Here is a 284751-nt window from a genome sequence, read left to right on the forward strand (position 1 = left end):
CAATAACTGAGCCAGTACTGGGACTTGAGTCTTTTGCAGTGGCCAGAGGTTTGGTTTCAATTTGACTGCCCTTTGCTGCGTATCATCCCTGCTTTCTCTCCCCCTTTCAAGCCTGTCCGATCAATAACTGGCCTAAAGAATATATATATATATATATATATATTTATATAAAAATAATTTAAAAAGACATGCAGTTTCTCTGCTTATGTTGTCTTGATCTATCTATCTATCTATCTATCTATCTATCTATCTATCTATCTATCTATCTATCTATCTATCTATCTATCTATCTATCTATCTATCTATCTTTATCTCATTGATCAATAACACACTGTAATTGTGTTTAGCGGTCTATTTATCGATTAAATTAAAATAATCTATCAATTAATCAGTGATATAAATAATCATCAGCTGCAGCACTGTTGTGGACAGAGGTGCTCAGCTGAATGACCTCTGTGTTGAAATGTGTGGGGTTCCTAACCAGCCAACAGAGCTAAGAAGCCCTTTGATAAACAGACTTAAAATAAGTGCATTTAAAACCAACAGGAAGAACATTTTACAAAAGCGTCAGTGAAAAACTAGCAACTCACAATAAACATGCTCTGTTGAGACTTTTTGCAAATAAATCACTTTCACCTAAATCTTAGTTAAACTGATGTCGGGTCATGATGAGTAATATCAACACGGTTTCATGGCTCTGGGAGGAGCACAAGGAAGCTTGTGTTTTTCCTCTGCTCTGTTTTGTTTTTGTCATCGAAGAACAACAGACCACACGTGCAAAGTTTAAAAATCTTGAAAAAAATGTGTTGACCTAAATGATCATTATCACATGAGATCCACATCACGATATCATAAACAGCAGACACATGCATACACAAACACACACATACTTAGATGGGTGTGTTGGTTCCTTTAGTGTTTATATGATCATTACACACAATTACTGTACTCGGCCGTAGTTACAGAGCTGATGAGTAGAATTGATTCCTGCAGCAGACATCTAGTCATCACTGATGGTGGGAGGAAAAAGAATGGGGAGGTCAGAGAGATATTTTTAACCTTTAGATAACAGACAAAGAACCAATGGTGAAACGTTTGTGCCCAGACGGATCACACCACGTCTTCTTTGAGACTTGTTCCTCATAAGCAGATTTTTAACTGGTTAGGATTCATTAGCTAATATTCTATTGCATTAATACATTTCATGCAATAACTATAGAGGTCTCCTCATAACAAGAAGGTTCCCGGTTTGAATCCCAGCTTGGACGGGGTCGTCCTGTGTGACGGTTTCATCTTCTTCTCCAGATGCTGTAGTTTCCTCTCACAGTCCAAAGACATGCAGAATGGGGTTTAAAAAAAATCATATTTAGATATCAATGTAAACAGAAATCATACATTTGATGCTATCTGGTGGCATATTGTTGTAGTTATGAACATGCACAACTAGAAGTAGCTTAATAAATATTAAAATAAGTACTTCAAATATGTTATTTAAAATTACACCTAATAATATTTTCTTAATAAATTAGGTAAAATGTAGAACTGGAATTTGGTAATTAGATAAGTAAGTAAGTAAGTAGATTTTATTTATAAAGCACCTTTCAAAACCAAAGTTACGAGGTCCTGTGGAAAACAAACATTAAGATAAAAACACGAAATAACAGAGTAAAACACAAATAGAAGAATAAAAACTACAAAGAGGTCAAGCAAAAACGTGGACTAAACCAACTGATTGAGTGACAGAGGGGAGCATGTACAGAGAAAACAGAAATGTTGATCAGCAGCCACCTCAGTGGCCTCAAGAAGGGAAGGTTGATGCTGACATCTTGTGGAATGATCCAAAATTGCACATCAGCTGTGTCCCTTCATCACCCCCCTCTCGTCCATTGTTGTTTGACCTGAGGGCCTCGCACTGGATCGAACCAACCAGTTGCTTTGGCCCCAGCAGCTTCTCAACCACAGACTGTGGAGGTTCTCTCTTAGATACGCTCGCAAAATAAAACAAATCAGACCCAACTGCCTTCAACATCAGACACTTCTGCTCACATGCATCTCCAGAGGCAGATCTGACTAAATTAGAAGAGGCAGCAGTTTCAGTGATTTCATGCAGCCAACCCACCCTGATGTACACACAAGGAGAAGGAGGCAGCAGTGTGCTCTCTCTCTCTCTCTGTGTGTGTGTGTGTGTGTGTGTGTGTGTGTGTGTGTGTGCGATGGGTGGTGAGGGGGGCTCTGCCAGAGTCTGTGGAACCTGATACTTGATGACTCCCCGTCACAAGAATGTGAGTTTCCTTCTCTCTGAGCATCTGGCCTGACGCCCGGCCACATCTCCATCCATGTGTGTGTTAGTTATGAGTGTGTTACTTGTTACTATTTGCCCCTTTTTCAGAATGAGCGGCCTCTTTTAACACAGTGAGACATTCTTTGTATGATATTTGTCTGATTTGTATTCTCAGTCTTTAGCTATAAAGTGCTGTCACTTTCATTTGTGAGTGTCTGTCTGAAAAAAAGCGAGTGCTGCCAGTATTTCAGCTGAAGGGATTTTATTACAGAGCAGAAACAAAAGTAAGAACTGTGTCTGGTTGTTTTTAGCACAATTTGTTATCATATAAACATTAAATGAGGATTAAAATAACCTGGCAATAAGTTCCGTTACCAACCCACCCATGTGTGGTGTACAGAGGTGTCACATTTCTTTAAATCTGTAACAGGGAACTCTTTGGCTAACATACATAGACTCTCACATTCACACATATGAAAATAATCTTTTTAATGAACTGCAGAGATTTTAACTTCTCACCTTGCTTAAAAAAATCATGGCCACACTCTTCAACAACGCAACATCGCTGCTGAGTGGGAAGCTTTTCAGTCTGGTGAGTTACTCTTTAATAGAATCCGAGGAAGCAGGAAAACACCATAATACTAAAGGGACAATGCTAAATACTGGTTATTAAATCAAGATTAAAAAGCTTCTTTCTTGGCTCTTGGCTGAATATTCAGATTTATTCTAGTCAGAGACTAAATGTTGACGTATTGTCATACATGTAACATCCCATGTAAAATAATGGGTGTTGCAGTTATTCTTCACTGATATCAGTGGTATTAAGGATTAAAGAGTTCAAAAACATGATTTATTTGAAATAATTAGGTAACATGGGAGCTGTTAATGTGATTTCAAAGCATTAAATTGTAGATGAGGCTCTTCCCAAAGTACACACACCACCGGAAAGATGTGAAACCATGGGGATCACAGACTCAGACTGTGTGTGTGTGTGTGTGTGTGTGTGTGCATGCGTGTGCCCTCACAACAACTATTTCTGAGTAGCTTCTACATTCACTGCATTTTTACTCTTTGCCGACATAAATGGCGAAAAATGGTCGAATCCTCCTTTGCGTAGAAGAACACAAGAAATGTCTGCACGCCAGTTGATGCTCCCACAAATGTTTTGATAACCTCCCATATCTTAAGTAAACCATAATCACCTTCATATATAAAAAAATCTAATCCTTCATATTTTATCATTTGCATAGGATTCAAACAGTTCCTGACCTATATTCAGTTTAAAGTACCAAACCAATGCCAATGTGCATTTACTACAAATCACATGTGCTTTACATTAATGTTGAACCTTTCCAAATTTATGATACCTGGTTTTAAAACCAAAATACATTCATCCGAGCTTTAGCTTCAGCTATTTCTTAATGAATTTGCGGATTGGCCTTGATAAAATAAAAGTCTTTTCTTGTTGTGAGAAAGCAATGGAAACTACATTTGTATTTACCTAAAGTTTATGGCCTCATGTGCAGACATTTTATGCAGCAGGTATGTAAATGGCCTTTATATATATATATATATATATATATATATATATATATATATATATATACAGTGTTTTTATAGCTTGATGACCAAAGTACTTCGCAGTATCGTTTTTCACCCATTCAAACAGAGATTCATACATTCTCAATCACTCATACATGGCCATCATAGTCGGGGCTCAGTATCATGCCCAAGGACACTTTGGTGCTGTGGCCAGGGTGTGTGAACCCTGGCTCAGGCAGTGGAGCTGTCCGGGGTTCCTGGGTGTCTGCCCGGCTCTGTGCGCTCTGGCTGGGCCTGGAGGGCTGTGCAGGCTCCCTGGGTGTTGTTCCCCGGGGCTCTGTGGTGCTGTGACCAGACTGTCTGAAGCTGTGCTGATAACAAATCAAGCTGCTAATGTGTTTTTCTTAAAACTGGTTACTGACTCACTTTTCTACCCGAAACAATAACAATAATTCTAATGTCATTCATTTTTATTCACTTCTCTGTTCGTTTTTTCACAAGTGGTTGTTAAAATGGAGACAAAAAAACTCTCTTTGGTACAGCCACTTGAAAAACATCATTAAGTGTCCAACTCGCTCTCTTTGAATTAAGCGCTGGATTCTGTTTCTCCTCTTTTACATTCAATAAACTGCACTTCCCAGAAACCCAAACATGATACAGCCATTTGTGTGTGTGTGTGTGTGTGTGTGTGTGTGTGTGTGTGTGTGTGTGTGTGTGTGTGTGTGTGTGTGTGTGTGTGTGTGTGTGTGTGTGTGTGAGAGAGAGAGAGCGAGAGAGACACACATACACACAGCAAGAGGGTGAGAGCAGGTATAAGTGAAGACAAAGGCTCACTTGTTCACTGCGGTGCTTTATCCTCATTACAGTCCTCATTTGTTTATACTGTTAACTCTCACTTCCTCCATCCTTCACTGCCTCTCTCTCTCTTTCTCTCTCTCTGTCTGGTGACACATTCAGTCAGTACACGACCTGTGATCATTGTTTACACTCCTGCTGCCCTTCACGCATGGCATGAGGTGCAGCTCAAACATGTTACTGTAAATTGGTCTGTTAGTGGTGTTGGCAGGACGTGCAGCCTTACAAACATTTCACATCTGAATCAATAGGTTTGTGGTGCTAAGAAAAATGAGAAGTACACACACACACACACACACACACACACACACACACACACTAGGTTATTTAAGAGGATGATAAGGAGGGGTGGAGTACGTCTGGATGAAAGAGGGGGCTGGAGATGAGCAGGGAAAGGTTGACGGAGGTAAGTTTGGTGGTGATGTGCGAGGGGGATGTGAGTGAAGGGGTTAAAACTTTGAAGCTTTGCAATTCTTAGTTCACAAAGAGAGACAAGCCGGCCAGAATTAAAATCAGACAGACATGGAAAATGGGAGCAGAAGGGAACGATAAAGGGAACGACAGAGAGGGTGAAGGGAAGAAAGAGGGAGAGCGAGGGAGAGCAAAAGACAGAAAGTAATTGGTTCTATGATGGCTTCCAGCTGCATGGCCCTCTGCCAAACCAACTCTTCATGACACGCACACACACACGCACACACACTTCAAGTTAGGGGTGCACTGTAAACATAGGATCGTAGCAGTTTCTGACAATATGTTGGCGGCTGTGACAAACTCGGTTTCTCAACATAAAAAATCAATTTTGTGATTGAAATAATGACCTGTTACATTCAATAACACATAGATGTCTTCCTGTTCTGATGGCTGTAAATGTATAACATAAATTAATGTGTTTTTCCATGCAGCTCTGTCCATATGGGCTTATATCTTCTTTTTTTTTAAAGATGGAGCAGAGCATTGTGGGGCTTTACAGCAGCTACCACTAGGGTGCAGAAGACTGGGGACTCCACTGATATGCTCTGTTATGAAGTAAAATGATGTTGCACATTTATTCAAAGGCTCCCCTCTGTAAGGTTCAGTTCTATGTGCATAAATAAATCTGGAGAAATGCAACATGTTCCTGCAGATAAACAACATAAGTCCCATTAAATGCTTTTATAAAGATTCTCCTGTGAATGGTAGAGATGAATGTCAGTTGGAGGCGTCAACTCTCGTTGATTAAGATTCACTGACGACTGATTCAGGCACATATGGGCAGATGTGTGTGAATGTTTGAGGCATAATGTGACATCTGTTTGAGAGATAATAAATTAGCAACTTACCCTGTGAGCGAAGAGACCAAGTGTCACTGACAGCAAATTACTGACACACACACAAACATATACATATACTAACAAAAAATCACCCATTACACATCAAACCGATTTTTGGCATTTCCAAATCAATTTGGAATTGTTTCTTTTATGTCTGAGAACATCAAAATGACAATTCACTGTCACAGATATTCCTACAAATGACTTAACAAACAACTAAGAATAGAAGCCATAAATTATGACTTTTCTGTCTTACTTTTTCATGCATGTAGCTGAAATACAGAGACGGAGAAGTGAAGATGTCGGCGAGGCTTTCAGCTCATTTTCAGCTCTGCACTCCATCTCTGAAGGGAATCTCTCAAATTGATGCACAGCAAACACATTGTTTCACATTGTAGGACAGTCCTGGGCTGTAACTCCTGAAACAAGGCTTCAGATGGTTAATCCATGTCTTGAGTCAGTAAAGCCATCTGCTGTTTGACATTCTCACAGCTTCTTGCAGCCGCTCCCTCCAACCCTAGTTGCCTGGAGGCTTTATCCTCTAAGTCAAAACATTGGCAGCTCCAATATTTTAATTCCTTTTTTGAAAACTGACTTTCCCCCTTTATGGCTCACGCTCATCTGTTTTTCATGTGGCCGTGACCAAGAGAATAATGTTATTAGGGTCCAAGTAAAGACAAGAGAGCTGGTTGGATCAGATAGAGGCTGATGAAGAATGGAAAGAGAACATATATGTATTTCTGTTGCACGCCAAAACACTCTCTCTCTCTCTCTCTTCTTCTGTCTTTCGCTCTCCTTCCTTTCTTGCGTTGATGGAAGTCCACTGCTCTGCTCTCAAATGAAATGGCAGAGGTATTAGGTGGAGGATCTTCCGGAACAAGACTAGTAAAATTATTATCTCTGACATTTCAATGCAGCGTTTAGTCCAAGCTTCCATGAGGGCTTCCAAATCCATTCCAGCTAATCTAGACCTCCTCTACACACAGCTTATCCTCCTCAAGCCTCTTCCTCTTTAAGCCCCTTGGATCACTGCTCGTCAAAATCATCTCAAACAATTTACAGTGTGTAGCGTGCACCCACAACATAAAGACACCATCGTGTAATGACATTTAAGCCCTCAGTCACTGACTGGAGGGGACTTTATCCATTTCTCATGGTGTTTATGCTCTCAGCAGGAGACAGGCCAAATCCCAGGCTATGGCATGGTAAATTAACAATTCACCCGTGCTGCTGTGGCCTTCACTTTCGCAGCAATATGAGCAGTTATCAGAATCACACAAGAGACTTTAATATGCATGGTAGTAAACGACTAATCTATAATGAGACCCACATTTAACCTTCTAATGGCTCTTTATTAGACTAACGAGCTATGCCCCAGTGTGTATGCTTGTGTGTGAAGAGAGGAAATGTGTGTGTGTGTGTGCAGACTGTATGTGGGTGCAGCAGTGAACCACTAATTAAGCTGTCGGATGGTGCAGCAGATTAGGCAGGCCCCCCTGCAGAGTCTTCGGCCCGGTAGGCAAACAGGCTTCATCCCCCAGAAAGCCAACCCAAATACATCTCGATCCAGCTCTGCCCAGAGCTCAGCAATAACACGAGCGCTCGCTACACCCAAATATCTTTAGCCCAGTGAAGCCGCATCAGATGGGCTGCCAGAGCCAACAGTCCCAACGGCTGGGGGACTCTGAGAGAGAGAGAGGGCTGAACAGAGATTCCATAGCCTCAGCTGAAGGGGGGGATTATTGGCTGCTCTCACAGCAGTCTGTATTCATGCATGCACATTTACACATATGCATTAAGCAGTCATGCACACACACATGCACAAAAGCTTAAAACAAAAACACAGAAACTGGTGTCAGAGAATAAAGTTCAGAACAGAGAATGGGGGATTGAATGTTTTGCAGAAAGCACAGAATTTACTCAGGGTTTGAAAAACCACAAGATTATAAACTTGTATGATGTGTGCGCATGTGTGTGTATGCGTGTGTTTAAGATGTAGTTACTCAACCACAAAAGGAAGGAAACTCAAGCCCTGGCTTTGCACAAATAACACATGACACAACTGTAAGAGGCATATGCGGCAAATGTTAAAATACCTTGTCTATAGTTAATATGATTTCTTCACTTTATGTCTTTGCAGCTATTTCTCCCACTCTCTCACAACACACTCACACACATACAACCCTGCAGCGGTTTTGATCTATCTCTCTTTCAACGTTCATATCATCACTCTGTGTGTGTGTGTGTGTGTATACCGCAATAACTCCAATGCGTCTGCTCTCAGTTTACATAAATTAATGAGGTCAGTTCTGTTCTTTTCCTTCTCTTTTAGTCCCACTCACCACTGAAATGCTATGTGTGTGAGTGTGGTATGTGTCTCTGCAGGTTTAGTGAGTTCTGCATCTGAGGTGGCTGCACGTCCTGACCTGGGTTTAAATAAATTAATGAAGGAGGCTGCTGCACATTTTTCATCATATGAATAACATATTTTATGCGTCTCTGCTGGATTTGTGGGTTTTTCTTCCAGGGTGGCCACAGATTCTCATCTGGGTTTCTCCTGCAGTTCGTACAGTATCAAATAAAGCGTCCCGTCCAAAGAGAACAATGCAGTGTTACATGAGTGTGTGAACCGATGCATGACCGCAAACAAGTGAGAGGTCATTTTCACCTTTTTAAATGTTCACGTTAACTGTTAGAATGTAACTATTTCAGCTTAAAGCCCATCCCAGGCTGTGTGTATGGACCTGCGTGTGACTGCAGCTCATCCTGGAGGATGCAAAGCTCCTCTCCCAGGCTCTTAAAATGGCCGCCTGGAGGCATGGAGGAATAGGGCTCCCTTTTATTAATGCTACACCTTTGATTAATCTGAGCAAATCTGTTCCCCATCCAATGGCTGACAGCTCTGGGGCTGAGGCAGGGACCTCAATGTGCACACACACACGCACACACACGCACACACACGCACACAAACACTGTCAGTGAGTGTTGACACAGTCCAGATGTTGGCAGCTCTGCTCCAAATGAAAGCAGGGCAGCCAGCCAACAACCTGAACCACTCTCCCCATCAAATGATATGTTTACAATAATACTGTTCTGAGACTCTGGGGACATGCATGCGCGCGCACACACACACACACACACACACACACACACACACACACACACACACACACACACACACACATCCAAGCGCATTCTCAAAGCAAGGGAAATGAACTAATGGAAAGCCAGCATACCACATTGGGTGCAAAAGTGAACCAACTTGTGGCAGGGCAGAAAGGGAGAGAGAAAAATAAAGAGCAAGGGGAAGAGAGGGAGAGAGGGAGAGAGACCGAGTTTTGGTGCAACAGAAAGCAGAAGAAGGCAGAAAATGGAGAGATGGTGGGCGACAAATGGACCGATCAGGAGAGAGGAGCGAGTTATTATCACGGCCTTGTTTGGATCTGTGTTTCCTCTCTTGTGTCAGTCAGAAAGAGGTGAAGGGCATGGAAAAAAAATAAGGGTGTAGTTATGTAATGTGAGGGCTGGGGCTGAAATGGATGGAGAGAAATAAAAAAACCAGCACTGGTTCCACTTGGAGGTGCGGCACGGGTCAGACTGTACCCACTGCTGTGGCTCTCAAGCATTGTCTACGACGTCTTGACCCCAAAAACACAACATGACCCAGTTCTGCAGGAGCAAATGTTGAACTGTGCTGCCAGACACCAGTTCTTTCTTTTTCCTTCCTCAGCACCATGTCACATAATTAATGATTGGTGCAAATAAGGGCTGTTAATATTCATTATTTTCAAACACTGAGCATTTATCACAAAGATTAATAACATGATCGTGAATTTATGTGTTGCAGGTGATTTTTCTCATCACATAAATCATTGGGCAAACATCAGAAGTGGCTCTTTTTTTTCCTCTTGTTTTCTTTCTCTCTCTCTTTCTTACACACACACACACACCGGTCTGTTGATATACTTAGGTGTCTGCACAGGTGTTTCTGTCTAATGCCTGACAGCATTTCTATATGTTGCTTCATAACCAAACACTGTCACGTGTCTAATGAGCAGCCACTCAGTTCCAGTCCAGCGGCTCTAATCAGACGTTTGTTCCCAGCATGTAACTCTTGACTGTCACACATTGTCAACCTCTGCATGACAACCTGACAGTTCTTCTTCATTACGTGGACACCTAACACACATGTGCATGTGTTTGTTTATGTGTTGAATGACATCACGTGCAAGAAATGTACAGGTGTTGCAATAAATATCTTGTTATCTTTGCCGCTGCTCTGTTTCCTGGCAGTACAACAATTAGATTTTAAAAAATTCTCGTCGGCCCAATGAAAACAAGCCACAGGAGAAGAGAATGAGCACAACAGTCTAATGAAGAACTTAAATCACTCATCAGTTCCAACTAGACAACAGGGGAAGTGATGCTCTGTTTGACCGTTTGACACACACTCGTACACACACATATGAATAGTGCAACATATCAGACAATATTGTCCTGGACTTATTTCCAGTGTTGTGTTTACACAGCCCATGCTGCAGGCGTTGCTCCAGGGACCTTCGATATCTCTCAGCCTGCCAGTCCACTGCTCGGACCAGACTGGTGTATCTAAGCAACTGCAGGATTTCTATCAAAGTTACTGAAGGTATTCATGGTGCCCAGAGGATGAATCCTAATGCCTCTGGTGCACTGGTCAGGGAATCATTGACTTTTTACACAAATAACACAAGGCTATTATTTGTGGTTTTGAGTGAAATGTTTGACAGCCAATAATAAATAACATTTTGGAAAACATCATGTACCCTTCAAAATGAAATACAATAACCTGATCAACATTTTATTAGCAGATTTGTGTTTACCACTAAGTACACATTGTTATCATGCTAACATGGTGAACATTCTGTACCTTCTTAATCTTAATAATATGTGAGCATGTTAGCATTTAGATCAAAGTACCATTGAGGCCAAAACACAGCTGCAGACTCATAGCAATGTTGCACAATAATAGCTACAAAATAAACTATATCATTTAACTACAGATATGCAAAAACAAAAGTGAATCTGTTGGGTAATATATAATTTCAAAAAAATAGCATTTGAGCAAATGAGTTTTGGAGGAGTGCTCTCCACCACAGAGCTTGGCACGGCTGAAACATATGGTATGAATTATCTGCACAACGCTGAGGAAGAGAGAGAGAAAGAGGGAGAGAGACAAGAAGAATACTTCCACAAAATGTTTTGCTCAATAATTGAACGTTGTCCTTTATTCTGCTGTTTTCGGCCTTTTGGAAATGCACTGTTCCATGCGATCACAGAGCTGATGGAAGTGTAATGAAGTGTGGAGGAACAGTGCCAACTTCAGCAGAAACGCATGTGGCTCTCTGCCTCCCAGCCCAATCCTAACAACGCAGTAGACAAACGGTGCAGATGAAAACCAACCCGAGGAGATGGAATCATTTTTAACACAGAGACATGCTCCCTGTGCATCACATAATCTCATCCACTAAGGAGTGTATGTGTTCGCTACGGGGTGTTCATTAATAAAATATGACTGTATCATATAATAGACTCGTCTGCCAAATTACAGGAGACAGAGAGACATCTTATTAGGAGGATTGAGGGGGAGGCTGTGTGAGAGAGAGAGAGAGAGAGAGAGTGTGTGTGTGTGTGTGTGTGTGTGTGTGTGTGAGCCTGAATAGAAAGATTAAGTGGCCTACTCTCATCAAAAAGGCACATTACCTAAGTGTTGGCATCATTAATAAGATTCAGGCAGAGCCAATATGCTAACAAAGGCTCTAACTGTGACCAAGGAGAGAGGTGGACAATTACTCCCCCCCCCCCCATCTTACCAGCACGCAAATATGTTTCTATATATGAAAGAATTTACATATGTGCAAGCATGATCCTTTTCACACATGCTCATACACACTCAGATTATACACTCGCACAGAAAACAGGGGCACTGCAACAAATCCAACACAAACTGCCATGAGTCACACTGTCACCGTGGCAACAGTGGCTGGCTCCATGCAGAACACATTCTGTCATATCTCTGGTGTTTTCTCTCTCACTCTCTCTCTCTCTCTTTGTGACACACACACACACACACACACACACACACACACACACACACACACACACACGAACACAGTAATTCTTGCACTGATCTTCCAAGTAGATCCATGAATAGAGCACTGGGCTGTGCAGGTTTGACAGTTTGAGGTCATAGTTCAGTTTATTTATTATTCAAATCGTTAAAAAAAACATTTCATCATCCTACTTCTGTATTTGTGTACCTGCCACATTAGCTGCTTTGACCACAGTGAGGCAGGTGATGCTGTCTGTCCTGGGGGCTGTGACATGAGGGCTCAGGCTGCACTGACACATTTCACCACCAGATGGTGTCTCCCATCATGGCCGTGGAGAGAGAGAGCAGGGAGGGAGGGTGTCTTTAGATGTTGCCTGCTCTATCCATCTTCATAAACACAAGCAATAGTCATCCTCTGAAAACACCAACAGAGATAAATTGCGGGGATGCTTGGTTACACGGCAGGCTTCCTGGTTAGTTGGCCCTCACTGGACGACTATGTGCTGTAAATTTATGGCTCTGTCTGTTGTTGGTGGTCTGTGTGATTTGGGATGTGCGAGTGTGACTAACAGTCACTAATATTCATTAGCATTCTCTAAAGCATCTCAGCTCAAAATATCCTCAAGTACTCAGACATGGATGAAATTGTAAATAGTGGCTGATGATACTGATTCACAAATGTTGCAGTGTCACTTCTGAGAGTCTCACTTTTGTGCTGTGCACTGAGGGGACACTGCAGCACTTCAAGCAGCAACAGCAGCAAAATAATAACAGTCAATTTTGGGATGAGATTCTGAGCCCTTTCAAAAAGGTATCTTGTCTTAATTTTAAGGAAAATATTCCATACATGGTAGACACTGTGCTGCATATGTAGAGCTTCTGAGGATTCACAGTGTTCACTAAACCATGAGGGGTGCACGAAGGGAACAATAGACAGAGTTTCAGAAAAATCTGCAGCTGTATCTTTTGACAGAAAGGTCAAGATGAAGTCCAGGGGTCATGGCTGCTGACTTTGGGCGAGAGGCAGCCCAACAGAGAGACAAACAATCATTCATGCTCACACTTAAAGTATTTACTGTCTTGAATTGATCTAACCCCAGTCTACATCCACAGCCAAACTAGGATTATTTACATCAAGTCGTTGTGCGACATATGTTGGTATGAAAAGTACTTTATCAGAGACCAACAAAAAGCAGATTCCCCCCCATTCCAAAACCTTTATTTTCTTACAGAATTCCATTTGGAGATTTGTTGTGGTAAAATGATGATTTATGCAGGTTTGAGGAAGATGGCAGAATCTGGGATGACAAATCAACAATTACAAAGTACAATTACCACAGTCCCACTCACTTATATGACACACTTTAAGATCATAATAAGCATAATGGAAGAACACATTTACAGCGCCAGTGAAATTATTATGAATTGTCTAAGATAAGATTTTGAAAGTTCTTTTAGGAGGTTGACTTAAAGGTCCAGTGTGTAAGATTTAGGTGAAAGGGATCTATTGGCAGAAATTTAATGTAGAATAATCCTCATGATGTTTTCACTAGTTTCTTTCATCTAAATTGTATGAATTGTAGTTTTCTTTACCCTCTTTTCATTTAAATACTTTATATTTACATCAAGGGGGTCCTCTATAAGGAGGCTGCCATGTTTTTTTACTTAAGTCCAGACTGGACAAACTAAACACCTTTTGAGTTTTTATGACAACTCAAGAATGCCACAGGTTCTTTTTCATGTTTGGAAGGAGAGGGTGAGGTGAGGGGTGTTCAGCTGCAACATGCAATTTCAACACTAGATATCACAAAATTCTACACACTGTACCTTTAAAAGACATTTGCTGGTTTTATTCATCTTTCTTTCCTGTAGCAGTGAAGTATCCTCCAGCAAATTAAGCAACAGGCCTGTGAGTAAATAGCAAAGACTTACACAGGTGAGTTGTCTGTAACTGGTACAACAACAAAATACAACATTAAAAAAGGATGAGTGAGCCACTTTTATCACAACTGATCTGTAAGTGCAAATTCAAATTACTATTACTTTTCCCCAGTGACTCAGTTTTACATATCCTAACACAAATAATTATTCACCTGCAAAACCACTAAATTACTCAGCACTTTGTCAAAATGGCAGCAATGTCACGTGGGTATTTAGTGTAAGTGCAAACAACAGATCCACATCAACAGAACTTAACATAGTAACCAGCTCAGCCATAAGTTTAGAAGCGTTCTATAAATTGTGAAATTGACAAGAGCTGGAGCTGATATGTAATATGTATGTCATATTTATTGTGCTACAATGAGAAACACCCTCAACCCTAAACCTGACATTCCACAAAGCCCAGTCCTCCTCATGCACTCTCCCAGTACAGTTCTTCACCACAACAGTCTGTATCTCCTGTTAACATAAAGCCTAACTCTGCATATCTATAGCTGCACTTAAATATTTCTGCTATGCAGATGTGTACGTCACAGTAGATGAGATATAAGTGTTGTTACTTATATAAAACTAAAAAGATTTTGGAGGATTTTGCACATTTTTGTGGAGAAAAAAGAGTGAAAAGTCTATTTCCAAACCAATCCTTTCTATTGTCCAGCACCTCCACCTACTGACCAGGTGGATTATATCCTACCTTAACATTTCCAAGTGACGTGTCATGGATAATGTTTTTGTTTTTGTGCCTGCACTTTATATTTACAAGTTTTTTCTGTGTAAAATTTATATCATTTATGTCACAGATCTTTTTTGAGTCAAATAATATCACTGAATATCTTGTTTGTTAATTCCAGCCTTTAATCTTTCATCAACATCAACACAGATGGGTTTGTATTTGTTTCTATATGATCTCTGTACCTTGAGCTTTGGGCTAAAAACTATATACAACAGTAAAAGAGCAGAGGAATCCCACGCATTGCACAGGAGATTGATGATTCTGTTTTTCAGAGAAAGTGCAGCTCTGAGCTCATCAGTACATCCTTCATGCAGGATGTGTCTCGCTGTGCTGTTTCATCGTGGTCACAGACCTTGGGATCTATCTCGTCTTCTTCCTCGTACAGGAGGTGGAGTGGGCGCCATGTGGGCTCATTTGCAGGCATCAGTAGAGAGCGATTTGGGTGCAGCCCTACTGCAGCCCTGACGGGGGGGGGGGGGGTATTTTTCAGCACAACACCGATGGTGCCAACGGTTCCATCAGCACCACTAGATACACTGAGACACATTTGGGCAGCTCACCCTGCAACCATGGTAACAGAAGAATTTTACTAGTTGGCAGCAGCCAATAGTGGGGAACTTCCCACTCAGCTCCGTCCAATAACAGAGCAGCCTGCAGCCCGGCCCACCTAGAGCTGACACTGATGGGCTAGTGCAGGGAGGATTTAGAGATGTAGGCTTGGCTAATGAAGAGGTAAGAGAGTAATAGTGTGTAGGTGCGTGTGTGTGTGTGTGAGAGAGTGACTGAGTGAGGCTGTAGCATAATCTGATCAGAGGATTCCCTTGCATTTAACTGAAACGCAAACGCATTGTGGAGTGGTAGTCATTCACTGAGACCATCTGACATTCAGCACCAACAGTGCAGCAAGCCCTCCTGTCATCTCGCTCCCACGCACGTTCACATGCATGCTGCACACACACAGACATATAAAAACACACAAACGTTCAGTCCCAACTGGCTCTTATCACAAAATAACTTCTCAGGCTCATTAAATCTGAACCAGTTTAATTTAGCAATAAGAAAACAGTTGCCACCATCAGCTGTCAATAAAGTCATTTATTATTTCACACAATGGATAACATGAACAACTTCAACTGTAGTTCTTCTTAATAAGTGCTCAACGCTGCCAGCCAACAGAAGGGTAGCAAAAGAATGAGCTTTTCTTTCTGCAGGAAAGAGAAATAAAAAAAAACAAACAAACAAAAAAATGAACCTACAAGATCATGGAAGATAAACATGACCAAAAGCATGCCAGCGGACATGGATATACATATATATTGCATGTATATATGTGCTTAAGACATATATCTGTATGCCAGCAAATGCAAATACAAAATATATGTGTACATTTACACATACATACTGTGAAGGATATATGCATATGCATGCGCATCTAGTATTTACTCTATATGTCAAATATTTGCAGTTTTTAATATTCATACAATGTACAAAAATGCTTCATGAATTAAAAAATTCATTACAAAAAGAAACATATCAAACAATGTACAAGTCTTGCTCCAAATTCAATTGAAATTCAACTTTCAGCTTGTCTAAAATATTTATGCATACAATCAAGTTGAGCATGCAAATAAAGGAAACCCACTCTAGAAAAGGTTCAAATACACTATGTATACAAACTAAAATATGCCCACACTGTTAGAAGAGCTCACTTTGTGCTCTAAAGAAGTACGTTTATTGGTTTTTCTCAATGTTTCGTCTGCACTTTCAGCTTTGAACAACATTATAGCTTAGAACTGTAACATATGCTGTGAGGATGACAACATGTACATTTATGAGGCTCTGTCTCACGTGACCCCTCACCCCATTTGTAGGACACTCATCACAGCATGCTACACAGGGAATGGAGGGGGGGGGGGGTGATCAAAATTTTGGTGCTGTTATATCTCATCCTGGTTGCTGTAGGGAATGGGTCTGGTTTAAGATCAAACACTGCTGCTCTGCCCTTGACGCTCACACCAAAGACCAGGGAAAAGATCCTTCCATCAGTGTTGAGGGGCCTCCTGTGGCAGCCGGTCCAGATTGGCTGCTCAACACAACAACAGTGACCTTGAACCCTTCTCACAGCCACATTCCCTCTGCAGTCTCTGTGTGGAGTGAAAGCTCTGGATTGGGACAATACTTGTCAGTGTTAGAAGGCACCGGAGCATTGGCTGGTAAGGAGAGACGGACAGAACAGACAACACCTTGGGGTCTTTAACTGTTACATCAGAGACCACTGAGTGACCACAGTATGGAGGAGTAAGCTGCCAAGCGTTTAGTCTCTAAACCTCATGGACCACAGAGCTAGACCTCATCTCCATCACAACAGACTGCCGACCCACTGAAAGTCATCTAGCCGAGCAAGGTTAAGCACACTTACGTTAGGACGAGTGTATTTTTGGCTGTTTCCTCTGAGAACTCCCCCGCTACACACACACACACAAACACAAACACACACACAAGCCTCTTGCTTACTCTTCATGTTACTACACTACCCCAACTTGCCTCAGGCAAAGTAGCTGCAAGTCAGTGGAGATTCCTATTTTTGGTCGAATGCACTACAGTGGGGTTTGCATCCTCCAAACATTGTTCAAAGGTGTGAGGAGGCATTTTGAAGAATGCCAATGTACAGCAGAATTTGTCAAATAGGAAAATAATTTGGGGGTCATCATTTCAACATGTTTTCTTGGGCAGTCTGTATCGAGAGAGGAGGTCTACTGTGGTTTTAGGAGACATTCCCAGCATAGCCGAGCCCAACCGATATCCATGCAGGATGGACGTACTAACACTATTTACAACAAACACTTCAATACTGTAGTTTTACATCTGGTTAAGGCTGTACTGCATAGAGCTGCAGTAACTATAGTTTCCATGAAATGATAGTCACTTTCTGCACAACTTATTACAAATTATTACTGGTATTATTCACAACTCTTGTTACATGAATTCATTTTATTCAGTAAATAAGACCACTTATTTCTCTTTGCCTAAGGGTGGACTCAGAACAGAAATTCCTCTTAAGGTCATTGCCAGGCACGGCCTGATGCATAGCAAACAACAATGTATGAGAACGTGGTGTCCATAACAACCTCCTCTGTCCCTCCTCTGCCAAGTCTATAACAGTTATATGTCATATTTAACTGGTTGTATGTTGGGCAGAGTACATGATCTTTAATTATCTGGGACACTGTGTAGAATCAATATCACTGGATTGCAACACATCTGATGCAGTGGACCTTTCTGCTTCCAACACTGCATGTAGGTCAGTACATGATGTGTATTTAAAACAGTGATATTATAATATCTTCACCAGTCCAGCCCTTTTACTTCTGTTAAGATGACGACAAAACTAGAGGGAAGCTGGGAGAGCAGCTTGGTGTCCGGTGACAGAGGATGCTGACTATGAAAGCTGTGAAGGGACAGGGGCAGTGGCAGGGTTCTGATGACTAAGACACATGTGTCATATGCACAATCATGAGTATATATATATCTATATCTATATCTATATGGTTCAATTTCTGGGGCAGTCTTTTGCCACTTGATTTTTCTTGGGTCAAATGTAAATTGGTGAGAGAAAGAAACATAAGGCACAAGTTGAACTGCTGCAACTGAGAGTCCCACCCCACCGAAAGAAAGCAAAATCTCCTGAAACCAAACTCTGACAGAAACACTGATCCATTGCTTTATATTCTGAAATACTTTTTTGAGAAAATACCAACCACTAACCAAAGCCACATATACTGTAGATAGAGTTTAACAAATGTTCAACACATTGACACAAAAATCCAAGATGGCTACATTCTAGAGTGCACGAAGGAATGCTTTACATTGGTGCCAACATGGTGAGAGTTTGTTAAACTCAGATTATTTTTGAATAAAACGTCCTTACACTGAATACTGAGACTTTGGTTTCTAAACCTAAACACTAGATTTTACTTTCCAAAAATATTTCCAAGGCTATGGATTGAAAATCATATTAAGTAGAAAGACTGGGATTAGCTTCTCAAAACACTGACTGAGAGCCCACTTCTGCTGAACTGTCCAATCACATTTCAGACCGGGGCTTGGGTTTGACGCTTTTGGCTGCGCAGCCTGCATATACAAATTGATTAAAATAATGCATGCTCTCTGGAATGGATGTCCACACCATCGAAGGCCAAAACATAAGGCTGGAACAAGCATGTAAGTGCTGCATTTGATTGATGCAAGTGTATGGTTTTTTTCATAGTGCATTAAACCAATTTTAAGGTTTACCGAAAACACACCTGATATTCCTCCTGTATGCAATGCCCCCTGGATATAAACAAAATAATGTAAGAGTGTATGAATGAATACATGTGGTTCCTTCTGTCTGAAAACAAACTTGTCTTGAGTCGCACCCACGTCTGTTTTTGGTTATAAAACAATACACAACTTTCATTGTCTATGGTACAACAATTCTATTTGATATACTGTATGCCAGTACATGTCTATGAGCTGGTTTCCCATTGTACAAGGCAGGCAACAGTGGACTTTGTTTCTATGTACAGTCTGGGACAGTCTCATCCACCATATTGCCTTTATCTCACTGCCCTGGACAAGCCTGAGCAGGGAGGGAGAAACAAATGAGATGGGGGGTATGCTGAGGGAGCACAAGCAATGGGAGATGCAAAACATGATTGGGAGCAGACGAGAGGACAAAGGGAGATGGAGTCAAGCAGCAGGCACCAGGGAGGGCTAAAGAAATGTGGTGAGAGTCAAGCAGGGACAGGGACCAGGGGTGAGGAGCTGCCAGGAAGTACGAGTTACTTCTCAGAGAGAGCAGGAAAACAAATAAGGTATAGGTTCACGGTATAGGGGGAGCAAAAACAGGGATAGCTAACAGGGTAAGGTGGCTTAATTACTGCTGTATTATTCCACGTCTTTGACAAGCTTCCTCAGAAAGGCAAATATAAGCAGAGCTGCACAGTTTTATATTAACCATTCCCCCTCCCCTTGCTGGTAAATATATGGCTAAAGCCACAATTCAGATACAGTATCATAAAGTACCATACACGTCACTGTATCAGATACATAAAGAATCACATAATATCCTACTCTATCATAAGTACCACACACTTTTATAGCATCAGATTCAGTATCAAATGTACCATATAGTGCCATTGTAAATGAAGGTCCAATCAATCCTTGAAAGGCTCATCTTCTGGTGGGTTTAAGTGGACAGACGGATGGCACTGGAAGTGTTCCCACCTCTTGCTCCTCCGCTGACCCACTGTAGTCCTCAAGTCCGAGAGAAGAAACAAGTCAAAGTGCACAGAGGAGTCCCACAATCAAGATAACACTGCATCTGATAGGCTTGAAACAGCACAGACTTCGCTAACTGCTCTCCGTGCTCTTTTTTGCAGGTCTATTGACTGGACGGATCCCATAGTTCATCCCTGCTGTGGCCCCTGCCTCTGCGTTTCGTCCCTTTGGCCAGCAGAGCCACCGACCGCGCTTGATGGACCACCGTCTCAATCGTTGCTGAGATGGAATCGTGGTTGGAGAACTCCAGAGGCTCAGGGGCCATGTTTGGCCTGTGGCTCTGCCTTCCTGGCAGGTCATCACACCTCTCCAGAACAGGCATCCCCAGGGTCCTCCCATCACCTCTCCTGCTCACCAACATGTCCAAACTCCGAACATCAGCCCGATCCTCCTCCCTCCTACTGGTCGGCTCCAATTCCTCAAGGGGTTGCTTTCGGGGCCGTCCGGGCCGTCTCTTGACGACATTATTTCCTGTTTTAGCTTGTCGCTGTAGGCGCTTGGCACGGAGGATCTTCTGCACATGCTCAAAGTTCAAAGAATGCATTCTCCTGACGTCCTTCTGGATCTGTTCCACCTCACGGCGTTTATACCTCCGTTTACTGGGAACACCTGGGAGAGGAGAGAGTGAACATGAGTGAGGAGAGACATCGCAAGGTAAATAAATGGCAGAGCAAGGTCTACAAAGAGAAATCAGTGTGTCAGTCAAAATGAGCAGCCTTGGAAAAGCAAGTAAAGACGTCGCGCCAATTTAGCTCATGGAGAGAGAATCTTTTTGCTTCAAGAGCTTCCTGCTAATTTTGACATATTCATGTAAGCCTTTCAAAGCCCAGCTGAGCCAAGAGAACAGATCCTATCCTGTAATTGTCTACTAGAGAGCAGAGGGGTGAGGGGAGAGGAGGAGATCCCATTCTGCTAGCAGGAAACCCACAGAAATGTCTCCTTTAACCATTTAATATGTCGGCACACAATAACAACCCTGCATCTGGAGCACAGGCTGCCAAAACACCACACACACACACACACACACACGCGCGAATAGAAAAACACACACACATGCATACATTTACATGCCCAACATGCACAAATAATGAATTTGGCAGTTCAGAATGGCTGAGCACAAGAAACTGGAGCCATATTGTTTCCTTCACACTGGTGAACTGGGCAGCATGCCCTTTACACGCTGTTCTATCCTTTCTGTTCCTCCTTTTCCCCATCACTCTCATTCTCTTCTCCTCTCCACTCTTCGCGGGCGGTAGTGCGCTGCTCTCTAATTTTCAATTAAACTGGTAACACTGCACCATTTCATTTCCTTCTCTATTTCAGGCACCTCTTCCTGGTCTTGGTCCGTCTCTGTCATTCGTTGTTTCCCATCTCTTAGAACCCCCACCCACCTCCTCCTCCTCTCCTCTCTGTCTGGGCACTGTTCCCTGGGCTCAGACTGAGCCACAGCCAAAATGGAGGAAAAGCACAATCAGCCACCAGTCCCCAAGCGGTGTGCATACAACATGCCTGCTTGGTCTCTTTTTCTCGAACTTTTTTATCCATTTCTACTATCACCAATCTCGTTTTCCTCAGTGTAGCAGTTTTCTGCAGCACTCTAACACATTGATGACTGTGTAAAACTAAAACAGCTCTGGTTTTATACAGCACATATGGTGGGCTGGACAGCCGGGAAAAGATATTGAGAGTACAAAGCATGGCATGAATGGGCTTGAACATGTCACTTCTGTTACTAAAGCTTCAAATAGCAGATACATAATAATACAATGTTTTATTTTAATGGATAATGTTAATGTTTGAGAGGAAATAATGTGGGTCGTGAGGTGTTTCTTAATGAACTTAGAGTAAGGGAAGATTAAGAGAGGCCTGACCGCCCTCATTTCTAACTCAGAGGAACATCTTACTCTATTGTTGCTCAAGTATTCAGGGCAGACAGTCAAATTAGTCTAATGCAGCAAGCACTAAGTAGCAGTAGTTTATGAGCTGAACAGAAGTGTGCACACATTAAGTTCACACACACGTGCACACACACACACACACACACTACAAAGTAGCAGAAATTTATGAGCTGCATACACGGAACATAAAACCGGTGACCTTCAGCGGTGTGAGGGGCTGTATAGCACTGAGGACCTGCTTCTCTGGGGAATAGGAAGTCACTATACAACACACAGATACATGTTCACTGATCCACTACCACTGCGCTGGATAAGTGAGCATGTTTCGGACACATGCTGGATAAAGTGACGCTTAATGTATATTATTTAGTGGGAGTGTCTCTCGGCATAAAGTGCACACGTGTTTGAACAAATCATGTGACATGTGACACACAGAAACACACACACACACGCTCAAGCTGTTTAAAACACAACAAAGTAATTCTATTAAGCAATTATTTATAAAGTTTATTGCAGGCTAAGATAATATAATTTTTTCTTCTGTTGTCAGAGTGAGAATGGGGATCTGTTTGATCTGTGTGTGTATATATCTCTGGGTATAAGAGTCAGTATGTGAATGCATATATGTATATGTATGGTTGTGTGGCATGCATGTCTATGTGCACGCGCCTCTATGTTTTAATTGGGCTAAAGCTGTGAAGTGAAGCAGTAAGTCATGGTAGAGGAGGGGTAGAGGGAATGGGGAAAAGAGAGGGTAATGGGGAAACGAGGGGGAGGGGAGACGAGGGAAAAAGCAGAAAGAGAATTGGAAGAAGGGAAAAAGAGATAGAGGGGGGAAGGGGAGGAAGGGGTGGCGGAACAAGGGGATGTCTGAGCACGGATGTGGGGATAGTGGGAGAGAGTGAGAGGAGGAAAGCAAGGGCAAAAACTGCAGAAGCAGCACAAGGGGAGATAGGGAAGGACATTGAAGGTAGAAGAGGTAGAACAACACTGGAGGGAAAACATGGAAGGCAGGGGTGTGAGTAGGGTCGGGGTGTAGGGGTGAGGGGGAGGTGGCAGTTTGTGCATATGAGTCATCCCTCCTGGATCCCCTGGGGTGGTAGTGGTGGTGGTGGTGGGGGGGTGGGGTGTATTCTAACTGAGCCCCTGGCTTCTCCTCCCCGCCACTGGACTAGGCCCCAGTCATTAAACCCCTGGCTGCCAGCCAGCTCTTTTAACACAGGCAAGGGCCCTTTATGGCATGTCTGTAGAAAATAAATCACACTGTGTGAATAATATATCTCTGGCAAAGGCATTGGCAGGAGAGGAGGAAGGGAGGGAGGGTGGGGAGGAAGGAGAGATTGGTGAATTATAGTCGTCTCCATCCATGCATTATGTTCTTTCTATCCCCAGCCAGATGTGCTCAAAGACATCAGAATACAGAATGTACCAAAATACACATTAGCTTGGTAGACAGACTTTAGGTCTACTCTGCTTCTCTGTCTGATTTAAGCCCGAGAAATGTAGTCCATAGCATATTTGTATATAGGTACCACTTTGGTGAGCATGCTGCAGAAAAATCCTTCTGATTAAGCAACGTATCCAGTTCTACAACCTTGGTAGCTTAAAGTTGTACACACGTGGCTCGTAACACCGTGTGTGTGTGTCTTTTGGTGCTTTAACTACTGTGTAGACTCTCTCATCTGGGATGAGTTCCAGGGGTGTTGATCACCCAAACACCCCCTACTAATTCATGTCATTATTTTTCCATAGGTGAACCAAGTGTGGATTAAAATGTTAAGTAGCTACAGGAAGTCTAACCATAAGTGAACTGGTTAGATGAAGACAAGCAAGCAACAGGCGCTTATTGCAGTTTGGGCTAACCTCAAACCTCCAACACTTCATCAAAGTGAGTTATGCCACAGCCAATACCATGCTGCCGCTGTCCAAAGAAAAAAAACATTCCTGTTGTCATGGTTTCTGATCATGGCAAAAGGGCAGCGCACTCCCTTGTAAATACAGAGTGAACAGGGAATCCTGATATAAGAGGTTCTTACCAGTAAGGGAGGGACTGGAGCACTGGTTCATCTGTCCCGGCTCCTGCCTGGCAGTTTGGAATGACATTAAGCCCTGATCTCCAAACACAGCGAGCCTCGTCTTCCTGCTCCTCCCACCGCACTCGTCCTCCCGTGACCCCAAAAAGAGATCAGAGGCAGACTCTGATCGCTGCGATTGGCTGCTATAGCTGCTCATGAAGCTGTTTATAGGCTGTCCAGTCTGACGAGAGTGTAACTGGCTGTCAACGAGAGAGTGTGTGGACAGCTGGTCTGACTCAAACATCCCTAAGCTGGAGCCCAGGCTTGAGCCTCTACTGATGCCCCTCTGCTTCTCTAGATGCTTTGCAGACCCCTGACTGGACAAGTCCCTCCTGTCGCTCAGCATGCTGAGACGTGCAGTGGTCTTCGCTCCACTGAAGAGCCCGCCCAACTCCTGCCGGTCTCGCGGTGAAAGGAGGGGTTCATCTTTGTGCTTATGTTTGTGCTTATGTTTCCTCTTATGGAGACGAACCCCCGCAAGACCACCTGCACTGCCACTGCCCAGGGAGCCAAGGCCCTCTCCCCTTACAGAGGGCCCTTGGAGTGGCCCACTAGTGCTGCGAAGCTTGGCCCCTGCCTGAAGCTTGGCGTGTCCACTGGAGTGGAAAGCCTTGGGAGGGGGGACAGCAGGCCTCATGAAGGGAGATGGAGGTGCAGGTCCTAGCGAATGGTGGGGTAGGTAAAATGGGGCAGCAGGGGGATAGTAGCCCAGACTCAGAGGAGGTGCATAAGGCATCGCATACGGTGCTGCATAGAAATTTCCCCCTGCCAGTGGATAACTATATCCTTGAACAAAAGGCAGCTTTGATGTGATTGGCTCGCTGACTTTGGCTGGACGGCCGCGTCTCCTCTTTGCCTTCAGGTCGGCACTCCTGCGGAGGTAAGCGCTAGAGTCGCAGGGGTAGGAGTCATAAGTAACTGGGTAGTAATGATGGAAGTTGAGGCGGAAGATGGAGGGATATGGGTGCTGTGGGTAGCAGGTGTATCGTCTGTGAGACACTCTGAGCTGCTGGAGCTTCACCACAACCTAGAGGGAAAGAGAGGAAACATTTAGGCAAATACACCACATGCACATGATGGTCAAACGTTACCCACAGAATTTATAAAAGTCTTTCTTACCTCCTCCAGTTCAGAGAGAAAGTGAAGATGATCCCGGCTCTGTAGGCACTTCCTCTTCCGCCGATGATGTTTTTGCTTTTTTTCCTGCTGTGACAGGAAGTTGTCGACAGCAGTAACTTGTCGTTCACAGCGTGTTCTGCTGCCCCTGTTAGATGCTTCCAGAGCTGCTGCCTCCACAGCCTCAAACCCACACAGATCAAATGAGTACCTGTATAAACACAACATGCAACTCATATTAAAAACAACCCCCTTTATCGATATATAAAGGTAAAATTAAATAAGTATCGTAGAAGTGTCACTTCACCTGCGTCTTGAGGCGGAACCCTTCTCTGTTTGATCTGAGGTGCTGTTGTTATCTGTCCCAATCCCGCTGTCACTGGGAATCGTTTCCTCGCTGTGGGACTCACTGATGGGAGACAGGGTCACCTCCTTCACTGATGCCACCTCTGACAGGTGGGAGGGAGAATTTGCCAGAAGGCGTGGAGGAGAGAGTTTCCACCCTCCTGAGAGGAAGCCCCTGGTGGGCAGCTTAGAGGTCAGGGCTGAGATGGGTTGCAAACTGGGCATGGTGGTATCCGGGTGGCTGGCTCTCATGGATGGAGCACTGGAGCTGGGAGACATGGTGGTGGAAGGCACTACAGGGCTCTCATAGAGACTGGCTGTGGAGACAGAGAGCGGAAGCTTGTCCCTAGTGGTTTTGTTAGGGTTGGAGCCTTGGGTTTCTGCTCTGGGTTTTCGCCCTCTCTTCTTACCGATGTAGATGGTTCCTCTCTTGCTGACATTTATCTGTTTCCCCAGTCGAGCCTCAATGGTGGATGCCATGGCGCTCATTGCTGAGGTAACGGGGGCAGAAGATGACTTCAGAGGCAGACTGCCATTCTGACTGGAACCTGAAAGGATCTCGTTCAGGATGCTCTGCATTTTCCCCAGCTTTATCTTATTCACTGGCCTGCAATGGCCCCTACCACGCTTCAGTTTCAGACTGTTAGAGTTGGCACTGGTGGTCGCAGATGCCATTTGCACTAATGTGTTCATTGTGTGCGTCTTCTTCCTACTATTTAGCCCTGCTGATGTTTCTTGTGCCAGTGGACTTGGAGGAGATGTGGACGTGCCCTCATGGATGGTCTCCACTGTCAGGAGTGGCTGCTTCTTGGGGCGCCCTCGTTTCCTCTTGATGGGCGTGTGGACGGTCAGGCTGTCAGTGTTGGTGTAAAGGGGGCTAGAGGGCGTGATGGGAAACGCTGAGGGTGGGTCTGTTAGGGTCAATGGGCTACCCCGGTTGTCTCTCTGGGGTGACGTGAGGCTGGCATGGCTTTTAGCTTTCAGGTAGGACCATCTGTCCTTGGCCTTGGTTGGTCTGGAACTGGCTGTTGAGCTGGTGCTGTGGCTGGGGCTAGGACTCAGGGCCATCCTGGATCTAGGGCTGGGGCTGGGGCTGATGTTAGCTCTGTATTTAGGGCTGGGGCTAGGACTGATGCTACCCCTGGGGCTGGGGCTGGGATTTGGGCTTGGAAGTCTGGTGTTTGTGTTAAGAATGGGTTTGTTGATAAGATTGTGAGTGGATTCTCTGTGTTTAAGGATGTCTGTGCTGATTTTAGGACGACCCACAGGGTTCTTTCTCATTCTGTTTGCACTGAGAGCTGACTCTGGGTCAGGTCTGCCTTTAAGTGTCTCTCCTCTTTCCACCCTGTCTGCCCTATCTCCTTTTTCTCTTTTATCGCCTTTATCTACTCTCTCTGGTTTTTCCACCCTCTCTCCACTGACATCAGCTTGACTTGTGAGACGAGAATCATTTTTGTGAGTCTCCATCTTATGTGCTACTTTGGGTTCTGGGGGCCCCGGCTGGTGCTTGTCTGCAGAGTCAGTGTCTTGCCGTTGTGTCTGCTCCACTACAGAAAATGACTTGTCAAAAGAGGGCCTCCTCCGCCTCTTTCTTCCTTTCCCTTCCTCTGTCAGCATGTGCATCCCTCTGTCTTCTTCATCTCCTTTCCTCCCAGCAATTGCTCGCTCCCTGTCCTCTTTTGTCCTTTCCTCTCTTTCTTCATGGAACCGCTCAGCTGTCTCCTCCTGCCTGTACTTCTGCCTCTCTTCTGAATTAGTTGGGCTCTCCGACCCCTTCTCTGTCTGTCTTCCCCATGGTGAATCAGCACTGTGGGGGTTACAGAGCATCCTCTGGGAGTCTTTCCTGCCGTACTTCCTCTTGATGTTCCCAAAGAGCTGTTCGCTGACCTCTTGCAAACCCCTCCCCCTGGAGAGATGCACACAGAGAAAACACTGAGATGAGTGGGGAGAAAGAATGTTTTGTGTTTCACCAAAACCAGTATGAACATTTACTATGTTTGTGTTGCACCATACAAAGGGATGGTTTATCACCAGAGGACTTTCATGATATGATTTTATCACGACAGTTGAGGCCTAATTAAATTATATTTTAAATATTGTCTTATACATTGAGATATTTTGTAATATGCTGCTTATTTTTAGATAGATTTTTTTCATTTTCATCATGGAGCTGGTCAATTCATTTAAAAAACACTCAAACTTTATATTGCAACACAAAATATCACCATTCTATATCAACTTTCCCCCTCAGCTATGCAAGGCATACAGTATTTTTGGTGTAGTGTTCTTGTTTACCACATGATAACACCCAGTAACCAGGTAAATGAACCACACCTGCTGAGAGACGTCAGGTTGAGAATACTGGCATCTGTAACCACTGGCAACTGCAGGTCTGGAGTCAGTGATCTCTGAGGAGAGGGGCTCTGTGTCGCCATTCGTAAGAAGGGTTGGTTGGAATCGAGCAACGTGGTCCTACCGGCACCTGACAGCTCTCTGGCTGGCTCAGAATCTGCAGGATTTGCCGGGGACGCAGAAGGTGCCGTAGACGTGATCCAGTCTCGACTGATCTGGTGTTGGTGTGTATGCTGGAATTGTTGAGTGAGTGTTTGCTGTGTGTGTGTGAGTGTGTGTGCAGGAAGGAGGGAGCTGCGAAGCTGGTGTTTGGGTGGAGTGTGATCTCCCAGTAGTTGCAGCAGGCCTCCCTCTCGCTGCTCAGGCATTCTGAACTGGCGCTCGTATGTCTGGAGACAAGAGAAAATAAAAAGAAGGACTGGTTACTACATACGTACCGCAATCACAAAACAAGCTTATATAGCTGCATGGATAGATGAATATTATGATAATGCAGTCATAAAACAACTACCACTCTATTTCCTTATCTGCATTACACCCTATTCCTGCCTATCTTCACAGACATAATACATATGCAGCACTGCATCCATGTCTGCATGCAGTTTCTTTTTTTTTGTCAGCCAACATTAAATCAGTGATTTGTTGAGCTCTGATATGACATTCTTCTCTTTTCACGGCAGGACTGAAGCTTATAATACATCTTGTGTGCATGAGCAAACAGTGTGCAACAAAACAAAAGGCTTGTTTACAGAGCAATTAAATTCCTGTGGCAAGGATGTTGCATGCTGTGAGAGCTGGGGGGATGGCGTCGGGGGTGTATGACTGCACACAGTTTTAAACGCTGCAGCCCAGCTCGGTCGCACACACTTAGCACTGTCACACTGTAAACAATATATGTCCTGACAACTGTAGCGAAATCTATCTCCATTTTTCCAGTGGAGGGCCACAGCAACAATTACGGGGTCGACCTTCACTCAGTGCCCGGTTCACTTGCATGTAGAACTGAAAATGCAAAAGCTTGATATGCCTTCACAACATAACCCTGCCTAACGCATCACTGCAGCTTAATCACTGTACTGCTGGAAGATGAGAAATAGAGCAGCGGATGGCCTTTGTGGTTTAGCCTGTTATTAACAGACTCTGTATGACGCAACAAGACACTGTTCTGCCGCGCTGCGGGGAGATGTAACCTAACCACAGGCTTGCCTCTCAGCATGTACACACAGGAATGCAAGCGCACACACTCGTACGTGCATTCCGTAGATGTACACATTTCAAAAGCGTTACACAATCCTGCCATCACACATAAAAGCAGAAAATGCTAATGTATGAAACCAGACGGGCAATCAATTTTTTCTGCATGTATCAGCAGCTTGCCAGGTGATTAGCTTTTTGTCTTTGCAGCTACACACACACACACACATACACACTCAATAATGAAATGTACGTATGGAGTTCTTATCACAGGGTACATATTTGTAAGGACTTCATCTCCTACTGTTTAACCTGCCAATTTCCTGTTTTGCCTTCACTTCTTTATCCACTTTCTATCTGCTCTATCCCTCTTTATCCCTCTCTCTCGCTACCCAACCTTTTTCTTCCCCTCTCTCTCTCTCTTTGCTGTCCCATCAGTGGCAAGGCAGTGACACTCGTTTTCTACTTCCACACTGGCTGCAGAAGCCATTTATCAGTCTGATGCAGGCCGCACACACTAACATGCACAAAAACACACACACATGAATGCTGAATAACATGAAAACACACACACAAGCATTCAATGAGCAGTGTAAATGATTAACAACGCCAGAAAATGCATGTGATTACACACACGTGCACAGTCTCATTTATCTCTGAAGCACACTATCCTTCTCGCTCTGAGATGCATGTATGTGTGAGTGTGTACGTGTGTGCACGTAGTGACACCAGAGAAGAGACAACGTGAGTCCACAGAGGGATAAGATGACAGAAACCTGATACACACATGCTTTCTCATTTAACCTGTCCTAGAATACCTCCTGTTTCAGGTTAAAGGAGGGCACAGAGAAAGAGACAGATGGGTAGATAGAGGTGGTTAGAGACAGACACACACATGTAAAATGTATCCTCCCCACTAACCACAGAACAGCAACCACAAAGAGATAATAAAAAGAGGAGGCATAGACACCTTTCCTACAATTGATAGGAGAGTAAAAGAAAAGAAGAAGAAAAAACAGAGATAGGCAGCTCAACCCCCCCCCCCCCCCGTTGAGGTTGGGTTATTGGCACCAGTTCAGCTTTTTGTTCTTAGTTTCCTCCCTCTACCACCCTCTCCTCCCGCTCCCCTCCTCTACGCCTCTCACATTCCAGGGAAAATACACTCACTGTCTGATACTCGCACAAACAAATACACAACGATCAGCCACAACATTAAAACCAGTTACCAGGTAAGTTACTTTGCCTTTTGTACACAGGTACAGCGTTTTTCTCTATGTAACATTTGAATTCCCCCTTTATCGCAGAATTCGAGGTCCTGCTGTGATCATCCACTGTAAAACTACACACTCTTAAGTTTCTTAACAGATGCAGCAATGGCACAGAAACATATTGCTCTATACTCATTTCTCTGTTGTACACATGCCACCCTGTTCTTGCAATGTGGTGAGTGCAGACTGTCATCTCCCTGTGCTACTGCTGGCCTGCAGCAGGGGGCAGTGGTCAGGGGATCAGCACTATCATGGACTCTGACCCTGGAGAAACCCACAAGCACAAGAGCTGTGAGGCCACAAACCCTTTCTACCCTGTCCTTCCTCTACAAGCCCCCCTCAGATCAGATACAGATAAGGAGAAGGGCCATGCAGCACAAAACAAACCCAACACATGTTTAGTACTCAAATTATTTGATGCACTCTCCCTCCCTCGAGGCTCTCAGGGCCGCAGCATTCTGGGGTTACGGGGTCGTATACTCTGCAGCTAGGTCAACAACCATTGCTAGGATGTCTTCCTCTGGGCTTGCACTGTTACAACACGGACTTGTCGCAGGCGGTTACACAAAGTCTCCTCAACACCAGGATCAAGGCAGATATGGAGCCGCACATTCCTTTCCACTGGTGATGTAACCATCAGATAAGGTCAGAACACAACGGAGGAGGTCATGGATAATATGTGACTAAGTGCTTCACTTGGCAAATGAGTCAGCATCTATTTACTGACAAATGTGTGTCTGGATGTAACATTTGCACTCAGCAGGGTGTTTTAAATCTGGATTTGGATGAAAAACGTTTCACTCCTCTGTCTTCCAGTTTTGATGTGAGGGGAGGTATGTGATGCCCCGTCCTGCCCCTCTCCTCTCCTGCAGCCTTTTAGTTTTTTTTCTACTGTTGAATAAACTGAACCTCAGAGTGGAACCTCTCCCTCACACCCACATACACACGCACAGAGCACCCTGGCTGCACCATTATACTGGGAAAGAACACCCTAAACAGGCACACCCAAATCTCACAACCCCAACAGCACACACACACAAACGTACACAGGCAAACATGCACAGACACTCCACGCACACACACACACAAACACGCTGCCCTTCAAATAGTTTTTTCGCAGCCTTTTATTTGGCTGCACGCCCGGTGGTTAGAGTGTTTCATTTTTCCCTGTGTATGGAACTGGGCAGCTGTCCAGACAGACACACAAAGAGAAAGAGAGAGAGAGAGCGAGTCAGAGAGGGAGAGGGAGAGGGGTGGGGGGTTGGAGGGGTGTTACTGAAAGAATGAGAGCGGCAGAGAGAGAGAGAGAGGGAGGGAAGAATTGGACCAGCAAAAAAACAAGAAGAGAGGTGCCTGGACCCGTTTACAACTAGTTCCCTCAGAAACCTTATGATTGATATGATCCCTCTCTCTCACTCACACACACACTCACACTCTCTCTCTCTCTCTCACTCTCTCTCTCTCTCTCTCTCTCCTTGGCTTTGACACCACGCTGTCTCCCTCTGCCCCTGTGGCCTCGTGCACTGCCCCCCCCCCCCTCCTCCTCATCTCATCTCTCCTTTCTTCTTCTTCTTTTCTCTTTTCTGGTGCTGACCATTCTCCCCCTGTGGGAACCACCACCTCCCCTCTCCTCTCCTCCCTCCCTCCCCCTCTACTCCCCCCTGCCCGCTTCTCTCCAGCTCCATTCAGAGTGCTGCTTCTTCTCTGTGATCTGTGTTTCTGACAGCTCTCTGCACACACACACTCACATACACACACAGACAGACACACACACAGGGTTCTGCAAACAAACACCATGAATACTAACACGGCTTTGTGTCCACTGCACTTAAAAAAGGAAGGGGGGGACGGCTACGCGGAGAAAAGGAGGGAAAAACGGCAGAGGAGAAAAAAAGAGGAGCTGTGGCACTGTGTTGATCTTGCAGCCACTCTCACAGCTAACCCCCCCTTTCCCTTGCCTACCTCTCTGCCCCCCCCCCCATCCCTGTTTCTCGTTCTCTCGTTCTTCCCACCAGTTCTCCCGGGAATAAAGACTTCCATTCATGCGCCTGAGGAGACCCACAGCAGGGGAGAGAAAGGAGGGAGGAGAGTAAGGGAGGGGAAAAAAGGAGGGGGTGTCAAGGTGGGACAGTTTGTGGATCAGTGGGATCAAACTCACTGCCTGAAACTGTGTGTGTGTGTGAGTGCGTGTGCATGTGTGTGTGTGTCTGTTTTCACTCAGCATGTGCTGGCCGGTGCTTTATACAATCGCAGATCTGATGGCATCTGTGCCAGCCAAAGCATCTTCTGGGAAAGTTGGGTGGGAAAGTTTGGAAATTGGGCTCAATTCAAAACTTCAACTCTTGGACTAATGCAGCAATTCCAAAACTATGTGTTCTGCCTACAGCCACAGTTTAGCAAAAGAAGAGGTTTGATCATTCAGGCCCAAAAACTGACTTTTTCTGCAGCAAATATTCTGTTCCATTCCCTCCCTGCTGAGCATGATCAAGAATTTGATCTATAGTACACTGCTCTTGCTGCTACCTGTGCAGCAGAAGCCAGATTGAATGCACACCAGCAAGTCTCAAATAAAAAAAATCCTATAGATTGGAGTGCTCCTAAAGACAGCAGGGACACACCCAAGACTCTCCTTATCACACTTCCGTCAGATGATGTAGATGACTCAATCCGAACAAAAGCCTTTGATTGGCTGAGCCGAAGCATGTCATTACGGCGCAACTGGAGGTTTTCACCCGCTCAGTAATGACAGACATATTTACATGCCACACAAAGTATACATCTAATCCCCGCTATTAGCATTAATGGTGTGTGGGCAGGCATATGTGTGCACTGCCTGTGAATAGCACTAAGAAGCACATAAGAGGAGGGTTTTTTCCATAGCGATTATTACAGTCATTATGTACCAATTGTTCCTTTCATGGACGCAGCTGAATCTCAAGTGACAGCATTATGCTTTTTAGTCAGCTGGCATTTTCAGCACAAAGTAAATGCACACATCACATAGGAGCTGGCCACACGCACACACACACACACACACACACACACACACACACACACACACACACACACACACACACACACACACACAGGGTGTAACAATTCTGAAACAGAGACGGAAACCGATACAGGAGGACAGGGCAGTGCAGGTGCAGCCTATTGACCTCTCTTGACTTTACTAATGTGACAAAACTCATTTGTGTTTTCACAAATAACAACACAACATATGTTAACATATTACAAAATAATTATTCGGGTTAAAGATAAAAGCTGTAGATTATGTAAAGATTATACATTACATCTATTTTACTATTTTATAATAATTGAATGATCAAATCTTCCGTAAATGTCGGGATGGTTTAATTGGCTCATGATGGATAATAACTGCAAGATTGCAAAAAAAAATAAAAAATCCAGGCCTGATCCAAACCTTGTATACACAAACATACACACATCCACTGTATCTCAATGTGAAAGCACAAGAGCAAGTCGGCACAGGTTGGATCATTTCACAAATACACTGACTGCTATATAATTAATGCATACATTGGGGGGGGTTAAGGGTAAATTACACACACACACATGCACAACACACAGCAAAAAACCAAAGGAACGTGCTGCTGTGCTCTGTGCACCATATGACCCAATCATACCACTTCTGTACAACAGGAAACAATTAACAGCCAATGTGCTGCTCTAAATCCTAAGGGATGACTTCCTGTGTGGAATGATGGGTAATTCAAGACAGAAGCTGCGCTGAGATTAAACACTTCCTCTCTGGCAAACAGTGGTCTGCAACAGCGAAGCCTTGCTCACTCATAAGTTATTTAAAAATAATGCACTCTAATGCATCTTTGTCTAGTTACTGAGGCAATAAACATGGAGAAATTACCTGTTTTTTTCTGTCAACACACAAGAGATAAAAACCCAGTAATTAAGACGTGATTCAGTTATACTAAACATTACATCTCATATTTACTAATACCACTACAATGCAAAGGCAAATAATGTGAAATAACCACACCGCTACTTAAAGTAATCAGTCAACTGGGCATTTGTAAAAAGTTTAAAAAATATATTTTGGGTGATTAAATATCATACAGTAGATATCTGCAGTCGGGGAAAGACAGACAACTAAGTTCCCCTGCTGGACTCCAACTGTGGATGTTGCAATTACTAGGTCAGCATCTTAAACTCCATGATCATTAGAATGTACAGATTCAGGCACATTGATTGAAACATACAATATGTTACTTCAGCTGCTCAGCAGAGACTCTCAATCAAATCAAAAACAAAAGATCTAGTTTAATGATGTTTTGAAGCAGCAAAGGATCATGGGAGATTTTATCTTTATCGCCATTGCAGATGAAACCTGACGTGACTCAGGCACAAATCATGTCTATGGCTGATGTAATGTATTGAAGTTGAATTCACGTCAATGAATAATCATGATGCATTATGAGAAACTGCCGACTGGCCCCGGGAGTAATAGCACAAGTACACAAAACGCAACACAGGTCTATTTTAAGACCTGTTTCATATTGTATCTTTAACTGATCTGAATCAATTATACATAGACAAACCTACTGCTTGATATGTTACATGTTTAGACAAAATATGCAATCCGAAGACACATTGCCTTAGGCACTAAGAAACTGTGACAGGCATCTATTTTACTATTTTAGCTCAATGTTTCATAATAATAATAATATTCTACATATTAATCAATAAAGCAAATAAGCTAATTGCTTTCCAGCAAGTGATGCTTGTGAATAGTTGCTGACAGAGTAATAACTGTCTCGTAGGATTACTCTAGTGTCTGCACTTCAAGTTTAAACGCCCTCATTGCTTATTGTACACAATCTCTGTGAGTATCTGAAGTCCTCAGATGATTCCCAGCATGCACGAGAGAGACAGAGAGAGAGAGAGAGAGAGAGAGAGAGGGAGAGAGAGAGAGAGAGAGAGAGACAGAGAGTTGGAGAGCCACTGTAATGACATCCTCAGTGACAGAGAGAATGGGCAAAGTGAGACACAATAGTCTTAACCAATCAGACTGCCCGCCTCCCCTCAGGCCCCCTCGCACCAACAATAACGCCTTTGTGCGAGGCTGCACTCCACTCGCACGTTTTCACACACACACACACACACACACACACACACACACTAACACACACACACTTTCTCAGACAGTCACAGAGAGAGGCGGGAGAAACAGTGCTCTACATCCACGACTGCATCAGCTCACAAAGCTATACTGCAGTTGGAGTGTGTGAATTTTAGCCAACAACTCAAAGCTCTTTCTGTGTGTGTGCGCGCGTGTGTGTGTGTGTGTGTGTTTGTGTGTGTGTGTGTGTGTGTGTGTGTGTGTGTGTGTGTGTGTGTGTGTGTGTGTGTGTGTGTGTGTATGTGTGTTTCCTCCCAGGCCTGCATGGGCACATGACTGCAGCTGCCCCTCGCTCCCTTGTCTCAACCGGCACCCCTCCTTGTTGTAGGTGAGAGGTCACACGGAGTGGCATTCCTCTCGGTCTGAGAGCGAGCGAGCATTGCACCGAGCAGAGGGGGCGGGCTGAGAGAGTGTGCAAGCAAGAGAGAGAGGCCGAGTCGGGCAGAAAACCCAAGGGGGGTGGGGGGGTCACAAATGCAACATGAGGGGCAGGTAAAAGATGAGGTGCACAGGGGGATTACGGAGTGTGTGTGCGTGTGTGTGAGTGGAAATGGACCACTGAACAGAAGACCCTTGTGGCTCTTCTCTGGTTCATAAACACAGCTGTTTGTTTAGTCTGAGCCGCCCCGAGGGACAGACACACAGACAGACGGACACATTTATATAATTTATTCATGTCCGCATCCATACTTAAAAAACAATGAGCATAAATAAACAGCACAACTGCAGACGGATTATTTTACAAAGCCTGGTATGAAGACACGACAAGCTGCGGAGAATTGGGGAGAATGGCACACACATGGACACACACCATCTGAAAAGCTTGAGCTTTGAGGCTTTTAAATGATTTGTGTGATTATATATTTTCACAGTGTGTTTAAAAAACATTTTCACCATTTTTTAATGATCGTTTCTGGTGAAAGTATGCTTGCAAACCAATGTAAAAAATGTTAACATGTTTTTAAAATATTGGTTAAAACACAAGTCATAACTCCTTGACGCTGTCATCTATCTCACGCACACACACACGCACACGCACGCACGCACGCACACGCACACACACACACACACACACACACACACACACACACACACACACACACACAACCTCTGACAGGCGTGTCCCAGACAGCTGATGGGGCCATCAGATTTCACTGACAAACACACTTGCGCTTCAAGTGAGACACAGTGAAAGTCAATACTGTGCCTGCTTCTCCTTTAACTCCCATCATCCCCTTCTCTACCCTCCCTACACCGAACATCACCCTCTATCCCTGCTGCACCTCCTCGCAAAACCACAGGATACACTCATCCTCACACACACACACGCACTGTCTTAACCACAGAGGCAGATTCATGATGGAGCCATACCAATAAAGCAGCCACCAGGAACACATGATGCTGTGACTCAACATCATTCGTGACCGCAGAGGACATCAAACATGGCCACGCTTCAGATAATCCCACTGTTGTGTGAGTCAAAGTGAACTGCTGTCCAAAAACCAAAGTCAGGCCAGAATATGTTTTTTTTGCCAGGGTCTGCTCTTATCATGATGTTGCCATATCAAAACCACGTCTACTTTGATTTAGGCATCCCCCCTTTTTGCTGATTTCTTTTATCACACAATGTCTGTATTGTATAATTTTGTTGTAAGAGCTGTACAGAATCCATTCTTTTACGCTCCCCGAAAGAGCAACTGGCATTTCTTTAACTCCAAAGAACACCCTTATGTCTTGATTAAAACGCAACTTGAGCAAGACTCTATCATCCTCTCCGTACATCTGGCTGAAGAGGAGCAGCGACCCACTGGGAGTGGACACAATAGTGAATGAATAGGGCCTGACCTTTGGGACGGATTGAGAAGATGGTATGTGTGTGTCTGATTGAGAAATTAGCTACAGTTCCAACCAAATGGTCAACACAAACACACACACACAGACACCAAATCCAGCCCTGAGGGTAAGAAAGCAAAGGCCAGACTCCAGTTGTCTCAACCCTGACCCACTCGCACAAACAAACAATACCACGCACACACACACACACACACAGACACACACACACACACAGACAGACACAGAGGCTCACACAACTGTGCAGTCCGGCTTTTACCTCGACTTTTGAATGTCGAGCAGGGTCAAAGTTCATCTCTTCTTCTGCTAGCCTCCAGCGTTCCTTTGTGTGACCGTGGGCGTCCATATGTGTGCGTGTGTGTGTGTGTGTTTGTGTGTGTGAGTGCATGTATGTGTGCTCACTGGGAGTGACCTTGCAGAGTCATTCACTGAGAATACACTGCAGCACCAGCACTACTGCAGAACTGATTAGGGAGCAGTCTTGCTTAGTGTAATGTATATTTGTGAGTCTGTGTGTGTGTGTGTGTGTGTGTGTGTGTGTTTAGTGGGAGAAAGACAGATGAACAGATTGTGTTTTGTCTGGACTTTCTTCAGGTTGGAGAGATACTCAAGAGCCGAGAGGTTAGACGTGAGTGTGTGTGTCTGTGTGTGTGCTTCAGTGTAGGTGCCAGTGTGTGTTTCAAGTGTGTACAGGGTGTGTATGGGGGTCAGACACAGATGGACAGCTGGTGTTTCAGTGGTGCTAAATCACTCACCCCTCCCCAGCATGCAGGCACACATGCACACACACACACATATACACACACACACACACACACATTCGCACAAACACAGATGAACACATCCCATCCCCCTTCGACCACAGGGAAACGCCCCTCAAAGCATTCCCAGCTCTTACTCTCACAGATAGCACACACACAGACACACACACCAAAATAAAAGCCAAAAAATGTCTAGTATGACAGTTTGGTCAGGACATATTACAGGTGATCATTTCCATGTTCATCCACATAAATCAGTCAAAGATTGCTTCACACATTCTTGACACACACACACAAACACACACACACACACAATCCCATTTTATGAGCTCATCAAGTCCCTCAGGTCACCAACCGCCATCTCAGTCAGGGATAAAAAAAAAAAAAAACACATCAAAAGGCTAACCATTTCACACACACGCACGAATCGCAAGCGCACACACTCAATGTGGCAACAGTGGCAGCATTAATTTCCTTGTGAATGCACTTGACTAACTCATAATAATCCCAAACACTGCTGGTAGACCACCAAGCAGCAACACACACACATAGCCAGGGGGACCACCAAGCAGAGGGGCTGTCAAGACAAGATAAGTGTGTGTCTAGCGTCAGGGTTTCGCACACACCCATTAATACAAATAAACGTCCACACACACATACGCACACACACACTGACATAGACAACAACAACACACAGCCTGGCCTGGACTCCTGGAAAAGCTCTGGCTTATCTCTCTCCACAGATAGTGAAATGGATTAAGAGCCACGTTTGGCATGTCCAGAGAACTGGACAGATAACCAGGAAAACACTCTCTCTAACTGCAATCACTGCTCAACATGATTTGTGTCAGTGTGTATTCCTGTGTGCGTGTGAGAGAGAGAGAGCGAGAGAGAGAGAGGATGCATTTAAGCTTGTGTCAATTCCCCCGTGTGTAGGCATTGGACAGATAACTGTGTGTCAACGTGTGTGTGCATTTGGGGCATGTGTGTCTGGAGGAGTGATGCTGTGGTTGACCCAGGACCCAATCAGTTGAAACACACACATTCATCTTCCAAGCACACACAGCGTGCGCAGACAAAGGGCTGTGTGTGAGAGGACATTCAGCATGTGTGTGATGTCAGCTGGAGACAGAGAAGGGGAGCCCATCATTTCCCCTTTATGCATGTATGTGGGTCTGTCCCCTGATACGACGGGCTTGCTCACTGACCCCCGGTTATAGACGCCTGCTATGAAGTTGATGGGAGGCTGAGATTTCCTTTAGGACTGGCAAACGACATCTTCTCCTCTGTTCTCTTCATTTCATTCTCTTCTGACAGATGTAAAGTCAAATGTACATACATTTTTACGCTCAAATAAAAAGGCTGGGGTAAATATTGTGCACTATATATCAAATACGTTTTTTATAATTCACAAGCATAATCTGCCTAATCATTGAATTTGTCAGTTTGTCAATTTCCCTTTGACTAGGAAGTTATGTTTTTGTCTTGTGTTTGTTTTTTGTCTGTTAGTTTGCAGGATGATACAAAGCTACTGGACAGATTACCACAAAACTTGGTGGAAGGATGTGGTATGGGTCCAATTTAAAAATCTGATGTGGATCTGGGGACTTTTTTTTTTAACTTTGTTTAACAGTTCTCAGAGAATTATTCATGGATCTTGATGAAAAAAATCCGGCATATTAAGGGGTATTTAGGTTTACATGAATTTAAGTATATATGAGAACTACTTGGTGCAGATTCAATTTAAATGAGGTTACATAAAGGGACTACTGGGCCTTGGTCAATGATATATTGTAGATCCTATTTAAAAGTTTTTATTCAAGGTTTTACTTGCTGTTTGCTCTGTTGCCCTTTGGTGAGGGAACAACCGAGTTCCTCACATGAATAACAGAATTTAAACTTGTCTTAAATAGAAAAGAAAAGAAAAGAAAAGTTTTGATAGCTGCCACAAAAAGAAAGAAATTATGAAAACAAGGTATTTCCATGTCTTTCTTTGCACCATTCTACATGTTTGCCTATTTATCTGTCTGTCTGTCGCTCTCCTTCTCTGGCTATTAGAGTCAAACCTCTGTCTTAATGGGCATCTTTTGTACCCTGCCCCCCCTCTCTATTCACCACACTACCACACGCACACACACTCCCTCTAAGGGGGCCCCTTAACCAGGCTCTCCATATGCCTGACCCCCACCTCTTTTCTCCACCTCCCTCTCTTTCCACAACCCCCTTCTCTCCTCTCCCCATCTCTTGCTTACACTCTGGCTCCTGCTCTGTTGCTGCTGCTGCTGCTGCCCCACGCTGCCATCTGCTATGAGACAACAGAGGTTGAAAGAGGGAGGAAGAGGAGGGAAAGAGCGGTGGAAAAGAGAACGATGTGAGGGAAGAAAAGACTGAGGGGGAGAAAGCAGGGAAAGAGAGGCAGAGAAAAGATAAAGACAGAAAGAGGGAAAGAGTAGGTTTGGACACAATACAACAGAGAGCAGAGAGGCTGTCCATCTGCTCCCCCCCTTGCCTCCCATCCCCTCCTGACACACAGCCTCACACACACCACAAAGAGAGTATTTAACCCCAACGCACACACAGACGCACGCACACATGCACACACACACACACACACACACACGGGATGAGAGGAAGATAGAAAGACAGAGAGCAGCTCAGCCTCTCTCTTTAACCCGTTCCTCTCCAGTGAGCCTGCCTGTATTACACCCTTGGGGTAGCAGGTGATGGCTGGATGGAGGGAAAGGATGTAAGCGGGAGCAGGGGGTAGAGGGATGGGGGATGGGGGAGGGTGTGTGATTGAGGGACAGAGCGAAGGGGATGAAGGGTTGAAACTGATCTGAATCAACACCAACACATCGTCCGCTCCCCACCCCTCGTCTACCCAAACCTCAATGGGGACCAGCTTGCTGCCACTGTCACTATGACAACCTCTGTCAATCATACTGTAGCAGCGGGCTTCCAAATGGTGAAGGGTGGCGCTGGAAGAGGAATGGCTGCTCAAATGTCAGAGTGCAACTTAGCTTACTGACAACTTTAGTGGTAAACATACAGGTTCATTCTTTAAGGTAACATCAGGTCAGACATGTTCATCATGTGCTTAATGGTGAGAATGTTCATCCTGCAGACAACTAACAGAAACTGTGGCTAAGGATGATGTTGAAACTTGCAGGTGACAAATCATCACTCATGTTTTCTTTGGATCTCAGACTGTGAGCACACAGTGTCAGCGGGACTTGGACATTTTACCCAATTTTAAAACTATTTGCATATGTTCCTTATGTTTGGAGACCTAAAACAAAAATAAGCCAATAATTCATAAAAAAAACTCATAGAGCTCATACCTAGGCCATGACCCAATAGTCCCTTTATATTCGATCAAACTGCACCAAATTCCACACACCCATAGATATCAGTCCCCTTAAGGCACTTGATTGTTTTCATTAAGATCTATGCCTTGTAGAATTTCCGATTAGCACCAAAATGTATTGAGCTCTTCTCTGACCCATACCACATCTAACGTCCACATTGTCACCAAAACAAGGATATTGTTATCCTTGGAGTCTTAAAACAAAAATAATCTAGACTTTCATAGGTGAAAATGATGATTGAGGCAAGTCTGAGAGACAAGTTATGCATTTTTCGGTGTCCCAATGACATTTGCCGGCATATAAAACGCAATGACATCAACAATAGAAATGTCCATTGAAAACAAAGGTAAACAGTAGTTTCACATGACTTTTCAAGGAATACCTCAATTTAATACATTGACCCTACACACTCCAGTCATGCACGATGTTATGACATAGTCTTGTTCTGTTCTCTTCGCTTGTTAATCATCTTTTGACCTACTTACATTTATCTTTCAACCCCTATTTGGGCCCTAGCCCCCATGTTGGGAAACAGTAATATAAAGAATGCACCTGTATACAGCAGGCTTCATGAGACTACAGGTAGGCACACTGATCAGCAGGTCATCTCTGACTGACTGTACTTCCTTTCATTATCTGACCTCATTTCTTAAGAAAAAGCGGATGGATATTCACGGCTGGTTAGCCACACACCTATTTCCCTCCCTAACAGATCCTCGATGATGCTGGTTGTCTTTTGAAATTTGGACGGATGATGGGTTGTTTTAAGTTTTATCAGTCCCCTTTGAAACATCCAATCCTGACCATGCAAGACCATGATACTGGTAAAAACAACAATCCTGCAGATGTGTTACCTTACAAGCCCCTGAATCTGACTTAATACCACAGCACAACACCACCACTGAAGCACGACATGGCAAAACATGGCAAAACACAGCCCCCAGCATCATGTTGACAACATGACGCCTGTGCTCCTGCTGGGCCTGTCGAGCTCGGTGACATGGAGATGGCTGTCAGGTTTGGACACACACACACCACCATGTAGGTCAACACACACCGCAAACACTAGATTCCCCCAAGGACCTGTACATACACAGTGTCACACACACACCAAACACCGGCGTAGTGTGTAGTGATGGAGGGAGGGGGCCGCAAGTGCTGATTTCGGAGGAGAGGAGAGGAGAGGAGAGGAGACAGGAAAAGGTCCGTGTATATGACCACAAATGGAGAAAGCAGACACCAGCTGTCACTTGCTTATGTCAGCCCTATTCTCAGCTCCTATGTGTGTGTGTGTGTGTTGTGTGTGTTGTGTGCTCGAGTGTGTCACTTTGTGATCTCAGCTTGCCATGACTGGTTTCAATTACGCAGCAAACTTTGACCCTTTGTAGCCAAGTGAGGAAAGAAGCTACTGATGGGGAGAGGAGGAGCGCGTGAGCGAGATGTTGAGATAAGATGATCCCACATGAATCAAAGCTCAAACAATCAAAACATACTGTTCATGCAATGCTACACACCAACTTGAAACTAATACCACACATACATCAAGTGTCCTGGCTTACCCTTTTTCTGGGGGGTCCTCGCTCTTCGTCCTTCTGGCCCCGGCCTGCTCCCGCTCGTCCCTGACGCCCTGCTTTGCCTTCTCCAACTGGAGGCCTGATGGTCATCCTGATCTCTGGCGGGCAAATGTAGTTCTCAAGGCTCTTGGGGAGCTTCTTGGTGCGCTTGGTGGTCTGGATCTTCAGCTTTAGACTTCCTTCCTGGAAACTTGCCTCCTTGATGGAGAACTCTTGCTCCTCCAGAAGCCCCTCCCCCTGCTCCTCAAGCCCCTCCCCTTCACTGGTGGCACCGCTAATCACGTCATCGCCGCACACCAGGCCATGTGCTCCTCGTGCTCCATCCCGGTCCTCTTCATTTGGCCCCACCCTGCCTCCCTGTAACTCCACCTCTTTGGGTCGGGCCGAGCCAACCAGATCCCTTGGCTCCATCCACGCTCCAGCCAGAGCCAGTCAGGATGGGGGGGAAGCTGTGGCGTCCAGCCAAAAGGAAGATTGAGAACAGTAGTCTGTCCGACGGGTTGGCTGTTATCAATCAGCTACTGGGGTTGGGTCGGTTGTCCCACAGGAACGCAGCGAAGCCAGGGACAGTCTGCAGAGAAAGCAGGTAAATAATGTTATTGGTGAAGAAGGGCGAAGAAAACCTCCTGTCTGTCATCTCTATATCTTCCATTCCAGCAATGCATCTCTGCACAAACTGTACCACTGGTATTAACATCACTGCTGCCTGTAGTGTACGACAGACACACACACAAGCTCATCACAGATCTGTAGAGGTGTGCTGACACGCTCTCATTTGCATTTTGCACCTCGCACAAACAAATGTTTAGACATCCTCCATCACGTTCTTTCCTCTCATCTTTAATCTTGATTTACTAATCTCATCTCCCTCAATTAGTCCGTCACTCTATCACAGTGACGGATCTGAGGCACAGTGGCGCAGACACTTGAGTGATCAGTACAAAAAACGTATCTGCTCTGAAACCAGGCTGAAGTTAGCCTGAGGACAGAAGAGAGAAAAAATGAAAGAAGCTGACTTCTGTTTTTTTTTTTTCAACAGAGCTGGGAAGAAGGGAGGAAATCACACAGGGGGGGGGAAAGGGGAAGGCAGCAGAGAAAGACGGAGGGAAGGAATCTAAATTCTTTCCCCAGATGTGGTTTACGAGCTGGTCTGGAAAAACCAGCGTCTGAGCTGTTTTACACACGCATGCAGCGGCATTGCTGTGCACATGCATGAAAGCTCCATACACTTTAGTACATAACTGTGCACACATGTCTACACACAAATGACCATGTCGCTGTCACCAAATACACATCTACTCTCCCGCTGCTATTTCTAATCTCTGGAGAAAAAGTCTGCGGTAAACCATTTCTCGAGAGGACTCAGGTTTTTGGATCATTGCACATGACGGCACAGACATATATTACATACTTACACACACACGCTTTCACAGACATACACACTGGTATATAAACAGAGAGGAAGCAAAACAAACGTTTCACCACTCTTCTCACTACAGCTCCAGGGAATCCCATCAGTCAATATGACACAAGGCATGACTGAGCTGGAAGTGGAGAATGCTGTCTCACACCGATCTTCCACTGACACCATTTACACTGATGTGAACCCAGACTACCTGCGGACATGACTCAAGTGAAATCTTACTGCTCGCCGCAGAGTTACAGTGACCTGAGAGAACAGAAGGTTCACAGCGTATACACTGAGAGTTATACCCAGCTTCTACTCCCCGCTACTACACTCTGTCATTATTACAGTAGGTATTTTACACTAAACCTGTCTATGTGTGTGTGTACACTCCTGTACCAGCCCACGCTACTGTACTAACAGCTGATCCCCATCATAATACCCAGCAGACCTCACAGCACATGCTTACAGTGTGATTGAATAATCATAATCCACCGAGGTATTTCAACAAACTTGTCAGTATATGGGTCCACACACACACACACACACACACACACACACACATTCACATAATGTCTGACCCTGAGGTGTTTTCTGTCATTTATAGATTAAATTAAAATAAAGAAACTGGTCTTCTGGTTCTGGTCGCTTCATGGCGGTTGTTACATAGCCAGTGAAAGAGACTAACAGATAAAAGGAACAAAACGATATATGAAAAGATTTCCACATCGATTCCACCACCTCACTGGAAGCCATCGATTCTGCCATTGATTCATTCATTAAGTGCAGTATGAAAAGGAGCTTGCAAAACTTGCTTGAGGTAGGCAATCCATCATCACTCATGTGGAATTTCACATTCATTCCATTTCTGAGGAGGGACTGCTTATAAGAAAACTTCCAAGGGAGAGACTTTAAAGTCAGCAGCAACCTTTCCCATTATCCTTTTAGTTTGATCCAAAACAAAGCTATCGCAAGACTTTTTGTCAAGTCACCAGTGTCCAAACCTCCTTAATTTAACACTTCCAAGATTTGCGGCAAGACGCCTTCTGGTTTCCGTTTTGAGTTTGACCAATCACATTTAAGGAGGTTTTGGTTGCCCACAGGTTAACAGTCTGTGTGGAGAGCAAAAGAGGCAAAACATTGACTGAAATGCATTTAAATTTGTTTGCCAAAATTTTATAGCACCAACAAAACCTATCGATGTTTTTGTTTTGTGTTGAGAAACGTTCAGCTCGTGTAGTAAAAGAAACCAGTAAAACGTGCCCAAGGGGCAATTTGTTGTCAGACGATATTTGATTGGCTCTGAGATTGGTAACCCAGCAGCCACCTCTGTCATCATCATTTTTATAATGTCATACCTTTGTCTTTAGAGTATGATTTCCCAACAGCAAAGCTTGTTATCGCTATGCTTTTGACAAAGCCTCCTTAATTTAACACTTCCAGTAAAACAAGTCCTCATGATAGACCCTGCATAACCCCACAAAACTGATAACACATAAATATAATCATTCAGTTTGAATGACTGCCTATCCCATGAAAATCTCTGAAACATGATTTAACACCCTCATTAAAATGAATTATACCCTGGCTTCCTGTAAGTTGGGAAACGGCTCCAAAAACCTTTCCAAGGTATGCTTTGGAAAACGGTCAGTAGTAATGTACAGTAAAGGCAATTTGCATTTAATGAGCTGAAACATGCAAAACCACTGCCGCTGCTGCAGCCGCTGCCGCTGCGGTCCTTGAGTAAGTTTTTACATGGGTACAAACCAAAAGACTATGAATTCAGGCTGGGTCTCGGGCTGGTCGTACATTGCCCACATGACCCTGTTTGGTCCTCCCAGTCTCTAATGTCAGCTCTGTGACTCTCCCTAATGGCATGTGTGGAAGCCACCCTGTCTGCCATGTGACTGAGGACAATGACAGGAAAAAGAGACAGTTGCCAACCACCACAAAACGAAACTTATCCACTTTGGGTGGCGCTCTTAAGACTTAGTGCCCCCTCTCTCAACTTTAACCCGATATGACAACAAAATGGCGTCATACATCAGCACAATCTTCATTCTGGGCCATTACTCTGTAAACTACTTAGATGGGTCATGACTATTCCTCCTCCCTCCCTGCTTGGTGCCCTAAGCTGTGTTAGTTCTCTGTTACTGGCAGACAGGCTGAGAGTTTATGTAAGACTGACCCCTCCTCGGGCCTCCCTCACCGAGCTAGCCTGAGCCTTACTGTCTTCTCTGCCTCTCTCTCCTATCACACTCTCTCACACTCTCTCACACATATATACACACCTCGACTAGCCTCAGACAGCAGGGTGATTGTGAGTGGCCAGACTCGCTACATAAATAGCTTTATTATGTTCTCAAAACTGCCAGCACTAACCAGCTTCCCTCTCAAACAGCATAAGGTCATTCCCTGTGCTGGACGCGAGCGCCTGTGAGCGAGACGCTCCTCCAACATTCTGCCTCGTCCTTTTGAAAACAATTATGATAAAGCGTCGATAATGGAATACAGATGGACAGAGCAGAGATGGTGAACGATACAGACGCTCAGACATAACAGAGGGAGAGCGAGTCTGAGTGAGAAACACAGAGAGAGAGAGGGATGGCAGCAGAAACACAACCTTTTAAGGCTGCATACCCAGCAGCCCAGTGCCTGAGGTGGACTCACAAATAGCTCACACACACATACACACACACAGGCTCACACAACTACAAGCACACCAAACACCCGTGTGATTGCACAAGGTGAAGTCTGTTTTCTCTCCTCTTCTTTTGATGTGAGAGTGGTAGCTGAGGCTGGGCCATCCCTGGCTGTAGATGAGTATCTCAGAGGGATGAGGAACATTGTCTGTTTGCTATTTTCATTTTTTCATTTATCTCCTTTTTCTTTTTTATTCCATGTCCTCCAGTGAAAGGGTCAATCATGTAAACCAATGTTTCTAGAAGGATCCAATCTTTGGTTGGGGAAAAAAATCAAAAAATAACGGCCCCAGCTTTCTAGCACTTCCAAATTTAGTGGGACCAAGCATTTTTTTTTGTGCTGGAAGTCTACTAGTCTTGTCCTGTTCTTTAATGTGAATCTGAGATAGATGCTGCAACTTGGTAGCGTATTCTGAGGCAAAGGAACTCATCTTTTTCACCCCATCCACATCAGCATAGCTTATTCAGCTTCTTTACGAACTTCTATCTGAAATGCAAAATTAAACCCCTTTCTCTCCCTCTCCCCAGTGCAGCATGGATGGCACAAGCATGTGTTTGGCTATAGGGCCGCGAGGAGTACAATCATAAAGTACCATGTGTGGGACAGCCATAATAGAAAATGACGGCCTCGCCGCCACTCTGTGCAGCCCTGCACACACGCACTCCTCTGGATGAGCCATATGCCAGGTAGAGCACTAAAAACCCATCCTCACCTAACTACCCCGCAGAAGCAGATGAATGTTAAACCATTTTAACTGCAGCAGAAGCCACAAAATGGCTGTCAGCAAAAAAACACCTCCCCTGTTCCCCCAACTATCTTCCTCCTTCCCTTTACCTCACCCCCCCTCCACCCCGACAACCTCTCGTTTCTCCCCCTCTCCCCCTACCTCTCCCTCTTTTTTTTTCTGTGTGCTCTGCCAAAAGGTGCTCCAGTGCTGATATTCTGCTAAGAGAGCCTGCCAACAGTTAGATTTGTCCTTGGATCCCATTCACATTCCCTCCTCCTGTCCCCCCATCGCCACCCCCCCCCACCTCTCCTCTCTCTCCCTGTGATCTTATTTCGACCAGCTCAGAAGGGGGATACACCTAATCGATTTCTCATGCTTTAATTTAAAAGTGGCATGGGCATCTCATTACCTAATAGGAAGTTTAGTAGCCTGATTCATACTTTTACGCCACAATAAGGCACTGCTGGAGTTTTAACTCCCCCTCCCTCACCGCCACCCAAAACCTGTTAACAAGACAAGATCGATGGTTCCATTCGCGTCTGAATCACCTCTATTATCCATCCCTTAACCCCCGTTTCTCTCCACCTAGTCACGCACTTCATTTTTCCAAGTGCCTCTCCTCTCATGCCCCTGTTCTCTTTTTTCATCCAGTGCTCATTTCCACACCTTCATTCCCACACACTCTCGAGATCTGACCATTTTTCCACACTTTCAATAAGACTTTGTGAAGCTCTCACACAAGGGTTGTGTCTTGAGGTTTCTGGATGCTGCTAATAACAGAGATGTGTTGCCATTTACTACTGAGCCCAGTCAAAGCGTGGCTGTCACTTTCATCCACACTGTCAATCACCTCCAAGAAAACCGATAGATAGATAGATAGATGGAAAGATATATATAGATAGATAGATAGATAGAGGCTATGCTACACTGGCTCTCACTGACCATATACAAGATGCAATGTGGAACCCACATTTGCATGGATACTTGCATTTCTTCACTGTAGCTGTGGTGGCACGTATGGTTTTTGCGTTTCACAAGAAAGGGAAGCGAGAATAAACGCAAAGTCTTAAGAGAGACCCACTCCTCGTGTGCCGAGTGCACTTCAACGTGCAACTTCCGAGCACTTGGCTTCATCCCAGACAAACGGAACAGACAAACCTTTCGAAAAATCCACTTAAATGTGACATAACTCAGGACTTCAGCAGGAACAACCCTGCACCTGGTGCATGTCACAGGCCGTGATGCTATGTGACAGACTGTCCATGTCAGTGCAGGAGCAGGAGGTGCACCACACTGGAAAAAACATGTGAAGGGAAGAGCTGTGAACATCAGAGCTGAGCTGCTCCTTGATCACTGTGTAGTGGACACTTCATCCCATTGACCCAATTAGCTGTTTGTGTCTCTACAACACGCTAACACCGAGGCTGAGTGCTTTAACGTGCGCGTGCTGGCGATCGCGTGCGCGTGTTTGGTCGAATTTGTTGGCATGTGACTGCGAGCTGTTCCACATACTTCATGTCACTGAGGGGATTTTCAGAGACATGGCAGACAAACGCGTCAAGGAGGCTGCAGGTTAGGATGCAAACAGCAAACATGATATACAAGACAACAGGCAAAGCAGCTCATAGACACAACATGAATAAAAACATGAAGACATTTGCAGCAGAGGTGCATTCAGGTGTGGAATGTGGAGCACTTACCCATGTCTAATGTTGTCACACACTCGGCTCTGACGTGTAAATATTTTATCAAGATCATTTACAATCCATTTGGACACATTTTACGCAGGCGACGGATGGGATGACAGCCTCCCGGGGAGCTGTCAAACGGTGCCAAAACACAATATATATAAATAAAGATACTTAAATTTGACAGAAACCCCCGAGGAAAATGGCGTCAATGGTGGTTGGGAAAGAGAGGAGAAGGGAGGGAGGGGGAAAAAAAGCGAAAATAGGATTTGCAGCCGATCTGATGACAGAAGCAAGGTAGTTGCACCGGAGGCGGAGAGAAAAATCCAATCGGAAACTTGGCGCTTATGTCCGATTCCTCGCAGAAACGAGATGTGGTGGAGGCTCCTGCGTCCTGGAGTGGTGGTGTGGTGGTGGAGAGCCGCGTATCGTGCGTCCCTCTCCCGTGCGTCTTGCAGGATCGCTGGTCACTCGGCGCTGAGCTCCTTTCGCAAATCCGCTACTCGGTCGGTAGGAGGAGGAGGAGAAAGAGGAGGAGGAGGGGGTGAGTAGCACTATTACTGCAGTCAAAACATGCCCGCATCCGACTACAAGCCCCCCCCTAAAAAAAAAGATCCAGCGGGGAAATGTCAGCGAAGCGTTGAGCCGTCAGAGGAGCCGAGGCGCGGAGGCAGGAGACGGTGCCGAGGGTCGATCTGTGTCGCCGGTTGCATCGGAATCGGGGAGTTTTCTCTCCCTCCCTCTCTCTCTCTCTCTCTGCTTTTCCGATCGGTGAATGTCAGGTCCCGGAGCCTGGTGTCTGGTAATGATCTCACCCAGCAGACTCACTGAGAGCTCTGTGGCCGGGCAGAGCAGAGGAGAGGAGGAGACAGGAGGAGCGACATCGCCTCCACCTGGCAGCAAACAGTGCGTCTCCCTCTGTAACCTCCCGCTCATTCCCGGGAAGGCAGTGACAGGCTGTTGTATGAATGTGATGCAGAGAGGGAGAGAAACCTCTGGTCAGAGGTCTTTGTTGGAGCAACTCTCAAAATCTACTTCAATTGCTAATAAAAAAACCAAATCAATACTATCAACTGTGTAAATAACTTTGAGTTGAGCAAGTTTGAATTGAAGTAAAAGTTCCCCCAACAATTTTCTTGTTTCAGTAGAATTATGTTCAGCACTGTCAACAGGTTCAGATACACATTTAAACTCTTAATGAAGCTTGAATTTGTTGTTTTCAAAATGTACTGATAAAATAAAAAATCAAGTTAGAAAACGTTTACATTTACTTACTGAAATCTTTTTAAGGGGCAGTTCAAAATGATGTGTAATTTACCAACAAAGACTAATTTGTTTTTGAAGTAATAACCAGATAAATAGTCTCCAGATCCCTTTCGGGCAGTGGTTCTCAAACAGGGGCTCACGGATCTCTGGGGGTCCATGGGGCACGCTGCCAGGGGGTCCATGAAAAGTTTCCAGATTCAGCGACATGACTTGATCATGATATGCAGATATTCTGTGTTGACAGAGTGAAAATATTTTGATGTACATGTCTAACAGCTTTATAAGACATTTATCCTATGTTCTTAGCTTCATAAGACATTTCTCATATGTTCTTCTTTCACATAAAGTATGAAATGTCAAATCATTCCATGAGAAATGTGGGAGTGCCTGACTTATGAGGGTCCTTTGCTGAAAAGAAAATTAAAAATCCCTGAGACCATCAAATCTAAGGAATGACTAAAGTTTTATTAACCAGTCACACTTAACTTTAGAATCAGTCACAGTAGCATCCGCGTAAAGATGGAATAATCAAATAGCACAACAAACATGAAACATGGAGCTTACGAAACATATAGCACAGACTCTAACTGACTAGGGTCAGTTGACTAAATATTAAGAGAATTGACAAGATATACAATAGATGTAAGAGCAGGTGCAGGGGTGTTGTAAAAGCAAACAATTTCCTGGGGCACCAAGCTGAGAGGGGGCCCCTGATTACAGCTGAATACATTATTCTATAGAACCCCCTTAAGTTCTATGATCAGGTATACACAGGAGACAAGGGTTTCGTTCAGGTTGAATACTTCTGGCCAGATGGAGTAAGTGACACTGCAAAAGAAATAGCGTTCATATAACCAAAAAATCTGATTCTTAAATGGATGAATATAATCCTAACGGTGATTCTCCTTTTGTCACATATGAGCCCATAATATTTCTGGCTTTTGTCCACTTCAAATACAAATATGATCTGTAGCTCCACTCTCCTCATCTACAACAGACAGCTATGCAAACTTCTGCTGAGTCATAATACATAAATCTTATCAGATGGTGTTCTGACGCACGTCCTCAAGGGAGTTTTGAAACATAGCATGAAACATTTTGCATAACCGTGGGCAAACCTATAAATAAGGTTTATCACCTTTATATTAATAGGAAGCTCATATACTGCAATGGCTGCAATGACTTGATGCTATGTTATTTAACAGGCAGAGTATAATTAAGTCCAATTTAATGTGAGCAAAAGTTACCATAGTCTGATGACAGAGCTAGACATGATAGGTGTGTAAGTGGAGTTGAGTTAGTGAGCAAAGGCAGTGTGTGTGTGTGTGTGTGCATGTGTGTGTGCGTGTGTGTGTGTGTGTGTGTGTGTGTGTGTGTGTGTGTGTGTGTGTGTGTGTGTGTGTGTGCTGGGGCTCTCCCCTTAATATGTCAAATTACAGCATGGTGGAAAACTCTCATCAGCCCAACATGAACAAGCCAGAGTTGTTCCATTAATTCCTCTTTGTCACACATTATGTTTATTTCATGTCTCCATGCAAAACTTGACCTTCCTTGTATGGAAAACATCCTTTACCATTAACAACCAATGCAAATGATTTCAGGTGACCTTTCTCCCTGTGGTGCCCCACAGTTACTAGCTGTTACTCATCCCCGGGATGAGTGTGTGTGTGTGTGTGTGTGTGTGTGTGTGTGTTTGTGTGTGCCTGTGTGTAATTCACTCAGTGGGAGATATTTCATTAGCCAGCACAGTGTTTCTGATTGTGAGCTCAGTAGCATGTAAACAAACAGCACTTTCAAACATACACTTTAAAAAACTGCAATGCCATCAGTGGTTTGGGTGTTGCCGTGTATCACATCCCCTGCTGTGACATATAGACTCAAAAAAACATGTTTGTGGGTGTGTGTGTGTGTTTGTGTGTACTCATTTTTGTCACCTCTTTAGGACCTTTTTCAGCATAAACACTAGCCTTGTCAGGACCAGCATACATCCTTTCTGAGGTTGTGTTAAGGTTAGTGGCAAAATGTAAATTGCGGTTATATTAAGGTTAGGGTTGGGGATTATGTATTTGTTAGGCTTCTATAATTTACAGAAGTCAATGCAAAGTTAAAATCTGTGCAAACCTGTGTGTGTGTCAGTGGGAGCGTTTACTTTGTCCCGACAACTCTTTATTGGCTATTTGTTAATTTCTTTCTTTTCTGACCATGACCATGATGGTTGGTTGAGGAAAAACACTTTTAAGATGATACATATAGCCAACCTTAACTAATCAATACAAGATTTTTCTCGCTTTGATTTTAATGCTGTGTTATTTTTAAAAATGGATTTGAGATCATGCTGCACTTGGGTCATTTTGATTAAGATCAGGTTTACAATATCTTTATGAATGAAGGCTACATTTAATATAGAATAAGATTCATTTGGAGGTTGATTTGAGGGTTTCAGGGAAGAGAAAAAAGGTTGACTAAAATGCACTCTAAGACCTCACAAATATAGAATACAGTGTGTGTTTGTGTGTACGTGCATGCATGTGTGTGTGTGTTCACATTAATGTGTGTCTATTGATTCGGGATGTGTGCAAGAATACAAAGAGACCCCTGAGAGCGAAGGGTCAACAGCTGCTCCCCAACAACCAATCAATTGCAGTGTATCAGTAAACATTACACAGACACACACAGACACACGGACACATACAGAAGGCACTCTGTTCACTCTGCCGAATCTGTTGCCATGGATACCAGATACAGGCAGCCAAGAGGGAGCAGTTTTCCAGCTTAAACTGTAAATATTGAATTATGATGGGGAGGAAAGAGACAGCAGTGCAGGGCAGTGTTCCTGCCTGAATGATCTAAATATCGAAATAATCTTTTCATCTCTATTCACCGCCACAGGAAATCTGGAGCATCACTCGTGTTCATCAAGTTCAACATGAAAAGATCAATCTGTCTTCCCCATCCAGCCATTTATCTAACTCCCTGTTACAGACTGAGAGGCTGCCCCCATTCCTTCATCGCCTCCTGCCTTTTTTGTCTGGAAGATCTTCATTCCCTCAAGTGGGACGCAAAGTAAATGCTTTCCGTGGCTGATTTGCAATACATAAAAGTCAATCTCATTCAAACCACTTCACCAAATGCAGAGGCTTTTATGTGGCAACGGTTCCTCTACAGTGTCGTCGATGGGTGGAGAGCAGATTGTGTTGAGGAGGTGAAGGAAGAAGGTAAAAAAAAGAGTTATCAATTAATAAAGGCTTTGGTAAATCATTTTGAGTGGGGCCAATGAAGATGAATGGCAGAAAGACAGTGAGAGCAGAGAGGTGAATGTCTTTATGAATAATATAAGCAGGGGAGTCAGAGGGGCTAAAATAACAATAACACACTGATATTCATAACAAAGCTACAGCACTTGTCTGTGTCAAGGAGCCAGAGTCAGCGTGTTAACCTTGAGCTGACATTGTGAGCGCGAGAGCCTCACGTTCAATCAATGAAGGGCTTTTCTCAGGGAGTCCACTAATCTCACAGGGCAGCAGAGGGTTCATCAGAGCTGAGAGACCCCAGGGACTGACTGAGGTAATTGGGTTAGCTGAGGGAGTGTGTGTGTGTGTGTGTGGGCGTGTACATCTACTTATGTCTTTGCGAGAACAATTTTGACCATAGACCTTACAGAGTGAGGACATTTCGGGAAAGTGACGACATTTTGGCCTTTCCTGACCTTTTCAAAGGTCTGTTAAAGGGTTTGAGGGTTAGGGTTAGAATTAGGTTAGAGTTAAAACACAGCACTTGAGTGCTTCAAAAGGCACAGGCACATAAAAATACTAATTATTTCCTTAGTAAAAACCATAATTGATTTATTGAAAAGCCCATCACAACAAATAATTTTTGTATCATAAAAAAAGGTTTCACAGGTGGGGCAAGGGGAGCTCCAGCCCATTATTTAATTTTTCAGGGCTCTCATGGTCTCTCCCCAGTGAACCCAGTAAATGTCAATATGACAGCATTACATAATAATTGATAAATAAACAGAAGGGTTTCTAATTTAAAAAAGATGAAAATAGATTTGATAATAATCATATTAGATATAGCCTATAGCATGATATGGCAATTCCTACATATATAGGTTTTTTGTTGTTGTTAGGGTTAGGATTAAGGTTTTTATTAGGCTGCCTCCATTGAATGGAAGTCAATGTGTGTGCGTGTGCGCACACAGTGCTGCGTGACAAAAGCGCCTGTGTGTGCATGTGTGTGTCAGTAGGAGGGAGAGAGTGAGAAGTTAATGGGACGTGTGACAAGGTTGATTACTGAGGCCTCATTGGTTTGGTTGGGTTAATGAAGTAAATGACTTCTTGGGAAACACAGCAGCGAGATCTCCAAGTCCTGAAACACTCAGATGAACCACAATGACCTTCTCATCCACCCCCCAAACACATCTGCCTTCAACATCCTGCTGCCTTCAGTTTCATAAGACCCAGTGAGAGCATTCATGGCGACATGGGTTTGAATCCGTCCTGGTTTACTTTTCACAAGTCCCACAGCTTGTAATCTGTAATACCTCCCTACTGTACAGGCTACACACAGCAATTCATTTAAACAGAGCTGCTCTCTGTTGCCCACCTGCAGTTTACATACACCACACACATACACACTACACACACACAAATAAAGGGAGAGAAAGAGTAATCACAAGACGTTGTTCTCCATTTTGGGCTGAGATAGAGATTCTCCTAATGAGAGCGATAATGATGTCTGAGAGGAAATGCAGAACGGAACAAAACATCAACCAGGATGGGAGCCAAGACAACAATAAAGTCTACCCTAAATGCAGTTGACTGTAGACTCCCTGCTGGCTCCGTCTATGTGAAGAGATGACACCGCGCCCATCCCCCTGCTACTTATAAGGACATTATCATAATGTTGTCTCTGTATCAAGCAGCTCATCTTGAAGTCTTCCGCAAGGCCCGGCGTATGCCGTTGCCTCAGATGCTGGAGGAAGACAGTGGTGAACAGAAGAAATTCTGCCCTAATATTTATGCAAACTGACAGTTCTGGCATCTAACAGCAAGGCCCACGACTGACAGCACCAATCTGATGAATCTTCGAATTGATTGTTAACAAACAGCAGCAAGAAAGATAATGATAGTCCTTCTGTTTGTCCTTCTGCTTTCTGTCACAACAGACAGCTGCAAGAATAAACTTAAAATGGAAAAAAGAATTATGTTGCGGACAGTGCATGGTTGATGTCTTGCGATAACTTTGATAGAGTCGGGTCTAAATCCTGGCTTCTATCCTGCACTGAGGCAGAAGACAAAGAGGTTAACAGAGGCCGTGTCAATTAAACACATGAATAATAATTAGTTCTCAGAAACCGATATTGTTTGTCACGGCCTGTGCAAACCTTCACACCTCAAACATCCACCCTACGACATCCTGTTGAGTTATTCTGTGCATGTGGTCAGATACAGCAGTGTATGTGTGTGTGTGTGTGTGTGTGTGTGTGTGTGTGTGCGTGTGGGCCTATGTGAGAAAGTCAGAAACAGAAACAATGAGGGAAAGCTCCCCCTGATAACAGTACACTGCCACTTCCCCTGAGACTCTGTGAGTAAAATGAAGACTGAGTGGTTTAGCAGGTGTACAATGCAGCACTGACTGTGATCGAGCTGAATCACTCATCACTCACACATTCAGTGTGTCAAAGTTCCCTTTAAACCTGTGTTAGTGATCTAACAGAAGGCATATAAATGACTCAAACTAAAACATGGACAGAAGGTCTGTACAGTACTAGTCTTGCGCTTTAAGTGATCAATAAGACTGGAAAAGTGCTTTATGAACACAGTCCACTTACAAGAGCAAACATTCTGGGAAACACTTAGAGAGAAGATTTCATTTTTTTTCTCTTAACTTTTTGTTCATATATTTCACATATTCATTGCCATTTGTTTGTGAGTTAGCACGATTATGCAAAAACTACTGGATGGATTACCACGAACCTTGGTGGAAGGATGTGGTATGAGTCAGGAAAGAACCCATTAAATTTTTGGTGAGGATCCAGATCAGAGGGTGGATCCAGGAATTTAGTTTCCTCTTTTTTTAACAGAGTGAGATAGGGTATGTTCCTTGATTTCTTAGAGAGCTATCTGTGAATCTTGATTTTCAAAAACATAGAGACATATTGAGGGGGTTGGTATTGATAAGTGCAATTTCATGTGTATTGAACTAAAAATCTTAACCTAGTGGATTCAAATGCGGTTTTATTGGTTTCATTATAACTACCACCAGTGTGTATATGAGAAACCTAATGTGTCCTTAGTTATAAGGCTTGTTTTGATTTAAGGAGACTGTTGGGTGCATTTCTAGTTTCACTTTAGAGCTTTGATTCTACATTTTGACATGGCACGCATGATTTGCATGTGGTAGTGGTGGCTTAGAACAAAGCAGTTGTGTTAGTGTGTGTAACAGAATATGTGCTATGCAGGTTATGCATACATCAAATAAAAAGAAGAGATCTTGGTGGTCACCCAGATGTTCTTTCTTTCAATTTATGTTAAACCCTCCAGATTGTCCTAGCTGTACAATCAGTGTACAGCAGCCACACACACACATGAAAAGACACCTGGCCCTGCATTTTTTGTTTACTGTACATCGAGCGATCACTGTCCTGACTGAAGCTGCTTCCCAGCAGCAGGATGTGGTGATGCGACACGTCCTCGCTCAACAACACCCACTTCCTACCAGTTTGATAAACAGCCTTGTGGTTTCAGTCTCCTTCTGCCTGTCACACAGAGGTACACACAACAGCTCCACAGCATCGCCATCTGCTCATGTGACATATAAGCAAAGTGAGTTATTGTGCATAATGGTGCTCATGCTTTACCACCAGATTTACTGCAACAAACTGTAAAGACCAGCAGCAGAATCACTCATAGCTCAGCTGCAGCTCCACAGCCTCACATAGAGTCTGAAGGGGATGAGCACAAATACTCTCAACTCATATCAGAATCAAAGCAGGATGGAATATGTCTCATTTGTTTTAGAGGAAGTGATGTGAGTGGGTCTGACTCATGTTCACCACTGGACATTTATGTATCATATTAAAGTCTGTGCGCCCCAAAAGGTTGATGACATAAAGCCATTAGTCTTCTCTCCTCTCCTCTTTCCTACTCTTCTCTTTTCCGTTCTTTCCTTCTCCTCTCCTCTCTTCTCTTCTCTTCACTTCTCTGCATGGTTGCATTGACACATACGATCCTGTCAGTCAGATCTGTGGGCTGTCAGGATATGAATGTACACGCATCTGATGGAAGGAGGGGGTGTATTAAGCCTGCTGATCCTTCACACTCCTCTTGTCAAACTTAACATGAAAATGAAACTCTGTGTGTGTGTGTGTGTGTGTGTGTGTGTGTGTGTGTGTTTGTGCATGTGTATTGGGGGGGAAGAGAGAGAAAGAGAGGGTCAAAGGAGAGGAGCCATGCCTAATCCTGTGGGATGTGAGGGTATCTACTATGTATGGAGATGGGATGTAGAGATGTGTTCAGTGGTGCATGGATCACAAAACCTTCCTAACTGACAGAAGAAACTCTCGGGAGACCAATGTCAAACTGCTAACTGCTCCAAAAAATAATAAAATCGAATAGATAAAAAAGGAAAACTCAGGACCATAACAGTATTGTACATTGCACCATAACTAAGAATGTTACAGAAATTGTTTACTATCATTGATTAAAAATCATACGAGCAGAGGTATGTAACATATTATCAAACTGTATTATTTCAATTATCATTATTATTATTTGTAGTAGTAGTAGAGGTAATAGTAGGTTAGTAGTGGCAGTCATAGAAAGAACACATTAGCTTGTTCTCTTGAGCTCTACCTCCTCTTCAGGCTGTGGTCTTGATTGAACGGTAGGTGGCGGTGTTGGTCAAATGAAACTCCTTTAACCCGGAAACGGTCGTAGCGGACCTTTAACTTAGCAGGAAGTGGTTTCCCGATGAAGTGACAGTTATCTGCCATGGCGCTTGATGTGAAATCCAGAGCTAAACGATATGAAAAACTGGATTTCCTGGGAGAGGGTCAGGTAGGCAGAGGAATAAACCCCACTTCACTGTCGCTACCTCCGGGTGCCGGCCCTCCGCAGAGGGTCGCAGCGAGTTGTGTGGAAACAATGATAGCATGCTAACAAGTGTTAGCCGCTTGTCAGTGTCAACAAAGCCCTGATGCTTGCATGCTGTTCACTGCAGCACTGACGATGAAGGAACAAAGTAATGTTGGCCTCAGTGTTTCTGTTCTCACTGCTCTGTTTCTCCTCTGCAGTTCGCCACCGTGTACAAAGCCAGGGACAAAACCACCGACACCATAGTTGCCATTAAAAAGGTACAAAAATGAGCTTAAAGTCAGGACATCTGTTAGCTTTATTGTGCTATGCTAGTGTTTAATAGCTGTTTTTTCGTCTGGTTCCCGACAGATTAAGGTTGGCCACAGAACTGAGGCTAAAGATGGTGAGAGCTGAATGAGTGATAGTAAACATTCAATGTTTTCACTTCACAGTGCAGCTCATGTTTTATATCCTCCTGTCAATGTCTCACTGTATAAACAGGTATCAACAGAACTGCACTCAGAGAGATCAAACTGCTGCAGGAGCTGCATCATCCAAACATCATTGGGGTAAGTGAACAGTCAGCATGGCGCCATATGCTTTTATCTTCACGTTCATACATAAATTACTATAAGTTGTGATGGGGTGGGGGTTATCTTTCTCTCTTGTAAGTGAGTGTACTCATTTGAACTGAGCATTAATACGTGCATTAATATGTGTTGCAGCTGCTGGATGCCTTTGGACACAAATCTAACATCAGTCTGGTGTTTGACTTCATGGAAACAGATTTAGAGGTGAGACAGCTCCTACTCTGTCTGTCTGTGTCTCTGTTAGTAATAAGATAACAGACACCAATATAATATTGTATAATGCTTTCCATGCATCAACCCACTAAGAGTCTTGGGATGTTCTAATTTTGATTCAGTCAAATTAAAATGATTTAGGAAAGGAATTTATATGTTGTTTCCTGGAACAATAAATAAATACATCACCCGTCATTATCAGTTGTGTTACCTGAAATCTAAATATTTAACATGGCCCCTTTGGAAAATAAAGCTCCTTTTTTCCTATCTTATTCATAGCAACTCCTTAAAATACATAATTATTGTTTGGTAAAATAGGAAGTGATTCCATTGACCAATGTAATAAACTGTGGCCTCAAAGATTGATTATCACCTCTTGATTACATCATACTATACACAAGGCTATGTCTTTATGAAGATTAACTTTTTTATTCATGGTAATCACAATAATAAAATAAGTTGCATTTTACCAGATGGAAATTTTAGCCCTTATTTCTTCCCAGTTAATAAAGACCAAAAAGAGGCGGCATGTAAAAGTTTGATTTCATCATAGTGGATCTTATTGTAGTAACTGTAATATTCATTTGCTGTTATGATCAGCTTTCACTGTTAATGATGAAAAGCTGTGATTATCAGATGAGAATATAAGCAAAGAAAATACAAGCTGCATAATTAAGATGGCAGTGTGAGTGCTATCATCTGACCATTTAGTGATTCCACTGGGTCGCTAAGGCTTTTATGTTTTCCTCCTCTTGATTGTTTTAGCATACAAGGCTCCAGATGGGCGCCCGCCACCGATATATCAGATCCAAATGGAATGATGCAAAACAAGATAAACACACTTTAAAAAGAATCAATATCACTCGGCTCTCACAATGAAATGATGCCATTAGCAACTCACAGGCAGCAGAAAGACAGGACAGGCTTGAGGATGAATTATGATGCTCATCTTATTACTGGTGCTGAAAGACTATTTTTAGGCCACATTTTTAAGATCGGGATGCATGGGCTTATCAGCTATGGATGCTTTTAGTGGAGGTGGTGGAACAATAGAGTTTCTGGGTGAAAGGTTGAATCTGAAATGTGCTGTGTAACGGCTACAGCATTGTTCATTTCTCCCCTGATGTATCCCAGATCGCTTTAATTCTCTTATCTGCTCTGATAATCATAAAATGTTTGGCCTACAGCGATGTAAAAACATGAAGTAATGGATGGATATTATTAGTCATCAGATATCTGCCTTTACTTAAGTGGCTTTGTTTTTATTTTCTAAGGTGATCATCAAGGACACCAGCCTTGTCCTGACTCCAGCCAACATCAAAGCCTACATCCTAATGACTCTACAGGGATTAGAGTACATGCACCAGCACTGGGTCCTACACAGGGTAAGAGTGCTAATACTTCACAAGCACACCTATACTTGTTTACTTCTATCTTAGTGAGGACACTCATTGGCATAACACGGTATATTCCATAGACCCTAACTTAAGCCAACAAAACTAAATGCCTTACCCAAACCCTTTTCATAGCCTAAACCTAATTCTAACCCTAAAACTTAAAGTCTTATCCCTCAAACAACAGAAAAGTGAGGACAGGCCAAAGTTCCCTGAATGCCTTCACTCCGTAAAGTCCATAAAATGGTTCTTTAATTGGTCCCTTACAAAGATATATGTACAAGTACACATACACATACACACACATACATAGAGTGGTTCGTCCACTAACCAAGAGGACAAAGGTCCAATCCTCAGCTTCTCCAGTGTACCAAAGTGTCCTTGGGCAAGACAGTGAACCCTAATAGCCTTGTGATTTGGAAAAAAAAAACCTGGGATATAGAAGCTGTGTGTGTATGTGTGTCTGAACAGGTGAAGCTGACTTGTATTGTAGCACAATGGTTGTGAAGACCATTTACAGTCAGTAATGCATATTTTTCTGCTTTGTATATCTAGGATCTGAAGCCCAATAATCTGCTGTTGGACGATAACGGAGTGTTGAAGTTGGCTGATTTTGGTTTGGCCAAATCGTTTGGCAGCCCCAACAGAGTCTACACACACCAAGTCGTTACCAGGTCTGTGCTGTTTCTTTATCTCACAGTATTAATGACACAGAGCTAACACTTGTTTCTCCTCTGCTTTTATTAAACTCATTGGAAATATCATAGATAATCTTATATCTTATTCAGTTTAGATAAATTAATCACATGCTTTATTCTATCAAGTTAAATTTGTCTCATGAGGAATTAACATTGGGTCTGGTTAAGACATGTGATTACTGGAATTCTCAAGTTAATGATGAGGCCACTTGATGACACTGAATCAGAAATGTGTTTGTGTTTGAGTCCTCATTACAGTATAATAGAATGAATCTTCTTGCTGGAATTGACTTTCATTATGGTTTAACTGGCTAACTGTAAAAACTGAACTCTCTGTCTCTCTGAACACTTTCCCAGGTGGTATCGCTCCCCTGAGCTCCTGTTTGGTGCCAGGATGTACGGTGTGGGTGTTGACATGTGGGCAGTGGGATGCATCCTGGCAGAGTTGCTCCTCCGGGTATACAAACCTCACTTTAAAGACATATTCATTCAATATGCCAGATTGGTGTTTTTCATATCCATGCTCATGTCTCTTTATGTCTCCTATTGTTGTAGATACCATTCCTCGCCGGAGACTCAGATCTCGACCAGCTGACTAAGATCTTTGAGGCTCTTGGGACGCCCACAGAAGAGACATGGCCTGTTGGTATTTTTTTCCCAGCTATGTCTGTGATTGTATTTGCGTTGGTCAGATGGTAAGAATCCTTGCATACATTTGTTTGTCAACTGTCTCTGCAGGGAGTGAGCAGTCTACCAGACTATGTGTCATTCAAAATCTTCCCCGGCACACCTCTGGAACATATATTTAGTGCAGCAGGAGACGACTTACTAGAGCTTCTACAGAGCTTATTCACCTTTAACCCCTCGACAAGGACCACAGCAACTCAGGTAATAAGCACGCTAAAGCACAGTGGTTGACTTGAAAGGTATAGTTGATTTTCATTTGCTAAACCTTATTTAGTGTATTTTAATCACTTATATAGGTGTCTCCTGTAGTTTTTTGCTTTTTTGGAAACATCAGACTTTATATCATAGCCATATGCTAAGGTGACAAAGATATACATTACACAACATGACAGGGCTGGGCTATAAAACTTTATCAATAATTATCACAGTATAATTTTCATCAGTAGCAATAAGGCAAAGTATCAAAATATTATAATATATGATGCATTGTGTTAGCAGAGTGTGGAAGTATAACACACAATTGATCTACCTCAGATTTGAAACATGTTTTGCAGTTTATCAAGTTTTTTTCAATCTCTGCTCTTAAAGTAGAGTTTAAAAACACAACCATCACTAAAGTCTTTAAATTATGACATTTAATATTTATAATAAATCTATATTGACTGACATGAACATTTAATTTTGACCATGTAACCCAGCCCTACAAGATGATACTCGTGTGTATAGTTGTAGACATTGCTAGTGCATGATTGGTCATCTGCAGGTGATAACACAGTTACACTTTTGTCTGTTCTTCTCCAGGCTCTGAAGATGAGGTACTTCAGTAATCGGCCTGGTCCCACTCCTGGCCCCCAGCTCCCTCGACCCAACTGTTCAGCTGAGGCTCTAAGGGAGAAGGAAACAGTCGGACTCAAGAGGAAAATAGAAGGACTGGAGACAAGTAAAAAAAACACACACAGTCTAAACCCATATTCACTATCTATATACATATAGAAAAATATATATTGACATAGTCATACTTCACTTATTGTATTTGCTAAATATACCAAAATCTAAGTGTTTCCCTGACCTTGATTTGCCCTGAGTTAAATAAAACTGGTCAATATTATGGTAAAACTGTTCAATTATGGTTTGAACAGGAAAATGAAAAGTGTCTGCAAGTTATGTTTGAAGCCAAATTTGGCCGAAGTTACACATGTAGAATGTTGTGGACTTGTGCCAAAGAAACTGCTCTGTGCGTGGTTCACTGAAATCATAAATCTAGAACACCGCTCTCCTGAACCTACCAATTCAGAGGGTGTTGGCTGCACATTGAACTACAGTTAAATATTCAGAATAAAGTGAAGCAGAACTCACACACGTACAGTTTAGTGGTTTGTGAGAGGGTATGTTTTACTGAGGACGGGCCTTGCTTTTACTGGGAGGTTCAAAGCTTCTCCAGCTTAATCGTGTGGTTTGGAAAATATCTGAGCTGACTATATGCAATGCTCTGCTATCGTATATTACAGGGAGAACATCCAAACACTTACAGCAGATGGAAACTTAAGTGGTTAGCAGACTGCTCTTCATAGGCTTGATTTTCTCGCACATGCAGTGTAGATAGGGTATCTGGCTTTATTGTCCTGAACACAGACTGAATGTTAAACTGAATGTTATCTTTTTTTCCATAGAGTATGTGATGACAGTCTTTGTATTATTTTCAGCTGTGATGAAGAAGAAGCTCGTTTTCTGACCAGATTGGCCATGGGGAATCAGATGGTTGCTTCCCACATTACTCGGGATTGTCCACTGGAAAAGGACATTTTCGAGGTTATAGCTGTTAAATGAATCGGGTATCTGGGCCTGAACTTAGCTCTATGAATCAAGCTGCTGCCGTGTCCAGCAATGGATGAATGCCAGAGACCGTCTGTGGTCAGACGTTTAAGCATCAGGTAATTCTTCATCAACGTCTAAACTGGGGGAGCCTGTTGGATCTTGTCTATTTATGTGACTGAGAACAACCAAACAAGCGAGTCTGAATTATTTCATGTAGATGTATTTTTATTTTTTGTATATAAGACCAATAAATGGTGCGTATGCATATATGGTGTATTTCTTGCTTCTGATTATGTTTGAGACTTCTTATTTACATAAGTAACTTTATACATATCTTATAATGGTTTTTCCTCTGTGCTATTAAGGCATGATTGTGAGGATTGAAATGTTCTGGAGTTCATACAATTACACTCATAGCTCAGGGCAGAAAGGTTTCATGTTCTTACTTTTACCGTCTGCTTTTGTGCCAGTCGAATGTCCGTGGACAGAAATATGGTTTATTTACTCAGTATGGTCGCGAAAGTCAGTGAGTCTGTCTGTCTCTGTGTTTATGAGACATAACCTTCAGGATGTCTCGAAGCTTGACAGTGTCATGCAACTATGTGCCTCTCTCCCTCCCTGTCCTTTCTCTTCAACATTATTGTGATCCAACACAGTCTGACATGTCAGAGGCCTGGTGGTCTCAGAGGCAGTCTGCTGCACTTTTGGTTTTCTGTCAAACTGGGTCAGATCAAATTCAATCCTCATATTTAATCAAATCTCAGTCAGTTCACATTGAGATCATGTTTTTTTAAAATACCCCTGAAGCTACGTCAATTTTACTGAAAAACCACACTTGGTCAGTTTGATGACTTAGGCTCTGAGCAGAGATGCTCCTGGATTTGAAATCATGAAACCCCAAGTTAAGGACAGAGGCCACAGTGTGTCATTCAAGCCTAATAATAAATGTCCACAATACAGCACTGAGTGGCAGCACAATGACTTTGTGTAGTGGTGGTGGGTGACTGGGTCAGATGACAGGTTTGGCAAATAGCAGCACAGTCATGGAGAGCCACAGTAGCAGCCTTATCAGCTCATATAAAGGCCACCTCATTGGTCGGTGAAGCCACCGCGGGACTCTGCCCACAGTTGCCCACAAGTGGTTGCATAACACGTGCACAGGGTTTTTGAGAGAAAGTGATACTCATATGTCTGCATAAGGATGATATGACCGCAAAGAACTGCAGTGGGATGATTACAGGCTTAGCATGAAGAAGACAGGGAGGGTACAGCCTTATGTGAAGCAGAGTTTAAAGTCAAAAGATATCTGTGGGTTTAGATGTGTTAACATTATCTACAGAATGAGGTGTACTGGTTTCGCTGAAGAGATTAGATGAGATTAGAGATCTATGTTGTATTGCTCTTTATATGATGATTTAGAAGCTGTGATTTGAAGAAGTACTTCTGGACAAATAATAATAAAAGCTAAAGGAAGTGGTGTTTTATGAAGATGATAGTAACATAACATAACCATTACATTAACATAGCAAACCATAAGCATAGCATCATTGAACACATTTACATAACACCACCAACATAGCATAAACAGCACCAAAAGTATTAAAAGGGATTGGGGTCAATTCAGGTCATACAGCTCTTTATTTTGTTTTTAAATGCAAACCTCATTTTACTTGAAACAAGAAAATACAATTTATTGTATTATTACTATTTTTAATTAGAGTACCCTCCAGTTCAATGTGAAAGGGAATAATAAAGATTGTTGAAATACTATTGAATTGTACTTTCTTTATTCTTTAGTTTTTTGACTTCATACAGATGTTGATTCAACTACTAGGCTACTTCAGAATACATGGCACTGAATCATCATAACGCGTGTCGGACATATTGATGTTACGGACCTTTGCTTGAGGCACCTCCCCCTCCCCCTCCAGGAGGAGACAGGGAGGAGAGAGAGAGAGGAGAGAGGAGAGAGAGAGAGGAGGAGAGAGAGAGAGAGAGAGAGAGAAGCAGGCAGGCAGGAAACAGGACACCCGCGGAGGTGGAAGAAAGGGAAGGAGAAGAACCTCTACCTCCTCTCAGGCGGACTGTATTTACCGACTCCGGCAGAATGTGTACGCCATGTTGTGTCTCTCAGGTGAGGAACATTTCTACAAACCTCTTTGTTGTTGTTGTTGTCGCTCGATGGTCGTCACGTCGACTGCCGGTGCAGCCTCGTTGCGTGTCCGCGAAACAATACGGATTTTCTTTGTGACAGTCGCCTCTCGTGTAGCTTTGAGACATGTTGGTCAGTCACAGTGATTCATGAGCAGCATGAAAGAAGACAGTTTCCTCTACTGACGCGAGCGGAGAACTTCTCTGTGGTCGCTGGAAGACAAAGAGACACGAAGCAACATCCGCCACCGAGGAGCCGCTGACCTGCACGAGAAGAGCCGTCACATTCACACATGTAGACACGTTGTTATCTGGAAACTGAGAACTCACCTCTTCTGTTCAAACCGGACGTTTGTGTTTGGTTTGCTTGTTTTCTGGACAGAAGTGCAGTTACCCACCAAACATCCTGTTTCCCAAATCCAGAAATCACACATCACTCCCATCTCCATTCAGTAACTTAACATCTGTCCCTGTAGGAATGTTTCTGAAGTTCAATTCTAAAGTTACATTCAATTAAAGGCGAACTACTTTATATGTTTTGCTGCTTCTTTGTGTTGTGAATTTCTGTTGGTGAAAAACTTTAAACATAATGTTTTGGTTTGTGTTTACGTTTTATAGATTCAATTATTTTTACCAGTAAATTAATCAGTACCAGAAACTAGAATGGTGCCACAAACCACTGCCAATAAATATCAGTCCTCTAATAAGAGCTTTTCCCTTTTATCGAGATCCATTAATGATTCCCTGGGAGATTGGTCAGCATTTGAAAACAAAATGCACGCACCATCTTGCAAAGTGAAGAAAAATTCCTAGATTGTGTGGATTCATGACAAAATGTGATGGTTTCTTTCTTGGCCTGTGTCCCATCCTTCAACTGTGTTTAGTAGAAATCTGTTTTTGCTAAAAAAACAGCAACAACCCAACAGAGAGGGGCAAACAGCTACACAAAGTTGTTTGTGTTTATATATTTGCAGGGTTTAAATAGTATAAAACTTTGAAAAGACAGCAGCTAGCGGTGAATACTCAAGTGATGTGTTTAGGGTTACCGGTGCTGAGCTGGTCTGGAATTTAATTACTTAGACACATCCCTCATATAAGGAGAGCTTGGTCCTATTTCCTGTTCTTTTCAGAGACTGAGAATGATGGAAGGATTAGGAGAAAATGAAGGGCAAAATGTAAGATCAGTTTTGTGGTGGTGTGCTAATCCCAACCACAGGCGCCTCATTTAGCTTTGTCGCCCTCTCAATTTATGTGTGTACTTGTAATTAACTTTTTTTTGCCTGTGCATATATGTACCCCTCTTGAGGTTTAGAGGCCCAGGTTGATGTGTGGTCTGTTATTATATCCTCCTTGGCTTGGAGGTGGATATTATAGGAGGGTGGGCGTTGTTTGGGTTAGGTTTAGGGAGAGAAGCAGGGATGGTGTGGGAGCTCACTTGTAATTTCTCAGTGGGAGCAGGGATGTTTGCCATGTTGTGATGGGGCAGAGGGTATGGCTTCAGCTCAACATTGAGTGTTGTCCAAAGCGCTGCGAGTGTTGGCTGTGTTTGTGGGACAGGACTGAAGCTATGTGTAGGCAGAACAGTAATGGCACAGGCAATGCTGGCAGGGTGCATATGTCAGGACAACCCAGAGGGACAGAAGCTGCCATTCAACAAGAATATGAGTATGGAGTATCATTGAATAAGAAATTAAGAACTGACCCTGGCCTCTGTCGAGTATTTTAATGTTGCTCAACTCCACTCCAGTACACCATGTTTTATTCTCTAAACATTTCTGGCTGTCTTATCTTTAACCAGGGTGGTGCGAGTTAACCACAGCTGCTTTCAAAAATCCTACAACGCCCACACATTTTCCTGAAATTTTCAAAAAAGTATGTACATGTCCGAGTCAGTTGCTTCAGACATTTCTTTGCAACTTTTCCTGCCTGCCCCCTTGTAAAATGTCTGTAAAATGTCTGAGTGAGCCCATGTGAGAATACAGCAGGAAAATGTTTGGGTAATTAACACTTGCTGGACACGAAACTGAAAAAACAAAAAGAATTGAAATATCTCAGGACCAAAAAGAGGTGTCATACACGCAGAAGATGTCAACGAAGATGTGAATGGAAAGACAACTTGAATTGAGAGCTTTTGGTGATGAAGGCCTGCTGCCAGTGTGGATTTGCTGGAAACTAAAAAAAATTTCACTGCAGAATTTAGACTTCATGTCCTGCAACGCTCTACCAGGGTGCCACCTCTCACCTAAGTGCTTCTTATGTTTTCCTGTTGTTGGGACCGTGTCTGACCTGGACAAGCTCCCGGAGTTAATGTCGGAAAATGGCTCAAAATAATTTGCTGATAAGTATGTGTTGGTGGGCCCTTTTTAAATACCCAGCCTACAATTGATGCAAGTTAATCATAATGATGCGATTTATTTTATGATAGGTTCTGCAGCTCTAAGGAGTGCCAGCTGACTGGCATGTAATCTTTTTTTACATAGAGAAGTAAATATTGTGAAACCCTGAACTATCACTAAACAGTTCAGCTCAGCAACACTCACTCAAGCACAGTGGCACTATCAATTGGGCGGAGCGACTGCTTGCTGCCAAGGTCACAGCTCGGCAGCTCTAATGGGCAGGTGATTCTAAAAACAAGTGTTGATGGTAAAATCACTAGAGTTGTAAAACCTGAGCCTAATATTAAAACAGCCCCTCAATATGCATAGTGCTCCCCTGGGTCAGTCATATGATTGGGATTACTCGCCCACTGTGAGACATGTCTGCTATTTTCAGCTTTGCAGGAATTTTGCTTTGGTTAGCAGCAGGAGCATGTTTTCCCACAGGGGCGTAATTGGCAATCATCCATCTCTTTTGTCCATCTGAGCTGTCATACAGTCACCAGGGATAATGTTTTCCTCACCCTCATCTTCCCATGTCTTGTCTCTTCTTTTTTCTGAGCATGGGGTTGAAGGCTGATGTAACCATGTGAAATGCCAGCTAGCTCTGTGAATGCTACCTTTTGCATCAGTCGACAGTGAATACAAGGTTGGGAGTGACATGTTATTGTGCAACTGAACTCTCACATTTGCAAACGTTGCACTTTGAGAAGTGAAACAGGCCTCTAGGTAAACACATGACGTTGGATTAGCCTGGTGATCTCAGGCTGCCTTGTATTTTGACTACTGCCTTCCCGTTCTTGTTTGGTCTGTTTCCGTAGATTGTTTTTGTGACTCACAAACCATTGTTTGCAGGGGATTGTCCATGTCTGCCCTCCCTTTTCACCCATTCCTCTTTTTTTTAAGTGTGTTTCTGTTTTCTTCTTGCAGTTCAGCAGACTATAGTTTCTCTCTGTTGGTTGTAGCTAGGGGCTTTATTTGCCAAGAGAGATGTAAAGACCTCCCTTTGTGTATAGGAACCAGAGCAGTGATACATTTTTGCTGTGTGTATACAGCTGCCTAGCTGAACACACAATAGAGGAGCTGTCAGTCTCAATCTAAGTGGAAATTGGAGCAGGCCTTTTATCTGGAGCTTTGGCACAACCATACATGTGGGAGAAAGATCCTGCCTTCTATTGTATTGTCTTAAAGTTTTTTTGTTTGCCCTCTCCCTCTTGTTTTCCTCTCTCTGCTGGTTTCTCCTCACAGCATTGTCGTAATTTGAGATACGAGGGTGTAGTTACATCTGAGCTTTGCCACGATTCATTGTGGTAAACGTTATCCATTGGCCAAAATCATTTAGCTCAATTTAACTGGGAGTTCCCTTCTATTTAAAGCAGCCGGCTGCAGACTGGACTAAAGAAAAGTAGGTAAAGTAGGACAGGGATTAAATATGAATGATCGGATGGCATGGATGAACAAACAAGGACACTGTGGCGTGAATCAACCTGAGGTTTATGGTCCCACTGATGCAGTTGCTGAATATTTAATGCCTCCTTCTTTCATTAACGTGGGTGCCTTCGTCAAGGACGTTATGTGTTCACCCCTGTCCGTTTGTTGGTAGGTTGGTTTCGATGTTTGATTCAAAGCAAGATTCTACAAAAACTACTGGACAGATTGCCACAAAACATGGTGGAAGGATACAGTATGGGTCAGGGAGGAATATGTAACTTTTTGGTGCTGATCCAGGGATTATCTTTAACATTGTGAGATTTCATTGATTTCCTAGGGAATAATTAATGGATCTCGATGAAAAAAGCACTTTAAGTGTTAATTTGTTTTGGCCTGATTGAAATTAAGGGCACTGTTGTACGCTCACCCCAACTGATAAGGGCAGATGACCTGTCAACTGCATGTGTCATGTGATTATTTTGATCCAATCATAATTAAGTGATAATGCCAGTGGTAAAATGGGGATGGATAAAAACCCTGAGATTGCAGGGCCTGTTCCCCCAGGCTCATTCAAATCTGCAGTGTGGGGACATTTTTGTTAAAAATAAAACAAGGTATGATCTGAACCTTGGATTAGGAGAACTGTTCCACCTTACTGATGAGTTTATAAAGTCAACATCTCATATCAGCTGATAGGAGGTTTTCCCCTCTGTTCAAACTTTGGCAGGAGAAAATGATATCAGCCACAGCAGAAGGTTTATTTTTGTAGCCTGTCACAAATACCAAGTATACTACCAGTATTACTTAAGTACTTTTCTTTTGGGATCCCAACCAGAATTTTGTCAGATGATGATCTCCTTACTTACTAACTTGTGTAAATGTTGTAGGAGAAAACCATTAACTGGCTCTGTATCAGTCTGCCCCCATATTTTCATTTGCTGTGCTTACAGTGTAGTGAGTGACCTAGTTTTGTGGACAGTCTGTTTCGTAAGCAGTTGCATCAGCGTGGCTCCGTGCACCAGAGTTAAATCTTGTGCATTTTATGTAGTTTGTTTCCTGTTCGTCCAGTTCTTCTCATCACTGCCGCTTTGAGGATAATGAGGCAGTGAAGGATAGAGGAGGGGAAACATGGTAATTATCACCAGCGCTAGCAGTTTGATCACAGATGTGGGTTTTAGGATTGTCCACATAAAGGACTCTATCACATTAGCATCCAACTGTAGGTCAGAAGAGGCCTTGTTGAACAAGCCAGGTCATACAGACTTAATTCTGTCTCTGCCAGCACTTGCTTCATTTTGAATGTTATATGCGTTAATCTCCTAAGGGTTTTCCCCGCTGATGTGTCCTATACCATGTAAACCTGATTCCTGTGTGTGTTTGAGGAATATCGTCTTTCTCCTGACCCCTGAACAGCTGGAAGGTGGTGGAGCGCAGGGGTGTGAGTGATTTAGGGTAAAGGGCAGCTGCAAATAACAAAGAAGGTTAAAGAGGAGAATATAAAAGGAAAAAATACAAGAGGTGACGACAACGAGTCCCCAAGTAACAGGGTGGGGGAGGATGGGAGATAGAAGATTGAAAGAGAGCTTGAGGCTGAGTGAGCAAGAGATGACTCTTTTTCTGTCTTCAGAGAGTCCCACAGTGTAGTTAGTGCAGGTCTCACAACAACCATCAGTTGAGTCTTTGTTTAATTTAATCTCACAATTGGCTTTTTCAACATTTCCCTGTTTGCTGTATCAAGGGGCGCTGCTCATTGGAACAGCAGTATGACAGGCTAGTGGGGGGTTGCTTTTTATATTGAAGTAGGGGTGTACTCTGCAGACACGGCAACCACCTGCTGGCACGCTGGTGGGTGGAGGAGGTGGATGGCCCATGAAGTGGGTAGGGTCAGGGTTTGTTACCATGGATATCCTTTCTTGTATCTGTGTGTGGTGGAATTCCCCGGGACATTTTCTTCTCCTGTGTCCCCCTCTCCCCCCCTCTGTCAGTTGCGCAGAGTTTGCTGTTGGGCCCCCTCACTGTGTGCAGTCCACTGGTGAAACACCCCCTAACTAATGAAATCTAAACACCCTCGTAGCCTAAATCGTCTGTTTCTTCCTGCTTACTCTCAGTCGGTTGTGGTTAATTAATCGCCCATTGAGAGAGACATGTGGGTGCAGCAGAGACAAAGGGGGCGGCTTATCCTCTTAAGCTGTGTGTAGTGAAATAGAGAAAAAGGGGCCACATAAATAAAACGGTTGGGATTCAAGGCTAGAGGTCTGTGTGTGCACAAAAGCAGAAATATGCACATGTAGAGAGGCCAGGTGTCAAACCTATTAATACTCGCTCATCCACGGTATCTCAAGCATTGATGAATTGTGTGCACGTGTATGAGCTTGATCCCTGCTCCCACCGTTATCCTTGAATTGATAAAAAAAACCCTGTTGGGTCCAGATTGGGAATGAACTGATCTCATTCAGGCATGAAAAAATGATTTGTTTGCTGCCCACAGCCGTTACCCAGATAGGGCGAGGAGGTTAAATTCATAATTGACCTATTTTCTGCTGTTCCTATTTTTGCTTTAACTTGTGGGTACACTCTTCATCACAAGAACACAATATCAAGTATCAAGACAGACACAATATAATGATCACAATGACATAAACTAAAATTTTCAGATGAAGAATCCTTACTCAGTGTGGTTCCCCACTGTGTTTAACTATGCCCAGGAGGTTATATTTTCACCCTTGTGTGTTGGTTTGTTTTCAAGCAAGATTACACAAAGAATGCTGGACGTTTGGCCACAGAACTTGGTGGAAGGATGTGACATGGGTCAGGGAAGAACCAATTAAATTACAAAGGGGACAGATCTTGATTTCTTTTTTCCTTTTCTTTGACATTTCTAGGTAGGGTGTTTTCCAACATTTTCTTTCATTTCTCGGAAAACAATTAATAAAAAGAAGTTTTGGGGAGTGATGTTTATGAGTGTATGCAATTTGTTGTGGTCTGAGCTGATGTCTGCAGATGATTATTGACAATGATTATTGATATTATTTAGCATCTCAAAATGTAACATTGATACTTTCTTTACTCAACTGAGAACTGGGTGGCAATATAATTGGTCTCACTTTGAACAGATTAGAACTATCAAAACAACACCACAGAAGAGCTAAAACCATTTCTTCAGTTAGAGGCAGAAAAAAACAATCAACTGGACCATCTAGAAAGGATTTGCAGGGAGATCTGTGGCTAGAGATGGACAGCAGGGAGTGGGAGGCATGTGGCCAGAGAAGGAGCTTGATCCTGACCATGTGCCTGCGAGGATCCAGTTGTCTGCAGCATACCACACATTACTGGCATCTGGAGCGGAACGCAACACATCAGACCGCGTTTGCACACTGGCTTTACTACATCAGTACATCCAGATCGTGGATTAAGACGCGCACTCGGAAGAGGAGTTAGATTACCGTTATGACTGAACGGCACATTTTACAGATGCTGCTTGGGTCGATTGCAGTTTGAAGAAAATAATTTATTATTCACCAGAGTATCCCAATAGGAATCTTGCATTGGTGGGATACATTTGTGTATCCTGTCTTGGGGTTTAAGACTCTGACAGTGCACATGCAACATCCCCTGCACATCATTCCTTCTGTATCCCTACTCCCAGTTGTTGCTACTGTAACTTGTTTGATACATTTATTTATTTAGTCATTTAGCAGACGCTTTTATCCAAAGCGACTTACAAAGGAGACATAACATTCAAGCTACATAGCAACAAAGATTTAATTTAATACCTAATTTACTGTCATGCATGAATCGTTTGTGGCAGATGTCACTAGATGGTACACAAGTTACATGAGATGGTTCAGTTCACAGCCATGACACCTTCTAATTAAGAGTTTTTACCTCTCACTTAATGCTGTAATTGTAGTTTATAAGTTTCCCTGCAGCTCAGAAAGACTTAGCTAGGGTCAGACTGAGATTGTCATGGAACCCACAGTGGCATCATTTGCTTGGTGTCATCCCATATCCCACATCCCATAATGGGAGAAAATACATAGGAAAATAGTGCATATGAGCCCTCCAGCAGTGGAGCACCAGTGTAGCCCCACAATACACCACACCTTTCACCACAGCAGTGTGTGTTCTGCCGTCTGAGAGGTAGGAGGCTTTCACGGGCAGGGTGGGGTGGCTAAAGAAAGATGGTATACTGTATAATTATAGAGCCTCCTCTTTCCTAAATAGAACAACGGGCCTGTCTTTATGAGAGGACCTGCCAGAAGAAACAGAGTAGGCCTCTCTCTGTGTGTGTGAGTGTGTCTGTGTGTGTCTTCATTCAGAAGACAAGAGCCTTCACTGTCTGACTCTGTACTGACCAAGAGTTGCCTCTTTGAAGCAATGGGAGGGATTTGTCCCTGTGACCGTAATAGAAACCATGAATGAGTTAAAGAGACAGCCAGATGAGTGTCTCCCATCGCAAATTTTTCATCTGTTCAGTTCTTGGCATAATTTTGTCTTCCTGCTCATACATGTGGTAAATTATCAGTGTGGGATCCTGAAGGCTGAAACTCTGGAAAGATATTAAAGTACACTCCCACACAAGTTACTCAAAATGACTCCACTCTCAGATCTTGGATTCTCTATGATTAACCTTGAATGCCTTTTACTGTGTTGTGTAAAGTAATAATTAAATATTGCATTTATACAATGCGGCAAAAACGATATGATATCCAGGAAAGAAAATTGTTTCATCTTGGTGAAACTAACATGCTTTAAAGACAAAGCATCAGATCATAGATTTGTGTACTCACCAATGTCCAATCAGGAATTTTCTGCACTATCAAAGCATTTCCAATGCTGGTATCAGAACATCTGGAATAAATAGGGTTATTCATGCTCACCTTGTCCCAAACTGTTGAAATTAAATATCTACCAATTCTTGTTTAACAATATCTCAAAAAGGACCAGATGGATCTCTTTCTCCATCTCATTTTTTAATCTCTCTTAATCTATATTTTTTAAGTTCCAAAGCAGTTTTGTTGGAATTAGTGAATATGTAACTCCAACCAAATTCATTTTGGTCCCATGATTCATGGAACATTTCTTTGTGCCTCATTCACTTCCATTCAGGAAGGTCAAAGAGCAGACGATGCAGCCGACAGTGATGGATGTTAAAAGAGCACTTAAACCCTGGTTCTCTGTTAAAAGTGCCCCGTAAATACATTACGTGTGTATCAGATGGCTCAGGATAGTGTAGAAAAATGTGAAAGCTAATACGGTTATGCTTTTCTTTGTGTGCAGCTGGCCTGCTGCTGCGGCTCAGCAGCCTGCTCGTGCTGCTGCAACTTCTGCCCCAAGATAAAGCAGTCTACAGGGACCCGATGTATGTACGCCCTGTACTTCCTGTTGGTTACCGTCATCTGTGTCATCATGATGTCCCCCACTGTGGAGAGGGAGCTGAGAGACCATGTGAGTACATATGTTTTGATGTATTACTCTTGTTTTTGGTTGAAAGTGTCACTTGTAAGAGGATAGAGGGGAAATTAAAGCACAGAGAGAAAAATTTGCTTTTAAATTTTGATTTTGTTTTTCAGTGCTTTTGATTTGAGAGAGTGAATGAAGTGAATAGTAAACTTTCTGTACTAAATAGTGGTCGACCGATGTGGGTTTTTTCACTTCGAGGGTCACGGGGGAGCTGGAGCCAATCCCAGCTGCCATTGGGCTAGGGGCAACTACATCCTGGACAGGTCGCCTTGCTGATTTCTTGGAGTGACAAAGTCCAGTTACTGGGCTGATAATTCTCACGATATGGATATGTCAATATTTGGACAAAGTCTTATTCTTGCTGTTTACAGTAGGGCGATAAAGTCAATTAGTTGTCAGATAGTTGTTATTGTAAATTTTTGATTTCTACAATTTAAGACCTGCTGCCTTGCCTCCTTTTGTACATTTTAATATAAAATATATTCAGGTCTGTTCCCATCTTTTCAGTCTTTTCTCTGAATAGAAAGGTGGATTTGGCTCAGAGGCTGTAGTAACCAAGTCAACAGTGACCTCAGTACCATAACCTTTACTGTTTGGCCCACTACGTGTGTACACTCTTCCCAGGCTTCACTTATAGTGTCATTTGACAAGAGTGTTGGGATAGACACACATACTGACATGGAGTGGAGGTGAAAGTCAAGATGAAGAGCATTTTTGTAGCTCACACACTGTCTTTACTTTATTTTGAAATATTGGTTCCGTCATTTGAGCCAAATTTGGAGATTAGATTTCTGCTATAAAAATAATAAACTGTGCCGACATTAATTTGCTAACTGGAAAGATAAAAGATTTATTAAATTGCTACAGGCATCATTCATCACTATACAGTTTGTACCTATAGATCCCATGTGTCTCCACTAAGAAATAGGGCCACAATCGAGTAGGCAGAAGGTCAGTCTGGAATCTTTTTTGTCTTCAATCGCCCATCGAGCTTCTGAAGTTGGGAAAAGATACGCAGGAGGAATGTAGCTCTCTCCTTTGAACTCTACAGCTTTCATGTTGTTATGTTGCCTCTCTGACTCATCTCAATGATTATTATCGGACTGAGGCTATAGCCGTACTACTTAGAGCCCCTTTTCCACTGGTCAAAAAAAACACTAACACACTAGCATGGCTTTTGTGTGCAATGGGAATGGATTCACCCTTGAGTGAAATGATTGAAACGTGACACCGAGGACAACACGCTAATATGGCAAGACTGAGGTGAGAGTGTGCCTTAGTTTTTGATGCGTTTGTGATGTCAAATTATATTTATTTTACCCATGTTCAAAAAAAACCTGCGTATACCTGCAAATATTTATGTAATAAATGTTTTTCAAAAGGATCTCTATCCACACAAGCATTTTGACTCCGTGTCAGTTTTATTCCCCATCCATAATAACATGCCAGAAAACCTCAGGTACACTGAGCATGTGTGTGCTGTTGTACTCAGAATTTGCAAACAAAAGCCTATGTCTTACATGTGTAAACAGTTTTACCATTGGAAAATGCAGGATTTAATGCATACTACCAGCAAACTATCAGCAAGGCTTGTAATCACAAATAAAACAAATAGTATGAAATCACAAATGTTACGAATCACCAAAGGCGACATCAAACTAAAACGGGCCCTGCAGCATTCCCAAACTTCTTAATCTCAGCAACTCTCAAACTACAGAGTAGTGTGGACGCCTGGCATATCTGTTGATGCATTTTCAAATGAAAATATGGATGTAGCCTGACTCTGTCTGAGAAATAAACTAAACTGGAAGGACTCCTCTCTTAACTGCCATAATATTCATTGGCTATTTGTCCTCAACCATGTGAGTCAGACTGTAGCCACTGTCTGGCAGATGGTGTCAGAGATGATGTCCTGATTCACTAACTCTTCATCCATTTTTTATGCGGATAGCTCAATATAGCTGTCGACAAATGATGGTGCTGTTTTTGGTACCATACCTTACATACTGTGTGTATCCACGCATACACTGTGAAAACAGAAAATAATGACGATACATCATCTGGGAAGAATTCAGCTGAAGGTGTTACCATGGCAACGACTGCAAGCTTCCTCATCTGAGAGCGTATCTGATGACTGATATTTTTCCACCAATCTTCCTCTGCTGTTTTTTCTTTTCTTCTTTCTGTCTCTGCCAGTGTCTACAGTACAATATTAAAACGTCTCCCTGCTGTGCACCTCCTTGTGAGAGCAGAACTCTGTAAAAGGCCTACCCAGGCACAAAATGGCCTCTGATAGCCCCACGCAAAGCCTGCTGAGTTACACACACATTCATACACACACTCACTGTCAGTCACACACTGAGCACAGAGGGAAGTCCCAGCTAAGAGAGCAGCCTTTGTGCGTATGAGAGCGCCCGTCTTTTCTCAAGAGATTTACAGCAGTCTGAACCAGCAGGCCCCTTTCCCTCAACACCATGGACATGCTAATATGGTCCTCAACATGAGACAAAAGATCCAAACCAGACTTTTTACTCTATGTTGTGATCTGGGTCTGGACTGAGGTACATACTGAGGAGATGACAACTCAATCCGCTGGCATCTCACTTTAAGGACAAAAGACTAATAAAGCTAAGTCAAACCATGCGTCATCTGAAATGTTGGAAAATCTTTTGTTCATGTTTTTGCTTGTGCCTCTTGTCTCTAGTATTAGAGATAGATACGAGTTACGATTCAAGGCAACTCACCTCATCATCGGGAAGGAAGAAGAATTTGACTCTGTGGTTATTAAATGCAAAAGCTGTCTCTTGCGCTGGCTCAGAGCCACTGAAGCACTTTCATTTCTGCTGAAATGCCACAGCAGCGTCCTTATCTACTTCACTCACTCCAGATTTGCTCTCTTCTTTTCAACACAGGTCACCTGAGTTCAAAGTCATTTTCAGAACTTTATAATTGGACAGATTTCCCAGTCTCTCTCTCTTACTCATGCCCCCTCTGCTTCACCCTCCTCCCAGTTTCTCTGACTCATTGACTAAAGGCTCTTAATTTATTCATCTGTGTCTTTTGTTTGTGTACACTGACAGTTAGTTGTAAGGCCCCTTTAACAGCCTGTAAAGAGCGAGGGATGAAAGAGGGCTTCATGGAGAGAAAGAGGGGTTGTTGTCGCTGCCTGTTCTCTCTTTTTGCTCCTTCAGAGGCATGACGCTTCGAATACACACTATTGGGCCCTTTCTCTGAGGCTGCACACTAGACAAACATGAGCAGAGACTATAATGACTGTTTTCTGTGTATTATCCCTGTCAATCAGATCCCCTTTTACACCGAAATGTGTGAGAAGATTAACGCAGGAGAAAACTGCAAAACCCTGGTGGGCTACTCCGCCGTCTACAAGATGTGCTTCGGTATGGCCTGCTTCTTCTTATTCTTCGCCATCTTCACCATACGGGTCAACAACAGCACAGGCTGGAGGGCGATAGTGCATAACGGGTAAGGCCCCATGTCTTTTCTGTCACAAAACACTTCACATTTGCTGTGAAAGCAAAAGACACTTGAGCAAAGAAATATGCAGAATCTTAGAGTATGAATTAAGCAGTGAAATATTAAAAAACATTGTGTGCATGTCTTTGCTGGCTCAACTTAACAGGTGGTGTCTGAATAGTTCACTGAACATGAGCAAGATGTAAAATGAACTTCACCTACTTTGACCATCAGAACATATTAAATCTGAATATTTGAGGATTTGTTATACCAATGCACTGCTCATTCTAAACCTGCCTGTTTGGAATGTGCTGTTTGCTTGGCCTGTGGTAATGCTGGCGGCAGATTTCTTTCTGAAGAAGTGACCTGTAGTAATTGAGCTGCACAAGTTAAGACCACCTGCTGGACTCAGTCCACAAAACCCTGAAGCTGCTCCACAGCTGCTGCACAAAGGGCTGTTCACCTGTTTATTTAAAGTTCAACGTAGCTCGAGTCAGTACGCAGAACCCCGATCTGGAGATTTAGATGTTGTTGCTGTTGTTGTACCTGTGTCCTGTGCTGTTGTGCGTGCACTGTTGTAACTTTCGTCACTGACTGATACAGAGCACTGAATGTACCTAGTGTCCAAATAGCACATAAATTCAACATAAGCTTGATTGGGCCATTAACAATCCACATGCCAAGTGTGTGTAAAACTAATAAAATGAACTATTTACTGAGATATGCATCTCATTCACAGATTGACAGACATTTCTTGAATTAGAATATTAGATAGATTAGATATATAGAAGATTACACACTTTCTGTGTTAGCTCTCTTCTTTGTGGTGGAAATTTGTTATGGAGAGAAATAAGCTGATGAAACCATGTTTCTTTTGTATTTTATTTAAGATAAATAAGAAAATCTTGTCCTACCTACAAAAAGGCAGAGCTCTCACACCTGGAGTGAATCAGGAGGTCTGACCCTGAGCAGCATACAATAATACATAATTACAACACACAGTGTTCTGATTCTTACAAGGACAATTTGTTCCAGTGTCACAGGAAGGGAACAGATTCTCTTCTCTATTTTCTACAGTTTCCCAGGCTAGCTAAAGCACGTGTGCAGCAAGTCTCATAGGTGAAGGACAGTGAGACATTAAATCTAATGGCTATAAATAAGCTATAAGGAATGATCAAATTTTTTGTCCCAACATTTCTAAAACATTCAGAACTCTGAGGCTGTTCTGTCAGGAGTCTGTTTTGTGTATTATGTATGTTTGTTCATTTTTAATTTTCAGTGTTTTTTATATAATTTTCTCATCAATAATGTTTTTCCTGTATAGCCTTTAAAATACACAATAATTTCTTCACATGTCAGGTACTGGTTGCCGAAGTTTATTTTGCTGGTGGCATGCTGCACTGGAGGATTCTTCCTCCCACAAGAGGAAACCTTTCTGGAAGGTAAAAATGGGACACTTAGCTCTGGAGCTGTTAATTAATGTATCACTAACATAACCACATCTCTGTGGTTGCAAAGCTAAAGGTAGGAGACAGCAAGTGATAAGGAAATAGACAAAGTAACTTACTCAAACAATTACCTTGTCTCACTCTCTCTCTTGTTTAATGTTACAGTGTGGCGCTACGTAGGAGCTGCTGGCGGGTTCCTTTTCCTCCTGATCCAGCTCAAGCTGTTGGTGGAGTTTGCACACAGATGGAACACAAACTGGTGAAAGCATCACATCTTCTCTGTGCTCTTGTCTCTTTTGTCCCATAAACTTCTTAAACTTGCTTTGATTTCTATTTGTTCTTGAGATACTCTGAGGGAGGACGTTTTCTTCTGCAGGGTGTTTTTGGATGTAAATAGTTTGGAAAGAGGGTGTCATGTAGCTTTGTGTGTTTGTAAGTGGAGGGGAGGCTTGGCAGCAGGCCATCCTCGCTGCAGATTCACAGGATATGCACATGGTCTCCTTGTTCCCTCAGTTTCCCTTTTTCTCTCACACAGGCAGAGACACACCCTCACTACAACAGTCAATTGTTTAAAAAGCTTTAAGTAGTTTCCTAACCAATGAAACTCAGACCTCTCAATGTATTGATATGTGCACTTGCACCTTTTAGTAAAACCCAAACTCTTTGTCTTTCTTTGACTTTTCCTTTAGGCCGACCCCTGTTGTGTTAGTTTTCTTGGTTTCTCTCTTTGTTCACTTGATCTTTTTACTTCTGTAATTTTCTTTATCCTTGTGTTCTTTTCTTTTCGCTGTCTGTTTTCTCTCTCTCCCTACCTCTTTCGTTCCATCCACAGGTATGCCGGAGTAGCATATAACAAGCTGTGGTATGCCGCTCTGGCCTTGGTGACGCTGGTGCTGTTCAGTGTTGCAGTGGGAGCTGTGGTCTTCATGGGTGTGTTCTACACCCAACCTGAGGCCTGTTTACTCAACAAAATCTTCCTGGGCATCAACGGTAGCCTCTGTCTCATCATCTCCCTGCTGGCCATCTCTCCATGCATACAGAAACGTGAGAAACCTGCACTCACACACATTAAACTAATTCTGTAATGCAAATGAGTATACAGACATTTACATTACAGGTGGTGTTTAGAGAAGGCTGCTCGCTTTATCACAGAGAGATATTTTTAAATTGTGACACATGGGACAATAGACAGTTGATAAAGATGGAGGAAGCATCTCCACTTCCTCCAACTATCCAGAAACGGAACTGAAATTTTCAGAATCTACAGGGATATCATCTTGCACATTTGGAGTCAGTGCAAAAGAGTAATCTGTTGATAGAAAGTAGTGAGACATTTTACTAGAACTTTCTGTCAGTAAGTTATATTAATAATATTGAATTTACTTTTGTGTCCCTGCAGTGCAGCCCACATCAGGCCTGTTGCAGCCAGGAGTGATCAGTGTGTACGTCATGTACCTCACCTTCTCAGCCTTCTCCAGCAAACCAAAAGAAAGTGAGTATGAGCTGATGCACCCATCTGCACCTACTGTAGTAGTCACAGCCATTGGTGCCTTGATCAGCTTGCATCAGATGTCTTACATAACTGTGACACATTGTTGTGCATAGTCATTGGACAAATATAAACACAGTGTAAACCGCTTATAGTGATCACGTTTGTCTCTGATCACTAGGTGTTACTATATCCATATTGCGTAGCTTCAGTATGATAGTCCTCAAAACCTGTTGGGTGACAGGTGACATTGTGCACACACACACACGCTTTTCTTAAATGGGTCAAATCTTTCTTCATGGCTGCGCACGCATTCATCAGCCCATCCTGCTCGCTCTCTCTCTCTCTCTCTCTCCCCCTCCCTCTCCCTGTCTATCTCTCTCGCGCTGACATAAACACACACACTCACACACAAACAGTGTCATCAGCCACATGTGTAAATGCAGACTGGGTAAAAACAACAGAATTTGTAAACATAGTTAATGTATAGAGAGCCGGAGGAGATGGCAGGGCGCACTCGGTTTGGTTCGATTTGGTTCGATTCTGTTGGCAGTTCACAGTGCGAAGGGCAGAGACATAGAGAGTAGCATTAAATTACTGACAGATCCGGCACACTGTGGAGTGGATACTGTTACATGGTTCTGAAAATATAAAGTTGTTGATGGAGGTGACAACAGTAAACAAATGGACATGTATTGGTTCAGAAGTGTTTTAAAATAGATAAAGGGACATTTTTTTAAGTTAGTTGCTGAAGTTTTGGAGAGGGAGTTTTTCCTCCTTCAAAGTGCTTGCTCATTGTGGGAACTGTTGGGTTTCTCTATATTTAATATGATTTTAAGGTCCCGACCTTCTATGTAAAGTGCCTTGAGATAATGTATATTATGATTTGGCGCTATACAAATAAAATTGAATTGAATTGAAGTAATCTGCATTTAAACTTTTTTAAGATTATAATATTTTTTGTAGTATTGATAGACTATTAAGAATAATTGGTAATAGAATGAGGCCTTTCTGAAGCTGTTCTCAGACATGTTTTTTGGGAGTTTTCATATATGAAGAACGCAGCAAGAAATTCTCGTGTCAGACGTGTTCACAATAACAAACATCTCCAGAGCGTTAGTGGTGAGAGGTTGTGCAGCATGCAGAGGGCAGGATGTTACATATTAATTCAACTGCGAAGAGCACGTGATTTTGATAACAGCACATCAACACTGGTGTCGGCCCTCGTGGTGGAAAACAAAAAAATGATGAGGATTGAGAAGCCAAAATGTCTTATGAGAGTTTTATTGTAAGTTGTAAACGGCCAGAAGGGGAACAGAATGTTATAGACAGTGGCCCAGTCTGCCATGCAAATATTTATTGGAATATCGTGGGTGAACCTGCGATAAGCACATCAAACAAGGCTGCGAGTTATGAGAGGATGAGGAGTTACAGTAAGGTAGATCTGACCAGCTGGAGTGTTTCACATTCAAGGTTAAAAAGTGTTACAACTGTCAAGCTAACACACATACACAATACATTTCCACTACACCCTTATCACCAAAAGCTCTCGTCTTTCTTTGCCTGTTTGAAACATCATCAACTTGGTCACGGTGAATCCTCGTGAAAATATCTCTATTTTATGTCAGCACTTAAGTATACTACATACTGCTGTTGAGTTACCCACTGTATGTTGAACTATCTATATCCTTCTTTTTTTCCATTATTAACATTGTGCCAAAATACACACACATACACATTTGCTGTGTCTTTGGCAGTCTCCCTATTCCTTTTAAAACTCCCTCTACTTCTTGTGCCTCATTCATCTTTGTTTGCACTTTCTTTTTGTCCAGTCCTGGAGATAAATGGCACAAACACAACCGTGTGTGTGTTTCTCAACAATTCGGGGACAGAGAGCGACAAGAAGATTGTTACAGCTTTCGGAGCAGTTATCCTGTTTGGTTGTGTCCTTTACTCTTGGTAAGACAACACACACAGACACACAGACACACAGACACACACACACACACACACACACACACACACACCCACAAACACCCACACACACCCACACACACACATCTCTTTCATAACCATAGTGTATTTTCTTGCAGTATATCATTTTAGTGTCATATGTGTAGAGGTGGAGATCACACAACAGCCAAAATCCGAAATTAATTAACAGCTGCTGTTTGGTCAATGAGGAATAAAAGTAATGTATTTCATGGCAAGCTGTAGCGACAGCGACGGGGTTAGTTTTGATTGGCTGTGACTTCGGAGAGGCGGCGTTTGATTGGCTGTGGCTGACCTAAGCATGTGAGAGGCAAGAACGATGGCTTTCTGCGTTTGCTCACATGTGTTTCCCATCAAGTGGAGGCATCATGTCTCTTGTGGTTGGTCCTCGAGGAAGAGGGAACTGCGAAAGATTGGAAAAATGCAAAGTGACGGAATTGCAACCTCCCTGTCTCCCCCTCATCTATCTTTTTATTTCTTTCTTTCCTCTTTTCTTTTTTCCACCCTCCCTCCAGCTTGACGTCCACCACCAGACGAAGCTCTGCTGCGCTCAGGGTGTGTAGGAACAGTGAGCCAGAGACTGAGGTAAACACACAAGTATTCAGATCTCACTAAGTGTGGAGGTTAATGATATATTCAGACCGGTCTTACAGATTAATTTAAAATCCCTCTGACCAGACGCCCTTATTAAATTAAACTGATGAGGCCCCCAATAAATGAAGCACGCATCAGTTTATGTCTTACAAATATTTAATTCCAGCTCGGTGGTAACCTCTGTTTCCTCATCCTTGCAGAGAGCTCGCTGTTGTTTCTGTTTTGGAGATGACACAGGTGAGGAGGCTCTTTCAACAACACATCTCTACTGTATCTATCCCTCCCTCTTCTCTCCGCCTCAGTCCATTCAGTGTGTATGCATATGTCCCCTGCAGTAGTGTTTGCACTCTGAGGGGCTACACTCATTGCTATTCCTCAGCCTGATTGAGGATGGTGAGAAAGTATTGGTCAGCAAACACAGATGATGTCACTGTTACTAGGAGGTTAGTATGACACAGTGAAGCAGGCCCAGCGAGGAGGTGGAATTGTGGGTAGGCCTACACCGCCACCTGCTGGAAATAACACTGTTGTGTTATATATAGGAAAACAATAAAAGATATCACCATATTGACTTTAAAAATAAGTTTTATATTTTACATAAAATGTAGCGATTAATTTAAATTAATTTAAATTATAACAATATCTTTTCTCTAGTGTTTTAAGCATTTCACACATAAAACATGTCTGACTGAACCACCTTGTGTTGATGTGTCGGTTCCAGAGGACTACGATGAGGAGAATACTGGTGGAGGACAGAACGTGGTGTACGACGAGAAACAGGGAACCATCTACGGCTACACCTACTTCCACTCTGTCTTCTTCCTGGGTTCCCTTTATGTCATGATGACCGTCACCAACTGGTTCCAGTAAGTGACACACTTAATCTGCTGTGTTTATGTGCACTCAGTGCTCCTGTTATGGACAATGAAAAGAAGGCAATAGTTGTTTTTCTCCCTGCTCCATTTCATACATTTTAACTCCAACTAATTCAGATTGAGGTGACGGAGGCCTCCTCTCTGTGACTCAGTCTGAAGACCAATGAAAGCTCACTGCAGAGCAAAGACTATCTGTTCATTCTTATACTTTCCCACAAACCCATTCTTCTTCATATTCAATAATTAACTTAATGTTTCTAATTTCATTTGATGTAGTCTCTTCAAGTAAATTCTCCATTTTTATGCAAACACATTTTATCTTATGACTCTTCTAAAGATTGAGGCATTAATATGGTTAAATATGTTCTCAGATTAAGAGTGACTTATTAACTCAGCATCAGAGATCATGTGATTATCTTTTCAACACACAGACACCTGCGTCAGCTCTTATCACAACAAACTCTCTTGACATCTTCGTTGGTGTCTTCTTCGTATATGACACCACTTTGTCACTGGGGATATTGGTTTTCTCTGGGGGTTTTTTAAACCCTGATACTTGCTAGCGATGAATCCAGCGGGGGGATCCCCTGCTGTGTTCACACATTTCAATTCTCCTGAATCTCTACTGACTTTATACTAAGGGGGGGGCGAGGCGGAGAAAGTCAGATACTGCAGAGCCTCTCACTCGGACATTTGTGTTCACACATGCAATACGGAGGATCTGCAGAATTTAGTGCATGTCTGAAAGCAGCTCTATTAATACAAGTTTTCATTATTGTCCTGGGTTGTGAATGCACTATTGTCTATTGGCGTTCAAATAAAAACAGCAGTTTGTCTTTGTCCACTGTTTATCTTTGCTCAGTTCTCTGACTGTGTGCGTCTCTTGCAGTTATGATAATCATAAGATTGAGGCGCTGTTGGATGGCAGTTGGTCAGTGTTCTGGATCAAGATGGCCTCCTGTTGGGTCTGTCTCATCCTCTACATGTGGACCCTCATTGCTCCTATGGTCTGCCCAAAGCGTTTTGAGGCGTAGGACGCACATCGCTACTCGAGGATCGTACTCCTCTGATTCTCTGGATACGGGCAGACTTAAACCTCCCACGCTGAGCCAAGGGACCACCACAATTCCCCCTTTTCTTTGAAACACGACCCCACACCACCCTCAGCGTTTGAAAGGGAGGATCATCTGTTGCCTTTTGTTTTATATGCTAGTGGTAGTTTTTACATTGTTCAACAATATTAAGTTGTCAATACCTTGACGGTAATTTTTTAAAGATTCTTTACTACCATAACTCCTGGATTACTTATAGGTTTGAAATTACATGAAGAATCATAGGAGGTGAATTACATGAAACACGAGAAGAATCCGGTTCCTATCAATTCACTGATCATTTCAGACTTGTGCGTGTTTTGTTGTTGTTTTATGTGTGTGTCTTTTCTATTGGATTCTTACTTTTACTTTCACCCAAGTATTTCAGTTCTGTACAGTTGGACTATAAAGTTGTAGCAAGGTTTTGGGACAAATTTATTTCAAGATTAGAGATGTTACATGAGAAACTGTATTTATTCAAGTGTGTCCTAAGTAATCAGAAGAAATGTGGTGGAAACTGAATTAGATTTGCCCCTAACTCTGTTTAAAACCTCATCTCTCAGGCTCACATGAAAGCTGTATTATGATTATGCTTTATTATATCGATCCCCTTTTGTAGGAGTTTTCTATGCAACCGAACAAGCTTGATATTAGATAAGCTGTGTTGTGAAGGTTCCACTTAGATCACAAGGATAAATGTTAAAAAAAAAATTTGATGCTCCCTTTGAGTCAAATCTTTTTTTAGGAAAAATCAGTGTCATATGTTCAAGGTTTCCAGTCCACGCAGTGTGGTACGGGCATTGCTCTTCAAATCAACCTTTGTAACCTTTTGTAAGAATGACGTCAGAGAAGTGCCGCCTCTCCAGAAGAGCTGCAGTGACACAACAGTGAATATTTGCCAAAGGTAGATGTCAGAAAAATACAAATTCCTCTGTCTTATTGTTTGGTCTGTTACAGAGAAAGTATACCTGAGAGCATAATGTATTTGCATGCCCATGCAGACACTCATGCTGTTTAGTTGTTTTCTGTACAGTCATGAAGTCTTTATGCCTTGGTTTGTTACACACAGCTCAGATTGGTGGTCTGAATAAGGTCACATGAGTGGTTTTACTGGTGCATTATTCAACACTGGATGTTGAGTTTACTGCCAAATTCAGACAAAGACATTTACCGTTTATTACCTGTGTGTCAGGTTTTGTATAAAAATACAATATATTGTGATCTGCAAGTTATTTTCTGTTTCATCATCAAAACTAAACCATTAAGTTTGTTTGTCTAATTGTTTACTTAACATGTTTTATAATAACTTAAATGTACATTTTGTCTAAAGTTCTCTGATCTGTGGAAATTATTGATTTGAGTCTTGCTGTCATGTGACTTCTCTCTTTGAAAGTATTTCAGCACTAAAGTTACTGGTATGAATGTAGAGATAAAATGGTGCTCAGGGCAGCTTTGATGTTCAAGAATTAAAATCAGACAACAGGACCAACAGTGAAGGCTGTGCAAATCCATACCATTTAGAAATACTTTCTGACCAAGCTGTGTTTAAAAGAAGGAGATGTGCTTGTCATGCAGTTCAAAATCTTCACACTTTCAATAAACCATCCATTGAAGGTCATGTGTTGTCTTTATTTGCAGATAAAGTTTTCCTTCATACAGATACACATTTTGACTGACCTCGTGTAAAACTAGAAATAGCCCCTTGCAGTTGTATGCCTCTAACAACCAGTGTAGTTACAGTCAACATGTATTTTACTGTGACCTTTGACCACTGAAATCTTGAAGCTTAATCTTTGAGTTCAAGTGACAACTTGTAGTCAAAATTTGAAGAAATGCCCTAAAGGCTGACTTGAGATATGATGTTCAAGAAGCTTAAGAGTTCCCAGAGACGTTTGACCATCAAAATGGAATCACTTTATCAGTGAGGCTAAGTGAATATTTTTACCAAATTTAAAGGAATTCCCTCATCTTGAGTCAAACTGAATTTTGAACAATATCTAACGTTTGTGGCCACTAGCTGTCACCGGTGCTGAGGCACAAAAATGATAAAGCTTCCTTGGTTTTTGTGAATTGCTGCATTTTATTGTATTTACATCTAAACACAGTATTTCCTCTTAAACAGTTTTCATAAAATGCCGATAAAACTGAAGGTGATATTGCATAGACATATACAGAACCTGTTCATTGATACAAGAATATACTGGCTTCAGTTACATCACACTAAATTGAAGATAAGTATATAATGACCATCACTCTAATGATCATGACAACATGTTACCAAATTCATCATTCAATTTCTAACTCAGGGTCTCTACCTCTTTGCCCTCAGCCGTGCAGCTCTGCTTTTTAATCCATGTTTTCAGCAGCGCTCCATTCGTCTCCCTGAAGGATCACTTCCCTCTCTGGCTTCACTCTGTGCTCTGAGCACTGACATCCTGATAGTCGGCAGGAATTGTGTCTATGGAGACGAGAAATGGGAAGAAAAATCATAAGCATAGCTGAAGCTTATGGAGCATTTGTGGGACTGCCTCAACTTGCAGACACTCACCGTTGCAACGATACTTCAAATTGGACCAGATAATGTTTTCCTGAGAGAAGCAGAACACTCCCAGTCGCCCCCCTCTCATACTGGTGTCAATTATCACGCCTGTGTCTGCCACCAGGTTTGAACCCTCAAAAAAACGAGCTCTGGTGTAGACATGAGGGGAAAGTAGTTAGTCTGTTCACACAGGATGGATGGATAGATAGATGGATGGATAGATAGATAGATAGATAGATAGATAGATACATACATACATACTGACTATCTTATGTAGTTTGCTTGATTGAAACAAAAAGTTAAAAACACTCACCAAAGGAGTGAGAGAAAATAACCACTTTATCTGTATCTACTCTGAGTTGTGAACTCCATCCTGTGTTCATCTATCACTTCAATTTCTTCCACATCAATAGTCATCTCCTGTCCACTTGTGATCAGATCGCTCAGGACAGATGTTAATAACAGGTCTGAACGGGGTCTATGTGTCAGAGCGATGGTGTGTGTCTGTACCTGATGTATCCAACCTGTGGTCGGTGCTGGAGGAACCAGCGGTAGGAAACCTTGTCCTTCCAGCCGACGTTCCTGGGGTCTTTCCACAGGAGACGGACCTGCCCGGTGGTGTCCCCTGTGTGCCAGAGGGAGTTTCTCAGATGCTCCCCTGGGCCTGTCTCCGACTTCACCATCTGAAGAGCCACAAAAGATGAGAGAGGAATAACTGATACTGACAACAGGTGATGATCTACAGATCCACGTACCCTCTCCACTCACCTTGAGCTGTATTCCCGGCTCTGCAACAGCTCTGAAGGGCGCAGCCTGCCAGTAGGTTTGTTCCGTCTGTTTCCACATCACCACGTAGAACGAGGAGGAGTCCTGGTAGCCGAAGATGAAGCCTGTGTAGTCGTCGTCTGTCACCGTGTTCACGTGGAATGTTCCCTCGAAGTCGACCCCGCTGAACGCTTTGTAGCCTGTAGATGTGGACAGCGGAGAAGGAGAAGACACAGCAGTGCTGGTTACTGAAGAGCCCAGTGAAGAAAATAGGTAATAATAAGGATGGTGTCTTTACGTACCTACGGCAAGGCCAGGGTCAGAGTTCATGGTCTGCACTATCTCCATGCCCTAAGAGAGAGTTTATTTGTGCTGTCATGTCAAATGTTGTTGCTTCATTTGAAGAAAAACAATGATCAAATCTTACTATCCACCAGCATCCAATCTTTTACAGAACACCTTCCATTTCTGAGCCACAAGCACGTGGCTCAGAAATGGAAGCTGTAGTTCACCTGGTTGAGAACCATCCAGTTGGGGTCGATCTGGGAGTCACCCTCTGGGTCCAGCACGACCGTCTGATAGGCTCTGAAGTCGGTCAGTGTGACCTCAGCGTTCTCTGGGCAGAGGTCGATGATGTCGATGACATTGTCTTTGTCAAAGTCCCCTTCACATGCATCGCCAACTTTGTTGTCTGAAAGTGACAAGGTCATGCTTCAGAAACCTCACAGCAGCAAATACTGTATTACACATATACACACACACACACACGGCAAATGATGCTCACTGTCTGAGTCCTTTTGGTCTGGGTTGGGAACTAGTCTGCAGTTGTCTTCGTTGTCCAGTATGCCGTCATTATCATCGTCATCGTCACATTCATCTCCCTACCAAAAAAAGGGGGGACACTGTAAACATAACCATTTGCAGTACACGTCAGCATACACGACTAATTGATTAATATAAGGATGAATAAAGAGACAGTTTCAAACCTTTCCATCCTTGTCAGTGTCCAGCTGAGAGGAGTTGATAACTGTGGGACAGTTGTCATTTGTGTTCTGGTGTCCGTCCCCGTCACTGACAAACAAGAGTTTATGCAGGTGGAACTTATGACATAACAGTGGACATCTTAAATAAACGTAATAATACCACAGGACATGAGAGTGACCCGTCTCTACCTGTCTATGTTGTCGTCACAGCTATCTCCAATCAGGTCATCGTCTGAGTCAGACTGCAGGTGAACAAAACAGACACTGTTGATCAGAGGTATGACAGCAGATTATTACTTCCACCAAGGAGATTATGTTTTTGTGTGTTTGTTAGTTTGGTGGAGAGGTGGGACACAACCCGGTTTGCCAAATTCAGGGTGCACACCCAGGATTTAATTTTCTTTAACATTTCTTTAACATGTAGTGAATTTAAAAGTGGTTTCATAAGGGGACTGCTGGGCCTTGGTGGAAGTATACTGAGTACCATTTTTTGAGGTTGTTGTTTGGTTTTTTACCTGGTTAGGGTTAGCCATGTCAGGACAGCTGTCACAGACATCCCCCACCCCGTCATGGTCTCTGTCTCTCTGGTCTGGGTTGGGGACTTGTGGGCAATTGTCGAGAATATTCTTCAAGTCTGACAACATAAACACCCGAGCGGCTTTAATTTCAACCTAATGTGCAAAAGCATTGACAGGAAAATGTTAAAAAAGCATGACAGAGCACAGCCTAGAGACACAGTCTGTCAAATGCATCAGCAGATGGCAGTGTTTGTAAGCGAGGAAGGTGAAATAGTTTCCAGTGGCCTTCAATGCCTGGCAAAGGCTCACAATGGAAAAATGCTTTCAGAGAGGACACAGACGTGTCCAAACGCTGAGCAATCCAGCCCTGAGAGTTAAAGACATAACCAAACGAGAGCCTGGAGCTCCGCCAGACTGAGTGAACAGCAGCAACAGAACAAAGTGTAAACAGGCAGCGGACTTAAGCATGTGAAGGTAAACATGCAGGCTCACACCGAGGCAAGACCTTTAAACTGTTTCCAGTGGAAGAAATGAGAGATCAAGTGAAGTATGTGAGAATCAACACTTGGGACTCCAGTTGGAACATTTTAACATTTAACACTGTTTTCTACTGGGGCTTGTGATTTTTGATGCTTGAGTTATTTCTCTGTAAGCCAATGATCAAACTGGCAAAGGATGTGAATTGGAAACAGAAAATGACGGGGAGGACATTTTCCAGATCTGGACAGTGTGGTCCAGACAGGCTGACGTTTGGATGACCCTCCTGGACACGGTAGCTCTAATTGATGTTATAAAAGCAGTATTGGTCCTGTTACTTATCCTCCAACAGTGATGACCATCCAACTTTTATTCAGTGACTGTGGGCATTTAGAAAAGTGACAGTTGCTGCAGCGTGTCCCTGTAATTAAGCCCACGACCACAGAACTATGAGGATATAATGAACATTTGGCTGCTAATTACCAACTAATGCACTTACTGTCTCCATCCATGTCATCATCACATTCATCTCCCAGCCCGTCCTGGTCTGTATCTGTCTGTTTGGGATTGTCTACAGTTTTGCAGTTGTCACATGCGTCACCGTGGACATCCTTGTCGCTGTTCCTCTGGTCCACATTAGGAACGAGCCAGCAGTTGTCCTGGGACGGAAAAAAGAGGTTCACTCTACAATGCATAGGTCAGACGAGTATTCATAAAACTTGTGAAGTCACCTACATCAATGTTAATGATGCCATCGCTGTCTGCATCATCATCGCAGGCGTCACCCGCCCCATCCCTGTCTGCGTCCTCTTGGCCAGAGTTTGGCACAAACACACAGTTGTCCTGGGGAACACACATGGTGTTAGGTTTTATTATAACAATGAGTGAATTGCATGAGAGGATAGCGGGTGTAGAAATGAGTACCTGCTTACAGTTGTTGTCTCTGCACTTGAGTTTTATGTCAGGATATGCGTCAATATCTGTGTCCTTTCCACACACGTAGCCATTACCTGCCCAGCCGACGCCACACTAAACAACACAGACACAAACAGGAGGAAAAGGGACAGCATCACATCCTGTGTTCACCATCTAATGTGGAACAGCACGATTCGTGATGCAGAGGCCTCTGTGTAAAGCCTCAAGATTTTTACCACACAGCTGATGCTACCATCCCGCTGCACAACACACTCAGCGTTGGTGTCACAGGGGTTGGGTTTACCGTTGGGGCAAAGCCTGGTGCCCTGGCAACCTTTCACCTGGTCACCTGTGAAGCCAGTTTTACACTCGCCGCAGCGGAAGGAGCCCTGATGAGAACGGCACAGAGTCAGAGGACGGGATATAGCCCACACACGTCTGCTGAAGGAGAGTCTGATGATAACCATGCACCAGTCTTACCACAGTGTTGTGACAGTGTGAGTTTGGAGCGCACCCTCCATTCTCAGGTGGGCCCAGACACTCGTCTATATCCTCACATACCTGGGACGAAGAGTTAATAAAGTTTAAAGAACAGATTATATATGTTTATCCCATTATTATTATTATTATTAGCTGGTGTTGCTATCATTAATATCATTACATCTATAAATATCACATATCGTTATTTTCCTCTCCCCCCAATTTTTCTTTGTACAGTTGTTATAATTTAAGTCTCAACCTAACTATGTAAAGTGCCTTGATAAAATGTTGTGATTTGGCGTGATTCAAACCCAACTGAATTAAAGCAGGGTTACATCAAACAGAATGAATGTCTATTCATTTTTGATGTTTTACCTGTTTGTGTGATTTAGCATAGGATACTCCCACTCCATTTATCTCTGGTCCGGTGTAACCCTGAGGGCATCTCTCACAGAGAAAACCAGGAGCAGTGTTCACACACCGGACACCAGGGAAACATGGGTTAAACTGACACTAAAACACACAACAAGACACAAGCTGGTAAAACGTTAACTGGTGGAACCTCCACGTACTGGCTGGAGAGATAAATACAGTATTATATAAGCCACACCTCGTCTACGTCATCACAGTGCACCCCGTCTCCTGTATATCCATCAGGACAGGGGGCACAGTGGAAATCCCCCGACTCTGAGCGGATGCACATGTTCTCTCTGAAGCAGGTTCCACGTGGACACTGAGTCAGAGGATGAGGCTGCATGACATCCTGCTCTGGATCTGGAGGTGGACGAGTGTTGGTTGGAGATCCCCCAAGACCTGTGGGCACCCATAGATAAACATAAGCACCTTGACAAAATGTCACTTGGTGAATATCATCGGACTATGGTTAATTAATAGTTTTTTTATATACTGCTTACCACAGACAAGACACTCAGCGATGGTGTTCCTCAGAAAAGTTGTCTCCTTAATCTGAACCGGAGAGAATAAACTGTTACTTGGGTAAATATGTTAAGTACAAACAGCATACATTCACTAGATCCAGATTTTTCTTTGGATCTGATCAAAATTGCGCACATTCATGAATTATTCTCTAAGAAATCTAGGAAACGTTGAAAAATGCCTTATCTCCCAAAGTTAAAGAAAGGGAAAATTCCTAGATCTGGGCCCAGATCCGAATCTGCAGCAAAATTCAACAGGATCTTTCCTGACCCAGACTCCATTCTTCTGCCTTCTTGTAGTGTTTGTGTTATGCTACAAACTAACAGATAAACAAACAAACAAAGGGCATTTTTAGATTTTACCACCAAACTACTTTAACCACAAAGCAAACTGGAATTTGACATGATTATGAATCAGCCCACATTCTTCCCCTTTAATGAAAATGTAATCCAACTCTTCTCAACAACCAGGGTTGGGATTCATCCATATTTTCTACCCAGAGCTCTCACAAATCACCTTAAATATCATATACTGTACATCCTAATGCTACCTGAACAATTCTGTCCCATTTCCATTTGATCAAACCATTTTTTATCACCATCAATTTGAGCAGCAAAGAGTGTAACATAGCAAGTTCAATGCTCTTTGATTAATTTTCCAAACCTTGTGATCAATGTCATTGTTTGTTCTTGAGTGTTTCCTTCTCCATGAGGAGGTGAACTGTGTGGGGGTTATACCTGCTGGTGGAGCATCTCCCTCAGCTCAGACAACATGCTCTTCAGCTCCTCCATAGTGACCTGGTTTTGCTCCTCCCTGCCTCCCTGGAAACCTGTCACAGATCAGAATTAGAGATTATTTACATCAGTAATAGAACCTCAACATAAAGAGTTGTTTAATGTGAGAGTGGTAACTTTATTTCCACGTTTCATGATAACCGACCCGCTGCATGAGATGATCGGTGTCAAAGTCTTTAAATCCCAGACATCAATCAGGTTTGAGTCAAAATGTTCTCACCCAGCAGATGCACAGATTCACTGTGATCCACACTACAGTCCTGCAAAGTGGCCACGTTGTCTATTGTGTCCTCTGTCACCAGCTTGAAGTCTGTCAGTTCATTCTGACACAAAAAAAAACGATGAGAGGATGAAATTTATTTATTTATCAAGTCTATCAAGATATTGTCCATTCAGTATATAGAGTTCCTGCAGCATAATGTAGAAACACTGTAAGTCGGCTATTCACCTGTCCACTTGACTGCAGCGTCCTCAGTGCCACCATGTTAGAACCCAGTGGGAGTGACCCAAACGCAGCTGGAAGATCATCCAGAGAGTGTGCTAGTGTGCAGTCTATGTAGATGTTGAGGCGAGGTGGACGACGCTGCAGACCCCTGGCATGTAGCATCACATGGTGAATTCTGCCGTCTGCCAGGGAGGCGTGGTTGAAACTGGTTGTGCCAAATCTGCCGTCAGTCCTCAGGTAACGAAGGGTAACTAGAGATGGCAAGAAATAAAAAATGGAATGAAAGACGGTGGACAGAAAATAAAGAGTGAACAAGTTAAAATAGCTGACAGTGCCGTGTGTGGCTGTTGTATGTGTCAGATGGATAACGCACCCTTGCTTAGTTTGGCCTGCACACTGAAGTCCAGGTACTTGGTGTTGTCTTTGGGGTTGATGACACTGAAAAGAGAGGTGGGGGCCTTGTTGTGGAGCCTGAAGGAAGCGAGAAGGAAAGCCTCGTCCTGTCCTTTGCTCTTCAGCTTCCCTTGGAGCAGGTCGGGCAGGCAGTCCGGAGACGCCAGCAGGTCATAGACTGACACAGGAGAGGATTGTTAAAAATAATGTTTAGTCAGCTGTGTGGAATATTCAGCACAGCAACTGAAAACACTGGTTTTACTATAAGAGGTGCTGACTTTTTCTTGTCAGAAAGAAAAGAGACTTTTCTGAGTTTGCGTCGGCTGTGGCTTGGAGTCTACTGTCTGTTGCTTCTGCTGAGTAGTATGGTACTTTATTAAGTGTGACAGCATTTGTGCACCCGTGTGTGTATTCATGTTTGTATCCTGCTGTGTTTTATAGAGTGGTAGATGGGAGTTGCAGAGACGAGCCGCAGTAAACTCTTTCCACTGGAACAGCCCCCGCCGCCTCACACTCGGACACATGCACACTCAAAACACTTGCACACAGCCATTTGCTGAATTCAAGAATAATACACAGCGACAGGAAATTGTGTGGAAAAATGTGCGTGTAGATTCCAGGCAAATCAAGGATTTAGCACATGCACTTTGTCAGTTGTTGCTTCACCATCTCAGACTGGCCTCATTCAGGTCACACTGTGACTAGATCCTGGATTTAAAACTCTACAAACCATAAAAAGTCTATTTCGTTCCAAAAAAAATCAACAAAATTAAAATTGTTATTTGTGGCTTGCAGCAGACACCAGGTTGTTTAAGTATAAATGTTTTCAAAATGAAGATTCAAAGAGCTTCAACATGCACGGCACACAGAAACACACTGTGTCTAATGTATTCCAGAAGCATGGTGAGGAGCCAGTACTTACCGGTGCCTTCAGCTGAGACAGTGAGCAGGAGCTGTTGCAGCACCAGAGACAGAGCTGCTGCCCGGGCCCACACACACACCATCAGTGCTGCAGAGCGGGACACACCACAGCAGAAAGTGGGTTTCTGGAAAAAGATGTCGATTTTCTCCTGTGGATCAATAAAGAGAGTCTCAGGCGCAGAAGGATGGACGAGTTCTGAACTTGATGCAAAATATCAGCAGGGGTGAGATGGTTTTTCTGGGGGACAGAGGCAAAGCAGAGGGGAGTGTTCTCGTATGCTACTGTTGTGGCAGTGGCACAGTGGGACTATTTTACTAGTCTGGGGGAGTGTCTCCCTGCTACTATTGTCTGATTAAATGATAGGTTGTACATGGTACTGGTTAAAAAAGCTGAATATACTAGTGCATTCTAGAAATAGTAAGACAGTTCATTGTCAAATAAAATATGTTGTAATTTATTCTAAAAAAAACGACTGACTACTTGATATGCTCATATATATGAGTTTTTTTTATTTTATTTATGGCTCTGTTTGAGTCAAGATAAAACTTTTATTCCTTAAGTCCTTTGTGTCTACAGTCTTCTTTAATGTGATATGATATCATAAAAATGCTCTAAATCACTCTGTATATACTGAGCCAACTCAAAAAAAATGCCTGAAATGGATCTTTCCTGGTTTGCAACCGCTGCTCACAAACAGCATCAACCTGTGTCAAAGATGTGCATTTCATCTCATAGCTCACTTTCAGTAAGTCAGTTGAACGGTATAACTGTATACCAATGGTTTTAATTATAATTCAATCTGATTTAATTTGCTCTGAATGCCCCAGCAACCCTGCTCTAAATTCCATCTGTTGAAGAATGTGGGGAAGGAGAAACAGAGAGGGCTACAGACTTTCACCCTGGGAACATTTCCTGATGTCTGCTACTCATCTTAAAGTTCTCTTCAAACGGATTTCAACATCTCAACAGAGCTGTTTACCATCCCTCAGTGCATTATCACCTTTCATTGGGCTGTGTCTGGCCAAACACCTGGCAGCCTTCAGCAGTCTGACTGTCGGCTCCAGGATAGACCTCATGTTATTGCTCCTGAAAGAACAAAACACACAAAAGACTATTTAACATTGCCATCCAAATATAAATAGAGGCATATTATATCAGAATGTATGAAATCAAACAACATAGAGTTTCATTCTTGTAATTAAAATATTGTTCAGCAAGCTTTTGTTTTTCTATGACATTTTATAATTTAAGTAAAAGCAAATCAGGAACTAACCTCTAATTCATGTATATCACTAACAAGTAATAATAACAAATATTTGGCAAGAAACAGCTTGAAACTATTTTTTAGGTGCATACAGAGTATGTGAGGGTTTTGTTTTTTACAGAATAAAATATCTGAGAATAGTGAGGGGTTGTTGTAACCTACTCACCATGAAGCTCTTGTGTAATTTTTGGGGCCAAATAAATAAAAACTGACTTGTTTATTTAATGAACTACAGAGCAGGCATCAATTTTCTTCTGTTTATCTGCACACACAATTTGAGACTGAGAATTCCTCAATGATTTGATCTTGGATCCAGTAGAAACAGTCTGACCTCATGGTCTTTGAGTAGCTGCTCTGGAGTTTTATAAGCACTGGACCATACTTTAAGGATTTCTCATTGATGCTGTTGTACTATTTTTAGTTCTCTCTCTATAATAAAGTTGTTGTGCCTCATTCCTTTATTATTACCTCACCAAGACTTAACATTTTATGAGCCCTACGGTCAAGTAAAGTGACGATATCGATTAACAGAAGCCAAAAACGTTTATATGAATGTATAAACATTTCATTTGATTATTCCTTAAATATAACAGTTAATCTTGGCAAGAAACATATGAACATATTTGTTTTTTCACCTGATTTGATCACGTGATTTTTACTTGATTATTTTGTATGTTTTTATCCCAGATTTCTTCTACATGTATTTTTTTCTACTTAATTTGTTTTCTGTAAATATTTTTACCAGATTTTTCATCTTAATATTTTTTAATTAGACATTTTTTCACCTGATTGTTTCTTTCTCTCTTTTTAAACAATATTTATTCATAATATTTCTTGATTTATGATTAAATTAAGTGGTTTTTTTTCATTTATTAACTTCAACTTTTCATCAGATCTTTTTACTATGATGATATTTTATAGCATATATTACATTTCTTACTATTTTCTTCATCTCTCATTTTTGATTTTTTTTCCCCTCTGGGTTTTATAATATCTCTAAATTAACATGTTTTCCACTTTATTTGATGACGTTTTTTATGCGATAAGTTTTCTTCACTTTTCTTTTCATTTGTTTTACTTCTCTTCTTTATTACTAGAGACAATAACCCTTCACTTTCATTCCTTCGCCTGATTTATTTTTTCATTTCTGCTGGCTCTGATGTGACAGGTACCTGATGACGTCACACGCCCCCTCCATGAGTCCAACATGGCGGCTGCCATGGAGCTGAGATGCTGGGGAGGAGACTGGGGTTTACCTTCTGTCCACACCGAGTCCCTCATAGTTCTGGTGACGTTTTCATCCAACATTAATGACAATATGTCCATTATGTGTATATTTGAAACGAGCGGTTCGCTGTTCTGTGTGTCTCAGGTTAGCTTCCATGCTAACTTCTGCAGTGTGTCTCTCAGGTTAGCTTCCATGCTAACTTGTGCAGTGTATCTCTGTGTGTCTCCGGTTAGCTTCCATGCTAACTTGTGCAGTGTATCTCTGTGTGTCTCAGGTTAGCTTCCATGCTAACTTGTGCAGTGTATCTCTGTGTGTCTCAGGTTAGCTTCCATGCTAACTTGTGCAGTGTGTCTCTGTGTGTCTCAGGTTAGCTTCCATGCTAACTTGTGTCTCTGCCCCGTCGCCCTGCAGGACCATCGTGTAAATAATGTTCACAGTTGCATGTAACGTGTGTGCAGCTGTGATATAACATCTGTATGCTCTGTCCTCTGTCATGTCGCTGTGTCTGATAACAAAGCTTTAGTCCCTTCAAGGTCAGTTTACTCACAGTTTCATTTTCAGTCTTTATATATGTGAACCCAGTCTCTCGCTGGACATATATCGACAGTGATCGGTGCAGTAACCTGGTTAGAAAATGAGCAGACAGTTATTATCCTTCTATTTGTCATAGTGTTCCTCAGTGAATACATGCAGTGACAACACTTGCCACCAGGTGACGCCGCTCATGAAACGACATGCCACAGACACTCGTGATGTTTGGTTTGCGTTGGTTTATTGACAACAAGCTAATATTGATTTTAAAATGCAACATATCACTATATATACTTTGTCAACGACAGGTCTGGACGTGTTAGATAAAAACAGGCAACAAGAAGTTAAACTTAAAGACTGAAAGTGTACATCATATCAACCATCAGTATTTTCTTCACAAAGCTGACAGGATGTTCATTTGACATTTTACCTGCTAATAAACTTTTGAGAATTCTCTGGCTCGAGCTTCACCAATGTGATTTACTGCTTTTCTCTGTTTTATATGATTGTAAACTGAACTTCTTTGACTGTTGGACAAAATTAGATATTTCAAGACATTTCCTTGGCCTTCTGAAAATTGTGATTGGCAACATCAACTTGTCATTATTTGGTGTTTGGGTTTTTTGTTTCTTGCTATACACAGTGCCAAATTCCTCCTGGTAGTACTATGACCTCTGCAAACATTTCGCTGCATTACAACCTTGATACAATATAAAACCCAGCGTTGACAGAAGTATTACAGTCCCACATTCATCTGATAATGTACTCCCTGTAAAGTTGCATGCTGCATATGTTTGCATTTCGATCAGTAACTGACTTGTTAAATAATAAATGTACTGAATGTTGTTTTGTATCTGTTCTGATTCAAGTGTGTGTTTTCTTTCAGGCATACTCAAAGTTTGCTGGGGCAAAAGTCACAGTTTCTCCTATAGACTGGACATGGAAGACTCTAACAGGTGGGCAGCAACTTCTCATAAAAGAAGACACTTTAAAACATGGTCAGGATGCCATGTGGCAATGTGGTGCACGGAGAGTTCTATGATTTTACTATAATGCAAAAGAACACACAAATACAATGCTGAATAACTTAAGCTTTGTCCTGAATATCTTTTTTTATTCAACCTGCAGCAACAGTCCCAGAGCTGCTGTGTGGAGATGCTGCAATTCAAGAACCAACACAAATACTCAACTTCCTGAGGAAACAGGTCAGAGTCCGTCCGTCACCTTGTCATCATGTCCCCAAACCCATTAAACAAAATTTGTGGCTCTACAGTTAGTCATGATTGCTCTTTTTCCAGAGGTTTAACGCAGACTTTGAGCTCACAGCCAGACAGGGAGCAGACACCATGGCGTACATCGCCCTGCTTGAAGAGAAACTGCGACCAGCTCTGGTAAAACCATCTCTCCTCTTCTTCTACTTGTTTCTGGTGAAGCGTATAATTAGTGAGTCATGATAATGTTTCTGTTCTGTGTCCAACAGTTGCACACATTCTGGGTGGATGCAGAAAACTACGCCAACCTGACACGGCCATGGTTTGCTTCACATTCACCGTTCCCTCTTAATTTTCTTGTCCCTTGTCGCCATGCCAACGCCGCCCTCTCCCGCATCCTTTTAACCAAAGGAGAGGCACCTCTACACAGAATCACTGAGGTTGAGGGGAAGGTAAATACTGAGATGTCCAACTAATCAGCTTCACGTTGTGTTAACTGTGTCTTGAATATAATTTTTCAAGACACTACTTTCAAGATACAACTCTGACTCTTTCTAACTGTGTGTGCCTCAGATCTACAGTGATGCTAAAGAGTGCCTGAACCTCCTCTCGTACAGACTGGGAACAGCAAACTACTTCTTTGACAACTCGTGAGTTGTTTAATGCATCTTTAAGACCGTGTCTGTACATCCTGAATATGTGCAATGTGGAAAACAATATATGAAAAAACTTGAAATGAAAAAAAATTGAGATGCAAATGTTGCTTGTTTAATTAAATGTGTGGCCAGGAGTCATTTCCTTTTCCATTGAAGTATTGGTTTGGTTGTTTGATTATTGTTTACTGGTATAGGAAGAAAATAGGACACATTTTGATGTAAAGATGGAACAAGTCCTCTTTCTTTTTAAATATGGCATGAAAAATGTCATTTAGACGATATGATTAATTGTTATTTAATGACTTATGAAGCTCTTTGACAGTATCAGTCATATGAATTTGTATTTTTAGACATGTGTGTTTGTGATTGTAGGCCGACCAGTCTGGATGCCTATGTCTTTGGTTTCGTGGCTCCCCTCATTAAAGCCAATCTTCCCAGCAGCCCTTTGCAGAGCCACCTCAAACAGCTGGATAACCTTACGTGCTTCTGTGACACCATCCTCGCGGTGTACTTCAGCTCAGACCACCCTTGTAAGATCGCTGTACACTCTGGAGCGATTCACATTTTGATGACAGTTTGATAAAGTCAAGACAGAGTGTTGTGGCGGATATTTACATTTGCACACAAACTACGAACTAACCTCTTCAGAATGTTCCTTCTCTTTTCATCTCTGTTTCCCTGCATGCTTGCTCTATTTTATCTTCTTTATTTTTGGCTGTGGAATCATTTAATACTTTTCCTGTTACACTTATTCTCTTCAACCTCCTTCTCCTTCTGCTGGTGTTCCCTTGCTTCATCTCTCTCCAGGTCCCCCCCCACCTGTTCAGGAAACAATGGATGCAAACCTGCAGAAACTAACTCAGCTTGTAAACAAAGAGTCCAACTTAATAGAAAAGGTGCTTCTGCGTTCCCTTTCTCTTCTTTATGGGTTCATGGTTCCATTGAACTGGTCTCAGTCTCAACTGTTATCACATAAAGAGTGCATATCTCTTGAATAATTGTTGTATATCATATTTCCGCTCATGCATGTGTGCGCTGACTAAACTGTACATCCTCTTCTGTAGATGGATGATAATCTTCGCAGCAGCCCTCAGCACAAACCGCACAGACCAGACCCCAAACCCAGTCTGTTCAGTGAGAAGAACTCCTCCCCTGCCTGACCCTTCACCTTGCAGCCCTGATCCAGCCTTATGAATCCACGAGGAACAGCCCATAGATGAAAGGTGCTGCTCTGACTCAACGTCCTGAAATAAAAAAAAAATCTTACAGAACTGATCTGCAGCTTCTGCAGCATGAAAGGAAAATAACTTAATAATTAATGAAAGTATGACTATATAACTATAAAAAGACTTTTTAAGGCAAGATAATGATGAAAGTTTTCACAGATGTTCATATGAAAGAGAAGGAAAGTGCTTGTGTGAGGTCTTTAAAAAGGTTTAGTGCATGTATGTGGTAAAGATGGAATGCTATGAAGTGGTGCTCAATGAGAAAGACATAGACAACTGAGGGGGAAAAGAAATCTACTAAGAGTTGAATATTGAGAACACTAAAATTGAAATTCCTAAGTTAAACAGACATTGGTTGCTGAGTAGAATGGGACTAGAGCACCTTATTTCACCATTGAAGTAATCTAAAGTTACTCTAGTTTATAGATCTGTGTTTTATCATGCAGGATGAGCAGACATGAATCCTAATATCTACTGTAAAATCTTCTGCACTGTTAATACGAATAGCATTTGAAGTAGATGATAATGTACAGTATGTATGCAGTCAGACTATAGGAATAACTAATTACCTGTATAGTTGTAAATACTTCCGAGTGTCCTCTAATGGAGTCGATCAGCTTGTTCACAATCATTGCTTAAGCCTCGAACTCCAGATAATATCCGGATGTTATCTGGACTTTGCTTTCACATATAAGGAACGCAGCAGGAGATTGACCAGGTCAGGTGCGTTCAGAAAACATTAAAATCTCCACAGTGTTTAGGTGAGTGTTGGCTTCTGGGTAGATCACGCGGGGACGTAATATATAAATTCTGCTGCATGTTTTTGTTTATGTCACTTTAATCTGCCCTTAACATCAAAAGCTCTTGAATCCCGTTGTCTTTCCAAGTTGACATGCCTCTTTATCATCCTGAGATATTTCTATTCTTTTACCTTCATTCAGTGATGCGACTGTCCCGTGTTCACTTGCGCGTGCTCAATTCTCCGGACATTTTCCTACTGCATTCTCACACTGGCTCACTCGGACATTCTCCGGATATTTAACTCGAGAGGCTGGCAGGAAAAACTCCAGAGAATGTCCGGAGCAACTGTCTCGGATATTTGTTTTTCACATACAGCCCCTCTGGATAATTTCCAGAGAATATGTGGAGTTTAGTGCAAGTCTGAAGGCAGCTTTAGATACACTGAGGCAATAGAAGGGCTTTACACACTGTATAAATGTGTGTGTGTGTGTGTGTGTGTGTGTGTGTGTGTGTGTGTGTGTGTGTGTGTGTGTGTGTGTGTGTGTGTGTGAGAAGAACCACTGTGTCTTTCATGTTTATTGTGTGAGATATTCTGAGTCATTAACAATCCACTCACTTCTGTTGTTGCCATCACTTTTTTAAGACCATCTTTTAAGTTTTTTTTATTTTGCTGTGTTATTATTTGTTACTCCTGTTTAACAAACATTCTGCTTGAAATGAAGCGTCTGTCCCGTTTGGGAAAGTCTCATTAGCTGCCTTCTGTTTTCACTCATTATTACCGTCTGATTATCTAGATTGGACTGTACAATGAGTTGCCTGTTTTTCTTTGCATGTCATGTTCCTAAATGTCCTCGCAGCTCATATCATTACTGAGTCTACTCTGTGCGTGTTTCCTTCATGATCTGTGTCCCAGTTTTAAATGTTGATACTCAAAAAGATATTTGGCTTTTGCAGCTTCTCGAAAATACTTCATGGACACGTTCCCCTCTAAAGCTCCATATTCTGAAACATAAGAGTTACATTAGTGTGTGATTGTGTGCGTTTGTGTGTGCATGCATGCATTGGTTGCAGAGGCTTGTGAGGATCGTATGGGTGCAGTGTGCCTTCATGACTGCTGGTGTCAACATGCTGACCTTCACTGTTTTGATACATTGCCATAAGTTATATCTTTGTCATTTCCGCTGCCGTTGTTCATAATCTGTTCATGGATGGAAACCATATCATATTATTATCTTATTAAAAATATAATATAAAGTGAACTTTTGTCTCTAGATTTTTCTATTAGAAGAGTAAACATCTTCTAACTAAGCCAGTGCATCATCAAGCCGTGTTATTGGCTGACCTGTTTTTCCAGTAATAATTACAGATGATTTCACTGTAATCCACTGTGCTGCTGTGATCGTGTGATCATGTGTTTAGATGTTTGGGAAGATAGAGCTCTCTTTGTCTGCTTCTGGCCTTAGACGTGGAAAAAATCAGATAATGTTCACGTCATAGGTCATGTGTGGGAGAGACTCAAACGCCTTTTGTTTGGTTTTGTATTCAGTGCTTTTGGACCTGTTGCAGTGATTTTATTTCATTGTTTTTCTCTGGGTTAGAAATGTTTTGTGAAATGAATCATATCCAATGGTGTCACAGAAGTAGTGTTAAGAAGCAAAATGGAGCCTTCTTGAATTCAGCTGTACAAAGTAAAGTGTTCCAGTTTCTCTGCTCAGTGTGATCCGCTGCAGGATGGCAGAGAAGAGTCGATTCCAGTAAAATGAGGCTGTCACTTTTCAAAGAGCTCCCCTCCCAGGTCCAGCTGAGCACAGATCTGTTCTGGAGGCCAGCAGCTGTTCCCTGAAGGTCTGCATGTGTTTACCCTCCGCTTCCTCTTCTACTCACTCTCCCTCCCGTCTCCGTTTCCCCAGAACTGAGGAAAGGTGACCAACAAAAAAAAGGGGGGGTTGAGTGTCTGGAAAAATAGTAACGTAATAATTTAATAATGACACATCTGCTGGAAAAACAAGCTTGTCATGCAAGGTGTTCAAATCACAAATCCTCTGTAGCTGTAGGTCATAGAAAGGTATTTAAAGGTTTAAATAAATTATAGATTCCGCAGAGAATGGTAGTAAAAGTACAGTATATTTGTCTGAGGTATAATTCAAGATAAAACAATCTTGTACACGTTTTTTTTACATTTAATTTGTATATCAAAGTTTTTTTGGTTGATAATGATCCTTATATTACATTGCAGTAAGTGTTTAGGGTAATGTAAAGTACATGGCAATAGTGTTTTCAAAGGAAAGTTAAAACACTTAGAAATACTTTCCTAACAATTTCAAGCCATTTCAAAACTCTATTGACAATCTCTTATTTTTGCTCTGGTCTCAATATCACAGCAAATGGAGTCCTGAGGCCATCTGGTGGTGATAGTGAGTACAACAAGTGTTGAGCTGAGTCAATTATCAGTCCAGTTGTGCAATTAGAAAAAAAATCATGTTCATTCAGCTCAGGGTTAAAAAAATCAGTTTTACAGGACAGAGGGAGTAAAGCAGTTGATCTGTGTTTGCCATCAGATGCACATAAACACAAATAAAAGGAACTGATCTGTTTACAAAGGTTATTTACACAAAATAGACCTATTCGCAATAAGAAACACAGTTCAAAAAGTGCTACAGTATCATTTTGGAGATATGGCTGACAAAAGACTTTCACAACATGTATTTGACTTCAATGTATCGGAGCCTTCACTCAAAGTGTCAGATCAGGAAGGCAACTGAGAGTATATTAAATCAACAAAACACCAGTACAAAAACATACGCATACTTTACGGTCATAATTACAAAATGATCCACAACACAATTCACTTCTCCCTCCACAACAAAATACAAGACGTTCACCAGTGAAAATGTTGAGGCACTCAAACTGAAATCCAGTTGTGTTGCACAGTTGTTTCTGTTTTTGATATTTACAAAATGACAGTTTAATTTCTGCTGGATATCATTTGTGTTTGATCTAAGGCTGGGCAAGATCATAATTATCACAAGGTCATTTTTATAGCAAAATGGCAAATATATAGCTATATATTGACTATGCATTGTGCAGGAACAGTGAAGATAACACAGAATTATTTTACCTCAGTGTGTTTGTGATCCTCTGTCCATACAGAAGGGTTAAGACCACAATAGCTCAGAAATAGCAGAAATCCATCTTTAAACTTAAGAAATAATAATGTAACATTTATCGTGATGATTATCCATATCCACTGATATGAGCATTTTTATCTTGATATCATTTTTGACCATATCGTTCAGCCCTAGCCCTGAGCTCTATGGTGATCAAGTTCCTTTATAAAGAACACAACCAATCAATGAGGTTTCTTTAAATGAATAGGATCCAGTTGTGTCTTCTTGCTTTACTGTGGATTTAACTATATTTTTTTGTCCTGTCAGACCTGTGCTCATTTCTGTAGAATACTGGTCATTGAAATCATCATAAAGTGATATTGTCCATCATGGAGTGTAAACTCTTCAGGGTGTGAGGTGAGTGGCGGAGCTAACTGTCCTTGGCAAACTCCGGAACCTCCTGCACCATCCTGGCTTCCAGACTGCCCGGCATTTCCAGGGCCAGAGCGGGGTGGCACGGCTGGGTGAAGCACTGACTGAACGTCCCCAACAACTGACCACTGAGGACGTTGTAGAAAGACAGACGACCAAGCTGGTAATCCAGGAGGGTACCTACTCGCTCAGGCATATCAATCACGAACACACTGGACTGAACCTGGTTGTGGAGCAGCTGATACCTGCAACTGTGAAGACAGACAGGTGGAAGATTTAGAGTGAAACAATGATGGGAAGTATCTTTATATGAGAGGAGGTGTATGCATACCCTGAGGGTGTAGGGATACACTGCAAACACCACGACTGGCTGTTTTCCCCCAGTGAGCTGTCTCTATTGGCTGCGCTGTACGCCACTCCAAGTCTGTAAGCTGTGCTTCCTGAGACAATCGTCTCCCAGTAGTGTCGCCCTCGTGCTGACAACAACTCACCCAGGATGGATGGACACCTCGACAAAAGAAAAGCACACACAGACTAAAGGTTTACACATGTTCCTGAAACATTTCCTCAAGTAGGAGGTGATAGAAACTGTGTTAAAGCCTCAGAGTGTAAAATTTAGCGACATCTAGTGGTGAAGTTGCATCTTGCAGCTGAATCCTTCTCACCAAACTTGAAAAAGAACCTGTGGGTCCTTCAGTTGTCATAAAAACTCAAAAGATGTTTAGTTTGTCCAGTTTGGATGACTGTAAAAAACATGGCTGCCTCCGATGTAAATTTAAAGTATTTAAATATAAAGGGCTCATTCTAGGGTAAAGGAAACAACAATTCGTACAGTTAAGATGAAACACATTAGTGAAAACATTACTAGCACTATTTTATATTCAATTTCTGCCAATAGATCCCTTTCACCTACATCTTACACACTGGACCTTTAAACTCACTGTTTGTCGGTGAGTGGTGTGTTCTGGGAATAGTGCAGAGTGGTCTGGTCCACTGAAAGCTCCAACGCAGGGTGAGCCGAGGCCTTCAGCAGGTGGAACCTCGTACCTGCAAGAAGGAACAAGTAACAGGAGAGATTTTTAAAAACCAAAACAGCAACAAAAACAGTTAAAGTGTGTGGGTTTTTTTTTTTTACCTTTAGTGGAGATGAGTGCAGCCTCGCTCTGTTCGCTGGCTCCAGCCTCATTCACAGCTTTGATGTAAAACAGATAATTCTCATTGGGCTGCAGAAGAACCCTCTGTTCACAGATCCGGATACCTGAGATGGTTCTGGGAACACACACACAACAAAAATTAAATTTTTCATGTATCTGTACTAAAGAGAGTAGATTTATTTTCAGTGACTTTCACTTTGACTCCACTATTTGTATCATCAAATATCTGTATTGTCTACAATATATTTTAACAAAGCGTTGCGTCAATTGTTCTTATTGTGTTTTATATTTTTAAGAGTAATCGATAACGAGACGAATTGATCCACCGATCCAGTCAGAGCGGCCAAGGAACATTAGACCCCGCCTCCTGCAGCAGCAGCATCTCTGGTGAAGAATCAGTGGATTCAGAGGTCAACAATGAGAGTCAGACATAATGCTGTTGCATTTGGGAAAATTTTAGTATATTTAAAAGCAAGTACTTACTTACTTTTAGTGGAAAAGTTAATGTAGTACTTTTACTTGAGTACATTTTTGTCAATTCAATTGTACTTTTACTTTAGTAAAATGTTGAAGTAAATGTTGAAGTACCTACTCCACCACTGGCATGGCTTGACATCTTATTTACAACTTATTATTAAGTTATTTTCCAAGTTAAAATTTAAAAAAATCATTGCATTTTCATGCAAAATTAATATATTCTGTTCACATTGTGGACATATTTTTTATATTTCCTTATTTTGCATGTTCACCTATTTATGACTTACACTGATGTTTCGTTCATCTTTGCAGTTGTAACAAAGCGAATTTCCCCAGTAATGAAATCATCTTATCTTATCTACATCTTTTTCCTGATTCTACTACCTATCAGATTAAAACAATCACCTTGACTGGCTACAAACAAATGATCCAGGTCAGATCATGCATCGTCTCAGAGACGCACCTGAGCCCCTCTCCCTCCAGTTCATACTGACGGCAGTACTCCAGAGTGTAACTCTGTCCGGGGGTCTGCTTCTGCCACCGCAGCGTGGCTGAGTCCCACATGATAGTACAGCGCTCTGTGTCAATCACTGGCACCGATGGAGCTGCCAGAGGGAGAACAAGGTATCTGAGACAATAGACAAAGTGCTGCTGCCTGGATAGATATAGTTATGATATAGTCATGCAACTGAAATCTAAACTCTAAATTAAAAAGTTCAAGTTGTTGTGCACTGACCGGTTGTGAAAATGAGTCTCTCGCTTGGCAGAGAGCAGCCTGTGTAGTTGACAGCCATCACCCACACCTTGTATGTCTTATCAGGCTCCAGCTCCTCCAAGACACAGTAACTCTCCTTCACTGTCACACGGTACTCCTCTGACACAGCTGTGGATAACAGCAATATAAATATGAGGCACTATGTCAACAAAACTATACTCACTACAAATACTGGAAAATAATACAATATAATAATACAATAACATTTATAAAGAACAAAAAATCATTTTGTCTCAGAATAGATCATCATTTGAGATCATACCATGGTGCCAAGTTCAAGAGCTGTAAGTCTAAAGTTGATTAAAAACACTTTCCCACTATTTTCTAGTTTAAATAATAATAATAATATTTAACAAGGTGCTTCACAAAATAAATATAGGTGCAAAGTTAGCCAATCATAGAAGCCAGACCATACACCAGATAAAAGAACAACATTAACACAATAAAATATATTTTTAAAAAACACACACACACAAATGTAAACTATACAAATGCTAGTCCTGAAGTATTTACCTCCATGGGGATCCTCCATGCAGTAGACCTGGAAGCAGTCTATGATATCTCCAGGGTTGACCTTCCAGTAAACAGTGACACTGGTGCTGGTGGCTGAGCCTGGCTCCTGGGGCTGCAGCGTGGGCCTCTGAGGCACTGAAGCACAGAACAGAACACACATGCACATGACACTAGACTTCACATGGACTCACACGTATCTGTAAAGAGAGGTCTGTATTAGACAGACCTGGGATTCCCTTGCGATGTGCGACGTGTGAGCTGGAGATGTTGCCCTTGGCGTAGTCCTCAAACACCAGCAGACCCTTGGGACCCAGCTCCAGTGACATGGCTGAGTCTAGAGCTGCCTCGAGCCTAAACACACAACCACAACGGTTAACCTTTGGCTACAACAACAAGCAAATGTCTAAATCCGTCTTTGCTGTAGGCCCATAATTCAATTATCAGTAAGGTTATATCTCTGTGGGTCAAGCAGCATGCTCCACTGGTTATCACTTTCTGGTGACGTGTTATAATTTAGTTGTTAGGAAAACCACACTAGCTCACACTCCATTCACGGAAATTACCTTGCACGAATGTCCTCAGGTGACTAATAGGAGAGCAGATCAAAGAGGGATTTATCAGAAGTGTGACTCAAACCCTGATCACTAATCGCTGTCCAATCACAACACCAATGATCTGATCAATCTTCAGGACTCACCCGTGCGTCGGTCTCAGCCTCTCTGGCCGTGGTCTCCAGCGTGGCCTTGGTGGTGTCGATGCTCTCCTGGAATGACACTATCTGGTCGTACAACTGCTCCAGCTTGGCCTTCTTCTCCTCCTCCATGCTGACAGACATGTTGTTGTACTGCTCCATCACCAGAGCCATCATCTCCTCGTTCTGTGCCTGCATCGCCACCTCGCCATCCATACACTGGTCCTGGTGGAGAGGACAGTGAGCAAGACCATGAAACACTTGGTAAAATGATGTCCTGCTGAAAAGTCATGCTGAACAATGAATATTAATCTGATCGTGCGGGAGAGAATTAAATGTGTGTGACGTTAAGTGAACATGATTCACCTCTACAGTGTTGTAGGCCAGCTCCAGTTCAGACACCAAGTCCTCAATGTTCTCAGATCGACCCTGCAGCTCTGAGATCCAGTCACTCAGCTTCTCCTGTTATACAAACACGTAGACGTAAATCACCACATATATATGTACACACACACACACACACACACATATATATAGAGAGAGAGAGAGAGCTTTAGTTGTGACAATAAAGCTGCGCCAAACTTAGTCTGTGTCTGTAGTAAAACCTTTCTCTACTAAGGATTAAATTCATCCCATCATTTGCTTCTGAAACGAATTTTAGAAAGGCAAAGTGATTGATGTGTGGGAGATGGAGTCTCCTTCCTACTGTTGGTATTTCGACTGATGACACAGGTTAATCTTCAGCAGATCACTCTCTAATCCTCGTAAAGCTGACTGCTCTCTCACTAAGAGTGTGAAAGTGTGTGTGTAGAGGAGGGTGTGCGGGCGTACTTGCAGACATGTATGTCTGAAGACGTATCGGAGTGTATAGCTCAGAGAACTGGACTGGACACAGGTTTGCTAAGTTGTTTTAGTAAACTTGTCACCATCGATTTTCCGCTCGGTGTAGTATCTGAGTGAGGTCAGCCTTGTATCACAGCTTTGATCTGCCTCTTATTTACAGTTTACAGGCTGTCAGTGGTTCTTATAAATATCATGCAGGCACCAGACCAGGTTTAAATTTCATCTGGAACTGACATCTGATCTTTCTCAGTTTGGTCCAGCTTTCCCTCCGTTTAGATGCCACATATTGTTTATCAAATGTTGTCTAATACCTCCTCGTTTTATATAACTGAATATTTTCTCTGCTGATGCGTCTTGTAACAAACTGAGGAGCTTTCTCTAATTGTAATCTGACTGTAAATTTGCCCATGAACCTTCAGCTTTTTGAAAACTAAGATGTAAAACTAAGAAAAATAAGGTGTAATAATGTCTTAAATATTTGAAATGAGAATGTGGCTGACCCTTAGCTGACCCTGAGGAACACCAGTGTGAGAAACGTGTGTGTGTGTGTGTGTGTGTGTGTGGGAACAGATCACATCTCAGTCTCTGCTTGATGATGACACACTGGATCTTTCCACCGATCAGAGTGGAGCATTACATCACAACAATTCAATGTGCTTGGCTGCAGCCTGAGAGCAGTCTGAGAGCACGCAACATTGCCAGCATGAGTGGAAAAGTTATAGCCGACTAATTTAGGACCAGTTTATTATCTGATGATCCAAACCAATTCCAGTAAAGAGCGTGATGATCATAAATGTGTGTTGTAATAATTCTGGTAAAGTGAATGAGCTACTATTTGATTACAGCCTGCAGTAGGTTATGGAAACTGCTGCTGTGACGTTTCAGCCACGACCTGCTGAAGCACTCAAACGTCTGGGAGATGCTGTGACCCTCTGAGGCCACTACTAATATTTTGTATGTTTACTTAGCTTGATATGTTTGTGTAGTATTAGTAAATATATCAGTTGTTAAAATTGAAGATATATAAATTAACAAATAAGACAGCTGATGGCAAATAAAGTTCACAAGACAGACAGGTCATAATTTGAAATACTTGAATTATTATTATTTCAGAAAACAATTATAAATATTGTCCATTACTGCAATTCCCTTTTTCAGCCTCTGTCTGTAACACTTGGTTTTAGCTGATTGGTTCGCTGGCCCATTCTGTGATTGGTCAACTGCTCCTGGCACATGTAGGAAATTCAGCCTCCGCTCTACCTTTGCCTGTCTTTGTCAGAGGAGCCTGACTAACCACTAGGAGCACATTATGCAAATGTAGCAAACATAATGTTTAAAAACCTGTACAACTGTACATTTAAAACATCTTATATACAGAACACAACATGTGCACTATATATCTTTTGTACTCTACCTTGATTTCCTCATACGCTTTGTCCACTGTTGTCAGCTCATGGCTCTGATGTTTCCCTGACTCACAGTCGTCCTCTGACAGCAGACATCCACAGGTGAGACAGAACCAGTCCATCCCCCGCAGCTCAGCAGCCAGTCGGGCCTGATTCTCCTCCTCTGCATCGATGATGTCATAGTCAGCTTCGATCAGCTCTTCTTCTGGGGACACTTTCTCCTCCTCCATCTCCATCTCCACATCCCTCCTCTCCTCTCTGCTCTGGCCAGACTCAGGCCTGGATTCCTCTGCATCTCTCTGTGTTTCAGATTCAGGCATCTCCTCTGCATCCTGTTTAGAAATCACCTCATATTCCAGCTCCTCTGCAGGAGCTTCTGGAGCCTCTTCCACCACCTCATCTTGCTCCATCTTTTGTCCGGGATCCTCTCTGTGCAGATCAACATCTGAAGCTACATCCTGGTTTATAATGATTGCTTCTAGGGCATCTGCCGCCTGGTTCACCTCAGCTTTCAGTTCAACATCTGGTTCTTCTGGTAGTATATCCTCTCCCTGCAGCCCAGATAAATCCTCCTGGGGAGTAAAGCTCCTCAGAGGAGAAAAGACACCCTCGTCTTCATCTACGTCCTCCTCTGTTTTCATCTCCTCCGTGTCGACCTCCTCCACAGGAGCAGGTGGTGAGTACACCCTGCCTACATCATTTTCAAGTGGTTCTTCTACCTTTTCATGGACTTCTGGTTCTAATTCCAACTGAGTGTCCATCTTTGTTTCTTTGGTCGGCTCTGGTGCATCTTCAGATGCTACAAGATGCTCATATACACTATCAGATTCAGGGAGAGCTTGTGCATCACTTGTGGTCTTGTCTGACCACTGACTGATGTCAATGTCCATCTCTACAGCTTGTCCTTTGGGGACGAGGAGGATCAACTCATCATCTACATTCACCATGTCTTGGAGCACAGTCCCAGTGTCGTCTGTGGGTGTTTTAGCTTTGACTTCAGTCATTGAATCATCTGGTTGAGGCTGCGGAGCTTCAAAGATTTCATGGTGTTTCTTGTCTGAATCTGTCTTTACTTCCTCCAGGATCACAGGTTCGACTTCTTCGCTTGAAATCTTGGTTTTAACCTCCTGATGAGCTTCAGCAATAAATTCCTGCGACTGGCTCTTAGCTGCAGTCTCCCCCACTGCTGTTTGAACATCTGTTGCATCATCACGTGTTGCCTCCTGAAGATCAATCTGAACCTGGGTTTGAATCTCTTTTTCATTCACTGCTGTTTCAGTTACCTCCACGACTGCTTGCACTGCACTATCGCAGTCAGTGATGACTTCAACGGGTCCAGCATCCTCAGGAATGTCGTCTGTTTCCTTATACAGTGATGTTTCAGCTGATGTCTTCGTTTCACCTAAGGTTTCAGTCGAAGTGATCATTTCTTCTTCGACCACGACCCCTGGTTTGGCCTCAGTCGCTGTTTTTTCATAAGCAGAATCCATCTTGGTATCAGCAGCTGCGTCTTCAGGCAAACTGGTTTCACTGGTTTCTGATTGAATTTCTGACTGAATGTCCATCTTTGGCACTTCGTTGATTTCAGGTGCTGTCTCGTCTGTGGCCTTCACAAGACCTTCAGACATTTTGTCCACCTCTTCTTGTGTCTGACACGGTCGCTTGGTTTCATTCAAGGTTTGCTCACTTTTTCTGTGCTCTTCTCTCTGATGCTCCTCACTCTCTAATTCTTTTTGCTCTACTTTGCTCTCCACCTCTTGAATTTCAGGAAGTGGTCCATCAGTGCTGCTACTCAGGGGCTCGGCCTGGTCTCTTTTTACCTCTTGTGTCATTTCCTTATCCTCTGTCAGTTTAAACCCCTGAACTGATTCTTCTGAGGCTTCTGCTCCATCCTGCTCTCCAGTCAGCAGTGAGAGTTTCTCTCCTTCGCTTTTCTCCTCAAAAGTTGCTGATTGCACATCATTGCTCCTGTCTCCAGCACTTACCTCCTGTATCTTCGGTTCCTCTGTCTTTGTCTTGTGTCCTTCTTCTTCTTCTTCTTCGACCGTCCTTGTTAGACACCCTGTCGTCTCAAACTTACTACTTGACCACATCATCCTCCCCTCCCTCTTGTCCCTCACAGACTCAGGTTGAGCCTCCACTGTGGAAGTTTCATCCTTCAAAATAAACTTCTCCAGGTAGCCGTCTGCCTCGTCTGAATCCGAGAAACGTCTCTTGTAACACTTCTCCGATGTGACACTCTCTGCCTCTGAGCATTCCTCGTCGCTCCTCTGCCGCTGGCCTACAGCGTCCTCGTAGAGGTCAGAGTACATGAAGGACATGGCGGTGGGCTCCTCCAGAAGGATGGGATCGATGATCTTCGGGGGTCCAGGGGAGATATAGATGGGCGTGAGGGTGGTCTCTTCACTCCCAAACAACACCAAACCACCCTCCTTCATTGTTCTCTGGCTCTCTCTTCTCCTTCTCATTCTAGCTCCTCCATCTGCCTCGTCGTCGTCCTTCCGCTGCAGTGCATCAGAAGGAGCTCCTTCTCCATAGAAGACCTGATCCAGGTGTTCTCCGACTAAATCCACATCTGTAACAAAAACAAAAGAGTCTTCTGATGCAGAGGGGCTGTCTGTGGCCGTCTCCTTTGCAGGGGTTTGCTCCTCTGCCTGGGGTTTCACTGGAGGCTGTTGTTTCCCCTGCTGCAGCTCTGGAACTTGTTCTGCAGGAACTGCATGATCCAAAAGGGTAAACGTCTCAAAGTAGTCAATGTCATTGGTGCTCTCTTTCTGTGTGGGTGTGTGTCCGGCTTCTGTGTCTGCTGATGGCTGAGAAGAGTCCTGTTTCAAGGGCAGAGGAGAGAAAAACAAATCAGAACTTCGTAATGTTTAAATCTCCAAATAAACATAAATAAAATCTTATAGGATAAATGAATGTATGTTAATGGTAGGACTAGCATTAGAAATGAGATATCCCATCATAATAATTGTTCAAATCAATCAGATATGTACCTCTTGGTGATCCAGTATTTCCCCCTCCACTGGCAGGACGTGATTTGATGTCCAGTCATTGTGGTTTCTGGACTTGATCTTTGGAGTCTGGTCCAGATAAGACAAATTGTCCTGCAGCTCCGTGCTCTCCTCCTCATCCACAGTAGGAAGTTTAGAAGGGACTCTGATGTTGAGAATCTCATAACCCTCAGAAATCAAACTAAACAGTTGCTGATCTTTGTTTTTAATTTCCTCCAGGTCTGGCTCTCTTTCGGTTTTCTCCTCTTTGACGTTGGGGAGAGAGACCTCCATCATCTCCGGTCGCTCCACTCCCAGAGCCGAGGCGGATCTTGAACTGCCAGGTCGGCTAAATCTGTCCCCTAGTCTGCTGATCCTCCCTCCGGACCTCGTCCTCCTGCGGACTATTTTCTCCTCATCGAAGACGATGGTGATCTTCCCCGCGGCTCCAGAGCCATCCATGCTGTAGGCTTCAGAGATGGAGCTCGTCTCAGAGGCCCAGGGAGTAGAGCAGCGGCTGGAGGCTGTCTCCCAAACGATTCCACTGTCCTCACTCTGCACTGTCACCATGGAGAATGATTGATCCACCATCAGGCACTGCAGTTGGGGCTTCACCGACTGGTCCTGGACAACCTCTCGCAGACTGAAGTAGTGAGGAATGGAACAGAGTTAGAGGAAGGAGAGATCAGGCTGTTTGTGCTATTCACTAGAGGAGGAAGGGGGATGACTTAACACTCTGAGTGCAAGAGGAGATCCTCCTGGCACGGCTCTTGGAAATGCAAGCAGAGAACAAACCAATGAATCAAATCAAAACATATCTGAGCAGCATGTGCCCTAATTCATGTTTTGCCGCACTGAGGCGAATCAGAAAGATCTAAGCTGACAACACCATAACGCCCGCTGATCTTTTCTCAAGGCGATTACTTGACACTTAAATCTTAAGCATAGGACCACTTGTCCCAGACCAATGTGAGGGATGAGCTGAAAAAATAAGGAAGAAATGCGTTGTGAGATGTCCCCTCCTGCTATGAATACAGCTTGGTTTGTGGAGGGGGGTTACAGCAAGGTGACATCCCAAAGCGTCACTCATGTAATATTAGAGAAGAGATGCCTGGATTTCTCAAATACATCCAACATATCGGTGTCTTCTACTATTTAAGACATGTCCCGGATAGCTACAGCACTAAGTATGAAACATGATAAATGAGATGTAAGATATGGGATGGCGGATATATCAAATAGTCAAATTGAGCTACCTGCAGTGCCTCGCTCACAGTTCCTGCTCTGAACTGAATCACAGATGGTCATATTAAGTATTGAGTACTCTTTGTGCAACATGGGTCTCATTCTCCATAAAAAGAAAACACAAGGCCACAAACAAGTGGTTCCTCCACTCTAAGACTCCATTCAATGTCATGGTCTCCCAGCAGAAAGACACCACTTCACCCAAACTCATCCACAATTGAAATGATTCAGGGTGTAAAGTCCAGATAAGTGAGTGAAGCACCTGTTCTGCAGCTCCTCCATCTCGTCTTCATCGTCCTGACTGACGGCCTCGGAGGCTTCAGACTGAAGCTCCTGTAGCTCTGTCATCTCTGGTTCCAGACTCTCACACTCCTCCATCTTGTTAATGTCCTCCCAGCTCTTGCACTCTGCAGTTCCCAATGCTGTTTTTCTCTCTTTTCTTTTTCAGTGTCGTCTTGATGTTTTCAGCTTCTCTGAATTGGGAAGAGTTGCTCTGCCTGTTTGTGTCATTCTAAGTTGGGAGCTGTCCATCTGACTCAGCGAGGGACGGAAATAGACGTGAGTGGGGGAATGAACAGAGGGGAGTGGGGTTAGAGAGTGGGTAGGTTTCACCTGCTGTTGAGTTAAGTGCAAAAACACACCAAATCCAAGAAGTCAGACTTTAAACATATTATAAAAATAATGTTATAGATCTGAGAGAATCATCACCATGAAGTTTGAGGCGTTCGCCAGAGTCCAAAAGCTGACTGAGGGTATGTGCCTTTAAGATCAAAATCCCCTTCTGCAAGTTAAATATAGGTCATGTGCTGAAACAGTACCCTCCTGCATGGTCCCCCTGCCCCCCCCTGCTGCTGGTGGTAATGCTAAAGAGGTCCACGCTCATGCCCCCCCCCCAACACCATGCTACCATGTCTACCCCCCTTGCTGTGCTGGCAGGATGTAGAAGTCCCAAAAACCAATGAGGTTATTGACTCAGCCAGAGCAGGCTGCAGAGATCCTGAACAAAGGGTGCATTTGTACCATTTCTAAGGCTCGTGAAACACCTGTGATGCACTGAATGACGTTACAGCTCCAAGTACATTAAATCAAGACACCAAATTTACATCTGCATCAGTTCATCTGTGAATTTAAGGGAAGATTTATTCCAAATTTGAAAGAATTCTCTTGAGATGTTCTAAAGATCATGCATTCACAAGGCAAAAACATTTTTGTAAAGTCACAGTGAGCTTAACCTTTGACTTCCAAAATCTTATCAGCTCATCTTTGAGTCCTCAGAAAGGTTTGTATTGGATTTGAGTAAAATCCCCTTGAGTTATCATGGTCACAAGAATGGGACGTACGGACAGACAACGTGAAAACACAATGCCTCATAGAGGTCAAACATGTGAAGTGAATAATCATACGTTATGTTCAGAAATTTTATTTTTTTTAAACAAACATTTGAAAGTCAGCAATGTACAAAAGAGCTGAGGAACAATATAAACTATGGACAAAAAAACAAAGTTACACTCACAAGTGTGAATTCTGTAAATAACGTGTATTAAGTGAACTGAAGATTAGCGAATAACAAATCTGTATTTGTCCCAATAACTCAAGCAGATCTTAGGTCTACAATGACGCAGTATGTTTGTTACCAGTCATGTAAAATGTGAGTGTGGCATCATTGCAGCCCTAAAATGATCACCTCAAAATCATCCAAACCTAAATTTAACTTTAAAAGTTCAGAAACAGAAAGTAGGTGATGATCTGAAAAAGAGATGGTATTCAATGCAGCGGTAGAAAAAGGGCACATTTCATGTTTAAGCCCATAATCACTTAAAAACTGACCAAGAAAAAGGCTCTGATGGTACAAGTAGATCCCAAGATGATATTCATACTGTATATTTGACATGTATATGTCAGAAACAACATTTCTCATGAGACTAAGCAGTACACCACACAGTTGATTCCATTTAAGCTAACTTCAGACATGAGCAGTTTGCAAGTGTTTTTTGCATCTTCTCATTCTTTGTTAACAAAATTAATTTCATCCCAGGAATTCCATGTGCACTGGGAACGAGTGGTGTAGCAGAAATTACCATCTCATGGAACATGAACCATTATTATCCTGCTTCAGTGCATCTCTCTGTCACCAGTTTAGGTTTTGACTTCAGAGCTCTCTGGTGTCACTCTACAAATATTGTAAATTATTTACACTCTTGTTTTCTGGAATATTACGTAACACATTTAGGAAAGGCAGCAAAATAATTGACAGTGCAATATATTCAACATGTGATGCCACAGGACACACTGTACATGTCCGATATGAAAACAGCCAGAACTTTCAGGGTCCCAGAAACATTTTGGGCTGTGAGATGCAGAGGCAGCACGGCTCCTTGCTCAGCACATCCCGAAGGTCTGTCATCATTTCTGGGCACAAGGTCGTGTTGAGGTAGAAGACTCCACTCAGCTCGTCTAATTAGAGGAATCCCTCATCTCCTGCCTGCAGACTCCATATTAATGATGGCGCTGGCTGGGAGGATCGAGTTCAGGTCCTTCCTCTCTTGGAGTATCCGAAATGACTGCGCAGACAGAGAGATGAGAAACAGGAGGATTATGAAGAACTTATAGCTAGATCAAGCTGCTAATGAAAAGGAAATAAAATATAAAGAGCACAGTTATCTGGCCTAACATGTACCTCTGCAAACTGAGCTTTGATGGTGTCAAACTTGAACTTCTCATGGACTGCTCTGGCAACGTTATTTCTTTCAAATGGCTCTGAAACACAATAAATCACCATCGATCAGATTAAATAAGAGTTTCGTACACTGAGGCTACAGTTATTATTAAGTGGAGGTGGCAGCAGTGTTTTACATCCACTGAAATGTTTACCTTCCACACATATGTATTTGTTTCTCCATTCTTTGGAGTTGTTCTTGGGGAAAGCTCTGGCCTCTCTAATAGAGATCACCTGCTTGTCCCACCTGCAAGGCACAGAAAAGGGAAGACATTTAGCACTGGAAATAAACACAACCACCAAGGTCCTCATAACCACATCAGTGACTTTGCAGGTTGTAGCTAATCATCTACAAAACATGCACATTCCACTTTGACCAAGCCAAAGTTTTTAGATTCTAGGCACCTGTTAGTTTTGGTTCAGGATGAACAGAAACTTCCTGGGAGACAATAACAATATCAAGTAGCAACTCTTTTTTTTTTTTTTTTTCAAACATTTTTTTTTTTACATTGTTACATGATCGTCATTATATGGAAAGAAACAAAGGCTTTTCATTCTCACTTAATCATACAATTACTAGAAGAAAGTTGACACAATTGTTTTCTCTTCAACCGTTTTTGTCTGTCTAATGTCTGTCTTTCAATTTTGAAGTCTTAAATGATGGAGCTTCATTGTACCTTGAATTTGATGCATTTAAAAGACATTTTGTATTGTACACAAAATAGGATCCAATTAAACATTTACATAGTTCAGTCTTCTCAGGTATAATTGTTTAGTTTATGGATTTGGTAACATCAAGGGAAAACTAGATTACTGAAATGGCTGTCGCAGAGGCATAAAAACATAATCACTCATCAGGTTTGAGTGTTTGATAGTGTAAATTGAAAAAACAAGTGCGTGTTTTTGTGGTGACTTCTAGTTCAACTTCTTGACTGCAGCATGACGTGGTAACACACATTCTGCAAACACAGTGGCCATGGCATGTCATGTTAGTGCTGTGTAAGGCCAAAGGTCCCACCTGCTCCTGCCTCTCACCCAGAAACATGACACCAGAGTAGAGGATGCAGGAGAGAGGAAGGAGAGGAGAGATAGGGGGACTGAAGAGGGAGAAGATGTTGGTGACGGGAGATGAGGAATGGGAGCAAGACGATGAGCAGGCATAGGGAACTGTGGGTGTATCTGAACATGAGACTCATTAATATGATGTCCTTGGGGAGATACCTGAAGTTTGTGGCATAGTATTTCAGAAAGCCCACAAGCAGGTCACCGAGGGAGGACTGGTTTCTAGAGATGTAGGGGGGGATGTGTTTGGGTCCCTCTGGAACCATGTTGATGTCCATGAGGGGATTGAAACACTCCTGAAAATCAAGGCACAGGACAAATGCTCAAAACTGAGTGACACTGCACATTAGGGATGAATGAAATGATTTACAACCATTTTAAATCTGGATGGTAACAGAAAGTATAACAGATATAGAAGACTTTGACTTGAGTTTTGTCCACAGCTGCTTTTCCTCATTAAGTTAGTGGGTTATTTGATTAGTGGAGAAAGGGCATTAATGAGTATATACTATGGATGGTTAAAAAAAACTGTTCTGATTTTGAGAGAAAGATTTGCATGTCATAAGCAATGAACACACTCACTGGGTGGTCCCTTTGCAGAGAAGGAAGGACAGGTTCATTAAGAGCTGTAACGAAAGCAACATCACAAACATGATGAGATTCACTCCAATCAAAGCTACAGAGGAAACAACAGATTTTGTGTGTGTGTGTAATTGTACTGACTTTGCAGGTAATGCAGGATCATAAGCACCAGTGTGTAGCTGCTTAATGTTCCTTTGCTGGCATCATTGATTTGGTGATGCCATGCCCACTTCTTGATGACGAGTATTAAGGGTCTTATCCGGAGATCAGCTGTGAGAGACAACACAAACAAACACAGCAGGTCAAATCAAGAAACCTCTTTATCCACTCCTACAGCTGACATGGAAAAAGACGATGACTAGTTACTGCCACAGAAATTGAGATTTTAGTCTTACCCACCATAAGCGTAACTCCTCAGAAGGAATGTGTTTCTGATGCCCACTGTGTTGTTGATATTAAGATCAAAATCCAGATCACTAAAGAAGGGAGGTATAGTGACAGATTCACATTAAGACTACTTTCTGATTTGATGTTGTAAAGCTTCAAATGTTTAATTCTTTTGCTTCTACCTGTCTTTGTCTTTGAACCTGAGGATTGGCACCTTGGCTCTGATTAGCTGGGTCCTTTCTACATAAGCTATAAATGAAAACAAGCATCATTAGATTCATTTTAGTTTCAGTTTCCTTTCCCATAAACATGAAACTCCTTTTAAAACTGTATAAAACGCTCCACCTAGTGGAGGCTGCAGAGAATACAGAAACAGAGGCAAAGCTGAATAAGAAGTAAGATGGTAGTAAGAAAGCATGTTTCCATGTTCAAAAATGTCCAAACTTATATTATGTGTCTTATTCCAACTTATTTCATGTTTTCAAAATTATTTCTTACTACTCACGGAGTGATTTAAACAGCTTTTGCAGGACAGAGAGCACATGAATAGGATCTGGTCTCTTCTGAAACAAAAAACAACGTGTAGATGTCTAAGAGAAAGTAGATAAGACTGTAGATTTTAGATATATACTATGACATTAGCTGCAGAGAGTCAGAGATACTTACTTGAAGCTGGAGGACCAGACACAGATCTGCATCACTGTTGCGGCAACCCAATCCATTCATCGAAGATCCAGTCAAGTAAAGTCGTGCTACAGGCAGAAACACATTAATTTACAAATAATCACAACAGAAAATAAGAGCAGAAAGTGACTGTATAACAGCTTAACACACCTGCATAGACTTGTTGTATATCTCGCTGCAGCCGAGCTCTGCACATCTCCTTCCAGGTCAGATCTGAAAGTTGCTGCTGACACACCTCAAACAGCTCCACCATCTGAGTGCTCAGCTGAGGGCACAAACACATGTAATCTTAACAAAACCAAAACACACCTGCAAATACAAACACATAGTCAGACTTGATATATGTTAGATGCGGATTAAGACCATCTGAATACACACTACCTTGTCCTTAGCATAGGTCTGCAGGCTGATGTGGTTTTCTGGGGCAGGAGGCACCTGAGGCCTGGGATTGGGGTGTAGGCTGGGATGAAAACCAGAGTAAGATGATTGCGAGGACCCAGCAAACACTTGGTCTGGACATAAATGAGGGGGAGGGGCTCGAACTGAAGTGGACCCTGTCTTTGGGTGGGTAGAGGAGTCGAGGCGTTGGCGTTTCACGACATTGGGGCTGTATTCCTCGTTCTGCCTCCTGGAAGAAACAAAGTGACAAGACATATTAAAAGATAAACTTTGATCTGATGAAGAGTTTCTAGAAACATAAGCATGAGACACAGGTTATTCAGCAGTGAATGAATAAGAAAATGACTTACTTGCGCCTGTTGGGCAGAGCTGCTGTGTACAGAGGGGCGTCTTGAGAGGCAGAATGTGAGGATTTCCATTCATATGTGGGTAACCTCTCTAGACCAGGAACATTAAAGCTACAAAAAGACAAGCACGTGTTACTGTACAAGACAGACGATCAAAGAAGCACTAACTGTCTGCACCAGCCTCTTGGCACATCAAACTGCAATGAAGACAAAGTTATCATCTCCCAGAACAACAAACTCCAGTTTACAACAAGCTTATCTCTGACATTCAAAGACTTCAACTTTGATGGAAATACAGTGATCTGACAGAAAATGTTTTGAATGTGCTTCATGTCTGTGAGTAAAAACAATATTGAAGCTTGGCCGAAAGAATACAGACAGTAAAAGTAGATACTGCATTCTGTAGTATTCCTTCATGTACTTATCACTATCGTATCCTATCTCATACTTACTACGTGTCCAAAATTAGATTATTCCTCACTGAACCATGTTACATCCATACATGTGTGATGACTGTTTTACCTAAATGAAGTTGTATATCTGTCCTTTGTGTAACTATTTCACCTTGAGACTCTACCTGTTATGGCTGTAACCTTCTCCACTGGAGGATCACATCCTCTACTTTATATGTAGGGTCTGTGGCAAGACCTTGGTTTCTATGGCAACTGCCTTTGGGGAATTGGCCAGCTGGATGTTATCGATGTCTCAGCCAGGCTACCGACAATTAACTGTTGTTTATAGGGCCTTCTAACACCAACCAATTTACATTGAGGGGACATAATAAAAGAAAAATCGTTATTAATTATTCAAAAAAGACGATTTAATAATAGATCCGCAATTAACCAGATAAAAAGAGTCCCAGCAAGTGACTATGTCTTTACTGCTGGTGACTGACGCTGATGATCTCCAGCACACACGCACTCATCAGTTCATTCCCCGGACTCACCTGTTGACTGCTGTCGGCCTCTGGTGGTTGTAATCATAGTACCGGGGCACTGGAGGTGGAGGGTACGGGCCGTGACTGTGGGCTGAGCGGCCCCTCAGAGCAGCGCCGCGGGTGAACATGCTGCGGCACTTCGCGGAGATGCAGCATCAACTCCGCTGAGAGGAAAACAATGGCACCACGTCAACAGCCGAACAGCACTAAACTTTGAAAGGTGACACACACACACACATACACACACACACACACACACACGGAATTATTTCACGTTAAAGCGACGAAGAACCCATGAAAAGTGACAGAGGAAACCAAAACTTCCCAGGGATCAGCCTGTGTAGCAAGTTAGCAAAGTTAGCTGATGTAAAGTAGCGCGTAGCTAGCTAACTCAAACATCATCAGCCATGTTGTCTTAAAATGAACAACACCTCTCTGCAGGTTTACATGAAGAGTACGTCTGTGATAATATGTCGCTAAATGTCAAGAAGTGTTCAAAACCCGAACCCGCGCTCAGTCACTCACCAAATTTCATGTCAAATGTCAACAAAACTCAAACAGCTACTTTCGCATGTCCACACTTCCGCGTTGATGCCGTGACGTAATTGAGTTGCGCTTAAAGGGGACGTACTACTGCGTCCGTTAAAGGAAACAACCACCCAAAATAAAACAAAGCCAATAAAAAGGTTTGGCTCATCTGTGCTGCAGTAATAATAATGGACATGACGTAAAAGTTGTAAAAAGCCGGTCTCGTTAAGATGTTATGATGTACACGTGATTGTATGTGTGTGCTCTTTGTTCTGTGTTTGATACCCAAATGACTTTAATTTGAATGAGGTGCATCAGATAAGGCCGATCACCGGTACGTCACCGTGCTGCTGCAGGATTCATCAGCTCACTCTCTCTCTCTCTCTCTGTCTCTGTCTCTCTTCACTGTCGGACTGAAAAGTTCAAATTCAACTGAGCGTTTTAATGTTAGAAACAAAACAGATAATCTAATTCAGGATGGCGTGACAGACGATCATTATTGTATTATCGTTTTGGATGCACCGCTGTTAACCCCTGAAACTCCAAAAGTGTTTTGTGGACTCAAACACTTCACCCACCTCTCCATCTGCATAGTGGTGAGTAGATAATGAGTGAATTTTCATTTTTGGATGAACTATTCATTTAAAGACACAGATTACACATTCACTGCACATGATAATAGACGCCTCCCTTTGAGCTGCAGAGCAAAGTATGAAATCTCATTTTGCAGCCTTATAGGATAACATTTTCTCCAAGCCGGTGGGTGAGTGGGCACAACTTCCCATTAAACTTCTCATGAAACAACCTCAAACATCAAATGACATCGGTCCCTTGAGCGCCGAGTGACGTCACTGCGGAGGACGGTGTCGTGACGTAGGCAGTTCGATACTGACACTGATCTGAGTGGGAGGGAAGCGGATGCATCCATCTGCCAGATGTGGAGCGGCTTTTGGGGGGTGGGGGGTGGGGCTGCACATAGGGGCCTATTAGATCAATACAGCACACAGAGAGAGGGTCAGCAAATAGAAGCTGCAGAATAATGTGAGTCATGCGAACAGTAAAAGAGCATTGATAAGGGGCTCATTAATACATGCATCAATTGGTTTTGCAGAGGCACAACAGATTGCTTTATATCCAAAGTGCTGCATTTCTCTTTATTATAGGAGCGCACTGGTGATGCTGAATGTGGGGGAGAGCTGTGAAATAGCTGTAGTCTGGGCGAGAGTGGGGGTGTAGCCTGTGAACCTACGGTAATGAGGGAGGGAGGGAGGGAGACGGAGAGAGAGGTGGACAGTGTGATGCTGTCTGTGCGTTATCTGCTGCCTAAATGAGGGTTGTCTTTTCCCAGCTCTGGCAGCAGGGCTCCTCCACCCTTCCAGAGACCGGGATCTGGCATTTACGCGGCTACAGCAGAGCGCACGTCAAGTCTCCATCGGAGCCTTGCGCTGGATCTCCCACAGCTCCTCTGCTGCTGCTGCTGCTGCTCCAGCTCCATCATCACCAAACGACACCCAGCGCCGGAGAAGAAGCAGAAGAAGCTGTGATTTCCGTGCCATGTGCACAACGACATGTATGTGTGAATTCACGCGGTGACAGGGGGACAGGGGGAATGGAGCGGCTGTCATCAAATTCCTGAAGACGCACCGATAAAGGGAAGGCTGTCGTGTAGAAGAGAGAGAAGACCTTCATACGCAGCAGCAGCCAATCCGAGACATTCATTTTTTTCTTATTATTGCCGGTGAGAAGGATCAGTGGTCAGGTGTCGCCTTTCATTTCAACCACAACAATGGGGTAAGTGTGATTATTATCCCACAAAGGCTTGACTGTGAGATCCATTCCCCACCTCATCCTCTCGGTATTCACATCAGCTGCATGCGGCCGCCTCACACCATATGAACTTGCCTGCCATGGAAACCACACCACGCATAAGAATATAATAACCCGGGTGCATATGCGTAATGATCAGGCCGTCTTAACATGAGGGCTGGTGGCGGATGCACACATTTGCCTGGCATGTGTGGCTGAGCAATGATCTTGTCATGGCCTTCATGTGCAGCACAGGATAACAACCAATTCAGATGTGTATCATAAAGGAACTTGCATCTCTGGATAAGATAAAATATGTTCTGTTGAGTAAAATAGAAACCCACTTCAGGATCAAGACAAATGCAGGTGCAGAAGTTCCATCATCAAACTTTTACCATCCAAATCTGCAGTGATACTCCCCAGGTTGCCTGTATAGAAAAGTTTAAATTAGAATTTACGATCTAAATTCCTCACTGCTCCATATTTATTTTGCTGCCCTGTAGAACAATAAGATATTGGATAAAGATGCTGTTTTTTGGGCCTCTCTGTCTCACTGTTTACTACCCACCTACATTATAGACAGTTATGTAATTCTGGAAAAAGCCATTGCTAACAACAGCCTCTCCTCTTTAAATATTCTCACGTAGAGAAACTGTGGTCTGATCTTCTGTAGGATCCTTGTCCTGCTCAATAGAGGTCTGTGAACCATATAATGTCAAAAGCAGGTAAATGGAGCTACAAGGCTGCACAAGGCTGCAGCGACAGAAAGTGTCTTCCTGTCTCTATGGCAGCACGGTGACCGCTGCCTCACACATCCTCAACAAACAGACACCCATCGGTGAAGTATCCAGCCTGGTGCACAGCGCTGCTCATTTGCATGTCCCCTAACCCTGAGCTCAGCAGTCCATTTCCCCCACCAAGCCTGCCGTTCATTAACAGCTGTCTCTTGCAGTTCATTGTGATTAATTGCACAGCAGGAGGTTAACAATATGGCACAGGCATGGTGCGATTTCAAGGCATCAGCCCGAAACTCCTGCATTAACTATTTACAATACACTGGAGGCCTCTCAGGCGCCCACTCAGCCCTCCTACAGTGTGGGCAGCACACATCATTCAGCAATCTCCCACTCAGCCTCAGCTCTCCACTGAGCCCTGCCACACTGGTGACTAACTTACTGTTATGCAACTGACTCAGTGACTCAATTGATCCACAGTGATTTGAAATCTAAACTGTGATTTACAGCACAAAGCTCAAGTGTGAATATGTGCAGGTGCAGGTGAGATCGGAGCGAACATGAAGTGAGTATAGGTGCAGGTCTGCTGTCTTGCTGCCTGTCTGGCATTAATGGCACAAACATACAGATAGAGTCATATTTCACATACAGCCTCGTGGCTCAATACCAAGCCGCTTACAGGTCTAATGGTAACGACACGGAGGAGAACATTAGTGTTATGGGATGAGAACAGGAGATGCTTATCAACACTCTCTCTGGTGCGCTCTCACTTCCTCTGGCAAATACAATCAATTCAGACGAACTCAGTTTCGCTGCCTGTCTTTGCTCGTGTGTGTGGGTGTGTGAGAAAGAGAGTGAGTGTGTGGTTTACTGGCACATTTTAGGTCATCCCTGTAGATTGGGGCAACAGGGAATTTTCTCATTAATTACTCCTCTCTACCTTAAATAAGATCTACTCGCTGTCAAACTTGTTGCCGGTGAGTTAATGAAAAAGACAGGAAGGACACTTTCAAGAGAGTGGAGGAGTAGAGTTGGAGGTGGCACGAGAAAGTGAGATCTCCTGAGATGTTTCATTACGCTTCAGTTCGTTTCTCAGCGTCTGTAGAAAAAGGTGCAGCTGCATAGTTAAAGGGGACACACTGTTGTAGAAAGTAAAATGCAGCGTGTGTGTGCGTGTGTGCGTGCGTGTGTGTGTGTGTGTGTGTTTAGCTGTTTGGTTGACTCAAAGCCAAGTGTTCACATCTGTGCATCAAACCCCTGAACCCAGGAGGCACTATATACAACAATAAAGGTGTGTGTGTGTGTGTGTGTGTGTGTGTGTGTGTGTGTGTGTGTGTGTGGGCGTGCGTGCGTGCGTGCGCATGTGAATGCCCTGTAGGCGGCTATACAGAGTTGTTCACTGATCAATAATAGTGTTAACATAAGTAGAGTTGAGGTGACCATCATAGCTGAACATAGTACAAGTTTTTGTTCATTTTTTCATTTACATCTTTTTAAACAATTTTACAAAGTCTAGAAACATCCCTGCCATTTTTCATGGGGTCTACTTATTTGATAAAAACTGTCAACAATGAGAGCTGCTATACCCAGACAAATGTGGACATTGTTTCTGCTGAAAAGATGTTGAGTCCACTCTACTGGTGTGTGGGCAGAACTATCTCAAAACCTGGACAAACAAAATCACTAGATACCACAAGAGGTATATGAAAATATGTTTATTTTTATTTTGTGTGTACTTACCCTTTAATTCACATCACACATCTGCCACTCTGTCTTTATATCTGTCCACCTGTAGTGACTTTTCCATAATTTACCAAGAGGGTGATTTTAGAAGCTGGTATCAATTCCTTATTTCAATACTGATGAACTCCAAGTAAAAGCTGTCAATCACTATTATAATTAACAAAATAAAGGAGCATTTAAAAATCTCTATCAAAATATTAATTTATGAAAATACTGGATAATATCACATCACTTTATTTTAGAAGATAATGGAAAGTAATAGAATGTGATATAATATAATGTAATGCAACTAGCATAATCTAACTTAAGATAATGTAAAGCAAGGTAACATAATGTAATGTAATGTAAAATGATGTAATATAATACAATGTTACATAGCATAATGTTACATTACCTTACGTTACGTTAAGTTAGACTTTCGACTGTTAAGTCGCAGCAGACCATGTGCCGTTGTTACTGACGACCCAGGAATGGGTTATGCTATGATATGTTATGTTACATTACATTATGACACATTATATTACATGACATTCAATTATTATTGTTATGTGTGCCAAATGGTGCGAAGCCACCACCCATCCAATGTGTAACAAGCATAACACAACGTAATGTAAAAATTTGTCATATAATACAATATTACATAGCATCATGTTACGTTATGTTACGTTAGACTTTACACTATGACCGTCTGTCCTACGGCCCTTAGCTGTTTGACATTGTACCTTTCTGAGCGTATAGATCTGAGCAGCCACAGTTCATCTAATTGTTTGCACCTCCCAGTTTAGAGCTTCCCACTTCCTTCATCTTCTTCTGCGATGGGTGGATTCATCAGGGCTCCATCTTCTCCTACATTCATCACCTCCTCCACGTTCCTCCTCATCCCTCCGTCCTTCTCTCACTTCATCACTCTCCCTCCCTCTCTCATTCTGCCTGCCCTCTGTCTCTCTCTCTGTTTTAACATTCACATTCCACACCTGCCCTTGTGTGACGCAGTACACTCTGCATACTTAACACCTCCTCCTCCTCTTCCTCTTCTTCCTCCACACTTTTTCTATTACCTCTTATTTCTCCCAACTAAATCTACCATTTTTTTACACTCTTTTCCCTCTTCCATTTCCTCCTGTTAACGTGGCAGGCAGCTATAGTTTTCACATTCACACTCTGCATGCCTCCTTCATGCATGATAGAAGTTAGATAGCTTTTCTTTCTTCCTTTCTTCTCCCACATGCTGGTGCTAGACATCATTGCTTTTGTGTGAGAAGATCAACATGGTCTCAGTGGACCCCCTTGGGATTCAGAGTCTCTGTAACAAAAAAAAATGAATAAAGACGGCTGTGGGAGTTAGTGTTATGGGTCGCATAACTTTCCTGTTATATAAACTTGCTTTTAATGAGGAAAAATATATACAGAGATTGTTTTTATTCATATTTTGTAAGAAAGTAGCATTCATCATTTCACGATGGAAGGAGATCCATCATCTTGTAGGAGTAGATATTGCTTTTATTTGACAAGTGGTGGGTGTCATTTTGGAACTAAACTGGTTGGCTCAGGTGTTCGTGTAAAAATCAAAGCACAAAAGCACTGTTGTGTTTGGTGCACACACACACACACACACACGCACACACGAGGAGCTGAAAAATTTGCCACAGCTCCAACAAATTATGCAATGAAAAACGCCAGTTGCCAAGAGGCTATTGCACAGATCATACAGACAGGCCGTGGTTGTGATGTGTGCAGAGAGAGAGTTGAAATGACTCACAGTTCTGCCACTTACACTGCTGTCGATGATTATGATAATTCACAAACAGCACTCCACAAGCGGCTTTGTGGGACGGCATTAATCATCTCACATTCACTCTCTGCCTTCCCATACTCCTCAAATTCCAAATCATTCTCTCTCTTCCTGCCTATAACGTCCCTCTCTCCGTCTCTCTCTCTCTTTCCCTGTCTCCATGTTTTTCTTTCTTTTCCAGTCTTGGCTAATCACACTCAGGAGGGGTGCTGCTGCTGAATTTTAATATTAATTTATACAGCAAGCCTTTTGATGTCCCCCATCACCCCCTCAGTGCAGTGTAAGCACTTCTCTATCTCCTGCTCTGCCAGCACTGCCAGCCCAGAATATCTCCCTCTGCACCCTGTGCTTTGAGTGTGGGTGTGTGTGTGTGTGTGTACTGACTGTAGATATTACCCGAGAATCTCCAAAAATGCTGGAATATATGAGGGCACTGGAGGAGCGAACGGTGGAGCGAGGGATAAATGGATGGAAGAGCGAGGGAGTGAAGGTTACATGTGAGTGACGGGTGAATGGTTGGTAAAAAAAAAAAACCCAAAGAAAACGAGGATGACTCTTATATAATCCCCAACAAACACAAATTGGTGTGAGTCTAAACTCAGGTTTGAGTATCACACAGAGGTCAATAAGGAATTAAGTCATCTCATCTGAACCCGTCATGGAGTTTTGATCATCTTCTCTTCCAAGCGACACAAGCACAAATCCACATATACACTTACAGATTCATAGGTTCATCACATGGACTTTTATGCTGTGTATGTGTGTGTGTGTGTGTGTGTGTGTGGAAACTGCAGCTCTGTGGGGTGTGTCTGTGGTAGTTAACCATGGCCTACTGTCTATATTTAGCCTTGAACCCTCTCGTTTCCCCCCCTGTGCTCCCGTGTGTGACCCTCGCTCAGAGCTGCAGGCATTCCCATATCAGAGCAGTGAGAGTCGAAGCCGCCTTACACAGGGAGAAGGACTTTCTGCTGGAGAGCTGTGTGCACTGAGTGTGTAGATTAGAGAGATAACTTGTTAGTGGAGGTGTAGATTGAACATGTATGTGGGAACTCTGCTGTAGTTCAAGGGTTCAGTAAGCTTGTTGTCTTTGTATACAAGACTATGAGTGTGAGCAGGGTCCTTTGACAGCCTCTCTTCCCTTGGTGTAACTATGGAGGAAGGCGAGTTGGAAATACGGTTGCCAGGGCGATCTGACTCCCCTGTGGGCAATAGGAGGTCCGATGGCAGCAGCGGGTTTGGTGAGACGTTGGTGCTGCGGCACAAAGAGGTTCACCACTTCTTTTTCGTCCCCTTCAGGGAGCAGCCCATCTACAGCACGCGGGCCCACGTCTTCCAGATCGACCCCAACACCAAGAAGAACTGGCTGCCCACCAGCAAGCACGCCGTCACCGTCTCCTACTTCTACGACAGCACGCGCAACGTCTACCGCATCATCAGCCTGGATGGCACCAAGGTGAGCATTTGATTTAGATTGTTGCTGTTCACCTCTCACACACACACACAGACTTCTTTATATGTTTCCTGCTGTATCCATCCTTTGTGTTATTTTTAATTTCCACCAGCTGGCATGGTTTTATTTAGATGTTCCAGATGTTTCCATATAATCACCTCATCACACATCAAACATCCTTTCAGGAGATTTTAGTGGCAGTGTGTGTTAAAGGTACAGTGTGTAGAATTTTGTGATATCTAGTGTTGAAATTGCATGTTGCAGCTGAACACCCCTCACCTCACCCTCTCCTTCCAAACATGAAAAAGAACCTGTGGTAGCCTTTAATTGTCATAAAAACTCAGAAGGCCTCCGCAGAGAGGGTCCCCTCGATGTAAATATAAAGTATTTGAATATAAAGGGACTTTCTGGGGTAAAGAAAACTACAATTCATCCAATTTAGATGACATGAACAAGTGAAAACATCATGAGGATTATTCTACATAAAATTTCTGCCAATAGTTCCCTTTCACCTAAATCTTACACACTGGACCTTTAATGGTGTTAATAAGCTCTGCACTGGAATCAAAAGAGGTCAGTGTTGCAGCCCGCCCAAGACCGCCGACTCGTGTTTCACCCTGTGCCTGCGTGCATCTACTGTATTTATGCATGTATGACTTAATGTCTCAGGTTATTCTTGTTAAGGATCCAGGAGGGATATTTCTGCTGGGGCATGGTGTGATGGAAGATTTTATACAGGGACGGACCAGTCACACACATGCACTCTGCCCACCAGTTATGGAGATGGGGATGGGGGGTGAAGTATAAATGAGAGAAACAGATGTGAAAAGGATGTGTGGTAGAAGGAAAAAAAACTAGAGAAGGCAGAAAAGTGTGAAGCCAGGTGAGCGAGAAGGTGGGAGACCTTGAACAGAGCAAAGTGTGCATGAGCAATTTCTGATGGTCAGTATATCACACAGATAAGAGATGATCTTAATAGAGATTTGAATTATCAGCCATAATATTGTAACTAACCAAGGTAGACTTACCATCCGCTACAAGAGTAGGAAACATTGTTAAATTAACCTGTAGAAGCCAAAAGTACATTGTTTTATACACAATTTCAAGGAGAAGTACTACACTACCCACAATCCTCGGGTGTAATATCGACATCTCTGATTGAGGGAGCTCCCCGTTATGATGGAAATGTTTACTACAACTTTGAAAATCATGTTGGCTATGATCGGAACATTCAGTGTTACTACACTAGGTTACTATATTATACACTGAATGGAACTGTTTATACATGAATACAGGAGCAAACTACAGTTTTTTGCAATAACAAGTGTTTGGAAAGGGATCATTTGAAATGGTATATGGGACACGTTTTATCTAGTAGCTGTTTGGCCTGGTTTATATAAGGATTTTCTGAAACGCCAATAGAGAAAATGAATGACAAATTACCAGAACTGTCCTCAGTGGGCGGTCACTGTTTCGCTCAATAGACACTTGATCACTAAATTCCACACACACTCTCTGACTGCTACCCTGCTCAAAGTCATTGTCGTGTATTGATGCCAGCCAGAATATCAGCTATTACACAACACTGCTAATTGATCAGCCATTAATTTGTTCTCTATTTGTGTTACCTAACAAAGGAAGTTGACTTATATAAGAACGATTTCTTTGGTTAATGGAAATTAAAGGAACTCAATACTCTGTGACTTTTCCACAAGCTCATCTTTTGCAATGAGGAAATCAGAAACCAGACATGAACATATCCTTTCATTTCCTTTAAAAGGATTATCAAGCAAACATTGCTTAGTCAGTAGTGGATTTAATTGTTTATGTGCCAATAACAGATTTGGAAATCAAATGAGTATTTACCACAGCAGGATGGTGTATGTGGGACTGACTGAAAATAAATGTTTTGGGCTTTTTTTCAAACCATTTTTGTAAACAAGAAAAATGTCTCCCAATGCAAAAATGTCTGGATATTGAGCTTACGCACACTTTCTAAATCCTTGTTTTACTTCTATGTCAGCCATTTCCTTTTCCAGTTTCTCTTTCTATTTACCAGCCACTCTATCCTCTATGTGTATGCCTTTAAAGTTTGTTGTGTTGTAATGATGCTACATCACTGAATCTGCAGCTGAAGGCTTTCAAAGTCACACTGAGCCGCCCTCTGTTCACTTCACAAATATGGATGTTATTGTGTTGGTGGGAGTGGGCCTGACGTAGACCAGAAGCTATATAATTTCTGTTCTCTCAGGCCTCCCCTGTCTCTCGCACATGCATAGAAACACAACACTGACAGTGCTATTTGTTACAGTCTATGAAACGTCTGAAAATTGTGAAAATTCTCAACGCAATTACCCAGAAGCCCTTGGTGATGAATTCAGAGACTTTGCTTTGTCTAAGATTTAGTGCAAAACACAATTGTATCCAGTAAGCAATATAACTTGATAATAAATCTCTGCTAGGTTATTTATTAACATATTTCTATCGAATAAAGAATCTAATAATCAATTAATTGTCACACACACACACCTGTATGCACAGCAGTAATAAAGTTAATAGAATACATGTTAAGTGGGTTGTCTCTGTCTTGCAGGCAATAATCAACAGCACCATCAGTCCCAACATGACGTTCACAAAGACCTCACAGAAGTTTGGACAGTGGGCAGACAGTCGAGCAAACACTGTCTACGGCCTGGGATTCTCGACTGAGCATCACCTAGCCAAGGTGCCGCATGCACACACACACACACACACACATACACACACACACACACACACACACACACACACACACACACACACACACACACACACACACACACATACACACACTCTCTCTCTCTTCCTGAGAGAGGACGGCATGTTAACTTTCGTTTTACTCTAGTTACTATAGTTTCTGTCAAAGTGTAGAATCTGCGTGGCAGTTTGCTGTAATGACTTTTTTTTCTGTGTGCGTCTGTGTGTTTATGAAAGTTATTAATATATATATGTGTGTGTGTGTGTGTGTGTGTGTGTGTGTGTGTGTGTGTGTGTTCGGGTAGGTGTTGGATTCTCTCCTCTGCAGTATGATTAAGCTCTGTCGTGAACTGAGGAGGCACACAACATCCCCACACATAACACACACACAACACACACACACACACACACACACTGATATTAAAAACATATTTCATATTATAGACTCGACATGAAAGATGGAGCCAGTGATGCTTCAGATTTAAAGGGACAATCCACCAATGTTACATATTGGTTTAAACTGGTCCTTTAATGAGAATTGTCTTGTTGTCTCTGTCTTTCTTAATTTAGCTTAGTGAGACTTTAAAAATCAATCAGTAAATAAACCATATAAGAGCAAAGTAATCATATTTAAAGTTTAAACATAATTACACTCCAGGAACACTTACGCTGTGAACTACTGCATTTATATCACTGTACCAGACTTATTAAGTTACACTGAAGTGAGATGATATTAAGTTACTGATTGCAGCTCCACATATAGCAGACAAAGGTCTGGCTTCATTAGAGCTGTCAAATTTCCTCACCACTCAACCCTCTTTACATCTGTATGAACTATATCACTCTTTAAAACTGTGGGAGTGTAGTTATGGCGATGAACCACACCCTGAAGGGACATCAGGGATGTTTATATTTGCCCAAAGCCCCTCAGCTGAGCTCACCTTACCTCTCCAGGCTCAGTGGATGTATCTTTACACTCGACAAAAATAACCCCACAGGTCAACTTCAGCCACCGACAACTATAAAATGATTAAAAGCAAACTATACAAGGAAAACCGCAGAGTGGCACAGTCTGCTTTGTTCGTGTGTGTGTGTGTGTGTGTGTGTGTGTGTGTGCATATGTCTCTGATAGAGAGGTTACTAACGGTGACCTAGTTAGCTCACGTTTCTGCTGGGGCATTATGGGTAGGAGCCATCTTTTCTAAGTTCAACTGTGGGTCGTTATTGGCAACAGATTCTCTCTGTCCCTCATCTAGCTGCACAGTTGACTTATTACACACTGATCTGTGTATGTACAGTATGTGTGTGTGTGTGTGTGTGTGTGTGTGTGTGTGTGTGTGTGTGTGTGTGTGTGTGTGTGTGTGTGTGTGTGTGTGTGTAGGCACATATGGCTTTACTGAACAGATTAAATCTCATATGAATTGAAGTCCATACTGATATCTGTCCCCTGTGTCCAGTTTGCAGAGAAGTTTGCAGAATATAAAGAAGCGGCGCGGCTCGCTAAAGAGAAGAGTCAAGAGAAGGATATGGCCACGTCTCCTTCTCAGGTACGTTCACTACACACTATCCTAACCCCACCCACCAATTCTTAACCATTATGTCAGCCTATACTCACTCCTGAGGAAATGTCAGTTGGCTGAAGCTGCTGTTATAGATTTATAAGACACTTTTTGGTAAGGATTCCCAAACCCAAAAATTGCAGGAATTAAATTATTTCTACACATTTGAGTGTATGAACTCAATTAATGCAGTGGAGTATAAAATCACAATATTTTTCCTTTGAAAAGTATAAAGTTAAATGGAGCTATTCAATTAGAATTCACGTACCAAAGGATTTTACTTTAGTGTTAAGTAAATGTACTAAAGCTGCAGTTTTCAGACATGAACTGCGGAGAATGTCCACAATACTGGGTCTGGACTTTCTTCGGAAACATCGCAGCAGGACATTGTCCATTCACATGCGTTCACAACAACACAGAATGTGTCAGGTTAGACACCGGCGTTGGCTCTTATCGCTGTCGCATGTTAGAAATGTCAACACACCCACTCACCCGCAGTGAATCTCCTTGTGTGTTCTCACGTCAGCTCCTTGGGACATTATCCAGAGTGCTTCCTTTGGGGCTGGTGCTCACTTGGAGATTTGTGTTTCCGGAAAATTTACCAAGATTATCCAGAGCTCGGTGCATGTCTGAGAGCAGCTGAAGTTACTTTTCTCCAATGTGTGACCCCGTGGGAATTCCTGACATTGAGGTGAAGAATTACAATTATGCTATAATGTTACAATGGCCCTCAGTAGAGCACAGACCTCTGTCAAGGCCAAAGTGCACTCTTACCACAGATCTGAATACTACAGATGCCGATTTCTTGTGGATCATTCTCTTTAACTTTTAAAGATTTCCCAAGTCTGTGACCCCATTACTGAAAGAATCCATCTCAGCTAAATGTTGGTTGTAGTTAAGCATTTCGTACCGTACTGTGAGAATAAACAATGAAAATATATTATATATTTAAAGGTGTTTAATCTACTCCACATCCATATAAACCCACCTCTTTAATATGCCTATCTCGCAAAGTTAACTGAAGTCATTCCTGGATCTGTCTATTTATCTGGATCTATTGCAAAATTAAATTGATTTTTCCTTCCCCCATGTCCCATGGAAATCTGTTTTTGTGTAATCTTGCTGGCAAACAAACCAATACACAAACCAACCAATGAACAAATGAACTGTGGTGTAACAAAGCTGTCTTGGAACTCACCATAGTTTGGAAAACATAATTAGCTTGTATGTTTGGTATTTGTTTGTGTGGGGTGGCTAATAATGAAGTGTTTTAGGGCATGTAGCTGTGTCTGAGAGAAAATTAGCTTGTTTCAGAGGAGAATCCCCAGAGAAATCTCTTCTTTAATTTAAAGGCTGCTAACAGGCTTCATGTCCTCCTTTGTTCATTATGGAGGCAACAGGAGTGACCCCCAACCGCGCTGCGGCCTATTATTTGTGCTATCAATGCCGCGGCCCACGTGGGCTGAAATGCTACAGTACCTTTGTGCTTCCCCATGGGAGGATGTTTTTTAATGAAGCCAAGTGGACAGCTTCGCTCTCATCGGGGGTCGAAGGCTGCACGTGCACGCTGGCCAGCACAGCTCGCATGTTGCTGGAAGAGGAGGGACTGACGTTGCATTGTGCAGAATATAAGCCTGCAGCAGAGCACTGAAGCTGTCTGCTCTCTTTCACCACTGAAAGTCAATGTTTCACCCACATGCCTACTGGCTCTCTTTCTAATCTCCCCATCTTATCTTTTCTCTACTCTAAAAAAAGAGACGCAAGAGAAGAATTGTTCCGATGAAACGAGATGAGAAAACACTGAGCTAAATTCTATATGCTGGTCCCAGTGAGCCAGACCCCAGAGGAAAATGTGTCCGGAACAGATATTAAATGGTGTATTAATGAACGTTGAGTGCAAAATGTAGCACCCGCCATAATCTTCCTCTTATCTCACACTTCCTGCTTGTCCATTAGAGACGTAGAGGCAGTGTCATTGTGCTGCTGCATTGTGCCGGAGCCCAGAGTTGTAACAGCTTTGTTTTATGTACGTGCAGCAGCTAAATGATTTGTCTCTGGTATAATTCTGTGCTTGTATGGGATATAAAGATAAGCATTAATTCGCAATTTCCCACTGTCATACTAAGCTATTTAACGGCCTATAGGCATGTGGAACCAGCAGTAAGAGCTTTATCACTGTGTGAGACACACACACACAGAAGATTGTTTATGTATGAGATTCTTATTTTCTCTTTTTACCATAATTATTATACATTTTGTATTATTACCTGTGAGTTAATCATAATTTAGTGGGTAAATTGTAGGTACATTCCCTCGGTGGCTGAAACAAGCAGAAAATTTGCATCAGTGTTGTTAATCCTGCACAAGAAAAGCTTTGGTTAGCGTCGTAAATCTGAGGATTTAGTTTTTTCTCCATTTAATTCAGTGTTTTAATTATTTTAAAATAAACTCCCATTATTATTGGGAGCGTTCAACAAATTGAGCAGCTGAAATCTTAATTAATTATGAAAAATAATCCACAAGTGAATCACTAGTAAAAATCTTTGTCACTCCAGACATAGCGTCTGTCTTCATAATAACTATAACACAGTTCTTCTTCTGTGTGAAAACAAATGACTCTATCTGCTTTTGGTAAATGTTCCATTCCCTGTTTGCCTGACACTTTTGCTGTAGAACAGAATCTAGACTGAGAAGAATAAAATGTAGCAGATGTAAAAGCTTTTGTGACCTGACTGAAGGTTTAATGATCACTTTTTCACACATATGTTTATTTATTGACGTTGCAAATTTGAATACTAAATTGCTTTATTTTATTTTATATGTAAAAACATTGCAAATATGTGCTCCACACAGAAAATAATCCACTAATATGACAGTACATTTAAATAAACAGATGTATAAATTTAAAAAATCTGTAAATAAAGCAGTAGTCCATACATATATCACATAAAAAATGATATAACATAAATATACAGAAGAAAAAAGTTAGTATTCTCATCTTTAAAATGTGTTATAAAATGTATTACTAAGATTAGATTTACACAATGAATAATATTTAAATCGAGTCTAAAATATACTTGAATGGATGCAATGGTAAAAAAAAAGTCGGTCAAAGTTTCTGGTTCATCGTTGCAGAATTTGTTTTTAACAACTAAAAATTTGACATAGATTAGTTGGATTTATAATGTGTCAAATGATTTCACAGTTGATCCTGTCTTATGTAAATGTGCATAGTGATACGAGGATTAAGATATTTCAATCATGTCTGACTGATGATTGGACGTCTGATCTGACAGTAACAGCTGACCACCTCTGTGTCACGTGCAGGAGTCTCCGGCGGGTGAGCTCTCGTCACCTTTGACACCACTGACCCCGCCCATGGAAACCATCAACGGCACAGATGACATGTGTGACACGACTCCCAACTCAGACAGCCGCCCAGAGCCAACACAGAACGCACTGGCCTTCTCACACAGGTACATCCCACAGCATGGTCATGGGTTGTTACAATAGAAATGTTACAGCACTTACTGTCAAATATCACACACTTATAAAATAGTTTCTCTCTGTTTTGCAATTTGTGTGAGGTGCACACACCTCTCTCGTCTGCCTGGACATGTGTGTGTTGCATGTCAGCATGGCCGTGGACTCTCTCTATTCATCGCTGCTCTCTCGTGTTTTTCCTCTCCAGGGAGCAGTTTAAGAATTGTCGGGTCTGCTCTTTCTGATAGGGATGTCGTTACAAGTCCTGACAACTTCGGCATCATAACTGCACAAAATATATGACAATAATAATATGACATAACACAAAAAAATATGTTCAGGCACAAACATTCCCAAATAATAAAAGCCTGGTCCCAGGCCAGTGAGTGGGAGAGTTATACAAAACCTGCAGCTCTGCCTGGTTTTACTAACTGATAAAAACTCCAGTGAGGAGGGATATGGGTGCAATGACAATACAGGACTATTTCTTGAACGATATCAGTGACACTCACATTGTGTCACTGCACGTGGACCAGCAAGACATGAAACTAAGTGTTTCTCAGGAAGGAGGAATTATTTGTTGAATCTGAGCATGCTTATAAACTCACATATTTCATGTTTGCCCACTGCAATGCAACAACATCTTTTAAAAATGCAAATTTTTACTTTTGACCTTTATGTTGTTTGATGCACTATAGAGTATGTGACCTCTATATGCATGCGGCACTACTGTTGTATACATTCCTTGTGTCTCCGTGCCCTGTTTGATCAATGAATCTGAAAATGGAGGATTCCTGTGACTTGTGACTGTCAATACTGGATCATATACTTCACACAGAGTACATAATAATAATGATAATAATAATAATAATAATAATACACTTCATCTATATTTATTTATATAGCACAAAAACAAGTTCATAAAGTGCTTCACAAACAAAGATGGAAAAATTACATTATCTAAATTATGTAACATAAAGGGGTCAAAGTGCAATGTAAATATTTTTTTCTGTGAATAATGGATTTCTGAAGAGGTGTGGCTGTGAGGTTCATCACTGAAAAGGTCAATGACGCGTTTATGTAAGACTTATATAACAATCTGTGGATAGTGGGTGGCAGAAAAAGACCAAGACAGACAGACAGACAGACAGACACAATGTGTATGTGTGTGTGTGTGTGTCACTAGATGTAAAGGAATCTTATGCACAGACTTTATACAAAGCATCTCTCCTTCACTAGTTTTCAACCTTTCCAGTTTCTGACTCACAGAGGCTCACAGCATCCCCACACGTTACACACGTTACACACGTTACACACGTTACACACGTTACACACAAACACACACACACACACACACTGTAGGGCTTGGACAACCAGTTTGAGTCGTTTTCGTACGTGAAGTGATGTTTTTTCTCAGGAAAGGAAATGTTCTGTCGTTTTATATTCTGTCACTTGTAGTTGACTGTAAACACCTTTTTAAATTTTACAAATCTTCTTTTGTAAAATCTCTGTAACGTGTGCCACTTTGATCATTTCTCTGGCTGCGATTCTTAATAATTAAAGATATCAATCAATCGCTTAATGTATTATCTTTCTTATTTGGTTAACTCTTGGTGTTTGAGTGGAGAGCCTTCCCATCTTTGATATCTAAAGATCATTTTAGAGACTGACTGTAAAGCCTTCTCAAGTGCAAATACCTAGAAATCCCCACCACTCTATCATGAACTCTGTGAGGCTACACAGATCTGTGCAGAGAGAGCAGGATGTAGAGAGGACACCCACTGCTGCAGCCTTGCTGCTGATATGTCTATTAATGCTGCATGCGTGGGAGAGGGTTGACTCTCAGCATTTGCTATGGCAAGTATGGATGTAACAAGTAAACGTCAGTCTCACATTTTCTGAGAGGCATATGCAACAGCCATCCAGATTTTTATTTTACCACACGCCATCTCTTTTTTACTGTTGTTTCTAATTTTACAGTAGCTTCATCTGCCTCGAACTGTACTGTGTGACTATTTGTTTATCATTGTGTAAGCATGTAGTTGGTTTGATGGCCAGAAGAAAAGAATAAAACATTTTGTAGTGTTTTTTTCAATGTCTTTATTTGTACACGGCTTCAGACCCACATGTAGAAATGCACCTGAGCACAGAAATCAGGTGTTTTTGCCTCAGACCTCTACATGACGCTCTCAGTTCGTCTCTCTGTCATGTGTCTGGAATTAGCTGATGACTTATCTCCACAGCGTGTACACCATGCTGTTGTGTAGGCAGGTATGAGTGGGTGCAGAGGGCAGAGGAGGAGAGAGGAGGATGAGAGACAGCTGTATGCAGGGCTGTGAGAGGGGATTGTGTATCGCAGGATGCGGGCGTGTTTGGCAGGTCTGCAGTGCACTCGTTTTGAATCGTTGTCAGAATGTTCTAAGACCTGTGAATGGTCTTCTAGTGGTGGCGGATGTAGGCATCTGTTGGCGGATTTGCTCTGGGCTTGTGTGAAAGGAGATGATGCCGATGTCATGCGTCAGGATGCCGCCAGCATCCTCCGTTCCTCCGGTGCTGCCATGGCAACTGCTCTGCCTCCCTGCTTCTTGAAGGGCTCCATGAGGAGAAGGAACCTACCTGAAAACGTGTGGTGGTCAGGAACACGGTAGAAACACGGAAAACTGTAGAAAGATCTTCTGTGTGTTAGTTTGAGCTTTATTGAGCCTGGGAGGAGAATTATCTTTGTCGTTGTGAAAAAGTAAAAGACACAAAACAAACTATTGATGTTTTATTCATTGAAGGTGAATTAGCAGTGTGTACAATATGTACAACATTCAGAATAAAATACAAGTAAAATAAAAACACAACTAATGCAATCTTCTGTATTGATGTAAAACTTTTGATTTTTACAGTCTGAGACTTTGAAGATGTGAATTCATTTTATTCAAGCATGCTGCAAAAAGTGTTTAACAATTTCATCCTGGCACAAACAAGAACTTATTTCTTCTTCAGTTCAACATCATACTTTGCTCCCAGGTGGCTATAAATTAAAAAAATGACATCATGAACAGACACTAAAAAGAATCAATAGCTAATAAAATCCTCATGATTAATGATTGTCTCAATAATTACATCATCTTTAAAAGAGAAGTTCAGTGACACAGCAGCAGCTAACTTACCCTCCACGTCTCACACACCCTCAGCTCTGCTCACCCAGGATCGTGCTCAGGTGCCCTCCTGAAGCCTTTCAGCCAGCCTCATTTAATGGAGACGAACGCCAGTGTCAAAACATCTTGCACTCTTTCCTCTCCTCTAATTCTCCCTCCGTCGCTCTCACTCGCTCTCTCCGTCTGTCTCCATCTGCACATCTTGACGTCTCTCCTGCTCTCCTGCTCTCTGAGCTGCTGTGTGGGGTTTATACATTGGCGGGGCTGCGTGCCTTGGTGACAGCATCCCTCCATGTGTGTACATGCGTGAGGGTGTGTGGTTGTGTGTGTCGTTTCCCTCTTATGCGTCACACACGCAGACACACTTGCACTCACAGAGGGGGTGGCTGTTGTGTAAGAACTGAAGGCACCGTGGGAGTCCTGAGTGAATTAGTTCTGGGCTTTCTCTCTTTTACACTCCATAGAGTGGGCGTTATGGCATAGTGCAGAACGGCTGCAGTGTTTCAGCGTATATACGTGTGTAGGTTCCATGAGGGGGCGGAACACAAGTGAAAACACAGTTCTGGGTCATACGCATGGCCTCATCACTCCTTGATCGAGCTCAGCTTCTTTTTTGTGTTTTCCTGTGGACGTGTTTCCACCGCTGTGAGGGATTACTGTGAAGCATGTGGGAGTAGGAGCTCCTTTTCAAAGGCACTTGACTCCATGTCAGTACTCGACAACATTTAGATCTATCAGTATTCACCTGCCCAGGTCAGACATTATGTGAGAGACAGAGTGGGCATTATATAAATCTAGATGAATGCCTGTTCATATCTAACAGGGGAGATGCACAGCGGAAGCATTTTCCCTTCATACTTATATCTAATATTACACTTCAACGCAGTTTTTTTTACCCATCAGCCTTTTTCTCCCACACGTGCCACACATCCATCTGGAAATTCAATCACAGTCAATCACTTCTCCCTCATCTCATTTTCCCATCTGTGAGTAGCTGGACCAGATTAGGCTCCAGCCAGTCTGAGGATATAATCTCAGATTACAACTCATGTGGCAGACGGCTGCTTTCACAGCTTCTGTCCGGGGAGTGCTGACCTCCTGTCTGAGTGCCCACTGCAGCCTCTATCAACTCTCAGTGCTGATAGATAGATGGATGGATGGATAGATGGATGGACACATCACTGAATAGTTCAAGACTATAAACACAAAGCGGTTGTCTGGATGGATGGATGGATGGAGGGATACTTACAAATGATAATAGTTCTAATTCTGTATTTGTGTGAGGTCTTGTTAAAATTAAACCTTCACAGTTTTATTCATTTAGATCAGACATAACAATTTTACTGATTTATACAGTTCATATCCGACATGAATAATCACATATAATTTTATGTTACTGTTGTGGTAACCTGACATCTCTCTGTGTTCTGCAGCCCCGCCATGACAAAACATTGGGAGGCTGAGCTGGAGGCACTAAAGGGGAACAATGCCAAACTAACGGCAGCCCTGCTGGAGTCCACAGCCAACGTCAAACAGTGGAAACAACAACTGGCTGCCTACCAGGAGGAGGCCGAGAGACTACACAAAAGAGTGAGGGAAGGGGCATGGGAATGCCTGTTTTCATGTGTGATACATGTCTTTTCAAAGCAAACAGGAGGGATCATTTGGAAAGGATTGTGTGAAGTCAAGATGAGAAGATGGGAGTCATGAAAAATGGAGGAGTAATGGGTGTAAGCAGGAGGGAGAGTAAAAAGAGTGGAAATTAAAGATGGGTTATTTCACAATGTCCATTTCCTCCTTTTAGGTGACGGAGCTTGAGTGCCAGAGCAACCAAACCCCAGTGATCAAATCCCAGAAGACTGAACTCAACCAAACCATAGAGGAACTGGAGAATACGCTAAGGGATAAAGAAGAGGTGTGTGTGTGTGTGTGTGTGTGTGTGTGTGTGTGTGTGTGTGTGTGTACATGCATTTTAAACATCCTCATCATCTTTTTAACTGTCCTACAGGAAATGGAAAAGTTAAAAGAAGAATTGGAAACCATGAACGACCTGATGGAGCAGAAAGACACTCTTACCCAGAAACTTGAGGTGAGTGAAATGAGACTTCAGTGGGGAACACTTTCATCCAAAAATAATTTGCTGTTAATAATAGCAAGAAGTTGTATTCGACAGAATCTGTTCTTGGACCTACCTGCTCCCTCACATTGCATACGAGGACATCAATGACAAAACAATCACAATGTGATTTAGAAATGCATACTCAAGGTTTAACTGTCCAATAGGATGTGAACACCTACATGTAACATTGAGAGTGACAGCAAATCTGGGGGACGATTGCTCATGTTACTCTGATAGTGTTTGTGTATTGTTCCATCTTCTGGTCTCCTTGATGCATCAAGTCTACATTACACACACTCCTCTGCATAAGATCATCAGCTGCTGCCTGAGCTCTCCTTTCACCAGCTTCCAAAAAACTTCCATCACAGTGTGTAGGCCTCATATTACCCATCTAATAACATAAATATCTCATAGACACTGCCTCTGTTTCTCCAGGAGACTGAGCTGCGCAGTCGGGTGCTAGAGGAGCAGCTGGCGGGTGCAGAGCAGCGGTTAGAGGAGAACCAGGAGGAGCAGGAGAATTTCAGAAAGAGCCTGCGGACGCTGCTGGAGATGCTGGACGGCAAGATCTTTGAGCTGACGGAGCTCAGAGACACCTTGGCTCGGCTCATAGAGGAGGCCAGCTAGAGACGGGGCTGCCCGATCTTCACAGACAGAGCCATATGATAATTTACACCCCTAACTCAACCTCATCAATCCCACCCCACCATGCCCCAACCTTTCTCCTACACTCGACACACACTAAGACTGAGACACTGCACTGCCCCAATTCTAATTTTGCTCAAAAAAGGGCAGCTAACTCCCGGTTTTTAACCTTGCAGGCACCGAGCTCCAACCAACCGCAGGCACTCCTGTCGTTCGAGACAATACAGGGACTACCTCATCTTGGCCTTCTGATTGGCTGGTGTAGGTGTAACCTTGGTTGAATTGATCCTGTCGTTGAGATGCCTGCTGTGGCAACCCCCCCACACACACACATACACACACGCACACGCACACACACACAGACACACACACACACACACACACACACACACACACACACACCCACCCTCACTCACCAAGAGTTAACTTGAGAACTGTGCCTCAGTGCCATCTGCTGTTTGACTGGGAGAGCCGCACCACAGATTGAAGCATCACAACATCTCTCTCTCTCTCTCTTACACACACACACACACACACACACACACACACTGCATCTCTAAACTGCCCCCCCCCCCCACAAGGGGAATGTTGAAAGTCATGTGGAAATAATTGCCGTTAAGACTCTGCGAGAACTGCGCCAAAGCTGCCAAATCCCCCCGAAAATATTGTCCTCTAACTAGCAGATGCTTTGATCCAAAGTGACTTACTGTACAGAGAAGTGCTGAACACAAAGAGTCCCACGTTTGAGCTCGGGCTGCCAGCGGAGTTTCACTGGAAACAGAGATTTAAAGGACGGCTCTGTGTACCAGCCGGGACACACAAGGCTTCTCGGAAACTGAGCTTGGTTTATGCTTCTTGAGTGAAGAGAACAGACTGCTATGTATCCACGGCGTATTTAAAAAGAAAAACCCTACATGACGGATAGTGTTCAATCTTCCAGAGGCATCACTTGTGCCACAGAGAAATTTTAATGGGCACGCTAGATTTGATGTGAGAATTCCTGTATCCAGACTGCTTCCACCATCTCAGACAAGTGACCTATCTTCCTGCCAAGCTCAGTGTGGTGTGTGTTTCTGAACAAGGCCTGACCCTACGACATAACGTGTGCCTTTGAAGCGCACGCAAGTGGACACGTGTTTGTATATAATTTGTGTGTGTGTTTTGTGTAGTGAGAGGAAGATCCCGTTTTTTGGTTTTTTTTGGACATCAAGGCCGATATACACACACACACACACACACTGAGCAATACCAAACAGGCTCTATAAGACACCTCTATCTCATTCTATCAGGTACTCTACTCAGTGGACTCATGCAGATAAAGGTCAAACGCAGCTCAGTTGATCGCCCCCATGTCCGACAGAAAGTGTACAACCGTTGACCGCGAACCTGTGTGGCAGCCCTGTCGAAGTAGTGCGTCGTGAAGGGCTTACAGAGCGTCATCTACATGTTCGTAAATCTCCACCCTGAAGCAGGCCACAGATATTCACTCCTCACTGGGTGAAGACTAAGAACTGTACTCAGTTTATATTTGTTTTGTTTTTTACATAGAATATAACACTGATGATATAATTATAGAACTATATAGGACAACTTTCTACTCATGATGGCATTGTAAATGAATGGATGAATAACTCAAATGCAGTAACACCCTGCCGCGGCTTATTGTTGTGTATTAACCAATGGAAAAGTATCGCATAGTATAGTAGAGTATCTAGTCTGTAGGTAAACAATGAAACCCTCCTCAATATCTGTTTAAAATGGCATAGCAACACAATGTAAATGCAGTGTTATATGTTCTGTACAAACGATTTCCACACATAAAGCGGCTCCAGTAACAGTCAAATCCAAAAACTGCATCTTTAAAAAGATTCTAAAACGCTATGCTCACGTGAAATGCTGCTCATCCTGCCTTTCAACTGAGCACCCTGTTTGCACTGTGTTATTACACTGTTGTAACTCCACTATATACCCAGAGATTTAATCATTAAGTCCTATAGCACAGCAGAATTCTATACGTAAAATATTAGTGTAGTTAGTTACACAGCAGGTTAATACACTGGAATAAGACCCATGTAAAGGGAGATGTTACCTAGTTTTTTTCTCTTCCTGGTTTAACTTTGACTGTCAAATGTCAGAGGTGGAAAACCTAAATATTAATGCTGTTGTTAAATGAATGCCTTTGTACAGTAGTGGATAAGAAGCTTTTCATTCTCCTGTTTTGTAACTTATGGTATTTAAATGTAGGTATTATGATTATTATTGTTACTATGATTAATATTATTGTATTTAGAGGTATGAGAAGACTGGCAATATTTTTGACTATTTAAAGTAATTTTGAACTCATGATATTAAAGAGGTACCTCAGGCTGATGTTCGTAGATTGGTGAGACTTGTGTGTATGCAGGTGAAAGGATTTTATTGTGTTTTCTTAACCTTTATTCAAGAGCATGGTCTTTCAGTTTGAGAGCAGGAATAATTGATTTCCAATTCAAATTTTTTGACGCCTTCCCTTGCACTCAAATAGCCCCTGCATTTACTTTCATTTGCTCTGCTTGTGCTAAAACTGCGCTTGCACTCAGATATTTTGTAGCTCAGGTCTTGGATTTTTATTCTGCACAACAAGTCTGTCAAAATTCCCCAACCAATAGAACGGGAGTGCATGAACCCAGTTTCAGAAATCGCCTGTACTGTTCTCTCAAAAAAGTAAAGCTAAGGCACCCACAGTGAGGGCGGGACAATTTCACTCTACAACACTGCACCTGCCAATCTATTGGTTGGTGAATTTTTGACAGACTAGTTGCACAAAACAATCCGAGAGCAGAGAAACAGAGAAGTAGCGAGCGTGACAAAAAGAGCTGAAGCTGGAGCACAGGAGTGTAAGCGAACAATTTGAGCACAAGCATCACAAAACCAAGTCAAGTGCTGCTCTCAAACTGAAATACCGCGCTGTGGAATAAAAAGCAAATGCTGGTGGAGGCCAATCAGGAGACACACACCTGTTTGGTGCTTCAGCCGAGCTCAAGCCTTTTGTTGTGTTGAATTCAAACAGAGACGGCCCGACCTGGGCTGAGGAACACACCTCTGTGGACAAAGAAATGCTATGTTTTGTATTCAAATACAGTGACTGCAGAATTCAAGGTGTACAAATTACTTTTTGTTGTTTCTTTTCTTTTAAATTAAAAACACAATATTAACTCAATCAGTCGACAGTGAAAGAGACAATCTTCACAAGGTTTTATTCAAATGCAGGGGTAAGGTTGTAAAAAAAAAAAGAACTGAATAAATGAAGGTGGTAGGACTAAAGGCAAAAGGGTTTCTTTAATGAACAGTATCTGTGTAAAAACAACTGCAACCTGCAATAAGTAATCTGAACATATTATCACCCATTCAGTTGTTTCATCCCTTTTTTGTGCATTTCTTTATACTGATATTGCACTTGCCAAGTGACTGCTTATACACACAGAGGGTCATATACTGTACATATATAGAGCTTGGGGATAACAGGACTACATAGATAATGTAAAGAAGCAAACAAATTTGGCTGAAAATACTTTGGAATAAAGCAAAATAAAAAAGAGAAAGCGATGGAAAATTACAGTTAGCCGACAAACAAGCTCTGTGAAGGTTATCAACAGCTAAAGGTCAGTTTTAAACAGGAGACAGTTTGTTTCTAAGGTAACCCAAGTGATAGACAGGTCATGGCGGAGGTGTCACTTTCTCAACTCAGTTTCCTTAAAGTTTTCAGCACGTTGTTGGCCATTGTTTGGAGTAGCAACATTAACTCCAGCACTTACATCTTTTGGGAAACTGGTTTTAGTGACATCAAGCCAGGTGTGTTCTGGGTTAGGATTAAGTTCAGGGTTAGATCTCTGTCTCATGCTACAGTACATGATGAGGAAGAACATTTGTGCTGACAGTCACAGAAGACGTGTGAAAGTGCCTCGGATCTGCTCTGCTGAGATATTTTCTCAGATATTATTATTTGTATAATGTTGCATTTACCCTCCATAACTTTTCAGTTTTACATCATCGACCTCATGATTAATGTCAACACAAGCACAAAAAGATGCAAATATTTGCATCCAAGCTGTTAAAGAATGTGCATGCTGAGGCTGCTCTGACTCAGAGCTTAGTATACGACACGTTTTTGCTTCATGTTAAAAACGTGTGTCACTGTATGCTACTAAGCATCTCACTGGTCCACTCATACTGTCCCTTCCATCCCACTTTTTTTAGGTCTTAACCTGCATGTTCAGTACTTTTAAGCTTCCTCAACTACTACAGAGATAACGTTTCCCCAGTGATAAAAAAAAAACAAATAACAAAAAAGATGTGTTTCTGTACAGATAAAGTGATTCAGAATGTGTATCATATATGATGAAACCATCTTTTAAACTATCAGTAAAGGCTGCACACTCACTAGAATGTTTTTGCTCACGTTGGCTGTGAGTTTAGTGCACGAGTCCATGTGTGTGTGAGTGTTTTCACCTCCAGCACTGTGAGTAACAGATCTCCCACTGTGCGGCTCTGCCCACTGAGTGCAGAGGAAGAAATTAGGGAAGATGCAATAGAGAAGAGGAGAGAAAGTAAATAAGACGCCAGGAGAAACCGCATCAATCACGACCGCCTGCTCCACAGCCCACGGTGGCTCCCTGCGGCTCCGAGACAATCCAGCCTCCCACATGCCATCCATCATTCAAACAAGCGTGACCGCCCTCACAGCTGAGCCATGACTGTCCCACATACGTTTGGGAGCCACCAACCAAGTCTGCCAACACGATGCAGGATTACTGATGTTAACCGTGACCTCCACTCTGGTAAAGAAACTCTCTTTCAGCCGTCCTGCCCCAGACGACCAGCAGCAGGTCAGAGATGTTGGATGTGACAAACAAATAAGTGACTCTACATATCGCCATATCCCACCAGCCTGACCATACACTGAGGTCAAACGGATGGATACATACTCCCTCACCCAGAGTGGGTTGGGGGTGGCAGAGGCTGGAAGAAGACAAGTGTGGGGGATGGTCACGAATCTGGTATGACAGACTAAAGGATTTACAGTATTTGCACAGTGTCAGATTAGACAAGCAGGGGTCTTTACACTGTCTGACGCCACCACACCCTCATGTGACAACACAAAACCAGCTGAGTATCCCAGTGCGATCAGTCATACACTGGATGAGCAAAAACAGGGGAGATGCCTGATGGTGCCATGGTTTTCAATCTGGGCAGTAAATCCAGATACAAGTTAATTTTCTGTGTAATCTTCTTTTAGGTTTTCCCTCATGACCCCAAATCAGCAAACATACTCACATATCATTCTTAGTAACAGTTTCAGATTCTCATTCCCGATGCCTGGGAGCAACTGGAAAAGATAAGATATGAGGTTTTCAGTATTAAAAAGTAAGTCAGTACAGTGTGTCGGTGTAAAATGTGTGATGTGCTGTTTCTGAATGTTAATGTGCAGAGCTTTACAACAGCGCAAATGACAAAAGTAAAAAATAAAACATGGCATTGTTACAGTCAGACCACAGTAACATACAGTGGAAGGAAACACAGATCATGTCCTTCATGGAGGTGAGTGCAGTGTGAAAAACAAACAGGTCGACCATTGTCCTTCGGAGCATTTAGTGGTATTCAGTTTGATTCAGGTCCTGGCATAGTCACAGGGAACTGTACATGTGCGACTGGGCTGTGTGAGTGAGTGACTGTATATGTGTGTGTTTGCAGTACAGCGCAGCTCTCTACAATGCAGTACAGTACAGTTCATGCAGTGCCAGAGGGTGCAGGCATTTGTGTGTGTGAGCGTTAATCGTTGTGCCTGAGCCTCAAGCTCTCTAGCTTTCCCAGTCAGGACCAGCGAGCCCGTCATCATCCGAGTCAGACTCCGGGGAGGCCTCCTTGATGCGGCGCAGCGCCTCATGAATGCTTCTGGTCAGGGGGTCGGTGGAGGCCGGGAGCTCTCCCTTGTCCTTTCTCTCTCTATGGGGTACACGTCTCAGTTTGACCCCCTTGCGAATCTGTGCCAGGATGCTGTTTGTATCGTCGTCATCCTTGGAGGGGGGCAGAGATCGCTGGTCGACCTTCCTCAGGTGGAAGCTTCCTCTCTTCAGGGAGGCCAGCACCTCGTCCATGGGTGAGCTAACTGTAAGATGGAAAAGAAGACAGACTGTGATTGGTGACTGTAGCTAAATAATCTAAAAGACTTTTATTACATGGTCCTGTACCTCTTCTGTGGGCATCAAACTCTGGAGTTTTCCTCAGCTTTTTACGGGCACTCAACAGTTGGCTGCTGTCAAAGAAACGAGGGATGAACGGGCCGAGCGGTGAGAGAGAAAGTTCTTCTGTTGCACTCTTCCCCTCAGCCTTTGGCCCGTGCCAGCCTGGGCTCTCTGAAGGCGAATGCTCCTCCCTTGTTGGCGGCGGAGGTGGAGGGGGCGGTGGAGGTGGAGGGGAGCTAGGGGAGGCCAGCAGTGAGGACAGCGAGCAGGGGGAGCAGGAGGACTCTGTAGGAGTGGGCACAGGCAGCGGAGGGAGGGACGCCGTGAGGATCGTGACGGGCTGAGTAGTGAGCGTGGAGCTGGGGTCCGTCTGCACACTGGTGCTGAGACACAGCGGCGGGCTCTGCGGCTGGACGCACTCACTGACGCTGCTCATCTCCACGTTCCTTCCTCGCTCTCTTCTTCTGGTGTGAGCCACACGTAGTCGAGTGGACTTCAGAATCACCTGACCTGGGTACCGCTGGAGAGGACGCAGAGATAAGTTCATCAGTACAAAATACTTCATGAAACATTTAGTAACGCTTACAGATAATAAGAGAACACATACCTGTTTGAAAGTGCGTAGTCTGTCCAGAGTTCTCTGCCTCTCCTGACTTACTCTATTATTCTTCCTCTCCTCATCTTCCTCTTCTTCATTTTTCAGCTGGAAATGTATTCAATGACTTAGAGAAGGACGGAGCTACTGATAACACTTTACAGATACACAGATAAAAAACACATCTACCTGTAAGACCTTGTGAGCTATAGAGTCTTTGTGGACAGTTTGATGATTCTGCTGTTTCTGAGTGTGGTTGGATACACAGATCTCCTGCAGACAGACGAGTGGAAAAACACACTGATCCACACGTTTTCATACACACCTCCATCAATAAAACAAATGCTTCCTTTATAATTCTGTTGTAGGCAACATTGACTGTCTGGATAGTTAATGGACATTTAATAGCTCTTTACATTTCTACCTTTTGGGTAATCTCACAACTTAATTCAATATTGTCAAGAATACTGCAGTACAAATCAAATACTATTTTCATCTGCATTTGTTTGTTCCAATGAAACTATGTAAATCTATCTTGTGGATTTACATAGTTTCATAGGTGTATACGTTTTTTACAGCCGGTGCATTGTAAAGAAAGAGTGGTATTTAAGTTATTATATTCTGTAATGACTATTATTATGCACTAACCATATGTAGAACCCCAGTTACACTTTATGAATGTGTGAGGGAATGATACTCACCCTCTTGTTCCTCAGATAGGAGCGCTTGGCAGTGATGCGCCCCCTTCTGGCCTCCAGCTGTCGAGTGCTGACCTGAAGTCTGCGCAGCTCTTCCTTCTCTGCAGTATCATCCTCTGTAATATCATCAGCACTTTCAAAGGTGTCGTAGTACACAACTTCATCCTGACGCTCTGAAAGCACGTGTACACAAGAATAAAGACTTCAACAGACACAAAGATACAGATCTTTCCTGTGATACTGCACCACAGTAAAAATCCAGACAGTCTTGATCCATGTATCATTCGCATCAAAACACACGTCAGACTAATTATCTATCAAAATCAATGTTTTTTTTATTTTCTATTTAATAAACAAAAAGACAAATTATTTTTACAGACAAAGGTAATTGATTTCTGGTATTCCGCAACTTAAAAAATTACCTACTTGCACGAGTCACAATTTTTCCGTGGTGTAAATTAACTTGCTGCAAGTAATGCTGTCAATCACCTCTGGTGTCATGTGGGGGCAAATAAAATCAGAAAGCTGATTTGTTTTATTTTTTTGGCTTAAAATTGTTTATCTTTTGTAAACAATTTTGGCTAAAATATGCTCTAATTGTTTTTCTATGCAATTTCTGAAAATGATCACACGACCACCCCTTCGTTGTCTCGCGACCCCCCCGGGGTGCCCCGACCCCTAGTTATGGATGCAGTAAATGAGATAATGCATCACAAGCAGCTAATCCTAAAAACATATTTGGTAGCTTGTAAATTCAGCCAGAATCAGGTCGTACCTGTCATTTGTCTGCGAATGCTGTCGAGCTGTGCGGTGAGGAGCAGCTCTTCACACTGTAGTATATCTGACTGGATGTCATACAGTTGCAGCTGGAGCTCATAGTACTGTGTCTCCATGTGGTCTAAGAGGATCATTGCATCCTCACTGCTGCACAGACTCTGCATCTGAGAGGACAGATCAAAGAACAACTGTCTGTGAGTGTGTTTGTGTCTGTGCATGTGTGTTTTGGATGCTGTTGAGCGTCAGTACCACACCTCGTCTCGCAGGGTGTGTTTCCTCTGCTCCAGACTGATCTCCCTGGCTCTCTGGAGCTGCAGGGTTTCCTTGGCGACAGAGTAGCGCAGTCTTTCCATGCGCTCTACCGCCGCCGTCCACGAGGATTTGCCAAACTTACGCTGGTCCACTTTCATACGCTCGAACACCCCTGCACACGCAAACACAAACACCAAGTAGAGGTAGCTGAGTTACACTTCACACAGTTAAATGTGACATATGCTCCTGTCAGGGAGTCAGTCACTTCTTTTAATGTGATGACTTAAAGGTTTATTACAGTTATGCAGAGAGAGACATCTATTGGCCACATTTGAACACTACAACATCTTTCTTTGTGATCTGCCTTTGAGGCCCCTCACTTATTGATTTTTGATCTAAAAAGTGTCATATAACCGATGGAAAAATCAGCATTGGAGAAAAACTGGGATAAGCAGGGACCCACTGTGGAGAAACCCTGCACAGAGAGGATCTGCTGGCAGAGCTGTCTGATCAATAGGTCGTCCTTGTTTCCTCCAGTCCCTGTCAAAGCATGGCTGTGTGTGCTGTCTCATTACTACCAAATCACATTAGCCCTGGCGTTGAAATCCACACACAGGTCAATAGCAGGCCAGTGCTAACACTGCGTGTTATTTCTGTGTGTGTGTGTGTGTGTGTGTGTGTGTGTGTGTGTGTGTGTGTGTGTGTGAGTGAGTGAGTGAGTGAGTGAGTGAGTGAGTGAGTGAGTGAGTGAGTGAGTGTGTGTGTGTGTGTGTGTGTAATTATTCAAAGTCATTCCTCTGCTGCTTTATTGACTCGACATTGGCACTGGCAGTGACAGCATGCCATACCTTTCTGGGCTCTGGCAGTGATCTCAAAGTATTTGACTGTAAACTCCTGGATGTTAAGCACTGCCTCCTGAGCTTTCTTCTGCCAGTCACAGTCCTCCTTCTTTAGCGCTTCTATCCGCCTTAGGCCCAAGTAGTCATTGTCCATGGAGATCTGGTGAGAGAGACAATGACAAAGGTGAGGGAGTGTGATGAGCTATAATAGTCTAAACAAGAGATAAATGCACATCAGATATAAGGTGATAAAAAAAGGTTGAAAAAAGTATATGAAGCTGCTTGTTTCTGTTTAAGATTCTGAGCAGCTGGATTGCAAAATATGTGACACATTACTGCCACTTAGTAGCAAAAGTAAATGAGCCGTCAGAAAAAAATTGCATCAGATCATATTGGAGGGAGCAGATAACAAGTGTAGGTCACAATAAATCATATCAGGATCGTTATTATCTTGGTGAGAGAGAAAGGATGGCAGCTCCTGACATGGATTCACCACACGGTTCACTAGTAATATGTAGTGTTTTGCACATGTGCACATTCTGACACACATTCATACACTTTTGCAAACACAGTTTCTTCATACAAATATCAGCGTCGGTGTCACAAGGTTAACATTGAATCCATTTTCAACCAACTTACAAAAATATCAAAACCGTATTTATATCGAAATGTAAAACTATTGTTTATTGTTCCTGTAGATGAAAGAATCATATTTATATAGACTTAAACAACCACTTAAAGCCTCATTTACATATTAAATATTGTAGGACCATTAGGAAAGTGTTACAATGAGTACTGACATTACTATATCTCCATACAGACAAAACAATCTTCCACAGAGCAAGGCCGATTAAATAATATTGAATTAAAGACCAAAATATAATCAACCAAATGTCAAAGGGGAAAAGAAGAGCAGTGTAACAAAAGAAGGAAAAAGAGCAGTATGGGTAACTGAGTTATGCAGCATCTCTGTGTGACCCTGAGTTACCTCTGCACCTCGGCTCACAGTGCACGAGCCAGCAGTGCACCAGCATCATTTACCACTGCAACTTCCTGCTGTGCTCACTCCTCTGGTTTATTTCATCCTTATCATTGTTTAAATTAAGAACTGTTGTATTCATATGCAGTGACTCATGTTAGTGTTGCATCAACCAACTATTTCAAATCTAACTTGAATTTACTGCATAAGAATAGAGGATGGTTATGATATAGAGACACTATGACTCAAAAACTGGCTGATGCTGCTCTCATCTGCAACGTCTACACAATTCTGTCATCAACGTGCTCAAACTTTTGTCAACACTTTGTCTATGCAAAGGGTTAAAAAACACAGTTAAAGGATATTTAGCTTTCCTCTTTTATTCTGTTGATTCAACTTATTCTTTTAATTCATCATTTGAATCATATCATATGTGCCAGACTCACATAGTTTTTTTACTTAGACAGCATAACGTGCAGTGCAATTGACAGAGCAGTTGGTTACTGTTAATATGTGAACAAGTGTTTAGTTATTGGATTACATAACATGGTTCTGTGTGGTGTTAAAGTTAGTACTCTGCATGCTGGAGCCAGTGACCCAAGTTCAGATTTCAGTCTGGCTTTAACTTTCAAAAACAAACTTTATAAGACTTTCTAATACCTCTCATTTGCCACTATTGTCTTTTTGCTAACTTGTTGATGAAATGAGAAATTTGACAAATTTCAAATTGCAGATCTGCACATGATACAACAATACAACAAGTGCTCAAACTTGTTATAGTCTGGATACCGAAGAGGACAAACTGCCTAAGTATAAAATGGTTTAGCAAGAAGATATCCTGTTTAATTTCCAATGTGTGACTGAGGAGGTGAATCCATCACATTGGATCATGTCAAGAAGGTATGTTATCATAAATGACATAGAGTTTGTAGGAGTGCTATAAATGCTCGCTATAAATAAACCCAGAAGAACAGGTGTAAGGCCGTGTCTCTTTCCTACTTTCACATGGTTATAGGGTTCCATGGTGTAATGGTTAGCACTCTGGACTCTGAATCCAGCGATCCGAGTTCAAATCTCGGTGGGACCTGTTCTTTTGACAGCTTTTATCCTGACAAAGCCTCTGAGGGATCAAATGTGCAAACATGTTTACACACAAAATACCTGAATTCATTTCATGCCTTGAAGCGGAAGCAGAGAGACAGAGAGCAACAGTCAGCTGTGGCAAAAACTGTTAACTACTGAGAAAGTAATTTTGAGGAAAGCGAAACAAAAATTTGGTTACCTATTAATAACCTACTCCGTTACCTTGCGAGAAGACGGACACACTATCAGAAAAGTTACCACCTACACTATCACACAACTTTGAACTTCCCCAAACAGTTTAACTTGTTTAACGTTTATCTTTCCTCATGCTTCAAACTAGCAGCACAATGTGAGAAAAGTAATTTGCATCACTTGCAATTTGGGAAAACAATCACGAAAAGGTCGACTGTAAACTTCGCAACAGCAGTTTGTATTTCACAGCTCAGCAACCAACCCAGCACATCATCCGAAACCAGTACGATCATTTGAGTGCATTTGGAAGCTCCGTAAACTTTGTGTTTAAAGATTGAGGCTTTGAATGTGAATTTATCATAATTTGCATATTTCAATGATTGATCTAATAGGTTAAAATGGTTTAATTTGCTGCAAATATGAGGTTTTTTGTTTTATTCAGAGGCTTATTGTCCTGGTTAATTCAGGTAATTTAGAGATCATATCCAAATCTCAACGAGTTGTTGGTTGAAGAGCAGTTATGATTCCAGTCGACCTGGATTGTCTTTGGTTGACTACAGCCCCATTAAACTGCTTCTGTTCGTCTGATTCCAGATTGCAGTGTCATTTGATTGACAACAAAACTTTTATCTTTAGTAAGCAATTCAATTTTGCACAGCTTAAATTTGGAAAAATAGTGATGTAAAAAATGTTTTTATCAATTATACTAAATATGACTTTTTACTATGTGATCTGCCTTGTTGTTCTTTATTTCCATAGTTCATACTAAGTCAGTAGAATGTAAAATTGCAGATTTACTTCCCTCCTCTGTAAAAAGATATACATCAAACCCTGCTTACGTTTCTGTCTTCCGCTGACAGTAGAGGTTCTCGGCTCCCCAGAGGAACCAGACTTTATTCAGCCACACCTAAACTCCAGAGGTCTTTAATTTCTCTCTCTATCTTTCAGAGTCTGCTGCACGTCTGCTGATCCCAGTGTGTCAGCATCAGCCTGTGCCTGCTGTAAACCTATAGGACTGCACACAATATCATTTATTCATGTCTCTGCGAGACGTCAGGGAACCGGAGATCCATGCGGCTCACAGCGCGTCACTCAACATCCACATGCCACATCCAAGAAGTGCTTTAGATACTGTGGCAAAGGAAAAAAACCTTACAGGAAGTCTGTTCACAGCTGAGGTTAGAAAAGGCCATATGTGTTCATTGTTGACGGATGTCGTGAGGTGATGATACTGAAGTGTTTTTATTACTGATGTTCTGTGTGTGAGTCACGGAGCTAAATATAAATGAGACATCAGCAGCACAACGATTGAACAAAGCTGCTGAAACTTGCTGCTGTTTATCCACTCACCAGCCTCCGTCTTCTCTTTGCAATTAGATACATCTCACCCCCTCCCATTGCTTTAATGAGCATAAAAGTATCTAATCAGAATATACAAGAGGATTCATTTTTCATGACACATCACAGTCAGACATGCACATACATGCACAGAGCAGAACCTGGTTTAAGAGAACTTGCAGTGAGCACACATTGTATTTCATATTTTATTTTATGTCCATGTCTGTGTCTTTAGAGAAATACTGAAATCATGTTCCACTGTGTTCTTGTCAGTGAAGCATCATGACTCCAAACGTTGAGGAGGTTTGGTAAAATGCCAACAAATTACTGGGTCGCTACAGGATTTGGGCCCAGACATAAGAGTCAATGGATTCAAAATGTGGAGTGTTTGTCTCTACGGTGCAAAATATTTGTTACATATGTGCAATGTGCATATATACACTCAAACCGCTGCTGAGTGTTACCTTGATCTGCTGTCTGCGTAGCATCGCTAGTTCCCTCATGTCTCTGAAAGGCTGCAGCAGATACTGGTACAGCTGTGTGGAGGCATCCAGTAGACCTCCATAAGCCAGGTCTTCTTTCTCATAGAGCTCCAACAGCTCCACCATGCTGTCCATGGTCCTGTGCTTCTCCAGCAGCTGCAACACACACGCACATGCAAACATGTTTAATTCTAACCAGCATACAAACAACATTCAGAATTTCAGGCACATTTCTACATTCTGTTTCAAAATCGTTTCAGTCTTTGTATGCAGATAACAAACAAACTTCAAGTGGCTGTAATGTAATCTGCAGATTTGTGTCTGTATTTCAGGGTAACAGCTATGTCAGAAGCTTGCACCTTGCTATCAGACGATGGGGATGCTTTGTGTAACAGTAAATAATAGGAGTGTATCTGAGCGCACTCAATAAGCAGAGTCCTTCCTGCTGCTGGGAAAACGATCGATACGCACACACATTTTTGCCAGACTGAACAATCCTGTAGGGCTACAGGCGAGCACTGAAATAGCCATTAACTCAGCCCCCAAATGGAGTGGGAGGATCAATGTATGTGTGTGTGAGATAGAGAGATAGAGAGAGAGAGAGAGAGAGAGAGAGAGAGAGAGAGAGAGAGAGAGAGAGAGATTTCCTAAGAAACTGTGACTGTTTTAAAATGAATTGCAGAGCACTGCTGCTGCCACTGCAGACAGGAGCTGAATAAAACCAGGAGCTCCTCCTTCATCCTCAGGATAAACACAGCATCATGGAAGTGTTATTGTTTTATTTTTTCACAGTAAGGACAGTAAGGCAACACTTCCTGTGTCTGTTTTTTTGTCCTGAGTGTGTGTGTGTGTGTGTGTGTGTGTGTGTGTGTGTGTGTGTGTGTGTGTGTGTGCAAATGGGAGTGGGTGTGGGACTGACTGGGTGGAATGACTGTGATGATTCCTCTATACTGCTCACAGCTTCTTTTCTCAGCCAGAAGCAGAGCAGAGAAGAAACTCCTTGGCCAGAAAATCATATAAACACATCATGGTAAATACATTAAGTCTCTCTCTCTCCTTACTTTTGCAGTGACAGTAAACATAAACAGATATATTGTACTGTGAACTTCCGCTCTTTAAAGCAAAGGAGCAATGTAATAAAAACAAAATGTGATCTTTTTTGTTTTTGTAAAAAGTTTGGTAAAAAACAATGTTAAAGCACTTGTGGAAAAAAGGTTTTCAGTTTGGATTTAAAAGATGCAATGGATGCAAGGCATTTCCAAAATCATCAGGGATCGAGTTCCAACGTTGTGCTGCATAATGACTAAGGGCTGCCTCTCCCTGTTTACTCTTTGTCCTGGGTACCACTCGCAGACACTCACTCCATGAAATAAATAAAGGATCCTGTGGCTTACTGACAGCCAGTGTAGAGATTTAAGAACATGGGCGATGTGGCCTGTTCTTTTGATTTAAGTCAGAACTCTTACCTCTAAATTTTGAATAAGCTGTAGGGACCTGAATGTGTTTTTAAGGAAATCCTGTTAAAGTCCATTGCAGTCCTCAATTTTGAGATACAAGCATGTTTTTTTTATTTTTCTAAGTGTACAATCCTAAGTATTATTTTTATTTCCTAAACATGGGTAAACATAGGTAATGTTGATCTACCATTTACCATCATAGCCAGGAGTAATGCTGTGATGCTAATAATAGCAAACTTCCATTAACCCTCCCTCTCACCTGCTCTCTCAAAGGAGCTCTTACGCTGTCTGGCTGCGTGAGACAAGGATGCATTAATCTACCACCATTGATAAGAGACACAATGTAAGAGCCAGAGATATACAGTGTCTGTTTATATTAGGAGCAGTTAATCAATCACTAGCTGCTGCTGGTGGTGGTGGTGGTGGTGGGTGAGATGAGATGATGATTTTTACACATTCTTCTTCTCTCATTGACAAGTATGTGGGGTTGATTCCTCTGCTGGTTTTCTGAGGACTTCTTTAAAGAAAAACATCAACATTGTCCCTGTCAACATTCTGCTCAGTGTGGGAGTGTAACAGGACACGTCTGTATATTTTTTGTCTTGCCGAAGTCTACAGAGTCGACAGTCTTACAGCTTGTTTCATACTGTAACGTCTATTTTCTCACAGATCTCAATTATCCTCATGCTGTAGGGATCTAATGTGCGATGCTAACAAAGTGATCTTGCAAAGCCTGAAAAGAGGTCACATGGATGAGTGTACTGGATTATTTATATTTCCCAGATAAGATAAAGTGTTTTTTTAGTTTTTACTCAAGTTTACTGAAGTTTTTATGAGTTTTCTGGTTGTGTGACTTATAAAGATCATCAATACAGTATCATGGCCATGCTTTCTCTGAGCCTGTGCTCCACTGTTTGGCACTTAATGGGAAGCGGCCATCCTCCTCAGATTAATGGCTGGTACATCACATTCCCTCACCATCTTTATGGTCTGACACAGATTCCAGTAGCTGGTGTGGCCTCATGGGATGATCTATATGTGGATGTGTCGTGCAGATGTGAAATAGGCAGGTGGTGTGTGCAGGGTGATGCTGTGGGAGGATCAGTGAATCTCTCACCTCCTGCAGATGTTTTGTTGCACGGCCTAGCGCCTCCTCGTACCCGGACTGCCGCAGCTCGCTCAGGCTCTCGTAGTACTCATCTGGGTCGTCGTTTTCCGTGAACAGAACCTGCGAGAGGATCTTCCACCCACACGTGTCGAGCGCGTAGCCCAGGTACACCTGCAGCCTGTAGCACAGCTCATCCATTTCGGTCTCGGACACCTCCGCCGGGCCGAAGAGCACCGTCCACATCCCAACCGGCTCCTCGGGAAACACCGGCAGGCAGGGCTCCAGGTCCGAGTTCACCGAGCACAGCTGCTGGTGGACGGCTCGGAGGTCCTGGAAGGAGAAGAGCCCGGCCCAGCTGCAGTCCTCCCGGCTCAGAGCGTCCAGCTCCTCCAGGTCCAGGCTGTCCAGAGAGGGGGACTCAGGATCGGGACCAACGGGAGATGCTGCAGGTTTGACCACAGTTTGGATTTTGACAGGACTTGCTTTAGTCGCCATCGAGGACTTGGCTTTGACCGCAGCCCCTCCGGATCCTCTCCCAGCCGGACTCCTGCTGGACACTTTATCCCTGACAGGACTTTCGGGCCATTTTGTTTTGTCTCCATCTTGACCAGTCGCCTCCACCAGCAGCATCGGATCCCTGCCGAAGCTTCTCCTCTGCACCGTCCTGTTGTGACACGTAACCGCAAATTTACCCTCCACTTCGTTCCAGGCCACGATGAAGACGAATTTATGCTTCTCCTTCTCCTCGAAGGCGTTGGGGCGGACGGCTACCCAGCCCGACTCCAAGTTATCCTCCATCGTGAAGGACATTTCTGCTTAAAGCGATGGACCAGAGACGGTCCCGGCCGCTTGTTTGGGGAGTGGGATGCGGCGCAGTGGGGCGGTGTTTACAGCTGCGTGTTTTACCGAACAACGGTTCCTCTCGGAGGATATTCTGCCCGGAGCGCTGCCCTCCTCCTCCTCCTTCGCTCAAGCGGATGAATTTGGAGCAGTGCGCCGTCGTCTCCCATCTCTGCCCCACCTGCCCTCAACAACTGTTCCTCTGCCCGCTTCACCTCCTAATGTCGCTGTTATGTCTCATGTCTCCTCCGACACACAACATGTATTTGTTTACCAGCTGCGGCGGCGCTCATCCTCTGTCCCCGCTCAGTCCGCTCCAGACCTCCCTCCTCCTCCTCCTCCTCCTCCTCCTCATCATCATCACAGTAACGACGGGACTCGAACGCAGCACCGTTCACACACCAGCGGTATTGTGGTCAATGTGAACGTGTTGTTAGCATTGTGCTAATGTTAGCATCGTCTCACAAACTCACAACAACGTGTTTTCTTCACCATTCACAGGTAATGGTGCCGCTTTCATGTGCTGGGAGAAATATCGGAATTCCCAAGTTTTCACAACGTAGGAATTTACTAAACACGGGAACGATTCTGTAGGTTATAAATCAAAACGAAACAAATACTATATATATCAGCATGATAGTCTTTTATCATATATACTTTCATATAGCTCATATTCACTCATTTCGAATTTGTGAGTACATCAGAAGAAAGTTGTGGTGATTTTGACAAGCGTGTGTGTGATTTTTCTGCTGCCACTCAATACACAACATGTCGTGTTATCGTTGTTGTTATTAGAGAAAAGCGTGGATTGCAACGAGCAACGATCGAGCTGTGTTTTCAGGGCGGAGAAGAGAGACCGAAGAAGCGCTACTTTGTCCTGAAGGTACTTGAAAGCAACATCAACTTCAGCAGGGCACGTGAGGACGTGCTGACGTCATGGATCTATGCGTGTCGCTGCAGTGTTTACAAAGAGCAGAGAAAGAATTACACAGCTAAGTACCTCCTTTTTAAAATGATGACATAAATACCGTCTTCCCAAATCTTTTACTCGTTGTTTTTATTTGTATGCATGTATAATTGTGTAGAACTTACATTACTGAAACTAACAGTAACCAATAGTAACTAATACAATCATATAAATGCAAAATAGAACATTAAATACATAAAAGAAAATATTACAATACAATACAATACAATACAATGAAATACAATCCCAACAATTGTTGAACATCAATGATATTCCTCATCATTTGATATAAATTATATTCACCTTAAATAAACAGCTGTCCAGGATGTATTGCACTTTCGAATTCTTCAAATCCTTCACATTCATTTAAAAAAACAAGGATTTAAAACTAAAGTTATAGTGATATATCGTTTTTATACAACAACTGCTTGCAATAATCACTCAAATCATTTGGAATTTTTTTTTACAAATGTGCGATTTAAATAAAGAGATGCATTTTGTCTTCTGTTTGAGTTGTCACAGAAGGTGTAGGAGAGAGCAGCTGCGTTGTCCTTGTTTAAAGACTTTGGCTGAACTTTTTAGATGACAGGAGGGGGCATCACATCTGATAACACCAAGAGAAATGCTTTATGGGTTCCAACGGCGATTGCAGCTGCTGCGATGAGCCCTGACCGAGACCCCTGGCACAATGTGTGTGCATTCCTGTGTAGACCCCCGGTGTCCTTCTCAAAGTCTAAAACAAATTCAATCAAAGTTTCTCATAAAATACTGACTTATGATGATCTGGCTAAGAATGCTGAGGAGGAGAGGGAGAGGTTTCAAAACAGAGACAGGCTGGTGTTATGGTGAGGTGGCAAGTTACACACTCAAACTCTACAGTCGAAGTACATTCACTTGAGTTTTCTTTATCTTCATCTGTGACAAATAAATTCAGTTTATACATTTAGACGATGGTTTCCAGCTTAAAGAGGATAGTGTTGGCTGCTGTTGAACACATGGAGTGACGAAAATGTGGAAATGAAGTTGATCTGTGGTACCCTCATATTAAGAAAGGGAATAAAAAAAGACATAAATATGTTCATCTTCCTCTAAAGAGAATCTATAGAGAGCCTCTTGAGCTGTAATGTTATACCTGAGGTAAATAAACACTGCCCCGTTGGCTCTCCGGGAGAGGAGAGAGGGTTATTGTCATAAGAACCAAAAGTGGGAGGAACAAGTGAAAAACAACACAGTCTGTGTTTATTCATCCACTGAAGGGAAAATGTTTTGTAGTTTTGTGGCATGATTGTGTAGTGATATGTCAACACAACCTGTGTTTCATTTGTGTATAGAAGATTTTGGAAGCTTGACACAAGTTTTCCTCTTTGCATTAAACTCCTCAGCTGTGGCTTAAATCCGAACCAGCAGTTTTTTTCACTAGACCCAACCATTCTTACCTCAGCAAACCCACATGTTTCTACTACTACAAAATGTTTTATGTTTTCCCAACTTTAGTTGCATTTAATCTATAAATCAGACTCATCTAAGACCACGAACAGCTGCACCCTCTCCACACAAGGGGGCAGTTTTGTTTCTGTCACGGTGTTTGGTTTCTGTCAATTATTTATTCCGACTTTATTCAAGTCCAAAGTGCAAATCACAACAAGATGTGATCTTCATCTTATGGATGAGTATCTCTTATATGAGCTATTATATATGAGCTGTGTATGTTTAACTACATGTTTAACTGTTCAGGACAACACAACCTCTCATTGTTGAGGTGAAGCTCACAGGTGCGAAAATGCACACAAATACTAACAAATACATGTCGACTTTTAAAAGTACATCAATTTGAACTTTCAATTCTGAACTTTTTTCCACTTTGACTTGTTTTAAGGAAACACAGAGACAATGTATATTTAACCAACATGTTCTCCCATTGTATATTTTCCGTCATGTTTATAGTAATGCGCTCCAGGTGAAGTGAGGTGAGACTCAATGTGAAAGGTACAAAGACTTCAATGATTAACAATTTGTACAAAGGTCTGTCAGGTTTTCAAAACGTTGGATTGCAAAATGAGATTAAATGTATCACTCCCACTGAACACAGACTAATAGTGTCTACAAGCCAGTAGCCAGTCAGATTCACTTTCAGCCTCTCTCAATGTTATTGTGATTAATAGGCTGAAACACTTGATGACACCAAGGTTCAACTGAAGTTATTATTTTCATTACAACGAGTCTTACAGAGCTCAAATGTGATGGTTAAATTACTCTGTGGCACAAAACATTGAACTGAATCGAATACCTTTTTATTATAGTGTATTCTTCTTCTAGCCATGGATTTTATTATTTTTCCTGTGAAGCACTTTGTAACTTTGCTTAGATAAGTGCTATAGAAATACAGTTATTAATTTGTATTATAATTACATGTTTTTAATTTGTCCCTCTCTAGGGTCTTACACCACACCCCCTCTCTTCTAAACCAGATATGTTAAACCTGTGTTTGACAAGTCATGTGAAACAGCTTGAGAATGAAAAAGCTCAGAAATATAAGGAAAGCTGCAGTGTAATATTCAGCTAAGCATATTGGGATGATGATGACCTGGTGAAAGGTTTTTCCCAGAAGCCTTAAATAACCCTCATTTTAATTTTGGAAGTATGACTTTTGTAATTTGTAATTATTGACAAAACAAGACTGTTGGTGAAACAGTGATTATTCTTTTAATGAATACAGTTAACATGTTAGAAAATTACAAAAATCAGTGACTCATCAAGTGACTGTGGAGAGATTTTACAGGGAGTAAATGTATTAACTAGTAAAAAAACAGCATAGTAGGTTTGTGAATAGTGTTAGATGTGTGTGATCCACAATAATCAAGCCATCATACAAAGAGGGTAAAAAACAAATGAATGAATGAGTCTCTGTTAAAGAGCTGCTTAAACACATGGTTGTTTGCACAAAGATTACAACACACTGTGCAGTACAGACACAATTAGGTTGGTATGTTGGATTTAAGCCGATGCCCGTAATCCTCGGCTGGTGTACTCATGGAGGGGCATTTGGGACGTCCAGAAGCAGGCAACAGGTTTACCCAGTAGTCTCGGCGAGACCTACGACAAATTAGGAATTTAGTTGGCTACAAACCAAAACCTGTACTGAGCAGAAACACACACTTCCTAGTTTACCCTCTATTTTGGCATCCTATATGATAAGTGTCACTCAGCACCATACACTGTGTGTACTTTATGTGCCACTGTTTTCAGTCTTCTGTCCACATTCGATGCAGATACTGCAGCGTCATTGAAAAACAGACTAATGTAGGACTGTGGTGCAGTTTGCATGTTCTCCCATCCTCACCTCTCCCACCAAGGTCAGGTGGGATTGTCGGTCTTACCTGGCTCTGACCCAGGGTTTGGTGTGCAGCTCCAGAGCAGCTCCCCAGGGCCCATGCTTCTCTGAGGCAGGAGGGAGGAATCCTCTCTCTGCAGACAGCTCCTCTGATATAGCTCTGATATGATAGGGCTCAAATCCACAGCAGCCACCGATGTAGCGGATTCCTGCATCGTAAGCCTCCCTGGCATATTTATGAATGTCCCAGCGGGTCATTGCTCTGGTCTCCAATGCTGAGAGGAGAGTAAAATACATGATTTATAAAATGATGTCGAAGCTCATCAAGCTACACATATGATGAGTTAACAGCATATTGAGTACTGAGTGTCATTCTAGTTACCTCCGTCAAGCAGGTTATGTTATCTTCTTAGTTAGCAGGGTTACGCAAAAACTACTCAACCGATCTCCATGAAATTTTGCAGAGGGGTGGGGCTTGAGCCAAGGAAGAACCCACTCCCACAGTGCATCTGGATCTGGGGGTGTATTCTGGATTTTTCACTTTCTTTAATGTTGTGGGATTTTCAGCATTTCCATTGATTTCTCAAAAAATAAACTATGGATCTTGATGAAATTTGGTGCATATCAAAATAAAAATCCTCATCTATTGAATTTAATTGTGGTATCATAAGATGATTGTTGGGTCTTGGCGGAGGTATAAGAAAAAAAAATTCTGCACAACACAAATGCTCACCAAAGGGGAACTCTGGTAGGTTGATGTATCCACTGAAGTTGCGCTCAGGGGTGTGAAAGCCCAGCGGCTGGATCATGAGGTGGGCTTTGAGACCAGCTTTCTGTAATCCCTCTTTCATCAGCTTCACTGTGTCAATGCACGTCAGAGGGTCCAAGTGGCAATTTACACCAACAATGTCAGCTCCTGCGCACACACACACACACACACACACACACACAGACACACACAGACACACACAGACACACACAGACACACACAGACACACACAGACACACACAGACACACACATTCAGGTTGTACAGTTGAAATATGATTTAAAGCATCAGAACACAGGAGGTTGAACGTACCAGCTTTGACCAGCCTGACTGCACACTCTCCAGGTGGGATTCCCTGCATGTCTCCCTGAGGGGAGATGCACAGTGTTGCACCCACTGGTTTACCGCTGGTCTTCAGCACCTGCACTGCCCACACTGCCTCCTCCACGTGATCGACAAACTGCAGGAGACATGTGCATCCGATCAGGAACAATCACTTGGGACACAAAAAGCAGACCTGAAGCAGAGTAATATTCCTTTTGTTGAGCTGCTCATACCTCTACTATAAAGAAATCAGTATCCTTTTTGAGGAAGTCGTCCATTTGTTTCTTAAAAATGGCCTTGACCATGGGCTCATTGCGACTGTTCTCGTAACAGGGCGTCTTAGACACGCATCCAGCGACCAGGGCGTTCCCCTCGTTGGCAACCTCCCTGGCGAGGTCACAGGCTGCCTCGTTGATCTGCGCCCCCTAAATCAGAAACGATAAAATTAGATTGACACTATTGTAAACAGAATAATAGAGTTGTTTCTATCTTCACTTATTGCTTGTTCTTGTTTTTTTTACTAACAGTGATGTTGCCGACATTGTCACTGATCTCCAGCTTGTCCTCGCTGCAGTAGAAGGTGAACGTCTGGAGGACATCGGCTCCTGCTCTCAGAAACTCCCTGTGTAGCTGCCGCACTGTCGGAGTGATGGAGAGAGTATAGGCTTGTCTTATTGGGGAATAAATGCAGGCAAATAGATAAGCATCTAAGATATCTGCATTAACAGAGTCTGCTGCTCTAATAACTGACAGATTATGTAACATGCACCTGCTTCAGGGTGTTCAACAGCCGCCTCAGGTGTCCACTGTCCTGCCTTCACGTAGCCACGTCGCTCAAGTTGCATTACATAACCTCCATCTCCTACAACCACCTCCCCAGCATTGAGACGCTCCAAGATACCCTGAGCACACACACACACACACACACACACACACACACACACACACACACACACACACACACACATACACACACACACGACATGTACACGTGACATAACCACCCAACTCCTGTAGCTGGCATGGTATGTCACAATACAGTGTGTTCTGTTCACTTGAAAGTCAGGTTCTTTTTTACTGAGAGACTGACACAATGTTTATATATATGTTCAAATAAGTAAGTTAAGTTTATTTAGTAAAGCACAATTCCCAGAGAGAAGTCACAAAGTGCTTCACATACATTTTATTGCATCTTTCTCTTGCACGGTTTGAACTTTTTTTAAATTCATATTAGTGTTGTTAGATAAAAACATTATATTAAAAAACAATAAGAACATTTGTAATAAGAGACCAAATACTATGCAACAGGAATACTATGAATACCATGATTTCAAACACTACAAAGAGACCAGGTGAGATAAGGCAATCTAAACAAAACATTCCATCCAAATACATCAATACTTCATGTCAGGGTCGTGCACATGTTGGGGGCAGGTGCTCAAGTGAGAAGAAGGGCACTTTATTTGTTTAAAACATTTGTTTTTAAAGTGACATCTCTGACTTACTTAACAACTGATATTACCCACACTCAACAGTTCACACAGAGACACACTGGCTTCTTTTTATCAGTTAATATTAGTTCAATCAGTCAAATGTGAACTTTAGAAAGTGCTTTAAAAAGTATTATAGACTGTTACTGTTATTACGAGTGTGCTGTCATTTACAAGATAACGTTTTCAATTCATAAATCAGACTGTAACAGTAAGTCTATGACAGTGGTCCGTGGTCTCCACACTGATTTCACATTCATTCAGTTTAGACTTCGGTGCTGCAGCTTAAAGCACTAACTTTGCTACCTTTACTGTATGAAGGTGCTATAATGTGCTAAAAACAACATGAATCGATTATGTTCTGTCTCCACGTCCGCATCGCGATGAATCAAGAAATGTCCCCAGCTCCAGTGTCCTCACCACTGAGACGCGGAGGGAGGGAGGATCGAGACGAAGTCTAATCCACCGACCTGATATTACATTTTTTATTGAATCAAACATTTGTTGAAAGGGAAGCTGTGCACAACAGCACCCCAGAAAAGTGTCTATGGGTGCACGTGAATACTTCATATAAGATAATACATGTTTACAAAACAGCCTCCACAAGTGCAGTTGAACAGTTTTGTTTCTGAAGTTCTAAAGAATAAAGCAAACATGCAGATTTCTGTACAAACCACCAGCTGAGTTCTGCTGTTACCTTGCTCTTCTTGCTCTCCATCACTGCTTCTCTCTGCAGCTGGAACAACTGAGAGCTGTCACACTGCTCTCTGGCCTACTTCTATGAATGTGGCCTGTGTGCGGCAATCAGTGCGCTAATCTCGCGAGATTAAAGAGGTTGTATGGTAAAGCCAAGTGGCACTTAAAACGAATATTTCCTTTTCAGGAAAAGATTAAATATGTGAGGGTTTAATTTTTTGCTTTAGATGTCCAAGAATTATGAGAAAATTAAACTTTTAGTGGAAGGAAAGATCAACTCCAAACAGGACTGGTCAGGCAAAGACAAAAACCTTTATGGTACCCTTTATAATAATAATAACTTGTAATATCATAATCTAAAAATGAGGCAGCGATTTTATTTTATGTTTTGAAGATTTTGTCTGTGAGCTGGACTGAGTGAAAAATACAGTTTCCATGATGCAAAATTTGGTCAATTTAAAAAAAAAAATCTGTGTTACCATTCTTTGTGTTTTGCAATCGAGGGCCACCACACAATTCACAAAGAAAAAAAATAAAAGAAAGAAAGACAAACATGAGCGTGTCATACATTATAATTACTGTCTACCATTCTTGGACTTTGCCTGAAGTGAGGATCTCACAGCTCTTCTCGACCTCCTTTATCTCCTTGGTTATTTAATAATGAAGTGAGAGGTACATTCAGGGAATGACTGTGAACCCATCTAAATTTATATTTTATTTTATAATTAATATTTTAGTTTATTTTATATATTTAATTTTCGTTTTTATTTTATAATTTTCGATTTTTTTACTAAATATTTTGGAGCATGGCTAGAAGGAAGCCTGTGACTCAAGAAGTGCATCGCCAGAGACTTCTGTCTGTGATGGTTTTACACATAAACACAAAGAAACGTGTACTGCACCTTCACTTCGGGCCTGCAGAGGGCGCTGCTTCACTGGGCGTACCCAGACGTGTGTCGTCACTTCCTGGCGGGCTTCTTTCTCTCTGAAACTAACGGATGTAAACAAAACCCGAGAAGTTCCAGTGAACACAGCTTCACGTGAAACAGCCGCTGAAAGCTTTTAATATGGTGAACGTTCAACTCGCAGTCGTAGCCAGGTGCTAACACATTCACCTCTGTGTTTTGGTTTCATTTACCGACAGCGTTTCGCTCGATTAAACAACGTGTGCTATTAGTCCACAGTGTGACCTCAGCATCGGTGAGTAGAAAATAAAGTGCTTCACTTGTGCATTTTATCTTTATATGTTTGTTTGAGCTTCTCATTGTATTAAAGGTGGACTCTACTTACACTTGGACCTCATTGTTAAGTAGTTTGTGCAAGTATTCTTCGCTGTACAGGAAGCCAGGAAATATTTCCCTTTATATATTTGTCATATTTCACCTTTTACTTCACTTCCATATATATATATATATATACATATATTGCTATTTTAACAGTGTATCCTGCTGTTTCCCATACAACAAGTTCATTAGTTACAATTATACTTCTGCCTGCTTGATCTTAATCCAAATTCAGTAGCATATAGCAGGAAGTCATTTATTTTTAATAAATAAGTCTGCAATATTGAATTGACATGATCTTTTTCTTGTGAAGATCCCTCATCACCGCTCTGTGATTGACCATCTGACAGCGTGGGAGACCTCAAACACACGATGGAGGACGTGGAACTGAATGATGGTCCTGCTCCTGACAGCTCCAACGTACAGCGGGATACCGCAAACATGCTGAGGTTCCTCTTCCTCATCTACTTCAACACTCCAGTTTTGAATTCACTAGTGCAGTGCATGTTCCAAACCTGCCTGCAAGTAATGGGCTGTTTGCTCGGCCAGTGGCGATGCTGGTTGCAGCTTTCTTTCTGAAACTGTAAAGGTGACCTGCAGTCAGGAGCCATGACAAGTAAAGACCAGCTGCAGGACTCAGTCCACCGAACCATGAAGCTGCGTCACCTCAGCTGCACAAAGAGCTGTTCACATGTTTATTATGAAGCTTGACTCAGTCAGAGAACTCTAAACTGGATAAACTGTTGTTGTTGCCGTTGTCGTGATTAACAACGTCACTTTTGTTGATGACTCCCAGCCACCGCTGCTAAAGAGCACTGCTTGCCTGTTTATTCAAACTTCATTAAATTGGACACTTCACTTCCTTGGCCCGTTAACAACACACATGCCTGGGATGAAGGCGATAAGATGAATGGTTCTCCAGATATCTGAGCCACAGTCACACAGAAAATTAGATTTCACCATGCAGTTCTCAGTGACTTAGTGCCGGTTAATCTGTAGTATCACATCCCAACAGCAGTGTGGAAGGTTCCACTTTAAATCCATTAGGCTCATGCACCAATTACAACACTTCTTGACATGAAACAACACCTAGAATCTTTATAATCTCTAAAATCCCTCTCTTGTCAGAATAAAGCAGCAGATGTCCAACCAGTGTTTTGAGATGGCTGTACAGCTCAATGCAGGTATATATGTTTTTTCATCACCCTGTGATATAATGAATCAAACACTTGAAGAATTAAAATCAAGGTTCTTGTGACAGGAAAGGCAAAGAGGTCATGCAGCACATCTGAAGCAGAGAGAGATTTGTGAGTATTTAACCAATGGTGTGGATCTAGAAGGATTATGTTTATTTAAGAATTTATGTTGTAACGCAATTTATACATTTCATCTACATTTCCAGACCAGATTACGTCAGTGAGCTGGAAAGAGTCAAGACAAATCATTTTAACAGCATGTTGACTCTACATAGGTAAACTGCTTTGAAAACATTCTTTATTCTCTTTGATAAATGATGGATTTCTCTGATATATGTTAATACAATATGAAAATATCTGATCTAGAATCTGTAAACCCTGGGTTAACTTTAGACATTAACATTCAACTGGTGTCTTTCAGGATGCAGATGTGGCATGCTATTGGAGAAAAGCTGAAAGAAAACAATTCAGAGGCAGAGTACGTCAACTCCAAACTGAAACAACTCGTACATTTATTTTGTTAACATTTTATGGTATTGATTGACGGTTTTGTAAATTTATATTTTTAGTGCACTGAAAGCTGTAAGCGATCGCTGCATGGCTTTTTGTTCACATATAAAACAACTTCAGAAAGTAAGTAGTCTCTTCTATTATTGAGTAGATTGGTAGGAGCTCTGCAAGTTTTCTGTTTTACAAATTGACACATGTATTAGGATAAAAGTGTTATTTCTAATTGATTTCAAATTTTTCTACAGGAGTCCAGAGATCTTCAAGATGAAATTACAGAAGTACAGAAGAAGAGACTTGGTATGTTTTGTGGTTCATTTCTAATTTTCATTTGAGTTTTTCTCTGCTCCATGTTCACTTGACAAATGGTAAACAATTAAATTTCTATTAAACAACACATTTATTCTTGTGAGAGAGTAGACTCACTTTGTCAATAATATTTGTGTGTGTAGAGATGAAACGTCTCACTCATGAGAAAATGAAGGAGATGGAGGAGCTGATGTCCAGGAAGGAGCACCCAGATATAGAGAAATACAAAGCAGTGCTGGAGAAAGGCCAGGCGAACCTGGAGAAATATAAAAAGCTGGCCATCATGACCCAGAATGTCCTGAGGGTAAATTGTACAAGAATTAAGAAAATACTTTCTATCACTACAAGGTCTGACTGGTTAATGCATGAAGTGAACTTAGAAGCTGGTGTATTAACACACGTGTCTCTCCTCAGGGCATCCTCCTGGCCTGTAAAGTCAACTGGCTGGACGATCCCAAACTTCGAGACATCGCCATGACACTGGAGGAGATTCCCATCTCTGATTAGGAAAAGGAATCTATTCACTCATATTTATGTTTCATCGTTGTTCTGTTTAATAAATAATAAAATTTAATCTAAAACCATCTATTTAAATTATTATTACCTCCACCAAGGAGGTTTTATTCTCCGTTTGTAAAACAGAAAACTTTATTAACTGTTAGTTTATGTAAGTTGTACACAAAAATACTGCACTGATTACTACGAAACTTGGTGGAGGGGTGTGGTGCGGGTCAGAAAAGAAGCCATTACATATCTTGCGAGATGTGGCATTTTTCAAACTTTTCATTGATTGCTCAGAGAATATTTGATGGATCTTGATGAAAACATTTCAGGGACCTGATATCTATGAGTGTGTGCTATTTGGTGCAGATCCAAATAGAAATCTCGATCTAGTTGAATTTAAATGTAGTTTCATAAGGGGACGGCCCTGGTGTAGGTATACGTTCCACTAGTCTCTTTATATGCATTTGAAGAAATTTACTCGGGTCATTCGCACAAGTTCTGTAACTGAATGCAATTTTGAAGTACTTGTGTACATTTCAGTGTAACACTGCAGTATTCTTACTCCAGTTCACTTACTTAACAGATAGAATGACAAGTTACAGAACAGACAAGGACACAAAACCAGCTCATGAAGATCTGAGGGCTTTGCTAGTTTTAAAAAAACCAATGTAGATGACGTTCAGCTAACGCTAGAGGGCGACACAAGAAGCAGGGAACGCTTGAAGTCAGCGAAGAAGAGAATAGCGTTTACACGTGTGTCAGGAGCTCGCACGGATTTTCTTTCGGACTAACTGGAACAACTTCGTGTTTGTGGATCTTACAACGGAGCAAAGATGCCGAAGATCAGAGCGGAGAAGAAAAGCAGGCAGCACCAGGAAGTGAAGAACCAAGGTACGTCTCTAGGGGGGGGGGGGGGTTAGCATTAGCACGACAGCTAACACCACGGTCAGCTGCTGGGAGAACAGTCCAACCTTCTATTTACAGTCTGATCAAATTCATCTTCATCCTCATGAAACTAAACATTAGTTCACATCAAACTCCATAAACTAAAGGGAATTGTCACGTGCTGTCAATAAAGTTTGTTTACGTGTGTCAGTGACGCTCAGCACACGTTCCCAGTTTATTACAAAAAACATGATTTAAACTGACATTACAACAACATGCATACAACACACATACTACACACATACAACATACATACAACACACCTACAACACGCATACAACATACATACAACACACCTACAACACACATACAACAACATGCATACAACATGCATACAACAACATACATACAACAACATGCATATAACATACATACAACACACATACAACATACATACAACACACATCGTGTTCTTATCACTAACTCGTTAGTTAATGATAAACTGATTTACCATCAGTTGTTTTCTTTTGTGTTTAATGTAAATTTAATCCAAAAACAATCATTAACTGCAAGTGAAGACTACACAGTAATATTAATGAATTCAACTATTATTATAATTATTATAACTCACCACATAATGTAAACTGACTATTTAGAATTCCTGCTGACTTCTTCTGAAATGTGGTGGAGCTCATTGCCTGAAGTGTGTTTATAATGTAAGAGTATAATCTAATGTAGAAGTAGTTTGTTTACTGGACTTGTATAAATCCATTTCCTTCCTTCACTGTTGACACTGTCGTGTTTTCTGTCTGTTGCAGGGATCATGTTCAACACCGGCATCGGCCAGCACATCCTGAAGAATCCCCTGGTCGTCAATAGTATCATTGAGAAGGTGGGAGGCTGTTCTAATGCACTCTGCCACTGAGATGTGAATGTAAATGTTTCCCCACACAAGTGTGTCCACAGACACGTGAATTTATTTTCATTATACACAGTTTTCCTGATTCGTGTTTGTGTCTGAGCCGCTCTGTGTGTGTCCTGTGTTTCAGGCTGCTCTCAGGCCGACAGACGTGGTTCTGGAGGTGGGACCCGGTACTGGAAACATGACGGTGAAACTGCTGGAGAAAGCTAAGAAGGTGAGAGAGTCAGAGCGCTGCCATGCTCCAAGTCCTCGGGTCGAGACAGGAAAGTTGACTGCTGCATCACCGTGTGGTTTTATCCATGAACTGCTGTGAGCCCGTTTGAGAATGAAAAGCAGGAAAATGTCAAGTGAAAAAATTAACAGCAATCGAGTGAGTGTGTTGATGAGATCTCTGTGACACTGACGAACATGGCAACTTGGAAAGATGAGATAAAAGAGCCTTTGGTGATAAGGGCTGATGCGAACTTCTCAAACAAGTTGCTGGGATGGCAAAAAAGTCGTTAACATCGCAGCAGAAATGATGTCATGTCCTGACTCCTGACTGGTCCTGACATTGTCTTGTTTTTCTGAACGCGTCCAGACAACCTCCTGCTGCGTTCTTCATGTGTAATAGAGAAACTACAGAAAAAGTCTGGACCCATTCTTCAGAGTTCATGTCAGAAACATTCTCATTCACTTTATCGTCAGGGTTTACAACCTCCTCCATTATCTGTAGCTCTTCATTCCAAAGAGTCATTGATATTCCTGCAGGTGGTGGCCTGTGAGTTGGACGGCAGACTGGTGGCTGAGCTTCAGAAAAGAGTACAGTGCACGTGAGTGACGACATGATGTGTTTTTATGTGTTCGGGGGCCAGTAAGAATTTGTCAATATCAAACCTTTATGACATAACCACAAACTTAATTATAAATAACTATAAATCAATTTTGAATGTATATATAATGCAGAACTTGATTTTAGAAAATAATTTTTAACACAAAATGTAAAACATCTTTTCTGCATTGTTCTGTTGAAAGGCTCATATCTGCTGGTTTTTATCTGCCAACTGTAAATCAGTCGGGCTCTACACTGTGTATCTGCATGGTGGCTACAATTGAATAGAAATGAAAATGTAATCTAATGAAAGGACGTTGTTTTTATCCAACAGGCCCATGCAGACCAAGCTTCAAATATTAGTTGGAGATGTATTAAAAACAGATCTGCCTTTCTTCGACGTCTGTGTGGCTAATTTACCTTACCAGGTAAACACACGCTCTCCTCCTGCACACAGCTGATCTGATAATACGTCATTCACTGCACTTATCTAAATCTCTGCTTTTCTTTGTGCCGTGTGCAGATTTCATCACCGTTTGTCTTCAAGCTCCTGCTTCACCGACCTTTCTTCAGGTCAGAAAGTTAAAAGAAAAAAAGAAGAAGAATGTTTTGAACTCCTTTTATCCCATGTGCACGTTGAACACTCAGAGGCTCTTTTTCTTTCACTTCTGTTCAGGTGTGCCGTGTTGATGTTCCAGAGAGAGTTTGCCATGCGACTGGTCGCCGCACCTGGAGAGAAGCTGTACTGCCGCCTGTCCATCAACACACAGCTCCTGGCTCGTGTCGACCACCTCATGAAGGTCGGTGTGCACGTTGTTCGTCCAACGGCGACTCTGACACCACTCCATGATGACAGTGTCTTTGGAAGATTCTTTTTCATCTTGATTTTTCTGCTGTTGCAACAACTGTGACGCTCTGTTGATGTTTCCCCTTTAATCAGGTGGGGAAGAATAATTTCCGTCCTCCTCCAAAAGTGGAGTCTAGTGTCGTCAGGATAGAACCGAAAAATCCTCCCCCTCCAGTTAACTTCCAGGTAGAGTTTCTTAAGACTTCTCACACAAGTGCATTCATGGCAATGGTGGAAACACAACTACAACGGAAGTGAGCAACAATGAATATTAACAATGAAACAAGCGGAGTTACTGACTTTGGTCAAGTCAACTGTTGTTGACTGTTGGTGAAAACCCAGACAAGCCAGTGACCGCTTAAACTTTGATTCTCGTCTATTTGAGGTGTTACACGACGAGTGCGTTCTTCCTTTCTTGGTGCTCCAAGCACATGCACCGTAACACCCCAAAGGTACGGCCATCACATTGTAAGCTGTGACTGGCTTGTCTGGGTTTTCACACATGACGGCTGACGACCACAGTAAATAACTCTGCTTGTTTCATTGTCATCGTCTGTTGTGTTTCTGTTGTGTGGCTTTTTTGTATTTATGTATTTGTTCGATGACCTTAGTATTTAGAACAGGAGATGAAGTGTAGACGTCTAACACTGTGCTCTCCTCTCTCCTGTACAGGAGTGGGACGGCCTGGTCAGAATAGCTTTCGTGAGGAAGAACAAAACACTCAGTGCAGCTTTCAAGTGAGTAACTAACCGCCTGCTGCAGATGCTCCCACTCCACCTGCAGCCTGTTCTGTCAGAAGAACATATGGGGAAAACAACACCGTCAGTAATGTGGACTTATCATTTCCAGGTCGACTGCTGTGGAACAGCTGCTGGAAAAGAACTACCGAATCCACTGCTCTGTGCACAGTGTGGTGAGTGAACATCCCAGTACACAGCTCTGTCAGCCATGTTGGATTCTGACTAAAAACTGCCACTTATAACACACTTATAAGCAGGCCTGTCTGAATCTAGAGTCTTGTGCTTCACCTTGACAGGAAGTTCCGACAGACTTCAGCATCACCAAGAAGATCGAGAGCGTGTTGCAGGAGGTAGATTTCTGTGAGAAGAGAGCCAGGTCCATGGATATCGATGACTTCATGGTGTAAGTTCCTTCAAATCACTTTTTAATCTACCTGAAACTAAATGACTGATTTGACTTGTTTAATCGTGGGTATTTTTCTACATCCTCAGACTGCTGCACGCGTTCAACTCCGCAGGAATCCACTTTTCTTAAATGGTAGAGGAAAGTGAAGCTGTATGACTCCAGCCTTTATGATGGGGGGGTGAAGTTAGCAGTCCTGTGAGTGGGAAGAAAAGAGACTCTGACTTCTCGTTCTTCTTGTGGAGATTTGCTTGGAGGAACTGAATTTCCCACATTGAAACACTTGGATGAAATATACAAAGAATATGTAGAGGAAACATTTAAAGAGCTCATATTGAGTTTTTTACCTTCATGACTTTCACTGGGACAACTTTTGGCTGATGGAGGCTGTATAAGCTGTGTGTGTGCGTGAATTTGTCATCCATCAAAAATAATTTGTAATTATTCTAATCAAAAATCAGTCTGAACTTCTTCAAAACGGCCTTATTGGAGAAGGTGAGTATTGGAGCCACATTGAAGAGAAAAGGTTCAAGAGATTTCAAGAATTGAGTCATAATATTACTTGAATTATGTCATAATTTAATGAGTTTCAATTCCTGATATTTCAAGAAATGAAGAGAAGCAGTAAGGTAACTCGTGCTAAAGTTGATACTCCCTGTCCCTTTATACTTATATTTCTTATAATATTTTGTTTCTGTAGTATTATGACTATTCTCAATCTGAATGTTTTGTCACCTTTATGTGGCCCTAATACTCCGTACTGTACTCTGTTGTTTAATGCTGTATGAGCAGTAACTCACAATAAATTAAGATTGTCCACAAGTTATTATTGTTGTCACATTTTTTGTGTCCACATCACGTGACTCACTGAATTGTCAAGTCAGGGGCAGCAACTGTTGCTTGATATCTTATCAATTAATTAGTGCGTTTTGTGACGTCTTTGAGGGGCCATGTGTTTATGTTCATGATGTGGTTCAGTCTCCTCTTGCAGCCATTCAAATGTTTATTCCTGCTGAAGAATTAGATGCAGTTACCCGCTCTGGCCGCCAGAGGTTGTCAAGGCAGACTGTGACACATCAGTGTTTCCAATGAAACCCTTTCACAATAAAACTTTTTAATCAGGAGAGACTGTCCGACCTGGTGGAAATCACATCCCTATGAAAACAGTGTACATGTTTGTTTACAGTGAAGCAGCAGAACGACCCTGTCACTGCAACTGTCTGAAAACGTCTGAAGCATCGAGCTGCAGCTGCATCAACCTGTCAGGTAAGAGAGATACATAGCTACATCCATTTTCTGCAATTCACTTCAATGCATGACATCACATTGGTTTCTGTGTGAGCAGGGATGCATTTCTCACTTGAAGCAGGTAGCAACTGTCACCATGGATACTGACGCACATTGTTTCCCTAGCTGCTGTTGCTATGTGGTGTTTCTCTGTAAAACGACAACAAAGATGAGTACAATGGTACATGATAGCTTCTCAGTTCAAAGGTTAATGGAGGTCATTCAGTCCTTTGATTTGTATAATCTTTTTTCTTTTTCGAGTATGTTTTTTGAAGATAAGATGAAGGAGAAGAAAACAGTCCACATTTTCATTTGTAAAAAAAATACAACAGTGTCCAATATAAACACAAAAGACCTTATCAGGTAAAGAAGAAGAATGGACAGTCAACATGTGGATAGTTTTTTAGGTAACAGACGAGGGGCAGCAAAATCCTGTTAAACTGAGACTCTGCTCCTCAGTGAGAACCTTATTTTGTCAAGGTGAAGGTTGTCACTTATTTTCCTGAGCCACAGCCTGAAAGTAAGAACCTCCTTCCATAATATCACATTCATTCTTTGGCTGTAATCAAACCATACAAGCTCCTCTTAATGCAGATGTAACATCTACTGCATCAATTCATCATTATTCTCTGAAAGGCTGCGTTTGTTTTGTATTTAAGAGTCGTCAGATAACCTCTGATGTTGGTCGATCTTTGTGTGGATGATATCCACTCTCGGTCTTTAGTACAGAGCGAGATGATAGCTTCTAGTAGCCTACTGTCATATTCCTAAGACCATGAGCTTCTCCAATTGTGCCCCCCCCCCGGAACTGTGGCTACTGGAACTGCTTCCTTTCTACATGGTTGATTTGGCGTAATTCACTGGTTTCTTGAGTGTAGTGACAATTGAAGGTTTTGTGAAAAGTTATTTTAGTTCTTGCATTAGTTAATGGCAGGTTATCTTCCTTCAAATAGGTTTTATGAACTTGAACTGCGGGAACACTGTGACTCTTGTACTCAAACATGGCAGTAATCAGTATTTAGATTTGTATAATTAACTGACCCAAAAGCCTTTAAAATGAAGGGAATCTTTTATTACTTCATCCAGCATTACATCCAGTGCAAACACTGAGCAATATAACCAATGTTAGGTCAGGAGTCATCACTATTCATTTATTAATAGCAGGTTTTTCTAGTTTAGTTTTTATAACAAAGTGTTAAACAGGGGTGGAAAACATGTTTTACATTAAGTAAGAATGTTTTAAGTCAGTTACCAGATAGAATGCAATGGTACAAACTGAAGCATACTACGTGTAAAAAAAACCTCAGGGACACAAGGAAGGAAACACAAATGGGAATTAGCCTGACACTGCAGAAGGAAGGAAATGAAAGAAGAGATCGCTTATGAGATATGTCTTTCCAACTGAGGAGTCAAAGCATGAAATCTGAGCACAGTGGTGTACATACGCTATCACTGAGTGCACATGCAGAAATGTCAGCCAGGGGAAACCACATATTAAATACTGGTTTTCTGCAGTAAACCTTAAAAACATGACTGATGGAGATCTCTTCAGCCAGGTCAAAAAAAATATTCTGTTCAAAGAAAGTACAAAGAAGTATAAAAGAAAATAATTAAATAAGATGGGGGAGAGGAAACTAAAACATTCTTCATGAAAAAGAAGGAAAAACTATTTTCCTTGCTGAGTTTTCTTACAAGACCATAATGAGTTAGGAGCCAGTTCTGTTACAGGAGAGGGATCATGACAAATAAGAATCCTTGAGCCTGTCGATATATCAGAAAGTCCTTTTTTAATGTTTTCTCAAGGCTGCTCTTGACAGCAGGAGTTGTGCCAAACATCTAGTGGTTACTTTTCTGTATGTGCCACTTCAATCTCTTCAGCCTCCAGTCACTAAAGAGCACGTGGCCTCTTGGGATTGATCTGCTTACTGGCCTGCTCCTCCTCCTGGAGAGTAGAGCGGAATGACTTCACTTTATCTGTCGAAGAGAGGAAGAGACATTATCGTAAAACTGAAGTGATTCGTGTTTGTCGTAACAGGATGCATGGCATCAAATCATTCTCGACTGTAGTCATACCTCGGAGCTCGGTGAGGATTTCTATTTTCTGGTCTAGGATCTGCTCCAGCTGAGTGGCGTACGATTCCACATCATAATCCACCTCCTCTGTCATCTCCAGCAGCACCTTTTCATCCTCAAGCCAGCGGATCGACTCCTGCACACAGAGAAAGGTGCTTATTTAGTTAATAAAATTGAACCAGCAGCATAGAACTACTGCAGCTTTTACAAATGATCCCAGTGAGAGCTTTTCTAGAGAGAACATGTAAAAGTACAACTCCTTTCTTACATACAGTTTCAGTCCTGGTGTTTTATTTAAAAGTGGAAAGGTCCACACCAAAGAAGGTAGGTGTGAAAGCATCCTAAGTTCAGTGCTCTTACCTGGAAAACAGCTCGGTGGTCCTCCAGGACCTGGTCCTCCATCTCCACTAACTGAGACACGGCCTCATGGAAGGTAAATAGCTGGGGAGACACCTCCTCCTCCTGCAAAACATTTACACTGTGACTTCACTATCGAGAAAACTGAACATCTGACAGACATCTGGATTCCAGTGGACATTACTGACTATTCATTTCAGTTTCCTAATTGTCCATGAATCACTTATTTAGAATATGCTGTATACATGTTATATGACATGATGTTACATATAACTTGATATAAGATGAGATCCATACCCATAATCCTACTTACATTCTGCTCACAGAGCAGTTTGAGGTCGTCTCTCTGTGGCGAGATACTCAGCCACTGCTCGTCTAAAAGATCCAGCTGATTGACAGCGTTGATGTTAGGACGACCGCCCTCAATCACTTGGTTGGGGTCCACAGTCAGCTCCTTGACTCTGCAGAGAAAAGACAATGATCTGGTCAGGACAGAGTCTCCCCGTGGCGCAGACCCACTCTGAGCGGGGCTGCCGTTTGATTTAGAAGTGTCAACTGTCGGGTGAAAAGCGTTCACGAATAGCAAAGGATGACAGCATCATGACAGCAGTGAGATCATGCATGGGGAGAGATGACCGTGTTGGTCCTGTAAATGTTTATATAATTTCTGTGTCTATTTACTGTGGGAGGTTTGTCTGGTTCACCTGTACAATACAATCAATCCAACTCTGAGCCTCACCCAGCTAATAAGATATTAGCAACTTGGACCTGACCTGCAGGTAAGGCTGAATGAATCAGGACCATGTGAGAGGGATTACCTGCTCAGCATTTGATCCAAACAAAAGCTCATCCTTGATACTTTTACTTAATTGCTTCACAGTTTTCTGCTTCATCCTTCCTGAGCTTCAGAGGCAGTGTTCAACCTAGGAGCTTGCTGCTTTTAGCTTTGTGACCACACGGGTCAGACTTGCAGACCATGGATTATGACAGGAGCCGGGGGTCATCTGGTGGTGTATATTATTAATATAGATAAATATTCGACCCAAGCAAGCATGAGAAGAACGATATTCAGTGTTGAACACTGCCTCTAAAAGTCATCAAGGAATCATAAAGCCTCATGAAGTCCAGTTCTGAACTATCATGTATATATTCAGAGTGTCCCGCCCATTCAGGCCTCACCACTGATGATGTCACACAGAACAAATAAAATGGTTATGTTGTTCTTCAGGAGTCAGTGAAAAGAAAACAGTGAGGTCCACAGCTTATTTAAGATGGAAAAAAGAAATGAAAGCAAAGGAGGAGGTGGAAAAGTGTCACATCATGCATAGGAAGGATGAGACAACAGAGGAGGTTTTCCACAGTGAACTGATGAAGTGAATGAAAGCAAGGGAAATTAGACCATGGACGCGTATCATATTATCAAAACCTGAGGGGAGCGCATGCTTTGTGTGTGTGTGTGTGTGTGTATTCAGTGCTGTTCTTTGGGACGTTTTTGACCTGCTGGGAGAGGTAGCAGCAAAGTCATCGTACTCAAAGGTATTGGTGGGCGAAAGGTCAGGGCGGCTCCCCTGGCCGCCCTGGGAGAAGGGGATGTCCGACGGACTAATCCCAAACTCCTTCACTCTACACAGAGGCAAGAGCCCACAGACAAACAGAGGGCAGGAGAGAAGAGAGGGAAACAAAGCAGGACAAAGAGAAGTGAGAGGGGACACGAGAGTTAGAACTGAGACTAGGTAGAGGAACTCCAAGTAACATTTGTACAGCTAATTTGAATTGATACAAAAACCTCTGGGGATTATAGTAGAATCATAGGAGCTCAATTTCAAAATTTGTATTGGTTTCTGTGGCAAAGAGGCACTGTTGAAATCACTGTGGTAGCTATTCCCACCTGTTGGCGTAGCGTAGTGTGTTGAGTGTATTTTCACAGGATGTCATACCGGGAGAGATTGTTGCAATCTGTGAAGAGAGAAAAAGAGAGGATCATTAAGATTAATGTCACGTATGGCAGAGGTGAGACACCACGTTATTTATAAAAACAGAACTGACCATGCATGTGCGTGAATTTTCCCCAATGAAGGAGTCTCTAAGGACCTGGGTCAGCTTACTGGCTCTAAAGGGAGTGTGGGGCTTGTTGCGGCCAAGAGCCCTGATGCACTCCTGAATCATGAAAGGTGAAGAAAGTGTGATAATAAAAAAGAAAAAGGAAGCAATTTAGTGATTACGAAATAAAGTGAAATGCTGGAGTCTCTACCAAGAGAGCTACTCCCCTCCCCGCCTACAGACCTTCAGCGCCAGAAGGCTTTTGTTAATCTCAGCTCCCTCCAGACGTGTCTGGCGGTCAGCACTCGACGTGTCAGCCCCCCTCTCGTTTCCCGCGAGGTCGATGAGGGAGAACTTGCCATGCATCTTCCCCTTCCTCCGAAGAATTATCTGGAATACGGCGTGGCTGCGAGATGAATGAGCGTTGGCTGACGTCTGCCCTGATGTTCTAGGAGAGAGAGCAAGATAACAAAGATGAACATAAGGCAAACGAGAGCGAAAAAAAAAAGAACTGCAGGAGCCAGAAAAAAGTGCCATGAGCATAATTTACAGAGAATGTGACCATGGACGTCAAAGTTCATACAGGACAAAAATAAATGTTCCACAGTTATGATATGATCATAAGAATAAGTAGTGAACAAACACATGAATTCCGAGTCGTGAGATTGCACCACTAACAACTAGATTGCTTGGGTTTCTGTCATCATACCTGCAGCTGTTGCCCACTTCTATCAGTTTCAGGACATCCTCTGTGCACTTCACCTCCTTCTCCTGAAGCCCCAAAACTTGCACCTGCTGTTTTCCATCCTCCAGCACCCTCAGTTTGGCTTTACGATTCAGCAGGTCAAACACCTAAAGGTACACACAGCAAAAAAACAACAAAAACTAATGATTACATCTAGTGCTGTTGCGATTATCTGATACTGACTATAATTAAAGAAAATGTATAATTGATATTGGTGAGTTGAACATGGTGAATATTATTTATTAGGGTAGAATTAATAGGTAAAACTAAGTAGTGAGCAAAACTCATCTCTCTCTCTCTGTTAGAGCTCGATAATAAATAAAATTCAATTTTAAATAAAACCAATATGAATAATTCAAATGATTTAAGACATTAATAGGACAGTTGGTAAATCTATGATCGCTCTAACTGCCAGGGATCCAATTAGTACTTTATAGTATTTTGCTATTTAATTTTTTTGAGTAATTCATTTGCCGAAAAGAGGATCCTTTTTGTTTTAAAGATGACATTGACTGAAAGCACAGATATTGTGAGAATATCCTTAACATGAATAACACATCACTTGCCTTTCCACTGTAGATTTCAAAGAAGGTTGCATACACTTGTAGATCTAATTTCTTGTAGTTGGGTTTCTTCAACATGAGAAATACATCCCGAGCTGAAAGAAAAGAGAGATGAGAGATCTAAACATTTAACCTTAAATTATATTTGAACAACTTCACAACACTACACAACAAATTAGTTCCGAAAAAAAGGTTCACTGACTCACCAGCTAGCGCATAAATTCCTTTAGAGCAGTCTTGGTTCTTCCCAGAGAAATCTCCACCCATAGTCTAAAACACAGAACACAGAGCAAAATAAGTGAAGTGATATTTTGAAATTATAGGCAATAAAATCCTCATAGGAAAATTAGGTTTCATCCGTTGTAAGAAATGTGTTTTTTGGCTTTTCCTTGAATGTAACTCACATGTGTTTTTCCGCTGCCTGTTTGTCCGTAGGCAAAGCAAGTGGCCATGCCTCTCTCAAAGATGGTCTCCACTAGGGGTCTGGCAGTGAACCTGCAGTGAAACACAGAGCACACATCCATTCACTACTCCTCCTGCCAAAGGTATAACATCCAACCATTTTACACACAGACATGTTGATTAAAGTCATTACATCAGTTCTGTGAAAACTATGCATTATCCTCACACTGAATACTTGAGAGTGACTTGTGTCTGTAAGAACGAGCACATAAAATGGCTTGCTCTTATGACGTGCCGTGTTTGTCGTTACAAACCTGTAAACCATCTCGTTGGTGGTGCTGTCATCAAAAGCGTAGTCAAAGCGGAATGTCTGGTTTTCCAGGAAGCGAGTCAAGTCCACTTTTTGTTTAGGTTCATGCACCATCACCACATCTTTACTGGGGATGGTGATCACATCCAAATCCTTCATTGACAATTCTGCAAAACAGCAAAACAAAGACTTTCAATAATAATACTTATTAATTCTATTTTTTTAATGAACATGACATGTGACAGCTGCTCACAACGATAAAAAAAACGTACCTTTTTTGTTGAGTGGACGTTTCCTGACACAAACACATATTCTGTGCTCTTCAATCTGGTGAAACAGAGAAGGTCTATTAATAGTTTGTGACTGAGGGCAAACACACAACAACCAAGATGAAGAAGAAGAAACTGTCTACTCACCAAATCTGCTGTGGTCAGTGGCCGGTAGTCTAGATTGGCTCGGAACTCTCGGATCATGTACATGATCTCATAGTTAGGAATGGTCGTATCCACCTCCTGAAAAGAAAATGACAAGAGGGAGATGTATTCACTGATCAGAAAATCATCTAATGTCTTTCAGGATATTAGCTCAGGACCATGACTGATTAATGATCAAGATTCATCAAATAGATTCAGGGGGAGAAAGTTGAATGGTTGAATTGTACCTGAGCTCTCTTCTCCCTGAGCTCCTGTTGCTGAAGCCGACGCCTCTCTCTCTTCTCCTGCAGTTTCTCCACCTCTTTCACACAGTTCGACTTCCTCCTCGCTGCCATAAAGACAAGAGAGACTGTTACTATGCTCCCTTTCACTGCCAATATATCAGCTTCTCTTTCAAAAAATGCCTCTTTCTCTCTCATCCCTCTTCCAATCCATTTCTTCTTTTTCCTCAGTGTTCACACTTGACGTGAGCAGCATCTTTCTCTCACTGCATCTTTCCTTTCTCTCATGTGGCCTTCGCTCAAACAGAAGGGGAAAACCTTGGCCTATTTCCAACTAAAGTAGAACAGTGATAGTATTCAAGCACAGACCAGGATGCAGAGTCTTGCACACAGTGGCCCTAGTATAACAGTAGCTGTTTTCTCTACATAACAAAAGGCCTTTACAATGTGCTCAAAACATGCTCTCTCATGTTTTGAGCACATTGTGCATGCACACAACTGGACCAGAGGACTTGCTGGATAAGATATGTGCTTTGAGGCAAGTCAGTCAGGTCCAGCTCTGTTTCATATTATGTGTAATAACTAAGTGGACCTGACAAGCTCCAGATAGCCAAGCTATCTTTATTAAACTGCAACAAACCTGCAAAGCTGACAGTAGACAAGCCACGTTTGTCATCCGTCACCGGGACAATAAACAGACAAACATTTTACTGCAAATTTTTGGACTTGTGAAGATCTCTATTTTAAATGAAGTGCAGAAAATTGTTCAACCATCCATCAACCAGAGGATTATTTCAAATTTCCCAGCACAGAACACCCACAGATTAGTATTAATTCAGGTCAACCTCTTAGTAAATGCAATAAGAAAACACAAGTTAGCAAAAGTGTGAGTAAGCCCTCTCTGACTCTTTAAAGGGATAGTTCACTGAAAAATGAAGATTCCCTCTATCATTATGACAGAAGTGTTTTGTGGACTCAAACACTTCCCCCCCTCCTTCATAGGCATAGTGGTGAGTAGATGAGGAAATTTTCATTTTTCTGTGTACTATCCCTTTAAGATTTCATAACGATCAGTGTCATCTGATAAGTCATGTCCCAATGCTACAGCCCAGCTTCCCTTTGCAAAGGCAGACCAAAGCCTGCTGGCACCAGTCACTGAGAACCTAGACTACCAGAGCATAGGGATTAATAATTTGCTCTAATCTGGGAGGAGTAGATGAGCTGGGTCAGCACCGGGACACAGCTCTACAACAGGGTGGCAGCATCATCACTAGTTAAGGGTTATTAAGTTATAGAGGCAGTCGGAGGGGCAGCTGAGGGGATGAGGAGGGGGAACAAGGTGTTTCCCTCCTTCTCCTCTTTGTTCATCAAATGACAGTGAGCATGTGGAAGGAACGGAGGATAAAGAAAAAGGTCATTGTTGTCATCTGAGCCTGGAGGAGCATCACAGAGTGCCACAGGCTTTTCCACATTGGGCTTGTGTGTGACTCAGCAGAAATCAGACGGATAAAAGACACACAGTCAAACAGCAGCACAAATCTTTTTTTTACTCCTTGTCTAATACCCAGAAAGCCTGTCTGCTGGATGGATTTGTTGTGCTACTTCACCACCACACCACAGAATAGTATCTGGCAGACATTTTGGGTGTACAATCTTCTGAGGACTAGATGACTCTCAGATTCTATTGGGAACTCTATTAAAATCACCATGAAGCACTTAAGGCAGGGGAAACATGCAGGTGATACATACAAAGCTGTCCAGACTCCTTTCTGGATATCAGGTGATGTGAGGACTCTGTGACATGTAGTCAACAAAAACACGACATTAAGAAAGTGATGTTTGTTTCTGCAGGTGGCCTAGAATCAAATGATCCAATCCTTCATAAAAAAATAAACAAAAAAAACAGTATTGATTTGATGATGTTACCATTCTGTAGTTGCTGTTGAGTCTGAGCTTGATTGAGCTGAGCAGGCTGCTGTGATGGAGGCGGTGGCGCCTGCTCTGGTTGCGGAGGCTGCTGGGGTCTTGCCCGGGTCGGAATCACTGAAAACACAAAACCACAAAAATTAAGAACAAGCACGTTTGACTCATATGCTCCTAAAACAACACTTGTAAGTTGAAAAAGAACCCTCCGTTTTCAATATAATATTCAAACAACTTCAAACGTGTTTGTCCACAGTTGACTTCAACCCAAAAGTTGCAACTCAATGTGTTGAGGGCTACAAGCAGCACTGTGGGGGCCCGAGCACTTGTGATCTCAGGACCTGATGCGGCCACGGAGGGAGGGCAAACAGGGACCAGATGAAACGGCTCCGTGTTGCGTGTGTTTTGTGCATCATGGGAAGGATAAACCCGCCACTACCTGCAACCCTCACGCGGTGCTAGACCACGCCCACGACATCAAGTGTTGACCACATGGTGAAGATTTAATGTAAATCGAAGTGGTAAAAGAGTCTTACTTTTTTTGGCAGTAGGTGGTGCTATCACTATCAATACAAACAAACGAATAGATCTGATTAGGTCAAAAACACTCTTGTGTCTCCAGATCGTATAAATCTTTGTAACATTAAAGCAAACTAAACAAATAATTACTTGCTTAATTAATCCTTTGAAGTGTTTGAATGGGTGGAGTTAAATAGTAAGTCACAAATAAGTGTTATTACTGTAGATTAAAGGTTTAGTTTGTCAGATTTAAGTGAATGGAATCTATTCGCAGAAATTGAATTTACAATAATACTAGTAATGTTTTCACAGGTGTCTTACATCTTTATTGTACAAATTGTTTTTACCCTAGAATGAGCCCTTTATATACTTTATATTTACATCAGGAGCGGGTCCTCTCTACGGAAGCCGCCTTGTTTTTTTTACAGTAGCCCAGACTGGTCAAACTAAACACCTTTTGAGTTTTAATGACAAATGAAGGCGAACACAAGTTCTTTCATGTTTGGAAGAGGAGAATGAAGTGAGGGGTATTCAGCTGCAATATGCAACTTCACCACTAGATGTCACAAAATTCTTCACACAGAACCTTTAACATATTCAGAGTAATCACCTGAATAACTAAACATAACAGTGCAGTAAATCGAAGAAAAGACCATAAGAGCTGATACATTTTCCGCTGTACCGTGCAGAACTGAGGGAAAAAGAGAATGAAGAGAAGAGCAGACAAGAACGGCAGAAGATGAAAGAAATGTTCATCAACTGAGGGTGAATGAGTGCTGCGCAGAACTGGATGCAATGAAAGCAAAGTTAAAACTGACTGAATAGTTGTGAGTATTTAAACAGCAAAGTTTAAAAGGTAACAGAGGACGCAGCAAAAATACAAACGGATATGCAAGAATCACCTTATTTATATCAATGAGTATAGGCTCAATAACAGCAACTCTCTATAATGCAAAACAGTTCAACTTCTCTAAAAACTCTTCAAAATAGCTGTTCTTAAAATTAAGTTAATTTTACTTGATAAACTTACAAATGACTTTGTGTGACAGAGGGACAACCAGTCATAAAGGATTGTCATATAGCATGTTTAAAATGTGTGAAATATTGTGAATGAATTCTCAGAATAATCTGATCATATTGGTCACAGATATTTTTTAAAGCATTGATCATTTGAGTTATATATCATGAGAATAATTTAACAAACAAACCTCTATTATCCTTGGACGGAGTGTCATTCTTATTTGGTGCTATCGTCCGACGGTTCTGCAGGAGAAAACACAAGCCACAGCAAGATATTGTAGGACAAGAGGTTTAGTGAAAAGTAAATCCTAATTTCACTGTTACACAGTTCATTCCTGCTCAGGACCTGAAGGAGGAAACATTATTTTTCTTATGTGCCGCTGTTATGTCGAGATACAGAAATAGACGAGCCCTGAGACTCAGATTAGTGCTGAGTACAGAGACCCCTTCTATTGACACAGCTCATGCATGAATCTCAAAGTATCTTTTACAAAAGTCATAAGAGCAGCACACAAACATATAGAGCATATAAACTACCAGGCTAGAGGTTTAGAGGGTTTATTTAAATGCACATCATTAATCGATGTTTCTGTGATTAGGGCAAAGATTTTAAAAAACAAGCAATAATGGAATCTTTTTGTTGAAGTCTTTTCTACTCCTTTGTTCGTTTTTTGTTGAATTAAATTTAATAGGACTTCATAGTTCAAAGTTCATCCCAGAGGTCTCACAAATTCAATGCACTTGCAAGTTGCTTCGCTTTTTTGCAGATCCCCACTTCTGACCAATTAAACAGCACATTAGTTGTATAACTGATTTTATTGATACTTAAGCCACATCATTTCATTTGACATGGAAACATATGAAATAATACCATACAAGAGGTTGAATCACAAGTGCAATATTTAACAAAACAATCACTTTGATTACATGGTAATATGCAGTCGCTCTAATCTTCTGTGTACTTCACACAGTGTACTGAACAGGACCAATTAGCTGGTTACCTTGAAGGATCCAGGTTCTATATTAAGGTCTAACTGCAGCCTCATTACTACCTGAGTAAGCCTGAGCACTTAAGATGCCCTCTTGCTTTCATGTGGAGCCAGACACTCAAATCACAAAGAAAAAGAGTTACGGTTATATTTAAACATCTAAAAATCATACTTTGGACGGATTTGTTACGGTTGCTGACAGATAAGGTGGGGCACTGGTACTCACCTTTGCAATTTTGTTGATCTTCACACATGTGGGTGTTGGTGGGGGTGGAGTCTCTGGACTAGGGGCAATCTCTTCATCTGGAGCCACATCTGGGTTAAGTGCAAATATACTCTCCAAGTCAATCTATCCAGAAACACAGGGGCATTGATGTTAAAGTCACCTGATTACATGTATGTTAATAAATGTAACAACACAATAGGATCAACTCTAGGTAGTGAATAACCTGCACATAGTTCACTTCTGCCAAGTGATATGTAAACAAAGGCTTTAGGATCACAGCTTAAGCAGTAACCTGTGATTTGTATTTTATATTTGTGATAAATTGACACTGAATGGTTTAATGTTATAATCTCTGTCTGCCCTTTAAACCCGGCATCTGTCATTTTTGTAGAGAATTATTTTCATTTTTAAATAAAACAACTTTTTGGCTGATTAGCCTCAAAGAAGCTGAATTATATACACCAGATTTAATAGTGTACACATTTAAAACAGGGGTTATCAGTTTTTACAGGAGCTGCAGTTTTGAATTGCGGAGGAAAGACAAACATTAGTTGGACAATCACAATCCAATAACTTTAATATTGACTGGACAAAACCCAATTCTATCCACAGATAAGAAATTGCACATTAGTAGTTCATGAGTGTGTATTACTTGTTAGAGCTATAAAAGCCATCCTTCAAGACTAAAAGGGTCAAGTCTTTGATGTTAAAAGGCAAAGAATATAATGTTTTTGCATTCAAGCTTTTGTGGCCTAAATATTGTTCCTAAATTAACAACCATATCAATATCTAATGTTAACATTACAAAGTACTGGTTTTACTGAATATTTATTTCACTGTACGAAAGACTGGAACAACAGAATATAAACCTGTAACAACTTCATAAGAGAAGGTCAATTTATATACTGATTTGTAATACAGAAATAATACAATAAAGCTAATTAGGGGACTAGTGGGATATACTGTTGATTATACAGCGTATGATCAGAGTAAAAGTCTGTGTTGGCTCACAGAGGGTGCAACGTCTGGAAGGACTGTCATACAGGCAAATTGTTTGCAGCTTCTGAATCACTCTGGATGCATTATTCATTGCTTTGGACAATAAAGGAACATGCTGCTGCTCCTGGTGTTTTGAGTGATCGTGAATGGTGGCTTACTTCTTTCCCTTTTGTGTCTCCATTTTCTATCCACTCCACTGTGACACTCTCGTTGTCCTCATTCAGCGAGGTCACCATCGCCTGGTGTATACGTCCTGTGGAAGTGTCATATAGAGGAGACGCAAACATTAGAAGACTAATGAAGAATAACACTAAAGCAATGAAGGCAGTGCTTACTAAAACCCAAACCTACTCTTTTGGTTCTGACCATGATCTTTGATAATGACCTGTTGGAGAAAACCAATGATAATGGAGACAAGCACAGCTGCTGCTTCTTCTTCAGTGTGCTTCTGTCCGCCTCTCTGTCTGCAGTGTAATAACACCAGCTGTAAAGAACCTGCTCAGCCCTCCTATCTTTGTCTATGAGGATCTGACTGTGCGCAGTAAATTCCCAGCACAATCCAGGGAAACGCCATGTTCCTGTCTCCATTATTCATAGACACACAGTGGCAAAGATACTTTCAATGTTCTTGACTGCTCAACATTTGACTGATTTACCTTACAGTGGTTTTACACCGGCAAAATGCAGCAAAGCAAATCCAGTGACTTAAAACAGGGAGAGCTCGGAAAAAACATGCATTTTAAGATCCAGACATTTTGACTTAAAGGGTAGATCTATCTCATTCTAAATAATACATTTTTATCAGCTGAAGATGCAAATTAATATCGGATCAAAAGCATCCTCATCAGTATTTCAACAGTATCATGAGATTTCCATAAGTGCTGGCTGTCAGCCCAAAGGCCAGACATCAAAACATTACCAGCCAAATACAGTCTTACTGTTACTGATTTTTAACTATACATTTTTACTATAACCTGCATGATTTTAGTTATCAGACATCTGGATCTTCAGTTATCAGAGAAACAGACTTAACTAAGTCTGCTTACACAGATATAACTTATTTCAAACAAACCCTAAGTAATGTCAGCTGCTAGGGGTCTCTCAATACAAACAATGGAGGGAAAAAACAGCTGACTTGCAAACTAGCTAGCAGTGTGTCCATCATACATCGTTTGCCCCGGAAGTTATAGCAGAGACAGGAGAAGCCACATGTTAAACAGATATGATGCAATTAAAAGGCGACCAAGTCAATTTTAGACATATTCATAGGGCTATAACATAGGGGCGACTTATCAAAAAGGTGTTGTGCAACTTAACATTAACTGTCCCAGTCTCTAATTCTACACCAGTCTTCCACAAGATTATCCCTTCTTTGGTGCAAGGTTTGGAGAGCACCAGTCAAAAATCTTTGATCGGTGCTCATGTTGGATGGAGATCTAATGGCTGTGAGTGTGAAGCCTTAATCATTTGTTTCATATCATTGTCATACTTAAACCTATTGAGTCATCATTTTTGCCCTATGTGAAGAGACCTGTATTTATTATGATGCCCCAGTTATTTATTAAAGTTTTTCTCTATGATTTGTCACATGTCTAACTGTGCATGTAACTTTTAGTATACTTCAGTAACTACTGTGCTGACATGTGTAAGGTCTGGGCTGTAAAAAGTCATCTATAAATGATACCAGTTTAAATCAGAATTACAAACTGATCAACTAGGTTGCAGAAAAAGCCACTGAGACAAAAGGCGTGTGGCGCTTGGTGTCACACCTCTACTTAAGGAGCATTGAAAGCACGTCATGCTCACTGCATAGTCACTGCAACACTCAAGAGGATTTACAAGGCCCTCGAAATCACTACTGCTTCCTGTTAAAGGTATCTACTAGCAGTAAAAAAATGGTACGTGTGACTGGTTAATTTAGTTTATGTCAGTGTTTCAGTTTGACCACATCCTTCTTGTGGGCTCATAGAGACCAGACTGCTCTGATCAGAAATAGTAATAGATAATAATAGAGTTACAGCAGCTCAGTGAGAATTTCTTCCATTACACGTACAGAACCAGGAAAACTCTCCTTGTTCCACATATTCAGGAAAAGTTAAGTTTTTTAAAATACATTTCGAAGAAAGTCTAATCCTCAAGTATACAATAAATTGTCCATTCTATGGAAAGGATAGATGACAAAAGAATCAAATTACAACAGTAAACCAGCAGCTGGACACAAATAAATGTTGCATGAGGCTCAGTTGTTCTTCCCAACTATGCTGACTTAGCAAGATGTTTGTCGTATCACCCAGCACACAGTGGCCTCCTGTTTGTGGAGAACTTCATCTCTGCTATATATAGAAACCAGCGTGTCATGACATAATGACCTCAATAATGGGCAGGAATACAAATAGTGGTCGACATCTTGTCAAATGCTAAACTAAACATCAGCAGGCTTACAAGTTGGCTGCTTGTGGAAGTGCGCAAATGTTAATATACAGCCTGAGAATGAAGACCAAAACCACAACAACAGATAAACAACAATTGGTTTGTAACACGCCTTTCTAATCTGTTGCTGCCAGCGGCCCCAAGAGATTGAAGACACAGAAGTGAGATCTACATTTCCACCAAAACAGTGTTTTAATTGTTAGATCAACATACTGCCTCCACACAGGGTGTGATACTGAAAAATGTGTGATGATGGATTAAACGATGAATATGTTTTTTTCCTCAATCTACTACATTCATTAATAAAATGGATTAAATAATGACAATTATTACTCCAAAATCAAATAACAACAATGCATATTCAGTAAAAAACGATTTGCCTAAAAGGCAGAGGAATTGGTAATTATAACTGATGTGATTTAAACGTTGTCAGCATTTTTGCCAAATAATGATTCCATCATTAAACATTTCAGCAAACAAGATCCAGGGCAAACTTAGATTAACTCTGAGATCAGTAAGGTCCACATGCATGCCTCTTCCTCACATTCAGAGGTTATACTGTACAGCTACATGATATGAAATACTAAGTCACATATGGTGTGTCTTACAGCAAATGATGTGCTGATATCCTGTAACTGAATTCACTGTCCCTGTGTCCCACTTTAATACTAAAACCTGGCTGATTGGGTACGCTGACACCTCCCAGGAGCTGAAGGGGCTTAAAAGGGGTGCTTCAAGCTCTGTTAAGCCAGAGGAACAAACAAAGCTTTCAAAGCAACAGTTTCACTACGAAAGTTAAGGGACCCATTAATGTAACCATGTCAACATGTCACAGATGCACATAGCAGGTTGGTGGCCCATGCCTCTCTAGTAGCTAATATCAAAGGAACTAGTATATTTCACATAAAAATGAATGCCCAATAACATCATTTCAGAGATGACAGAGAATGTCTTATCATAATTAAAAAGTGGATGAACACTGCATTGCGATGAGGGATAAGCAGTGACTGCACGTCGTCTACTGAACAGCAAAAGATTATTCTCTTTGAGATCTTGCTCTCATCAGGACTGACTGTGAAAGGGGAAAAAATGCAGAGGGAGCGAGAGTGAGTCCTGGCTGAATCAAGTGAGCTGCCTACAACAGATGGGGTGGTGGCTAATAGTCAGAATCCCCCCCCCCCCCCCCCCACACACACACACACACCGACACCCACACACACACACACCCAGAGTGAGGGCAATCCCTGCTCTGGATGCAACACCAGACAGCAGGGAATCAGACAGACAGCACCACTTCCCTCCCTGGACCTGCTGAGCGTTTCCTTCACATCAACCCCCCCCCCCCCCCCCCCCCCCCTTCCCACCCTCCCTGGTCTCCGGATTTGGGATGAGGGCATTAAGAACAGAATGAACATCAACCAGTACAATATTTAAAAATACACTTGCTATGCAAATTGTTTACTTTGAAGTATGTTGATGAAACAAGTATTTGATTATTGCAAAATACTCTCACTAGGTGAAGCCTAATTCAGGAAGGCCCGGCAGGAATGATGTAAGCTTCTCACTCTTCTTTTGGCTGCCCGGCCCTGAAGCAAAGCTCAATAACAACACAGGACTGGTAGAATAAAGCAGGCATTCACACAAGAGTCATATACAAATAGCCAGCTCTCCCTTTCGTGGTGTACTCCTCAGTTTAGCCTTCAAATAAAGTGACCTACAAGTCACTAAAGTACCTCCATAAAAAACCCAGAGCCATGGTCACTCCATACACCTTGGATAGCTTATCTTATCTTGGTTTGGGTTTACATTATCAAAAATGACTATTGATTTATTAAAAGGGCCGACCTTGTCCAAGAAAGGTTGTACTGTCAATAAATAGTATCATCAGTCATTATCTAGAAAACCAATGTAACTAACTTGGGATAGTACAGTGCATGATCCAGTAACTACATCGCTCACAGTAATGATAGTAGAACTGGTCTCATGTTTAATGTCTATTTTATATGAAATAAGCTGAAAATGAGCCTAAAACTGTGGTCTTTGATTCTCCTTTTTGATATCTGATGTTATTCATGATTATTGGAATTGTGTCCTTGTTGTGTTGTTGTTTTTAATCAACTCTTCGTGGTGTGTATGTCTCCATTGTGAATGTTTCATGTTCCCAGGTCTCTCTTGGAAAATGGATTGGAAATCTCTTTGAGATGAATGAATAAAATATCATAAAATTAAAAAAAAAACGTCTGTCTGTGGTGTTGCCACAGGATGTGAAATGTACAGGGCGTTTAATAACATGTCTTCCATAACTATCGTTCGTTCAGTTAGCTGAATTTACGGATTGAACAGGGTGGAATTTAATGTCAAAAAGCAAACTCCTGGGTCGTGAATGGGTTTCATGAGGCGTTGATTAGCTTCTATATATCATAAAGCCGGTTGGTAACATTAGCTAGCGTTAGCTATTAAGCTAATCACAACGAAGGTTGCTCTCCATCGAAGCAGCTGACGTTAAGCTAACTTGCTTAGCAATTGCGCTAGCATTGCCAGTGTGAAATTGTAATCACTTGTTAGAATAGCTAATTTGAGTTGAGGCGCTGTACGCGGGTAGAGACGTTTTCATTTTAGCTCGGTTCATTTCTCATCGCTCGCGTTGACTGTTACGATTTGAATTAACAGCTAGCGGCTAATGTGTGTTGAATTCGCAATGCAGCTAGCTAACAAAGGTGGAGGCTCATTCAAATGCTCTGGCCATGTTGAAGCACTCCGCCCTGACAGCTTCTCCGTGCGGCTAACGTCAGCGTCACGCTCCGCAGTGAGGATCGTCGGTTGCTGGATTCAACAGCACCGCAGCAACAAAGATCCCCGGACAACTTGCTCAGCGCGACGGGGACAAAATCGACAGGATGAAACTTACCATCACTGCGCTTTATCTCCACATAAGTGCCGACCACAATCTTCCCAAAGGCCGACGCCATTCTACATTACTTAAACAAATAACAGGAACAGGACCGACGACTTATTGCGAGTCGAGGAGAAGCGGCTTCTTGTGTTTAGTGTTTGGCTGAAGAGGAAGATGCAGCAGCAGCAGTAGAAAGGAGCTAGCATTACGTAGCTAATAGCTTAGCGTTTCCGGTCGTGCCTGCAGTTTTCAAAATAAAACCAAGAAAGGAAAGAAAAATCATCCTTGTGTGAATTAAAATATGACATAACTCATCACAACTACAAGTAGTTTATATGGTATATGATCATTCAAACGTGAATTAATTAATCAACTTATTGATTTTTAATATCTATGATGCCAGTGTGGGGGTGTGAGTACATTTACTCAGTTGTATACACTTAAGGTGCAGTGTGTAAGATTTGCAGAAATTGGCAGAAATTGATTATGAAATAATCGTAGTGACGTTTTTACTAGAGTGCAATCATCTAAATTGTACGAATTGTTGTTTTCTTCACCTTAGATTGGGACATTGATAGTACTTCAGCTTAAGTACACATTTTAATGCATGGCCTTTCCTTGTAAAATGGAGGGTTTGCACTGTGATATTGCTCCTGAATTAAAGGATCCTAATGGTTCATCCACCATTTTATGGTACAATATTTCCTATTTATCAGTGTGTAATTGTCACTCTAACTGTATGTTGTATGATGTTTTACACCAGGTGGCACCAAAGCTCTAAAGATCCAAAAATGAGTCCCAAAGCCCAGAAAACAGCCTCACCAGCATTCTGCTGGTGAGCCCCCAACATTATTGCTCTGAAAAGTTGGGATGGGAGCCTAGTATGTTTCATGGTTTATGGGATGTTTCTCTCATGAAAACTACATCTATTCATTTATTTCATATATTCTAATTATAGGACATATCAAATTGTTAGTTTTATTCAATAATTTAATTAAAATTTGTAATTGTTTGATCTGAGCTGTCTGAGCCAGTTACATTGTGCTCGACCAAAAATGGGATGTCTGGATTGTTTATTTTCTTGTTTAAGTATTCTTTAAAATTCTGCCTCTGGTGTTTCCTTGTTGCTGCTTATGTTTCTGCAGGGACTTTTTGCCTCTTTTCCACAGTGTGTTTGTGTGTAAGTATGTGTGTGTGAAGCCCAGAAAAACAATACCAACAGCCAGCCAAACTGTTGGGATTTACATGACTAAGGTGGACTGTTAGTGGAAAGACTGAGTCACAAATAGATCAAGGGTCATTGTGGGTGATAATATGACTTACCTCTTAATTTAGAATCAGAATCAGAATCAGAATCAGAATTCTTTTATTTGCCAAGTATGTTTGCACATACAGGAAATTGCCTTGGTGTCATTGGTGCACTACTTATGTACATAAAACAACAATATAAAATAACAACAATATGTAAGAAATTGAATAAAATAAAATAGAATAAAATAAAATAAAATAAAATAAAGAATATACATATATACATTAACAGATTAACAGGGTAAACTGTTCCCAGAGCATTATTGACCCCTCCATTTACAAAAGAACAGATCAAAAACGTCCTTTATTCCACAAGCTGTGAACTTTTTTAACATGCTCAAAATCAAGGTGTCCCGCTGGCCTGGTCCAAATTTCCACTTTGTAGATCCAGAGCTGCTTAAGGTGCAATATAAGTTTAAGTGTAGGTGCAGTTTATGTCTATTAATGTTTTGTATTATGTTGGTGTCTGTAAAAAGCCCTGTGATTATTCTCTGCAAACCAAGTCTTCAAACACAAATTTGCATTTTTACTGGGACAAATCCTGAGTCTTTTGACTTGTACTTCTTGTGACCAACTGGACATAACAATCAGCACTATCAACATTTAACACTCTTGAAATCCCTGCATGCATGACGGCCGGTGAATACATCAAGTCCAACAATGAGTCACAAATCATTAATACAATGAGTCATGAGACTGTTGCGATATTCTAAGCAGAAGTTTTTGTCACTGTTCAGATTGTTCAAACCTGTTTATGCACATTGCAATTACATTACATTTCATTTAGCTGATGCTTTTATCCAAAGCAACTTATAATAAGTGCATCAACCATGAGGAACAAACCCAGAACAACAAGAAGTACAAATTGCTTCAAAAAAGCCAAACTACAAAGTGCTACATGTAAGTGCCATACTGTATATATATATATATATATATATATATATATATTAAATTGGTTATTAGACATCATCTTCTTCAAAAAGGTTTAGTCGGAAGAGATGTGTAGACTTTCTGCTGTCCTGATGTCAATGGGGATCTCTGTCCATTTAGGAGCCAGGACAGCAAACAGTCATGCTTTTGTTGAGTGGTTAGCTTGCAGTGAGGGAGTAGTAAGCTGATTGGCAGATGCAAAGAAAGTGGAAGGGCTGGGGTGTAAGGTTTGACCATGACCTTGATGGAGACTGGACCCGATCTGTTCAAAGCACGGTACGCAGGTACTAATATTTTGCAACAGATGCGGGCAGCCAATTAACACATCAGGGTTTTTTTTTTCATACACATACTCTCATACTTACTGAGGTAGACAGTTATAACAGTAGTTATGTGCAAAAACAAGTGTGCATATAGTCTGATATATATATATATATATATATAGTTAAAACTAATCACAAGGACATTAAAGGTACAGTGTGTAGAATTTTGTGATATCTAGTGTTGAAATTGCATGTTGCAGCTGAATACCCCTCACCTAACCCCCCCTTCCAAACATGAAAAAGAACCTGTGGTAGCCTTTAATTGTCATAAAAACTCAAAAGGTGTTTAGTTTGTCCAGTCTGGACTAATGTAAAAAACATGGCTGCCTCCCTCAAAGTAAATATTAACTATTTAAATATAAAGGGCCTTTTCTGGGGTAAAGAAAACTACAATTCATACAATTTAGATGAAACAACTAGTGAAAACATCATGAGGATTATTCTACTTTAAATTTCTAGCAATAGTTCCCTTTCACCTTAATCTTAAAAAACGTTATGGGTCCAGTTTTTACTTCTAAATTTGGACACAACTGAAGTCATTGTACTTGGCCCTAAACACCTCATTGTCTGGCCAGATAATCACCTTGGACAACAATGGTTTGGCCTCAGGCTCTACTGTGAGAAGGCTTGGAGTTTAATTTGACCAGGACATTTCATTTGATGCCCCCAAGTCTCTAGGAAAGCCTTCTTCCTCCTCGTGCACAATATCAGGGAAATTAGAAACATCCTGTCTCAGAAGAATGCTGCGAAAGTAGCCAACTCATTTGTTAACTCTCAACTGTACCATTGTAATTCTTTATCAACAGTATTTCCTCGATAAGTCTATGAAAAGCTGACAGCTGGTTCAAAATGCAGCAGGGACTAGAAGAGAAGATCATATTACTCTTGTCTTATCTTCTCTGCATTGGCTCCCTGTAAAATTCAGAATAGGATTCAAAATCATGCTCCTCACCTAAATCCCTTAACAATCAAGCCCCATGGCCCCAACCATGTCTACACTTAACATTAGACTTAACACATTTTGATACAGCTTATAGTTACAGCTGGATCAGGTGAGCCCTGAAACATCCCTTACTTATGCTGCTTTATAGGCCTAGACTGCTCGTGGAACTCCCATCATGCACTGAAATTCTCTCTGTCTCTCTTCACCCCTCATTTAATTTACTACATGTCACTAACTTTGTGTTTTCTCTCTCTCTCCAGTTTTCAGTGCTCCTCATAGTGGGGATGGACTCTTTTTGTATATTGTTTCATCTCAGTTTGCATCTGTGAAAGTGATACCATGTTGCAGTAAATGAATCATAACTCCTGCACTTTACCATTTTGTATTCTTCAGTTGTACAGATATCACGATGTTTCATTACATGGTTGTCAATAGTTTATTGCACAATCAATGTATCATGGTATTAGCTTGATCATGGGCCATGTGTTACGTTTTGTATTGTATCGTGAGTAACACTGCAATTCCCACCCCTAATGATATACAGTGACTGTTGAAGTGGGATGACATCCTGACTTCAGTCTTCACTTGGTTCTATTATAATCTCCTGCATTCTATGTATAAATCATCTTATATATTCCCTCATACTTCTTCCTATTCACACTCACAGTGGGACTGCAGCCTTTCCCAGCATGCACTTGGAAGGAGACTAACACCCAGTTCATCAGGTCACTCGTGTGTCGAACTCGGGATTGTTCTCTTTCCAGAAGCTACCAGGTTCTTCTCTGGTCACACAGCTGTCAGTCCCCCCTTTAAATCCCTCCTCCCCTCACCGCCACTTTGGCATCAGGCATTTGCTGGTGAGTTCTCAGCTGTCTGAGCCTGAAATAGATCTTATCAGGAGCAGACCACCTCTGACGGGGGTCAGTCTCACAGAATTCATTGAATGGGAAATAACAGTTTAATTCACGAGGCCTTTTCTATTTAAAAAACACTGAAATTATATTTGTTGCAACACAAGTAATCATGGTTTATGATGACCTTCTGTGCAAATAATTTTTAAGGGGCCTTTGTATAATTGAAATGAACCCCTGGGTGGGATGGATGGTCCACTTCAACTCTGTCCCATCTCATTGAGATGCAGTATAAATATAAATTGAGGTGTTGGTGGGGGGAAACTTTTACCAGACAGAAAAAGTCTGAACCACACACTGGAGACTGGAGGTAAAGTCGTCTACGCAGGACAAAAAACCTGAAGAACAGATCCATAGAAGAGGATTCAGCGAGACACACAGCACACAATCCTTAAGGTACAGCACAGCCTCCACAGAAAACTTTTTGTCCCTGTTTTTTCGTGTCCATCAGGTATGAATAGGGTGCTTAAGATAAGAGCTCAGTGGGGGGTAGATTGTGCCATATCAGGGGGAGCAAGAGGACATGGTGTCTGTCTATTAGGAAAGAAGCATTTGTTTCAAGGCTCCACTTGGGGTACGAGACCATGCCCAAATAAGGCCTGCAGGGGAGGCCATTTAAAGTTAGGGATAGCATGTGCATGGCCATTTTCTACAGGAGAGCCAGGTCAACAGGACACATTTGAGCAATAATGGTAAGTTTTAAAGATTCATATGATATTATTATATTAACAGGCTATGATCGCTGTCCTCAAGGGTGTATGTAAAATTAAAGTATTGCTTTTGAACTGCTTCCATACTTATAATCTCTTGATCTTTACAGTTAAATTGAGCAAGTGTGAAACTGTTTAGCAGGTTTGTTTATAACCTTTCGATTGTTTTAAATATTTATTATGTATCCAGAAACCTCTGAATGTGATTGGAATGTTTGAATTGAATATGTCGCTTGACACATGCCATATGTCTGTCATGACTCATGACAATGAAATAGTGAAATTGTGCTTTGGCTAGTGAGGTAGGGTGTCAGACACAAGAAACATGTGTGTCTCGTCGCACATGCTGTTGATCAATTGACATGACATTTTAGGATTTATAAAGATTTTTGTATTTTATACATGATGATTGAATTCTCCACCAGATGGAAGACCCAATCCAGTTAAAAGATGAGGGAAACAAACACTTCCAGGCTGGAGACATTGACAAAGCCATTGGCTGCTACACTGCAGCCATCAAGCTTTGCAAAGACAAAAAGGTGCTGGCTGTCATATACAGGAACAGATCAGCATGCTACCTAAAAAAGGTAAGCAGTTTTTGTTAAGGCAGACTTGTAATTACTCTGGTGAATAGAGTATGATTTTAATGTTTTCTGTTTTTGCTGTTGAAGGAAAACTACGCCAATGCAGCATCTGATGCATCAAAAGGTAGCGTAATCAATATGAATTCAAACAAACCCAATTAATATTAATTTGAATTAAAGGTCCACAAGCTAATTGTGATTCTCCCTCCTTTTTTAGCAATCGATGTTGATGCAGCAGACATTAAAGCCTTGTTCCGGCGATGTCAAGCTCTGGAGAAGCTGGGGAAACTAGACATGGCTTTCAAAGATGTGCAGAGATGTGCCACCCTCGAACCAAAGAACAAAACATTCTTGGAGACTCTCCGTAGACTGGGGGCAGACATCCAGGCCAAGGTCAGTCTGAGACAGAACATCACAGCCACACACACGTTCATACAGGGCAGTATATGACTACATACATCACTATACATAAATACATCCAGCATTCACTGATTTATAATACAAAATGAACACTGACAGATTTATTTAACAGTCAAAATTTGGCTGAAAAGAATATCATCATTACCCCTACCAAAGAGTTTATGTTTCCACCCCTGTCTTTTTGGTTTAAGGTTTGTTTGTTTATTTGCATGCAAGATTACACAAAAACCCTTGTATGTATTACCACATATCTTGGTTGAACTACCAAAAAAGCCACATGTGAGAAATCCCTCTCCCAGGATGGACAGAAGTGCAATAGATGCCTTTTGTAGCAGAACACATCAACAAAAAAACAATATTTACAACATTGATTCTAATGAATTTGAATGGGGTTTCATAAGGGGACGGTTGGGCTTTGAGAGAGGTACCTGCACTAAATATTTTAGTTGTGACTGCTTTTTTCATGGGATAAGTATGAAATGTTTGGACACAAAGAAAATGGGCATGGAATGATCCCAGGAAATCATTGAAGCTTCACATTCAAAACATTTTTTCTCCACAGCTGAAAACAACATTCTCTACAGATTCGAGAGTACAGAACATGTTCGACATTCTCCTCGATGAAGAGATGGAAAAGGACAAGAGGGAAAAGGTTGGTGTTATTTAAATCTGATTCAAAAGACATTAGTCTGTTTCCTGTAGATGCAGCTGTGGTTTCAGCACAACTTCCTCTCTTTGACTAACTCCTTTTATGTCTAGGCTGCAAACAACCTGATTGTGCTGTCGAGAGAGGACGCTGGAGCAGAGAGGATTTTCCAGAATAATGGAGTCCCTCTGCTGCTCAATATGATACAGACAAGCAAACCAGAGATGATCCTGGCTGCTGTACGCACTTTGTCAGGAATGTGCACAGGACACAAGGCTCGCGTGAGTATAGTCTTACAAATCGCATCTTCCAAATAGAGTCAATATTTTAAAGTGTAACTCCTGCCTATATGACGCACTCAGACATACGGATTATGCTATTTATATGTTTTTTGTCACTCCCCTGGATAGGCCATGGCAATTGTGCATATGGTAGGTGTAGATAAGATGTGCAGCATCATGGCTGTTGACAATGAGGAGATAGCACTGGCAACCTGCAACCTCTTCCAGTGCATCAATGACTCCCTCACTGGTGGAGACTCAAGGGAGTATGGGAAAGAAGAGGCCTTGGTTTTGGGTGAGACATTATCCTCGTCTGTAACTGAGTGACCTCTGCTGTTGGTATTTTTTCCCCAGCACTACTCACACTTTTTCTATCACCTTGTCCCTCTGCAGACACATCTAAAGACCTGAAAACCATCCTCCTCTCATTGCTGGAGATGGTTGCCAATGCGAAGGTGTCCGGCCATGGCCGAGACCAGGCACTGAACCTCCTGACCATGAATGTGCCGCGCAAAGATAAGAAAGAGAAAGACAACACTAGAGCCCTCTTCACCATAGATCACGGTGAGCCAGACGGCTGCATCCCATTGCTCAGAATCTTGTTAGACCTGGTTTTACCTACCATTCTGAGTGAGTCGATCAAAAATAGTCAGAACGCACCCAAATGCATCCTCAGTGCATCCTGAGATCTGATCACTCTCACCACATTCAGAGGTGGTCTGGGATGCTTGTAGCCACATTCTTTTGACATGTGAACCTAAATCCGCCTTGGGCCACATATGAAAGACCGCCTACTCAGCTGATGGCCTGTGACCTGCTGCAGTTTGCCGGAACCTCAACTCTCTGACATGATGTATTCAGAAGATATCCGTGAATGCATTTATGTGTTTGTTCTCCAGGTCTGAAGAAGATCCTCAAGGTGTGTGGTCAGGTTCCTGAACTGCCAGACCAGCTGCCCTTGACAGACAACACACAGCTGATTGCCAGCGTGCTGCTAAACAAGCTCTATGACGACCTCAAATGTGATCCAGAGAGAGACAACTTCAGAGACATCTGTGATGACTACATCAAGTACGTCCATAAAACACTGATAAAAAAAAAATATTAAAAAAAAATTTAATTGCAGCCGAGACATAACTTATCATAATGTCTCTGTTCCACAGATCCAAAATTGACCCCAACAACATGGACAAGACCATTCATGCTATCAACACCATCTCTGGGCTTCTGCAGGGTCCCTTTGACGTTGGTAATGCACTAGTTGGACGACAGGGCATCATGGAGATGATGGTGGCACTGTGCGGCTCAGAGCGGGAGGTGGACCAGATGGTTGCTGTGGAGGCACTGATCCATGCTTCCTCAAAGATGAGCCGCGCCTCCTTCATTATTACCAATGGTGTGACACTGCTCAAGGATATTTACAAGAAGACTAAGAATGAGAAGATTAAAATACGTTCGCTGGTGGTGAGTGTGCCAAGAAAATAACAGAACATCTAATGTTGCTAATCTAAGACAGGTTAAAATACTTATTTTTTATTTTTACCACAGTATGAATGATAGCATACTGACCTTTCTTGGGTTGTAAGAAAGTTTGATGAGAGTGCATAACTTGTGTATATATTGTGTATATAATTGTGTGTATGCTCATCACCATGTCCCCTGCAGGGTCTCTGTAAACTGGGTTCAGCTGGAGGAGATGATTACAGTTTAAGGCAGTTTGCTGAGGGCTCCACAGAGAAGCTGGCCAAGCAGTGCAGGAAGTGAGTACGCACACAGAGACAATTAGCGAGTGTACAATTTAAATACAAAATGTTGCAGTGGATTTATTCCTAAATATATAGCAGTGTGTCCCTGTACCCTGCAGTCAATGTGCATAACTTTGTGCCATTTAATTTCCTATTCTGTAACCAAAATCAGAAAATTGATTAGAAACCCTCTTCTAATCATACCCTCTCAACATTAACAACATCAGCTAAAATTTGGACAGTTCAGTTATAAGAGGGCTGTTTGTAGTCTATTGTAGTGTGGGGGGCTGTGTATGCGCCTGTGTGGGACATTTGAGGGTTTTAAATTAGTGTTTGGACAAGCCTAAACATGTAGTAATTATTGTTAAAGGGTCTATTTTAACACAAATGGGTCTATTTTAACACAAACTACAAAATATCTTTTGGCAATTTATGTTGTTATTGACAGCACAGACTTAAGGGAGAGAAAGAAGATGTACAGTAAAAGGCTGCAAGTCAGAGTCATACGTGTGGCCACTGCAATGGACTCAAGCCTCAATGTATGGGTCCCATTCTTTCCAAAATGTAAAAAAAATGTTTTTTTTCCTCTAAATTTGGCTGAAAACTGAAGCCAGAAACCCTTATTGTCTAAAAACCCTGAAGACAAACTTGTTTAAGGTTTGCAGCAAGAAAAAAAACCCAAATCAAGTAAAAGGAGATAAAAATGTCTCTATTTTCTTTTTCAAAACCTTATTTTAAACATTTTTAATGATATGATTTTTGTCTCAGAACATGAAATCGATTGAGACTAAAGTACACTGATTGGCCAAGCTGCTACTTGACATCATTAGGATACAAACTTGGTGTTAAACATTTCCTTTGTTCCTTCAGGTGGCTCTGCAATCCCCAGATTGATACCAAAACAAGGAAGTGGGCTATCGAGGGTCTCGCTTATCTGACTAATGATGCTGATGTGAAAGATGACTTTGTTGAGGACGAGCCTGCCATGAAAGCCATGTTTGAACTGGCCAAGGTATAGAAATTATAGTCAGAAGGAAACCTACAGTATATCTGATTAGATATCAGAAATAACCTTTCTCTTTATTTTCTAGTCGAAGGATAAGACTATCTTATACGCAGTAGCTTGCACGCTGGTCAACTGCACAAACTGCTATGAGAAGAAAGAAATCCTCCCAGAGCTGATCCAGCTAGCCAAGTTTTCCAAGCAACATGTGCCGGAGCAACACCCGAAGGTAAAAGAGGATGCACAGAAAACTCTCTCAGACAGTAGAAAGGGGCAGAGGAGGTAACATCACACATTCACGTGCATAAACACACTTTGCATACCCTCGTTTCTCAGGACAAGAAGGACTTTATTGAGAAGAGAGTGAAAAGGCTGCTGAAAGCTGGTGTCACGTCTGCTCTAGCTGTAATGGTCAAAGCTGATAACGCCATCCTGACAGAACAGACCAAGGAAATGTTAGCAAGGTGAGGGAAGCTTCCCATATCAAAGTGATGACAAGGCATTCTTTTGTGGAACTCGCTGGAAACCCCAAAAGCATCATCACAACCTGCAACGAGTCATATCACGATAGTTCAGCACCTGTTCATTATGCTTTTTCATCACATTTTCACATAAATATTTCATTAGATAGAATAGGGGAATGAAATAAAAAAAATAACAAATACATAAACTTTATTCATATAATTCATATAGGTGCTTTACAAGTTAAGAATGAAAAATTGAAGGCAAACAATAAACAGTTAAAAGCTATTTGAAGATCACACAGCATAACAGCACAGATACAGAAATAAAACAAATTTACAGATGAGAAAAGAGTTAAAACAAGACAAATAAAAAACATATATGCAACAAATTAAAGTATCTGGTTTAATAAATAAATTAAAGTATCCTGTCTCTTTCACTGCTGAGAAATATATGAATGCTAAACCTATTTTTCTATTTCTTATCTAAAGGGTTTTCTTGGCATTGTCAGAGGATCCCAAAGATCGTGGTATCATTGTAGCCCAAGGTGGTGGAAAGGTGAGTGATTTGGAAATCAATGTTAGCATGAGTCTACAACTGACACAAAATCCTTCCACTGTATTAGACAGCTGAATACCCAGAAAAAACCCTGCTACTACCCAGAAAAACTGGTTCTTTCACAGTATCCACGCTGATGTTTAGCCACTGTCATCTAACCTTTGCTCTGCCCTCAGACTTTAATACCACTTGCTCTGGACGGGACAGCTGCCGGAAAGGTGAAGGCATGTCACGCCCTCGCCAAGATTGCAGCTATTTCCAACCCAGAAATCGCCTTCCCCGGGGAGAGGGTAAGACACATTGCTTTGTTTATTTAATGATGAGACAGGGGAATGGAACTTTTCTGAGTCACCCAGTTTCCTCCGAACCCCCCTCCACACTTCACTTGGCCTCTTTTTCTCTGTCTCTCCATATGCTGGAAGATGCAGAACTTTGTCAGTGTTTCCATTTGATGTGATCTGTTGGTGGTTTATATTATTGTTATTATTACAATTAATCTTCAGCTGTTGCTTTGTTGACAGGTGTATGAGGTGGTGCGGCCTTTGGTGAGCCTCCTTAACACAGAAAGAGATGGCCTGCAGAACTTTGAAGCTCTGAAGGGCCTCACCAACTTGGCTGGATACAGTGAAAAACTGAGGTGACGACTCTTTCCTCAATAAGTGTCTTCAGTGCAGCTTTCGGTTCTTCCTTCACATCGTCATCCTGTTTTCTAGAGTAAAGATTGTGAAAGAGAAAGCTCTGCCGGAGATCGAGAACTACATGTTCGAGGAGCACGACCAGATCCGACAGGCTGCCACTGAATGCATGTGCAACCTTGTGACATGCAAAGAGGTGAGAACTGACAAGTTACCATCACAGCTGATGGTGCGCAGTCAAACATATGCAAACTGCTGTTTGGGTTTTAGCAGGTGCAGCCTAACCAAAGTTTAAACTATGTTTTAGGTTCAGCAACGTTACATGGAAGACGGCAATGATAAGCTGAAGCTGCTGGTGCTGCTGTGTGGTGAGGATGATGAGCGTCTTCAGATAGCTGCAGCCGGAGCTCTGGCAATGATCACTTCTGCTCAGAAGAAGCTCTGCACCAAACTGACTCAGGTGGTAAGTACAACAGTGTTTGTATGCCCAAAGCCAGCTATGAGGTCACCAAGGTCTAGACCTCGGTAATTGTAATATGTAATAATTCAACCATTTTCACTCTCAGAAAATCCTGTGGTTACTTTCCTTCACCTCATGAACTGATAACTTACATCTGGCACATGACCAAAGCAGATAACCTGGACCACACACTCTTTGTAGTACAAGATTACCTAATTTAACTCACTTCTGCCATTACCGTGTGTCTGGTTCCATGTGAATCTTCCCAAGAGAGTAAAGGTGCTGCTTGAATTTGACTGTGAATGTGATGTCATCGCAAAAAACTAGGACACTTCACCCTCTTGGTTGTTATTTTTGGGGCATCATGCAGTGCTGCATTATCTATGCTATGTGGAAAGACATAAAATGCACCCCACCATATGAACCACAGAACACCTTGTGCCAGTGAAAATTTCACGCATTTTTATTTAACAAAATAGACAAATATCAGAAGATGGTTTTAACACAGACCTATGTGATTAAGTTAACTTACTGTTGTGATTTAACACTAGATTTAGTATAGCTGTTTTCAGACATGAACTCCGGAAAATGTTTGTACATTTGGGTCTGGGCTTTCTCCAGATTTTGCCTTTCACACATGAAGAACGCAGCAGGAGATTCTCTGGGTCAGACGGCAACAGGAACATCTCAGGAGTGTTTTTGTGATGGGTGGTGTCTGGGTAGATCATGCAGGAGGCAAGACATAACAAAGACATTCCCCAGATTTGTTGATGTTTTCAGTTTTGCATCTGTCACATGTTAGAAACGGCATCAAAGCAGCCCATTGGCATCAATAGCAGCCATTTTCACACAAAAACAGATAGCTAACAGTACTGCATACTGCACAAATGAATTTAAACAAAAGAATGGATTTGGTCAACAGAAACGCTGGAGTGCTTTAACATAAATTCATCAGATAAACATTAAAATTCAGGTGAAAGATCATTTTCTCTGTTTGTTCTGCAGTGAACCAGTACGTCTATCTGTCTGCGTCACAAACATATTCACAACACTTCCTGAACACGTTACAAAATAAAAGCACTGCAGTGTTTCACGTTCAGAAACCATTCATTTGTTTTAACAGGGCTTTGATAGTTATCATAAACCCTTTTTTGCTTAGTGTACAAAGAAAATGGATTTCACGACACTTTCCTGTAAACAAACTGAAACTTAAAATAGTAGAACAAAATAAAATTATAAACTAACAATTGCTTGCGATGAATTCTACGGGCATTATCCTGCTGTTATCCCATCTTTAATGGGGAACTGTCAGGAAAAACAACAGAGATTGTCTGGAGCAACTGGCTCAGACACTTTTCACATTCAGCTGCTCAGGGGAATCTCAGGGGAATTTGCAGAGTTCAGTGCATGTCTGTAAGCAGCTTACATCTATAAAAAATGTGAACTTGTCACTTAATAACAGAGAAGTGGACGCACAAGTATTGCCCATTGATCAGCCTCCAAAAACAATGGCATGCACATTAATGTAACTCTCGAAATGCTATGGCATAGCATCTCAGACAGTCCCAGTTTGTAATGGAGGCTTATATAATCTTGTCCAGTTGAAATAATAGAGATGACATTAGTTTAGCGTCATCAGAGACATTTGTGTGTACAAGTGGAGATCTCTTCTAAAATGAAAAAAAGGAAAGAAAACTGATTCACAACCCAGATTTCAATCTATTGACTACGCTTACACATGCATGAAACTTGTTTTCCTTTATTTTCATCATTCACACACTTCACCGTGTTAATGACTGATCTCTCCCAACAGACAACCCAGTGGCTTGAGATCCTGCAGAGGTTATGTCTCCATACCAATCCTAACATCCAGCACCGCGGCCTTGTTATTGTCTATAACCTGCTCAACTCCGACAACACCGAGCTGGCTAAGAAGCTGATCGAGAGCGAGCTCCTGGAAATCCTCACAGTGATTGGCAAAGCGGAAGATAATCCCAAGAGGCAGGAGCCCATCGACGTGGCGCGCACATGCCTGGTCAAAGCTATGGATCTCAGCCTCATCAAACCCTTCACTAGCCCTTCTTAAAATGTTGGGAACAACCAGAAAAGTAGCAATGGACCTTTTTCTTTGTTCCCTCTGTTATATAGAGACATTTTTCAAAATGCTTTTTCCACATCAAGAATATTAAAAGATTCAACAACCTGCCTCCAACCATCAAGCGTCTCTCTCTGTTTGGAATGTGTGCCTGGATGACAAAAGCAAAAAATTGAACTTAACCTAAATATTTCAGTTTCAATGTGGAACACATAAGCAGACAAGCACCTCCCTATATTTATGCACCTTCCTATACCTACCAACCTATATCTACCTACACCTACCTATCTACCTATACCTATCTATCAGTGGCGGCTGGTGAAAAATATTCTTGGTGGGGCTGTGCCGTACCATATTCAGTTTTAAGTAACTGTCCCACTATGATTTAACACAAACTGCAGGATTCCAGTTCTTAGTAGGTACAAATAGTAGGTAATTATTTAATCAATAAACAATAATAAACATGTCAGTCATTTTTACACAAAACAGATAGCTAACAGTATACTGCATACTGCACAAACAAACTTAAACAACTAAACTTAGAAAACTAAATCAAAATAATATATACAAAAATTACAATAATCAGCTGATTGATAAATAATGTAAATTATTGATAGCTGTTGCCCCTGTGCTCAGATAGTAAGTAGAGTATGCATCATTAGACTACAGACTACAGACAAAATAAAATGAGTTACCATATACTGCTGGATATCTTCTGACTGGTACTCTGACTCATACTCTACATCCTGCCAGCCTCTGGATGTTACCAGAAGTGACAGTATAATCCTCAGCAACAGCATTTTCTATGAAAAGATGAGTGAGGTTTGCTTTCTGTACAAATTATCTTGCAAAATTTAATAACAAGTTCTAAATTAAGAAACAATGTGATCGAATATTAGGGTAATGCTCCTGCAAACATTTCACACTAAAAAACCCTTTTTAAACAAAACAATGGATTTGGTCAACAGAAACGTTGGAGTGCTCTAATTTTAAAACACCTGCAGAAAGTGTTGCAAATTTTTTTGGACTCATTTGGGCCTATACATTTTTTATACATTTCACAGTAGAAGAAAATAAAGAAACTCCACTCGTTTCCTTCTAGACCTGTAGACCACTAACCTCCATCACACCAGCTCCTTCAGCCCTGTCAGTTTCCTGCTTCTCTCTCTCATCTGACTGGGCGGAGCTGTCACCTCTGCTAAAAAATCTTCTTATATCCATTTACCTGATTATAAACAACAACATTCTATAGGCACTGATATTATTGTTTTAAAATACTAGAGATAGATATTAATTAAGTTTGTGACATACATTTATGAGATAAACATTAAAATTCAGGGGAAAGATTTTCTCTGTTTATTCTGCAGTGAACCAGGGTGTTTATCTGTCTGTGTCATACACATTTCCTGCACACGTTTTCGAGAGACTCCTGACATCTAGTTACACACATAGTGTGTGGTCGAGGATTTACAGGAAGACAAACCCTTTTTTGCTTAGTGTACAAAAAAGCACTTTGTTGAAATGCGTCATAACAACTCCTTTCTGTAAACTAACAGAGACCACAGACTGAAACTTAAAACAGCAGAACAAATAAAATTAAAACAAACCTAACCTCAACAAAAAGCACACTAAAGATAAGTGATTACAAAGAAAAACACTTCCTTGCCACGTGCTTTAAAGTTTAGCTCTGTAATGGTTGCTGGGGGGGTGAGATTGTTGTACCAGGTCATCAGTGGTGTAGTGGTCCCTGGAGAAGTTAACATGACTTGATCAGGAGCACTTTGTAGGTATTACTGGTCACACAGGAAGCCTGCATGAATGTAAAATATAGATGAGGCAAACATGGTGTTTCAGTAATTTTTTGAACATTTATTTAAATAAAATACTTCAGATCTGAATTTGACAATGCATCCTTGTTATGACTACACCAGTGCAGGTCATATACCATTTTAAACTATTGTTACGCCGGCGAAAGTTATGAGAAGACAAGCCGTGATGTCTCGTGATGTCTTCAGGACCTTTAATGTCGTAGGAGTTTGCATGATGTAATAGATGGCTGATCCCCGCCCCCTCAGTAGCGTGACCGCCTCATCTTCTGCCGTCCACCGAGCCTCTGCGCATTCATAAAAATAATCACTGAGGTACAGGGTCCGACACTCTGCTCAGCTAATCACTCCATCTATGACAGAGCCAGGCTTCATGTAAGTACTGAAGAGTGTCAGTGACTGGATTATCTGGAAGAGCTTTAAATCATCAGCTTCATTTAATTTCCCAGAGGAAGCTGTGGTTGATTCTGTCGCGAAGAAACTTTGAGTTTATCTCACGTACTTGGGTGAAAGCACGCGCACCTAGTTGTTGATTTGTGAGCACGAGCTGTATGCCTGTCTTACTGTTTCTACATCTAATTGGGTTCAGTGAACCGGAGAAGTAGTGGCCATCAAAAAGAAAGAGTCCTCCTCCTCCTCCTCCTCTGTCTCTAAACCAGTTAAGACCGTCAAAGCAAAGCCAGAAGATAATTTACACTCAACTAGCCCCAAAAAGGAAAAGAGTAAAAGTTCTTCAGTGAGGCCTCCCTTGCTTAAGAGAAAATATAAAATAAGTTCGTGAGGGAAAAAAGGAAATCGCGCCAGGGTGGAGGGTTCGTGGGGAGAACCCTCCACCCTGGCGCGGAATATTCCGCGCCGGGGAATATTCCGCGCCGGGGAATATTCTCATTTACATATTGACATAGATTTGGTCGATGTACAACCGAGTGCTGGGGTCCTTTTTGTCTGGCCCCTCGTTCTTTTCAAACACACACACACACACACACACACACACACACTGTGTTAATATTACAGTAGCAGGAAGTTAAATGGTTCAAGTGGTTTCCATCGAAGTTATATATACACGGACATGGATATATTGTGTCTTTCTATACATATATACAGTTTTATTTGGTTGAATTGGTTTTATCGTTATTAGTCATACCAGTATTGAAGCAGGGGGAGACAGGAATGTCGATGAGGAGAACATGACAGAAATGAAGGAGAGAAGGCTTGTGGTTTTCATTCATTATGACTGTTAAGATCTTTCTTTCCAGGGAGAGTGATGACACAGAGTTGTAGTGTTCAGAAAACTCCAGGCTGTATAATGTCATTGTCTTTGTTTCCTGGTAGTGGTGCAACGGATCATCATTGATCCGTGATCCGTTCGGATCAATATGTTCGGTTCGGCACACACGTTCAGTCCACACACATCGTGCCATCACAAACGCTATCGGTGTGTTTATAGGTGCAGACATAAGGCCATATCCGAACCGTGAGTTTTTTGATCCGTTGCACCCCTATTTCCTGGTATAGCATCACTTCTTTAAAGCTGGGCGCAGTGTTTAGCCAGATCTGCAGAGTGGTGATAGCAGGATGGTATCAGGGTGGAATGTGGAATGAGGTATTTTGTAACTTTTTCTCCAACAGCAAGCGTGCCACATATATTACAGTGAGCAGCAGGAAGACATCAGAGGGATTTGGTTTTGTGATTCAGACAACACCCACCACTCAACATGAACAGTAGGTGTCTGACAGCTCAGCAACTTAAACTGTGGTTTAAACTACAGAGCCTCTGGTTTTATGTTGTACTTATTGTGTCGACAGATCTGATCTTCGTCATTCCTCAACTCCTCACCTTCCTGCTGTCACAGTTTATTCCTGAACTCATCCAGTGCTTTCCGGTTACAGCAGGTCAGAGAACATCATCTCTTGTTTACCCATCTTGTGATTAGAAAAAGCAAGAGAAACAAGAACAAATATAAACAATTGTGTTGTATGTTGCAGGTGGAAAGGGATTAGAGCAGGTGTATTACTGTGTGACTCCGGGTTGCGCTGCTTGTGTGAGAGTGGTGTTCTGCAAAGACGTGCTGATTTTCAACGGTGATCACATAGAAGAATGTTCAGGCCCCCCACCACCCGATTCTGTCTGCCAGCACCAAGGTCTGGCATTTGTTTCCACCCTTTCAGGAGGAAACTGTGAATTTGAAGATGAAGATTATATTGAGACCAAAAAATGCAAAGGTATTTACTTTTATTCTCTTGAGTCCTTTATATTCAAAAACTGTACTAATGCAGGTTTTCATTGCACGCTATGCTGGTCAGAGAAACCTGATTTTCCTTATGTTTTTAGTGTATAAACCTCACGTTTGGTTTCATATGGTTTATACGAGTGCACTCTGACAGAGATGAAGGTATAGTGTCCTGTGAACCACTTATCTCAGGTTTTTGTGACATGTGACAAGCAAAATTGTAATAATGTGTAACAATCTACACGCCACTAGAAGGACAAAGACACCACATCAACCTAAGAATCAAAGAGTGGTGAATGCAGCAGATAACAGCACGTAGTCACAGTTTCCTGTCTTGCAGTGATGCCAAATAAGTATGAGCACTGGGTGAAAGAGGTCTGCACATAATGTGGTATCAGTCCAGGCTGAGGTTGCTGCTTCAAAACCACTTCAAATTCTATCACTGCCAGCACATTTAAGCTGTTGATCTCTCTGGTTTCTGGTTTTCAATATGTGTAAAGCAATGCAAAAACCCTTTGTGACAAATGACACCCTGGAATTACATTATTTCTGATGAGTATGTTCCTTAAGATGAATAATGATGGCACTGAAGATAAATTAGAATTTTACACCCAGCACATTTTTGAATTAAAAGTAATGATGATTCCATTTATTATTCAGACTGGGTCCAGATAAAATATAACACAAGATAGAATAGAATACAAACAAAAGCACAACAAATTATGGTTATCTGTCTTTTCATCAGTGACCAAGATATTTTACCTTATCGCTGACACCAGGATTATTTGAAGTCAGGACATTTTTGTACATTTATCCTCTTTGTATATTGATTAATATCTTTGCAGGTGTTCAGTAACTGATACTACACTGTCTAATTACTCTTTGTTACACGTCTCTTGTTTTCTCAACTAGACCTCAACAGCACATGTGTTTTTACCACTGGTGAGTTTTACCTGCAGATACACTCGATCACGCTGCTCGCTGATTTGTTTGAACATTGACTGGAGTTTTTCCCTCTTTCCTGCAGTTACCTCATCATCAAAACACCCAGACCAAGCCTACACAGCCACCAGAGTCATTGGAGTTCTAGGTAAGTTCTGAACATCAGTAAACCTGACACTTTGTTTCCTTATCTTCTAACAAGCAGTTGTCAACAGCAGCCATGTGTTACTATTTCTTTCCCCCCCTTTTAACCCACGTCTTTGCGTTAATTTTAAGAAGATATTTTTGATACTTTTCCCACTTGTTGTCTCTCTCTCTTTGCTACTTGCTTCCTCAGCGCTTAAATGCCCGTCTTTCAAATGCTGACAACCAGGTGACATCAACATTTTATTGGGTGTTGTATCTATTGTGCATTTATACAGTCGTCTAATATATGCATCTCTTGATTTCACAGGTCTTGTGATAGTCCTGCTGTGACTGGCTGCATATGTCTATAAAACCTACCCGCGTAGGGGATTACAAAGTCTCTGTAAAACCTACTAATTGGTCCTGTGTACCTTAAATCAAATCAGGAGAATTCGTCCCCTTCTCACTCAGAAAGCGGCACAGGTTCTGGTCCAGACTCTGGTCATCTCACACCTATACTGCAACTCCTTCCTGGCTGGTCTGCCTGCTAATGCAATCCGACCTCTGCAGCTCATCCAGAATACAGAAGCTGGACTGCTCTTCAACCTGCTTTAGTTCACTGCACTTATATATTGTACTCACATGTAGGACTTTTAGTTTGGCATGCTTCAGTCTGTCTAAGAACCACATGCTTGTTTTGCACACAAGTTAGGTACTGTATATTGTTTTGATTAATTTAATGTCATTCGTGTTAAAACTCACAGGTTATTTAACAAAGCTACAAAGATAGCATGGGCGACACAGGTCATAGCAATTTCAGGAAATAAGCTTTAAATTATGGCAGGTCTAAGGTATAAATATTAAATTGCAGTTGCTGACTATTTTTGACGTTTGAAAATTCTCACAATCATTAAGCTAATCAGGAAATGTTTTACCTTTGTTTAATACACCCTGTGATAAATAATGGAATAACTTAACTTAACATAACTTTTTCTCTGCTGTACATATATATATATATATATATATATGCAAATACTAATACATCATTCTAATAAATTATCCTTGTTAACAATTTTGTATGCTTTGTATTTTATCATTTGTATATCTTTTTTGGCCTGGCTTTCATAGAAGCCTTTACTGGTTCTGGTTCATTCTAATAATGGGGATCTGCGTCTGTAAAAAGTTTCCAAATCCATCCATTATCATGACATGGGTCTAATATCTTTCTCAGACAATTTACTCATGTCGATCTTTATATACATATACATACCTTGCAAATAATCATGACATGGCAATAATGTGCAATACTCATCCATCCACTGTGCAATATATTTATTACTTATACTGTGCCATAATCACTGCTGTGCAATACTCATTCATGTGTTATACCCAGCAGGGGGCGTTTCAGACTTGCTTTTCTACCTTGTATGCAGTGAATGGCAGCGTTGTGTGTAAAGAGGCAGGGCAGGGACACACACACACACAGCTCCTTGCTGCTCTCAGTAGAGGTGAGAGTCTTCAGCAGTCCACAGTCCTCCTGTGGTGGAGATACATCCTGCCTACAGTCACTTTAACCAGCTTTTACTCCTCTGTCTGCTGGGGATTGATTGTCAGCTTGAAGGAGAGATCTTGTCTGTGAGGACAGCAGCAGCAGCAGCAGCAGCAAGAAAAACAATATTTCTACAGGACTCAACAGCCAGGAGGAGACGATCAGGTGAGATTATACTGTTTGTTGGGTGTATAATGTGAAACTTGATATCTTGTACAATATTTACTACACTGACACAAAGCCCTCATCTCACACACTGTGGTATTTCAGTGTCACTTCTCTGGCTGTTGTCAAGTTAAAAAACAGCAGGTGTGTGTTGGAAATGAAGTCATCCAGATGTTCAGAAAACATCAACTGTTCTGAACTTAAAAACTCTTTCTCTAATAGGGCTCAGCATGTGTTTTGTATGATTGGGTAAAGGGCAGCAGGTCAGATCATTAGAGCACAATGTGATGTTTATCATTTGTATCATAATTAAAGTGAAGGTGAGATTAAAGATGAGCTCATGCGAAGAAAGGCGGTTTTATTTCACTCAGAGGTAGATTCAAGGTGCTATACAGGGACATGGAAACAACACAGCAGAGGCAAAATGAAAAGAAACAGAAGGTAATTTTCAAGCAAATTTAAAAAAATTAAAAGAAATATAAAGGGTTAAATCTGTGTAAAAATTAGTTAAAGGAGTGAAATAGTACACATAAAATGATAGAACTGTGTAAAACAATAAAATAGATTAAGATAGATTACCTTTACTGTTCACTACAGTTAACTCTTTTAAAACATACGACATATGATACAATAGTGCAATGGGCAGGTAGCAGCAAGTTATATTAGTAAATTATACCAGAGAGCAAATCTTACAAGACAATAAATGTCTCCCAAAATATAAAATCTCATTATTTCTGCTGTTATTGTCCAGATAAAACCTGTTGTTTAAACTACATACACATGGGGAAGTTTTCTTTTTCTAGTTATATGACTCCCTCTGTGCCATGCTCATTTAAGGTTTAGTTTGATGGGAAGGAAGAGGAAGAAATGGAAATGTGACTTTTATGATGTCTTGATGTCTGACAGCAAACATGTCCACATATTGCTTTTATCACTTAAGGAGAATCAAACTGGCTCCGTTGAACGTTTTGTAAGAAATGTTGCTGAGAAAGTGGCGTGCAGCATTGCAGTGGACCAGGTGGCAGATTTGTATCTGTATTATCTCGGGGGCTACGTTATTAGAATCTCGACCAAGTTCCAATAAGGATTTACTGGCCTGGAGAGTCAGTGTCTGTCACGTCGTCACCGGTCTTCACAGTGAACTGCTACATTTCACCTCCTGGCATTTGACAGCCGGGCTCTTCACGAGTCCTTTACACATCCCACCAGAAAGAAGGGAGATATACAGTATGCTGTTGTTTTTTAACGTGATCCCAGTTGGACTGAGAGCAACAAAGTGAGCAGGGAGGCTGCTATATGTTGGACTCACTGGTTATGACTCAGTGGCAGTTCAGCAGTTCAGTTTGTTTATGTGATATTATATTACTAACAAAATACTGAATTTTTCAGAGATAAAGTTTTTTGTCTGTCTGAGGGTGAGTTATGCTGAGTTTTATGCGATGATGTTAAACAATTTTAATATTAATGTGATATTTCCCCTTTAAGAAGTGCCTTTTAGAGGGATTTTATGATTAAATTAGGACAAGTCCTAATATTTCTCTCCAGCTTGATTTAGAGCTAATAAAGCATCACATGTTCAGATGTCTTGGGATTTTTCATTGGAACATAATAGTCTAAAGCTGAGTTGGATCAAAGTGTGATTAACCTACTGGATATTCAGGGAAAATGAATAATCATGCAAATCTAACTGGTCTCTGTAGCCAGACTTTAGGAAGGGCAAGGTGCAACGCATGGATACAAGCGTCTGGTTTCCTTATTACCTTCCTGTTTTCTTCCACATTTGACTGCCGGGTCCAGGTTGGTCAGTTTGCCGCAGAGGATGTTTGAAAGGGAAAATCATTCATGCAAATCCTCTGCTCTCTCTCTCTTTGGGAATAACACCTGAGCTCACTGCCCTCGCCAGGCGATGGTATCTCGCTTGTCAAGAGTGAGCGGCATCTGCACATTACGTAATGTTTTCCAGCTGAGTAGCAGCAGAAGTACCACATCAGTGCAGAGCCAAAACCTTGTTCTTGTAAATTAGTGATTGAATTAGTGGCTGCTGCAACTGTGAGCATTGATTAGTGTTATTTTTTAAACCAACGTCATTATATCTCTTTCTTGCTGTGTGAGCTTCTAGAGGAGAGGTAGCACAACTATGAATGTCTGTTGGGTTTTTGATGACGTCTCGTGATGTTGGGTCAAAGAGCACTCTGTGTACTGTGCTCGCACTGTACCATGGGATCTCAGCAGTGATAGGACCAAAAATAACAGGCATATGAGGCTTATTAAGACAGTTACATAAGTCAGTGCCTTGAACAGCACCACACTCTCTCTGTCTCATTTCTGATAATGGTCTGACTGAGCCATGTGCCTCGAATCAGCACACAGGGGTGTGGCCCCGTGTTGGTCTGGTTACATTCCAGATAGTAATCTGATTTATAAAAAAAAAAACAGAAATAGCTCACTGTTTGTGTGAAAAACTTTGTAATGTTTGTGTGTGTTTAGTGTGACCTAACAATTCCTCTCTCAGAGGAGCCTCTCTCACTCCTCTCCTGTCTGCTGTCTGAAAGTGCTAATGTAATACGTGTTCGCTGTGAGCTAAAAACATGACAAGCATTGGTTTTCTTCCCAGAATTCACCATTTCAGGTTATTCAGTAGCATGTCATCTGAGTTTAGTTGTCGCATCACTGAATCACATCAGGTCCAGTGTGGGGGATTTATGACGATCAATAGGCAGAAATTGAACACAATATTCATCGTGTTGTTTTCATGCAATCACTTGAAACTGAGGGTAATTGGGTTTTTACTACTTTATATCTACGTCAACGGAGGCTGCCATGTTGTTTCTACTTTAGCCCAGAAAAGACAAACCACTGACTCTAGAGAGGAGGAGAGAGGAGGAGGCCACCGGAGGTTCCTCTACACGGGTGACAGCTTGACTAATCACCTTCACCAAGGAGGTGATGATTTCACCCCTGACAGTTTGTTTATTGGGTGTTTGTATTTATGCAAGATTACACAAAAACAACTGAATCCATTTCCACGAAACTTGGTGGAAGGATGTGGTATGGGTCATCGAAAAACCTATTAAACTCTGGTGTGGATCAATTGATCCCCCTCCCCTCTTTAACATTGTAAGATAGGACAGTTTTTTTCCTTTTCGAGGGAATAATTCATGGATCTTGCCAAAAGAAATCAGGCATTTTTGAGTGTCTAAAGTTTGGTTTGATTACATGTAAGGGGACTGGTGTACACACTCTACTGAGAGACCTTCCAGTTGAATCAGTGCTCCAAGAATACTGAATATATGTTTAATAAAGACTCTGATATTTTTTCCCATGGAGAGACATTCGTATGAATCAGATCACTGCTCAATAAGATGGTGTGTTGTGGCATTAACCACAGACTGGTCAGTGCTCAGTTTGACCCACATACTCTCTTGACCTGATGAGGTTTACCCTCACCCCTTTGTTCAGCTGTGCTGCAGAATTACGTACACATGGTCTCTCTCTCTCTCTCTCTCTCTCTCCCCCCCCCTCTCTGTTATCTCTTTTATTGTGCTCATTTGTTGGTCGGCCTGCGCTCATGTCAGCACATACCACGTACGTATTTGTCTCCTGATAGCCACCATGTAGGACTCAGTCAGGATTTTTATAATGAGCAGTGTTTTATTGTCAGTGCTTTGATCGATGTTCCCTTGACAATATACAATCACAGGAGTCAGAGTCTGGCACACAGCACATGAAGCTGACTCAAACCTCATCCATAATCATCTCCTTGAGTTTAAGTAACTCTCTTTATCCTGTGTTGATGTGATTTGTTTATATGAGTACAAGAACCAGGCACCAGGCTAATGTAATGTTTGTTAAAAAACATATTCAGGCACATTAGCAGTTGCTGAAAAGAGTGATGAAACCATAAAACATGAATAAAATGGTGTGTATTGGCTCGGAGTCCGATCAGCGGTGATGGAAACATGACACCCATGTGAACTCATTTGACAAAACAGCAAGGTGAGAGAGCACCTTAGTTTTTAGTGCGTTCGTGATGTTGAACAGGAGGCAGATAATAAAAAAGAGGCAGAGTCCTCTGCTGACAGTGGGATCTGAGTATATCACCTTTTTTGTATTCATGAAAAGATATAAGTGGGTGGATTTCTGAGTTTTTGGAGACCGACCCATTCTAGGGGACAAAATGGTAAATGGACTGCATTTGTATTGTCTTGCTGTTTTACTCTACAAGTCATGAATGAGCAATTGAGCATTGGACTGGCGGAGTCAGGGATCAAACCATGACCGCGGACGAACCACACTAACACCTCACCTCAGATGTGACAGCTCTATTTGAACTCTATTTGAGAGCATAAAGTATGTCACAGCAATCATTCACAGCACCTAATGCAATCGAAATGTGACCTGACACATCAACGCTCTTTTTCTATTTTATGCCGACTTGTTAATCTTGGATTTACACATTCCAGTGTCAGGGTCTGTTTGAAATGCCTCTCATTTACTTTACAGCATCTGAATGGGGATGTAGAATTTTCCCAGTATTATCATTATGATCTTAATGACCTCAAAAGAGCCCCCCCCCCCCCCCCTCCGTTCATGGCCCTATTGCACATCAATACTGTTTGAAAAGATGAAAGATAAATCTCCCAAAAGAGGCCTGCAGCGCTGATTGGCTCATAATTGTTTTCCTCTGTGTAACGACTGGTTGGCTGGAGGCTGCTGGCAGAGCAATGGGCTGGCAGCCTTGGAGGAATTCCGATTATTCGTAGGTTGTGATGTTTGTTGCTTGTTGTTGTTGTTGTTGTGTGGGCCCTGCTCAGAGTCCCTCCCCGTGTTCCCTGCCCTGGTAATGATTACATTTCCTGGAGGCCCACTTGGGGGACCCTGTAGGGTGTGAGAGAGTTGGAGCAAGATAAAACAGAATAAAGGAGTCTGACAGTGAGACATGGAGGGGTGGGTGGAAGGAGTTAAAGAATGTGGAAAGTTGGCAAATGTGAAAAAAAATCCTTTTTGTCTTTTAGCAGCCTGTAAGCTCAGATAAATAAAGGCAGAGCAACCAACTCCCATAATCAGCCCCACGATCGATCACTTCTGGGAACAATAAACCTGCAGCCACAGGGATATGATCAGGTAATAAACCTGCTTGTGGTTTAAAGAAAACTTAGAGGACCTTTGGACTCAAGGGCAGGGCACAGTAAAACTAAGCAGGGCTTTGCTTCGACCGACAAGTCTCTCATTCTTTTTGTGTCACTGGATCCTGTTTACCATGATCTTACTTGTGTATATGTCACCGGTGGTTGAATGTAACAATCCTGCATAAAGAATAAACCCTCGATGCAGAGTATTGTGCTGCAGTGTATCGCTCCCTCAGGGCAGCCTCTCTGTTTTTACCTCTGATGCTTATCTGTCCCCCTCTCTCAGTGGAATCATGTGACTGGCTGGACACTGAGGGTCACCTCCTCCTCGCTGCCTCACATGCAGAGTGGAGCTGGAGTAAGACGCGTCTTGAATTACAAATACAGTGGCCGAGTTCCCTCCCTGAGTCTCTGGCATTCATGTCAAATTCTGTTTCTGTGTGTCTTGTGATTAGAGATGTTCAGATACCAATTCCCTATATCGATTCTGATACGTGGACTTTACGTACTGGTCGATTCAGAATACAAATCAGATACTAGTGCATCAAAACAAAACTTGTATTGTATTTTAGCAGCTTTATGCAGCTTACCTTGTGTGCAAGTGATGATTGCTTTCATTTTTGTATGGCCCAGCTCAGGTTAAACCATTTGACAAAACAAAAAGAGAACAAGAGAAAGAACAAAAAAGAACTTAATAGTTTGATAGTCATAGCTGAAACATTACAAATAGATAAATAAATAAAATTACTTCCCTTAAATAGCTTAGAAAGTTCAACCACCCTATAGTGCCACCACTCCAAACAGAAGTCTACGGTGCACGTCACTGTTTTACTTTGGGACTTTCCAGCGTGAAATTTGATGACCTTTTTACTTGCTATTGCTAACACTACACTACCAGAACTCCCCTCTTTTTCGGGGAAGTGTTTTCAGGAAAAGAAAAATGCTATTTTTATCTGGGTGAAACTAATATACTTTAAAGATGGGAATCACTGTCCAATCTGTACATACATTTGTGTACTTACAAATACCCAACCCGGCAATTTGGTCAGCATCGGAGAAATTCCTGAAATTGGGTTCTGTATCGGAACATCTTTACTTTGTGGTCCTACCGTGAGGTGCCCAACAAGATATTTAAAATGATCACACCTTTTGTTCTCTGTCTCTGTTTGTCACTCACATTGTCTTCCTCCTCTGTCTCTTCCTCCTTCCCTCCCTCTTTCAAGCTAATTTCTTCTCTCCTATATAGCACCTGAAAGGTCGAGGCGCTCTTTCTGTGCAGTCTTTCCTTACCTCATTTGTAATATTCTTCTTTTTTGCTGGTTTCAAAAGGTCAAACACCATCCTTAGAAGCAATACAAGCGATACGACTTGTTATCACAAATGTCACGCATACCTACATGCCGATGCTTAGTAGCTGTGTTGTCAGGGCAGAGAGCTGCCATTCTTTACACCTCTGTGATGCCTCTCCTTGCAGCATCTTGTTATCTATCCAGCAGCTTAATACACCTCCTAAAACTTTTCTTTCTTCTCAGATTTACATGTTCAAAAAGTTTAATTGGCAAAAAATGACTGGACATTTGGCAAAGACAGTTTTGGCTCCTCTTTCCCTCTCCACTGAGCGTCATCTGCTCCTCTGCCCTCTCACTGTTTGTCTGCGAGCAAAACACATTCTTGAAATATCCACAAAAGCCAGCGGATGGATGATTGTTTTTTAGGAGGTGGAGGACGACATATTGCTTCACTTGTTATTGTCTATATTCTACATGCTATTATTATTGTTCATAGGACTGATTGTTTCAGCTTGGCAGGTGGAGGGAAGCTCGCACACTCGCTGTGTGTTTCCCAGCTGCTCGATTCCTAACAGCACATGGCACATTTCACAGAAGCAGTATTTCACACGGTGGAGGTAACTGAGCCAATTATATAATGACACTGAAAAGTGTTTACACACGACGTCAAAAAGATAATAGGCTTTGGGTGTAGTTATTTTATTACCTCTGCAAAGGAGAAGGAGGTAGTGTTTTTGGATGCATTTTTTTTTTGTCTGTTTGGCTTATGCAAAAATGAATGGGCAGATATCATGAAACTTTGTAGAAGGATGCAGTGTGGGTCAAACCAGAATCCATTCAATTTTGGTGCGGATCCAGATCAACGGAAGGATCCAGGAATTTTTTCACTTTCTTCAACATTGCCAGATGAGAGGGGTTTTTTCAATAATATCATTGAGAATAATTCATGGTCTTGATAGGGGGACTGATATTTATAAGTGTGTACACTTTTGTGCAGATCAAAGTAAAAATCCTGATCTAGTGAATTTAAATGAGGTATCATACTGTTGTATGGACTCTACTGAGTGACCTTCTAGTTTTATCTATGATTTAATTCTTCATTTCAGAGTATCACCCTGCTACTGGAATACAGTAATTTAGATTCTTAAGAATAAATTTGAATAAAAACATCAACAACAATGCAACCTGGCAAGTTCTCTCGGTTAAATTTAGCTCAAGAGGAGTTTCTGTGAGCAAGGATCAGAGCAGTTAAGTTGATGAAGCTGCTCCCCATGCATCTTCTTGATTGTATTCATCCAAATCCAGATATCCCCGCTTATCTAACATCTCACAGTCAGGGGGCAGTCCACTCCTCCAGCACTCTGCATCGCTGCTCTGCCATTGATTCTCCATTATATGTCCAGTTATGTTCTGCAGTAATCAAATAAAATCTTGGGGCTGAAGCAAAGAGGAGCTAACAGAAACTTATATGTGTCCTGAAGAGTCCTGATGACAGAAAGTGTGATGTCATGGTGAGATGTGTTGAAAATGAGATTCTGTAAGAATTGTTATCATATTTAACTGCATCAACATACCGACAGAATTGACTTATCAAACAATTGTGACGCATTTGCAGGAGATTTGCGACGTTAATTGATCTGCCTGCTATCTGCCACCAGTATTATAATTGCTACTTTGCTCACTGGAACCAGTGTGGCAAGTTCACCACAGCTACTTAGACATTCAGATGTATTAGCTCTACATATTTACCATACCAGACAGCCCACGTCTGCTCTGCAACCACATATTTTTCCTTGCCAGAGCTGCTTGGCTACGGAGCGGCTATTTGACTTCCAAAGGGGCTGACACCCTTGGCAATATCCCAGAAACCGTGGAGGAGATATGCAGTGAGAGCCAGTGTTTAATCTGTACTCATGTGTGTTTGTTTGAAGGGTGGTAGAGTTTCTGACAAGGGCGTGTGGACAAGTGGGAAGAGAGTTGTTTAGGTAAGAGACTGCTGGAAAAGAAGAGCAAAGGAAGTAAGGTTTAGGTATATGGCACCTTTTGAAGAACAGAAGTCTCAAAGTACTTCACAAGTAGAAAGATAAAGTGAATGAAAATTAAGTGAAAATGACCAAGTCTGAGTTTGGACAAATACCTACAGAAAGAGCTTTAGCGAGTTTGCCGAGAAACTTTTGATGTGTAAAAGACTTTCTTTTTTTTTTTTTTACAAAGCAGATTTGTGAATCCAAGAAATTTTCCTAAAGGGGATTATTCTTATTTCCACAAAATTTCCCTTAGTGTTGTGCAGACACAGTGTCGTATCAGGTCTCTGCATGACCTTGCTTGACTTTCACACAGAAAGTCACAGAAACAAACAAACCCTCAACTCCACTCTCTCCTCACAGGCCTAAGTGTTTTTAATCAACTTAACTTTCAAGAAAACACACTGTCCACAGTGTCATTTTACTGATTTGATTTTCATCCAGACCACAGAACAGCCATTATCTTCCAAAGGCAGTGATGCATTTTTATTTCCTTATCTGCATTTGTTCGTTTGTTTGTTGGCAGCATTAAACTAAATTTTGTGGAGGGGTGGAGCCTAACACAAGGGATAACTTAATATGGATGGATACAGATAAATTGACGGATTCAGGAATGAGATAGTTTCTTTGTTGGTTTATTTGTAAGCAGGATCACACAAATATACTTCCTAACCGATTTCAACCAAACTTGGTGCCGGGATAGAGCCTGGACCTGGGAGGAATCCATTACATTTTGGTGCAGATATGGATTTTTTTCACTTTGGTTAACTGTGTTTTATGATAAATTAATAATTTAGTTTATCAGACCACTTATTTTCTTTTATATCTACAAAATGATCAAGTGTAGGATTGTTTGGCCATTGCAGAAGTATGTGCTCTACTGTGTGCCATTCGAGTTGCATATTATTTAGAACACAGTAAAGTAATGGTGACTTAAAACTCACAGTGCACAGTTCATGCGCTCACTTGTTTTCATGTGAAACTCTTGTAAGCCAGCGGTGTTTGCTGTGGGAGGGATGTCCGACAGCAGTGAGACCTCGATGATTAGGACGATCTATTCATCCATTTTCATCCATGTGTCCGTCCATCTGTCTGCCTCCCTTTGTTGAGAGGTGAACAGTAACAACAACAGACCTGCTGTTGTCCACTGCAGCAGCGGGCCTCCCGTGGATTGTTCTGGAAGCAGTCTGTTGGAGCGCCAGCTGGGTTGTGCGGTCAGGTGAGGGGAGAGAGAGAAAGAGAGAGAGAGGTGGAAGGGGGGGTCCAAACACTAGTGAGACCCAGGCCATGCAGGGCTGAGACAGACAGTCTGCCTGCAGGCTTGTTAACATTCCTCAGGTTCACAGCTCACATTCGATGGCTCAGGTGCACCAACACCTCATTACTCAGAGTCAGTGCTAATGACACGGCCCATGGTCGCTAAAAGGATTTTGTTTTGTGAACAGCATTCCAGGTGACTTTTGACTCGTTGTCTTGGTTACCATTGCGACGGACTGGCGTTTCATCCAGAATGAGTTGACAAGTTTGAGTTGTGAGGGAAACACAGATTACAGAATGGAGGATAGGCATGCTTTAAATAAGTATAGAAAACAAATAGATTGTGTGATTGTGCTTTGTTTGGTATCGTCTCTGTGTTTTTAGTAACAGAAGAGCCTGTGCCCAGATAAGGAGCCACTACTCTGAAGATAAGAGCTGTCTGTTACGTACTTTTAATATCTGAATCAGTGAGTGTGTGTGAACATGTGTTCATCCCATTCTATATTTAGTGCTTTTTTTGATAAGTGATACAACCTACAGCATAGGAACGTCATGTTATTACTGTGGACAGTTGATAAGATGTTGAGACGTCACAATCGCAGTTCTGATTCGAGGTGGATTTATTAGCTGGCCACGGAACAGGTGAACTGAGGACATGGCACCGCGAGCGCTCATGAAGCAGAAAGATATTGTGTAATATCGCGGCTCTGAGGGCTGCAGGTGCATTCATATGCAGGTGGTATGGTGACTGCAGGCTCACCACAGCTTATCAGATGAAATCCCAAATTTGCCAGTGTTTCTGTGATTCTGCACCTCACTTCCACCTCAGAGTCTCTGTTTTTCCTGCAGAAGACAAACACTGAGAAACAGTTATGTCACAGTTTCATTTACTGAATTAAGGAGGGAGGGAGAAGAGAAAGAAAAGTGTGGTGCAGTAACATTTATGAAGACCATATGAGTTATATAACTGATTTTTATTGGGTGTGTAAACACATTGCTTTCTTGTAACACGGCATATATCCAAGTGACACACTCCGCAACTCTGCTACTGGAGCAGTGGCGGATCTAGGATTTTAAACCAGGGGGCCTTGATGCGCCACAATTTACAAAGATTATATCTACAACAGAAATTCACAATTCATGATATAATAAAATGCACATTTAGGTCTTTTTACTGTTAGCTCTTTAGCTTTTGAGCAAAGCCACACATCATTGATTACATTTTGAAAAATTACTTCTTGTTCAAACAACAACTCTTAACATTATTAACCTCAGTGATTAGGTTTCTTTTAAAGACTACTGACAGGACATGGGCTCTTCAGGGGCCAATCAGACTTTAGCTGGGGCCAGTGCCCCCTGGATCTGCCCCTGTCCTGTAATGGAAATATTGAAACAAATAAACACAGGATATTGACTGACAAAGTGGTATTGTTTCTGCAAAACAAGGCTGTAATAAGAGTAGGTTGGATTGTTATTGTACACACATAACACGTCATGAGTGGCTGTCTAAGCGGGAGTGAGAGTTTAGAAGTTGACTCCTGTCATTAACACGAGAGCAACGGCCTCAAACTGAAAGCGCATCGCAGTTGATTAAAGAATCTTTGCTGGTGGCCATGCTCCGTCTCTTCCTCAACTTGTTGCATCTTAATTTTAAAGCGGCTTCACTTTGTGTCGTTTGTTTTTCTTTGTGTAACTCGTTGTGCATCTCCTCTTCTGCTAAAGGCTCCAGACCTCCTGATGATCACTCAACCTGACAATCCAGAGATGTCGCCCTGATTCCTGTTTGTCAGACACAGCTTTTCTTTAAGCAAGGTAAGTTTATGATCTTGACTTCTTTTAATTCAAGTTACATGTATAAACAATTGTATTACTGAGCTTTATTTCTTTTTAATTTCTGTCTCCGTCAGATGTCAACCACAACAGAAAATGGGATGGGAGGGCCCTGGAACACAAGCAGGGAGAAAACGTATAAGAAGGTAAAAAATTATATAAGAGCCTCCCTGTGTTTGTTTTTTATTTTACTCCTATGATGAACGTGAACTTGCTCCAATAACGTTTATTTTGAATGCCGCTGTTTGGAGCTAACAAGTCCACAAGACCTTTGCTTGTCACATGAGCCCTTATAAATGTCCTTGTGCAGCACATAATGTCCTGACTCCTGCCAGGGCCCGCTGCCAGAAATCACTCAAGTGTTGGTCACACATGTTTTTTTTTCCTTTTTTTTTTTAACCTTAGACGTCACTGCTTATGGCAGCATTTCTCAAGATGTCACAATTACATGGCTTCTCACAGCAGCAATCACTGTTCAGGTTGGGACCTAAAACTGGTGAAAGGTCTTTTTGTTGTGGAAGCAATAAGAGTATGTTTGAGTTCCAAGCTCTTAAAGCTCTTTTCAGTGTGTTATTGAAATTTCAATATATTCAAATTAAGAACTAGAATGGCAGTTGCTTAAAGGGCCACCTAATCCCCTTGCAAAACCACATTTAATTTCACAAGATCCAGATCTGCACAAAATTGCAAACACTCATAAATTTCAGTCCTGTAATCATGCCTGATTTTTTTCATCAAGATCTAAGAATTATTCCCTGAGAAACGAAAGTGAAAGTGAAAAAAGTTTCATGGATCTGGCCCCTGATCTGGATCAACACCAAAATGTAATGCGTTTGTTCCTGATCCACCTTATCCTTCCATCGAGTTTCATGCTAACACTTCAAGTAGTGTAATGCCGCTGCTTGTGTAATCTCAGAGCCCATCGGCCATCGTTTGATGATGAATTAGCTTCTGGGGGTTTGGGGGAAATATGTGGCTTTGGGTGTTACATTTGCCATACACTGTTTACGGTCCAACAAGTCACACATTGAATGTCACTTCACACAAAACACAAACAGCAATAGGTGTTTTAGGTCCGGCAAGATTGTTGCTAAGGTCTATTAACACTTATCTGCATATGAACGCAGATAAATTAAAAAGCCGATAGCAGAAGCATTTACTCTCTATCCTGACTACACCAAGCCTGCTCAAATGTGATCAGTCAAACTAGAAACAGTAACCAGAAGGCTTCCGGCCACAAGTTTGTTCACAGGCAGAATATTTTTATAGAGATTACAATGCTGCTAACTAATAGACAAATAAATGCAGATGAAAACATAACCTTGTTGGCAGAGGAGATAACACAAACTGCATGGTAACCATTCAACATTTATGTCTAGTAGGGACTGTGATAGAGCTAACAGTGTCAGTGCACTACTACAGCCCAGCTGACGTGATGTTTTCCTTTCTTTCCCCCTCTAGACCACGTCATCGGCCTTGAAGGGGTCCATTCAGCTGGGTATTGGCTACACAGTGGGCAACCTCACCTCCAAGCCTGACAGAGACGTGCTTATGCAAGACTTCTATGTGGTGGAGAGTGTCTTTCTGCCGAGGTCAGTGCTAGTGTCAACCGGCTCAAACACACATTTACACTGACGCAGCCAGCTTCTATACACAACCCAATATTTTCTATGCATCTTTGTGTAGCGATGGTTTGCACCCAATCACAGAACTCAAGGTTAATCGAGCCAGTGAATTAGAGAAAGAGATAATGTGAAGGTGGTAACTGGCTGCACTTTCGATACAATAGTTTCCTGACTCTGCGGAATCAATGAGTGGAAAGGGGCTCATGGTTAATCTCTGCCTGTCTACCACATCACATATTCTACGTGTGGGTCTCGTATTTAAAACATGTAAATCTATTATTAATCTTGCTGAATGGAAACTGCAGGTGGGGGCGCTGGACGTCCAGCCCAAAGAAAAGCCCCCTGCTGCCACAAAGTGCCACCATCATCATTTATCAACAAAGTGAGTTTCGCTCGTCTAAGTCATGATGCAGGAATAAAACTATTCTGGTGGATTATCGTGCCAAGAACTGTGAAATCAGCTTATACTGTTTGCCTCTTACTGCCACAGTGCCAAACATATTTCAGTGCAGGGCCGCGCCGTCATCTCGGCCAGTCTTCACAATTACATCATCAGCTTTAGAAAACATTTTACATAATCCACAAGCAAACCAGGGATTCTTTAAAAGTGTGACTCACACATCCACACATCCAGTAAAATATAGCACAGAGTTCCCACATCTATTTTTACTAAAATGAATAACTGTAGGAACACACTGAGTCTCTCAATAGCTGGTGCCGTTGGTCAATGTGTATTTTCTATATTAACCCTCTACTGATTACTTTCTATCTTAATTTGACAAAGAAAGCAGTAACAAAGAACCCATGTTTTAGTGCTAGGTTTCATAAATAAAGTTTTTACTTTATAGAATAATTAGACATCTCACCACATGACCAGGAAATCCTGTGTGCATGTGAACAAGGGAAACTGAAGATGTCATGGCCGCAGGGCTCTCAAAACTGACCAGTTGTTCAATAATAAGGCAGAGTTCTATTAAGAAAACAAGTCAAAGACTCTCTGAGTTAAGTTAACTTTTAAATTTGAGCTTTTAAACCAGTTTACATGTGATAAGTGACATAAACTGTAACTATACATGTGACAAAAACCAATTTGTTTATACTACCATACGTTCCATATAAGAATTAGAAATGATACATAAACTTTAGTACCGGATTAGTTTTTTCATGTTTTTAGGATGTTTTGGGATTTAAGGTTTTTAACAATATTTCCATTATTTTAGCAGATAAAAGTAATAAAAGAACATCAAAACATATTTTGCATGTTTCATTTATAATTCAAACTATAGAGAGTGGATGATATGCTTAATAGCTGTGAATGTTTCTGTGTCCATTTTATATCTTGAAAAACATGAAAAATAAAAAAGGAAATTAGTGACAATCCAGCTAAAGGCGTTCACTTCACAAATACACGCCATCATCTGAAATTAGTTTTTAATTTTGAATCCTCAGGAAGAGAATTAGAGTCCTACCAGGAAATACTTTGTGGTTTACCTTTGATAGGCGGCAGCAGGATATGTAAACTAAGTATGGTTTATTCAAAGCGAGCACTGGCACGCACACTGACCTTTTACCGTCATGCTCCTTGGCAACAGCCAAACATCACTCCAGGGTCTGATGTCGACTGATGAGTAATAACAACCTGATGTAGCCTGTTGGTCCACTGAAGAGCAAACAGAGACCCGTTCTTCAACTTAAGTTTGTTACATTATCTTTAATCTGCCCTCAATGTCAAGAGCTCTCACACAATGGAGAAATTAAATGAAATAAAAACAGTCGAGGCAACAAATTGCACAAGACGTAAAAAATAAAACATAAACAGAGAGAGAGAAAAACCGATGTCTTCCTGACGTCTGTATGTGACATAACCGTTCCCTCTTTATTCTTCACTTTCTCGGAGCATTTTGTTCTGTAACGGTACACAAACACACAAACACAAACCGCTCTGTGTCTTTTCGCTGTCAGAGGATCCTCAGAGAGCGGCTGAGTGATGAAGCTGACTCTCAGATGCTTTTATTGTGTTTCACTAGTCTTCTCCCCCTCTTGCTCCTCTTGTTGCTGCTCCTCTCTGGAGGTTTCTCTGCTGTTGTTTGTCCCGTCAGTCTAGTTTTGTGTGGCAAAACTAGACACACCACACACATACACACATAGAGACAGTTTTTAGTTTCTCCATGCATGTATCTCTGACAACGGGCGCGCATCTTTCCTCAAGCGGCTGAACATAGACGGCTCCCTGATTACACTGAATGAGTGTGTTGTTAAATGGTTTCCATGCGAGGCGTACCTAACCATCACTGACTGTCAGTCATTGAGGACACACTATTGTTATTGCCCTCACACTTTAAACCGAGCAGTCAGATTTCATTGTAGAGTAATCACAGGTGTAGTGTTACACATCAGGGCCTGGCTGTTGAGTATAGCACCGACACGAAACAACAACACAGCGGCCTCTTTACCCAGAAAACCATCCAAGTTCCTGGAATTTAAACCAGATTTAGAGGTGCCCTGGAAAACAAAACCTTTTTTGCAGATTTAGGGTCAGTGAGATTCCAATAGAGTTTAAAAAAAGAGTTTAATTGATGACAAAACTCAACGCCTGACTCACTCTAACCTTATCAGACACGCTTATTGCAAAGCTGTGGTGTTCCCCCCTGCGACACAGGTTAGGCTGGTTGCACAACAGGGTCAGTCTTTGTCAAAGTGAGATTCTCCTGCGGTCCAAAAAATCATGTAGGTCGTTTTTTTCGGAGTTGTTTTTCTTCTTTTTTTTACATTCACTTATGCAATTCCCTTTCATGCCTGTGGAGTAAAGGCTCATGTGTTGGTTGGTGTTGTTAAGACCCAGTAATCAAAGCCTGCTTCAGTCTCCAGGCGAAGAACTCTATACAGGCCAGTTTGTCACTACAATGCAGGAGAATCTGGGCCTCCCATTGATGACTTCACTGGAGCACATTACAAGGGCTCACTGATACTCTCACCACGAATCAGTCACACAAAGATTAAGTGTTAAGGTTCAGGTTCCCCGTAATGTTGCCTCTTGCCTCTATGGAATCATTGCTTGGAGAATGACACTGACACGTTTCATTTATGTAATGTAAAAAGTCTAGTTGAAATACTAATTGAATACTAGTTGAAATACAACTAATGTCTATGTCTTTGTGTCTCCTGGTGGGGCTTGGTTATTTATTGCACGTACCAGCGAGGGAAGCAACTTGACCCCAGCGCATCACTATCCTGACTTCCGCTTCAAGACCTACGCCCCGCTGGCCTTCCGCTACTTCAGGGACCTATTTGGCATCAAACCAGATGACTACCTGGTAAGACTCAGGTCTTGTCTACACTACTGCAAATATTTTTGTCCCCCGTTTTTTAAAACCCCCCGAATTAAACCTGAATCATGAACCTGAATAAGAGCGGGATAATTGTCCTTTGACATCATATAAAACATCTTCGGTTGAAGTATTGTGTTGAACCACACTTTCTTTCTGTTTATGAACAAGCACAGAAATAGAAAAATGGTCACCGGTGTCATGGAGAAGGTGCAGTGGCCTGTTGGTGGTCTTAGTCTTGAATTACTTCCCACTGAGGGAACACTAAACCCTCCACCTTAATGCATACTTAGTGGACACAATCCAATGCTTTTTATTGAGCAGTAGGTGGGTAATGCCACGCGCCATCTGTGCGGGGGAAAGACAGGATGGGGGGTGAGATAAAGGCACAGCACTGAGGCGGTGGCGACATTGGATGTGATAACTGAGCTGATGGAGCATATTCTCATAGGACGGCTCTAACCAGCTCCCACTGGTGACGGAAACCAGCAGACGATTCAGTGATTTCCCAGCAGAGTCAAAGACAAACACACACACAGAGAATTGGATACAGGACGGATGAGAGAGGAATGTGTTTGTCTGACAGACATTTTCAACTGGAGCATTGCTTGTTTGCATATTTGTAAATGTGAAAATAGACTGAAGCCTTGAATGTTGAATATATCGCAAAGCATTCAAAAGCCTTAATTGACATGCTCGACATGCTGTCCTTTATGTTAATTTAATTTGCTGCTCAGTTTACCTTGTTGCCATATTCATCCCTACACATCTTGCTCGCTACAGGAATTAGATTCTACGTAATCTTGTTTGGTATCTTTATAACAGCATGAGGCCGCTTTCCTATTTTCCATCTGCCTCCGAGCCTTTCAACAACCCCAGCAGCGGCATTTTTTTTAAATGCCAAATTTCTTTCTGCATTAGTGAGAGACAAAAGGCTCTGGTGGAGGGACAGAGACTAAATGTAACCTGAAAGCAGCAGGGGGAGGGTGGCGTACAAGGCACTGCTCATGACTGATGTCCTTCAGGTGGCGATGCATTCATTCATACAGAGGCCACACAGCGCGGCCTAATTAAAAGCGAGAACACACACAGCCTCCTGAATGCAAATGTAATAAACTACGGATGTGCTTGTGCTGGTACACTAATGTGAGTGCAGACGGTCATCAGTGGATGAGTCTCTGAGGAGGGAGAGCGGATGCCTCCAGTGTTGCTGCTCTTCTCTGAACATGTTGCTTTCGTAACGTGCTGATCTAGAAGTGCTCTGCAGTTTGCTGCTCTCACAGGCTCTGACCTCACACGTTGACTGCCGCGTGGCAATGAAGACTCTCAAGCTGTTCCGGGGCTGTTTGATATGCAGCATAAGCAACAATCGCTTATGTTACTCTCATGTATTATGGAGTAGAACAGGCATTACTACAATCAATGGGGATGTGATTCCCTAACAATAAACCAAATGTTACCTGCTTCCATTTATATATGGAATATATATGATAGTAATATGTTACATGGCCAAAAATATGTGGATAACCATGTATTTCAATTAGTTCTTCATTACAAGTACCCCCTATGCAAAATATGGTCCATAAAAATGGTTTTCTCATTTTGGTAGAGCCTGAAGGGCCTGTTCAAACTGCTTAACACCCCAGGAGGAACTGGAACAGCAAACATGAGCCGGGCCTTATTACCAAACATCAGTGCCTGACCTCATTATTGCTGCTCTGGATGAACTGAAACAAATCCTTTCAGCCAGGTTAGAAAACTCTGTGGAAAGTCTCAACCAGGTCTGCAGTAATCAACTAGATCAAATACTAGGAGTCGGCATTTGTTGACCCCAATGTTTCTCCCACTGATACTGTTGCATATTTAGTGTTTAAATATTAATTAAGCTTTACTTAAGCACACAAATTACTTCAAGAATGTATAGCCTATAAGCAAAGATCTGGAATATGTTTCTATTTACAAATTTGTGATAAATTAAATTGATAAATGAAGCGTTTAGGCCTCAGTGTGAGTCTGAGCTACCTGAGCTTTCCATCCTTCTCCTTGCTGCTTGTCCAGACCTGACCTTCACAGAGAAATGGAGGCGATTACCAGAGCATCAGTGTTTTTGGAGTACAATTGAGGCTACAACTTAAGATGATGTTTTTGTATCACTGCAGTCAGTGCATATTTACCACTACCATTGTATTAATCAATAACCATCTGTTTTCTGTTTTGTGAGTCTCATAAACAGCTTTGTGTATGTTTTTTTCCTTCCTCAGTACTCCATGGTAAATGAACCTCTCATCGAGCTGGCTAACCCCGGGGCCAGCGGCTCGCTCTTCTACCTAACCAGCGATGACGAGTTCATCATTAAGACCGTCCAGCACAAAGAGGCCAAGTTTCTGCAGAGATTACTACCTGGATACTACATGGTGAGACATTTGAAACACTCATGAACGGCCTGAAACCCTCAGATCCCTTCATCAGATGCATTAGTGGCATTCATGAGATGCAGTGAACATTCTCATTAGCTCTCACTGTGAGGCACCATCAGACTAAAGAGGGGTTCAGTCAAGAGGATGCTGCAAACACATGAAAGCTTTGCTATTCTGTTTAAGAGGTAACAGGTCGATGCAATATAATACTCAAACAATTTCCTTGGGGCGGCATGGTGGTTCTGTGGTTCCTCACAGCAGTAAGGTTCTCGGCTTCCTCCCACAGGGTTAGGTTCATTTGTGATGCTAAATCTATACCGTATGATTTCTATGACATCTGTATTCATCACTTTATAATCTGCATCTTTATTATTATTATTTTTACTCTTATTGTTTGTGAATTTGATATTGTTCATTTTAAAGCACTTTGTTACTTGTATTGAAAAGTTATAATTATAATGATAATATTTTTTTGTTAAATTGACCCTCTGTATCCCTCACAAGGATAAGCGATGGATTGACTATTTAAAAATTGCACCAAAAGTTCTTACTGACACTTTTCTCTTCAAATTCACAGAACTTGAACCAGAATCCACGCACACTACTGCCTAAGTTTTACGGCCTGTACTGTATCCAGTCTGGAGGCATCAACATCCGACTGGTGGTGATGAACAACGTGCTGCCTCGCTCTGTCAAGATGCATTACAAATACGACCTGAAGGGATCCACGTACAAGCGTCGAGCATCCAGGAAAGAGAGGGAGAAGGCCTGTCCCACTCACAAAGACCTGGACTTTCAGGACATGCACGAGGAAGGGCTGTACTTTGATGCTGAGACGTACAACAACCTAATGAAGACGCTGCAGAGAGACTGTCGGGTAGGTGGTTTGTGGCAGTGTGTTTTACGGGATTTTGTGTGTGCATGCTCATTCTTGTCTCTTCGGTCACCACAGGAAGACAAACTCACAACAAACATGGAAAATAATTATGAGTTTACTTTCTTTAAAAATGCAATATTTAATTTTCACGCCTTCATTACTCTCTGCATTGTAACCTGCAGCCAAGTGACATCAAGTCACATGCTCTGTCAGAGCGTGAATCCTTTTAAATCTGTAAATTCACATAAGTGAAGAGACATAGCTGTTGGTGGGATTCTATTGACCTCTAATTCTCATAATCGATTATGGAAGCTTCAACACATGCAACAGTGTAATTCAACCACCACACTGTGTGCTAGTTCAGGATAGGGGAGTGTGTCTTAATGGGACAAAATGTTTTGATAAGACAGTTTCCGTGTGTTTGCCAGTCAGACCGCAGCCTGTTTCCACTGTGTGTTCAGTAAGCTCTCAGTTTGCCCCGGGCACTGTTCTCCATTCTCTGCCCTGTAATGTTTCAGTATGACAGCTCTCCAAACACTGAATATGATTAAGAAAAGATCCTGGTAGCGTGAGAGACTCAGAGCCTGATCCAAAGATAGTCCTGCAGTCCAAAGGTGCACATTCTTCTCTATCTCGACCGTGCACCGGAGGAGGATAGTTAGAGTTTAATCAGAGGCATGATATGCTCTGTTGATCATCCATCGGGCCTAAACTCAAAATCGCTTTTCTGTAATATTTTGTAAATCTACGTAAGCATCAGACGTCTTGTCGCTTGACATTACCTCTTTTACATAAATAGTTGGTCACAAGTGCAATGAATCCTGGGATAGGGAAAGGATTAAAGTTGCTGCCACAGTGCTCAGTTTGCTCTCCAGTGGCTGGGAAGTGAAAGATCCCCGTCCAGAAAAGGTTAAATTTATTGTTTGATCAATTATTAAACCTTTTTCTGCCAAATGCGTTTTTTTCTTGGGGAAAAAATCTGAGATAGAAAGACACAGTCCTTGTGAAACTACAGTTAATCATTTAGCTTGTAAAGTCAGGATTATAAAGCTGTTTCTAATGTGCAGTGACATTCCCACTGTGTTCTAAGGACAAGGTGAACGGCCTCTTGGCATATCTTAATGTGTGATGACAAACTTCCATCCAGTGATTTAAAGAGTTTTGTCCTGCTGGCAGGCTAATGATGGGGTTTAGAGCTCAAAGCCTTCTGTGTTTTAATCCCATTTGTTCTGCTTGACATAGAGCATAGTAGCTGCACATGCACACATGGAGCACGTACACACTACTCCTTCACCCTGGAACCACTCCTGTGTGTGTTACTGTGGATTGATGTATTAGATGAGGCCAACCTGCCAGACCTGGCAGCCCCGTGCGGCTCCATTGAGCAATTTAATGACTTAGATTACACAAGGCCTCAGCTGAAATGTCTCAGTTTGTAGTGTGTGGGAATTGAAGAACCTTCATTGTGTCATTGTCCAACAGTGATTGATGGCATATGGAGCAGAATTAGTGGTAATGAACAGTGTGATGCTGGGTATATGGGGCATTCTTCTCTTCTCTTCTCTTCTCTTCTCTTCTCTTCTCTTCTCTTCTCTTCTCTTCTCTTCTCTTCTCTTCTCTTCTCCTCTCCTCTCTTCTCTTCTCTTCTCATCTCATCTCTTCTCTATATAAAATGACATGACTGAAGATATGAGTATGAGTGTGAATGGTTGTTTCTCTCTGTTGGCCCTGTGATAAGTTGGCGCCCTGTCCTCTCGCCCAATGTCAGGCTCCTTAGATAATGGATGGATGGCTGGATCTACTAGAATCATTTGTGGTTTAGAGCTGCTCTTTCAGAAATTTTATCCTACGAGCATCCAAGTGTTTGGACAAACTTGGGTCTTGTTGGAGATATAGAGGAACTTCAATTCATCCCCTCAGGTTACAGCCTTTCCCATCATCATTAACCAATATGCTGACTTTCCTTTTCTCTCTGTTTTCTTTTTAATGTTTTCTTACGCACATTGAAGCCAGTGTGACATCCCTCTCTATTGCCAAGCCAGTTTTTCCTTAAAGTTGAACCTGTGAGCACACACACACATTTACAACCACGTACACTAGACATGCACTGCCCACTTACCCAATGTGTTATCCACTTACTGTAAGTGTATGGTTTGGTGTGTGTATCTGTAAGTGAGACTATTAGGCAGCTGCTGTTAGACACTCTGTGCTGCGCAGTTTGTTATTGTCATGGCTTCCTGCATTTGCCTCCTGAGCGGGAAGCAAAGTGCCCTCTAAGCAGAATCTCTATCCATTTCCATGAGTAAGCAGCTAACCCCGTCACCCCAGGAGAGGACGGCCGACCAAAACACAGAGGCAGGGTCGGCAGAAGCCAGGCAACATGGGTGTAAAGGGTGAGGGGGTGCAGGGGAGCAAGGAAGTGGAAGAGGATTGCTGTCCTGTGAAAGAAAATGTGGAGAGGCCCCTGAAAAATAAATTTGAGCTATTTTTGCAGCACATGTAGTGATTTCTCTGTTGTTGGAACGTAGGAGGTCAGAGTTGAGTTGAAGCTGAAATCGGAGCATCGAGAGGAAGAGGAGTCAGTGCAATGCGATATTTTTGCCATGTGGGACTCTATGCAGGATACACTGTTCCTTTTAAGTCTCCTCTCCCCATGCAGCCCCACTGATACTCCCTGAATGCCAAAACACAAAACACAAGGCATTAATAATTCATGTTGAACTCTACTGTACAGAGAGTGTGAGACTGGGGGGGTTTATTGTAGATGAGTGTGTGTTTGTTGCTGGTCTGGTGCAGCAGAGAAGAGCAGCATGACCCTGTGGTTTGTTTGCAGCGCTTGTTTGACAGCAGAGGCCTCATCATGTCGGGGAAAACCCAGAAAAGACGACATTAAGATACTTCAGTTACACAACTTGAGTTACACAACTTGAGTTACACAACTTGAGTTACACAAGGCACAAACAAGTGCAGAAACAGACAGATTCAGACAATGCAGGCATGCTTGGTAGGAAGACAATCATGGGTTGCGTAGCAGCTAGTGTAGCCAATCATAAACAGCCCTTTACTGTATGCCCTCCCTCCTCTCAGCCAAGTGATCGTGTGACAACAATAGCCTCTCTCACTCTCAGCTGCTAGAAAACAGAGGCCGTGACCTTGCAGTCGAAAGTCAGCAATGCTTCAGCATGATCCTCGGCCACTGGCGCACAATGCTGTTTCTACCAAGACACAAACGTATTCATTACACTGCCAGTAATGAGTATTTACATAAGTGATGGATGTCGATCACAATAATTTTGCCCTCTGTACAATCAATAATGAAAAAATTCCCATAATGTTTGATAATGTCATCATTTAGAGAAGGGTATTACAAAATGTAATTATGTTGTGATGATGTACGTGAATATGGACCATGCGTCAGAACAGATCTTTTTTCTCATGGAATCTCTCCAGCCAATCATGCTGTTGGAGACATCTGTAAGCCTGTTTATAAAGATACAATGAGATAATCCTTTTTAAACCCATAATAGGGAAATTTGCAATAAAAACAATGGATTTTCTTTGTATTGTTTTCTTGGATAAGAATTTTAAGCCTGGTACAAAATGTCAACATTTCTCAGCGAGCAACATCGGGTGAAAAATCCCCATCATATCCTCCCAGGGCCCAAGTGTTCAGATGTGTTGTTTTGACCCATCAATTATTAAAAGTCAAATAATATTCAGTGAATTTTCAGAAAAGAGGAAGTGTTTGCATCTGAAACCAGTGAGTTTTAGACACTTTTTCTCAAAGTATCTGGACAATAACTGCAGCCTTGACACAATGTGATAATATTCCCTTGATAGTAAATGGACTATGAGTCAGTGTATAAATCCAGGATGGCTTTGGGACAACAGAAGCGTGTGAGGCTCTGTGTTGTCTGTTCAGCAGACAGACTCGTAGTTACAAAGCTTGCAGTGTTGTAGTGTCACACCGTCCAACAATATGGCTAAACTGGTACAGAGTGAGAGTGGGGGATGGCTATGAGGTATTTGATGAGGAAGAAAAATCGGATAGTTGAAGATCAGACTCTACTGTAGCAAAGCTCACTTCCTACACCAGGGTTAGGATCAGCCTCCTCCATTCACTGCACGAGAACTGAGCTGCTTTTCCAATGAGAGCAGAGGGCAGGTTGCCCAGCGGAGACACCCCAACACTTGGCTGCCGCGCCACCAAAGCTCAGTAGTGTCACACTGATCTAAACATACACAAAGAGCATTTTTCAGAACACAAAGAAAATCTGTGGTTCTAACAAAATGCAGATGTTTTCTCTCTGTTGTGACGGTTTGATTGTTTGCCTGGGAACGCTGGGGCACAGGACGTGTGATGGCGTGATGGCCTTCTGTAGGCAGCCTGGTGTGTGTGTTTATGTGTGTGTGTGTGTGTGTGGCTTTATTCAAAATGGCTGCTGTTTGAAAAGACTGGGGGAGGTCGAGTGACGGGATGCAAATTGTTGATATGGAACAGGCAAAGCTCGGACAAAAGGCCGACTGTTCGAGCCAGTGTTTGCATGGGCACGTATGAATGTGTGTGTCTGTGAGTGTTTACAGCAGCAGTTGTTCTGCGGATGCGATCTAAGAAAGTCTTCTCTGAATAAAATGGGTTATTTAGAGAAAGGTGAGAAGAAGCTTAGGCTCAAACTCAAAACACTCCTGGTCTCATATTCTTCACAAAACCAGGACAGATTTCTCTGGTTTCTGGGTCACACGTTTTTTTTTTCACCCTTTACTTGAAATATTACACAAAGAAAACGTAACAGGTTTTCATGAAACTTGGTTGACTCTCTTCAGCGTTATTTCATTAGGAACATTTAGGGACTGATACCTATGAGTGTGAGAAATTTACCGTGATTCAAAGTGAACTGTTGGGCTTTGGCCGAGGTATACGCTCTACTGGTTGCCATTGTGGTTGATTCTTTGTCTTCTGGTTGAAAGTAACAGAAGGGATTGAATAGAAAGTGTATTTGCTAATCGCTTCAAGTTCTTTTCCTCCTGACTAGCACTGACCCTGGCCCCCTTTCTGAGCCGGCCTCTCCTTGTCTCTCCACAAGTTGAGCACCAGGAGACGTCAAGTCCCAGAGTCTCTGGGAAAGTGGGCAAAAGGCTCCTCAGACAGGTTAATGTGCAACACTTGGCTCACTGTGAAGAAACACCTTGTTTATTTAACTCAAAACTGGTTTAGACAGAGATTTCCTTTTGCCAGCTCTCTGTGCTTTGAGTCACATAAATATGATGCGTGATCAAAGTGTTTTGGGAGGAAAAAAAAGTGTCGCTTTATGTACCAAGGGAAAACATCCAGTCCAGCAAATGAATCTCTTCAGTGTTCACGCACAGAAAATGTGAAATATTCTGTTATTTCCATTAATTATCAACTAGTGCCTGTTCTAAACCTGTCTGTAACCAGGATCCCCACAGTCTGAAGCAAAAGGCTCATTCCAAACAGCTTTTTTTATTTTTTTGAAACTGCACAAAGAGCTGTTCACCGGTTTATTCAAAGTTCAGTGCAGAGTCAGTACGCAGAACCTTGAACCAATAGTTGTGAATGCACTTTTGTCGTGAGTGACGATGACTCCCAGACTCCGCTGCTACAAAGCGTTAATTCAAAGTTTATTAATATTCAATGTATCATGCGTCCAATTCACACCAATATGACACTGTGCTTTCTTGGCCCTTTAACAAAACACATGGCAAGTGTGAAGCCAATAAGATGATCGGCTCTTGAGTCATGTGAGCCACAGGTAGAAGCCGTTTTTAGGCCTGAACTCTGGACAATGTCCACGTAATTGTGTTTGGCCTTTCTCCAGAGTTTGCCTTCCACAAATTAACAACGCATGAAGGAGATTCTCCACTGTGCACAGCACATTAGCCCGTAGCGCTTCGTATCACCAAAAGCTCTCTACATTTTCATCTGTGTTGTGTAAGGGAATCCTTTTTCACCCTGAGATATTCTCACATGCAGCCACTCCAGAGAATTTCAGGGGATTGTCCTGAGTTCATATCTGAAAGCAGCTAGACAGAGATTTCTGGGATTAAAAGATAGTTGGACACATTAAGCATCAAATCTGTTTTTCTTGTAACTTGTCCCAGGTGCTGGAGAGTTTTAAGATCATGGACTACAGTCTGCTGCTGGGTGTGCACGTCCTGGACCATAGTCAGAGAGAGGGCGGCGAGTCGGGCCAGGCGGGGGGCGACGGTAGGCGACCTGTGGGTCAGAGGGTCCTCTACTCCACTGCCATGGAGTCCATCCAGGGAGATGGCAAGGCAGCGGAGGCGCTCACCACAGATGACACGTGAGTGAGCTCAGCTGGGGGAAAACACACACCCACATTATGAACACATATTTGGGCACACACACACACTGCCTTTGTCTGTCTCTCGATCTCCACCTTTTCTCTCACAGACAGTTATACAACTGTGCTCATACCTCGCACAGGACACTCAAAGAGTAAACACACACACACATAACCATAGCTACACAAATACAAACACAGTCGCTGCTCTGCTTATTGACAGCAATACACATGAATTTAAATACCTTAAGTGCCTCTTTTACAAACACTTTATTTGCACAGAGGTTTATGTGCCGCCCTTCCCCTGACTGCTGCTGTGTTTAATCTGTGTTCCAGGATGGGTGGCATCCCTGCTAAAACACACAAGGAAGAAAAGCTGCTCATCTTCCTGGGTATCATAGATATTCTACAGTCATACAGGTACTTACAGATTCTGTCATTTCACATCTAACCGGGTCTTTCTATAATCAATCTGTTGATTTTTGAGGACATGAACTCATTAACATCTTTCTGTGATCGGTAGAAATGCCCGTCTCAATTTCTGAAAAGCAAAATTTTGCATGAATAACTAATGAAGATGACAATAAAGAGGGATTGCATGACAGCACTTCTTGATTCTCTCTGAGTGACCTCTTTGACTGATGCCTGCCCTCCGACAAGGCCTCTTTGCTTTGAATTATCACCCTGCATTGATTGAAAGAGCTACGAGCCACTTTACCAGACTCCTAAAAGGACTGAGTCCATTTTTTTTTCAATACCCAACATGATTTCAATGGACACAGACATCTTCTTTAGTTACACATTGATTTTTTTGTCCTGAGAGCAAACAGTGATTCAGGAGGAGGAGGAGGAGGAGGAAGTGAAGGAAGACATTTAAAAGCATGACATAAATCTTGGATCTTTTTGGTTCAAGGCATCAAATTCACACAGAGTAAGTGAGATGAGGTCAGGGAGGAAGGACGAATTGGTTCAATTTGTCTTCACTTATCCAGAAATGTGTCTTTTAGCTAACCTCACCCAGAAACAAACCTCGAGGAGTACAGTTTATCTCTTAATACAACCAAATGAAGAAATGAGAAAGAATCAAAGTCTTGATCAAGCGTCGAAGGGAAGTTGTTGTGTAATTGAACACAAACTTAAAAAAAACTTTCTCTTGCTCCTCCCCAGGTTCATTAAGAAGTTGGAGCACTCATGGAAAGCGCTGGTGTACGACGGTGTAAGTTCCCTCAAATCTGAAACTGCTTTATATGAATGAGCCTTTTGTCTGCACAGGCACTCGCTCACATACTGAGTTTACTGTCTTAATGAAAAAAAAAACATTTTCTCTTCCTGTCCCCTTGCAGGACTCGGTCTCGGTGCACCGGCCCGGCTTTTATGCCAGCCGCTTCCTCAAGTTCATGAGCACGAGGGTCTTCAGGAAGACTCAGCGTAAGTGTGCAGGTCACACACGTGAGGGGACGGGAGCTCACATACACAGAAACAATGGGGAGAGGAAAGGAGGAAATCGTGGCCCGATAGGGAGAGTGGACTTGTTGGCAGATTTTATCACCAGCGTTTCACTGCATTAACCGAAATAACCGCAGGATTGTTTCCTTACATTGTCCTCCCTGCTCCCCCCTGTTATTGTCCTCCATGGTTGGACAAGTATTCGAGCCACATGATCAACTTTGATTCAATTTCAGGATTTAACTGACTTTTATTCTTTAAAATGAAGAACACCATGTTGGTTATGTAATGTGTAAACTATCATGTGGTTGTAAAAATAAAACAGAGACCAGAAACTCACAAACTCACAAACAACAACAAAGACATTTACAGAAGGACACTTGTTAAAGTCAATAAACTCTTTTAGACCATTAGCAAGGACATTGATTCTTCTTCTTTGACGCTTGTCTAATCCTGTATATTCCAGGCATGCGGAGCCAATGGTACACGTGTGACTGATCCCATGATGCTTTGACCACAAAACCCTAAAAATCTGTTCTCAGTGTCGTGCATGTGGCTGTAGGTCAGGAAGCTCTTCACATTAGTTATGTAACCGTGCAGGAGAACTGTGTGGAAATCATCATGACTGAGGCAATGGTTTGTGTCAATAACCGTGTCATGTTCCATCATCTGGAGACAACAGGAACGGATTTCATTTCATGCCCTGCTCGGGAGACAGAACGACCATGTCCCAGGGGACGCTAATCGTCACTGTGTCGTTTTAACAGTTGAACAACTTCTCTGCTAATTCTGAAAGGCAAAGCATCAGAGGATTATTGTGTGTGAACATCACTTCAATCGTCTCTTTCCTCTGACTCCTCCAATTATCTTCCCATCTTTCGTTTTCTGCCTCGGTGCCCCCCCCCCCCGACTGAATCATCTCCCTCCTGTCTTTTCTTCCCCTGACTCATGTGCATCCTTTTGTGCTCGACAGTGCTTCGATTTTCCCCTTCAAAGAGGACACGCACCTCCATCCCGGCTCTGAAGTCGTCCTCGCAGGAGATCCTTTCATTGCAGGCGGATGAGAGGAAAGAGGGGGACAGGAGGGACCGGATGGGAGGAGCCCGCAGCCTCGCCAGTCTGGACGGACAAGGTAAACAAAACAACAGCTTTCGACAAAGGCCTCACTGTGGCCATGACAACATGGTAGTTCACTTTGACTCTTTCTGTGTACTTTGAAAGACAGCGTATCTTTTGTTTGACAATGTTCAGCTACTGAATAATTAACAAGATTATATTAAAAGTGAAAACATGCCTATAACTGTCTTTACCGATCATATGACCACCAGGTACAGTATGTTACAGCCCGAGGACGGCCATTTTGTGTTTACCCAGGCCTTAATGGCTGAAACATGTTTTTACTGTTGATATGATTCAAAAACCATTAGATACTAAAGGCTTTTTAATTTGTCACCTTCTTGAATGACTCACATTCCTTCAACTTGTCTAAACTCTTTGGATCCTCAAACTGAAGAGCACCAGAGGGACATTACACCCAGCCATCACTCTCAGAGCTTTTTGTTTTTGAACTCCATCATTAAGATTCAACTCAAACTAAATTGTTTTTATCATAAACCCACACTTCCCATTTTTACTCTTATCCTCACCTTCTCTAAACCGCCTCCTAATCTGCTACTTCATCCTCAGCCAGTTGCAGATTTTGTGGCCTTTTAAATCTTTTCACAAACACTTCAGGCCCATAAACAGCCACTTGACCATTTGGCAATAAAATCCTCTCAGCATCGTGCCAGGGGAGCAGCTGTCACAGGCTGATACAGTGCTTGGCCTTAATGGGAAGAACACGGGGGCATCCATTCAGATACAGAATAAATGCTGGTGTGTGTCACAACCACAATCTGAGCCAAGTGAACGGAGGTGTGTGGATCTGGCGTCTGATAAAGAGTGAATGTGTCTGAACTTTGTGTTTCATATGATGAGGGAAGGAGAGTGTAGACCGAACCTGAAGATATCAGGGTGTGGTCCTGTAAAGCAACTTGTTGAACTTTCCAGAGCTCTGCTTGTGGACAGTAAATATGGGTCAAGGAGGACAGATAGGCATTTGTTTTACTCTGGAGTGTGAGGTTTACGCAGGAAATTTATACTGTATTTATCTGAATCTTAAATCAATTAACCTTAATCAAAACCTCATGCCCTGCCTTGTCTCAGCCATTGGGCCTATTCAAACGAGAAGAAGAATTAAAGAATAGCTTTTTATCTTTTGCACTACAGCTGTTATTGATGCAGGTAAGGATATATTGATCATGTTGACTGATTAATGGGGCACTTTAGGTCTTTCTAGGGTCTGGTTAATGTGAACAGATATCACAAACACATTATTATAACATACATGTGACTGTTTCCTCCTCAGCTGTGTTCAGTTCCTACCTGCGGCCCGATCTGGTCCCCGCCAACCCGTCGTTCTACGAGGGCTCCTCCATGGGAACCATCTCCACCTCGTCCATCTTTGTCAACGTGGACCACCAAACAGAGGAGAGGTAGGTTTCCTTATCTCGCTCCTTCCTGTTGCTTTCATTGGGTCACTACACAGAGTTGATTCAGAGGCAGTTTGTTTAGTTTATCACCTCAAAACCACAATGTGCAGCTCCTGTGGTCTTGAGGATAGGTATGTAAATTTGCATTACCAAACACACGCGGCCACACGCCCACGTAATTGTCACCTTACATCATATGGTCCTATCGGGGATGTACGTCATGGAGCAGGTGACTCAGCGGGCTTGGCCACATGCACCTACTACACATTCACATTCACATGCACACTTTTACACAACATATGGACGGATCAGTGAGGAATGAGTGGTGTGAGAGTTGATTTACATGACAGGAAAGAAGGAAAAATGGTTTTTACTTACAGGTGAAAAATCCTCGGTTAGTTTGACTTCATTTCATTAACCACAATTTCTGACAGCTTCATTTATTTGCTTGATTGTTTGACATTTAACCTGTTTTTTAAATTGCTTTTGTCATTCTGCTATAAAAAGTCTATTATAACAGTATATTATTATTTATTTAGCATTTAGACATACTTTATTATGTTTCTATTGTATTGAGACAACTTTTACAAGTTACTACTTAATTCTAAGTTTTGGAACACCCATAATCCACTTTTTACCCGCTCCTCTACAGTACATTAGAGGACAGTTTCTGATTGGACACCTCCGGACACTTTGTCCTCTGCCCTCTCCCAGTTTCCCATCTTCCACCTCTCCTCCTGTCTCAGTGTCAGGTTCTGCCCGCTCTCTGAGGCTCCATTGTGCGACTTGTCTGGTCTTGTCCCCTCCGTCAGTCAGTCACCTGCTGCTGCCCTGACATTGTTCTGTCGGCTGTTTGCATAAATATTTAAACAGCGGCTTTGACACGGGTCTCACTCGGGGCCATTATGCTGCAGAAAGACGGTGACAAAAAGAGGACAAGTGGTGCAACGGGACACTGTGGATCCACTGAGACAATAATCACTGTCAGAAAGCTGCTGCGTTACAGTAGTAACACATCCCTGTTGTGATGTTTGAGGCTACAGGATTGCTCTATAATAGAGCTACTGTTCACATCAATCCATCCATTCATCCATTATCTATACTGCTTATCCTTTGAGGGTTGTGGGTTGACCACGGCCAATCCAGGATTCAAACCAGGAACCTTCTTGCTATGAATTACAGTAGTAACACATCCCTGTTGTAGGATTGCTCTAAAACAAAGCAGCTGTTCATGTGTCCCATCAGATCTACTTCTACAGGTGTACGTCTCTGTTATTCTCTCTCAGTTGACCTGGGTCAGTCACATGTCACAGAAGAGTGAAAACACATCCCTGAATGTATCAGGGAGTCTGCTGATGTACATACAAGGCAAACTGCACTGCCCCCTGGTGGGGGCATCAAAACAGTGTCCAGGATGTGACCGACACCACATGCTTCCACCTAGTTTCATTATCAATAGTTTCTGCGTAATCCTGCTCCATAAGGAAGAAACAACAAACATGAAACGTAACACACTTGGCAGATGTAATAAATTAATTTTAAGTGCATGCACTCAAAATACACACTAATGACCAAAGTACTCATGTCATATACTGTAGTACTAATGACCAATGGCTGCACGGGGGATAAAAGCGTGTTTACAGTTGGTTGCTTGCAGGAGCAGCTGTCGCCTCTGAAACATCCTCAGCATTTAAAACCTATTTCTCAATTAATATTTTTTCCCCAAAACTTTGGACGATGAGTTTGTGACGTGTGTTTTTATTTGAGCTAAAATATAGAATGTGTGTTTTTTCCTTGAATAATTCACTTCCATCTGTAAAGCTATAGTAATCATTGTTGTATATGATCTCAGCTGGTTCTGACTCTCGAGGACATTTTGTTTGTTTCATGTGAAACATTTCAGAGATGATGAAACTGTGAGCCTGTGAGCGGAGGCCTCCGCTGGGCCTGAAGCCAGACCACAGGTCTCACTTCCTGTCAGCTCGTCTCTTTGCTTCTTTGATGTCAGAATCTCAGCAATAGTGTGTGTGATTTGTGGCGTCTCTGACAAAAGTTAATATGAAAATATCACTTCTTGTTTCAGAGAGGACGTCGCGTCCAGCTCCACGTTCACCCTGGAGGACAGTGCCATCTGCCTGATGTCAGAGCAGAGCACCATGGATGTGGACATGGACCGTGATGACGGATCTGTGCTGGACGTCTATTTGGTGAGTTTCCTGTTATTTTAGGTCACTGTCACATTGTAGTTGTTCGCGGAGATTACATTTCAAAGTATGATTCCCCAAAGTTTGGCATCGAAGAGAAGATTAAATGTAACTCTGAGAGGTGAATATTGGCCAATGATATCGGCTAAGCGATAAATTGGTTGGGCTCTAGAGAGAACTGTACATGTGCTGGAGGTAAATTAGCAGATTTCCACTCTCTTAACAATAATCCTCTGACTGAACATAGGGAGGTTTCTTAGAGGAGATGGATCCCTGACGACACATAGACTGGATGTGTAGGAAATATCTTAGCATATGATCTGTTTTATATTTCATGAACAGCAAAGTCTGTACATTACAAGTGAATAGATGCACCATCATCCTCCTTCTCCAGCAAGTCGGTCTCTGTTTTATGCAGTCTTGTTGGTGTCCATTACGCTACATTCATTATCTTGACCTGTTCTATGCTCTTTTGAGTAATTGCTTAACTGCACGTTTGTTTCAGATTAACAAAATATGCTGATACTATTTTCTCTCTCCCTGCAGTGAACAGAGCCGCGTCACGGCCGTCATTTCCTCCTGCCAATCATAAGACAATCGCCACACTCCATTGGAAAGGCTGTGCTGGCCTTTAACTCCACCTCCAGTGCTGCTACATCTATGTTGCCACTTGTTTTGCCAAAACATAAGACAGAGACTCCCCGGGACATCTGCAGGAACCATGTGACATGTTGCCCTAACGATGACAACCATCACACTGAACTGAGAGTTACATTTTTAGAGCACGTGTCAATGCAGTGCCATTAAGTTTTATATACGTATCCTGTTTTCATGGCATTCATGAATTTTACTGTACACACACACACACACACACACACAGACACACACAGACACACACACACACACACACACACACACACACAAGGAGACCAGATACAAATCATACATTTCTTTAAATTGTTTTTTTTTCTGCTGACCTGAGGAAATTTTAGACACTTTTAAAACCTGCAGCTGCACCAGCTGCTGATCAGATGAGGAATGTTTACACCCGTGATGGCACATTTGACCCTGATGGGACGTAACTGTGCCACACAGAGGACACACGCCAGCTCTTAGCCGCAGCCAACACTGAGGACGAGAAAAAACTCACATGAACAGACTGGATCGAGAATCTACTGAGGCCGAACACAGACTGAGCTGTGTCGGAAGCAGCCACCGTCTCCTGACCAGACATAAGGACACGTGCTGCTCTGACATGAACCTGCAGGCCGGAGCGCTGCTGTAAACTGACGGGAGGAAAACACAGTTACTGGCTGTCGGATGAAGCACAGAGCGGATGGACAATGTACTTGCTCTCATAAAAAGGCACTTTTGACATTGGTTATGATTACTGTAAGAAATACTTCTCTCTGAGGACATTTCTTAGGTGGCATAAGCACAGATTTGGATGTGTGAACATGCACTTTTTTCTCCCCCTCGTTCTACTCTACCAATGCACACCTCTGTCAGCCCTCCACACTACATGTACAGAGACTATGAAGGAACAATGTGGATTATTTTTGATGCAGAGCTCCTAGTTTTGTCAGGACCGAAGATGCTTTTACTCAGGATCTCCTCCTTTGATACTGATCGAGTCACGAGACAAACAGATCCCACACATAGAAGCCGTCTGATACCTCTTCATCAACATCAAATCCAACTGTACATGTTGAATTCCACAATCACGTCATCACTTGAGACCATAATTTATGTAAATCTCACTATTTTACCGTTTGCTGAAAGAAAACTTTCATCGCTGAATGTAAAGACAATGCATATTTATATAGAGAGGACTATAAATAAACAGGTAAAAATCAGTGTCTACTTCTGTTAAGGCTCCTGAAGCAGTACTTTGCATACCACTGTACATGTTTATCATTCATCCATTTAATTTGTCAATTTTGCCACTCAGTTTCACAGCAGTGCGACTATAGCGACACACATTTACTTTAATTCTTTTGTGAAACAATTTTAATTTACAGAACATTGTCAAATTGCATTACATTTAGTGCAAATAATAACACTTCTGATGTACAACTTAGAAATTTACAAGTATAAAGTGTAGATTACTGAGAAAATATCAAAATTAAAAATGCTTAATGCATTCTTCAGCTGACGTCGCTCGTAGATCTAGCTCTTGTAATCATCAGCAAATCAATGATCCTGATCCTTCGTGACCTCTGACCCCTTTAGTTCATTTTTTTTAAGCATGTGGATCTACCTATTGCAAAACTCCCAATGTACGACGACGGCATGACACATAAATCTAGAGCAAACTGAAATCTTGAGGTAAGATGATGTGAAATGCTGACCCTCCCTCCCCCCGCTTCACTTCAAGGTTGATAAATGCACATCTGGTGGCGGCTGTACAGTAGAGAACGCCAGGAGTTCGCATCCCGGGGTCTAAGGCATTCTTAGGGGTAGTTTATCAGTCAAAAGGGTGGGAGGCCACTGCACTGTAGTGTGGATTGTGAAATGTTTTGTTCAGAGTATGACTGAGAATGTAGGGAGGAGATGACATCCTGCTCAGCAATTTTACAACTCTACCTTCACCTGCAGAAAAGCAGCAGGATGAAATTTACAAATGTCACTTGGTTTTTTTTTCCTGCTTCGTTGGGGGCTGAAATTTAGTTTAAAAAAAAAAATGTCAGTGTGCGAAATGTCTCAACTCAGTGAAAGATGGGATTTTTATATAAACCACTATGCTGCTCATTTGGAAATATCTGTCAATTTTATCAATATAGCTGAAATATCTGTGTGTGTAACAAGGCGGTTTAAGACGGACACACACTGACACTCGACCACAACTTATTACCTGCAGACCACAGTCAACTACATCCTAATAACCCAATTATTCATGATCAGTTCAAATATGGCAAAAATATTGTTCAAGGTGAGTTCATTAGGAAAATGCTCTTCATCTCCCACTTCCTTGGACCATCACAGTCATAAATTTCAAGCACGTAACAATCAATTCACATTTCTCACATTGGTAAACTAATTGAAAACGTATGTCCGTTTTCTCTGTACAATACATCGTGTCCGTGGTGCACAGCGAAAAGCTACGTTATAAACAATCTATAAATATAAAGATTTCAAAGCTTTAGGCTCTGACCCTCCATCAAACTGCAGAAGAGAGAGAGTTGTCACTAGAGGGACAAAAGAAGGCAAGAGAAGAGGAAACACTGTACCACACCTCATCCTGTCAATATCTACGCTCCTCCCTCATGGTATTTACCTTAGCAACAGCAAAATAAGCAGCTGTAATACTAGTGATTTGAGCAAAAACCAAATAAGTCATGAAGTATGTAATCATAAGAAATGTACAAAACAATTTACAAAAGAAAATCTGTAATAACAATTCAAAAAACCACTTTGCAAACTCTTGAATTTACATACAAATGTACCCATGACCAGTAGATGGTGTTACGCCAATAGAATGTGGCTGGGATTAGAACTACTGATGGATTAAAGCTGTAAAACCAGTCTCATCTACAAGCAGGTGTCTGTGGATGATAAGAGGTCCTGCAGGTAGAAATCTGCAAACAGCTGAATGGGTCATCCAGGGCCTGTTTGCTGGACAACACAGTCTCTCCAGTGGAAACCTCACAAGCCTGAACAAGAGAAAAGATCAAGTCACCACCACAAGAGAACAGAAACTGAAACTAGAATGGCTCTCAGAAGAGATTGCACACACTCAAGTCATCAAGATCCATGAATTATTCTCTGAGAAATCAACAAATATGTTAAAACACCTTATATTACAGAAAGGAAATGTGGAAAAATGTTGAAAAAGCAATGTTAAAGAAAGTGTAAACATTCCTGGATCTGCCCCCTGACCTACGCCAACATTGAATAGCTTTTTTTCTTCAGTCAGGCCCCACCCCACCCAAAGAAATGTATGAATATCAGTAAAGTAGTTTTGGTTTAATCCTTGCTAACAAACAAACAAACAAACAAACAAACTCAGAGAAAAACAAAACCTCACTGGTAGAGGCAATAATACCAGCTTCTGTACACCTGTCCTTTTCCCAGTTCAAAATTAAACATCAAGCATCAGCCAGGAGATTTAATGACAGCGTAATCAAAGTACGTTGCTTTTTCATTTCTGAAGCTGGATGTGTTCGAGCTCTTGGTTACCTTGTAGTGCTCAGAAGAGGATCGGCTTCCCTGCAGTTTTCTCTTGGACGTAGGAGGTGAATCGTTTGAGGAACTTGGGATATTCTCTCTTGGCCACAGCTCTGAGAACTGAGGCTGGAGCCCAGCCTCCTGGGTTTACTGTAGAGAGGGGAGATTATCAGAAACTCTGTGAGTGTGTGCTGACTGATGATAAGAGGAGGAGTCATTAACCCATGTTGAACAGCTCAGACTGTGGACCAGGGTGCCCTCTAGTGACTATTCTTTCAAATGAAGTCCCACCACTGCCTGGCCTCTATAACAATAAACGGCTCAGGATTCTGTCTGTGGTGCTGGAGTATGTCATGTCTACAGGAAGTGAGGGACTGTCTAGAGGACGCTAACAACAAGAAATATGAGGTTGATCTACACTATTTGGGGAAAGGTTTATTTTTCAAGTTGAATTTGTTTACACTGATGCGACAGTTAAGCTCTTGAGGACTTCACTACTTGATCTGATTATTAATAACAAACAGCAGATTCTCTTTACCAATTTGATATTTCAAATAGTATTACGTTAAAATTTAATTAATCCCTCCTCTGCAGAACATTTATGGAGGTTACTTTCAATTGGTTTTACTTATATTAGTATGTTCTCTCTATAGATGAGTAAATAAAGTTTGACCTGAATTGATATGAGATTTGGGCTCAGCTGAACATTTCCTCCTGGCATTTATCAAAGGTCGTGTGGTGATATTACGGTGATAGAGAGGCTTTGCTTTCTGAGCTGCATAACTTTCCTTGGATAAAAAATGAGGCACATACCATTGGCAACGTAGGTGATCTTACAAAGGATGTTGTCTCTGCTGATTTCTTTATCTCCCTCTGGCGGGCTGACCAGTGTTTGGCAAATCATGGCCACATTGATCTTGGCACGAACACACCTGTTCGTGGGCTGAGAGCAAAATAAGGAATGGAAATGTAAACATTACCTTAGCTGCCACATATCTCACTGTAGTAGATTTGACAGAGTGACTGTGGTGAAGAAAATCATTCTTTCTTCCATTTACGCTGAAAGAGTCTTAAGCTCCTTTTAGAAAATCTTCTGAAGTCCGAACAATTCTTTGAAATTTCAAAAACATGATGTTCGTGTAAAGGCAAATTTCTGAGTTGGTTTTTTTCCAAACACTTTCAAGAACCTTTACTGCCAGGCCAGGAAATATCTGAGAAGCTGGAAGAATACAGTCTCAGGATGAAAAAGAGGGGCTATACACGTAGAAGACACAGACAATGTTAACTTGAAAAGACGAGGTTCAAAAGCTTTTGGAGGTTAGGGGCCGACACGGAAATTCTCAATCAAGATGCAGTGAAAGGCAAACTCTGGAAAACTTCCAAACCCAAATTGCTGGGCTTTTGTTCTGCTTTTGACTGAGGGATATTTGCAGTTATGCATCTTCAAACTTATAACAAATGGATCACAGTGCTTATATAGGTATGAAATTAGGAATAGTAGTAAGTTTACAGAGATGTTTTTCAAAAACTAGGTGTAATGCAGTCAGTCATCTTACAAGAGCCTTGTTGTGGTCCACAGAGAAGTTGCAAACCAGCCATGTGTCTGGATCATTTTCGTTTGTTGCCATGATCTTCCTGATGGCTGACAGGTAGAGCACATCTCTCTGAGAGGCCGGCCACACTCTCTGAAAAACAAGCATCAGAAAGGCTTTCAGAATATTACCGATCAGTTGTGCAACACGGTTTAAAAACGCCAACCAACCAACATGAAGAATATTTACCTTGTGCGTCTGGTAAACTATGACAGCATTATCAGACAGCGTTTCCACAACGTTGAAATTTTCAATGGTAGCTGAGGGAGGAACAGGTCAGTCAGGTCACATCATTTAAACAGAATGTGCTGATATGATGGTCAAGTCTGAAATAGTGAACGTACTCTCCCAGTCCATTCGGACATCTGTTTCCCAGAAGTAGTGGCAGACCTCATGTCCTGTCACCCCCTTCACAGAATGTGTAGCTTTTAGAGGATCCAGGACGATACCGTTCTCCTCCACCTCTCTCCTGTACACCTGTTCCACACAGAGCAGGAGACAGAACAAATCAGTACTACAAACAGGTTTGCCAAGTGCTTCACAAACAGGAAACAAAACACAAAACAAAGGGTGCAATTACAAATTTAAAGAGACAATAGATAACACATGAATAGAGCTTTAAAGGCCACTGAGGTAGCTTGTCTGATTGAGGTTATTTGACAGTCAGTGAAGGTTCTCTGTCTCAAATCTTGCCCTGGCTACAGAGAGTAATAACTTTTTAGAAGATCTTAGTGTAGGAGCGGGGTGAACAAGGGACTGACTTCTGGTGGAGCCCAGTGACCTAGATGGCTGGAGAGTTTCTGCATTAATAAACAGAGGCTCCTTTGCATTTCCAGTAGTGGAGTTTGCGTCTGTTTTTTGTTACTTTCTTAATAATTTTCCCTGCTCCTGATCTGTTGGTGCTTCAACTGCAACCTCAGTGCCTGAGCTTGAAATATTCAAAAAGGGAAATGATTCATGATTTGCTTCTCTATACTCACCTTCATCTCTCCCTCTTCTATTACCAACTGCCAGTTGGCATCTCCACCCATATCCTGAAGAGAGTAAGTCATATGATTCTGCACCATCTCCTCCACCTAAGAGATGGACAGATATTGATTTAAAACACGTTAGAGACTCTTTTGCTATTCTGTCTATTGGAGGACATGCTTTTAAACTGGTTTTGATGGGGCACAAGGGGGCAAACAAAAAATTATATTTCCTTTTCAGAATTTTAGGAATTGCTTGAGAAAGGAAGCCACTGGGCAATACACAAATAAATATTTAATACACAATCCTGCCTAAGGTATGTTATTCAACATCCCAATGATGCATTACAAACACAGTGCATAACCAGTCTGGATTCATGCCTGCACATGCTGTGGAAGTCGGAGTAATGCGAGATAAGAACAAGACGGAAATGAAATGGTTCAATAGATTCCAGCCATGCAACATTAGACTTCTATCAGTGAGATGATGACAACCATTATGTAATGAAGACAAACCATTAAGTCTCTCCGGGAATTTTGACTTTGTCCAGTTTGGTTTTTAGTGCATTACACCATACTATACTACTATAGACATGGGTGTTAAAAGCTACTATAAACACAGGACTCAAAGCATATGAATTGTCTGAGATCCTGGAGAGACTGGTTAGTAGACATTCTCATGCATTCTCCGACTGCAGTGAAAAAGCAGTAGGCATTTTTTGCATTACCCTGCAGACAGATGATCTCTCTGTTGACCAAATACAGTACCTGAGTGCTGAATCTGTGAATGTCATCTGAAGCACTGATTAGCTCAACGGAGGACAGGGAAGAAGAGTGGCTATGGGGCTGTGCACCGAAAAAAAAGGTTCGAAAGAGAAAGAAATAAGAAACAGAACCTAAAGAAGTGCCGCTGCAGCAAACCCGAGGAAACACAGGCACATCTTGAAATATAGCACAAACACATTGTGTGTGACCACATGAAGCTGAAGGACGTATTTTTGAGAACATGTTATTGAAGCATCAGTGTAGAGAAGTTGCAGGGCTTATCGACAGGTCACACTGGTTGTAAACAGTCTTGGCTTCGAACTGGATGGATGAGTTGCAGAGAAGAGGAGCAACTTCTAGACTTAGTAAATAAAGAGAACATGAAAGTGAACGTGAGAAACGTGTTGAGCACCTTGTTGGCATATCGGTGTGTACCGATGGTGGAGTAGGCGTCTCCGGGAGTAACTAAAGAGGGTCGAGATATCCTGACCTTCTCTGACTGGCACTGAGGGACACAAGAGGAGTGTGGTTAGAGAGATTAAGAAAACCCCGAACAACAAAGACATATAAGATCTCTGTGTGTTATGTGTGGAACTGTGCTCAAGTGTTTTTTCCAGAAGCAGAAAGATGAGGATGGTACGAACAACACAATACACAATGTGGCTTCTAAGGTAAATGTATGAATGTTTTATACATCAAAACTAAAGAGGACATTATGATTGTGCAAAAACTTGTAATCTTCATCACACCTGCTCCTCTATCTTGTCTTGTCTGTCCAGTGCAGCTTCCACCGCATCAAAGAACTCATCTTCATTGATAAGGCTGTTAGGACCCTCCTGTTCAGATGAAACAATTAATAAATGTTGTATGTTTATTGGAAATCCGACAGGAACAGCCCATTAAAGAGTAAAACTAATGGGACAAAGTGATTGTACTGTTGTTTTAACACTATTTCAAATTCATTCAATTTGATCTTACCTCATAGTCTGGGCCTCCATAGTGGGACTTCTTCTTCAGTTCATGCATAGCACACTTGTAGGCATCTTCTACCCTCCTCCTCTTCTCCAGCTCCTGCACGCACACGCACACGCACACACACACACACACACACACACACAGACACACAGACACACAGACACACAGACAGACAGAGAGAGAGAGAGAGAGAGAGAGAGAGAGAGAACAGTGCAGTTACAGAAACGATTGTGAAAGCATGTAAACATAGATGCCAATTATAACATCTGTGTTGCAATTACAAGAGGTCTGCTTATCCTTTACATTCTGAAAATAAATAATTAGACTTCAGTGTTGTAGAGTCAGAAAACATCTGTGCCACAGTGACAATGCTCCTTCCATCAGATCGCAGCTAATCAAAAGTAAGGGATGTCTGCCCGTCACAAGCACCGCACATTCATATTTTACCAAATGTCAAATTTCCTGTCAGATGTAACTAAACTCACTTCATGAAAATAAACCAACCAATGAACTGCAAGATAATCGGCAACCACTATCTATTACGCAAAAGCACAAGGACCGACTACATTAGCTATTTGGCTCTGGTTAGTCCACTCAACTCTGCTGAGAAAAAAAGAGTTCACAATTCAGACAGCTTAGTCCCACTGGAATAAGAGCAAGAGCAAACTCAAGCAGTTGTGGCTAAAAGTCTAGTGTAATAGAAAACAATACCTCTCCTCAGACAATGCTTCAATAAGGAACCAGACAGAAAGAGACACAAAAACTGCCTAAAGGAAAGTGTGGACATGCAACACTTGCCACAAAATAAACAGAGGGGGATCCTATCGTCAGATTTGTGAAAAAGACAGAAAGAGACATACTGAAAAGATGTGGCTGCCCGTCTGTAGTGGGATCCATCTCTGTGTCTGGTATGTGAGCAGCTCTGTCCTCCTTCGTAGCGAGGGCTTCCATAAACTCCGAGACGTCATTTTCGCTTTCTGTACAAGCCTGAGCAGGTGTATTCTGTTCCTTTAAGTGTGTGCTTTGTTAGCGATTTCTATTTCCCTACTCCATACTTGCAGCTAAACTTCACACACACATAAAACCAAACAAAGATAAGACTGAGGTAGTTTCACTAGAGCAGTCTAACTGACTAACTGAGAACACTTCTAAGCTTTTGAGTTTTAGGGTTGGGCAGCACACCTTCACACACACACATAAAAAACTGGTCTGACAACATCAGCTGAGCTGATCAGGATGTAAGCATAAGCAGCTCCAAAGGGTGTAACTTTACAGACACAAGGCACTCTCAAGGTGTGGAAAAGTGTCAAGAGAACTCCAATCATGCAGGTTAATAAAAACAAAAGGTCATTATAGGAAACAGGTGCATTTTGTGAAACTAATGTGTTAATTATACAGACATTAATTGTTACATTTGTAAAAAAACAATTTTTTCCCCTTTCTTAAGGCAGACTTACACAAATGATCTATTTTACCACCATATACCACATGAAATCAAGGGTCGTCTAACATGTTTATTAATAATGTATTTTAAATGTAAAAAAAAAAAAAAAAAGCGATCACCAGAAACTCATATTTTAATCTTTCCAGAACAACCACTGTCTGTTGTTGCACCACAACCTTGTCACCTTAAGGACCAAATATCAAACTCTTGCTCATAATAACCAACTTCTTGAAGACAATGGAAAGCAACAATTACTGTAGTTTCAGTCTGTGACACTTCCAAAAAGCCCCGCCTGCTGACACGCCCACTCAGGAAACTGCCGTTGACACTTCGGGGTGACATTTCTTTTATTTACCTTGTCCAATCTTTTCTGCCAGCTGTCCTCTCGTTTGACCATCAGTTCGATGCAGTGGGACAGGGTGGACAGGATGCCTGCCGTTGTGGCCTTGAAGGTAATGGCCTCCCCCTTAAAGTCTATTCCATTGATGTCTTTGGGGCTGGCAGGAGCAAATACTGGCACAGACAGAATGAATAAATTAAAAAAATATCAGGCTTCCTCATGGTTTGATTAAAAATAAACAAACTATTACCAGACCAAGCAAATGAAACAATGAATATTTGTTTCTGCAGGATAACTCACGTTTTTCTTTGCTGCCATTGTTGTTGTGATTATATTCACCATCAGGTCTGGTAGTGGTAGGAAAGTCATCTTCATCATCCTCAACTATTGGTATTAAAACAATAGCAAACTTAGATCTATCTACTACTTATATATGCAGTTAACCATGATATAAGATAACATGAACACGGAATCCTGGACATATATCACAGAGCATAATGTTTCTACATTTACAAACATTTTCAACAGGATTAGTAGACTTTGCGACTTTTTCTTTCTGAAATGGACAACTGTTGATGACACAAACAATGTTCTAAAAAAATGTCATTCAGATTGCATTACAGGTTTGTTTAAGCCACATGAGATCAAATCTGATATATAATGTATTTTTAAGGCCACAGAAAGGTTCTGCCAGAGATTACACAACTCACAAAGTGCCCTATAAGTGAATATTGATTTTTGTTTCCTTTTCCAATGATCCCTATCCAACTACTCTACTTCTATTCTTATGCACTTCTGTCCTTTGCCAGAAGAAAAGATACTAGCTACACCATGCCCACACAATTTTAAACACACGCATTTGTGTGTTATAATATATGTTTTGGTAAAACAGAGCAAATTTAACTAATGTAATGTAAATACATTTAAAATAAATCTCGGACAAGATACAAGCAACTTAAATGGTGTATTTATAGCATAGGTACCTCTGTCTCTCTGAAATTCATCTTTGGAGACAACATCAGCACAGGAGTCAAAGTATTTCTGCAGGGTGTCCACTTGTCTGCACAGAATGTCCCGGAAGGTCTCCATTTCTGCGAGTTTCTCACGCAGCCTGTGGCCCTTCTGTGCAGAAACAAAGAGAAGAGCACAGACGCAAAACAACTAAAGTAGAAATTCAACAAAAGGCTGTCTAGATAAAGAGTCGTCTCCATTTTGCTGGGTCAACCATATATGACAATGATGTGAATGTCATAAGAAGTAGTACAAAAAGCTAATTATTATCACTAACAGAGTAATGTTACCAGCATGTCTTGCTAAAATATTTCATTTACCTTGAAGGAGGATGTGGATGTGGCAGACAAGGCACTGGCTGCAGAGGTGAGAGACAACATGGAACCATGACGCCTCAGACTGGTTTCTGAACCATAACCAGACTCGGCCTGAAACCCAGACAAGGCACAAAGAGGGAGAGAATAGAGGAAAGAGTGAGTATGATTATGGAGGGAGGAGAAGCAAAGAGCGGAGGATAGAAGTTCAGTAAGGGCATAAAACACATTTAACAATCTGCCAAATAAATAGGTCTGCTGCTCATACAAACTAGACAGAGGAAAAGTGAGCTCAATTCTATCAGTCGGCAGCAGTAAGTAATGCTGAGCAGAATCAAACAGACACCTACACACACATCAACACAACCAGATCTGATACTCATGGAAAAAATTCACACTGAATCCAATAATGGACAGATCGAAGCTTAATACGGACTTTCTGCAGGAAAACATCTTTACTGGGACATGTGTGAACTGTCTTACATTATATTTGGATTATAAACAAGATATATGACTGGGCATTAGAGACTGCATTATACTTCCATCAAACAGCCATGTTATGACTGGGAGTGCCAACTCAGCTTAATGACAAAACTTTATTATTCATAGTGTATGTTCACACACACCCTGCCAACAACACCTAAGACACATATTACAATTGTTAACTGTACATTGTGCTATCCACTACATCAGAGGGAGATGGTAAATTCAAACCAAATAATAGAACCCCACACTTAAACGTATACCTTCACTCATCCACTAGAAACAGTAACATGGAGCCAGTGTGACAAGTTTAAGTATGAAACTATTTTCCATTTAAACCAGGACCCAAACATGTTGGTGTTATGTTCTTTTTAGTCTAAATTTATTTGCTTCGGTTTAGTGTGTCATTTTCCTCATTTTATTTCAGTAAAGAGACTAAGTTGTTTCTGGTGGCTAACTGACATGCAGTGGTTTTACTGCAGAACAGTGAGCAAACACAAGAGGGAGACAGATGACAAACCTGAGGGTGGATACATCTGCTAAGTGTTTTTATGACACTTTAAGGGTATGTTTACATTCAAAAAAGAACTAGTGTCAACTTAAATATGTATGTATTGACTGCAATCAAAAAACAAAACTTTATATTATTACAAACCACATAAAGGCAGTGAAAAATAAAAAATAATTCAACAATATACAACCAATTAATCAACCCAGTCTGAACTAGAAGGGCACTCTGTCAAGTGTTTATCTTCGCCAAAGCCCAAGAGTCCCCTAATGAAACCACATTGAATTTCACTAAATCGGGATTTTGTCAGATGTGCAAGAAATTTCACACACTGAGAAATATCATTACTCTAAACATGCCTAATCTTTTTTCATCAAGCTCCATCAATTATTCTCTGAGAAGTCAACGCAAAATGTTGAAAAACACCTTATCTCATGAAAAAATTCTGGATCCATCCCCTCATCCAGATTTGCACCAAAATTGATTGGCCTGAACAGTATTCTTCCACAAGGTTTTGTGACAATCCATCCAATACGTTTTGCTTTTTTTTTTGCTTACAGACAAAGAAACTTTAGCATCAGTAACAGTGAAGATTTCAACATTCAGTGTTGTTCACATAGAGACACTACAGCTCAGTTTTAAAAGGTCTGTTGAATATAGTATCTTTAGTTGTGTAGATTCTAAGTGTAGATAAAACACACTGGAATCCAGTGGTTAACTATCAGCTGCTGTGTCTGAGCTGTGACTGGCACGTCATAGCAAGTGGAAGAGTTGAGTTGTTTTTGAATTTCTAATAAAGGTCAATGATAGTTGACAGATTGCTTTGTGGTCTGGAAAATGCTTCAGCTGCACTGATGGCTCCACAAATATTAATGTTTTCATACCGACAGTGCCAGGGGGATTTTATTTCTCAACCACTTTCTTAGTGTGTTTATACAGCATATAGACTATCATCCTCTGTTTATGTGTAATTTATGTTTCCTGCAACAACACGTCTCTTTATTTTATTTATCTAATTACTTGTTGGCATTTCTATAAAGCCCACACTTAAAGAGCTAAGAATGACAGCAAGGTAGTTACAAAGGTAATAAAATAAAAAGCAGTATTTAGGACTATATGGGCTGTTCTTAAAAGACTGACAGATTATATTTGCCGTAGTTTATTCAATTTGAACAGTCTAAGATATTGATTGATAGTAATATATAGGTTGCTGAAATCATCACTGCTGCTAGAAAACCATGAGGCAAACCATCGCACTGCAATGAAAAATTTAAGACCAGACTGTGACAGTGCCAGTGACAGCCATCTTTATGCACCGCTGGTAAGCTGCATGACACAACCATGCAAACTAAACTCCCACTCACACACAAAACACAGAATATGGCATCTCTGTGATGGAACTGAGATGAGTGTACAGTGACCACAGCAACTACATCTGAAGACTTCTACATATCTGAGCACACTGCTGCTAAGGAAACCACCTCTTAATAAAAACACTGGTAGTCCAGCATACACCCATGAAGGATTAGATTGATTCACAAAAACATGGTGACTGATTTCTTACAACCTGCAGAGGAGTTCAATGCTAGCCCATCAGTGCTATCAATGGGAAAAACTCAATGCATGTCAACAGAGAGTAATATTTTATTTAATGTACAGATGAGGGAGGGCAAATGAACAGTAACCACTGCCAAACTATTAAAAGACTTCAGTGATGGCTGACAGTGAGAAAGCAGCATGCCAACATGCACCTATAAGCCCACCATTCTGCCATTCCAACAGCCAAAGCAGAGCAGGACACTGCTGCAGTCCCGGCAGTTTGCTGGCCCCAACATGGCCCAGACGCTTCCCCAACACGCCCAACGCTCTGACAATTCAGAGGCTCAAATCCAGTGCTCCGCTTTCCCTGGCAGCACCTCGCTGATGAACAAAAGGAAAGAGGAGGAGAAGAGAAGCGATACAAGCTCAGCTTAGATCATTAAGTCAAAAGAAAGCAGCGAGGGAAAAGAGAGGGGAGGAAAAAAGTCATTGGCCACATCGCGATGAGAGGAAGAGGCAGACACTGGCTGCTTGGTGAAGCAGAAGAGACGGGAGTGAGCCGAGAGGAAGAGTCTTGTAAATCCTTGGCAGAGCCAGGCAGGTCTGCTCTCTGTCACTTCCTCTGCAGACGCACACGAACATGGACTCAAAGACACACTACATGCATGCACTTCACTCATGCTGCATTCATTTTTCAACAGATCACACACCCTGATACGTGAAACCTTTTCATCTTGTCCATCTTTACGTCCTGCACCAATCACAGAGCAATCAACCCGGACTCTTTGCATTTGCATGGAAGAGAGAGAGTGAGAGAGGGGTAAAAATGAAGGATGCATGCATGTATTCATGAGAAAGAGAGAGAGTGAAAGAAAGACAAGGGCTGTCTGGAGCTGTTTTTGTGCTAAACCACTTAAGTACCAAATGGCTGGATGAGTGCATTATGACAGAGAGAAAGAGAGAGATAGAGGAAGAGAGAGACAGTGTGGGAGGCAGAGAGCAACATTTGTTTGGATCTTCTGCTTAGACTCTACCCACATCACACTCCTTTCATTCCTTGCTAACATCCCCTTATGAAGTCTTATGTGGACCAGTAAGATTCAGACTGTGCCAACAACCCCACTGATGAAGTGGTGTTAAAAACTACAAATAAATACAAGGGGTTTTCCCCATTCCCTGCACTTACCACCCCTCTCAATCGGACAGAATGGAACAGTCTCCTCAGTATGATCAATGTGTCTCTCTTGATTTTTGTTGCTGTGAGAACGGATGATTAAAAAAAATGCATTATTCATCAAGAGCTGCACTTATCATCTGTGCAATTACCACAAGTTTGTCCACCACCAACACAATCACACCCACACATAAAAACACAAATGGACTTGCACAAAAACTGCCTTTTTTCCCTTCACAGTAACAGCCTAATTTTTTTTCTGTAAATTATTTGCCTTTGCAATTATGACTTGTTAAAAACATTTGAAACCACATTTATAGCTGTTAGATATAGAGATAAAACAAGCCTGGGGTATTCAGTATTGACTAAAAAAAGAAACCCTAGAACATTTCTCAATATTTTAAATAATAAAATGTTGTTACACACCTTGAACCTAAAAAATCCTAGTGATTTTTTCACCTGTGTGTTTCATCTAAATTGTACAAATTGTTGTTTTCTGTACTCATGGCGGCCTTGATGTAAATATAAAGTATTTAAATATAAAGGCCCCATTCTAGGGAAAAGAAAACAACAATTCATACAATTTAGATGATACACATTAGTGAAAACATCACAAAGATGATTTGAAATTCAATTTCAGCCAAAAGATCCCTTTCACCTAAATCTTACACACTGGATCTTTAAGTCTATGTCACCTGACCACAGCCTAGGGGTCTGTCTGTGCTCAGTTTATATGTCGTATTTTGCCTCCGGGGCTAGAAACCAGATGCTTCCACTCTATTCCACAGGAAAGAGTGTAACATTTGTAAACGGGAAGGGGTGGAAAATGAAATGCATTTTTCTATTGTCCATTACATCATAACCTTAGACAGAGACTTTTTTTTATAAAATGTCTGCAGACATGTTTGACTTTGCCCATTTTGTGTTAAATGCCTGCCAACACTAACGGCGTAGGGCAATACCAAAGTTACATTTCATATGTTTAAGATTGTGCTTTAATTTGGTGGTGGTGACATCTCTTCAAAAATATGACGGTGAATCTGAAAAATATACCACTGCTACTTTATGTTTCAGATTTAATCACAAGGACTATAATTCAAAATAATACACTGATGTTGAACAGATGTAGTTGTTTTACTTTCAACATTTCTTGTGATGAAATTCTTTTCAGCATTGTACGTTTGATTTTTATGATGATTTTATTTTGTTCGCTTCTCCAAGTTCAGTTTTTTTCTATTGGGTGCAGTCTTTTCATCACTACTCATCTGCTTGGTATTTATTATTAGGTGCAGTTTTTTTAATCATGGGTTATTTACTTAATCAGCCAGTGTTTTAATCATAGATTTATTGTACAGTTAGTTTGGATGGTATGCATAATGCATATTAGTTATAAATAGATATTTTTATTTATATAAAAAGTAACTTCATTATATTTCCGTTTGCCTTGTTAGAGCTGGCTAGGGATAGCAGATGAAAATTTGCCTATAGAGCTAACTCTGGCTAATTAACATTTGTCTGTTGATTAATAAGCAATAAATAAACAAATCAAATAAAAGTAGGAAATGTAAAAGAAAAACACAAACATATTATGGGAACTAAATACCAGAAATAGTGACACTATCCAGATGTAGGCTTTGCTGGTTCATGTCCTAGTGAGTCCTTACACAAAAAATAAACCCAGAATTCATGTGGTGAACACTGCACAGGGCAAGTCCTTTGTTGTCCAGTTGGGAGCGGTGCTGACAATCTCACCTACATCAGTGATTGCAGGGAGTGCTGCAATAAAGCTTAGGGAGGTTACTGAAGGTCACACTGCAGACATAACCCTGTAATACTCTCAAAGCGTTGTTAATGGACAAGGGGGCTACGGTCACTCGCACTCAATTGACATGCCAACAGCCAGTAGCACATAACCATCCATGACACCAGTTTGGTTGAGAAGCAGGGCTTAATGAGAGTTCACAGGCTAGTGATTGTTTTTTTCAAGGGTGGTGCATTTACCGTGGTCTCTCAACTGTGATATTTTTATGTTGCAAATGAAAGCAAGACAAAAAAACAAAAAGCACTTAAAGACCCAATTAATTCCTATTCAGCCTAAGTATCACTAAAAACACAAAACCACAATAAATAAACAACCCAAGTAATTGCACTGTCTGTACAGTATTTTCAACACTGCAGAGTTTTGCTACCATTTTAAGGTTTATGCTGTGTTCCAGTTTAGTAAATTGATATTTTCCAAGTTGGAATTTCCAATTTTTGACCCCCGAGCTTTCCAGGCACATGATGCTAAACATGAACAAAAAACATGGCTGACGTGTTTTGTGTTTATATTTTTAGGTAGTGATACGATAATTGAACCAGCAAAGCAGCCTCCTTGCATGAAGCAGAGATTGTTTAATTTAACCAGCTACCTAATGACATAAATTTACATGATGAACAGGTTTTATTTATAAATGATAGTTTGTATTAGCTTTAATAAATACAGGCAAATATACTTGCCTTTTAGTTTATGGCTTATGATCTACAGTGTACACAACCACTGGCACCACTATTGTTAAGTGAAATCAGACAACGTCTTCTCCAAGAAGTCCGGTTATAAAGTAAGTCGAAAGTAGCAAGTTCTCAAGTTAATCATTCCTAAAGAACTATTTTGTTAGGCCAGCTCAATGTGCAGGAGTTTCCAAAGGCTGGTGTAACACGCTCTGCTGCCAAGAAGGAATTCAATTCATGACGAGCAAAAACGAGTTCTTCTGACGTCTTCACTGCAGAGATGAAGAAATTAAAATCTGTCAAACAGCCAAGAATAATATCTGTCACAGATGATGAGCTTGAAGAGACCCAAGTCTGAAACATGTTAACTGTCAGAGAAAATAATTATGTGAGAGGAATGAAGGCGGGAGGAGAACTGACTCACTAGAGTGACTCAGCCGACTAGCGACCACTGGGACAGTGAGCTGTCCAAGATGTCCAACTGAACAAATATTCTGGTGAGCAAACAAAGTTACACTTTCAGGTGATTATGAGAAAATCCACTCGCTATCACTATAAGTCTTGTTATACTAGTGTTTTTTTGTGTGATGCACCATGCATTCACTCAACCATGTGATTGAGTACTTCAGGACATTGTGTTCACATCATTAGTGAGCATATTTGTTTTGTTGAGTGAACTGTGAAAGAAGTACCTTTTGTTTTTATGAATGTTAGAATGATAATGGATCAAAACAACATCAAAATACATAATATGTCAACTGCCCAAATACCCACTACCCCACACCAAACAGGCACCTAATCAGCTAGTTTTTGACAGATTATTTCTGTTGCACCTGTACATAATTAAGTTTTTCTATGCAATAGTTTATATTCGAAATCTGGATAAAACAAAGAACTAGATGCCTTTGTCTCAATATTGCCACATTATGTCTGTTATTAAGATACTATCTACAACTGCATCTGATCTTTTTCATCTCAACATGTTTAAGACATTGTGATCTTTGTGTCATAAGGCTTACAGCAAGCCAGGCGAAGAGATCCCACCCTGATGTGCTCCTGACTGAAAAGCTTGCCAAAGCCAAGACACCCGCACAATGCACATATCAACCTAAATCCAACCTTTGTAACAATAATCATCTGAACCACAGTAAGCCATGAACACATATTAAATTAGCTTATTTAGAGGAACCATACATCATTAGCTAGATGTCCTCACAGAGTGAGCAGCTGCCTGGTATCTGATAGCAGGGGATACCCCCACCCCAACTCCTCAGATTCCTCACATTCCCAGGGTAAATGGCTCTGTGTTAGATTGTGTGTCTGAATCTCCATCCAGCCACACCCAGCTCACTGAACAAAGTGGATACCCTGTCTGTTCTGAACAAACAGCCTGACCCAAAACTGAACCATAATACCTGAAATATGTGAATAATGCTACAATTTCAGTCAGCAATTAGACAAGCAGCGAATAATTTAATACTTATCATAGCCAAAAAAACTCAAAACAAATATTTGTTCTGACTCTTGACAAACACCAAGCACACCAACAATCTGTATCAATGGGGCTGGTTTCAGGCACCTTCACCATCTGCAGTATCAAACCGTCTTTCAAGAGTAATGCAGTTGACTTGCTTACAGTTTGGTAAAATTCCCAAAAAGTGTGTATGAAGAGCAAACCCAGGATTTTTTTAAAGAAAGGATTCAAGTCCAGAAAATCTCTGTTGGAGATTAAGCGTGCTACTCACCTTGTGCAGCTCTATCGACTCAATCCATTGGAGTCTCTGCTCAGGATCTTCAGCTCTGAGGTACCAAACACTGTCGTTCACGCTGATGTCAAGACGACACTCGTCAAACTCATGAGGCTGCACAGAAAGAACAAGAGGTCATAAATAGTTATTGGACACTGGTTTGGTATTGGTGTGTGAGGCAACTCAGCAAATATTGTAACCAAAAGCAAAATATCTTTAATTTCAAAAACTAAATACAGAAACAGAATGTAACATTTTCTTCAAACTCTACAAAACCACTGAGAAATAGGAGCGAAAAGATCCTGCAAAAACTGCTCTCAAAATGTGTCAGTCTGTTTACAACACTGGCTGAATAGTGATGACACATTCTTGAAACACATGGATTAAATCAGTCACAGAAAAGCCTCTGCCACACAATAAACAGGAATCTTAATTAAAAGCTGATGCATTATTTCTCAAAGCACAACCCGACTGCAGCAGAGCAGTGCAAAAGAAACAGATATTCTTCCAGCGTGCCTTCATTTGATCCTAGGTCTTCATACCTTTCCTTCTACTCTTGGGCCAAATCTCTCAACTATTCCACTTTCCTGCTCTGCTCTGCAATGCACCCCACCCAGCTCCAAACACTGACTGGCACCCAAACACGTGTAACAAAGAATTTCCCAGTTTCCTCCGAGACTAGAATTTAACCGCTGCACTCCACCGAGGAGACTTAGGAGAGATCTGCTCTGCAAAATCTTCCTTATACCAAATAAGACGCAGTTGACTTGAACCTACTCCCCTTTTCTCCTCTGTTGCATCGAGAATACAGCTGCTCTGTCAGCTGACAAAACCTCATGTTGACCACGTTTAATTAGATTTGCTGAATGATGCTCATGTGCTGCTTTATTTGCCGCCATTGACAATGGTGACATACACCGCAGCTCTGAACACACAATGTCAGCCTCCATAACTTTATGCAACATTGTCTAGACACTGATGATACATTTTTTTAACTTGTATATCTGGGATGCTGCTGAGGACAAGTGGTTTTCTCTACTTTCAATTACAGCCTCAGAGATAAAGCTCCCTCCTGGAAAGGTATAACATTAAAAATGCCCTCCAGTTACAAAATTTCATTGCAGGGAGGGCACACAATGGTAACTTCAAGTGCATCCAGGTGTGATGCCATTACTGGTGAGAGAAAACCCAGTTTATCTTACTGTGCTGTATCAGACACGGCCCATAAACCTCTGCTTTACAATCCAGTTTAGGCCTCATTCTTGCGGACTGGAACATTCTCTTTCTCCATACGTAAGCACTACTGTATATCCATGCTGCATTGCCTATTTTTCCTGTTTGACTGTGGCATCCTCAGTATTTCGAATGAGGAGGTTATCAGTCAAATGATGATAGTCACAGTTCACAAAAGAAACATCTAATAGTCAAGTTTGTTTCTTTCTATTAGCTATCTTTTAATAAGTGTGTTCTATGCAAGTTTAAATTTTAATTGAAATAATATCTGACAAATTAACCATCAATATTCAGTATTACTTTCAAGAGTGCTGTGAAAATGGATCTTGGTCGTTGATACGAACGTTCAGACAGTAACATTTCCAACACGTTTGTCTCCATACAAGGACAGTGTGGTGTCTGAGCCTCACAATTGTAACAAACTGCTGTTAAAAAACGACTCCTGACTCCTCACACCCAAGCCTTCTTAAACAGCACTGGCTTCAGATATTTAGGAAGACAGGAGGGGTGGTAAGTAGTGGCAGTGTGGGTCATATTATTACTAAGTATCTGTGATTAAGTGTTAGTAAACTGTGTAAGCTCCTAGTTAGCCCACTTTAACAAAATTACAAAACAGGGGGAACATGTGGAGTTTCATTGAGTCTGCGCAAATGCAGGAATGTTCCATCCGACTAGAAGAAACTAATTGTAAACTTTTGTGGTTTTAATCTTGTTTGAGTCATATAATCCTGTTCCATAAATCACAGTAAAACCATTAGTTGGCCAATGTACTTGGTGGCGGCATGCTCAGAGAAAACAGTGTATATTTAACCCGGGTGTGGGATATCAGCTAATCTCACCAACAGGAGGCCTGCACAGGGAGAATATAGATCCAACCACTCCAGTGTATGTGATTAAAGTTTAAATTTTAGCTATAGGGAATGCCAATTTAAAGCAACCTGTAAAATGACTGCCATAGAGGGGGGGACATGCAAGTGTGCTGGAGCAAGACTACCTTTGTCTGCTAAAATACAGGTCTCAAACCTACTTCTGATCTTGGCAACAGCCTCATAACTAGTTAATGTTTACTTTTTTATCTTTAAAGGAATAAAAGTTCAAGTCCACGTTGATGACAGGGAAAGACAGGATCAAAACATTGTAACTTCATCAAAAGTAACCCTATTGTATGATTCTCCTATGTTAAAGCTTTTACTCACTAAAATCCAACTAAATTGTTGAATTGGTTCCAACTCAACACCAGTCCAACATTTTACTTCATTTTACTTGAAAGTGAAGACCGCTCCCCTGTGTGATGTGGTTGCCACACACATTCATAGATACTGATCGATACCAACGTAAAGCTCCTTTTCCATGGTCAAAAAACCCATTAATACCCACAAACAACTGGCTTTGGTTTTCAATGGGAATGGGTGCAATCAACATTTACTCTACAAACAGGTTTTCATCTGCTCAGATCGGCAGTGATGGAAACAGTACAATCAGGTTGCGAAGAAAATGCTGGATAAATACTTGAATATGAGTAAGGCATCACTGCACTACTAACAGTGTTCAGGTGACATGAGGTTCTTTTCTGGATACAAAAATGTGAGATAATTGGTTATCAGTATTGGCTGTGAGAAGCAGGTTATTATTGATATTGGTTGAAAAAAATCCATATCGTGCATCCCAAGTGCAGCTATTTGTGCCTCAGAGAGCAGTAATATTCCTTCCTGGCACCATGTAAACACGTACTGTGATGACAGCCTTGCTGAGGCACAGGGACCCCCTGCAGCCGTACTCTCGTTCATCCTCCGACTTGTAGTAGCTCAAAGTGTTGTTCTTCAACACAACCCATCGGTCCTGCCATCCGTGTATGTAATTTGTCCACTGTAAACAAACAAGAGGCAGAAGACACACTGTTCAGTAACACTTTGGAATCAACAGACCATAAGTCCAAATAATAATAATAATGACATTTTGTTTCACTGAGCCTTTCTAGACACAGAAGGACACCTTATACTATATCATAAACAAACATATCAATACATCCTATGTAACACAAGACCAAGGTTATAATCCTGTTCAGAGGCAAAGACAAACACTACATCATATGTGGACACAAAGATGACTATGAGTAAAAGGTGAACATCTGATAAGTGGGGGATAGATAAGGTGTTATGTGCATGCAGTGATTCACAATTCAATGTCCCCCTTCCTTTCACACTAGCAGCTCAAAGTTATTTCTGCAGCCTCCACATGCTAAAGTAATTGACCTAACGTTACCTTGCTCAAGACGCCTCCGAGCTCCGCTTGCTGCCCAGATTCCGGGTCCACATCCTCGTCCGAGCCGGACGATGAACTCTTCTCGGACATTTAAATCCGAGCTCCGACGCACAACAGGGGAATCGGCTGTGATTCTAGCTCGACGCTAGCTGCTAGGTTCCAGACACCAGCTCAAAACCAGCTGACAGATTTAACTTTAGCCTCAAACGCCACTGAACATAAGGTCTGGAGATCAAAACAACAGCGGGGTAAACGAAAATTACACTCAGTGCTCCAGCAGAGGATGGCCGCAGGCTGCAACGGAGCCGAGTCTCAACTTCACGGGGGTTTTGCAAGCTTTGTTTTGAAACTGACGTCGAATACCAATGAGACTAGCTAGTTAGCGTTAGCTGTCAAACGACGCAACTAGCTAGCGTTAACTTAACGGGCAACTTGTGAGCGCGCTCGTTAGCTCCGCTCGAAAGAGTGAAGGAGAAACAAGGCCGCGGTGTTAACAACGAGCCTCGACTTCAGCGGACATGTGACGAGCCGCCGCGGGCTGCTTGCCTGCTGTAGTTCCGCAGCTGAGTGAGCTGGGGCGGAGGACTGACGGGCTCGTGTTCACGGGGCTCTGGAGGACTGGAGGAGCCGCGGCCACGCTCCACTGTGTACCTACACAGAGAGGGGCGTCAAGCTGGGCGGAGTCACAGCCTCACCGGATCTCATTCATCTCTGTCTTCAAAATAAAAGCATATTCTTATCACGTTGGGGAGAAGAGAGCAAGAGCAAAAACATCCCAGGTAAGTACCAAAGAGTCTATGGTGGGTACATTTATTTAATATGGACAATACTTCTTTTTAGATATGCTTATTTGTATATTAAAGATGATTTGTATCTGAAATACCATGCAAAACTAGGTTATTTTGAAAAAAGAAACCGGAAACTAGATTTAAATTTCGTTTTACTTGACTTCGACCATGAAAACGTCTGAATTCCCATGAATGTTTTGTAGTTTTAACACAATATAATAATAATATAACACAATATAATCATAATATAACACAATATAATAATAATAATATAAGACAATGTCTCCCAGTGTGACTCTGAGTGAACTGATCTTTGCCACAGTTTTATTTTTAGAGAATTTCCTGATCCCCCGCCCCCAGCAACCAGCTTTTCAGAGTGATCTGTCTATTTTCCACACATTTATATCACCTCAGTCTAACAACACAAGAAATAACTATATATCAACTCATGAAACCTGAAACTAAAAATGTCAAAGTTAAATAAAATAAATGTAAATTAAAAAAAATGTTTTATTCAAACAGTGCTGTCGAATACAAGCTGCTGTTTCCCCACTCGAGCTTGTAAAAATCTGTTAAATAAAATAAAATGAAAGAATCTGGAGAAACTTAATTTCAGTGAACGATGTTCATGTTGGGTTATATTACGTACTTCATTTGAAATAAATCGATTCTGTAAAAGTACTCTTGGTGGAACGCTGTGATATCCAACGTTCAGTACAAACATCTCTTTAACGTTAAATTAGTCATGTATATATGGTATATATAGTATATATAGTATACCGGTATATATACTACATATGTACATATATATTAAGTCATTCAAATAAGCCCCGCCTTCCCGTTGATGACGAGTCTATGCGGAAGTGCAGTCCGTTTCAAAACAAGTAGGGACATGAGCGCGGGACCCAGACTCAGTACATCCAGTGTAAAACAGCTGATGGATATTGATTCATATAGAAGTGTTATTTGTGATTAACTGATGGTTAATGGATCTAGCTTGAGAAGGCGCACATATCATGGATAACACAGCAACGTTATTTTACAGCTTTATCTGCCTTTAGAGGAGAGTTAAGATCGAAGCACATTGGACCGTACTGGCAAAAAACGACTATTTTGCCATTGAAAGACATTTCTTCAGGATGGAGAATGGGGTCGTATCCACCAAAGGAGAGGGCTTCCTCTCCAGGATGGCCCTCAATGACAACAAGGCTGGTATGGAGGGTCTGGACAGGGACAAGATCAACAAGATCATCATGGAGTCGTCCAAGGTCAACTCAAACAAGTCACTTATTCAATTAGTTCAAACATACATACTCACAGTCATCTACACAGAGTCTCGCCTGTGTTACGTGCATCATTCTTAAAGGTGTGTGTAGAAAAGTAGAAACCAGGCTCTCGTGAGCTGTGGATGACTTGTGATGTCCACTGTTACATATTGTGTCCAGCCCTGTGTGAAAGTCCCGTTTGTGTAATGACACAGTCCTGGAACACAGATGTGCTGCTGTTGATGCTTTTCACTGTGTCTGTGCTGCAGAATCTGGAATTCCTGTAATTCTGTGTTGTCCTTCTGCTGCAGGGATCAAGGTTTTATGAGAATGAGCTGAAGAGGGAGCAGCAGGTGAACCAGCGCATTGAGAAAATGATGCTTCAAAAAGCACAGATCACAGATCAGCAGCTAAAGACAGCACAAGCTCAAGTAAGACATGTTATGGCCCGTAAATAGTGAAAGCTTTTCTCTTATCGTCCTTTAAAACACACAAATGTGATCAGGTGTAACAGCTACATTTCAAACATCATGCTACAAGTGTTCTGGATCAAATCTCTCTGTGCAGGTGGACAGGATGGCCTCAACGCTTGAGAGGAGTCGCGATCTAAGCCGTGCGATTGTGCACGTGGACATGGACGCTTTCTACGCTGCTGTGGAGATGAGAGACTGTCCTGAGCTGAAGGACAAACCCATGGCTGTAGGATCCATGAGCATGCTGGTAGGTTGATATATTATCTGAGAAATAAACAGTATTATGTCACTCATTTCTTTTTTTGCTAGCTGTGAAGGTGCACCAGGTATTGTACACGTCCATACATATGTCAGGTGAAAAATGGTAATTGTAAAAGAAAAACTGTGCGATTATCTGAAATTCAATTCATAACAAACAAAAATGATCATCATGGTTGAAGTATACATTACATTGTACATTTGTACCAGATCTCACCCTTTCTTTTTCAGTCAACATCTAACTACCATGCCAGGAAGTACGGGTGCCGAGCTGCTATGCCCGGCTTCATTGCAAAAAAGCTCTGCCCCAACTTAGTCATTGTTCCAACCAACTTTGATAAATACAGAGCTGTGAGTGAAGAGGTAAGAGCAAACACACACACACACACACACACACACAAACTCACAACCAGCTCTATGCAGCCTTTTTGTGGCTTCTTGCTTAAACTAACAGGTGCTCATGAATGTGCATCCCTCTGTTAGATCCGGGAGATTTTTGCAGACTATGACCCTCACTTCCAGCCAATGAGCCTGGATGAAGCCTATCTGGATTTTACAGACCATCTGGACCAGAGGCAGAGCTGGCCGGACTCCTCTCGTACACATCGTTTCCGCACCACCAACACTTCCACAGGCAGGACTAAATTATACAGAAAGATAGAATGATTATATGGTGTGGTCTGTTTGTTTGTTTTTAGACCATCTGGCGGGACATGTTTCACAATCCATCTGATTATTGTATGAAATAATTTTTCTTCTGTAAAAAGGTGAAGATCAGATTGAGTTTCACCGAGAAGCAACGCCAGAGACGAAAGACCTGTCTCCAGTGCTGTTTGAGGATAGCCCAAGCTCCTCTCCCTGCTTGCCGGGCTCTGATGCTGCTGCTGGTGGTAGTGGTGCTTTTGAGGTGTTTGGGACGTCTGTGGAGGAAGCTGTGAGAGAGATGCGCTTCCGCATTGAGCAGAAGACGATGCTGACTGCCAGTGCAGGTGAGGGGGAAACGAGTTAGACCTGCATCCTTTATTATTTCTCTTTATTTATAATTATGTTCTAAATGAATAAATCAATATGTTTTTTTTTTATCATTTTGCATTTCTCTTTGACTTCTACAGTAGCATTAAAACGCTCAACTTCAATTCAGGTTTTCCTCCTTCCAACAGGAAACTTTACTATTATCTCTGTAACCAGGGATTCTGCAGGATTCAACAAGTTACATTTAGACTTTAAGACCTTTTAAGACCATTATGAATAAAATCTATGACCAATGCCAATTACCATAGATTTGCAGGAATATCAAAGTCCCAGAATTGATCCTTACACTTCCCCATCAGTGAATATAAAGTGAAGTAACCATGTCGAGAATAAACCTCAATACACCCCAGCTCCATTGCAAACTACAGGTAGAGACAGTTGGAAACAATAGTCTTTAAATTACTACAGTCACACTGAGTACATTGCGATCAGTTCCACATCAGTCTTTTTTGTAGTTTTACTACAGCGTGCTAATGTCCGTATCACTGACAGAGGCATACAACACAGAGACAGTAAACTATTCGTACTTCCAAAATATTTGTCCTTGTCTTTAAAAGCTAATTTTAAAGCACAATGAAAGAAACAGTGTCTAATATTTTAACATATTTATGGCCAAAAATTCATATTGCTGAATTTTAGACTTTTTAAGTCCGTGTGGAAAATCTGTGTAACTTACTCTTTGCAATAACAAAAGTGCTCAATAATAATAATAAAATATGCAAAGTGTGTCTTGATGTTTAGAATTATGATCCACATTATGCACATGTTTTACCAGCTGTTCATCTGCAAACACACCTCTCACCCTCCCTAGGCATCGCTCCAAACATGATGCTTGCCAAGGTGTGCAGTGACAAGAACAAGCCCAACGGCCAGTACAGACTCCCATCCACCAGAGCGGCGGTCATGGACTTCATCCAGAACCTTCCGATTCGCAAAGTACAGTGAACATTGATTGCTCAAACCAAAACATAGAGCCTTGTGGTGTTGCCGATGAATAATTATGGAAAGATGTAAGAATGTAATCAAGAGTTTTTGTGATTAATGATGTGCTGCTGATGGGGAAAAGGTGGTTGAAAGAAAATCTGTGTGGGTATTAAAAAAATAGTAGAAATGTTTTTGTGCTTTCCTTCAGGTTTCTGGGGTCGGGAAGGTGAGTGAGAAGATGCTGAACGCGCTAGGCGTCAGTAGCTGTTCTCACCTTGGACAGCAGATGGCGCTGCTGTCATTGTTGTTCTCTGAGACGGCCTGGCACCATTTCTTGCAGGTTTCCATGGGTCTGGGCTCCACATATATACCAAGGTAATGTCTGTTTATTTTGGCGAAACTCAACACAACCGAATAAAACAAAAGACAACAAAGAAATTCAGAGAAGTGATAACGCTCATGGTTTTTGCTTTCAGGCATGAAGAAAGAAAAAGCATGAGCACAGAGAGGTTGGATTTTAAAAAGGCATAAATTGACCCTGACAGGATTGAATCTATTCTTTTTGCATCTGTTCTCTGACCTCATATTTTGCTGTGACATGTTATTCCCACAGGACATTCAGAGAACTGAATACAGCTGAGGAGCAGTTTTCTTTATGCAGGGAGCTTTGTGAAGATTTAGCAGAAGACATGAAGAAAGAGGACCTGAAGGTAATGAATGTCAGAGCTGGTTTCTTAATGCAGTAACACTGTGCACATGTTCTGTACTAGCAGGGAGAGTGAGAACATGTTTTGGCTCACACAACACAACATTCGATCTAAGACGCTGACCTGGTTACGTCAGCCATGCATGTGGTTTTATTTTATAGCTGCAGCAGACTGAGCTCAGCTGGGTGTTGCTTCAGAGTTCTAGAAGAACTGTCTTAAAGGAAATAACAAACAGAGAATTTGAACGCTACATAATCAGAGTTTTATGTAAAAAAAAAATCCCATTCCAGACCGCCCTAGAATTGCCCTGTTTCCAAACCAAATCTCGTTCAATTACCTCAACTTGTTCTTTGCTTTTACGAATTGATAGAGAACGGAGGGGATGGCCCCAGCGTGGCCATAACCCCCCTGCCTGGGTCCCGATGTGGCCGTGATAGCAGGGATGAAATAGAGGGCCATTAAGGAAACAGCAGGGGCTACTATCAGCCTCAGAAATGTCTCCCTGGGACGTGATCACATTACTATGAAAGTGCTTTGTGGCGTGTTACAAAAATGCATTCTGACAAATCAATCGCTGATTCCACAGATTGTACAGGTTAATATCTCTTCTATTTATGTCCCATTGATTTTGTCAAAGCTGCTTTAAAGAGGGGACATTGATTATGTCAGTGATTTAAAAGGTTGTTGGGAAGAAAACAGAAAAGATCATAATTGTGTATTTTCTTCACTTTAGGGTAAAACGGTGACACTGAAGCTTAAGAACGTTAAATTTGAGGTGAAGACCAGGGCGCTGACGCTGCCATACGCCGTCGCCACAGCGGATGACATCTTTGCTGTTGCTAAGGACCTACTGAAAACAGAAATAGAAAATGAAATCCCCCAGCCACTCAGACTGAGGCTCATGGGTAATACGATTTTGCAATTAAATTGTCATGTCAATATATACAACTGGCTTGAAATAAATCTAAATGTTCTGTGACACGCCTGCATGTGGAAGTGATAACACTGTTGGCGTTCATTTCTGAGTTTTCTCCAGCTCATTTGTTTTTGTGCTCGTAGGTGTTCGGATTTCTGCTTTTGTCACCTCTGATGACAAAAAGCCGCAGCAGAGGAGCATCATTAGCTTTCTTCAACCAGGCAAGACAGATTCCGATGGCTCCACCAAAGTAAAGCAGCAAAAACCTGAGAGGGAGCATGTCTCCAGTCGCTCCGTCCAAACCTGCCCCCTCGTTTGTTCTACCCTGACGCAGAAACAGGAGGACGTTCCCTGGCAGAGCAAGAAAAGTGGGTTAGAAGGAGGCCAGACCGGTGAGGATCCCCAACTGTCTTTCTTCCAAAGGGCCCATGCTAAAAGATTACAACTGCAGGTGACAAGTTCAAGCACACAGGTGGAAGGACCCAGGGAGAATCCGTCTGTTATTACCTCCATAGAGTCTGATGGTGAAAATATTGTAGAGTCGTCAACACATGCCTTCATGAGTAACGACTCCGATCACGCAGAAAAAGACTCGGAGGCCAAAGCATCCACATCAGGCTGTGGTGCCTCAGCGTCAAAGAGCTTCACTTGTCCAGTGTGTTTCAGGCAGGTGGAGACGACAGATTTAAATGCCTTCAACAGACACATAGACCAGTGTCTGAGTGGATCCTCAACAAAGCAGAACCAAAGCACAGATTCAGAGTCGGATTCGGACTTGGAGAGTGACCACAAAGAACGTGAGGTGAAGGAAACATGGAAGGAGGAGTGTGAGGTCAGAGAGGTGGAGGTGAACACAGTCGATCTTCAACACCAAAGCAGCAAAGATGATTCTATTCAAACTGTCTTGTCCAACAATGACAATAAAACTGTGACCTCACAGCAGCCTCAGTTGTGTAGTGTCCTCATCTGCCCGGTGTGTCAGCTGACCCAGGACACAGACGACCTCACTGTCTTCAACCGCCACGTCGACCTCTGCTTGAACCAGGAGGTCCTAAATGAGCTGGGGGGACGGACGTCATCGCCCATAAATCCACCTTCAGTAACAAATGGCAAGGCCACAGGTGAGTGTTTCAAACCTCACTCATACCATGCTGCACTTTTCCATTGTGTTTCATCAGTTATGCTGCATTTTGTGTCTTTGAGGTTTGTAGGTATTTAACAGCTTGGATCTACACCCTCTCCCAGGACATCGGCCGATATATTTGCATTTGAAGGTTTTTACCTCTATTGGTATCAGCATCAGCTGGACAAGAATGCATAAATCTGTGCTGATGACAGATACTGTCCTGGGAGTTAGGTCTGTAAGCTGTGGCTGTGGGACGTCTTTGGAATCGACAGTCTTTTTGAGAGAAAGTCTTTGACCTATGACCTTGTTATTTACTGTCACCGACAATGTGTGAGGAGTTTGTATCGATTCCTGCGGAGAAAACACATCTGGTTTCAATCCGAGGGGGCTCCCTACGCCCCGGTCTCGGAAATGGCCAAATCACTTTCTCACCTATTCATTTCCTACAATGAACTGCACCCAGGGTTTCCTCTTAAACAATCCTGCCTCAGAGATTGCACTCTTTATATCCCTGAGGAGGTGCTGTAATTGTGTACTTCCTCAGTGGATGCCATTTTTTTTGTCAGACAAGAGATTACATTTTTTTTTTCTTTTCTATCCATCTGTTCACATTCACAGAGAGAGGCCAACTCCTGCCAAGGCAAGCAAGTAAAGGCAAAAGCAAAAGGTGAGACTGCTTCAATACACGCTGCTGCGGCACAAAATAGCAGCGTAAGACATTTAGCATGTCCCTTGTGAAAAGTTGTATGAATTTACAGTGATGTCAGAATGTTTTCATTAAAATGTTGATTTCATGGTCTTTTAGACAGGACTGTCCTTCCTCTCCTCCATCAAAGAGGGCTAAAGGCTCCGGTCCTGTCAACACCATCGACAAGTTCTTCAGGTGACATCATACGAAACATCCTTATCTGGAGAAAGTTTTCTCCACATTTTCTTGGTTTAACTGCTGTGGACTCTCCAACTCAAAGTGGATGTCGCACATCCATCCATCATCTGTACCACTTATTCTTGGAGGGTCTCGGGGGGAGTTAGAGCCAATCCCAGCAGACAGTGGACAAGAGGCAGGGTACGCCCTGGACAGGTCAGCAGCATATCCCAGGGCCAACATACAGAGACAAATAGATTATTCACATTCACACCTACAGTCTTCGATTAACTAACATCAATCTGCATGTCTCTGAGCTGTGGGAGGAGAACATGCACACAGACATGGTGAGAACATGCCAACTCCTCACAGACAGACCCCGGCTGAATCGGCATTCAAACCAGGAACCATCCTGCACTGAAGCAACAGTGCTAACCACCATTGCACAAAGATATGCTCTCTTAAAAAAGCTCCATTTGTATTTAAAATTGCTGAAATAAGAAAATACGCATTTGCAATATGGCTTTTTTTTCCTGTACACAAAATTAAAGATGACAAACACAATCTTTTGTGAGATTTTCTATGACCTCGTTGAATTTTGAAGCCAGTTTCAGGTCAATTGCATATTTTCTGTATCTGAAAATGAGCCTCATGTTTTTGTTTGACTGTACGATTGAAAATTAGGATATTTATTAAACTCTATTTCCACTAGTTTTTTAAGTTATTTTACTCAGATATTTCCAGTTGTATTTATTACATGTACCAATGATAATGTTGTATATTTAATAATATAGATAAGAGAATCCTTCTATCATGTAAATCAACGTGGCAATAAAAGACTGTTTTATTATTTGACATGACCTCTTTTTGCTGTTTATGTTTCTTATGAGGGAACGCATGTACCCAGTGAAGTAATGTGCTGACTAAGTTTGTTTGAAGAACATGTTTGACTGCAGGGCTGCAGGTGAAGCTTCCTTCCACAAACAAGTTCAACTACTTTAAGAGCCTCATGTTGATCTTTGGTAAACATTGCACTGGGTTGACTCATACTTACAATATTATCATTTTCCTAATCACTCATGGACCACAGGGGATGAGTCATGTCAAATGCATTCTTACTATCAGCAGGCAGCCTCTGAAGGGTGGGAGCTGGTAAAGCAAACACGGATCAGCCCTCCAGTGTTAAGAAAGTAGCTGGAGTACACTCCCATTTCAAGGGTGGCTGACACATTCTCATCTTTATTTCGTGTTGCTTTTCTCCTCAGGTGTTTGACTATCCAAGGATTTACACTAATTCTGTTTGTTGCATTAGACTAAGTCTGCCCTGGGCACCTGCAGAGAGGGAATTTAAAGAGCCTCCAAATGGAGCGGAGAGCTTTGGCTTTGAGGGCGGTTATCAAGAAGTATAGCCCGACCAAGGAGAAGCTGGACCCCAGGAAGTGGATGAGAGAGGAAAATGTGAGGGCCTTCTCTGACTTCATACGAAACAAAAACTCAGATATTGACACGGACAGGAGCTTTGACAACAAAGAGATGTGTGAGTACAAACGTGCGAGGAACACAGAGGGAGAGAAGGTGGAAATATAAAAAATGCACTGTGACATTTTCTCACTTACTATCATTTACCTTAAAGTATTTACCTGCTGACGTTCTGACTGAAATGCTGTTGTAAAAGCTTGGTAGATAAGTGTTGTATATACATTCACCCAGAGCACCAACGTTGTGTTGGGCTCTGTAGGTGAAACAGTTAATCAGAAATGAATAAAAAATGTAAATATAAA

The 284751-nt window shown here is 41.9% G+C and overlaps 18 protein-coding genes, 2 long non-coding RNA genes and 1 other non-coding gene across 36 annotated transcripts in view; 11 read left to right on the plus strand and 10 right to left on the minus strand.

Moving 5' to 3' along the window:
• Nucleotides 1–15827: 15827 nt before the first annotated feature.
• On the minus strand, nucleotides 15828–50517 carry setbp1 (SET binding protein 1). The gene is made up of 7 exons (XM_020101026.2): nucleotides 49571–50517; nucleotides 43021–43606; nucleotides 27841–28247; nucleotides 25469–27412; nucleotides 25165–25372; nucleotides 24007–25072; nucleotides 15828–20681 (listed from the first exon to the last, which is right to left on the minus strand). Exons 2-7 carry the CDS (start codon nucleotides 43444–43446, stop codon nucleotides 20176–20178), a joined length of 4557 nt encoding a protein of 1518 aa, XP_019956585.1. The 5' UTR covers nucleotides 43447–43606; nucleotides 49571–50517; the 3' UTR covers nucleotides 15828–20175.
• An 8215-nt stretch (nucleotides 50518–58732) lies between these two features.
• On the plus strand, nucleotides 58733–64564 carry cdk7 (cyclin-dependent kinase 7). The gene is made up of 12 exons (XM_020100848.2): nucleotides 58733–58884; nucleotides 59121–59180; nucleotides 59272–59305; nucleotides 59404–59471; nucleotides 59628–59696; nucleotides 60980–61090; nucleotides 61655–61773; nucleotides 62155–62254; nucleotides 62353–62439; nucleotides 62536–62685; nucleotides 63286–63424; nucleotides 64188–64564. The coding sequence occupies exons 1-12, from the start codon at nucleotides 58819–58821 to the stop codon at nucleotides 64214–64216; spliced, it is 1032 nt and encodes a 343-aa protein (XP_019956407.1). The 5' UTR covers nucleotides 58733–58818; the 3' UTR covers nucleotides 64217–64564.
• A 1666-nt stretch (nucleotides 64565–66230) lies between these two features.
• Nucleotides 66231–88300, plus strand: serinc5 (serine incorporator 5). Its single transcript, XM_020100997.2, has 12 exons — nucleotides 66231–66433; nucleotides 75537–75704; nucleotides 79024–79202; nucleotides 80553–80635; nucleotides 80807–80900; nucleotides 81474–81685; nucleotides 82041–82133; nucleotides 83963–84089; nucleotides 84638–84707; nucleotides 84917–84953; nucleotides 85438–85582; nucleotides 86481–88300. Exons 1-12 carry the CDS (start codon nucleotides 66407–66409, stop codon nucleotides 86623–86625), a joined length of 1380 nt encoding a protein of 459 aa, XP_019956556.1. The 5' UTR covers nucleotides 66231–66406; the 3' UTR covers nucleotides 86626–88300.
• Nucleotides 66468–66917, minus strand: LOC138407485 (uncharacterized). The gene is made up of 2 exons (XR_011240903.1): nucleotides 66781–66917; nucleotides 66468–66714 (listed from the first exon to the last, which is right to left on the minus strand). It is a non-coding gene; the product is annotated as an uncharacterized lncRNA (long non-coding RNA).
• thbs4a (thrombospondin 4a) lies at nucleotides 88291–97083 on the minus strand. 2 transcript variants are annotated; one of them, XM_020100996.2, is made up of 23 exons: nucleotides 96850–97083; nucleotides 95908–96105; nucleotides 95538–95785; nucleotides 95310–95412; nucleotides 95033–95124; nucleotides 94274–94325; nucleotides 93970–94172; nucleotides 93735–93872; nucleotides 93360–93440; nucleotides 93116–93268; nucleotides 92889–92993; nucleotides 92700–92807; nucleotides 92464–92623; nucleotides 91485–91603; nucleotides 91159–91211; nucleotides 90973–91057; nucleotides 90771–90867; nucleotides 90499–90677; nucleotides 90289–90337; nucleotides 89990–90186; nucleotides 89732–89904; nucleotides 89231–89370; nucleotides 88291–89140 (listed from the first exon to the last, which is right to left on the minus strand). In XM_020100996.2, the coding sequence occupies exons 1-23, from the start codon at nucleotides 96929–96931 to the stop codon at nucleotides 89091–89093; spliced, it is 2865 nt and encodes a 954-aa protein (XP_019956555.2). In that variant the 5' UTR covers nucleotides 96932–97083; the 3' UTR covers nucleotides 88291–89090. The 2 variants fall into 2 exon arrangements, with proteins under 2 accessions (XP_019956555.2, XP_019956554.2); XM_020100995.2 differs by having other exon boundaries at nucleotides 88958–89140; nucleotides 92700–92993.
• Nucleotides 97084–99243: 2160 nt separating this feature from the next.
• Nucleotides 99244–104965, plus strand: mtx3 (metaxin 3). Of its 3 annotated transcripts, none has more exons than XM_020101113.2 (9): nucleotides 99244–99401; nucleotides 100759–100828; nucleotides 101001–101077; nucleotides 101171–101263; nucleotides 101353–101535; nucleotides 101657–101733; nucleotides 102112–102269; nucleotides 102547–102635; nucleotides 102804–104965. In XM_020101113.2, exons 1-9 carry the CDS (start codon nucleotides 99321–99323, stop codon nucleotides 102897–102899), a joined length of 924 nt encoding a protein of 307 aa, XP_019956672.1. In that variant the 5' UTR covers nucleotides 99244–99320; the 3' UTR covers nucleotides 102900–104965. The 3 variants fall into 3 exon arrangements, with proteins under 3 accessions (XP_019956672.1, XP_019956673.1, XP_069379964.1); XM_069523863.1 differs by having other exon boundaries at nucleotides 99329–99401; nucleotides 100742–100828; nucleotides 102804–104306; XM_020101114.2 differs by lacking the exon at nucleotides 102547–102635.
• A 1237-nt stretch (nucleotides 104966–106202) lies between these two features.
• cmya5 (cardiomyopathy associated 5) lies at nucleotides 106203–117854 on the minus strand. Its single transcript, XM_020100905.2, has 14 exons — nucleotides 117605–117854; nucleotides 116101–116740; nucleotides 113113–115929; nucleotides 111222–111317; nucleotides 110862–111080; nucleotides 110728–110750; nucleotides 110391–110515; nucleotides 110165–110299; nucleotides 109613–109759; nucleotides 109340–109481; nucleotides 108381–108514; nucleotides 108187–108292; nucleotides 107577–107753; nucleotides 106203–107496 (listed from the first exon to the last, which is right to left on the minus strand). The coding sequence occupies exons 1-14, from the start codon at nucleotides 117718–117720 to the stop codon at nucleotides 107244–107246; spliced, it is 5130 nt and encodes a 1709-aa protein (XP_019956464.2). The 5' UTR covers nucleotides 117721–117854; the 3' UTR covers nucleotides 106203–107243.
• An 892-nt stretch (nucleotides 117855–118746) lies between these two features.
• On the minus strand, nucleotides 118747–125090 carry tent2 (terminal nucleotidyltransferase 2). Of its 2 annotated transcripts, XM_020100907.2 has the most exons (15): nucleotides 124982–125090; nucleotides 124466–124620; nucleotides 123523–123630; nucleotides 123155–123401; nucleotides 122924–123038; nucleotides 122756–122841; nucleotides 122595–122652; nucleotides 122272–122338; nucleotides 122102–122178; nucleotides 121844–121972; nucleotides 121703–121746; nucleotides 121280–121416; nucleotides 120214–120305; nucleotides 120020–120099; nucleotides 118747–119903 (listed from the first exon to the last, which is right to left on the minus strand). In XM_020100907.2, the coding sequence occupies exons 2-15, from the start codon at nucleotides 124582–124584 to the stop codon at nucleotides 119814–119816; spliced, it is 1449 nt and encodes a 482-aa protein (XP_019956466.1). In that variant the 5' UTR covers nucleotides 124585–124620; nucleotides 124982–125090; the 3' UTR covers nucleotides 118747–119813. The 2 variants fall into 2 exon arrangements, with proteins under 2 accessions (XP_019956466.1, XP_019956470.1); XM_020100911.2 differs by lacking the exon at nucleotides 124982–125090 and having other exon boundaries at nucleotides 122595–122649; nucleotides 124466–124599.
• Nucleotides 125091–126635: 1545 nt separating this feature from the next.
• Nucleotides 126636–149396, plus strand: homer1b (homer scaffold protein 1b). 3 transcript variants are annotated; one of them, XM_020100914.2, is made up of 9 exons: nucleotides 126636–126775; nucleotides 132356–132512; nucleotides 135103–135234; nucleotides 136703–136792; nucleotides 140132–140280; nucleotides 144867–145023; nucleotides 145238–145348; nucleotides 145442–145522; nucleotides 145988–149396. In XM_020100914.2, the coding sequence occupies exons 1-9, from the start codon at nucleotides 126771–126773 to the stop codon at nucleotides 146177–146179; spliced, it is 1074 nt and encodes a 357-aa protein (XP_019956473.1). In that variant the 5' UTR covers nucleotides 126636–126770; the 3' UTR covers nucleotides 146180–149396. The 3 variants fall into 3 exon arrangements, with proteins under 3 accessions (XP_019956473.1, XP_019956471.1, XP_019956472.1); XM_020100913.2 differs by lacking the exon at nucleotides 126636–126775 and adding an exon at nucleotides 132059–132274; XM_020100912.2 differs by lacking the exon at nucleotides 126636–126775 and having other exon boundaries at nucleotides 132058–132512.
• A 20-nt stretch (nucleotides 149397–149416) lies between these two features.
• Nucleotides 149417–163382, minus strand: LOC109638108 (junction-mediating and -regulatory protein-like). The gene is made up of 10 exons (XM_020100906.2): nucleotides 162228–163382; nucleotides 159636–159809; nucleotides 155589–155739; nucleotides 154743–154912; nucleotides 154487–154652; nucleotides 153715–153884; nucleotides 153203–153286; nucleotides 153026–153121; nucleotides 152425–152938; nucleotides 149417–152342 (listed from the first exon to the last, which is right to left on the minus strand). Exons 1-10 carry the CDS (start codon nucleotides 163026–163028, stop codon nucleotides 152035–152037), a joined length of 2634 nt encoding a protein of 877 aa, XP_019956465.2. The 5' UTR covers nucleotides 163029–163382; the 3' UTR covers nucleotides 149417–152034.
• Nucleotides 157574–157645, plus strand: trnaq-cug (transfer RNA glutamine (anticodon CUG)). Its single transcript has one exon. It is a non-coding gene; the product is annotated as a tRNA-Gln (tRNA).
• A 3321-nt stretch (nucleotides 163383–166703) lies between the features above and the next one.
• LOC109638087 (betaine--homocysteine S-methyltransferase 1-like) lies at nucleotides 166704–170769 on the minus strand. Its single transcript, XM_020100876.2, has 8 exons — nucleotides 170636–170769; nucleotides 169218–169350; nucleotides 168974–169086; nucleotides 168682–168873; nucleotides 168437–168584; nucleotides 168090–168272; nucleotides 167403–167631; nucleotides 166704–167118 (listed from the first exon to the last, which is right to left on the minus strand). The coding sequence occupies exons 1-8, from the start codon at nucleotides 170654–170656 to the stop codon at nucleotides 167001–167003; spliced, it is 1137 nt and encodes a 378-aa protein (XP_019956435.2). The 5' UTR covers nucleotides 170657–170769; the 3' UTR covers nucleotides 166704–167000.
• An 833-nt stretch (nucleotides 170770–171602) lies between these two features.
• Nucleotides 171603–174513, plus strand: cenph (centromere protein H). Its single transcript, XM_020100875.2, has 10 exons — nucleotides 171603–171834; nucleotides 172231–172366; nucleotides 173046–173101; nucleotides 173179–173224; nucleotides 173320–173388; nucleotides 173535–173591; nucleotides 173683–173746; nucleotides 173869–173920; nucleotides 174073–174233; nucleotides 174344–174513. Exons 2-10 carry the CDS (start codon nucleotides 172290–172292, stop codon nucleotides 174434–174436), a joined length of 675 nt encoding a protein of 224 aa, XP_019956434.1. The 5' UTR covers nucleotides 171603–171834; nucleotides 172231–172289; the 3' UTR covers nucleotides 174437–174513.
• A 617-nt stretch (nucleotides 174514–175130) lies between these two features.
• dimt1l (DIM1 dimethyladenosine transferase 1-like (S. cerevisiae)) lies at nucleotides 175131–179867 on the plus strand. The gene is made up of 12 exons (XM_069523864.1): nucleotides 175131–175324; nucleotides 176137–176210; nucleotides 176368–176454; nucleotides 176991–177052; nucleotides 177386–177479; nucleotides 177575–177624; nucleotides 177728–177851; nucleotides 177992–178084; nucleotides 178571–178635; nucleotides 178748–178811; nucleotides 178935–179041; nucleotides 179131–179867. Exons 1-12 carry the CDS (start codon nucleotides 175267–175269, stop codon nucleotides 179171–179173), a joined length of 921 nt encoding a protein of 306 aa, XP_069379965.1. The 5' UTR covers nucleotides 175131–175266; the 3' UTR covers nucleotides 179174–179867.
• Nucleotides 179868–181378: 1511 nt separating this feature from the next.
• On the minus strand, nucleotides 181379–198704 carry LOC109638192 (kinesin-like protein KIF2A). 4 transcript variants are annotated; one of them, XM_020101052.2, is made up of 22 exons: nucleotides 198488–198704; nucleotides 193308–193402; nucleotides 192151–192273; nucleotides 191124–191178; nucleotides 189400–189516; nucleotides 189223–189267; nucleotides 187480–187580; nucleotides 187235–187330; nucleotides 187091–187145; nucleotides 186823–186985; nucleotides 186511–186601; nucleotides 186313–186376; nucleotides 186110–186201; nucleotides 185508–185650; nucleotides 185042–185246; nucleotides 184805–184915; nucleotides 184647–184714; nucleotides 184256–184381; nucleotides 183072–183219; nucleotides 182762–182863; nucleotides 182402–182537; nucleotides 181379–182302 (listed from the first exon to the last, which is right to left on the minus strand). In XM_020101052.2, the coding sequence occupies exons 1-22, from the start codon at nucleotides 198546–198548 to the stop codon at nucleotides 182217–182219; spliced, it is 2283 nt and encodes a 760-aa protein (XP_019956611.1). In that variant the 5' UTR covers nucleotides 198549–198704; the 3' UTR covers nucleotides 181379–182216. The 4 variants fall into 4 exon arrangements, with proteins under 4 accessions (XP_019956611.1, XP_019956612.1, XP_019956613.1 ...); XM_020101053.2 differs by lacking the exon at nucleotides 189223–189267; XM_020101054.2 differs by lacking the exon at nucleotides 184256–184381.
• A 4436-nt stretch (nucleotides 198705–203140) lies between these two features.
• Nucleotides 203141–212606, plus strand: unc45b (unc-45 myosin chaperone B). 4 transcript variants are annotated; one of them, XM_020101111.2, is made up of 20 exons: nucleotides 203141–203283; nucleotides 204023–204184; nucleotides 204269–204305; nucleotides 204399–204574; nucleotides 205164–205253; nucleotides 205361–205528; nucleotides 205658–205823; nucleotides 205922–206092; nucleotides 206428–206599; nucleotides 206692–206992; nucleotides 207194–207288; nucleotides 208144–208285; nucleotides 208365–208505; nucleotides 208613–208740; nucleotides 209230–209296; nucleotides 209473–209586; nucleotides 209818–209933; nucleotides 210010–210127; nucleotides 210239–210394; nucleotides 212205–212606. In XM_020101111.2, the coding sequence occupies exons 2-20, from the start codon at nucleotides 204023–204025 to the stop codon at nucleotides 212475–212477; spliced, it is 2793 nt and encodes a 930-aa protein (XP_019956670.2). In that variant the 5' UTR covers nucleotides 203141–203283; the 3' UTR covers nucleotides 212478–212606. The 4 variants fall into 4 exon arrangements, with proteins under 4 accessions (XP_019956670.2, XP_019956669.2, XP_069379966.1 ...); XM_020101110.2 differs by lacking the exon at nucleotides 203141–203283 and adding an exon at nucleotides 203479–203579; XM_069523865.1 differs by lacking the exons at nucleotides 203141–203283; nucleotides 212205–212606 and adding exons at nucleotides 203479–203579; nucleotides 212094–212132.
• A 6470-nt stretch (nucleotides 212607–219076) lies between these two features.
• pip5k1bb (phosphatidylinositol-4-phosphate 5-kinase, type I, beta b) lies at nucleotides 219077–253459 on the plus strand. The gene is made up of 15 exons (XM_020100937.2): nucleotides 219077–219325; nucleotides 230747–230836; nucleotides 230932–231000; nucleotides 232316–232446; nucleotides 235676–235793; nucleotides 238067–238219; nucleotides 238800–239099; nucleotides 245220–245422; nucleotides 245759–245842; nucleotides 246590–246638; nucleotides 246766–246850; nucleotides 247842–248000; nucleotides 249276–249402; nucleotides 251483–251606; nucleotides 252150–253459. The coding sequence occupies exons 3-15, from the start codon at nucleotides 230932–230934 to the stop codon at nucleotides 252150–252152; spliced, it is 1605 nt and encodes a 534-aa protein (XP_019956496.2). The 5' UTR covers nucleotides 219077–219325; nucleotides 230747–230836; the 3' UTR covers nucleotides 252153–253459.
• Nucleotides 244567–245950, minus strand: LOC138407486 (uncharacterized). The gene is made up of 2 exons (XR_011240904.1): nucleotides 245668–245950; nucleotides 244567–245436 (listed from the first exon to the last, which is right to left on the minus strand). It is a non-coding gene; the product is annotated as an uncharacterized lncRNA (long non-coding RNA).
• A 112-nt stretch (nucleotides 253460–253571) lies between the features above and the next one.
• On the minus strand, nucleotides 253572–275305 carry cert1 (ceramide transporter 1). Of its 3 annotated transcripts, XM_020100935.2 has the most exons (18): nucleotides 274617–275305; nucleotides 274086–274220; nucleotides 271119–271235; nucleotides 263186–263293; nucleotides 262838–262976; nucleotides 262155–262238; nucleotides 261870–262027; nucleotides 260074–260166; nucleotides 259845–259931; nucleotides 259508–259600; nucleotides 259099–259176; nucleotides 258343–258438; nucleotides 257707–257839; nucleotides 257552–257622; nucleotides 257327–257455; nucleotides 256584–256713; nucleotides 255783–255920; nucleotides 253572–255256 (listed from the first exon to the last, which is right to left on the minus strand). In XM_020100935.2, exons 1-17 carry the CDS (start codon nucleotides 274704–274706, stop codon nucleotides 255793–255795), a joined length of 1869 nt encoding a protein of 622 aa, XP_019956494.1. In that variant the 5' UTR covers nucleotides 274707–275305; the 3' UTR covers nucleotides 253572–255256; nucleotides 255783–255792. The 3 variants fall into 3 exon arrangements, with proteins under 3 accessions (XP_019956494.1, XP_019956495.1, XP_069379969.1); XM_020100936.2 differs by lacking the exon at nucleotides 259099–259176; XM_069523868.1 differs by lacking the exons at nucleotides 271119–271235; nucleotides 274086–274220; nucleotides 274617–275305 and adding an exon at nucleotides 266420–266515.
• polk (polymerase (DNA directed) kappa) lies at nucleotides 275267–283825 on the plus strand. 2 transcript variants are annotated; one of them, XM_020100934.2, is made up of 15 exons: nucleotides 275267–275395; nucleotides 276450–276672; nucleotides 276981–277100; nucleotides 277237–277389; nucleotides 277632–277763; nucleotides 277884–278034; nucleotides 278168–278389; nucleotides 279244–279368; nucleotides 279565–279731; nucleotides 279833–279865; nucleotides 279970–280066; nucleotides 280797–280968; nucleotides 281123–282100; nucleotides 282724–282772; nucleotides 282911–283825. In XM_020100934.2, the coding sequence occupies exons 2-15, from the start codon at nucleotides 276544–276546 to the stop codon at nucleotides 282990–282992; spliced, it is 2610 nt and encodes an 869-aa protein (XP_019956493.1). In that variant the 5' UTR covers nucleotides 275267–275395; nucleotides 276450–276543; the 3' UTR covers nucleotides 282993–283825. The 2 variants fall into 2 exon arrangements, with proteins under 2 accessions (XP_019956493.1, XP_069379968.1); XM_069523867.1 differs by lacking the exon at nucleotides 275267–275395 and having other exon boundaries at nucleotides 276271–276672.
• A 364-nt stretch (nucleotides 283826–284189) lies between these two features.
• Nucleotides 284190–284751, plus strand: part of ankdd1b (ankyrin repeat and death domain containing 1B) — a 5695-nt gene continuing 5133 nt past the window's right edge. The window contains exon 1 of the mRNA XM_020101044.2: nucleotides 284190–284507. Coding sequence (XP_019956603.1) covers nucleotides 284333–284507 — 175 coding nt within the window. The 5' untranslated portion in view covers nucleotides 284190–284332. The remainder of the gene's footprint in view (nucleotides 284508–284751) is intronic.

Source organism: Paralichthys olivaceus, chromosome 4, assembly GCF_024713975.1.
Source record: "Paralichthys olivaceus isolate ysfri-2021 chromosome 4, ASM2471397v2, whole genome shotgun sequence".
NCBI classification, from domain to species: Eukaryota; Metazoa; Chordata; class Actinopteri; order Pleuronectiformes; family Paralichthyidae; genus Paralichthys; species Paralichthys olivaceus.

Coding starts and splice junctions, on each gene's coding strand:
- LOC109638087 (XM_020100876.2), bottom strand. CDS start 170,656: ATGGAGAGCAAGAAGAGCAAG. Junction 169,087..169,217: donor TGTTGAACACCCTGAAGCAG/GTGCATGTTACA, acceptor TCACTCCGACAG/TGCGGCAGCTACACAGGGAG. Junction 168,874..168,973: donor ACAATGTCGGCAACATCACT/GTTAGTAAAAAA, acceptor TTTCTGATTTAG/GGGGCGCAGATCAACGAGGC.
- tent2 (XM_020100907.2), bottom strand. CDS start 124,584: ATGTTCACCCGCGGCGCTGCTCTGAGGGGCCGCTCAGCCCACAGTCAC. Junction 122,339..122,594: donor AAAGCTGTTTAAATCACTCC/GTGAGTAGTAAG, acceptor TTTCATTTATAG/CTTATGTAGAAAGGACCCAG. Junction 119,904..120,019: donor TCAAAGCTCAGTTTGCAGAG/GTACATGTTAGG, acceptor CTGTCTGCGCAG/TCATTTCGGATACTCCAAGA.
- setbp1 (XM_020101026.2), bottom strand. CDS start 43,446: ATGGAGCCAAGGGATCTGGTTGGCTCGGCCCGACCCAAAGAGGTGGAG. Junction 25,373..25,468: donor GGTTCCGCCTCAAGACGCAG/GTGAAGTGACAC, acceptor GTGTTTATACAG/GTACTCATTTGATCTGTGTG. Junction 25,073..25,164: donor TTCTCTCTGAACTGGAGGAG/GTAAGAAAGACT, acceptor CTTTCCCTCTAG/GTTGTGGTGAAGCTCCAGCA.
- mtx3 (XM_020101113.2), top strand. CDS start 99,321: ATGGCGGCTGCCATGGAGCTGAGATGCTGGGGAGGAGACTGGGGTTTA. Junction 100,829..101,000: donor GACATGGAAGACTCTAACAG/GTGGGCAGCAAC, acceptor TTCAACCTGCAG/CAACAGTCCCAGAGCTGCTG. Junction 102,636..102,803: donor AGTCCAACTTAATAGAAAAG/GTGCTTCTGCGT, acceptor CCTCTTCTGTAG/ATGGATGATAATCTTCGCAG.
- LOC109638192 (XM_020101052.2), bottom strand. CDS start 198,548: ATGGCGTCGGCCTTTGGGAAGATTGTGGTCGGCACTTATGTGGAGATA. Junction 187,581..189,222: donor AAAGGAGTCTGGACAGCTTT/GTATGTATCACC, acceptor TCTTTATGGCAG/CGAGGAGGAAGTCGAACTGT. Junction 187,331..187,479: donor TCAGGGAGAAGAGAGCTCAG/GTACAATTCAAC, acceptor TTTTCTTTTCAG/GAGGTGGATACGACCATTCC.
- cmya5 (XM_020100905.2), bottom strand. CDS start 117,720: ATGGAGGAGTGTGAGAGTCTGGAACCAGAGATGACAGAGCTACAGGAG. Junction 111,318..113,112: donor AAGCGTATGAGGAAATCAAG/GTAGAGTACAAA, acceptor TTTGTATAACAG/GAGAAGCTGAGTGACTGGAT. Junction 110,516..110,727: donor CCTGAGGACATTCGTGCAAG/GTAATTTCCGTG, acceptor TTGTGTGTTTAG/GCTCGAGGCAGCTCTAGACT.
- polk (XM_020100934.2), top strand. CDS start 276,544: ATGGAGAATGGGGTCGTATCCACCAAAGGAGAGGGCTTCCTCTCCAGG. Junction 277,101..277,236: donor TAAAGACAGCACAAGCTCAA/GTAAGACATGTT, acceptor CTCTCTGTGCAG/GTGGACAGGATGGCCTCAAC. Junction 278,390..279,243: donor GATGCTGACTGCCAGTGCAG/GTGAGGGGGAAA, acceptor CACCCTCCCTAG/GCATCGCTCCAAACATGATG.
- pip5k1bb (XM_020100937.2), top strand. CDS start 230,932: ATGTCAACCACAACAGAAAATGGGATGGGAGGGCCCTGGAACACAAGC. Junction 231,001..232,315: donor GGGAGAAAACGTATAAGAAG/GTAAAAAATTAT, acceptor TTCCCCCTCTAG/ACCACGTCATCGGCCTTGAA. Junction 245,423..245,758: donor GCGCTCACCACAGATGACAC/GTGAGTGAGCTC, acceptor TCTGTGTTCCAG/GATGGGTGGCATCCCTGCTA.
- dimt1l (XM_069523864.1), top strand. CDS start 175,267: ATGCCGAAGATCAGAGCGGAGAAGAAAAGCAGGCAGCACCAGGAAGTG. Junction 177,480..177,574: donor TGGCTAATTTACCTTACCAG/GTAAACACACGC, acceptor TGCCGTGTGCAG/ATTTCATCACCGTTTGTCTT. Junction 178,812..178,934: donor ACTGCTCTGTGCACAGTGTG/GTGAGTGAACAT, acceptor TCACCTTGACAG/GAAGTTCCGACAGACTTCAG.
- cdk7 (XM_020100848.2), top strand. CDS start 58,819: ATGGCGCTTGATGTGAAATCCAGAGCTAAACGATATGAAAAACTGGAT. Junction 58,885..59,120: donor ATTTCCTGGGAGAGGGTCAG/GTAGGCAGAGGA, acceptor TCTCCTCTGCAG/TTCGCCACCGTGTACAAAGC. Junction 59,697..60,979: donor TCATGGAAACAGATTTAGAG/GTGAGACAGCTC, acceptor TTATTTTCTAAG/GTGATCATCAAGGACACCAG.
- cert1 (XM_020100935.2), bottom strand. CDS start 274,706: ATGTCCGAGAAGAGTTCATCGTCCGGCTCGGACGAGGATGTGGACCCG. Junction 262,028..262,154: donor CAATGGCAGCAAAGAAAAAC/GTGAGTTATCCT, acceptor TGTCTGTGCCAG/TATTTGCTCCTGCCAGCCCC. Junction 257,840..258,342: donor TAGAAGAGGGAGAGATGAAG/GTGAGTATAGAG, acceptor TGTGTGGAACAG/GTGTACAGGAGAGAGGTGGA.
- cenph (XM_020100875.2), top strand. CDS start 172,290: ATGGAGGACGTGGAACTGAATGATGGTCCTGCTCCTGACAGCTCCAAC. Junction 173,225..173,319: donor TCTGAAGCAGAGAGAGATTT/GTGAGTATTTAA, acceptor CTACATTTCCAG/ACCAGATTACGTCAGTGAGC. Junction 174,234..174,343: donor TGACCCAGAATGTCCTGAGG/GTAAATTGTACA, acceptor GTCTCTCCTCAG/GGCATCCTCCTGGCCTGTAA.
- homer1b (XM_020100912.2), top strand. CDS start 132,210: ATGGAGGAAGGCGAGTTGGAAATACGGTTGCCAGGGCGATCTGACTCC. Junction 140,281..144,866: donor GCACTGGCCTTCTCACACAG/GTACATCCCACA, acceptor TGTGTTCTGCAG/CCCCGCCATGACAAAACATT. Junction 145,349..145,441: donor CGCTAAGGGATAAAGAAGAG/GTGTGTGTGTGT, acceptor ACTGTCCTACAG/GAAATGGAAAAGTTAAAAGA.
- unc45b (XM_020101110.2), top strand. Junction 205,529..205,657: donor GCACAGGACACAAGGCTCGC/GTGAGTATAGTC, acceptor TCCCCTGGATAG/GCCATGGCAATTGTGCATAT. Junction 208,286..208,364: donor CCATGTTTGAACTGGCCAAG/GTATAGAAATTA, acceptor TTTATTTTCTAG/TCGAAGGATAAGACTATCTT.
- thbs4a (XM_020100995.2), bottom strand. CDS start 96,931: ATGGTGTGTGTGTGGGCCCGGGCAGCAGCTCTGTCTCTGGTGCTGCAA. Junction 91,212..91,484: donor ACATGGCTAACCCTAACCAG/GTAAAAAACCAA, acceptor GTTCACCTGCAG/TCTGACTCAGACGATGACCT. Junction 89,141..89,230: donor TTTGAAGTATCGTTGCAACG/GTGAGTGTCTGC, acceptor TCGTCTCCATAG/ACACAATTCCTGCCGACTAT.
- LOC109638108 (XM_020100906.2), bottom strand. CDS start 163,028: ATGTCCTTCACGATGGAGGATAACTTGGAGTCGGGCTGGGTAGCCGTC. Junction 159,810..162,227: donor CAACAAAACATCTGCAGGAG/GTGAGAGATTCA, acceptor TGTGTGTTGCAG/CTGCTGGAGAAGCACAGGAC. Junction 154,653..154,742: donor AACACACCCTGCGAGACGAG/GTGTGGTACTGA, acceptor CTGTCCTCTCAG/ATGCAGAGTCTGTGCAGCAG.
- serinc5 (XM_020100997.2), top strand. CDS start 66,407: ATGTGTACGCCATGTTGTGTCTCTCAG. Junction 80,901..81,473: donor CACAGATGGAACACAAACTG/GTGAAAGCATCA, acceptor TTCCATCCACAG/GTATGCCGGAGTAGCATATA. Junction 82,134..83,962: donor CTCCAGCAAACCAAAAGAAA/GTGAGTATGAGC, acceptor CTTTTTGTCCAG/TCCTGGAGATAAATGGCACA.